General features: G+C 42.7%; 7 protein-coding genes across 9 annotated transcripts; 6 read left to right on the plus strand and 1 right to left on the minus strand.

Annotated features, from left to right (window-relative positions):
• Positions 1-6210: 6210 nt before the first annotated feature.
• LOC110509024 (BMP/retinoic acid-inducible neural-specific protein 3) lies at positions 6211-26006 on the plus strand. The gene is made up of 8 exons (XM_021589965.2): positions 6211-6811; positions 7210-7501; positions 11357-11547; positions 13731-13942; positions 19083-19188; positions 19575-19811; positions 22892-23114; positions 24572-26006. Exons 2-8 carry the CDS (start codon positions 7248-7250, stop codon positions 25731-25733), a joined length of 2385 nt encoding a protein of 794 aa, XP_021445640.2. The 5' UTR covers positions 6211-6811; positions 7210-7247; the 3' UTR covers positions 25734-26006.
• A 54064-nt stretch (positions 26007-80070) lies between these two features.
• On the plus strand, positions 80071-82576 carry LOC110509025 (regulator of G-protein signaling 5). Of its 2 annotated transcripts, XR_005040280.1 has the most exons (6): positions 80071-80230; positions 80397-80486; positions 80625-80686; positions 81018-81184; positions 81385-82009; positions 82170-82576. XR_005040280.1 is itself a non-coding variant. In XM_036966929.1 (5 exons), the coding sequence occupies exons 1-5, from the start codon at positions 80187-80189 to the stop codon at positions 81559-81561; spliced, it is 540 nt and encodes a 179-aa protein (XP_036822824.1). In that variant the 5' UTR covers positions 80071-80186; the 3' UTR covers positions 81562-82576. The 2 variants fall into 2 exon arrangements, 1 of the variants encoding a protein (XP_036822824.1); XM_036966929.1 differs by having other exon boundaries at positions 81385-82576.
• A 23027-nt stretch (positions 82577-105603) lies between these two features.
• LOC118944830 lies at positions 105604-109013 on the minus strand. The gene is made up of 3 exons (XM_036966337.1): positions 108978-109013; positions 106654-108657; positions 105604-105735 (listed from the first exon to the last, which is right to left on the minus strand). Exons 1-3 carry the CDS (start codon positions 109011-109013, stop codon positions 105604-105606), a joined length of 2172 nt encoding a protein of 723 aa, XP_036822232.1.
• A 3226-nt stretch (positions 109014-112239) lies between these two features.
• LOC110509026 (regulator of G-protein signaling 5) lies at positions 112240-121313 on the plus strand. Its single transcript, XM_021589967.2, has 5 exons — positions 112240-112432; positions 112929-113114; positions 119359-119420; positions 119564-119730; positions 120620-121313. Exons 1-5 carry the CDS (start codon positions 112389-112391, stop codon positions 120779-120781), a joined length of 621 nt encoding a protein of 206 aa, XP_021445642.2. The 5' UTR covers positions 112240-112388; the 3' UTR covers positions 120782-121313.
• An 11037-nt stretch (positions 121314-132350) lies between these two features.
• On the plus strand, positions 132351-168082 carry LOC110508226 (carboxyl-terminal PDZ ligand of neuronal nitric oxide synthase protein). The gene is made up of 10 exons (XM_036966835.1): positions 132351-132800; positions 133239-133310; positions 145013-145105; positions 146107-146165; positions 147423-147531; positions 153038-153182; positions 154155-154279; positions 158256-158408; positions 161617-161785; positions 164099-168082. Exons 1-10 carry the CDS (start codon positions 132696-132698, stop codon positions 164623-164625), a joined length of 1557 nt encoding a protein of 518 aa, XP_036822730.1. The 5' UTR covers positions 132351-132695; the 3' UTR covers positions 164626-168082.
• Positions 168083-187120: 19038 nt separating this feature from the next.
• On the plus strand, positions 187121-202861 carry LOC118944857 (3-keto-steroid reductase/17-beta-hydroxysteroid dehydrogenase 7-like). 2 transcript variants are annotated; one of them, XR_005040242.1, is made up of 4 exons: positions 187121-187314; positions 195109-195223; positions 201475-201573; positions 202127-202861. XR_005040242.1 is itself a non-coding variant. In XM_036966704.1 (3 exons), the coding sequence occupies exons 1-3, from the start codon at positions 187240-187242 to the stop codon at positions 202295-202297; spliced, it is 345 nt and encodes a 114-aa protein (XP_036822599.1). In that variant the 5' UTR covers positions 187121-187239; the 3' UTR covers positions 202298-202861. The 2 variants fall into 2 exon arrangements, 1 of the variants encoding a protein (XP_036822599.1); XM_036966704.1 differs by lacking the exon at positions 195109-195223.
• Positions 202862-204248: 1387 nt separating this feature from the next.
• Positions 204249-230363, plus strand: LOC110509029 (plasminogen activator inhibitor 1 RNA-binding protein). Its single transcript, XM_021589970.2, has 9 exons — positions 204249-204628; positions 217239-217431; positions 221296-221439; positions 221575-221643; positions 221767-221844; positions 222592-222793; positions 226268-226324; positions 226524-226685; positions 228481-230363. Exons 1-9 carry the CDS (start codon positions 204373-204375, stop codon positions 228538-228540), a joined length of 1221 nt encoding a protein of 406 aa, XP_021445645.1. The 5' UTR covers positions 204249-204372; the 3' UTR covers positions 228541-230363.
• The last annotated feature ends 3361 nt before the right edge of the window (positions 230364-233724 follow it).

Genomic DNA, 233724 nt, shown 5'->3' on the forward strand with positions numbered 1-233724 from the left:
TGACCTGTATACATTATCCTTTTCTCCAGTACGGCCCTGACCACCCTATGTGCTCACGTCCTCAAAATGGAGGCTAAACAGGCAGATCAATGGTCCAGCCCAGATTGGCAGCTGATGGTTCATTAACGTTGGAGTTGCAGCTAGGAGAAAATAATGGCGGGAAGAGATTTAAACAACATAGTCCTATTGACTGTTTTTATTGATACACAGGGGCATGAGGTGGCAAAAAACAAAAACAACGTGAGGAACTCGCTGGTACCTGGGATTAGGTATGTATGGATCTGTTGCAATAGACTCACTTGACAAGTTTATTAATTTCAAATCACCACCTCTGTGTGTGTGACATGTCTGATAGAAATATGTCAAATAGGATGCTAATATCAAGAGGCATGAACCATTTAAAGAGACTTTAATGTTCAATTCAAGTTTAAACAAGTGGTTCTGTCTTTAAATGATTAGTGTCTCTCATGCTTTTGTAGGAATATAAAAGAGTAGACAAAGTTTTGGGAAGTTAGTAATTACATATTTTTTAAATATTTTTTTATAGATGCATTGTATCGTCATGGGTCCCATAAACAAAACTCCACTTTTTGATCCTAACAAAGCTGGAGCAATGACCCTTCAAGGACAAGCACTGGCCAGTGTACATTATATGTTGCTTTCTGCAGAACTGCTAAAGGGGCGATGTAAAATGAATCAATCATTTTGAATATAAAAAGCATTGTTATTTTCATGGTGTTGGAGAGGTTGATCTTTTTGCAATACAAAATGTAGTTTTTGATTTTAAACTGAAACATTGTTTTTGACAATAACTGTGGCATAGTGTTATATAATGGATCCAGAGTAACGCAGCGGTCTAAGACACTGCATTGCAATGCTAGTGGCGTCACTACAGACACGGGTTCGATTCCGGGCTGTATCACAACCCGGCCGTGAACGGGAGTCCCATGGGGCGGAGCACAATTGGCCCAGCGTCGTCCGGGTTAGGGGAGGGTTTGGCCGGGGTAGGTCGCCATTGTAAATAAGAATTTGCTCTTAATCTTAACTGACTTGCATAGTTAAATAAAAGGTTAAATAAAAATACAAATGAAATGGCGATTCATTAAAGATCTATTCATGGATCTCCTCAACCACTAATTTGGTTTTCCCAATAGGACAATTAAAGAGATTCTCTGGTACTTTTGTATATTTTTTTGCCAGGGGTTCTGAATATCGTACTCATGAGCCAAAAGTGGTCCCCAAAAATTGCATACTACGTCACGTACAGTGCCAACAGAAAGTCTACACTCCCTTGAACTCTTTTCGGATTTTTCTGCCATAAAATTACATCTAAAAAATGATTACATTTGATTTTCTTCCTATAGATCTACATCACCTAAACCATTTTCAAAGTGAAAGTGAAAATAAAAAATGGAAGTCTCCACCCCCCTGGGTTAATACCATTGGCAGCCATTACAGCTGTGAATAATTTTCATTAAGAGTCTACTAACTTTGCACAACTCTTAGGGCAACAAATATTCATTGTTTTTGTCAAAACTGCTAAAACTCATTACATTTGGTTGGGTATCATTGATGGGCAGTGATATTTAAACCTTTTCACATATTTTTTTTAAAGCTGATTTAAGTCAAGACTGAGACTAGACCACTCAACTCCTCTTGGAAAGCCATTCCGGTGTGACTTTTGCATAACAATTTGTGTAATTGTCCCACATAAAAATAAAACCCTATCCCTGGGTTAGGCATTCCGAAGACTGAGCTGGGCTTTTCTTTAACTTTTTAGCCGGTGACAGGGAGTGAGTGTTTTAATAAATAAACACGACACACAAACAACGCACAGACATGAAAACTGAGTCAAGAACACCTGAGGAAAGAACCAAGGGGAGTGACAGATATCGGGAAGGTAATCAAGGAGGTGATGGAGTCCAGGTGAGTGTCATGAGGCGCGGGATAATCAGCAGCCTGGTGACCTAGAGGCCGGAGAGGGAGCATACGTGACACCTGGACTTTTCTCCTTTCATATTTCTTTTGATCCTAACAAACTCCCCAGTCCCTGCCGGTGATTCTGTCACCACAATACTTGAAAATAAAAAGAGATCAACAACATTGCATTCACTCCATATTACTGGTCTTTATGACAAAGCAAAAAGGAAGAAGCCACTCCAAATCCATCAGCTCTGTTTGCAACAAGGCTGTTAAGTAATACTGCAAGACAACACAGCAAATAAACAACAGTACGTAACATACAGTAGCAAACTGATAAAAAAAAAACATCTGCTTCAAACTTCTTAGACGGGAAGATGCACTATGTCACATGTTGTATTCGCCAAAAACCCTCAAATTGAAATCTAATTGAAAACATGAGGGATTTTCTACATCATTTGAGAACATCCACCCGCAGAGCCTTGCCAATTATTTGCGCTGGAAAGATTTTGGCACTGGCTTTTGTCTGTGTGTATTGGGGCCAAATGGAGTTAGCACACAGTCAAGACCTGATCATCCACTCCATTTTAACCTCACTTTCAGGGCCATAGCTTGCCAACTGACATGACCCTTTCAGTGGCAGAACAATGCAAAGTCAACCTGCATAGCTTGGCTGTTGGCTGTGTTTGTGTATCAACTGCATGTAATTCATTGACAGTCAGGACGTTGAACAGTAATTGCGAAGAAATCAGCATTGAAGTCGATGGGGAGATGCTTTTGTTATCACTCAAAACCAGGAGAGCTTTTTGGTGGCATCCTTGGACTCTTGAGCTAACTCTGAGAAACTATACACAGCATCTTGGTGGTGACAATGCCAAGCACAGTGTGTTTTCACAAACACGCAATTGCATGACCTATTCTCAACTGTCACTGTCTTCACATCATTGTCAATACGGCCCACTCCAAACAGATTGCCGTGACGCTGTAGGTACTGCTACCCCTCAGGTCTTATTTTGGGCTGGAGGTGGAAAAGAAAACATCTATTTGTTTTTATTTTTCCGGTGATTAGCTCGGGCACCCCGTTGGCAAATCGGGGAATTCGGTTCCAGGCGCAATCACACTGCCATGTCGAGGCGTGTTACATCAGCCTTTCAGGATGGCGAGTTGTGCCTTGGCAATTCTGAGTTTCTCCACACTCTGCCACCAAGACTGAATTCCAGGGGACGATTACTGCACAAATAATCAACATCAGCTAGCTGCATCCTGGAGCTCAGTGGGCAACGGGGGGAGGAAAGAAGAGCGGGAGGACTAGAGATAGAGACAAAGAGAAGGAGACAGAGAGGGGGAGGGAGAATGACAAAGGGATAAACAGATAGGCAAGACGAGAGATAGACAGAGAGACCAAAATAGGGGGAGAGAGTGGGAAGGAAAGCGAGACAGATAACTGGGGAGAGAGGAAGAGAGGTTTAGGAACTTTCAATTACCTTGTACACAGACAACAAAGGCCTAGATTTCGGGAGACTATAACAGTCTTCAGCCTCGGGGAAGCTCATTTTTGCCTTCTTCATCTCTCCTCCTCTTCACACAAATTACGGGACAGACAGAATATGTAATGCATTCCTTTTGCAGCACACGCAATTGCAGACTTCCACATTGTTAGAAGTCACCATCAGTTGCCAGAAGAGTAAATTCACCTCACAGAAACAACATAATGTATCGTGGACTACATTATTGCTAAAAGAAGAAGCCATTGATAAGAACCATCCTCTCATCTAGAATTGGTGGTGTCTCAAGTGTTTAGTGTGTATGAATATGACCCCTTATTGAATTGACCAAAGTTGAGTTTGAACGAGAATACAACGTCCTTTGACACTTTCTGTGGCCCTCGCCAAACGAACATTAAAACTGAGAAATCGATGACTGCAGATTACCGATTCAGTAGCATAAAGAAATAGAGACTATCCTAATGTCCTCTTGTCTGTACAAACCATTTAACACACTCTTCGTCAATCATTCGTTGTAATTTAAATAACAAACATAACGATGACTTGCAAACACCTAAACAAAGGGCTGGCTCCTACAGCGACCAACATAAAAGGGGATTACTGACCGGACATCAAACAAGCGAGGGGTTTTACTCTGTCCACGAAACTAAGCCCAAGAAGTTAGGAATTTTTATATGGAGGTCAACGAGAGAGTCAAATTTGGTCAACAAAAACATGTCATCGCTAATTTGCTACGTGAGGCTTATTTGTTCTAATAGAAGTTTTGTAATGGTTTTAGGTTGTTACGATTGCGCTGATATAAGTGGACACACAAGTGGCATTTCGGCAATTTACTCAAAAACGACTTTATGTCAGAGTTGTGCCTGTTGTCATAGAGATAGACAGAGGACTCATCATGAATATAACCTGTTTTAGCATGGAAAATGCCATTGAGGGCTTCCACCATTTTAAAGCAGTCAATTGCGTAGGGACGCCTACGAGTTGGGAGCAATCAGCCAATTGGGACAGATATAAAGACATGTCTTCTATCTATCTCTATGGCCTGTTGTTCACATGCATATCTGCCTTCTCATTGGCTAGAATAGTCCTGATCTCACGTCCTCTCTAGAATAGTCCTGATCTCACCTACTATTTTTCCATTGTTAGAGGGGTAACTCGAATATCTTGTCAACGTCGGGCGGCAGGTATAGTGGGGCGGCAGGTATAGTGGTTAGAGCGTTGGACTAGTAACCGAAAGGTTGCGAGATTGAATCCCTGATCTGGCAAGGTAAAATCTATCGTTCTGACCCTGAACAAGGCAGTTAACCCACTGTTCCTAGGCTGTTATTGAAAATAAGAATTTGTTTTTAACTGACTTGCCTAGTTTTAAAGAATGTGACAGACAGTCTTTGCGTCAAACTACTCACGTTCAAGCATTTAGCTTTTCATTCTTTTCCTCCCTCGATGTTGAAACAGTCTAATTAGTGATCCATCACCTGCTCCTGTCACTTGCCCACCTCTCCTTAAATCCTCAGTCTCAGAGGATCCACTTTCAACTACTGTCACTCCAGCTGTCATATCTTGTGAGAGATGTCGACTGAGACCGGGCGCGTCAGCTAGCTGTGATGATGTCATGATGAGAAAATATCAAAATCATCCATCTGCTCTACACCTGTCTCCACAATCACTGACATGACATGTCGGATTGCATTATTAATGAAAGGAGTTCTGGGCAAAAACTCCTTTGAACTATGCAGTGTGGTGCCAATCAGATCCTACAACCAAGTCTGTTGTCATAGTAGTTATTGTTTTGGTAGGCTGCCTACCGTACTAGTTGGATGACATTCTACCTGGCCATTTCTCATTTAAGTAGTTGGACGACATCCTACCTGGCCATTTCTCATTTAACTAGTTGGACGACATTCTACCTGGCCATTTCTCATTTAACTAGTTGGACGACATCCTACCTGGCCATTTCTCATTTAACTAGTTGGACGACATCCATAAATACCTGGCCATTTCTCATTTAACTAGTTGGACGACATCCATAAATACCTGGCCATTTCTCATTTAAGTAGTTGGACGACATCCATAAATACCTGGCCATTTCTCATTTAACTAGTTGGACGACATTCTACCTGGCCATTTCTCATTTAACTAGTTGGACGACATCCATAAATACCTGGCCATTTCTCATTTAACTAGTTGGACGACATCCTACCTGGCCATTTCTCATTTAACTAGGTAAGTCAGTTAAGAACAAATTCTTATTTACAGCGACGACCTAGGAACAGTGGGTTAACTGCCTTGTTCAGGGGCAGAACAACAGATTTTTACCTTGTCAGCTCAGGGATTTTATCTAGCAACCTTTCGGTTACTGGCCCAACGCTCTAACCACTAAGCTACCTGCCACCCCTCATTGATTATATGCAAGTATATTACACTAATATCTATATATATAAAAAATCTATTTCCCATCTATTCACCAAAGATTCTATAACACATTTATAACCCATCATCATTTTAGCAGCCACTCTTATCCAGAGTGATTTACAGGAGGAATTATGGTTAAGTACCATGCTCAAAGGGAACATCAACAGATTGCTCACCTAGTCGGCTCGGGGATTTGAACCAGGGACCTTTCGGTAAGAGTCCCAACGCTCTAAACCACTCGGCTACCTTCTGCCCGTTTTCAACCCAACAGTTGCGCTGACAATCATCAAACTCGAAATGAAATACATCAACGTGCATTGTGCACACAATGTTTCATTTGTCAAAAAACGGAGCTTTACGTGTGCATAAAAAAACATCTGCTTCCCCCCTCCATTCCGTGCCAGCCCTTCTCTCATTCAAACGCACAACTAATGCTGGAACCGGGAGGCTGCAACTGCCTGAGCAGAGGAAAATGAACTCCGATAACGAACTATTAGGCTACTTGTACACCCGATGCAGTAATTGAAGGGGTTGCAAATTAAGTCAGCAAATGTTCAACTAAAATAAGGAAGTTGAATAAACGCGTGTCCAACTTGGGAATTATTGACCGTTATTTTTACGCCCAGAGTTCTTTCCGTCTGTTTTGGAGCTGAAGTTGTTGCGCGGGGTAAATGTAAGATCCACCTGCAATCTACAGAGGAGTTTTCCCAATAATGTTTGGATTTCTATGCTCCAGAATGTACAGTGGTGTCCTTTCCTGTGAACAATAAGTTTTGTGAGGAAAATAAACGTTATCATTTTTTAAAATATATATTTAAGCCTTGCGCCACTTCTTACACGGACACTTTATGAATTAATTTCATATTATGACCAAAGAGCATGAAAATACATATTTTTTATTAGGGCTCGTGCAACCGCGGGATCTCACTGACGCATCAGACATAATTGGTCTTTATACTATTTTTAAAAATCAGGTAAGGATGCAGGCATAATATTTGACTATTCAAATGTTGCATGCGCCAGTTAATATGACGTGAACATGCACAACAAATTGCATAGGAATTATAATGTTTATTTATGTAGCCTACTTATTTATTACAATCTGTTATTGACTTTTATAACAGCTATCCATTTCTATGTTGTATTTTAATATTTAAAACGTCTCAGTGTAGTATTATTACATACAGTATAGTACTTACCCAATGAGCGAAGTTGGTTAACAATACATATTTTTAACGTCTTTTCAACCAAAGAAATACGTATTTTCAACGTATTTTGCTCATGGGTAAGGTAAGCTTGTCACATTTTGCAATGAAATCAACATTCCATGATTCGCAAATTCCCCCATATGGTTTGTTACCCCTGGACACAGGCAACGTTTGGAGAGGATGAGGAGTCGTTGGGTGAAGCATGAGCTGCCAGGGTATCGGTCTTAGACGACTGTCTGTGCTGCTCCTATGGGAGGGGCTCGCTCTGAGCCTGTGCTGCTGCTGGACCGGGACTTGGGTTGTTGCGGCTGCTGCCGGATCCAGTGATGATGGTGGTACCGCTGGGCCCATGGGCTGGTTGCTGTCGGACAAAGGGCCCTTCCACCACTCTTTGGATTTCACTGAGTCGGTGGAGAGACACCAGCAGGGCTACACTACCAGATACAAGATGTTCAGGTGACCTTTTTCTCTCTTTAGTAGCCCCCCCCCACCACCTTTACCACAATTTCAATTTAAGGGGCTTTATTGGCATGGGAAACTGCCAAAGATTGCCAAAGCAAGTGAAATAGATAATGAACAAAAATGAAATAATCAATAAAAAATTGACAGTATACATTACACTTACAAAAGTTTCAAAATAATAAAGACATTTAAAATGTAATTATGTCTATATACAGTGTTGTAATGATGTGCAAATAGATAAGTACAAAAGGGAAAATAAATAAACATAAATATAGGTTGTATTTACAATGTTGTTTGTTCTTCACTAGTTGCCCTTTTCTTGTGGCAACGTGTCACAAATCTCTCTCTCTCTCTCTCTCTCTCCCTCTCTCTCTCTCTCTCTCTCTCTCTCTCTCTCACTCTCGCTCACTCTCACACACTCTCTCTCTCACACACACACACACACACACACACACACACACACACACACACACACACACACACACACACACAAATATAGGGAGATAGAGAGACAGCCTCACAACTAGGGTTGCAAAGCTACCGGTAATTTCATAAAATTTACCAGAATCTTCTGTAAATGTTTTAATTAACAGGTAATCTATGGTAATTTATACTAGAATAACTTTAAATAGATTATTCCTATGGTATTACTTTGTTATATAGGTGTACATATTGTCCATTATTTTCTAGTGGTTAGACCATATGGTTCAAGAGAAAATAGCCTAATTCATGTAAAAAGCATCTAATCAACGTAGGCATTATTTTCAAATAACTCTGCAACTTAACAATTGACTCTAACAATTGACTTTTTTTTCGCAACTGCCACCAGTTTGGAAACATTTACAACAAAGACATGTTGACATATTAAAAAACATTTCCCCCCAAAATATATAAAGGATATTTCATGCTGAAACCCTCATAATAAAACAACCAATTGATGGTTCATATTTGGCATAATGTTTTACCGTTTTGTCATTAATATTTTATATTGTCAAATAATCTTATTTTACTTTTTGTATATATTTTAGATGTGATAAGGCCACACAGAGGACCAGAGATAATTATACCAGAGATAATTACAGACACCTGTGATAATATGAAGTTCCCATAAAAGGTTACTAGATCTTACAAAATTCCCCAAAACCTTAAAAGCTAACAAAAGTCTGGCAGTTTACTGGTAAACTTCGAAAGATTCCAATAGTATACCCTCCCTTTGCAACCCTACTTGCAAGCAAGTGAGACTATTCTGTGGCACATTCCCCTCTCTGAACAACACTTCACTCCTACAGCGTGTCGTTATCAACTCTCGGCATATTATTATTTTGTAGCAGTGCTTTTACATACAACACTGTCGTTGTTACTGTTTTTTAAAGGACACTCTTATATATGTTATAATTCAGTTCAGTCCTGATATTGCGTTCACTGACTGATGTAGGCACGGTGTCTAAATAGCATACATGCAAATCCATGAAAGCTTGTGGCGTCAACACATACGTTGTAAGTAAACATAGACTGGATGTCCACCACAATTCACATTGATGGGTATGTTGTTTTCAGAACTAGTGTGAATGGAATGTGTTACACTTTGCTTGTGACATTGGTGGAACACACGCACCCTGGTTAATGCCCTGTACCAGAGAGGATATAGACAGACTGCTTTAGAAAATGGCAGAGTATTGCCTGAAACATTGCTAAATGGTTTAGAATAAATGGAAGGTGGGAGTTCTTTTGAAAATGAAGTGTGCTACTCAAACTTCCAATGAGCCGTTGAAAGTATAGGATGATGCTGGCCTTGTGCCACAATATAATGACATTCCTAAATATGGTCCTGCTGTTCCGCTATGACTCAATACTTGTTCTCCCCCTTGTGGTAAGCCAGATAAAGGAGGATTTCTACTGGCTTTGAGAAGTCTTCACAAAAATATGTCTCTCTGAACAGCCTCTACTGATTTGAATTCTCTCTCTAGAAGGGAGCAAAAGCAACATGGGGAATCTTTTCAACTGATATGATGCCCCCACTTTGAAACGTCCTCTGTTTGGATTGGAATATGGGTCCTAGCAACGTAACCATGTGGATTAACATCGGATCCCCTACAGTTACAAATGATTAGACTGACAAACCGCTGGTGTCCATCTTTCCTCTCGACCTGTTCTCCATGGTCCCCGGAGGACCTTCCCGTTTCTCCGTATTTGATTGCACATGAGCCCCGGGTCTTGAACAGGAAGCTGTCAGACTATTATCCACCAGTGTAGCGTTAGCGTAGCATGCCTGCATCCCATCCATAAGTGTTCACTGGTGAATAAGCCTGCAGGCTAATGCCAGGGTGTGATCTATAGAGGCCATCAAGTGACACCCGGAGAGGCACTGCAGTCTGTCTCTCTTTAGGATGATTGGCTGTAATTACACCCTCTACACTGGCCTGATTCCTCAATTATTTCTCTGCCGATCGTTTCTCGTGGCAGTGATTTGATTGCCTCCCACGAGAAGAGACAAGAAGGCAGTGTGTGAAATATTGGGGCAGTAGGACTCTTGACTGTAGAGACTGGAGAGAGACTAGTGTATTAGAACACTTTCGCTTGCAGGTCCCCAGATGGGACGTGACTGTGTATGCAACACTTGAGCTCGATGTGACACGTGTCAGTACACTGTGTACGAAGCAGCTAATGGTCACCACAAACAGTAGGCTAATGGTGAATCACAAGGGCTTTGTGAGATCACATTATGAATATATTTTGTTAGCTATGGACACCTCAAGTGCTTATAGTTAAAGCATTTCTATGGTTTCCTGAAAGGCTCCAAGGCAGAGGTTCTAATTTCCTGAAAGGCTCCAAAGCAGAAGTTCTCATTTTGCTCTAAATGGCTCACAGTCATAGAATGATTCATGGTCATTCAAATATGGTTCAGGATTAGCTGTGATTCATGGTTACCCATACACTCTTAGAAAAAATGGTTCCAGAAGGGTTATTCAGCTGTCCCCATATCAGAACCATTTTTGGGTTCAAATAGAATCATTTTTGGTTAGAGGGTAGAACGTTTGGTTGATCTATGTAGAACCCTCTGCGTAAAGAGTTCTACATGGTACTCAAAAGGGTTCTACCTGGAACCAAAACAACAATTTTAGGTTCTAGATTTCACTTTTTTTTCTACTTATAGGGACATTACACTGGTTAATGGGTGATCTGGCATAGAGGGTCAGTGGTTTCATGGTCACATTGACAATTTATAATACTTATTATGCCTAGTGCTGCATTGGACCCTCTCATAAAGACTATCATGCTACAGTAGCACTATTGTACTGTGGTCACCTAACAAAGGCATTGTGAAACGGAGGTTTCCTTTCTTCAGCAAGATCGAAGCTACAATGAAACAAGGCAAAAGAGCACCAACAAAGACAATTGTAAGACAAGGTCATACAGTCTCACAGACCTGTGAACATATGTGTTGGCAGAGTGACCCACGGTTTATTAGCCAGTGGCAATGTCTGTCAGAGCAAATTCCAGCCAATCTGAAGTCATTCGACACTTTCCTTTGCCCTCCCTCAAGTTGCGTGCCAACATAAGAAGGCTTTAGGAGAAAATATCTGCAGTATGCTCACAGCTCCTCCAGGGAAAATTCCGTACCGTCTGGATGTATTAGCTATATGTGAGAGTTTCTGCCTGTGTCTGTCTGTAAATGTTGTGTCTGTCTGCATTGGGGTTTGTTTGTGTTAAATGTAGGTTTTCACATTCTACAATTACATTCAAATAAATGTTCTCAACAGCCTGTTAAGTTTGTGACAATTTCACAAACTGAAAAATCTCTCCACGAACCAAGAACTCAATCAAGTAATTAATGAAGTGTGTTTTCAGGGAGTTCGGCCGGTGGAAAGTCAACAGCCTGGCGGTGGAGAGGCGGGGCGGCAGCGGCCTGGCTCCGCCCCTTGACCCTGACTTCATGCGCACAGTCAGGCAGTTGGGGCGGCGGCCCACCCTCCGCAGGATCACTGAGACCATTATCAAGAAGTACGGGACTCACCTCCTGCTGTCCGCCACTCTTGGAGGTACAGTAAACAGAGGCTCCGAGCGTTGGTTCCTACTTTACCCGCATCACAGCAGGACTCCTTAGACTCCTTAGAAGTGGGTTTTTCAAGAGGGAATTTCATATAACTTTTAAAATGTTAAATCTGTTACTGAATGTAATGTATGACTCAGACAATGGGAAAACATTCCTAGTGTCTGAATAATGCTTTACATTCAATAACTTAGCTACAGCAGATACTTCTGCATAAGGGGTATATTTTTAGTAACATAAGTAATGTGGAAATTATACAGGTTGGAATTTATGTATTATACTGTATCTTATGTGCTTAAAAAGCTACTGTATATATATATATATATATATATATATATATATATACACACACACACAGTTAAAGTCGGAAGTTTACATACACCTTAGCCAAATACATTTCAACTCAGTTTTTCACAATTCCTGACATAATCAGAGTAAAAATTCCCTATCTTAGGTCAGTTAGGATCACCACTTTATTTTAAGAATCTAAAATGTCAGAATAATAGTAGAGATAATGATTTATTTCAGCTTTTATTTCTTACATCACATTCCCAGTGGGTAAGAAGTTTACATACACTTTGTTGGTAGGATTGCCATTAAATTGCTTAACTTGGGTCAAATGTTTTGGGTAGCCTTCCACAAGCTTCCCATAATAAGTTGGGTGAATTTTGGCCCATTCCTCCTGACAGAGCTGGTGTAACTGAGTCAGGTTTGTAGGCCTCCTTGCTTGCATACACTTTTTCAGTTCTGCCCACACATTTTCGATGGGATTGAGGTCAGGGCTTTGTTATGGCAACTCCAATACCTTAACTTTGTTGTCCTTAAGCCATTTTGCCACAACTTTGGAAGTATCCTTGGGGTCATTGTCCATTTGGAAGATCCATTTGTGACCAAGCTTTAACTTCCTGGCTGATGTCTTGAGATGTTGCTTCAGTATATCCACATAATTTTCTTCCCTCATGATGCCATCTATTTTGTGAAGTGCACCAGTCCCTCCTGCAGCAAAGCACCCCCACAACATGATGCTTCCACCCCCGTGCTTCACGTTTGGGATGGTGTTCTTTGGCTTGCAAGCCTCCCCCTTTTTCCTCCAAACATGACAATGGTCATTATGGCCAAACAGTTTTATTTTAGTTTCATCAGACTGGAGGACATTTCTCCAAAAATTACGATCTTTGTCCCCATACGCAGTTGCAATCTGTAGTCTGGCTTTTTTATGGCGGTTTTGGAGCAGTGGCTTCTTCCTTGCTGAGCAGCCTTTCAGGTTATGTCGATATAGGACTTGTTTTACTGTGGATATAGATACTTTTGTACCCGTTTCCTCCGGCATCTTCACAAGGTCCTTTGCTGTTGTTCAGTGATTGATTTGCACTTTTCGCACCAAAGTATGTTCATCTCTAGGAGACAGAACGCTTCTCTTTCCTGAGGGTTACGACGGCTGCGTGGTCCCATGGTGTTTATACCTGCATACTATTGTTTATACAGATGAACGTGGTACCTTCAGGCATTTGGAAATTGCTCCCAAGGATGAAACAGACTTGGGGAGGTCTACAAGGTCTTGGCTGGTTTCTTTTGATTTTCCCATGATGTCAAGCAAAGAGGCACCGAGTTTTGACGTATGCCTTGAAATACATCCGCAGGTACACCTCCAATTGACTCAAATTATGTCAATTAGCCTATCAGAAGCTTCCAAAGCCATGATATCGTTTTCTGGAATTTTCCAAGCTGTTTAAAGGCACAGTCAACTTTGTGTATGTAAACTTCTGACCCACGGGAATTGTCATACAGTGAAATAAGTGAAATAATCTGTCTGTAAAGAATTGTTGGGAAAATTACTTGTGTCATGCACAAAGAAGCAGTCCTAACCGACTTGCCCAAACTATAATTTGTTACCAAGAAATGTGTGGAGTGGTTGAAAAACGAGTTTTAAGTGTATCTAAACTTCCGACTTCAACTGTATTAAAACAGGGAACTCAGTTCAGTATGGTTGCTGTATTGGGGTGAGATTAAACATACATCACATGTTCTGCTCATTATCTTTCTTCATCACAGTCAATGAATAATTGGAACCTCTCTAAAGAAGAGACGGGAGATGATCACCATTGATCATGAGATCACTGAGCATCTCTGGCTCAGTTAATGGTCTCCCCTTTCCTAATTTCCTGTAATCAGGGGAGGAGTCCTTGACGATATTTGTGGATAAGCGGAAGCTGAGCCGAGGCCCAGAACCAGGGGCTGGAGCTGAGGGCAGCAGCCACAACAATACGGGGGCTGGGGTGGTGACCCTGGAGGCCCTTCACCAGCTGGCTGCCTCCTACTTCACCGACAGGGAGAACACCTTGCGCCGTCTCCACCACCTCCAGATCGCCTCCACCGCCATCAGGGTAAGAGACCCCTGACTGCCCTTTGCCTCTGGGCATACAGAGGGGAAGTTAGATGCCAATATAGGTTACTATAGGAGGTCAAACTGTGTTAAACCAATGCAGCTGCTGCAAGGACTTTGCTATGTTTTCTTTAGATTTTTTTTCTGTGGGGGAGGCAAGTGGATAGGTTACTGTTGCATTTAATGTTGCCATTTTATTTATGTCAAATATTCACAGTGTAGCATGTTGATGTGTTGTTTTGATTTTAGATTTTTCCTTATTGTCAGACTCTCGCTGTGCCGATTCAGTAAGTAAGCGTTGTTGCATAGTGTATCAGATATGAGTCCTTTTTATCTCAAAATGAAAATCTGCTGAGATTTAACATGTTTCAAGTCATAAGAATGACATGTGACTTACATCAGACTGTACCCATATGTGTTCCAATTATATATCAAGGGCGATGTAGACAGATGAACAGGGTTATATATATATATATATATAGAATATCTACATAAAAAGTATTTACTGTAGGCCGTCTATTCCAAAACTGCAATGCATTGCTGTCGGAGGTACCCCAAATAAATATGTGATTCACATTTTCAAACAGTACATTTAGATTTTCCAACGGGGCTATACATTTGGTAATGCGGGTGTAAGCAGTTGCTCCCGACGCCACTTGGGTACACTGCAGCATCCACCAAGAGGCTCTTGTTGCCAAGGGAATGCCTGACATTTTGGACACTACAGTGAAAATGGTAAACTTAGTTAAAGCAAGGCCCCTGAACTCTCCTGTATTTTCTGCAATATGCAATCATATGGGCAGCGACCATGTAACGCTTTTACAACATACAGAAGTGCGCTGGTTATCAAGGGGCAAAGTATTGACACATTTTTCTGAATTGAGAAATGAGCTTAAAATTTTCTTTACTGACCATAATTTTCACTTGTCTGACCACTTGCATGATGACGAGTTTCTCACACGACTGGCCTATCTGGGTGATGTTTTTTTTAGCCTGAATTATCTGAATCCAGGATTACAGGGACTCTTTGCAACTATATTCAATGTGCGAGACAAAATTGAGGCTATGATTAAGAAGTTGGAGCTCTTCTCTGTCTGCATTAACAAGGACAACCCACAGGTCTTTCCATCATTGTATAATTTTTTGTGTGCAAATGAACTCAAGCTTACGGACAATGCCAAATGTGATATAGCGAAGCACCTGAGTGAGCTGGATGCGCAATTACGCAGATACTTTCCCAAAACGGACGACACAAACAACTGAATTTGTTATCCCTTTCATGCCCTGCCTCCAGTTACAAGAGTGCCTCATCAAAATTGCAGCAAGCGGTTCTGTGAAAATGTCATTTATTCAGAAGCCACTGACAGATTTCTGGATAGGGCTGCGCTCAGAGTATCCTGCCTTGGCAAATCGCACTGTTAAGACACTGATGCCCTTTGCAGCTACAGTGAGGGGGAAAAGTATTTGATCCGCTGCTGATTTTGTACGTTTGCCCACTGACAAAGAAATGATCAGTCTATCATTTTAATGGTAGGTTTATTTGAACAGTGAGAGACAGAATAACAACTAAACAATCCAGAAAAACGCATGTCAAAAATGCTATAAATTGATTTTCATTTTAATGAGGGAAATAAGCATTTGACCCCCTCTCAATCAATAAGATTTCTGGCTCCCAGGTGTCTTTTATACAGGTAACGAGCTGAGATTAGGAGGACACTCTTAAAGGGAGTGCTCCTAATTTCAGCTGGTTACCTGATTAAAAGACACCTGTCCACAGAAGCAATCAATCAATCAGATTCCAAATGCTCCACCATGGCCAAGACCAAAGAGCTCTCCAAGGATGTCAGGGACAAGATTTTAGACCTACACAAGGCTGGAATGGGCTACAAGACCATCGCCAAGCAGCTCGGTGAGAAGGTGACAACAGTTGGTGCGATTATTCGCAAATGGAAGAAACACAAAAGAACTGTCAATCTCCCTCTGCCTGGGGCTCCATGCAAGATCTCACCTCGTGGAGTTGCAATGATCATGAGAACGGTGAGGAATCAGCCCAGAACTACATGGGAGGATCTTGTCAATGATCTCAAGGTAGCTGGGACCATAGTCACCAAGAAAACAATTGGTAACACACTACGCCGTGAAGGACTGAAATCCTGCAGCGCCCGCAAGGTCTCCCTGCTCAAGAAAGCACATATACATGCCCGTCTGAAGTTTGCCAATGAACATCTGAATGATTCAGAGGACAACTGGGTGAAAGTGCTGTGGTCAGATGAGACCAAAATGGCGCTCTTTGGCATCAACTCAACTCGCCGTGTTTGGAGGCGGAGGAATGCTGCCTATGACCCCAAGAACACCATCCCCACTGTCAAACATGGAGCTGGAAACATTATGCTTTGGGGGTGTTTTTCTGCTAAGGGGACAGGACAACTTCACCGCATTAAAGGGACGATGGACGGGGTCATGTACCGTCAAATCTTGGGTGAGAACCTCCTTCCCTCAGCCAGGGCATTGAAAATGGGTCATGGATGGGTATTCCAGCATGACAATGACCCAAAACACATGGCCAAGGTAACAAAGGAGTGGCTCAAGAAAAAGCACAATAAGGTCCTGGAGTGGCCTAGCCAGTCTCCAGACCATAATCTCATAGAAAATCTGTGGAGGGAGCTGAAGGCTCGAGTTGCCAAACGTCAGCCTCAAAACCTTAATGACTTGGAGAAGATCTGCAAAGAGGAGTGGGACAAAATCCCTCCTGAGATGAACAAGAAACGTCTGACCTCTGTGATTGCCAACAAGGGTTTTGCCACCAAGTACTAAGTCATGTTTTGCAGAGAGGTCAATACTTATTTCCCTCATTAAAATGCAAATCAATTGATAACATTTTTGACATGCGTTTTTCTGGATTTTTGTTGTTGTTATTCTGTCTCTCACTGTTCAAATAAACCTACCATTTAATTTATAGACTGATCATTTCTTTGTCAGTTGGCAAACGTACAAAATCAGCAGGGGATCAAATCGTTTTTTCCCTCACTGTACGTACCCATGTGAGAGTGGGTTCTCGGCCCTCACTAGCATGAAAACTAAGTACAGACTGTGTGTGGAAAATTATTTAAGACTGAGACACTCTCCAATGCAACCCAACATTGCAGAGTTATATGCATCCCTTCAAGCACAGCCTTCTCATTAAACTGTGGTGAGTTATTTGATGAACAAATAAGGTTTTATATGTAAGATAAAGATAAAGAGCAATAATTATTGATTATTAGTATATTATTATTTGTGCCCTGGTCCTATAAGAGCTCTTTGTCAGCCGGGTTGTGACAAAGTCACACTCATTCTTATGTTTAATAAATGTATCGTATAGTGTGTGTGATGGCTAAAAACAACATTTGAGAGTGCGCCGACCCTGGTGCTAGAGGAGGTGCAGCTGGAGGTTGAATGTTTGAAAAGGAAAGTGTACGGGACTATAAAAAGCTCGGGAACCACTGCTGTAGATTGGTGCTCTCTCACCAATAGCAGGTGTTAGTATGTGATAATCAAGAGAGACGCTAGTAGTGTTGTAGTGTTGCTCCACATACTACAGTACCCCAATACTCCATTCAATCTTCTGACATGGATATTAAAATAGGTTAATTTCTCAATGTGGCAGGTGTAACAGTATAGCTTCCGTCCCTCCCCTCGCCCCAACCTGGGCTCAAACCAGGGACCCTCTGCACACATCAACAACTGACACCCACGAAGCATCGTTACCCATCGCTCCACAAAAGCCGCGGCCCTTGCAGAGCAAGGGGAACCACTACTTCAAGGTCTCAAAGCGAGTGACGTCACCGATTGGAACGCTATTAGCGCGCACTACCGCTAACTAGCTAGCTCTTTCACATCGGTTACACAGGCATACCTGATATTGATGAGGAGAAGTGGCCACCTGACTGAAAGTGCCTTCCTACAGTATAGTTAATTATTCATCAAGATGATATATCGGCCCATATCTTTCTATTAATTTACGTCCAAGCTAACCACCTTTGTCAGCCATTTTGTGGAGTGAGCCGAGTGTCAATTGGTCAAGAAAAGGTTTTGAATAGGTGTTGAGGGGTGTTCAGCACTGCCAGCTGCACATAGGCCTTCATTAAAACACATATGCTGGAGATTATGGAGGAAATATGAAATAAGAACTGTTACTGAGGCATAAATCTAGAGGTTTGATTATGATTCATCTCAAGCCGTGTCGTGATTCCCTTCATCTACATTAGGGACGGGCAACACCAGTCCTCGCAGGACCCGAGTGGTGTCACCCCCCCCCCCCCCCCCCCTGACAAACACAGCTGATTAAACTAATTACATTCTAAACTGAAGATCATGATTAGTTGATTATTGGAGTCAGAGGTGTTAGCTGGGTCTAGGGGCCAAAGTGTGACACCAATCAGGCCCCCGAGGACTGGAGTTGTCCAGGCCTGCTCTACATCATGTTTGATCATGCTACAGAATGGTTGACGTAAGACACTGTAATCAGTATATGGGGGATTGGAAATTATGCAGACAATTACATTGATGGGAAGCTACAATCTATCTGTAGTATTAAGCAGATCTACTCCCTAAAAAAAATATATATGTATATATATATATATATAAAATTACGAAAAAGAAACTGTAATCAGTTGTGAGTGACCCGCATTGAGGAACACTGATTTGCATGATCACCCTGCAATATTGGTGATTGGGCAGGAATTAAAGTTAATTAATTATGAATTCTCCACCACCATTGTACAATAACTCGCCAACTAAATGTATGCTATTTCAAAATATGCTTTATTTTATTTAACTAGGCAAGTCAATTAAGAGTGAATTCTTATTTACAATGACGGCATAACCCGGCATAAAACGGATGACGCTGGGACAATTTTCATTGTGGTTTCAATTATTCAATACCCCGAATAAGATTAATGGAGTCGATATGATTTAACATTGGAGATGATTATCTTTTTCACTCTCTGTCCTTCCTTTATGATAGCCTACCAGAACACACAGACTATTCATTAATTTCCACTGAATATTTTTCTAGTTCATTCTCTGATGTTTGAGGCATAAAACAAAACATCAGAAAATGAATGAACTTTCAACATTAATTAGTTTCCTTACCTCCCCAGGTGACTGAAACCAGGACAGGCCCCCTTGGATGCAGTAACTATGATAACCTTGACTCTGTCAGCTCAGTACTGGTCCACAGTCCAGAAAACAAGATCCAATTACAAGGTATGCCTGAAACTAGAACTGAAGACAAAACTTCAACAGGTATATCACTCTGAATGAACATCAAAGAGCCAGATGTGCCTTTCATGATTAACATTAATATATGTATTCCCAGCAGTGTAGAGGGAATAGTTTACGGTAACTCACTACAGCTCAACATGGAATGCATTCTTCGGGAGGTTCAATGCAGCAAAGACACAGTAGTTCCTATCTGGAATCTAATTGGTTCTCAACGCTAACCTGCGAGGATCTTTATCAAATCCCTGGATGACTTAGTTGTATTTGGTTTCTGAAGTAGGATCTTCAAAAGCAATTTAGCAGCAGTGTCTGTTTGTTTTGCCTTCTTATACACCCCAAAATACTCACCCACGCCTCTCTGGCCTCCCCAGGACTCCAGGTCATTCTGCCAGCGTACCTGCGGAGCCGCTTCGTCCAGGCAGCCCTCAGCTACATCGGCTGCAACTCGGAGGGCCAGTTTGTGTGCAGGGCCAGTGACTGCTGGTGCCAGTGTAGCCCGGACTTCCCACAGTGCAACTGTCCACAGACGGACCTCCAGGCCCTGGAGAACAACCTGCTCCGCCTCAGAGATGCCTGGACACTGGCCAACGAGGAGTTTGAGGAATCAGGTGTTTACTGGAGATAGTTGAACATGCAACAGTTCAATGACCTGTCATGAGCAACAATTGAGCAGCCTGGGTGGCAGGATATTTCTGCTTTAGCCAGCTTGTTTTTTAACTTGCAATAATTTAGTGTAGAATTTAGAGAGTAAGGTATTCAGGCATTCAATAAGCTTCCATATGTGAGAATGATAAAAAGTATTGTTCAGAGATACGGTGGGGAAGTGTCGTGTGTTTGGCTATGCCGGATTAAGTGATATGACATGCTATTCTATAAAATCCTTTCTCTGTAATTAATATTACCTGATTGAGCTAATCATGTAAATGAAATTAACTAGAAAGTCGGGGCACCAAAAAATTATATTTATAGAGCAGTTATCTTCCCAATAAACTCTTAAAGACCTAGTAATATTTTACATCAGTAGCAGTCAATGTTAATCGTCACCTTATTTCAGTCTCATCTGAAAGTTGTAAATTCTTGGTTATCTTCAAATCAAATCAAATCAAATCAAATCACATTTTATTTGTCACATACACATGGTTAGCAGATGTTAATGCGAGTGTAGCGAAATGCTTGTGCTTCTAGTTCCGACAATGCAGTAATAACAAGTAATCTAACTAACAATTCCAAAACGACTGTCTTGTACACAGTGTAAGGGGATAAAGAATATGTACACAAGGATATATGAATGAGTGATGGTACAGAGCAGCATAGGCAAGATACAGTAGATGGTATCGAGTACAGTATGTACAAATGAGATGAGTATGTAAACAAAGTGGCATAGTTTAAAGTGGCTAGTGATACATGTATTACATAAGGATACAGTCGATGATATAGAGTACATACGTATGCATATGAGATGAATAATTTAGGGTAAGTAACATTATATAAGGTAGCATTGTTTAAAGTGGCTTCACGAACCATGACTAACAAGTTGAATCAGCAATACAAAATTGGGTTTAAGTATTTATTTACTAAACACCTAACTAATCACACAGAATTACATATACACAGAATAAATCATACCTTGATTACAAATTATATCATGAAGGAAAACGTCCCTAGCGGAGGGAACAGATATGACAGCTGGTTACACAAAGTAAAGGGTCTGGGTTAGAGTGAAGGAGCGGGAAGACTGAGGAACAAAGGGAGAAGCGATGTCTCTATCGTAAATACAGTATCTTATGCATTCTAAATTACCGCCCATTTGGAAAAGGAAAATGCAATAAATATTTACTCTGAGCTGCGCTTCGGTAGGTTGGTGGTAGATGGAAGGCCGTGTTGCCCAACCGAGTCCTTTGAAGAATGTCTCTGGTGGTAAATTGGACACGTTGTAGTAACGTCGTTGTGTGGTAGACGGAATACTCTGTCTGTTCTTTCCTAGCCCACGTTTGCAGCTGCTGTTACTAACTCAATGGCTAGGAGGTATCACTTCTGTAGTGAATAAGAGTTCAATGTTCATACAATTCGCAACCAAAGCTCATGCTGAGGTTGGCTTCGTTCTGTAGTTATTATCTGAACCATTCTGACATCGGACCGTCGTCCTCACATCCTCGGAACAGATAACATGTTAGTCCTGTTAACATATGGACCGTCGTCCTCACATCCTCAGAACAGATAACATGTTAGTCCTGTTAACGTATGGACCGTCGTCCTCACATCCTCGGAACAGGAGGTTACATTTTCGTCAAGGCTTTATATAGTGGAGCGAGAAGGGTGTGTTTGAAAAGTTTTATAACCCATGTCTCTTCACAGGGGCGGGCCACTGATTGAGCAGAGCCCTAACCTTAAGAAAACCCAAATATCTCATTTGGAAGCTAAAATTACGTTTAATCTTTTCACCAATAATTTTATATTCAAACATTTAAATTGAACAACAATTCCATGTGAATCCGATAACTCTGATGTGTAGACTTTCCACTGTAGAGTTTATGTCATCCTATCATTGATGAGAATGTCTCAGATGACAACCGAACTGACATCATATTCATCAAGTACCACCGCATATGTTCAATTGTTCGGATTACCAGAATATAGTTCATTTCCCCCCACCTTCTGATGTTCCCAGAATCTCTATGTTAACCAAAGGATTTTCAAATGTCACATCAGTAGGGTAGAGAGAGGAAAAAGGGGGGGAGAGGTATTTATGACTGTCATAAACCTACCCCCAGGGCAACGTCATGACAGAAGGGAGTATACTAGATTAAAAACCTTACTGAAGTCGCATAATAAAAGTGTCTCGTGGGATTTCTCACTTCTTGAAAACACTTTTGAAATAGGGGAAACATAGTGAGTCGCAGAATGGAACCCATTCAACCCGAGTGGCGCAGGGGTCTAAGGCACTGCATCTCAGTTCTAGAGACGTCACTACAGACCCTGGTTTGATCCTGGGCTGTATCACAACTGGCTGTGATCAGGAGTCCTATAGTGCGGTGCACAATTGGCCCAGTGTCCTCCGGGTTAGGGGTGGGTTTGGCCAGGGTAGGCCATCATTGTAAGTAAGAATTTGTTCTTAACTGACTTGCCTAGTTAAATATAATAAAAATAAACTCTGAATCAGAGAGATGCAAGGGGCTGCCTTAATCAGCGCCCGGGTTTAACTTCTGTGCTCAAGGGCAGGATTTATCCACTTGGGGATTTAAACCAGCGACCTTTCAGTTACTGGCCCAACACTCTTGATGTAATAGGTTACCATGGCAATATACATGGCCTTGCTTCGAAAGCTGGAAGTGTATGTTTGCACCCACTTCAACCACCATCTCGTACCATCTGATAAATGACCAATTAGTGACTAAACCATTCAATGGTGCACACTACAGACAGGTTGTTAATCAAATATGATGCCTCTTGAAATAACAGTTATGCACTCTAGTAAGCTGAGAAGAAACAATCTGAACCAGTATCTCTGAACACGTTGTTTATTTATATTTGGGTTTGTTTACATTTCTGGGACAGACAAAAACAATGAGAACAGACACACTGTCACACGTTGTAATTATTCCCCAATGGCTCACGTGGCTCCCCGCCAGAACAAAACTTGACTTATTCATGTTTATTTATTTTTTTTACTCTTGGTTTACTATTTTAGAGGAGTTCCAAAGCTTCGTCGGAAGGCTGCCAACCCAGTACGCGGTGAACAAATCTGTCGTGGAACACTTTTGGAGGACGGATGGGGGTCTTCTCCAGCGCTACAGGCAGCTGGAGACCATGAGAGGCCTGCTTCTCGACAAAGCGCGCCACACCGCTAACAAGCTCTTCAGCCTCATTAAGAGATGCCGCCATCAACCCAGAATTGTGCTGCACAGGGAGAGGTATAGACTATTGTTTCATTAACCCGAGGTTTCCCCCAAACTTCCTTTGTCTTGGAATTATGCAAATTATTTATGCACTGTGCTAGAAAGAAACACACAAAAAAAGAGTAGTTTTAGGAGACAAGAAGGGCTGACAGACTAAATTGAGTCTCACCTCGGAAAACCAGAGTTGAGGATAGCTGGACAACTGGCAGTTGCTAATTGCAATGCAATTAGTACTGTTTTAACTTTTGTTATCCAAAGTGTATCTAAGACCACTGGGCTCAATAAAAGATGAAGTACCTACTCACTAGGCCACAATAAGTCTTCAGATTGTGTCACACATCCACACTCAGAAAAGAGTACCAATAACAAACATTTTGGCATTCAAACGGTGAGGTCCTCTTTATCTTATGCCTCTGCTGAAGTTACCACTTTCACTCTGTTTTCATTAACAGTTAAAACTACAGTCTGAACAACATTCCAATTATTAGTTGGTTAGCCTGGTCCCAGATCCGTTTGTGCTGTCTTACAAGGCTGGCAAGATAGCCCGGTCCCAGATCATGTTTGTTCTATCTCTTGTACTGTATCTGTACAAATACTATATATCTGTATCTATACAAATACAGTGCTGCCAAGCGCACTGTGACTACTGTGGCGCTTGGCGGAGTTCTTAACGGGTCCAACAGAACCCGACACGAGTAGTCCTCTAGCTCCCGGTTCAGCCCTATGTAATGCAACCTGGTCTAGCTGTTATTAGTTACTCCAGTCTTCCAGAGAGGCTTTCCTTTCAGCATAACTTCCCGGTGCTGGTCTCCTCTCTCCTGACCTCTCTGTTTTGATGGCCATTCTTTGGAAAAAATTAACTACATTACAAAATCCTTCAGTACTACTGCCAAACACTCTGCTTCCACAATCCTCAATCCAATTACACTGCTTTATCACACCCTTCTGGTCATAAAGGGGGATTTGATGGAGGTTCCCAATTATTTAACTGGTCCATTTTTTCCGCATGTGATCCTATGAAATGCTTTATGCATAGTTTATTTGCTCTGTAATTGTACTGGGTGGTTAGTATTCAATATTCATACATTGAACAAAAAAAGTGTGTGTGTGTGTGTGTGTGTGTGTGTGTGTGTGTGTGTGTGTGTGTGTGTGTGTGTGTGTGTGTGTGTGTGTGTGTGTGTGTGTGGTTGGCTCTCTGTCAGCACCCACCTGCCTACTCCAGGGGAAGATTTCCATTTTGGTCTGATTTAGCTTGCATTCCAGCAGCTGAGCCTGCAAGTGCAGAGATGGGGCTTCTGCTCTGCCTATCCTACTTAATTGACAGATATTGTTGCTGTGAATGTGCAGTATTGAATCCTATTGTGTCTGATGAGATGTTTTTAACATATTTCAAAGACAGAAAACAAAAAGAAAACGTTAATTGACTAACAAAGGTATGTTCACCTACAGTATGTTCTGTCCTCTGTCCTCAGACCCCTTCGCTACTGGCTGAGCTACATCCTGTCCCTCCTGTACTGCAGTGAGAACGACCACATCGGCGTGTACTCTGAGCAGACCAGGAGCTGTTCCTGCCCCTACCACCACTCTTCCTGCCAGGGCCCCGTCCCCTGCTCTGTGGGAGAAGGCCCCCGCTGTGCGTCTTGTTCCCCCGAGAACCGCACCCGCTGCTCCAGCTGCAACCCGGGCTTCTTTCTAGGCCAGGGGCTCTGCCGACCCGCCGTACCTGACCCCACGGATCCTTACCTGGGTTTGGAGAGCGACCGCGACCTTCAGGACTTGGAGCTGCGCTACCTACTCCAGCGCCGCGACTCGCGCATTGCCCTGCACGCCATCTTCGTCAGCAGCGATGTGCGCCTCAATGCCTGGTTCGACCCATCGTGGCGGAAGAGGATGCTGCTGACGCTGAAGAGCAACCGCTACAAGTCCAACCGCGTGCACATGCTGCTGGGGGTGTCGCTCCAGGTGTGCCTGACCAAGAACAGCACGTTGGAGCCTGCGCTGTCCGTGTTCGTCAACCCGTTCGGGGGCAGCCACTCGGAGAGCTGGACCATGCCCATCGGCCAGCACGGCTACCCCGACTGGGAGCGGACCAAGCTGGATATCCCCCTGGACTGCTACAACTGGACCTTGACACTGGGCAACCGGTGGAAGAGCTTTTTCGAGACCGTCCATTTCTACCTGAGGAGCCGCATTAGGGATTCCGGGCCAGGCTCGTGGGTTGGGGGACACAGAAACGCTAGTAGAGCGTACTTTGAACCACCAGAGGGCGCCGTGGAACCTGTGGAGGCGTATTCATCCCAGAACATGGGCTACATGAAGATCAACAGCATGCAGCTGTTTGGATACAGCATGCACTTTGACCCAGACGCAATCCAGGACCTAATCCTGCAGTTGGACTACCCGTACACCCAGGGATCCCAGGACTCAGCCCTGCTGCAGCTGGTAGAGGTCCGCTATAGGGTCAACCGCCTCTCCCCTCCAGGGGCTCAGCCTATGGACCTGTTCTCGTGTCTGCTCCGTCAAAGACTGAAACTGTCCAGTTCAGAAGTGACCAGAATACTGGCTTCTCTACAGGCTTTCAGTGCTAGACAACCAAACTTTGTGGAGTACGAGGCAACCAAGCTATGTAGTTAATAATGGGCAGGTGGGCGGGGCCAATGTGATGTTTTTTGTATTAACCCAATCAGATACAATGTCAGCCCCATAGCCTATATCTGTTTGTGTTGGTGTTTGCCGTTCATGGCTTTAATTGTATATAAGTGTCATTAAATTTGATGTTTTTATCAATACCGGTCAAAAGTTTGGACACACCTACTCATTCAAGAGTTTTTCTTTACTTTTTATTATTTTCTACATTGTAGAATAATAGTGAAGACACCAAAACTTTGAAATAACACATATGGACTCATGTAGTAAACAAAAAAGTATTTGCCTTGATGACAGCTTTGCACACTCTTGGCATTCTCTCAACCAGCTTCACCTGGAATGCTTGAAGTCTTGAAGGAGTTCCCACATATGCTGAGCACTTGTTGGCAGCTTTTCCTTCACTCTGCGGACCAACTCATCCCAAACCATCTCAATTTGGTTGAGGTTGGGGGATTGTGGAGGCCAGGTCATCTGATGCAGCACTCCATCACTCTCCTTCTTGGTAAAAAAATCCCTCACACAGCCTGGAGGTGTGTTTTGGGTCATTGTCCTGTTGAAAAACAAATGATAGTCCCACTAAGTCAAACCAGATGGGATGGCGTACCGCGTATCCAACGGCGGTTGGAACCAAAAATCTCCAATTTGGACTGCAGACCAAAGGGCAGATTTCCACCGGTCTAATGTCCATTGTATCTTGGCCCAAGTATGTCTCTTCTTCTTATTGGTGTCCTTTAGTAGTGGTTTCTTTGCAGCAATGTGACCATGAAGGCCTGATTCACACAGTCTGCTCAGAACAGTTGATGTTGAGATGTGTCTGTTACTTATTTGGATTTGTTTAAGACTTTTTTGGTTACTACATGATTCCATATGCATTTTTTCTACAATGTAGAATAAAGTAAAAAGCTTGAATGAGTAGGTGTTCTAAAATGTTTGACCGGTAGTGTACATTGGAAAGATCTGGAAAAATGCATCCCTTTTTCCCTTTTTACAGAAAATGCTGCAATTTATTATTGGATAGAGAGGATTTGATCTGCTTTATACAGGTATCAAATCAGCATCTATTCCAAATGTATATGACCACTGTGTTATTGCAGTGGATTATTGGATTGATACTAACACACACCTACTAAAAACCTATGTAAGTCATTTGCTAATGGAAGGAGAACGAGGTGCTGCAAATGTGCTGTGTTAGTACTGCCCATCTGGAGCTGCAGAACACAGTGTCTCATAATGTCTCCGTTCTGTAACAGCCTTGGCACATATTACCAAGGGTATAGTGAGGACAGTAGCCTCCGCCCCCTGTCTCTGGCTGCCATTCACACTCACTGTGATGGATGAGAGAGGGAGGTAGAGAGACATGCACAGCATCAAACACAGGCTAGGTATCAATGGCCTTTATCGGAGATAATTAGCTCACAGAGCAAATAGGGAGTTGATTGAAGGCTCAATGACCAAGGGTGAAATTAGACCCGAACTCCCAAAAGAACTGTTGTCTCTAGACTACAGTGTCAGCTGTTTGAGTATGACTTGCATCTTAGATAGCACTTGCAGAAGTGGCTTGTCGTCGCTTAATCTAGATTCGTAAGACGTTCCCCCCTGGGGTTAAGGAGTGATGGGTGGTTATCCATCCCGTCTCTTCCCTCTAATGTAACGCCAACTTTAAGGGGAAGAGAAAGTGGGTAGAAACATAAGCAATTAACTTGAAAACACTACCAAATGACGCACTCGTTGTTCTTAAATTCGGTTATGGGCTAAATTATTTTCCTATTTATTTATTAAATGCAGTCATTTAGTTTGTAAGTAAATTGGATTTCCAAATTCGATAGACTGAATCCTTTTCAGTGAGGTAAGGTTTGGATTTCAAATATTTTAATTTTTTTAAAGGTCCTAGAAGCATTTGCATATCTAAATGGAATGTAAAGTAATTAAAATCATGGCTGAGTAAACAAACAGCGATGTCACGCATGTGCAGCATACATCGACATCTGAAGTAAACTCCTCAGTGACAAGGCCCAAGTGTGCTCAAACAAACCCTTTAAAATGTCCTTGATTGTGGGGTTGCAAAAGTCCCTGATTACTAATCTTTACACTGTTTTGTGTTTCAATACGTTACTTACCAAGGATTGTTGACCACTGAGATTTTTTTGTAATCGTGGTCTTTATTGTGTGATTGCACAACATGTAGGCCTATATCTGCTAATGTATAGGTTTTAAACACACACACACACAATCAAACACACACACACACACACATACACACACTGAGCGATTAGCTGAGGCTTTGGGCAGGGCAGTGGGCCTCGGAGGAAACATGAGTAAGACTAATAATATAATGTGCTTGTTTTACAAGTGGTCTGGCGAGGGGAGGGCGGGCTGCGGTGAAGGACAAGAGTTTATGGAGACGAGTCTCTCAGGAGAGGCATTTAAAATAATGGCTGACAATCCACAGGAAGAACACAATGAGCTGGCAGTCCATCAAGACAGTCTAAAGGGAAATCTGTGAGTGTTTGGTATTCATCATACAGCAGCCGTTCCTCTTTATGAAACAGCCCTGCTGTTGAAGCCGAGCCAAGTTCTACTGCTGTTGAAGCCGAGCCAAGCTCTACTGCTGTTGAAGCCGAGCCAAGTTCTACTGCTGTTGAAGCCGAGCCAAGCTCTACTGCTGTTGAAGCCGAGCCAAGCTCTACTGCTGTTGAAGCCGAGCCAAGTTCTACTGCTGTTGAAGCCGAGCCAAGCTCTACTGCTGTTGAAGACGAGCCAAGCTCTACTGCTGTTGAAGACGAGCCAAGTTCTACTGCTGTTGAAGACGAGCCAAGCTCTACTGCTGTTGAAGACGAGCCAAGTTCTACTGCTGTTGAAGCCGAGCCAAGATCTACTGCTGTTGAAGCCGAGCCAAGCTCTACTGCTGTTGAAGCCGAGCCAAGCTCTACTGCTGTTGAAGACGAGCCAAGCTCTACTGCTGTTGAAGCCGAGCCAAGCTCTACTGCTGTTGAAGCCGAGCCAAGCTCTACTGCTGTTGAAGCCGAGCCAAGCTCTACTGCTGTTGAAGCCGAGCCAAGTTCTACTGCTGTTGAAGCCGAGCCAAGCTCTACTGCTGTTGAAGACGAGCCAAGTTCTACTGCTGTTGAAGCCGAGCCAAGCTCTACTGCTGTTGAAGCCGAGCCAAGCTCTACTGCTGTTGAAGCCGAGCCAAGCTCTACTGCTGTTGAAGACGAGCCAAGCTCTACTGCTGTTGAAGCCGAGCCAAGCTCTACTGCTGTTGAAGCCGAGCCAAGCTCTACTGCTGTTGAAGCCGAGCCAAGCTCTACTGCTGTTGAAGCCGAGCCAAGCTCTACTGCTGTTGAAGCCGAGCCAAGCTCTACTGCTGTTGAAGCCGAGCCAAGCTCTACTGCTGTTGAAGACGAGCCAAGCTCTACTGCTGTTGAAGCCGAGCCAAGCTCTACTGCTGTTGAAGCCGAGCCAAGCTCTACTGCTGTTGAAGACGAGCCAAGCTCTACTGCTGTTGAAGCCGAGCCAAGCTCTACTGCTGTTGAAGTTGAGCCAAGCTCTACTGCTGTTGAAGCCGAGCCAAGCTCTACTGCTGTTGAAGCCGAGCCAAGCTCTACTGCTGTTGAAGCCGAGCCAAGCTCTACTGCTGTTGAAGCTGAGCCAAGCTCTACTGCTGTTGAAGCCGAGCCAAGCTCTACTGCTGTTGAAGCCGAGCCAAGCTCTACTGCTGTTGAAGCCGAGCCAAGCTCTACTGCTGTTGAAGCCGAGCCAAGCTCTACTGCTGTTGAAGCCGAGCCAAGCTCTACTGCTGTTGAAGACGAGCCAAGTTCTACTGCTGTTGAAGCCGAGCCAAGCTCTACTGCTGTTGAAGACGAGCCAAGCTCTACTGCTGTTGAAGCCGAGCCAAGCTATACTGCTGTTGAAGCCGAGCCAAGCTCTATTGCTGTTGAAGCCGAGCCAAGCTCTACTGCTGTTGAAGCCGAGCCAAGTTCTACTGCTGTTGAAGCCGAGCCAAGTTCTACTGCTGTTGAAGCCGAGCCAAGCTCTACTGCTGTTGAAGCCGAGCCAAGCTCTACTGCTGTTGAAGCCGAGCCAAGTTCTACTGCTGTTGAAGACGAGCCAAGCTCTACTGCTGTTGAAGCCGAGCCAAGCTCTACTGCTGTTGAAGCCGAGCCAAGCTCTACTGCTGTTGAAGCCGAGCCAAGCTCTACTGCTGTTGAAGCCGAGCCAAGTTCTACAGCTGTTGAAGCCGAGCCAAGCTCTACTGCTGTTGAAGCCGAGCCAAGCTCTACTGCTGTTGAAGACGAGCCAAGCTCTACTTTGCTGTTGAAGCCGAGCCAAGCTCTACTGTGCTGTTGAAGCCGAGCCAAGCTCTACTGTGCTGTTGAAGCCGAGCCAAGCTCTACTGCTGTTGAAGCCGAGCCAAGCTCTACTGCTGTTGAAGCCGAGCCAAGTTCTACTGCTGTTGAAGCCGAGCCAAGTTCTACTGCTGTTGAAGCCGAGCCAAGTTCTACTGCTGTTGAAGCTGAGCCAAGTTCTACTGCTGTTGAAGCCAAGCCAAGTTCTACTGCTGTTGTAGCCGAGCCAAGCTCTACTGCTGTTGAAGCCGAGCCAAGCTCTACTGTGCTGGCCTAGTTAGGCATCCACCACTGGAACGTTTCTGGAAAGAAGTGACAGAGTAAAAATAAATTATCAGAGCCAGTAGGATATGTTTCACAATAGTGTGAAAATAGGAAATGTGAGCAAAATGGATCCACTTACAGGAATAGAGCAGTAACAACCTATTTTGCCCCCAGCAAGAGTAGCTGCTGCCTTGGCAACAGCTAATGGGCAGTAGCGGTGCGTGGGTAATATCACTGAGGAAGCCAAGCCAAGCCAGTTAAAAAGCCATATTACAGCCTATGTTGTAATAATTGCGTTGTTTGCTCTATAACCCATTTGTTCATACGCCACCGTGATATACAATAACGCCCTGACAACAAAAAGACAACAGTCACGCAGTGGCAGAATAAATTCAACTACATTTGTTTACTCACAAAACCAGAGAGCAACATCTGTACCAGTGAAGTCCACAAAGCAAAAATTGCATTAACAAACAGTTACACGACTTGCAGCACGGTCAAGCAAGTTAATGTTTTCGACAGTTTACTACACAACTACTGATTTAGAACCACTTAGTTACCGCAAGTCAGCACAAAGACAACAGGAGCACTGCCTCCACTATTCCAGCACAATTTCAACTTAAACATTTAAACATCATCAAATCAGCAAGGCTATATTTGCTTATTTTAAAACAGTGAAAAGAAATGTAAAGATACCAAAAACAATTTAGTCCAATCAATGTTCCTAAATATAATGTGGCTGTCCATGGCACTGATTTCTCTGTGTGTGCGTGTGTGTGTGTGTGTGTGTGTGTGTGTGTGTGTGTGTGTGTGTGTGTGTGTGTGTGTGTGTGTGTGTGTGTGTGTGTGTGTGTGTGTGTGTGTGTGTGTGTGTGTGTGTGTGCGTATGCGTGCGTGCAAGTAAGAAAATATGTATATACTCACCCTACTTGTAGACTAGTTGAAGGCCAATGCCATCCTCGTCTCTTTCATGTTGACAAAACGGTCCATGGCTCTGTCATACTGTACACACTTTTAGTTTTTATTGCCATAGGCTACTTAGCTAAAATGCTTACTAGCCTGACTTCGTGGCATGGGCAACAGTGAACCAGCTAAGTTAGATACCTAGTTAACATGAGCCTACCAGGCTACATCTAGGCTACATATGGAACTTCAATCGTCTCAGGCCAGCTGCACAACATATTCATTTATGGTTAGATCCGAATCTCTGTCATAATCATTGGCCTGTACAGAGAATTATTTGATTTGATTCGAGAATTAAGTCAAAGCCACATGTCCAAATCCCCATCATCGTCCGTGGCTTAGGAAAAGGGCCGATTTAGCAAGGTAGCTACTGCAGCACATCAACACAAGCAGACCGACCATAAACTGACACATTTTTCTGACAATTATGACGTTTTTCTCAGGATGTGATTTGATTTGTGTGAAGAGAAATCCAAAATGGTGGGGGGGGGGGGACAACCCACAGTTGAGCTCAGTGCCACGATGATTTGCTAATTATTTTACATTTTTTCATCAAGAGAAGTAAATGCTTGCTGGCATCAATCAATCAAATGCTACGGCGGTAACATGTCATACTCTTTTGGTCCAGACAGCATCAGATACATTGGCTACACATACAGAGACAGAGGGGCGCTGTTTCCCTCCCTCGGATGATTTCTCCGTGAGATTCAGCCACTTGCGAAAAGACAGAAAATTATGAAAACACAGAGAGACGAGAGACATTATTTTATCATAAAAAAAAATGGTAGTGGTCAAATATCCATGATTACACACCAGTGCCAATGGGGATCCTAATAAATATGAAATACTAAACCTAGAGTGATTGATAACTGTATTTGTTAAGGGAATATACTAATTTTCCCCTCATCATGCACATACGAAATGATACAAGTCATAATCTATTATATTAAGTTTGTCAATAGATTCCTTCTACTTTCTCGCAATAATTTTAGAGCACTCTTTAAAACTATTTTTCAGAATTCTAAAGCTATTCTTGAGATCTACAAAAGCAGCAAGCTGTTTTCTGTGTAGCCCCATCCTCGGCTAAAAGCTGTGTGAAGTCTAATGAGAGCTATTACAATTATACTCAATAAAAATTCAAACGCAACATGCAACAATTTCAATGATTTTACTGAGTTACAGTTCATATAAGGAAATAAATTCATTAGGCCCTAATCTATGGATTTCACATGACTGGGCAGGGGTGCAGCCATGGGTGGGCCTGGGAGGACATAGGCCCACCAACTTGGCAGTCTGGCCCACACAAGTGGGAGCCAGACCCACCCACTGGGGAGCCAGGCCCAGCCAATCAGAATGCGTTTTTCCCCACAAAAGAGCTGTGTTACAGACATAAATACTTCTCAGTTTCATCAGCTGTCTGGGTGGCTGGTCTCAGACGATCCCGCAGGTGAAGAAGCCGGATGTGGAGGTCCTGGGCTGGCATGGTTACACGTGGTCTGCGATTGGACGCCAAATGTTCTAAAATGATGATAGAGGCGGTATATGGAAGAGAAATAAACATTACATTATCAGGTAACAGCTGCTGGACATTCCTGCATGCTCAGTCAGCATGCTTATTGCACAATCCCTCAAAACTTCAGACATCTGTGGTATTGTGTTGTGTGACAAACTGGACATTTTAGATTGGAATTGTATTGTCCCCAGCAGAAGGGGCACCTGTGTAATGATCATGCTGTTTAATCAGCTTCATGATATGTCACACTTATCAGATGGATGGATTATCTTGCTGAACAAGAAAAGCGCACTAACAAGGATACAAACAAATTTGAGACAAAATATTTTTGGGGTGTGTATGGAAACTTTCTGAGATATTTTATTTCAGCTCATGAAACATGGGATCAACACTTTACAAGTTGTGTTTATATTTTGTTCAGTAAGCATAAAATATGTTAATTTAGCAAATCATTACAACAAAGGAAGACTAAAGTGGGAGAAGAACCTGGTCCATAGCACCTGGTTCCGTAGCACCAGATACCATAGCACCAGGTTCTGTAGCACCAGGTTCTGTAGCACCAGGTTCCGTAGCACCAGGTTCCGTAGCACCAGGTTCTGTAGCACCAGGCCCGTAGCACCAGGTTCCGTAGCACCAGGGTCCATATCACCATGGTCTGTAGCACCAGGCTCCGTAGCACCAGGTTCCGTAGCACCAGGTTCTGTAGCACCAGGCCCGTAGCACCAGGTTCCGTAGCACCAGTGTCCATATCACCATGGTCTGTAGCACCAGGTTCCGTAGAACCATGCAAGCTGAATCAAGTACAACAAAAGCGTTGGTAAGAAAAACTATACTATTTGAACCCAGGTCTGGTTGCAGAAGATTAAAAACTTGCCTTGAAACAGGCTCAAACCACTAGCAACATGGCTGGTGTTCGTCTGATGAATTACTCTGTACTGACATGATGAAGCCTCTCATCTTTCCTCCCAAAGTAACCAGCTCGGCAGCTGATAGAAATAGTTAGATCAATAAGATCAGAGGAGCGCTCATCGACTGGATACCCTCATTGGCTTTGAAATATTTTTCCTGTAGTATGATATTTTCACCATCTATACTTTCTCACAAAGCTTAACAATGGATGTAATAACGGTTTCCTATCGCGGGTGGCTTTGATGCCCCACGCTACGCCAGGAACACTGACAATGGCCAGTTCAGCTATTTATCTCCGTCTCTCACTGTTAGCTACCGAGCTAATGACTTACAGCGGATGGAGATATGGCATCTGAGATGAAAGACAGAGAAGCCGAGGATTTAAAGATCCACAGATCACTGATAATGCACAGCACAAACAGAAAACACCCTCCGGTGGGGTTTCTCCTCTGTTGTTCTGCCTAGTCTTCATTAAACAGCTAGTATCAACAAACAGCTGAGCGTGTGAATAATAATGAGTCTCTAGCATCCTACATAGTGTAGTACAAAGCATGTTGGAGGCGTAAACCCATAGACAGACACCAGGGAGCCTTCACAATGCCTGTGGAACCTCTGCTGCTTCTTCTTCTTCCTCTAAGCAGTTCCGATTATTAGCATAATATGGTATTAGAATGCTAAGCTAATCAGGTGCCCGGGAGTATTCAGCCAAACCAGGGTGTGGACTTGAGAGAAACCTGAGAGTCTTTGAAGAGTACTCGTTCTATGATGAGCCATGCTACTAATACACATCAGGGGTAGACTGGCATTTAAAGCCAGAGGCGTTCGAAATGTCTATAATAATGGATTTTGTTCACGGGCTACAGTAGTCTTACAGTAAAGTACACAATGCGGTATAGATCAGGCAATTTTTTTTAGGTTGCCCTAACCTTACACCTCTCACCCAGCTAACAGAATGTCATCCCTGTATTGCGTTATGTACCAAAACATCACCTCAAAATACTACCCGTTAGTAAGTGTGTTACATTCTCGATCAAGGTATTTGAAAAACAAAAACTGCGCATCGCAACACAACATTCCTTTAAAGTCATCGGCCTGTGATGCTATGGGATCAGTTTACAGTTATTATTACAGTCATGTACAGCATCTACAGTAAGTAACCGTCCCCCCCCTCTGTGAGTTGAACCGATAACGTCATAGATTTTTGTGTTTCATTAATATTTCACATACTAAACAAACAATTATTTATCCTAATTTACTCAGCTGTGTCCAGTGATGCTTCAGGGGAGGCAGTTGCCTCTGGGAACCGTTTCACAACATTTTGCAACGTTTCCCCTCCACATAAATCAAACAGCCCCTGACGTCCAGAGACCTTTCGGCGATTAAGAGCACACAAATTCTTGTGAAAAGCTGTTGGGATCAGCGGTATCGTGTCTTCGGAGAGAGGATGTGCCATAGCTGGAGGACTTGTAATCTCACAGCCCCATAAATACTGCAGCCAATTGTTGTGTGGAAACAGGCACATCCCAGGACGACCCAGGGCACTTGAGCTGCAGAGTGGAGTGGGTATAGTAATTATGTCTCAAAATCATAGGTCATTAATCTATTTGGGAATGTTATTTACTACACCATACAATTTGCAAGTACATTGATTATATTGGTAGCCTGTTTGAGTGGTGATACTTGCTTTTGCAGTTGCTGTGTTTAGTGTAAAGATTGTAGAAGTACCATGGATGTGAAGGAGTCATACGACTGATGACTAACTTCACCTGGGTTTGAACTAAACAACCCACCCTCAGTGAGTGTTTTTCTGTCCACCTCGGTAAACTGTCTCTTCCATTAAGCTGTAATTCACTGAAGCAGTGTGTCATCTATAGAAATACCATGTGGAGCTACTTTAGAAGTGGGCGAAGGCTCAATCCAAACAGGTGTCTAGATAGATGTTGTGTTTTCTGGACCACGAGGCCACTGACCTTTAAATCAACCCCCACTATGCAAAGGAGGCCTACCACAGCACACACAGCACAGTGTGGTGACATCACCAGGTGACATCACCAGGGTTAATGAATAAAGCAGCCAACCCCGGAAACTGTACTTCTCATGCTTTTAGCATATTGTGGCCCAACTCCCGACTCCAACATGTTACCTGACCTGATTCCATTCAAACCTGAAGTCCAATTCATATTAATGGCAAGAGGGGACAAGGGATTTTCATCATGACCGACCTTTCTTCAAACCATATCCCTCTGAGCGTAAGCCTAGGCTTTAGCTGGGGAAGCAAACACAAGTTTTCAGGTCTCAGGCAAGGTTAGTCATCTAAGAACAGTGGTTCACCAAACAATCTCATTGCATTGTTATCATTATCACAAACTTGCCACAATAGACATCAACATTTGGGACGATTTCTGGTGAAATTGTTCAATAAGCCTCAGATACCTGTAAACGTTAGACGTTTTAAACGGTTTCTCATTCAATTTGGACTCCGATTGTGAGCCAGTTTAGTCCCCCAAACACAACCCAGATGCCCTTTCCCAGCCTAATGACATCATGAATCAACTGTACCACGCTTTTACTCTTCATCCGTACACAAATTCATGGGCCTTGATAACGACGCCAAGTTTCTCCATAAATAATCACCAGCCCCCCCCCCCCCCCCCCCCCCCCCCCACCACCACCCCGACCCCCCCATCCCATTTGAATTCCGTCCCTGCCGGTGTGCTCTGCCTTTCCTCAACGCATCCCTAACTCAATTGCGGCACTATAGGACTTGACAAAAAGGTGGAAATTGAGGCGCATCCTTTGAAAGCGGAACATCTCTTTATCCCTTTGAGGTTGATGTGTCTGCAGTGCTCTGAGCATGCCCAGTTTGCAGATGATGATGAAAGAGCGTTTCAAATCTAGCTGAAGATTAAAGAGATGTATTTGCTTCTCTCCAGGCTCATTATTCTCAATTCAGGTGTCTTTCCGCAGAGTTCGCCTCTTCTCTGCCCTCTTTCCTCCCTTTTTAACTGTCAGAGCCCTCGCTCCGGTTGAATGAATGAAGTCTCCACTTGAAGGGTCTGCTAATAGGATAAGAGTGATGGCCAAATGACTTTGATAGACAAATTGAGACAAATGTACAGACAAAGCACGCATAAAAAAAAGTTATTGGGATGGCAGACGTAATGCTTGGATGAGAACAGGTACAGAAATATATTTTGGAGAAAACAAAACGTACATTATGAATGCATAGAAGGTTGTTGGTTTTATCCTCGGCTCCTTGATTACCTTGGAATAATTCTCATCAGCAAGAGAGGCTGGAATGAATTAAAAGCTGCAAAATGTATTCTCACTGTAATTACGCACTAGCCTGAAACTGAGCTCCACCTGCTCACAACTGTTTGTAATTTACTTTCACCAAAACATGGTTTTAGATGTTTACTCATCTATTTCTCACCCAGATGTTAGAACCAGCTGTCTGCATGGATAGCTGCTCACTAGGAGCTGGTCGGAGGCCAGCACTTTCACGCGAGATATGGATCTTTCCAAGATTAGCTGCTCACAGATGTGAATGGCTAAGATAGTTTGTTGTATCACAAATTGTAGACGTTTTTAGATGGAGAACATAATTCTGACAAGACGGGGTGAAAACAAAACATCTGTACACCCTATGTGACATTTGGCAACACAAAAATAAGACATTAGAGAAATTCAGCTGCATAATTATCAATCTAGCTGTGTTGCATCGATAGGCATCCAGTTGATCTAAAATGGTTGATAACCGCAGCTCTCATCTATTAGTGCTGGCTGTCCCCAAAGATGATATATTATATTGACAAGATAGTTGAGTGACCACTCTAACAATGGAAATACATGTCCTCAAAGATGGAAGGCAGGAGGGAGGAGGCGAGATCAGGTGGGATCTTTCTAGCTAATGAGAGGGCAGATATATACAGTTTATACTGTATTATTGACTGTATGTTTGTTTTACTCCATGTGTAACTCTGTGTCGTTGTATGTGTCGAACTGCTTTGCTTTATCTTGGCCAGGTCGCAATTGTAAATGAGAACTTGTTCTCAACTTGCCTACCTGGTTAAATAAAGGTGAAATTAAAAAAAATTAAAAAAAATATGAGGGTGAATAACAGGTACAACATTTTTTCAAAGTTGCCGAAATGCCACGTGCGTCCACTTATATCAGTGCATTCATGACAACCTAACCGTTATGAAACTGCTATTTGATTCAAATTAGCCTCATGTAGCAAAATAGCAATTACATTTTTTGTTGACCATATTCGACATTCTCATTCTCATTCTTCACTTCCTGGTCTTATTTTTGTGGACAGATTTTAGGCGGAGTAAAACCCTCTCCCTTCGCCTCATCTTCTCTGCTATCCCCCTCATAAACCCTGTCACATGTTGCATCTGGCAGCTCCTGGCTCAAAATGGCCTCCTGTGTAACAGTAGGGGAAGGGAGAGGTGGGTAGGGTAAAGGTGCAGGCATAAAAAAAACATCTGCAGTCTCTATTTCAAGAGTCATAAACAGCCATGTGCCCGAGCCACTAACAGGAACATGCCTGTCCTCATCACACAGCGATGCCCCAGCCACTAACAGGAAGATTCCTGCCCTCGTCACACAGCGATGCCCCAGCCACTAACAGGAAGATTCCTGCCCTCGTCACACAGCGATGCCCCAGCCACTAACAGGAACATTCCTGTCCTCGTCACACAGCGATGCCCCAGCCACTAACAGGAACATTCCTGCCCTCGTCACACAGCGATGCCCCAACCACTAACAGGAAGATTCCTGCCCTCGTCACACAGCGATGCCCCAACCACTAACAGGAACATTCCTGCCCTCGTCACACAGCGATGCCCCAGCCACTAACAGGAACATTCCTGCCCTCGTCACACAGCGATGCCCCAGCCACTAACAGGAACATTCCTGCCCTCGTCACACAGCGATGCCCCAGCCACTAACAGGAACATTCCTGCCCTCGTCACACAGCGATGCCCCAGCCACTAACAGGAAGATTCCTGCCCTCGTCACACAGCGATGCCCCAGCCACTAACAGGAACATTCCTGCCCTCGTCACACAGCGATGCCCCAGCCACTAACAGGAAGATTCCTGCCCTCGTCACACAGCGATGCCCCAGCCACTAACAGGAACATTCCTGCCCTCGTCACACAGCGATGCCCCAGCCACTAACAGGAACATGCCTGTCCTCGTCACACAGCGATGCCCCAACCACTAACAGGAACATTCCTGCCCTCGTCACACAGCGATGCCCCAACCACTAACAGGAACATTCCTGCCCTCGTCACACAGCGATGCCCCAGCCACTAACAGGAAGATTCCTGCCCTCGTCACACAGCGATGCCCCAGCCACTAACAGGAACATTAATTTACATAAATGATTTCAGCACGGTCATAAACCTCTCAAGCGTTATCACCTTCGAGACACATTTCATGACTGACATTTTAAGCTGGGCCTCGATTAATTGGCTCCCATTTGGGCCGGTCGTCCAAGAGGTCTGTAACCGTATGCTAATTCCGCAACCAAAAGCAAGTTAAATACACCAGGCAAGCTTAACTATAAAGTAATTTTATTAGCGCTAAGGCAGATGGGTAATGACCCTAGACAATGATAAAATATTTTAATAACGTCCCAACTCTTACCCCTCAGAACCACGGGCGTACACTGTAGGTTGAGACACTTGAGAGGCTTTGCGTTTGTTACATCACTCAGGGAGAAAAAGGTGTAGATTCACTACTCAGGGAGAAAAAGGTGTAGATTCACTACTCAAGGAGAAAAAGGTGTAGATTCACTACTCAGGGAGAAAAAGGTGTAGATTCACTACTCAAGGAGAAAAAGATGTAGATTCACTACTCAAGGAGAAAAAGGTGTAGATTCACTACTCAAGGAGAAAAAGGTGTAGATTCACTACTCAGGGAGAAAAAGGTGTAGATTCACTACTCAAGGAGAAAAAGGTGTAGATTCACTACTCAAGGAGAAAAAGGTGTAGATTCACTACTCAGGGAGAAAAAGGTGTAGATTCACTACTCAGGGAGAAAAAGGTGTAGATTCACTACTCAAGGAGAAAAAGGTGTAGATTCACTACTCAAGGAGAAAAAGGTGTAGATTCACTACTCAGGGAGAAAAAGGTGTAGATTCACTACTCAGGGAGAAAAAGGTGTAGATTCACTACTCAAGGAGAAAAAGGTGTAGATTCACTACTCAGGAAGAAAAAGGTGTAGATTCACTACTCAGGGAGAAAAAGGTGTAGATTCACTACTCAGGGAGAAAAAGGTGTAGATTCACTACTCAGGGAGAAAAAGGTGTAGATACACGCGCAGACCAAGGCAGATGTTTAATCCTTCTCAGAAGGCAGGAATCGTGGTCACAGGCAGGCAAAGGTCAAACACAGGTAGGTAGTCAAAAACAAACAATAGAACTGAACTAAATAGGGAGCTGATGAGGCCAGGTGAGAAATGAACACAGATTGAAATCAATGAACAAAAATGAAAGTCAGGGTTACGTTCCAGAACACAAAGAAACAGGGTTACGTTCCAGAACACAAAGAAACAGGGTTACGTTCCAGAACAAAAAGAAACAGGACTACGTTCAAGAACACAAAGAAAAATAACTCAAAGTTGACTAAGAAAAGAAAAGCAGAACCTTACAGTGGTATTGTCACTTGTCTTTATTAAAGCTGTTCCAAACTACAGATCACATTACTGTATCTCCCCAAATTACAACCAATCCCTAAATTAGCAACTTCATTTTCTGACTATAACATTCAAATGTTTTAATTACTCAGCTCTCAGCAAATAACTCAACTCTCAGCATTTACAACCAGCGTATAACAAGACTAGTAGTACTATTCCTTAAATTAGCTAACACAAATATGCCAATCTGTGAAAAATGCTGGCCATACGCTGAGTTATTAAATCATTTGAATGTGTTGTTTCGCAGTAATTTAAAGGGATAGTTCAAATATACCTGTTTTCTTTCCTTGTAAAACGTTTTGTTCAACTAGCCGTTGCCACCAACCGCTAACAGTATCATTAACATTAATATGTTTGTAATGTGGATGAAATATCCCTTTAAAATCAACCAACATGTGTTATTTTATTCCTGTTTTTTCCATGCTAGTGGAATGTCTACTTTATTACCATAGACTTGCGTTTGGAGGTGGTCAGGTGACTTGTTGAGGTCATCTGATTAACCCCTTGTTGAAAATGAAACTGTCCTTCAAAATCTTTATGGTCTCATATATGTGTCTGCATTACTATGAAATATGTAATGTATTTGTTTACACTACAAATCCTTTACATCTCCATTGTCTAAAAATAAACACTGGGTTTATACTAGCTGGCACAGCCACAAAGTCAAAATTATCTATGTTATAAAAACAAAAAATGAGCCTTTTGGTAATTCATTTAAGGTTAGGGTTAGATATTAGGAAGATGAATTATAGAAATAGACGGGGTTTATCTGCGTCTATATGTTGTAATTTGTATGTGTATGTTTTGTGTATATATATATTACGAGAAACAAAATATAGGCAGGTTTATGACTTTGTGGCTGTGCCAACTAGTGACGACCAAAACCCTGGGTCCTGTTGTGGATCATTACAGGTGAACTTGAGATAACTTTCCCAGCTGTGCTCTGCTTTCCATTTCTCAATGCACATCAATATCGCAATTATGGATAATGGATCTGCCAAGATAATGTTATAGAGGAAGATGTATGACAATCAAACAAAAGGCCGGTGCTGAGATTGAGTCATTGAGTCATTCAGAGACTGGGGAGGGAGAGACATTGACTCTCCTTTCTACTGCGGCCCTGATTTCCACCTCTCATTTCAGAAGAGAATACTTTTAAGCCATCATGTTAAGACAGGTCCACTCATCGCTCTCATCTATCCCCATTATGCTTCAACCACAGCCTCACATCGTCCCATTGGAGAAAATAGCTGTAGAGATTGAGGGCCACTTTATTTATTTAGTGTCAAAATGACATTATGGTTTCGGGAGATTTCCATCCTCAATGTGATTGAGTTACCTTTTGAGAATGAAAACAAGAGTGAACAGGGAATATTTCAGTTCATTTCATTGTCATTAGTGTTTCATGCAAGACAGTGTGCTTATCAGCATGCAGGTGCTTAATTGCTGCTATGGGAGATTTGATAGAGCTGGAAATCATGGCCAAAATATTACTCCAACATAACGCCAATATTACTCCCACACTACTCCAACATTACTCAGACATAACACCAACATTACTCCAACATTACTCCGACATAGCTCCAACATTAATCCAACATAACTCCAATATTACTCCAACACTACTCCAACATAGCTCCAACTATACACCAACAATACTTCAACTTTACTCCAACATCACTCCAAACAACTCCAGCATAACACCAGTATTACTCCAGAATCACTCCAACATTACTCCAACAAAACGCCAATATTACTCTAGAACTATTCCAGAATTACTCCAGAATTACTCCAACATTACTCCAGCATTACTCCAACATAACTCCAACATTACTCTAGAACTATTCCAGAATTACTCAAACATTCCACCAACATTCCTCCAACATAACTTCAGCGTTACTCCAACATTACTCCAGAATTACTTCAGTACATCTGCACATTTCCTCACTGCCTTCATAAGATAATGAGAAACAGAACTGGATAGAATTTAATGTGTAGTGTGTAGTCTGTAGTGTGTAATGTGTAGTGTGCTGTCTGTAGTGTGCAGAGTGTCGTGTCTAGTGTGTAGTGTGTAAAGTGTAGTGTGTAGTGTTCAGTGTGTAATGTGTGTAGTGTAATGTGTAATGTGTAGTGTGTAGTGTAATGTATAGTGTGTAGTGTAATATGTAGTGTGTAGTGTGTAATGTGTGTAGTGTGTAGTGTAATGTGTAGTGTGTAGTGTAATGTGTAGTGTGTAGTGTGTGTAGTGTGTAATGTGTCGGGTGTAATGTGTCAGGTGTAATGTGTAGTGTGTAGTGTGTACTTGTATTGTGTAATGTGTAGTGTGTAGTGTGTCATGTGTAGTGTGTAGTGTGTACTTGTATTGTGTAATGTGTAGTGTGTAGTGTGTCATGTGTAGTGTGTAATGTGTAGTGTGTAGTGTGTCATGTGTAGTGTGTAGTGTGTAATGTGTAGTGTGTAATGTGTAGTCTGTAGACGGTAGTCTGTAAAGTGTAAAGTGTTGCGTATCATGTGTAGTGTGTAAAGTGTAGTATGTAGTGTGTAAAATGTAAAGTGGAGTGTGTAGTGTGTAAAGTGTAGTGTGTAGTGTGTAAAATGTAGTGTGTAGTGTGTAAAGTGTAGTGTGTAGTGTGTAAAATGTAAAGTGTAGTGTGTAGTGTGTAAAATGTAAAATGTAGTGTGTAGTGTGTAAAGTGTAGTGTGTAGTGTGTAAAATGTAAAGTGTAGTGTGTAGTGTGTAATGTGTAGTGTGAGTCTTTCAGTAACGCTGATAAAGGTAGCTCTGTATGAACTGTATAGGAACACAATATTATATTATCCTTGCATGGTACAGTGCAAATAAAGTATGTTGTTTTAAGCCTTGGGCCAACGTGTCCGCATACCGTATATGATTTCTTACTCAATACAAACAGTTAGGACCGCATGACAAAACATTTTTTCCTCTGATAGCCTTTTGAACTCTACATTATTTCTTCCCCCAGTCATAATGTATTCATGCATCTGTTACCCAATGTACAAAGGATTCCACTGGCATTCATAGCTGGATGTTGAAAAACACAGAGCCAAGTGATTGCGTCTCTCTCAGGGAGCAGGTCAGCATTGAATGAGATCAGCATGTAATAGAATTTATATGCCAGTGGTGATTCAGTACATAGTCCTTGGAAAGTACTTGGAAATGTGGATTGGTCTTATGATAATATTGATCAAGCTTTGTATCTTTTTAAAACCTTTCTAGGAAAGGCGTTCCGCTAGCGGAACCCCTCGACAACATTCTGCTGAAAAGGCAGCTCGCGAAATTCTAAAATATATTTTTTTAAATATGTAACTTTCACACATTAACAGGTCCAATACAGCAAATGAAAGATAAACATCTTGTTAATCTACCCATCGTGTCCGATTTCAAAAATGCTTTACAGCGAAAGCACAACATATGTTAGGTCATAGCAAAGTCCAAAAAACACACAGCCATTTTTCCAGCTAAAGCAGAAATATAGATACAATTAATCACTAACCTTTGATGATCTTCATCAGATGACACTCATAGGACATCATGTTACACAATACATGTATGTTTTGTTCGATAACGTGCATATTTATATCCAAAAATCTCAGTTTACATTGGCGCATTACGTGCAGTAATGTTTGGATTCCAAAACATCCGGTGATTTTGCAGAAATACTCATAATAAACATTGATAAAAGATACAAGTGTTATTCACAGAATTAAAGATAGACTTCTCCTTAATGCAACCGCTGTGTCAGATTTTTTTTTAACTTTAAGGAAAAAGCATAATCTGAAAACGGCGCTCAGAGCCCAATCCACATAACATATCCTCCATGTTGGAGTCAACAGAAGTTAGAAATAACACTATAAATATTCACTTACCTTTGATGATCTTCATCAGAAGGCACTCCCAGGAATCCCAGTTCGACAATAAATTACTGATTTGTTCCATAAAGTTCCATAAAGTCCATAATTTATGTCCAAATACTCACTTATATAGTGTGTTCAGCCCAGTAATCCAACATCATGAGGCATGAGCACTTCGTCCAGACAAAAACTTGAAAAGTTCCGTTACAGGTCGTAGAAACAAGTTAAACGATGTATGGAATCAATCTTTAGGATGTTTTTAACATACATCATCAATAAGGTTCCAACCGGAGAATTCCTATGTCTGAAGAAAAGCACTGGAAATAGAGGTAACTCTGTCGGGAGAGCACGTCATGAGACCAAGGCACTCTGCCAGACCACTGACTCAAACAGGTCTCATGAGCCCCTCCTTTATAGTAGAATCCTCAAACAAGTTTATAAAGATGGTTGACATCTAGTGGAAGCCGTAGGAAGTGCAACTTGACTCCATAGACACTGTGTATTCGGTAGGCCAAGCTTTGAAAAACTACAAACCTCAGATTTCCCACTTCCGTTTTGGATTTTTGTCAGGTTTTCGCCTGCCATATGAGTTCTGTTATACTCACAGACATCATTCAAACAGTTTCAGAATCTTCAGAGTGTTTTCGATCCAATATCAATAATAATATGCATATATTAGCATCTGGGACAGAGTAGGAGGCAGTTCACTCTGGGCACGCTATTCATCAAAAAGTGAAAATGCTGCCCCCTATCCCAAAAAGGATTATTAAAGACTTGACTCTCTGGCTCCGATGAAGCAAATCCGAATCAAATTACGTTCAGGATAATTTCCGACATCTTAGACCTAAGGAAATAAGGAAAAAGGATTGCTACCTGGCCAAATTCAAAAAGACAAATCTACAACAAGATTATGATTGTTATATTAACTGTAGAAACAAGCAAGATACAAAATGGATGAGGACAAATCCGAACATTACATAGACACTGTTAATGACAACTTACATCCATCCGCCTCATAAACTGTGGAACATTTCAAAGGAATTGGCTCAAAAACTGCCAATAAGGTCAAATCCTGTAGTATTGACCTGGATATTGATGATGTTTTATGTTATGATCAGGCAAAGGTTGGAAATCATTTAAAAACATTTTTCACAACTATAGCCTCATCTCTGGTTAAGAAGTTACTGACCTGCTCTGGACACTATGGCCTGTCTTCATTAACAACTTTTCCCATAGCAAAGGTATCACAAATAACTTGTTTGAGCTGTGCATGGTAACAGAGGACAAAGTTAACAATCTGCTATGTTTAATGAGCACAAACAACTGGGTCGGACAACGGTCCTGCGAGATACCATAAAGGATTGGGTCTGTGTCTCTATGATAATGCACATTGGAAACCTTTCTATTAGCAGTGGTCAATTCCCCAACGAGCTCAAAACAGCCCAGGTGGTTCCGCTCCACAAGAAGAGCAGTAAAACAGATGTAGGAATCTACAGGCCCGTGTCGATCCTCAGCACCTTATCCAAAGTTGATGAGAGATTCATTTTTAATCAACTTGAGGGATACCTTCTCGACCACAAACTTCTTTATGAACTCCAATCTGGCTTTAGAACAGTTCCTCCCACCGATAGCGTTCTTATGCACCTTTTTGACCACATCAAGCAGGAAAGTGAGAAGGGGAACTACATAGGTATGGTCATGTTAGACTTGCAGAAAGCTTATGACACTGTGGACCATGATATTCTCCTCATGAAACTGCAATGCATTGGTCTAAATGACATAGCAGTGAATTGGTTTAGGTCTTACCTGACTAACCGAACACAAGTATGTCATGTTGGTGATATTCTGTCAGAGGCCAAAAAAAAAAAATATCCCGTGGAGTACCACAGGGATTAACTTTAGGGACACTCTAATTTCTTATATATGTTAATGATATGCCAGATACAGTAAAGTGCAAACTCCTGCTTTATGCTGATGATTCAGCCATACTGGTATCGGGGAAGGATACAGCTTACATAGAGGAGACTCTGAGTAAAGAATTGCATTCTGTTAGAGATTGGTTGACTGACAACAAATTGTCACTACATTTGAGAAAAACTTAATCGATTTTGTTTCGAAAATGTAGATTGCTTAAGGCTGACAAGATAAAGTGAAACTGTTCAGGTAAGGAGTGAATCTAAGAGAAGTGTAATTTATCTTGGTGTGTCCCCAGACCAATCTCTTTCTGGAGACCTGATTGCTGCTTAAATCCTTTTTAAAATGGTAAACAAACTGACATTTCTATATTGTAACACTAGATTTTTTAACATCAAAGTTCAGAAACGTCTTGTCTCAAACTTGATTCAGTGTCATTTTGATTATGTCTGCTCTGCCTGGTATAGTGTGCTATCAAAAAAGCTGAAAAAGAGAATGCAGGTCATGCAAAATAATGTTATCAGGTATAAGCTTAATGCCCCCCTAGGACCCACATAGGGGTACAGGAGTTCCGGGAGGTGGGCTTGTTGTCTTTGGAGACCAGAGTGGACCAACTTAAACTCAATCATAAGCTTGACATCTTAAATGATCGTGCCCCAGGTTATATGGTCTATAACCAGCACAGTTAAACCACATTGTTATGGTTTATGAACAGCACAGTTAAATCACATTGTTATGGTTTATGAACAGCACAGTTAAATCACATTGTTATGGTTTATGAACAGCACAGTTAAAACATATTGTTATGGTCTATAACCAGCACAGTTGCAATACCAGAGCTAGTGTTATGTCTTGTAAAATCCTAAGAGTAAACAATACTGCGAGGAGCACACTACACACTACACACTACACTCTACACTCTACACTCTACACTCTACACTCTACACTCTACACTCTACACTCTACACTCTACACTCTACACTCTACACATTACAGACTACACACTACACATTACACTCTACACTCTACACTCTACACTCTACACTCTACACTCTACACTCTACACTCTACACTCTACACACTACACATTACACATTACACACTACACTCTACACTCTACACTCTACACTCTACACTCTACACTCTACACTCTACACTCTACACTCTACACTCTACACTCTACACTCTACACTCTACACACTACACATTACACTCTACACTCTACACTCTACACACTACACTCTACACTCTACACTCTACACTCTACACTCTACACACTACACTCTACACTCTACACACTACACTCTACACTCTACACTCTACACACTACACATTACACTCTACACTCTACACACTACACATTACACTCTACACTCTACACTCTACACTCTACACTCTACACTCTACACACTACACATTACACACTACACACTACACACTACACATTACACTCTACACTCTACACTCTACACTCTACACTCTACACACTACACTCTACACTCTACACTCTACACACTACACATTACACTCTACACTCTACACACTACACATTACACTCTACACTCTACACACTACACATTACACTCTACACTCTACACTCTACACATTACACTCTACACTCTACACACTACACACTACACATTACACATTACACTCTACACATTACACTCTACAGTCTACACTCTACACTCTACACTCTACACTCTACACTCTACACTCTACACTCTACACTCTACACTCTACACTCTACACTCTACACTCTACACTCTACACTCTACACACTACACATTACACATTACACTCTACACTCTACACACTACACATTACACACTACACACTACACATTACACTCTACACTCTACACACTACACATTACACTCTACACTCTACACACTACACATTACACTCTACACTCTACACACTACACATTACACTCTACACTCTACACACTACACATTACACTCTACACACTACACATTACACTCTACACACTACACATTACACATTACACACTACACAGTATATTTTGATTTGTTTAACACTTTTTTGCTTACTTTATGCTTCCATATGTGTTATTTCACAGTTCTGATGTCTTCACTATTATTCTACAATGTAGAAAAAAGTAAAAATAAAGAAAAACCCTTGAATGAGTAGACGTGTCCAAAACCTTTGACTGATACTGTATATCTCCCCCAAATATGTGGGGGGGTTGGACATGATGCAGACAATTACATTGATGGAAGCTATAATCTCTCTGCAATATTACAGTTTTTGCCGATTGTTTACACACTGAAAGTGAATGCTTAGACAAAAGCATCAAAACCTTAACTTTTGTAAACAAAGGCACCCAAAGTACAAACACATTTTCTGCTTTACACTTTGTTTGCCATTCTGCAACACACTTGCAAAACACTACACACTGTTTCTTACATTAGACACTTCGTTCAAGAATGACATTTCTTGCAATCATTGGGAAAACACTTCTATTCAAAATGCAAAACATTCCTGAAATTGGCAACACCCACACACACACACACACACACACACACACACACACACACACACACACATATACACACACACACACACACACACACACATGAAAACACTTCTACAGTAACTGAAGATCAATTAGTCTGAGCCTTACCACTACAAATAGACCTCAAGTTAGCTCACCTCTTTTGTGAGAACTATACAAACATGGATGCAGTGAGAGCGAGAGGAAAAGGAAGAAGAAGAGGAAGAGGAAGAGAGAGAGGACTAGGAGGGGGACGAGGACAAGGACGACAAGAACAAATAAGGGGACCAGGCAATAGACGGAGACATATTTCCGACGACCTTAGAGCCACTTTGGTGGACCGTGTCATAAGTCATGGCCTGACGATGAGGGAGGCAGAGAGTCCAGCCCAACATGAGTTGCTACACAGTAGCATCCATAATACGGACATTTAGACTGGAGAACAGGTGAATGTCCCTTCAACGTTCTACACTAGACTGTACCTATGTAATTGTTGCACATCATTCTGCATCACAGTGCAATACACTGTCGTCCTACAATATTAGGTCTACGCTCCTCAGTGAACAAAACAAATAGGTATAGTGCTGTGAAGTACATGTAATACAGTTGTGATGTTACTGTGTTCAGTATGACAGTACAGTATGTAAAAAATAACCTAACCAATGACATCATATTCTTGTATTTTCTACAGAACTGCCAGACGACCTCCTGTGGGTGGAAGGCAACGTCTGTTCACCCATCAACAGGAACTGGCCGTTGTCAATCTAGTGTTGGCCAACACCACCATCCGCCTACATCAACTACGAGAGCAAATCATCGCAGATCACACAACATTCCATAGTATCAACCGTGTCAGTATGTCGACACTCTGCCGCCATCTTGAGTCAACACCAACTTACGATGAAGCAGCTGTACAGAGTTCCATTTGAGAGGAACAGAGGGTCAAAGCCATTCGCTAATACCATGTGCAAGTAATTGTCACTGTACTATACTGTAATACAGTGATGGCAGTAGATCCCTTTGTTACTGCATAGATACATTCAGACAAAGCAGGTGTAATGTGAGGAGGGAGGGGGGGGTTGTAGCTTATAGATTTGACTGAATGAGTCTGACCCAACTCACCCCCCTCCCCTTTCTTGTGTGAAAATGTAGAAATTGTAGTCCTGTGTTTTGAGTTACACCATATTCACGGTGCGGTGTCTGCATGTTCTGTTACAGAGAGTCCTGGACTTTGATGCAGCTGCACAGTCTCATGAGTTCATTTTCATTGATGAAGCTGGACTCAATCTAGCTAAAACCAGGCGTCGTGGCCGACATGTTATAGGACAAAGAGCCGTTGTGAATGTCCCTGGGCAGCGAGGGGGAATGTTATAGGACAAAGAGCCATTGTGAATGTCCCTGGACAGCGAGGGGGAATGTTATAGGACAAAGAGCCGTTGTGTACGTCCCTGGACAGCGTGGGGGAATGTTATAGGACACAGAGCCGTTGTGTACGTCCCTGGGCAGCGTGAGGGAATGTTATAGGACAAAGAGCCGTTGTGAATGTCCCTGGGCAGCGTGAGGGAATGTTATAGGACAAAGAGCCGTTGTGAATGTCCCTGGACAGCGTGGGGGAATGTTATAGGACAAAGAGCCGTTGTGAATGTCCCTGGGCAGCGAGGGGGAATGTTATAGGGCAAAGAGCCGTTGTGAATGTCCCTGGGCAGCGTGAGGGAAATGTTATAGGACAAAGAGCCGTTGTGAATGTCCCTGGGTAGCGAGGGGGAATGTTATAGGACAAAGAGCCGTTGTGAATGTCCCTGGGTAGCGAGGGGGAATGTTATAGGACAAAGAGCTGTTGTGAATGTCCCTGGGCAGCGCAGGGGGAATGTTATAGGACAAAGAGCCGTTGTGAATGTCCCTGGGCAGCGAGGGGGAATGTTATAGGACAAAGAGCCGTTGTGAATGTCCCTGGGCAGCGTGAGGGAATGTTATAGGACAAAGAGCCGTTGTGAATGTCCCTGGGTAGCGAGGGGGAATGTTGTAGGACAAACAGCCGTTGTGAATGTCCCTGGGCAGCGAGGGGGAATGTTATAGGACAAAGAGCCATTGTGAATGTTCCTGGGCAGCGTGGGGAAATGTTGTAGGACAAACAGCCGTTGTGAATGTCCCTGGGCAGTGAGGGGGAATGTTATAGGACAAAAAGCCGTTGTGAATGTCCCTGGGCAGCGAGCGGGAATGTTATAGGACACAGAGCCGTTGTGAATGTCCCTGGGCAGCGAGGGGGAATGTTATAGGACAAAGAGCCGTTGTGAATGTCCCTGGACAGCGAGGGGGAATGTTATAGGACAAAGAGCCGTTGTGAATGTCCCTGGGCAGCGAGGGGGAATGTTATAGGACAAAGAGCCGTTGTGAATGTCCCTGGGCAGCGAGGGGGAATGTTATAGGACAAAGAGCCGTTGTGAATGTCCCTGGGCAGCGAGGGGGAATGTTATAGGGCAAAGAGCCGTTGTGAATGTCCCTGGGCAGCGAGGGGGAATGTTATAGGACAAAGAGCCGTTGTGAATGTCCCTGGGCAGCGAGGGGGAATGTTATAGGACAAAGAGCCGTTGTGAATGTCCCTGGGCAGCGTAGGGAAATGTTGTAGGACAAACAGCCGTTGTGAATGTCCCTGGGCAGCGAGGAGGAATGTTATAGGACAAAGAGCCGTTGTGAATGTCCCTGGGCAGCGTAGGGAAATGTTGTAGGACAAACAGCCGTTGTGAATGTCCCTGGGCAGCGAGGGGGAATGTTATAGGACAAAGAGCCATTGTGAATGTCCCTGGGCAGCGTGGGGAAATGTTGTAGGACAAACAGCCGTTGTGAATGTCCCTGGGCAGTGAGGGGGAATGTTATAGGACAAAGAGCCGTTGTGAATGTCCCTGGACAGCGTGAGGGAAATGTTATAGGACAAAGAGCTGTTGTGAATGTCCCTGGGCAGCGAGGGGGAATGTTATAGGACACAGAGCCGTTGTGAATGTCCCTGGACAGCGTGAGGGAAATGTTATAGGACAAAGAGCCGTTGTGAATGTCCCTGGGCAGCGTGAGGGAAATGTTATAGGACAAAGAGCCGTTATGAATATCCCTGGGCAGCGAGGGGCAATTGTTATAGGACAAAGAGCCGTTGTGAACGTCCCTGGGCAGCGTGAGGGAAATGTCACCTTGTGTGCCGCCATTTGTCTGCAAGGAGTTTTCCATCACCATGCAACAATCGGTCCCTACAATACTGCACACATAATCATATTTCTGGATGCATCACCATGCCACTCTCGGTCCCTACAATACTGCAACACATAATCATATTTCTGGATGCATCACCATGCAACAATCAGTCCCTACAATACTGCAACACATAATCATATTTCTGGATGCATCACCATGCCACCCTCGGTCCCTACAATACTGCAACACATAATCATATTTCTGGATGCATCACCATGCAACAATCGGTCCCTACAATACTGCAACACATAATCATATTTCTGGATGCATCACCATGCAACAATCGGTCCCTACAATACTGCAACACATAATCATATTTCTGGATGCATCACCATGCAACAATCGGTCCCTACAATACTGCAACACATAATCATATTTCTGGATGCATCACCATGCAACAATCGGTCCCTACAATACTGCAACACATAATCATATTTCTGGATGCATCACCATGCAACAATCGGTCCCTACAATACTGCAACACATAATCATATTTCTGGATGCATCACCATGCAACAATCGGTCCCTACAATACTGCAACACATAATCATATTTCTGGATGCATCACCATGCAACAATCGGTCCCTACAATACTGCAACACAATCATATTTCTGGATGCATCACCATGCAACAATCAGTCCCTATAATACTGCAACACATAATCATATTTCTGGATGCATCACCATGCAACAATCGGTCCCTACAATACTGCAACACATAATCATATTTCAGGATGCATCACCATGCAACAATCGGTCCCTACAATACTGCAACACATAATCATATTTCAGGATGCATCACCATGCCACCCTCGGTCCCTACAATACTGCAACACATAATCATATTTCTGGATGCATCACCATGCCACCCTCGGTCCCTACAATACTGCAACACATAATCATATTTCTGGATGCATCATCGTGCCACTCTCGGTCCCTACAATACTGCAACACATAATCATATTTCTGGATGCATCACCGTGCCACTCTCGGTCCCTACAATACTGCAACACATAATCATATTTCTGGATGCATCACCATGCCACCCTCGGTCCCTACAATACTGCAACACATAATCATATTTCTGGATGCATCATCGTGCCACTCTCGGTCCCTACAATACTGCAACACATAATCATATTTCTGGATGCATCACCGTGCCACTCTCGGTCCCTACAATACTGCAACACATAATCATATTTCTGGATGCATCACCATGCAACAATCGGTCCCTACAATACTGCAACACATAATCATATTTCTGGATGCATCACCGTGCCACTCTCGGTCCCTACAATACTGCAACACATAATCATATTTCTGGATGCATCACCATGCCACCCTCGGTCCCTACAATACTGCAACACATAATCATATTTCTGGATGCATCACCATGCCACCCTCGGTCCCTACAATACTGCAACACATAATCATATTTCTGGATGCATCACCGTGCCACTCTCGCTCCCTACAATACTGCAACACATAATCATATTTCTGGATGCATCACCATGCAACAATCGGTCCCTACAATACTGCAACACATAATCATATTTCAGGATGCATCACCATGCAACAATCGGTCCCTACAATACTGCAACACATAATCATATTTCTGGATGCATCACCGTGCCACTCTCGGTCCCTACAATACTGCAACACATAATCATATTTCTGGATGCATCACCGTGCCACTCTCGGTCCCTACAATACTGCAACACATAATCATATTTCTGGATGCATCACCGTGCCACTCTCGGTCCCTACAATACTGCAACACATAATCATATTTCTGGATGCATCACCGTGCCACTCTCGGTCCCTACAATACTGCAACACATAATCATATTTCTGGATGCATCACCATGCAACAATCGGTCCCTACAATACTGCAACACATTATCATATTTCTGGATGCACTACATAATACAGCTGTACAGGACGGACCAGAGCAGCCCAGGTTTGTTGTCATCTGGGATAATGTTAGTTTCCACCGGGCTGCTCTGGTCAGGGACTGGTTCACCAACCACAATAACTTCACAGTTGTATACTTGCCCCCTACTCCCCATTTCTCAGTCCGATTGAGGAATTATATTTGGCTTGGCGTTGGAAAGTGTATGACCGTCAACTACATGCCCGCCTGCCTCTTTTGCAAGCAATGGAAGAGGCATGCGGAGACGTTGAGGTTTTGGTCAGTCCAGGGTTGGATACGGCAAGGTGAATATTTTCCCCGTTGCCTAGCCAGGGATGACATTGCTTGTGATGTGGATGAGGTGATGTGCCAGACCCTAACAGAAGGCAGGATCCATAAACCATCCACTCCATCTGTTACAATACTCTTTTTGTTTACTATTGCGATGTAATTTTACTGTAATTAGTTTTGTTTCCGTGAGTTTACAATAACTTATTGTATTGATTACTGTACTGTAATTCAACTTTTCTTTGTGTTTTTTTGTTGTTGTAAAAACCTGCAATGGCAAAAAAAATGAGCTGTATATATTTTTTTCTGAAGCCTTTCTATTTTTGTGTTCATTGAAATGTGAGTAGATGTACTGTCTTTCACAGAAGCCTGGATGAGAACATTAAAAAGGTATACAAAGTACTGAAGACAGTGTTTTGTATGAAGTACATCAGTGTGTTGCTGCTTTGAACGAGTCATTCAAATGGTGCATGTGTGTATCATTTTGTTGCATTTTGAAAAAGGACTGTTAGGTTTTGATTGCAGAGTTCCATTTTGACACAGAAGTGAGATATTTATCTCCAAGGGTTGTGTCTTATTTGGCTTGTGTGTAGACAACAAGTGTGCAAGAAATCGCAAAAAACTGTAAAGCTCTACCCCTGATCAATTAAAAAAAAATAAAAAAATTATATATACTACCGTTCAAAAGTTGGGGGTCACTGGCAGCTTCATTTAACAGTACCCACAAAACACTAGTCTCAGCGTCAACAGTGAAGAGGTGACTCCAGGATGCTGGCCTTCTACGCAGAGTTCCTCTGTCCAGTGTCTGTGTTCTTTTGCCCATCTTAATCTTTCATTTATATTGAACAGTAGTGTACCTTTTTTTTTAAAAATAGCTTTAAAAAGCAGGCGAAGGTTTTCGTTTGGACAAGGTTGTCTAACTAAGAGAAATCATAAATCAAACAATCTATGAAATGTACGTATTTATAAAGCCCAGTCTAAAACCCCAAACAGCAAGCAATGCAGAAATAGAAGCACGCCGCTGCCCCCTTGTGCCCTCTACTGCTGGTAGGGTGTATTTATTTGAATGTTAGGTATGATGTGCAATGAATGTGGTTGATTTCTAAGGTTATGGAAAAGTGCAATGAATAGTGCCACTTTCTAGGTTTTCAATATAAATTAATGTATTTATGGTTGTTTGTAATTTTGTCTTTTAATCGTTTTCTGTGTTTTTACCATCGAGGAACACTTTGGAAACAATTGTTTTAATTAACACGTTTAAGTGCTAACCTCTGGGTCCACGTTGTACATTTTGTTGTAAATGTCTGTTACCCAATAAATTCAATTGAATATGAACTCTGTTGGATAAATCCTGCTTTTAACAACCTGCGTAGACTAATTTAGATTCCTTAAAAGGTGAGACGTTGCTGCTATCTGCTGCTAAAGTGGTGAAACACACACAGAGTACTCATTGGAAATGGGAAGTATGACAAGAAAACAGACTGTATCATCGTAATTATATTGCATTGGGGTCTGTCGTAAGTACAATTAAAATCTGTGAAGAACTTGACTATTGTAGATATTTACACCTCTGTAATGCTTGTACTGCTAAACTCTACTGCTGGAATCTGGGGTTTTAAAGAATCCAAAACAGCTACATCTATTCAAAATGCTATGTTTCTTTGGAGTGAAAAAGTTTGCTCCAAGCCTTGCTATTCAAGGAGGGTTGGGAGCTCTGTGAAAAAAGACAGAGGGGGGACATGATTAGGTTATGGAACAGCCTTATCAATATCCATGAGGACAGAATAACTCAAAAGGTTTTCAACTGGGATAAAACACATAACTACCCTTGGATGCCATATTCATGAAGCTGATCTACAACATATATTTAGAAATAAGTTAGGATGCAATGCAAAATGAGCAAACCCAAGTTAACCCTTAGCTACAAAGAAAAATTGTTGACAGATACAGTATATGGCTAAAAACCAAAACTTATAACCAGATCAATATCTTATCTAACAAGAAATCAAAGGCCCTTGTGTGCCCAGTTAAGAACGTGGAGACAGAAGATGGCCCTATTTGGTAAAAGACAATGCCCATATTATGGCAAGGGTGGCTATTTGAAGAATCTCAAAATATAAAATATATTTAGATTTGTTTAACACAGTTTTGGTTCAATTCCAGGCTGTATCACAACCGGATGTGATTGGGAGCCCCATAGGGCGGTGCACAATTGGCCCAGCGTCATAAGGGTTTGGCCGGGGTAGGCCGTCATTGTAAATAAGAATTTGTTCACAACTGACTTGCCTGGTTAAATAAAAAAGTAGAATCCCCTGCATTCACTAAGTCTTTGATCAATGGTAATAGATTTACATTTTGACATTTGAGTTGCATAATATTGGATAATGAACATGTAGCCTGCTGTAGTTTTTTAATGTTCCGTCATAATGCCCTAAAGGGATATTTGTGAGATTCTGGACATGTTTCTACTTACCCAGAGTCAGATGAACTCGTGGATACCCTTCTTATGTCTCCGCGTGCAGTATGAATGAAGATAGAGGTAGTTTCGCGAGCCAATGCTAACTAGTGTTAGCGCAATGACTGGAAGTCTATAGGTACGCTAGCGTATCCCTTTAAATTAACATAACTTGGAGCTTGAAATATCACAATTGTCGTAAAGACAACTTAAAATGTACGTCCGTAATGTCACACTGTCAGTCTCCGGAGTGACCACAGTGATGATCCACTTATTGGCAAATATACAGTGCCTTGCGAAAGTATTCGGCCCCCTTGAACTTTGCGACCTTTTGCCACATTTCAGGCTTCAAACATAAAGATATAAAACTGTATTTTTTTGTGAAGAATCAACAACAAGTGGGACACAATCATGAAGTGGAACGACATTTATTGGATATTTCAAACTTTTTTAACAAATCAAAAACTGAAAAATTGGGCGTGCAAAATTATTCAGCCCCTTTACTTTCAGTGCAGCAAACTCTCTCCAGAAGTTCAGTGAGGATCCCTGAATGATCCAATGTTGACCTAAATGACTAATGATGATAAATACAATCCACCTGTGTGTAATCAAGTCTCCGTATAAATGCACCTGCACTGTGATAGTCTCAGAGGTCCGTTAAAAGCGCAGAGAGCATCATGAAGAACAAGGAACACACCAGGCAGGTCCGAGATACTGTTGTGAAGAAGTTTAAAGCCGGATTTGGATACAAAAATATTTCCCAAGCTTTAAACATCCCAAGGAGCACTGTGCAAGCGATAATATTGAAATGGAAGGAGTATCAGACCACTGCAAATCTACCAAGACCTGGCCGTCCCTCTAAACCTTCAGCTCATACAAGGAGAAGACTGATCAGAGATGCAGCCAAGAGGCCCATGATCACTCTGGATGAACTGCAGAGATCTACAGCTGAGGTGGGAGACTCTGTCCATAGGACAACAATCAGTCGTATATTGCACAAATCTGGCCTTTATGGAAGAGTGGCAAGAAGAAAGCCATTTCTTAAAGATATCTATAAAAAGTGTCGTTTAAAGTTTGCCACAAGCCACCTGGGAGACACACCAAACATGTGGAAGAAGGTGCTCTGGTCAGACGAAACCAAAATTGAACTTTTTGGCAACAATGCAAAACGTTATGTTTGGCGTAAAAGCAACACAGCTGAACACACCATCTCCACTGTCAAACATGGTGGTGGCAGCATCATGGTTTGGGCCTGCTTTTCTTCAGCAGGGACAGGGAAGATGGTTAAAATTGATGGGAAGATGGATGGAGCCAAATACAGGACCATTTTGGAAGAAAACCTGATGGAGTCTGCAAAAGACCTGAGACTGGGACGGAGATTTGTCTTCCAACAAGACAATGATCCAAAACATAAAGCAAAATCTACAATGGAATGGTTCAAAAATAAACAAATCCAGGTGTTAGAGTCAAAGTCCAGACCTGAATCCAATCGAGAATCTGTGGAAAGAACTGAAAACTGCTGTTCACAAATGCTCTCCATCCAACCTCACTGAGCTCGAGCTGTTTTGCAAGGAGGAATGGGAAAAAATGTCAGTCTCTCGATGTGCAAAACTGATAGAGACATACCCCAAGCGACTTACAGCTGTAATCGCAGCAAAAGGTGGCGCTACAAAGTATTAACTTAAGGGGGCTGAATAATTTTGCACGCCCAATTTTTCAGTTTTTGATTTGTTAAAAAAGTTTGAAATATCCAATAAATGTCGTTCCACTTCATGATTGTGTCCCACTTGTTGTTGATTCTTCACAAAAAAATACAGTTTTATATCTTTATGTTTGAAGCCTGAAATGTGGCAAAAGGTCGCAAAGTTCAAGGGGGCCGAATACTTTCGCAAGGCACTGTATGAATAGAAATACAATAATGATGACAAAATGTTGGATTTAAATGGAAAGACACAATTAATCAGTGACAAGTCTGGCATTGCAACCGGGGAAACTTCTGTCCCTCCATCCACTCCCCTCTGTCAACTGACGCACTGCTCCTCTGACATGGGGCGGACCCATTCTCATCCAATCAGTTGGTAAATGCTGTATATCAAAACTGTGGTCCAATGTCTATTTTAATTCTAATTACAGACATTTATCCAGTTACCAGTTAAGTGATTGCAATCCCATGGATGGAGTTGACCCCGAGCATGACTGTGACCTGATTTTACTTAAATCCCTATACATGCCACTACAGTGTACAGGAAGTATAGTCCTCCCCGTCATCCATACAGGTTGTATCACAACCGTCCGTGATTCCGAGCCCCGTAGGGCGGTGCACAAATGGCCCAAACACTGGCTCAGGCATCGCTCCAGAATCTCCCATAAGTGTTCAATTGGGTTGAGATCTGGTGACTGAGATGGCCATGGCATATGGTTTACATTATTTTCATGCTCATCAAACCATTCAGCGACCGACCACTCCTGCCCTGTGATCGGGGGCATTGTCATACTATGGGGGCATATCCACGGCAGCCAAAATAATGGTTTGCCCAGCATTTTTATACATGACCCTAAGAATGATGGGATGTTAATTGCTTAATTAACTCAGGAGCTACACCTGTGTGCAAGCACCTGCTTTCATTCTGCTTTGTAGCTAGCGGAGGCTGCACATAATAATGTCTGGACCGAAGCAAATGGAATGGCATCAAACCACGTGTTTGGTGTATTTGATACCATTCCACTGATTCCACTCTAGCCATTACCACGAGCCCGTCCTCCCGAATTAAGGTGCCACCAACCTCCTGTGTTTGTATCTCTCATTTATGTGTTTCTATGATTTGGAAGTTATCTGTATGTAACTGTATGAGAAACGTAGTCATCCCTGTCACCCTACATTTCCATCATTAATGTCACGTTCCAGAATGATTTAGTTTCCTGCTGTGTGAGCCTTTCCCCGTAAGATTACAGCCTGGTCCCAGGGGCCAAAGAGGATGTCAGTGTAGTCAGTCTTTGCAGTCAAACATGTTGGAATGAGCCCCCCCCACACACACTTTTCAGCATATATCAAATAAATGGTACGTGGTCACAGTTACAGTTCACACATTGGTAGTGACGTATGCAAGTCTATATGTGTACTGTAGCTATACTGTACATTAATTGCAAACCTTATAGTTATCTCAAGTGAAGGTCATTTTTCTATGAGTCATGTCAGGAGGAAGTCATTATTAACATGTTAGGAAGCAATGCTGAGAAACCCTCTTCAACCCCTGACGACTAAGCCAATACAGTCTGAGATAGTCATCGCATGGAGCCTACGAAACCTTTTTTCCCCTTGACAAAGGAGAGTTTCTCGTTGCTACGTGGGTGGACATTTCAAACATTGCATTCATTTGCTAAGAGGGGTTCTCCTTTCTACTTGCTCTCTGTGCTCTGTGGCTAAGGTGGTATAATGGGAAAAGGAGCTGTGATCACTGGGCACATCACTTCATTTCAATGTGGATAATGATGTAATATTTGGTTGAGACATTGATCAACCTATATTCACCCACTCAAAAAGACAGCTAAAAGCTAGTTGAATTTCCAATGTGTCATTATTATGCTTTCAACCATCTAGAAGCACAATCAAATTCCAATGGATAAACAACGTCAGATTTTTGGTTTACCCAAATATCTATCACTGAGCTTTCAAACATTTTAAAGCACAGCAAGGTTAAAATGTGAATAGCATGTCAGATATTTTATTTATTTATACAACAACTTAATGTGTTATCACCGTGCTTCATCTAATAGCAGAACCATGACCTGGAATGTAGTTGAGATTACATTAAAAGAACATGGTGCAAGTGATCAATGCTGTTCGAGATTATGCACAGATTATTACAACAATTGTTAATCTCCACAGACCTGCGATTAACTATGCATGCTATATTGAACATGCATGCGTTATATTATTACTTAAGAAGACATTTAGAGAACCAGTCAAAAGTTTGGACACACCTACTCATTCAAGGGTTTTTCTTTCATTTTACTATTTTCTACATTGTAGAATAACAGGGAAGACATCAAACCTATGAAACAACACATATGGAATCATGTAGTAACCAAAAAAGTGTTAAACAAATCTAAATATATTTTAGATTTTAGATTATTTAAAGTGGCCAACTTTGCCTTGATGACAGCTTTGCACACTCTTGGCATTCTCTCAACCAGCTTCACCGGAATGCTTTTCCAACAGTCTTGTAAAGCTTCCCACATATGCTGAGGACTTGTTGGCTGCTTTTGCTTCACTCTGCGGTCCATCTCATCCCAAACCATCTCAATTGGGTTGATGTCTGGTGATTGTGGAGGCCAGGTCATCTGATTCAGCACTCTTTCACTCTTCTTCTTGGTGGAGTTAACTCTAATGAACTTGTCCTCTGCAGCAGAGGTAACTCTGGTTATTCCTTTCCTGTGGCGGTCCTTATGAGAGCCAGTTTCATCAGGGCGCTTGATGGTTTTTTGCGACTGTACTTGAAGAAACTTTCAACGTTTTTGAAAAGTTCCGTATTGACTTACCTTCATGTCTTAAAGTAATGATGGACTGTGGTACAAATTCAACATATTTTATACAAGGTTTGTTTACGTTGAAATGTGGTGACAATCCCGTGGCTGAAATTTCCCCCTCAAAACAAGAGTTTATTGTTGACTTTTTTCAAATCCAATGTATTTTTCACATAGATTCCACTTCACAATACATTGACAAAATGAAGTTGAAACAACCAGTTTGTGCTCAGTGTGAAACCACTGATCTTGAGTTTGAAGAGTTGAGCGGCAAATTAAATTAAATCAAATTGTATTTATCACATGCACTGAATACAACTGGTGTCGACATTACAGTGTAATGCTTGCTTATGAACCTTTCCCAACGATGCAGAGTTTCAAAAAAGAACAACAATAAATAAAACAGGAACTAACACAAGAGGAATAAAATAAAATACACAAAAATGTAGCTATCGACAGGGAGTACCAGTACCAGATTAATGTGGAGCTATAGACAGGAAGTACCAGTACCAGATCAATGTGGAGCTATAGACAGGGAGTACCAGTACCAGATTAATGTGGAGCTATAGACAGGAAGTACCAGTACCAGATCAATGTGGAGCTATAGACAGGGAGTACCAGTACCATATTAATGTGGAGCTATAGACAGGAAGTACCAGTACCAGATCAATGTGGAGCTATAGACAGGGAGTACCAGTACCAGATCAATGTGGAGCTATAGACAGGGAGTACCAGTACCAGATCAATGTGCAGCTATAGACAGGGAGTACCAGATCAATGTGCATCTATAGACAGGGAATACCAGTACCAGATCAATGTGCAGAGGTATAGACAGGGAGTACCAGATCAATGTGCAGAGGTATATACAGGGAGTACCAGTACCAGATCAATGTGCAGAGGTATATACAGGGAGTACCAGATCAATGTGCATCTATAGACAGGGAGTACCAGTACCAGATCAATGTGCAGAGGTATAGACAGGGAGTACCAGATCAATGTGCAGAGGTATATACAGGGAGTACCAGTACCAGATCAATGTGCAGAGGTATAGACAGGGAGTACCAGATCAATGTGCAGAGGTATAAACTGGGAGTACCAGATCAATGTGCAGAGGTATATACAGGGAGTACCAGATCAATGTGCAGAGGTATAAACAGGAAGTACCAGATCAATGTGCAGAGGTATATACAGGGAGTACCAGATCAATGTGCAGAGGTATAGACAGGGAGTACCAGATCAATGTGCAGAGGTATAAACAGGAAGTACCAGATCAATGTGCAGAGGTATATACAGGGAGTACCAGATCAATGTGCAGAGGTATAGACAGGGAGCACCAGATCAATGTGCAGAGGTATAAACTGGGAGTACCAGATCAATGTGCAGAGGTATAAACTGGGAGTACCAGATCAATGTGCAGAGGTATAAACTGGGAGTACCAGATCAATGTGCAGAGGTATAAACTGGGAGTACCAGATCAATGTGCAGAGGTATAAACTGGGAGTACCAGATCAATGTGCAGAGGTATAAACTGGGAGTACCAGATCAATGTGCAGAGGTATAAACTGGGAGTACCAGATCAATGTGCAGAGGTATAAACTGGGAGTACCAGATCAATGTGCAGAGGTATAAACTGGGAGTACCAGATCAATGTGCAGAGGTATAAACAGGAAGTACCAGATCAATGTGCAGAGGTATAAACAGGAAGTACCAGATCAATGTGCAGAGGTATAAACAGGAAGTACCAGATCAGTGTGCAGAGGTACGGGGTACTTGAGGTAGATTTGTACATGAAGGCAAAATGACCAGATAATAAGAATAGATAATAATAATAAGAGTCAAATAAACAACAGAGCAGCAACAGCACATTATTCATGTAAGAGTGAGTGAGTGAGTGTCTGTTTATGGATGTGTGTTTGTGTTGTGTCGGTATGCATGTGTGTGTGTGTCTGTTTATGCATGTGTGTTTGTGTTGTGTCGGTATGCATGTGTGTGTGTGTGTGTGTGCGTATGTAGTGTTTGAATGTGTGAGGGTTTTGTGTGGGAGTGACAGTTTAGTGTGTGTGTATATGGTGTGTATATATAGTCTAGTGAGTGTGTGTATATGGTGTGTATATATAGTCTAGTGAGTGTGTGTATATTGTCATGTACTGTCATGTTGTGTCTTGTCTCTGTCCTTTCCCTTCACCCTGTCTCCCTCTGCTGGTCGTTGTTAGGTTACCTTTTCTCCCCCGCTTTCCCCCAGCTGTTCCTTGTCTCCTCTGACTACCCATTCACCCCGTTTCCCACCTGTTCCCTTTTTCCCTCTGATTAGGTCCCTATATCTCTCTCTGTTTCTGTTCCTGTCCTTGTCGGATTCTTGTTTGTTGTGTTTCATGCCTGAGCCAGACTATCGTCATGTTTGCTGTAACCTTGTCCTGTCCTGTCGGAATCTGCCGGTCTATCTGAGCCTACCACAGTTTGGTTATTAAAGAAGCTCTGTTTAAGTTAGTTCGCTTTTGGGTCCTCATTCACTCACCGTAACAGAAGAATCCGACCAAGAATGGACCCAGCGACTTCGGATCCTCTCCACTCAGCCGTCGAGATCCAGGGAGCGATGCTAGGCAGACACGAGCAGGAATTGTCTGCTGCTCGACATGCCGTTGAGACCCTGGCCACCCAAGTCTCCAACCTCACAGAACAGGTTCACCATCTCCGCCTCGATCCACCGGCCACTTCCAGGGCTTTCGAATCTCCGGAGCCCAGAATCAATAACCCGCCGTGTTACTCTGGGGAGCCCACTGAATGCCGCTCGTTCCTCACCCAGTGTGATATTGTGTTTTCTCTCCAGCCCAACACTTACTCCAGGAGCACTGCTCGTGTCGCCTACGTCATATCTCTCCTTATTGGACGGGCTCGTGAGTGGGGCACGGCAATCTGGGAGGCAAGGGCTGAGTGTACTAACCAGTATCAGGACTTTAAGGAGGAGATGATACGGGTTTTTGATCGATCTGTTTTTGGGGAGGAGGCTTCCAGGGCCCTGTCTTCCCTATGTCAAGGTAATCGATCCATAACAGACTACTCTATTGAGTTTCGCACTCTTGCTGCCTCCAGTGGCTGGAACGAGCCGGCTTTGCTCGCTCGTTTTCTGGAGGGTCTCCGCGCAGAGGTAAAGGATGAGATTCTCTCCCGGGAGGTCCCTTCCAGCGTGGATTCCCTGATTGAACTCGCTATTCGCATTGAGCGACGGGTTGATCTTCGTCACCGAGCTCGTGGAAAGGAGCTCGCGTTCTCCGTTGCCCCCCTCTCCGCATCACTACCATCTTCCTCTGCCGGCTCGGGAGCTGAGCCTATGCAGCTGGGAGGTATCCGCATCTCGACTAAGGAGAGGGAACGGAGAATCACCAACCGCCTCTGTCTCTATTGCGGTTCTGCTGGTCATTTTGTCACTTCATGTCCAGTAAAAGCCAGAGCTCATCAGTAAGCGGAGGGCTACTGGTGAGCGCTACTACTCCTGTCTCTCCTTCAAGATCCTGCACTACCTTGTCGGTCCATCTACGCTGGACCGGTTCGTCAGCTTCCTGCAGTGCCTTAATAGACTCTGGGGCGGAGGGCTGTTTTATGGACGAGACCTGGGCTCGGGAACATGACATTCCTCTCAGACAGTTAAGGGAGTCCACGGCCTTGTTCGCCCTGGATGGTAGTCCTCTCCCCAGGATTCAGCGTGAGACGCTACCTTTAACCCTCACTGTTTCTGGTAATCATAGCGAAACCATTTCTTTTTTGATTTTTCGTTCACCTTTTACACCTGTTGTTTTGGGCCATCCCTGGCTAGTTTGTCATAATCCTTCCATTAATTGGTCTAGTAATTCTATCCTCTCCTGGAACGTCTCTTGTCATGTGAAATGTTTAATGTCTGCTATCCCTCCTGTTTCCTCTGTCTCTTCTTCACAGGAGGAGCCTGGTGATTTGACAGGGGTGCCGGAGGAATATCACGATCTGCGCACGGTGTTCAGTCGGTCCAGGGCCACCTCTCTTCCTCCACACCGGTCGTATGATTGTAGTATTGATCTCCTTCCGGGAACCACTCCCCCCCGGGGTAGACTATACTCTCTGTCGGCTCCCGAACGTAAGGCTCTCGAGGATTATTTGTCTGTAGCTCTTGACGCCGGTACCATAGTCCCCTCCTCCTCTCCCGCCGGAGCGGGGTTTTTTTTTGTCAAGAAGAAGGACGGGTCTCTGCGCCCCTGCATAGATTATCGAGGGCTGAATGACATAACAGTTAAGAATCGTTATCCGCTTCCTCTTATGTCTTCAGCCTTCGAGATCCTGCAGGGAGCCAGGTTTTTCACTAAGTTGGACCTTCGTAACGCTTACCATCTCGTGCGCATCAGGGAGGGGGACGAGTGGAAGACGGCGTTTAACACTCCGTTAGGGCACTTTGAATACCGGGTTCTTCCTTTCGGCCTCGCTAACGCTCCAGCTGTCTTTCAGGCATTAGTCAATGATGTCCTGAGAGACATGCTGAACATCTTTGTTTTCGTTTACCTTGACGATATCCTGATTTTTTCACCGTCACTCCAGATTCATCTTCAGCACGTTCGACGTGTCCTCCAGCGCCTTTTAGAGAATTGTCTTTTTGTGAAGGCTGAGAAGTGCACTTTTCATGCCTCCTCCGTCACATTTCTCGGTTCTGTTATTTCCGCTGAAGGCATTAAGATGGATCCCGCTAAGGTCCAAGCTGTCATTGATTGGCCCGCCCCTAAGTCACGCGTCGAGCTGCAGCGCTTTCTCGGCTTCGCGAACTTCTATCGTCGTTTCATCCGTAATTTCGGTCAGGTGGCAGCTCCTCTCACAGCCCTCACTTCTGTCAAGACGTGCTTTAAGTGGTCCGTTTCCGCCCAGGGAGCTTTTGATCTCCTCAAGAATCGTTTTACATCCGCTCCTATCCTTGTTACACCTGACGTCTCTAGACAGTTCGTTGTCGAGGTTGACGCGTCAGAGGTGGGCGTGGGAGCCATTCTTTCTCAGCGCTCCCTCTCTGACGACAAGGTCCACCCATGCGCGTATTTTTCTCATCGCCTGTCGCCGTCGGAACATAACTATGATGTGGGAAACCGCGAACTGCTCGCCATCCGGTTAGCCCTAGGCGAATGGCGACAGTGGTTGGAGGGGGCGACCGTTCCTTTTGTCGTTTGGACTGACCATAGGAACCTTGAGTACATCCGTTCTGCCAAACGACTTAATGCGCGTCAGGCGCGTTGGGCGCTGTTTTTCGCTCGTTTCGAGTTCGTGATTTCTTATCGTCCGGGCTCTAAGAACACCAAGCCTGATGCTTTATCTCGTCTCTTCAGTTCTTCAGTAGCCTCCACTGACCCCGAGGGGATTCTCCCTGAGGGGCGTGTTGTCGGGTTGACTGTCTGGGGAATTGAGAGGCAGGTAAAGCAAGCGCTCACTCACACTCCGTCGCCGCGCGCTTGTCCTAGGAACCTTCTTTTCGTTCCCGTTCTTACTCGTCTGGCCGTTCTTCAGTGGGCTCACTCTGCCAAGTTAGCCGGCCACCCTGGCGTTCGGGGTACGCTTGCTTCCATTCGCCAGCGTTTTTGGTGGCCCACCCGGGAGCATGACACGCGTCGTTTCGTGGCTGCTTGTTCGGTCTGCGCGCAGACTAAGTCCGGTAACTCCCCTCCTGCCGGCCGTCTCAGGCCGCTTCCCATTCCCTCTCGACCGTGGTCTCACATCGCCTTAGATTTTGTCACCGGACTGCCTTCGTCAGCGGGGAAGACTGTTATTCTTACGGTTGTCGATAGGTTCTCTAAGGCGGCTCATTTCATTCCCCTTGCTAAGCTTCCTTCTGCTAAAGAGACGGCACAAATCATCATCGAGAATGTTTTCAGAATTCATGGCCTTCCGTCAGACGTCGTTTCGGACAGAGGTCCGCAATTCACGTCTCAATTTTGGAGGGAGTTTTGCCGTTTGATTGGGGCTTCCGTCAGTCTCTCTTCCGGCTTTCACCCCCAGTCTAACGGTCAAGCAGAACGGGCCAATCAGACTATTGGTCGCATCTTACGCAGTCTTTCTTTTCGCAACCCTGCGTCTTGGTCAGAACAGCTCCCCTGGGCAGAATACGCCTACAACTCGCTTCCTTCGTCTGCGACCGGGCTATCTCCTTTTCAGAGTAGCCTCGGGTACCAGCCTCCGCTGTTCTCATCTCAGTTCGCCGAGTCCAGCGTCCCCTCCGCTCAGGCTTTTGTCCAACGTTGCGAGCGCACCTGGAGGAGGGTCAGGTCTGCACTTTGCCGTTATAGGACGCAGACTGTGAGGGCTGCTAATAAGCGTAGAACTAAGAGTCCTAGATATTGTCGCGGTCAGAGAGTTTGGCTCTCCACTCAGAACCTTCCCCTTAAGACGGCTTCTCGCAAGTTGACCCCGCGGTTCATTGGTCCGTTCCGTATTTCTCGGGTCATTAATCCTGTCGCAGTTCGACTTCTTCTTCCGCGATACCTTCGTCGCGTCCACCCGGTCTTCCATGTCTCCTGTATTAAGCCCGTTCTTCGCGCCCCCGCTCGTCTTCCCCCCCCCCCCCCATCCTTGTCGAGGGCGCACCCATCTACAGGGTCCGCAGGATTTTGGACATGCGTCCTCGGGGCCGTGGTCACCAGTACCTCGTTGATTGGGAGGGGTACGGTCCTGAGGAGAGGAGTTGGGTTCCCTCTCGGGACGTGCTGGACCGTGCGCTGATCGAGGATTTCCTCCGTTGCCGCCATGTTTCCTCCTCGAGTGCGCCAGGAGGCGCTCGGTGAGTGGGGGGGTACTGTCATGTACTGTCATGTTGTGTCTTGTCTCTGTCCTTTCCCTTCACCCTGTCTCCCTCTGCTGGTCGTTGTTAGGTTACCTTTTCTCCCCCGCTTTCCCCCAGCTGTTCCTTGTCTCCTCTGACTACCCATTCACCCCGTTTCCCACCTGTTCCCTTTTTCCCTCTGATTAGGTCCCTATATCTCTCTCTGTTTCTGTTCCTGTCCTTGTCGGATTCTTGTTTGTTGTGTTTCATGCCTGAGCCAGACTATCGTCATGTTTGCTGTAACCTTGTCCTGTCCTGTCGGAATCTGCCGGTCTATCTGAGCCTACCACAGTTTGGTTATTAAAGAAGCTCTGTTTAAGTTAGTTCGCTTTTGGGTCCTCATTCACTCACCGTAACATATATAGTCTAGTGAGTGTGTGTATATGGTGTGTATATAGTCTAGTGAGTGTGTGTATATAGTCTAGTGAGTGTGTGTATATAGTCTAGTGAGTGTGTGTATATGGTGTGTATATAGTCTAGTGAGTGTGTGTATATGGTGTGTATATATAGTCTAGTGAGTGTGTGTATATAGTCTAGTGAGTGTGTATATATAGTCTAGTGAGTGTGTGTATATAGTCTAGTGAGTGTGTGTATATGGTGTGTATATAGTCTAGTGAGTGTGTGTATATGGTGTGTATATAGACTCGTGAGTGTGTGTATATGGTGTGTATATAGTCTAGTGAGTGTGTGTATATGGTGTGTATATAGTCTAGTGAGTGTGTGTATATGGTGTGTATATAGACTAGTGAGTGTGTATATAGTCTAGTGAGTGTGTGTATATGGTGTGTATATAGACTAGTGAGTGTGTATATATGGTGTGTATATATAGTCTAGTGAGTGTGTATATATGGTGTGTATATATAGTCTAGTGAGTGTGTGTATATGGTGAGTATATAGTCTAGTGAGTGTGTGTATATGGTGTGTATAGTCTAGTGAGTGTGTGTATATGGTGTGTATATATAGACTAGTGAGTGTGTGTATATGGTGTGTATATAGTCTAGTGAGTGTGTGTATATGGTGTGTATAGTCTAGTGAGTGTGTGTATATGGTGTGTATATATAGACTAGTGAGTGTGTGTATATGGTGTGTATATAGACTAGTGAGTGTGCGTAGGTTCAGTGCAATATATAGTCAGTGCAGATAGATCGGGAGACCATTTAGCGGTCTGGCTATTTTGCAGTCTTATGGCTTGGGGGTATAAACTGTCTCGGAGCCGGTTGGTCCGAGAGCTGATGTTCTGGTGCCGTTTGCCGGACGGTAGAAGAGTGAACAGTTTATGACTTGGCTGGAGTCCTTGGCAATTATTTTCAGCCTCCTGAGGGGGAAGAGGCGCTGCCGTGCCCTTTTCACGACTGTGTGGGTGTGTGTGGTCCATTTTAAGTCCTTAGTGATGTGGGCGCCAAGGAACTTGAAGCTCTCGACTCGCTCTACAACAGCCCTGTCGATGTGAATGGGGGCATGTTCTACCCTCTGTTTTCTATAGGCCACGATCAGCTCCTTGGTTTAATTGCAGTTGAGGGAGAGGTTGTTGTTCTGGCACCATGCTGTTAACTCTCTGAGCTCCTCCCTGTAGACGGACTCATCGGCATCGGTGATCCGGCCTACCACCGTCGTGTCGTCAACAAACTTGATGATGGTGTTAAAGTCGTGCGTGGCCACGCAGTCGTGGGTGAAAAGGGAGTACAGGAGGGGTCTAAGCACACACCCCTGAGAGTCCCCTGTGTTAAGGCTCAGCATGGCGGAGGTGCCTACCTTCAGCACCTGGGGCCAGCACGTCAAAAAATCAGGAATAGGCAGAGAAGTAACTCTTTGATGCTAATGGTTAATTGACAAAAGTAACAAAGGTAGATTGGTGCATCAGGCTGACATATTGCCTGAAACCTAAAGACATATGTTAGCCGCCCAAGCTAATGTCTAGGCTTACACTCAGAGGACTAAGAACTCGGACACACAGCGATAACAAATAGATAAAAGCAGTGGTTGGCCGTCCTATTGCCTCTGACCAGATTATCCTCCGTAATTTTCTTTACATTTTCTTTACATTTCCTGACCAAGTGTTGAACCGGAGTAAATCGGCACTGTTCGTCAACAACAAGCAGGTGATCATCGTTTTTTTGCCGATGTTGTCGCAGTGTCTGAACCCCAAATACAATCTTGTGGTGTCCAGGAGATCCAAATTCAATCCCAGTCAGCCACATAGGTGCCCTGATGTGGATTAGTCTGTGAGGGGGACGAGGTCAAAAGGGGTTGAAGTGGTTCAGTGGTTCACCCTTGCACCCTTGCATGCGTTAGCTCCTCGGGCTAATATCTAAGCTTTAGCTCAGTGGGCTAACACAGTCCTTGGATGCACACAAAACACAGAGGTTTGAACCCTATCGTTCATGTATTATGTAAGTGAGCTTTCACCCAATGGCCCGTTTTGCAGTGTGGCAGAACCCATTTTGCTAAGTAAGTGCAGCTAGTAAACAAAATCTGAGATGTCATTGAATCAAAGTTTGACATGTCTTGTGTTATGGCGACTTGACCAGTAAGAAAGTCTACAAGTTCACCAATACATCCGCAAGCGTTTGAACTCTCTGGAACTGTCCCGGGAACTAGGCCTGTTAGCATCAAGCTAATTGGAGAAGCAGAAAACATGCAGTGTAGACTTGGTGGTGTGTAGGCTCGCATTATTTGACATTATTATGGTATAATGAAAGGGACAGACTTTCTCCTCTGTTGCCCTCAACGTTGCCCTCGGTGACACCAATGTGACATCCCTCCCCTGTTGTTTACAAGCACTTATCTGTGTTCCCACTCATCCTGGTTTTTCACAAGGCAACCTCAGAATCAGAAAGGATGCATTAGTTGAGTACTGAAGTTAATCAATTCCTATAAAATAGCTTTCTTCTCTCTGCAAGCTGATTTCTGACAATGTTCCCAATTAGCATTCTGTGTACTAGCATCCCACTGTTATGGTTTTCTCCACGGATCGGCCATCTTGTTTCTCGGCTAGGGAAGGAGTGCCCCTTGCCACCTGTAGAGTTTTCTGTGAAAAAAGTTATGCAATTTTAGGCTATGTCTGAGGTAATCAAGTACTATCTGATGAGCTATAAATTCCATTTATAATTCTGAGAATTATTAGCAAATAAAACATTGAGAAAGTGTTAGTTCCTGGCTGTACCTGTCCCCAGTCTTTGAAACTTTGAATGCCTGACTATGAAAAGCCAACTGACATTGAATCCTGAAGTGTTGAACTGTTAACCCTCTATAGCCATCATGGTTATTATTTGACCCTGCTGATCATCTATGAACGTTTGAGCATCTTGAAAACGATCTGGCCTTAAGGCCACATGTACTCTTAAACCTCTACCTGGTAGAGACAGAATAGGACTGGCCACCCTACGGAGCGTGATTACTCTCTAGGATTTTTCCTAGGTTTCTGCCTTTCTAGGGAGTTTTTCCAGGCTACTGTGCTTCTACCTCTGTTATTCCTAGCCACTGTGCTTCTGCCTCTGTTCTTCCTGGCCACTGTGCTTCTACCTCTGTTCGTTCTAGCTACTGTGTTTCTGCCTCTTTTCTTCCTGGCCACTGTGCTTCTACCTCTGTTCGTTCTAGCTACTGTGTTTCTACCTCTGTTCTTCCTAGCCACTGTGCTTCTACCTCTGTTCTTCCTGGCCACTGTGCTTCTACCTCTGTTCGTTCTGGCTACTGTGCTTCTGCCTCTGTTCTTCCTGGCCACTGTGCTTCTACCTCTGTTCGTTCTGGCTACTGTGTTTCTGCCTCTTTTCTTCCAGGCCACTGTGCTTCTACCTCTGCATTGCTTGCTCTATGGGGTTTTTGACCAGGTATCTACTGACGTAAAAAGGGCTTTATAAAATAGACTTGATTGATTGATTGAGTTCATTTGCATGACATACTCCTGGTAGAATGCAAGGGTCAAATATGTTTGGCCCAATAATACACTTTTTTTGATTAACACTAACAACTGTTAGTGGTAAAGTAGTTCTTACTAGTTCTTAATTTAAAAAATATATATATATAAGCAGTGTATCAGGAACATTATCCTCATATTCAACACTCAATCATAAAAATAAAAAAAAGATTTATAAGCAGATCAAACTCATTGGTTGAAATCGTCGTTTTGACCACATTTGGCCAACAGTATTTCATTTCATTCAGAACAGAAACTTCTCTTGTAGCACACAATGAGTGAAAAACAAGGGCTGCATTAATTTATAGCAAGCTGTCTGTTTAAAATCCACAGCTTGGTAGCATCTGGTATGTCATTAAGACCCATGGGCAATGTATCAGCGACAGTATCCTCTTACTCAACACCTGACTGCATGGATTACATTGCGAGACCACGTGCTTCAATTATTATTCCAACAGAAGCTAGAACGGTGTTTGTATAACAGAGTTCAAAAGGATTTCATCTTAGGCAAAAGCTTTGCAAAAACCCCACAAATATCTGGTTGACATTTGATCCTCCGCAGATAAGCTGTGCCTGATCATTTATCCACATAGGCTTAACATCTTAGTTGTGATGCATGAGGTTGGACTCCACCTGTTCTGTCAGACAGTCAGTCAGATGGTTGAATACTGATGACTTCTAGATCCACTGCCAGATGGTTAGAATTCAAAGCCTTGTCTGCAGCTCTGACACAAAACCAAAAATCATCTAATTGACTAAGAGATTTCCTTGGCTTTGGTTCTGATTGAGACTAAATTAGTTGTCTCGTTTATTTAGTTACAGGTAATTGACTAAAAATAAATACTAGAAGAGTCAACAGTCGCACACGACTATGTAATAATAGAGGTAATATTGTCACGAAGAAGATGCCTTCATCCAAAGCGACTAGCAGAACTGTCGACATTGATGGTGACACATAGATATTTTCAGTATGTGGCCCATGCAGAAGTCAAATCCACAACCCTCTCACTGGGTACACACTGGTTGAATCAACTTGGTTTCTATGTCATTTTAATGAAATGACTTTGACCCAACGATGGAATAGACATTGAATTTAAGTCTGTGCCCAGTGGGCTGGTTTGGCAGCTGTTGGAACCATGTCCCTTAACTGATTGGTCTAAATGTCTCTCTATTTACGTGGATGGACCGCCCTTCAAGCGGGGAGTAAGACTGCAAACTGGTTCCCGGGGTCCAGTCAAATATTTGGCGTGGAAGCTTTGGGACCAGACAAATTAACATTCCAAAATTTCCCATTGACGATTTCCCACTCTTAAGGCTAAAGGTCTTGCTGCCCAAAACTCTCATTTTAAGATGAGATGAGAAATTCCACCACCACAAGAGGACGGGAAATTGTGGGGAGTCCAACTCCCAGATGAATCCATAAAGTCATAATCAAAACAGTGTCACAGATGAGAAAGCTGAACTCTTAAAGACAAACATTTCAAAGTTGCCAAACATGTTAAAATGCTTTTTTGTGCTTCTTGGTTGCGTAAGGAGACTATTCTGACCTACTCCTATCAAGATTACATTATTTTAGTGGAAAGATAGTCACCTTGTCTGTAAATGTTGTGTGTGTAAGTGTGTCACTCTCTCTTGTTCACAACTCCTGACATTTAATCCTAGTAAAAATTCCCTGTCTTAGGTCAGTAAGGACCACCACTTTATTTTAAGAATGTGAAATGAAAAATAGTAGAGAGATTGATTTATTTCAGCTTTTATTTCTTTTCACATTCCCAGTGGGACAGAAGTTTACATACACTCAATTAGTATTTGGTAGCATTGCCTTTAAATTGTTTAACGTGGGTCAAACGTTTCGGGTGGACTTACACAAGCCTCCTTTCTCGTACATGTTTTTTCAGTTCTGCCCACATGTTTTCTATAGGATTGAGGTCAGGGCTTTGTGATGGCAGGCCACTCCGATACCTTGACTTTGTTGTCCTTAAGCCATTTTGTCACAACTTTGGAAGTATGCTTGGGGTCATTGTCCATTTGGAAGACCCATTTGTGACCAAGCTTTAACTTCCTGACTGATGGCTTTAGATGTTGCTTTAATATATCCACATAATTGTCCTTCCTCATGACGCCATGAAGAGCTTCTTTACCTGACTTACTTTTTTTCTCCCTTGATGTATCATCTATGCTCCACCCGCTCAAGAAACTGCCTATCAGTACTGCCTCGGAGCCCTATTGTGTGGAGCTGTGGAAGACAATCTCCCAAGAATCTACCATCTGTTTTTGTTTGTTTTTAGAAGCAAAATTGATATTCTGTTCATAATGAAAAGCGCTATATTAAAATAAATATATTTTTATTATTACTACAACAGTGTAAAGTCAGTTTTCAATCTCTGACTGATAGAACCAGCAGTTGCCTGTTATGTTGATCAAATTACAAACATTATTAGCAAGAATGTGTGTCACGGTTGGCGCTCTACAATGCCTACAACAGAGTTTGAAATAGATTTGTCTCATTCCGTCACGACTTATGTAATTCAACCCCATGATGGTTATGGCTGTGGAAAACATGTTTACTCTATGTGGAAGCTTCCATTGGCATAGAGCCGAATGTTGTACAATGTCCTTAAAAACATCAACCTCAGAGCAGGAAAATAGGCCATAGAGTCTTCACGCCTAGTGAACTTAGACACGATTCAAAATGGCTACCATCCAGTTGACTGAAAGACCTTTGAAAAGTATTAACACCAAAGTTTTTAGTCTTATTGTTCCGTGACAACCGAATGTAACGTTAGTTTAACTGAATTCCAGATAAAGTGGCAAATACCCAAAGTTTCAATGCCATTTACCAGTGCAACTGGGAGATAAAGTCAACACACATATCAGAAGAGACTGTCATAAAAAATAAAAATAAAAAAATGCCCTTTTATTTTCGTTCCGTTTGTATTTGAAATTGTCTATGCTCGCTCTATCACACTAGACTGGTACGCAAAAAAAGGAATGATCACAGCACCTCCCATAAATGACAACAACAACAGCTTCTTTAATTCATGGTGCTTATTCAATTTGTATTTGTTTTTGGGTTTTTTTTTTAAGCATACGACCTGTGGACTTAGTCAAGCTTTGACACGTTCATAGGAGATGATATAACCTTTCTTTCTTTCCCAGCAAAGCCCCATTAAAGAGAACCATCTGATAATACGTACGGGAGTAGGATCTTAATTTGAGCCAGTTTGCTACAGCAGGAAAATTATCCTGCAGCAATAAGAAATGTTAATTTTGGGGGGGATTATAATGAATGGACACTTTTGTAGGGGTTGATACATTTTTCGTAAGGGAAAATCAAGTGGAAATTACAAACTTCATAAGCCTTTTTAAACATCATGTTTGAAAGTTCTCCTGCAACAGGTTGATTAAATTAAGATACAACATCTGTAACTACAGATGTTTTTATGTTTTCCTCATCCAGTAGTACCTATTCCAGATACTCTCTTAGCGAGAGGACCCCAATGAGAAAAGTATTTTGGTCCTTCACCTATTCATGGGTTTCAGGTCACGCAACTTCATTGGTGAAAGTTCTTTGAAGGACCGACTGAAAGTTCTCCTCAATGCAGTCTCAATTGGTGCTGATGAAATTGAATCTAAAGTGCATAATAGTGGCTTGGGATAAATTATTACATCTCTAAAGGAGACAAAGAATTATTGGAAAAGCTTTTGTCATCATCGTGATTTAATCACCTTCTGATGGTTCCCAGTATCCCCACAGTTTATACAATGACAAAGTGGTTTATTTGCCTACTTAAGAAATGTCATCATATTTCCAAGACACTGCAGCGTAAATTAGACAAAATCATTAGTCTGTGTTTAGAATGAATGGACAAGCTTGAAAAGATGGCTGTCAATCCTCAAGAGAACGTTCATAGGAAATGGCATGATGCAACCATAAATAACCCATGGATAAGAAGACTTATGTAAACCACCATTTCCCAGTTGCCTATTACTCTGTACCAGGGAAGGCGAGTCACGAGGTCTGTAGTTTTGGCCCATACATAACCAAACTATGTGTGACTTTTTAAATGTTGTTGAAGAGTTTCTGGGAAGGAGTCTCGTTGTTTAAGCTGGTCATAACTACACTATGAAGCCGCCTTCAGCACTTCAAAGGAATCAAATCAAATTGTATTGGTCACATTCACATATTTAGCAGATGTTATTGCAGGTGTAGCGAGAAGCTTGTGTTCCTAGCTTAAACAGTCCGGTAGTATCTAACAACAACACACACAAATCTAAAGTAAAAGTATATAAATATTAGGACTAGCAATGTTGGAGTGGCATTGACTAAAATACAGTAGAATAGAATACAGTATGTGTATACTGTATATATATATATATATATATATATATATATATATATATATATATGGGATGAGTAAAGCAGTATGTAAACATAACTGGTGTTCCATTATTAACGTGACCAGTAAGTCAATATCTATGTATATGGGGCAGCAGCCTCTAAGGTGCAGGGTTGAGTAACCGGGTGGTAGCCGGCTAGTGATGGCTATTTAACAGTCTGATGGCCTTGAGATAGAAGCATCTTGTCTAACCCCTATTTCCTGATTTGCCTACTTCCTTTCCCGTTTCACACTTTAGATCAGATAGTGCCAAAATCCAAACTCTGTCACATGTTTTTTTTTTTTAACACAAAAATGTTAAAAATCTATTCTACCGCAAAATCAAAGACTAATACCAGACATGGTTGTTTGTGAATCAAGTTTATGCTTTTGACAGTTGGGCCACGGGGAGAAATAGCTTTCCTCTTTGATGTACTGTTATGATACTGAAATGACTATTTTTGGGACGGTTTCCCAGACATCCGGATATTAAACCTAGTCTTAGACTAAAAAGCAGTTTCAATTCTCTAAGTTTAATATGTGTCTGTGTGACACGGTCGTCGTAAGGAGGAGACCAAGGCGCAGCGTGGTATGCGTACATTCTCTTTTATTAGACGAATGAACACTGAACAAACTAACAAATAACAAACTAACAAAAACAACAAAAAGAACCGTGAAGCTATATAAACAAGTGCTGACAGGCAACTACACATAGACAAGAACCCACAAATAACCTAGGGAAAATGGCTACCTAAAAGCTTCCTAAATACTTCAACTTCAAAAATGTGTTTTTTGCTTGAGTGCTGGAAATGCTCAATCCATTTAACATACAGTGAGAGGTTGTGTCACTGGCCTACACACACACACACACACACACACACACACACACACACACACACACACACACACACACACACACACACACCATCATGTCAAAGCGGAATTATGTTTTTAGAAATATTTACAAATGAATGAAAAATGAAAAGCTGAAATGTCTTTAGTCAATAAGTGTTCAACCCTTTTGTAATGGTAAGCCTAAAAATGTTCAGGTGTAAAAATGTGCTTAACAAGCCACATAATAAGTTGCATGGACTCACTCTGTGTACAATAATAGTGTAACGTGATGTTTAATCACTGTGTACCCCACGTAAACAATTATCTATAAGGCCCCTTTTGTTTTTTACAGGGAAGACATATTGAGAGCTAAGTCTCTTTTAGAAATACACAACATAAATATACACATTATACAAAAACACTATAAATACAGTACCAGTCAAAAGTTTGGACACACTTACTCATTACAGAGTTTTTCTTTATTTGTACTATTTTCTACATTGTAGAATAATAGTGAAGACATCAAAACTATGAAATAACACGTATGAGAGAATGCCAAGAGGGTGCAAAGCTGTCATTAAGGTAAAGGGTGGCTACTTTGAAGAATCTCAAATATAAAATATATTTTGATTTGTTTAACACTTTTTTGGTTATTACATGATTCCATATGTGTTATTTCACAAATTGATGTCTTCACTATTATTTTACAATGTAGAAAATATACAAAAATAAAGAAAAACCCTGGAATGAGTCGGTGTGTCTCCACTTTGACTGGTACTGCATATGTACACACACATTAAACAACTCAAATACAGTCATGGGAAATAAAACATCACAAATCACCCAGAAAAATGGTTACATTCCTCAACAAATAAGTTCCCAATCAATACTTTAAATTGCCCGAACAGCACCAGAACATCAAGACTAAATGTATTTTGAATTTGTTCCAGAAATATGGTGCGCTAAAACTAAAAGCAGATTTACCTAGCTCGATGGAGACCCTAGGAACTTCAAGAATGAATCAACCCTGTGAGCGGGTTAGGCAACTCAGGTGTCTATATTTCAACAGCAAACTTTTGTAAACAAAAAAGGGAGTAATGTAGAGATCTGGGGGGTCTTTAGCGAAGTCCAGCCAACCTTTTGATACAGGATGCAGTGATGAGTATCAAAACTGTCAACTGTAGGGCACTATGATAGATAGCATCCAAAGGTTTAAGAGTAGTAGCAGCTGCACTTTGATAAATAATATCAACATAATCTAGAACAGATTAAAAGGTTGACTGAATAATCTGCTTCCTACTGCTGAGAGAAAGGCACCGTCTGTTTCTGTAGAAAAAGACAACTTTAAATCTTAGCTTCTTAACCAGCTCGTCTATATGTTTTTAAACATCAAATCCATATCAAACCAAATGCCTAAGTATTTATATGTGGGAACACGTTTGATTGGAGAACCATCTAATGAGTGAACATGTAGTTCATCTGAAACATTCCAGCCCAATATCATTGTGAGCAGGCTTAGAAGTACCTTCAAAGAGATAGCCTGCTATTGGTAGATGGGTAAAAATGAAAAAATAAAGCACACATTGAATATCCCTTTGAGCATGGTGAAGTTATTCCTTACATTTTGGATTGTGTATCAATACACCCACGTCACTAGAACAATACAGGTGTCGTTCCTAACTCAGTTGCCGGAGAGGAAGGAAACCACTCAGGCATTTCACCATGAGGACAATGGTGACTTTAAAACAGTTAAATAGTTTAATGGCTGTGAGAGGAGAAAACTGAGGATGGATCAACAACATTGTAGTTATTCTGCAATACTAACCTAAATGACAGAGTGAAAAGAAGGAAGCCTGTACAGAATAAGAATATTCCAAAACATGTGTCCTGTTTGCAATATGGCACTAAAGTAAAACTGCAAAAAATGTGTGAGCTGAATACAAAGCTTTATGTTTTAGGTAATTCCAACACAACACATCACTGAGTACCCCTCAGTGCGGTTGCAAGTAGCCTAGTGGTTAGTGCATTGGGCCAGTAACCAAAAGGTTGCTGGGTTGAATCCCCGAGCCTACAAGGTAAAAAGCTGTCATTCTGCCCCTGAGAAAGGCAGTTAACCCACTGCCCCCCCCCCCCCCCCCCCCCCCCGGGTGCTGAAGACATAGATGTTGATTAAGGCAGCCCCCCGCACCTCTCTGATTCGGAGGAGTTGGGTTAAATGTGGAAGACACATTTCAGTTGAATACATTGAGTTGGACAACTGACTAGGTATCTCCACATTCTCACTCTTCATATTTTCAAGCATGAGCAAGCACACTCATGTTATGGGTATGCTTGTCTTTTGTTTTGGGGGGTAAAAATAAATTAAATTGAGCTAAGCACAGGCAAAATCCTAGAGGAAAACCTGGTTAAGTCTGCTTTCCAACAGACACTGGGGAATGAATTCACCTTTCAGCAGGACAATAACCTAAAACACAAGACCAAACCTACACTGGAGTTGCTTACCAAGACAACATTGAATGTTCCTAAGTGGCCTAGTTACAGTTTTGACTTAAATCAGTTTAAAATGGCTGTCTAGCAAGGATCAACATACCTTTTTAAAGAGCTTGAATAATTTGAAAAATAATAATAGGTGTTTAAAGCTTTTAGAGAGCATTTAGCATTTAGTGTGAATGCTTACATAAATTAGATACTTATGTATTTCATTTCCAATTTTTTTTTCTCACTTTATCATTATGGGGTATTGTGTGTAGATGGTTGAGGAAAACAATCTACTTAATCTATTTTAAATTCAGGCTGTAACACAACAAAATGTGGAATAAGGCAAGGGGTATGTTTAGAACAATTATTGTGTGGATTTGGCACTATCTTCCCCCTCCCATGGCCCTCATGCCATTGGCTAAGAGACGTGATGTCACGGAGGGGTCTGCCCTATAAATGCACTCTCTTCACACACAGCCAGCAGACCATGCTGAGAACCAGCTTCACTGCAGTGACAGAGCAATCATAGACTCTGAAGCTCTAGAATACTACAGACACTGTGAACAGCACAAAGGATCCCGTCTCATCGTCTCTCACCATGTGCATAGGACTGGAATCACTGCCTAGCACATGTCTGGAGAGGTATGTCTAGCCGTACTTTTTTATCCCATCACATTATGTGTCACTGGGTTTACATTAATGGGAATTATTACACAGCTACTTCATGGGGAAATTGGACGATCAGTTGTAAGTAAGGTGTGAATGATTGCATCAAGCTAATGTACGTGTTTTTCTCTTATTTTCTCAGGGCAAAGGAACTCAAAGCTCTCTTTGGAAGTTTCCTACAGAAGCCAGATCTGAGCATCATCGGTCACTCACACAAGACCGACAAACTAAGGTCAGATACTCTAAAAAAAACAATGCTCTATGTCTACACAGATTTTTTTTTAAACATAATAAAAAAATGTTGCCTTGGAAATGAAGGAGACCATGCACAACCGGATGAACTAACCTGATGCTTTTTTTTTATCAACAGGTTAAATAAGAGTGAACCATTAAAATGGAAGGAGTCGTTTGAGAACCTGCTGTCCAACCAAAGTAAGTCTGACTCTTGCTATGAGTTCTAACTTACTTTAATTAGTCATACTACACAAACGTACAAGTGCATATTGTACACGTGTGTATCGCAAACGTGGATAGGAAAAGCCATGTAGCTGTTACTCCACATAGCCAGAATGCATTACACAAAACAGCAGTAGCAGGATTCACTCATAATATATCCAAATATATTATTTTATATATAGACTATAGGAAAAGCTGCTTGCTTCCACATCACAAATGGAGAAGGTTAAAAAGTGAATTGAAGTTGTGACATGCTACGATAAATTCACAGATGCTAATGTGACAATTCTCACCTTCTCTTTTCCAGATGGACTGTGCTTGTTCCGTGCTTTCCTGGTGTCGGAGTTTAGCGAGGAGAACATAGCTTTCTACCTGGCCTGTGAAGACTACAGGATAACCAAGCCCTCCTCAAAGCTATCGGCTACAGCTAAGAAGATCTATGAGGAGTATGTCTGCAGTGATGCACCAAGAGAGGTAACTATCAATATATATATACACAATGAATCAATTATGTCTATATACAGAGTGTTTGTAGAGGAATCTGTAGATTGGATATACGCTACATAAACACATGCACACAAAATAATATACTCATTGTGCACAAACAATACCCAATAAGACATTGTTTCAAGTAAAACACATAGTAATCAAATTTTCCCATCCTCTTCCCCCAGGTCAACCTCGACCATGAGACCAAAGCCATCACCAAGAAGAATCTGGAACACCCCAGCCAGTCCTGTTTCAGCCTGGCCCAGGAGAAGATCTACGCCCTGATGGAGAAAGACTGCTACCCTCGCTTCCTCAAGTCCCCCACCTACCTGGAGATCAGTCGGCAGGTCAAATCCGGTTAAGACCATTTATGGCTTGTTAAGACTGGTTAAGGCTGGTTGAAGCTTGTTAAGACTGGTTAAGGCTGGTTGAGGCTTGTTAAGACTGGTTAAGGCCAACTTGCAGGTGGTGAATGAGACACGAAGAAGAAGTCCATGGGAGACATGCTGAAAAGGACACACTGGAAACCAGGTGGTCTCACTAGGGTCCTCCTCAGTGGAGGAAGGGTCCTGTGCTGCTGGGTCAAACGTATGGAGGGGGGGACTGAAGATGTATACTAGATTGAACTGGAAGTCAGTCGGAAGTTGACACTGGAAATCTTGTCTGTGGCCTAGGAAAGAAGGCCGCTCACTGTGAAGATTGGAGTATCGAAGTCTGTAAAAGAGGTCTGTGAAGATTGAGGTATCTAAGTCTGTAAAAGAGGTCTGTGAAGATTGAGGTATCTAAGTCTGTAGGTCTGTGAAGATTGAGGTATCTAAGTCTGTAGGTCTGTGAAGATTGAGGTATCTAAGTCTGTAGGTCTGTGAAGATTGAGGTATCTAAGTCTGTAGGTCTGTGAAGATTGAGGTATCTAAGTCTGTAGGTCTGTGAAGATTGAGGTATCTAAGTCTGTAGGTCTGTGAATATTGAGGTATCTAAGTCTGTAAAAGAGGTCTGTGAAGATTGAGGTATGGAAGTCTGTAAAAGGTGAACATGTGTCTTGAGGTCAAAGACACATGAAGAAGTTCATGGTCATGGCGTTTGAGCAGAAAGAACAATGTGATGGAAAAGGACTGCTTTGCACAATCACTGAGAAGGTGTTATAGTTTTGTATTGTCTGATGCCTGTCTATTTATTTGGGTATTTATTAGCAGTCATTTTGTTATAGAAATGTTATTGAAATGTTATTGAAATGTTTGTACTGTAGAGTGCACTGGACAGCACTGTCCTGTACCGTTCCACAACATTTTTTATATTTATGTGTACATTTTTTATACCCAGAACTCCTTATGTGAGAGGAAATTATTTGAATAAAATCGGAAACTATATAAAACAACATTATATGAAGTTTTACTCTATTCATTTTCATTACCAGATCAAAAACAACAGCAATTATTCAGATCCAGCTTTCTAATGTGTTCAACATTCAATAAGATGAAACATACAGGGATCTCCTTCAATTCTGTCTGTTCTCTAACCTACACGTACGACAGAGGATTAGAAAATGACTCTATGAAAAGATAATCACCACCCACTGCTACCCCCTGGGCACACACTGGTTGAATCAATGTTGTTTCAAAGTCATTTCAATGAAATTACGTTGAACCAATGTGGAATAGACGTTGAATTGACATCTGTGCCCACTGGGCACTGACCATGCACCATAGACTCCCATCTAATTGGGATGAACCCCTTGCCTCCGAGTCGCAGGGCTCTTGTGTATGTGGGGGGTAGACTGAAGGAACGTCTGGAATAGCCTCCCTGAGGTGTTTTCCCTGTATGCAGCTGCCGAGAGCGTGGGCTGGCCGTGGTCTCCATGGAGACTAGCGATCACCCATTGTACACCTCTTCAGGTTTGCTTACCTCAAGCTCGCCCACGAGTGAACTGCTCAGAGCCATGGTGACTCACATCACATACCCTCCATCTCTTCCCACTCTTCTCCCTCCCTCCCTCTCTTCTCCCTCCCTCCCTCTCTTCCCACAAAATGTATGAAAGCCAGATATATATACAATAAAAAAGGACTTGTACAAAAAAAAGCAGGCTCTATTGATATAATTAGTGTATGAAATGTCCTAAACAGTATTGAACTTGATAGTAAACATAGTCGACAGATGCTATTCAGATGTTGCCAAAACAATGATTGGTAAATGTTGAATTAATATGGAAATGACTAAGTAACTCCACTACATGTAACTGTTATTTTTTAACAATCTTAAGAGCTGTCGTTTTAATGTGTGGAACTGCAGTTTTATCAGACATTTTCTGTTTTGTCCTCTGTTGTAAGGGATCCGTCAAGCACTTTCTAATCTGCTGTGACCAATCCTTGGTACGCCTACCCTACCAGGTGTTTAGGGAATAGACAGAGCAGTAAAGTAAAGAATATTTGGTCCAACCTATAGACTTCACGTAACAGGACTAGATTGTAAATGTGGCAAGAGATATAAGATTTATATATACAGTATATACTAGTGTTGTCACAATACGAACATTTTGACTTCAATACCAATATCAGGTTTAGTATCACAATATCCAATACCATCACAATACTTGATAAAACACAATATCCGATACCATCACAATACTTGCTACCAAAACGATACCAAAATAACACCAAAACGAGACCACGCCAAAAAAAGTGAAAGAATGGCACTTGATCCAGACAATATCATTTAAAAAATTTGATTTTGAATGTATGCATTAATTAATTAATTGTTCAATCAATTTGTCTTTGTTTTTCTAACTAATCTAACTACATAACAGTTCCAATCCAAGATAGCGTAGCAGTCACACGTATTTGTCCTTCGTCTTGTCGTGTTCCATGTATATATATTTTTCTATATTTTTCTAAACCCTTACTTCAAAATACTCTCCTGTAAACCACCTCATCCAATCTGCTTTTTCTCTAACGTATTTTTCTCTGCCTCTTACTGGAATCTCTCCAACATAAACTAGCCAGACAACTAGCCAGCTAACGGTCATCAGCTAACCTTTAGCTTGGAAAGCTCTCGCCAGTTGGTACAACGTGATTCAACCAGAGCATACCGGACCTATTTTTTCTCTCCATATCCCCGGATTCCTATCGCAAGCTCTGAACCTTCTCACCTTCCGACCTTCGCAGCTAACGTCCCCTGAATGCTAGCTGTCTAGAGCACAACGGACTGTTGGCTTACGAAGCCCATCGAATACATTCCGAAGCCACTAGCTAGCAGTCAGCTATCCTTTGCTAGCGGTCATCAGCTACCTTATAACGGACAACTCTCGCCAGTCTGTACAGCGTGACTCAAACCAGAGCTAGTCGGACTTATTCTTCTCGATATCTCCGGACTCCTACCGCAAGCTCTGAACCTATTTTTTATATTTAAAAAAAAAATATTTTTATTATGACAATTTTTAAAATGTAATTTTCCACCTGGAATTATAGCAGCTAACGACCCCTGAACGCACAGCCGCTAATCTGCGGCCTGCTAGCTATCTAAAGCACATTGGACTGCTGGTTTAAGAGGCCCTTCGGACATATTTCTTCAGCCACTATACATATTTAGCCAATTGGCCTGGTTTACCACATGGAGCCCTGCTGATCTGATGTAACTGCACGAGGGCGCCACAACAGACTTCCATCCGTCACGTCATCCCTCTAAGGCCTTTCTGTTAGCCTGCTAGCCCCGTGCCGCTAGCTACCTGAAGCCACGCACTGGACTTGAATGATCACCCGGCTACGCATGCCTTTCCCTAACGTCACCATGTCGTGTCGATTGCAGTTCTGGTTTGTAACTATTGTTTTATTTCACTGTAGAGCCTCTAGCACTGCTCAACACGCCTCGGCTAACAATTTAGTTCCACCCCCCACACACGCAGTGACATCACCTGGTTTAAATGCTATTTCTAGAGACAATACCTCTCTCATTATCACTATATGCACAGGTTTACCCCCACTGTATTCACATCCTACTATACCTTTGTCTGTACATTATGCCTTGAATATATTCTACCGTGCCCAGAAATCTGCTCCTTTTACTCTCTGTTCCGAACGTACTAGATGTCCAGTTCTGTTAGCCTTTAGCCGTACCCTTATCCTACTCCTCCTCTGTTCCTCTGGTGATGTAGAGGTTAATCCAGGCCCTGCAGTGTCTACCTCCACTCCCATCCCCCAGGCTCTCTCATTTGTTGACTTCTGCAACCGTAAAAGCCTTGGTTTCATGCATGTTCACATTAGAAGCCTCCTCCCTAAGTTTGTTTTATTCACTGCCCTAGCACAATCCACCAATCCGGATGTCCTAGCCGTGTCTGAATCCTGGCTTAGGAAGACCACCAAAAACCTTGAAATTTCCATATAACATTTTCCAATGAGATAGAACTGTCAGAGGGGTGTCTGTCTAGACTGTAAACTCTCCTTCCAGACTTACATTAAGCATCTCCAATCAAAAATTAAATCTAGAATCGGCTCCCTATTTCGCAACAAAGCTTCCTTCACTCATGCTGCCAAACATACCCTCGTAAATCTGACCATCCTACCGATCCTTGACTTCGGCGATGTCATCTATAAAATAGCCTCCAACACTACTCAGCAAACTGGATGTAGTCTATCACAGTGCCATCCGTTTTGTCACCAAAGCCCCATATACTACCCACCACTGCGACCTGTACGCTCTCGTTGGTTGGCCCTCGCTTCATACTCGTCGCCAAACCCACTGGCTCCAGGTTATCTACAAGTCTCTGCTAGGTAAAGCCCCGCCCTATCTCAGCTCGCTGGTCACCATAGCAGCACCCACTCGTAGCACACGCTCCAGCAGGTATATCTCACTGGTAACCCCCAAAGCCAATTCCTCTTTCGGTCGCCTTTCCTTCCAGTTCTCTGCTGCCAATGACTGGAACGAACTGCAAAAATCTCTGAAGCTGGAGACTCTTAGCTCCCTCACTAGCTTTAAGCACCAGCTGTCAGAGCAGCTCACAGATCACTGCACCTGTTCATAGCCCATCTGTATACAGCCCATCTACCTACCTCATTCCCATACTGTATTTATTTATTTAGCTCCTTTTGCACCCCAGTATCTCTACTTGCACATCCATCTTTTGCACATCTACCATTCCAGTGTTTAATTGCTATATTGTATTTACTTCACCACCATGGCCTATTTATTGCCTTTACCTCCCTTATCTCACCTCATTTGCACTCATTGTATATAGACTTATTTTTCTACTGAATTATTGACTGTATGTTTTGTTCATTCCATGTGTAACTCTGTGTTGTTGTATGTGTCGAACTGCTTTGCTTTATCTTGGCCAGGTCGCAGTTGCAAATGAGGACTTGTTCTCAACTAGCTTACCTGGATGAATAAAGGTTAAATAAAATAACGTTAAAAAAATAACAGCATAATGGTAATCACAGTGCTTAATTTGAGCCGGATCCTGGGCACCTCTCCGTTTGGACTGTTTTGTTCCGGGACCTATTTGGCCGGATCAGATACCTCTCCTGGCATGAAAAATAACTACGAAAAATAATAACGTTTTGCAATGTAACATTTTTTATAAAACGGATCAAAGTTCATTCGAGTTGCCTCTTAGTTAATTATCCTGCCCCCACAAAAAAAGTAATGTGAAAAAGTATATTTTCAGCCCGGGCCTAATATTCTAAACGTTTGTGGTTTACGCAACATTGTAATTGAGGTTTGAGACGAACGCGTTGCGGTGGCTGTGTGAGAAGCGCGCCGTTATGTCTCACATAGCTTTCTATGATCTCTCTCTACTCTGATAGACATGAACCTGCAACTCTCATCTCTCCAGTGTTGCACTTCATCATTGGTTTCCTTCATAGCCACGCGAAGGGTTCTGAACGAACTGCAGAACCCCTGATACATTGAAATACATTTGCCAAAGTTATACCGTTACTGCTGTCTGTTTCAGAAAGAAATGACATTATTCAGAGTAGTGTACTACACGGAGAGAAGCGACAAGAGGATCAACAGCTGTGGATTGCAGCCCAATAACAAGGAATAGTCTACAGTCGGGAACGCGCGGCTGATATGTCAGTGAATAAACAGCACACAGACAAAACAGACATTTCGCAATATTTCAAATCCAATCGAGGGAAAACACAGGTTGGAAAGCGAAAATTTCCTGCTGAAAAAAGAAGACTGTGTTGTAGGCTACCAAAATATTTGATCAACTTCCAAATATTGTTTTACAAAAGAGAGAGAGAGAGAGGCCTTTGGCACGAGCACATCGGTCATCACCAGTGAGTGATCTGCGCATCATTGGGTGAGTCAGTGAAACTGGAAAGCATTTCTAGGACTATCATTTCCTCCTCATATTGTAAGAATGCAATATGTCTTCACACGACTAGGCCTGGGCTATTGGTTTTTTAAACGTTTTTATTGATCTCAGATTCAAAGTGTCAAAGTAGCCTGCTATTTCAATCATTTGTGTGGTATTAAAAAATATTCAGCCTAAGACTCCAGTCATGTAAAATGACGTAGAATTGCATGACATGTGTTTATAAAAGGACAACATTTTCCCCGACCCTAGGTTACTTAAAATATTCCCCATGTGTGCAACTTCTATAACTGCCTCTACTCTACTGCTCTGTGCCTCTACTCTACTCTACTGCTCTGTGCCTCTACTCTACTGCTCTGTGCCTCTACTCTACTGACTATACTGCTCTGTACCTCTACTCTACTGACTCTACTGCTCTGTGCCTCTACTCTACTGCTCTGTGCCACTACTCTACTGACTATACTGCTCTGTGCCTCTACTCTACTGCTCTGTGCCTCTACTCTACTGACTCTACTGCTCTGTACCTCTACTCTACTGACTCTACTGCTCTGTGCCTCTACTCTACTGCTCTGTGCCTCTACTCTACTGCTCTGTACCTCTACTCTACTGACTCTACTGCTCTGTGCCTCTACTCTACTGACTCTACTGCTCTGTGCCTCTACTCTACTGCTCTGTGCCTCTACTCTACTGCTCTGTGCCTCCTCTCTAATGCTCTGTGCCTCTACTCTACTGACTATACTGCTCTGTACCTCTACTCTACTGACTCTACTGCTCTGTGCCTCTACTCTACTGCTCTGTGCCACTACTCTACTGACTCTACTGCTCTGTGCCTCTACTCTACTGCTCTGTGCCTCTACTCTACTGACTCTACTGCTCTGTACCTCTACTCTACTGACTCTACTGCTCTGTGCCTCTACTCTACTGCTCTGTGCCTCTACTCTACTGCTCTGTGTCTCTACTCTACTGCTCTGTGCCTCTACTCTACTGCTCTGTGCCTCTACTCTACTGCTCTGTGCCTCTACTCTACTGACTCTACTGCTCTATACCTCTACTCTACTGACTCTACTGCTCTGTGCCTCTACTCTACTGCTCTGTGCCTCTACTCTACTGACTCTACTGCTCTGTGCCTCTACTCTACTGCTCTGTGCCTCTACTCTACTGCTCTGTGTCTCTACTCTACTGCTCTGTACCTCTACTGCTCTGTGCCTCTACTCTACTGCTCTGTGTCTCTACTCTACTGCTCTGTGCCTCTACTCTACTGCTCTGTGCCTCTACTCTACTGACTCTACTGCTCTGTGCCTCTACTCTACTGCTCTGTGCCACTACTCTACTGACTATACTGCTCTGTACCTCTACTCTACTGACTCTACTGCTCTGTGCCTCTACTCTACTGCTCTGTGCCACTACTCTACTGACTCTACTGCTCTGTGCCTCTACTCTACTGCTCTGTGCCTCTACTCTACTGACTATACTGCTCTGTACCTCTACTCTACTGACTCTACTGCTCTGTGCCTCTACTCTACTGCTCTGTGCCACTACTCTACTGACTCTACTGCTCTGTGCCTCTACTCTACTGCTCTGTGCCTCTACTCTACTGCTCTGTGTCTCTACTCTACTGCTCTGTGCCTCTACTCTACTGCTCTGTGCCTCTACTCTACTGCTCTGTACCTCTACTCTAATGACTCTACTGCTCTGTGCCTCTACTCTACTGCTCTGTGCCTCTACTCTACTGACTCTACTGCTCTGTACCTCTACTCTACTGCTCTGTGCCTCTACTCTACTGCTCTGTGCCTCTACTCTACTGACTCTTCTGCTCTGTGCCTCTACTCTACTGCTCTGTGCCTCTACTCTACTGCTCTGTGTCTCTACTCTACTGCTCTCTACCTCTACTGCTCTGTGCCTCTACTCTACTGCTCTGTGACTCTACTCTACTGACTCTACTGCTCTGTGCCTCTACTCTACTGCTCTGTGCCTCTACTCTACTGCTCTGTGTCTCTACTCTACTGCTCTGTGCCTCTACTCTACTGCTCTGTGCCTCTACTCTACTGCTCTGTGCCTCTACTCTACTGACTCTACTGCTCTATACCTCTACTCTACTGACTCTACTGCTCTGTGCCTCTACTCTACTGCTCTGTGCCTCTACTCTACTGACTCTACTGCTCTGTGCCTCTACTCTACTGCTCTGTGCCTCTACTCTACTGCTCTGTGTCTCTACTCTACTGCTCTGTACCTCTACTGCTCTGTGCCTCTACTCTACTGCTCTGTGTCTCTACTCTACTGCTCTGTGCCTCTACTCTACTGCTCTGTGCCTCTACTCTACTGACTCTACTGCTCTGTGCCTCTACTCTACTGCTCTGTGCCACTACTCTACTGACTATACTGCTCTGTACCTCTACTCTACTGACTCTACTGCTCTGTGCCTCTACTCTACTGCTCTGTGCCACTACTCTACTGACTCTACTGCTCTGTGCCTCTACTCTACTGCTCTGTGCCTCTACTCTACTGACTATACTGCTCTGTACCTCTACTCTACTGACTCTACTGCTCTGTGCCTCTACTCTACTGCTCTGTGCCACTACTCTACTGACTCTACTGCTCTGTGCCTCTACTCTACTGCTCTGTGCCTCTACTCTACTGCTCTGTGTCTCTACTCTACTGCTCTGTGCCTCTACTCTACTGCTCTGTGCCTCTACTCTACTGCTCTGTACCTCTACTCTAATGACTCTACTGCTCTGTGCCTCTACTCTACTGCTCTGTGCCTCTACTCTACTGACTCTACTGCTCTGTACCTCTACTCTACTGCTCTGTGCCTCTACTCTACTGCTCTGTGCCTCTACTCTACTGACTCTTCTGCTCTGTGCCTCTACTCTACTGCTCTGTGCCTCTACTCTACTGCTCTGTGTCTCTACTCTACTGCTCTCTACCTCTACTGCTCTGTGCCTCTACTCTACTGCTCTGTGACTCTACTCTACTGACTCTACTGCTCTGTGCCTCTACTCTACTGCTCTGTGCCTCTACTCTACTGCTCTGTGTCTCTACTCTACTGCTCTGTGCCTCTACTCTACTGCTCTGTGCCTCTACTCTACTGCTCTGTGCCTCTACTCTACTGACTCTACTGCTCTATACCTCTACTCTACTGACTCTACTGCTCTGTGCCTCTACTCTACTGCTCTGTGCCTCTACTCTACTGACTCTACTGCTCTGTGCCTCTACTCTACTGCTCTGTGCCTCTACTCTACTGCTCTGTGTCTCTACTCTACTGCTCTGTACCTCTACTGCTCTGTGCCTCTACTCTACTGCTCTGTGTCTCTACTCTACTGCTCTGTGCCTCTACTCTACTGCTCTGTGCCTCTACTCTACTGACTCTACTGCTCTGTGCCTCTACTCTACTGCTCTGTGCCACTACTCTACTGACTATACTGCTCTGTACCTCTACTCTACTGACTCTACTGCTCTGTGCCTCTACTCTACTGCTCTGTGCCACTACTCTACTGACTCTACTGCTCTGTGCCTCTACTCTACTGCTCTGTGCCTCTACTCTACTGACTATACTGCTCTGTACCTCTACTCTACTGACTCTACTGCTCTGTGCCTCTACTCTACTGCTCTGTGCCACTACTCTACTGACTCTACTGCTCTGTGCCTCTACTCTACTGCTCTGTGCCTCTACTCTACTGCTCTGTGTCTCTACTCTACTGCTCTGTGCCTCTACTCTACTGCTCTGTGCCTCTACTCTACTGCTCTGTACCTCTACTCTAATGACTCTACTGCTCTGTGCCTCTACTCTACTGCTCTGTGCCTCTACTCTACTGACTCTACTGCTCTGTACCTCTACTCTACTGCTCTGTGCCTCTACTCTACTGCTCTGTGCCTCTACTCTACTGACTCTTCTGCTCTGTGCCTCTACTCTACTGCTCTGTGCCTCTACTCTACTGCTCTGTGTCTCTACTCTACTGCTCTCTACCTCTACTGCTCTGTGCCTCTACTCTACTGCTCTGTGACTCTACTCTACTGACTCTACTGCTCTGTGCCTCTACTCTACTGCTCTGTGCCTCTACTCTACTGCTCTGTGTCTCTACTCTACTGACTCTACTGCTCTGTACCTCTACTCTACTGACTCTACTGCTCTGTCCCTCTACTCTACTGACTCTACTGCTGTTTACCTCTACTCTACTGCTCTGTGCCTCTAGTCTACTGCTCTGTGCCTCTACTCTACTGACTCTACTGCTCTGTGCCTCTACTCTACTGCTCTGTGCCTCTACTCTACTGCTCTGTGCCTCTACTCTACTGCTCTGTGTCTCTACTCTACTGCTCTGTGCCTCTACTCTGCTGCTCTGTGTCTCTACTCTACTGCTCTGTACCTCTACTGCTCTGTGCCTCTACTCTACTACTCTGTGTCTCTACTCTACTGCTCTGTGCCTCTACTCTACTGATCTGTGTCTCTACTCTACTGACTCTACTGCTCTGTGCCTCTACTCTATTGCTCTGTGCCTCTACTCTACTGCTCTGTGCCTCTACTCTACTGCTCTGTGCCTCTACTCTACTGCTCTGTGCCTCTAATCTACTGCTCTGTGCCTCTACTCTACTGCTCTGTGTCTCTACTCTACTGCTCTGTGTCTCTACTCTACTGACTCTACTGCTCTGTGCCTCTACTCTACTGCTCTGTGCCTCTACTCTACTGCTCTGTGCCTCTACTCTACTGACTCTACTGCTCTGTGCCTCTACTCTACTGCTCTGTGCCTCTACTCTAGTGACTCTACTGCTCTGTGCCTCTACTCTACTGCTCTGTGCCTCTACTCTACTGCTCTGTGCCTCTACTCTACTGCTCTGTACCTCTACTCTAATGACTCTACTGCTCTGTGCCTCTACTCTACTGCTCTGTGCCTCTACTCTACTGACTCTACTGCTCTGTGCCTCTACTCTACTGCTCTGTGCCTCTACTCTACTGCTCTGTGCCTCTACTCTACTGCTCTGTGACTCTACTCTACTGACTCTACTGCTCTGTGCCTCTACTCTACTGCTCTGTGTCTCTACTCTACTGCTCTGTGTCTCTACTCTACTGCTCTCTACCTCTACTGCTCTGTGCCTCTACTCTACTGCTCTGTGACTCTACTCTACTGACTCTACTGCTCTGTGCCTCTACTCTACTGCTCTGTGCCTCTACTCTACTGCTCTGTGTCTCTACTCTACTGACTCTACTGCTCTGTACCTCTACTCTACTGCTCTGTGTCTCTACTCTACTGCTCTGTGCCTCTACTCTGCTGCTCTGTGTCTCTACTCTACTGCTCTGTACCTCTACTGCTCTGTGCCTCTACTCTACTACTCTGTGTCTCTACTCTACTGCTCTGTGCCTCTACTCTACTGATCTGTGTCTCTACTCTACTGACTCTACTGCTCTGTGCCTCTACTCTATTGCTCTGTGCCTCTACTCTACTGCTCTGTGCCTCTACTCTACTGCTCTGTGCCTCTACTCTACTGCTCTGTGCCTCTAATCTACTGCTCTGTGCCTCTACTCTACTGCTCTGTGTCTCTACTCTACTGCTCTGTGTCTCTACTCTACTGACTCTACAGCTCTGTGCCTCTAGTCTACTGCTCTGTGCCTCTACTCTACTGCTCTGTGCCTCTACTCTACTGACTCTACTGCTCTGTGCCTCTACTCTACTGCTCTGTGCCTCTACTCTAGTGACTCTACTGCTCTGTGCCTCTACTCTACTGCTCTGTGCCTCTACTCTACTGCTCTGTGCCTCTACTCTACTGACTCTACTGCTCTGTGCCTCTACTCTACTGCTCTGTGCCTCTACTCTACTGACTCTACTGCTCTGTACCTCTACTCTACTGACTCTACTGCTCTGTGCCTATACTCTACTGCTCTGTGCCACTACTCTACTGACTCTACTGCTCTGTGCCTCTACTCTACTGCTCTGTGCTTCTACTCTACTGCTCTGTGCCTCTACTACTCTGTGCCTCTACTCTACTGCTCTGTGCCTCTGCTCTACTGCTCTGTGCCTCTACTCTACTGCTCTGTGCCTCTACTCTACTGCTCTGTGTCTCTACTGCTCTGTGCCTCTACTCTACTGCTCTGTGCCTCTACTCTGCTGCTCTGTGTTTCTACTCTACTGCTCTGTGCCTCTACTCTACTGCTCTGTGCCTCTACTGCTCTGTGCCTCTACTCTACTGACTCTACTGCTCTGTGCCTCTACTCTACTCCTCTGTGCCTCTACTCTACTGCTCTATGCCTCTACTCTAGTGACTCTACTGCTCTGTGCCTCTACTCTACTGCTCTGTGCCTCTACTCTACCGACTCTACTGCTCTGTGCCTCTACTCTACTGCTCTGTGCCTCTACTCTACTGACTCTACTGCTCTGTGCCTCTACTCTACTGCTCTGTGACTCTACTCTACTGCTCTGTGTCTCTATTCTACTGCTCTGTGCCTCTACTCTACTGCTCTGTGCCTCTACTCTACTGCTCTGTGCCTCTACTCTACTGCTCTGTGCCTTTACTCTACTGCTCTGTGCCTCTACTCTACTGCTCTGTGCCACTACTCTACTGCTCTGTGCCTCTACTCTACTGCTCTGTGCCACTACTCTACTGCTCTGTGCCACTATTCTACTGCTCTGTACCTCTACTCTACTGCTCTGTACCTCTACTCTACTGCTCTGTGCCTCTACTCTACAGCTCTGTGCCACTACTCTACTGCTCTGTGCCTGTACTCTAGTGCTCTGTGCCTCTACTCTAGTGCTCTGTGCCTCTACTCTAGTGCTCTGTGCCACTACTCTACTGATTCTACTGCTCTGTGCCTCTACTCTACTGCCCTGTGCCTCTACTCTACCGCTCTGTGCCTCTACTCTACTGCTCTGTGCCTCTACTCTACTGCTCTGTGCCTCTACTCTACTGACTCTACTGCTCTGTACCTCTACTCTACTGCCCTGTTTCTCTACTCTACTGACTCTACTGCTCTGTACCTCTACTCTACTGCCCAGTTTCTCTACTCTACTGACTCTACTGCTCTGTGCCTCTACTCTACTGCTCTGTGCCTCTACTCTACTGCTCTGTGCCTCTACTCTACTGCTCTGTACCTCTACTCTGCTGCTCTGTGTCTCTACTCTACTGCTCTGTACCTCTACTCTACTGCCCTGTTTCTCTACTCTACTGACTCTACTGCTCTGTACCTCTACTCTACTGCCCTGTTTCTCTACTCTACTGACTCTACTGCTCTGTACCTCTACTCTACTGCCCTGTTTCTCTACTCTACTGACTCTACTGCTCTGTACCTCTACTCTACTGCCCTGTTTCTCTACTCTACTGACTCTACTGCTCTGTACCTCTACTCTACTGCCCTGTTTCTCTACTCTACTGACTCTACTGCTCTGTACCTCTACTCTACTGCTCTGTGCCTCTACTCTACTGACTCTACTGCTCTGTACCTCTACTCTACTGCCCTGTTTCTCTACTCTACTGACTCTACTGCTCTGTACCTCTACTCTACTGCCCTGTTTCTCTACTCTACTGACTCTACTGCTCTGTGCCTCTACTCTACTGCTCTGTGCCTCTACTCTACTGACTCTACTGCTCTGTACCTCTACTCTACTGCCCTGTTTCTCTACTCTACTGACTCTACTGCTCTGTACCTCTACTCTACTGCTCTGTGCCTCTACTCTACTGCCCTGTTTCTCTACTCTACTGACTCTACTGCTCTGTGCCTCTACTCTACTGCTCTGTGCCTCTACTCTACTGACTCTACTGCTCTGTGCCTCTACTCTACTGCTCTGTGCCTCTACTCTACTGCTCTGTGCCTCTACTCTACTGCTCTGTGCCTCTACTCTGCTGCTCTGTGCCTCTACTCTACTGCTCTGTGCCTCTACTCTACTGCTCTGTGTCTCTACTCTACTGCTCTGTGCCTCTACTCTACTGCCCTGTGTCTCTATTCTACTGCTCTGTATCTCTACTCTACTGCTCTGTGTCTCTACTCTACTGCTCTGTGCCTCTACTCTACTGCTCTGTGCCTCTACTCTACTGCTCTGTGCCTCTACTCTGCTGCTCTTTGCCTCTACGCAAATGTGATGATATGCTTTAGTATACAGGTTTTTTATGCGTTCCACTACCTCAGAACTCATCAGGTCATCCCACTCTTGCGCTCACGTTTTGTTCCGGCTCCTCCCAATTTACACATTAAGCACTCGGTAATCCTTTATTTTAATGGTAAGTCTCTATTTATAAACTGGGTAAATCAAGACGTAGCCAAGACCCATTCACAATACAGGTGAATGCATATTCAATAGGAGTGTGTGCATACATTGAGTTATTGAGATTGTTTTGGCTGATTTCACGGGGCTACAGATGAAAAACAATCTGTTATCCTTCCATTTGGGACTTATTTTATTTGACTGATTCACATTTGCAAAGAAGCAATCTCTTATTTTTTAAAGTTGACTCTTTAACACCCATGATGTCCTTCACACACAAAGTCTGTTCGAGACCCGAGCAAAGATGATCTCTTGACTGGGGAGACGTGAGTCGGGGGAAATGAAGTGAATTAATAACGTTTTTCGTGACGATCAGCAATATTTTTTTGCGTTACGGTTTGCATCAATTCAAATAAGCCACTGGGGTAGTGAATTGATGGTGGCACAGAGCAGCAGAGTAGAGATACAGAGCAGTAGAGTAGAGACACAGAGCAGTAGAGTAGAGATACAGAGCAGTAGAATAGAGACACAGGGCAGTAGAGTAGAGGCACAGAGCAGTAGAGTAGAGACACAGAGCAGTAGAGTAGAGGCACAGAGCAGTAGAGTAGAGACACAGAGCAGTAGAGTAGAGACACAGAGCAGTAGAGTAGAGACACAGAGCAGTAGAGTAGAGACACAGAGCAGTAGAGTAGAGACACAGAGCAGCAGAGTAGAGACACAGAGCAGCAGAGTAGAGACCCAGAGCAGTAGAGTAGAGACACAGAGCAGTAGAGTAGAGACACAGAGCAGTAGAGTAGAGACACAGAGCAGTAGAGTAGAGACACAGAGCAGTAGAGTAGAGACACAGAGCAGTAGAGTAGAAGCACAGAGCAGCAGAGTAGAGGCACAGAGCATTAGAGTAGAGGCACAGAGCAGTAGAGTAGAGGCACAGAGCTGTAGAGTAGAGACACAGAGCAGCAGAGTAGAGACACAGAGCAGCAGAGTAGAGACACAGAGCAGCAGAGTAGAGACACAGATCAGCAGAGTAGAGGCACAGAGCAGCAGAGTAGAGGCACAGAGCAGCAGAGTAGAGGCACAGAGCAGCAGAGTAGAGGCACAGAGCAGTAGAGGCAGTAGAGTAGAGGCACAGAGCAGTAGAGTAGAGACACAGAGCAGCAGAGTAGAGGCACAGAGCAGTAGAGTAGAGGCACAGAGCAGTAGAGTAGAGACACAGTGCAGTAGAGTAGAGGCACAGAGCAGTAGAGTAGAGGCACAGAGCAGTAGAGTAGAGACACAGAGCAGTAGAGTAGAGGCACAGAGCAGTAGAGTCAGTAGAGTAGTGGCACAGAGCAGTAGAGTCAGTAGAGTAGTGGCACAGAGCAGTAGAGTCAGTAGAGTAGTGGCACAGAGCAGTAGAGTCAGTAGAGTAGAGGTACAGAGCAGTAGAGTAGAGGCACAGAGCAGTAGAGTAGAGACACAGAGCAGTAGAGTAGAGGCACAGAGCAGTAGAGTCAGTAGAGTAGTGGCACAGAGCAGTAGAGTAGAGACAGTGAATTGATGGTGTAAAATAGCAAGGACATTAGCCTACAAGCTGGAAGCTACCAGTATCTTCTTACATTTTAGGCTAGTGTTATAACCTGTACTGGACTTTGTTTTGAGAACACTAATTAGCAGATGCAACATTTCTACAGCCGTGTTACATTATTCAAGTGTGTGTTAACTTCTGTGCAGCCCAGACTCCCAGGTAGTTTGCTGGTTCCTCGTGGCAGGCTTGAGCTAGCAATGAGGAAGTGGAGCAGACAGGCGTGGAGCAGACAGGCATGGAGCAGACAGGCGTGAAGCAGACATATATGAAGCAGACAGATGTGAAGCAGACAGGCATGGAGCAGACAGGCATGGTGCACTCGCGCTATCAGGACATCGGCTGCGCTGATAGACAGACTTGGTCCTCTCTGAATTAGTGGACAACGTGAGACACACACATTCTAGTGCAGAACCGTTTTTCTTGTTCTAGAATCGAAAAAACGGGTGTAACGTGCAACACTAGTATGTTTACAGTTTATAGTATTCCAATGAAAAAAGTGATTGATTGATTAAATGGTTCCTCTCACTTGATTTTACAGGGAAAACCCATATTTAGCTAGTATGAGGGTCAAACAGTATGTTTAGTGTTCATCTTGGTTGACTGATTACAGCTACTGTGTCTTGGCCTTGACATTCTAAAAACCTCACCTCAGCTGGATCTATTATTGATGTGTTTAACTGAGCAAGTTGAAGAGACTCAACTGCTGGGTGCCACCCTAGATAGAAAGCTACCATGGTCAAAACATATAAGCTCTATGGTTACTAAACTGGGACAAGGTCTGTCCGTGAGAAGGCGTTGTTTTGCTTTCTTGATATCCCAGTCAACCAGACAGGTCCTACAGGCCCTAGTTTTGTCCACCTGGACTACTGTCCCGTTGTGTGGTCAGGTGTGGCAAAGAAGGACATAGACACACTGCAGTTGGTCCAAAACAGAGCAGCACGTTTTGAATGTACACAGAGGGCAAATGTCAGTAACATGCATGTCAGTCTCTCCTGGCTCAAAGTGGGAGGGGAGACTGATTGCGTCACTATAGGTCTTTGTGTGAGATGTTGATGTGTCAAAGGTAACGACTGTTCAAGCAGTTCAGACACTCATCGGCATCACACAAGACATGTAACCACTGGTCTCTTCACAGTCCCAATGTCCACAACAGAGGCTGGGAAACTCACAGCATTAAATGGAACCATGACTAAATGGAACTCTTTGCCACCCCTGGTAAATCAAGACAGCAATAAAACCAGATAAAAGAGCACCTTATGGCACGACCGGGACTGTGAAGAGGCGGACATTTTATGTATTTGATGTTTGGTATTGTATTGTGTAGGGCTGAGCAGTATACCTGTATTTTATGTTTGGTATTGTATTATGTAGGGCTGAGCAGTATACCTGTATTTTATGTTTGGTATTGTATTGTGTAGGGCTGAGCAGTATACCTGTATTTTATGTTTGGTATTGTATTATGTAGGGCTGAGCAGTATACCTGTATTTTATGTTTGGTATTGTATTATGTAGGGCTGAGCAGTATACCTGTATTTTATGTTTGGTATTGTATTGTGTAGGGCTGAGCAGTATACCTGTATTTTATGTTTGGTATTGTATTATGTAGGGCTGAGCAGTATACCTGTATTTTATGTTTGGTATTGTATTGTGTAGGGCTGAGCAGTATACCTGTATTTTATGTTTGGTATTGTATTATGTAGGGCTGAGCAGTATACCTGTATTTTATGTTTGGTATTGTATTATGTAGGGCTGAGCAGTATACCTGTATTTTATGTTTGGTATTGTATTGTGTAGGGCTGAGCAGTATACCTGTATTTTATGTTTGGTATTGTATTATTTAGGGCTGAGCAGTATACCTGTATTTTATGTTTGGTATTGTATTGTGTAGGGCTGAGCAGTATACCTGTATTTTATGTTTGGTATTGTATTATGTAGGGCTGAGCAGTATACCTGTATTTTATGTTTGGTATTGTATTATGTAGGGCTGAGCAGTATACCTGTATTTTATGTTTGGTATTGTATTGTGTAGGGCTGAGCAGTATACCTGTATTTTATGTTTGGTATTGTATTATGTAGGGCTGAGCAGTATACCTGTATTTTATGTTTGGTATTGTATTATGTAGGGCTGAGCAGTATACCTGTATTTTATGTTTGGTATTGTATTGTGTAGGGCTGAGCAGTATACCTGTATTTTATGTTTGGTATTGTATTATGTAGGGCTGAGCAGTATACCTGTATTATATGTTTGGTATTGTATTATGTAGGGCTGAGCAGTATACCTGTATTTTATGTTCGGTATTGTATTGTGTAGGGCTGAGCAGTATACCTGTATTTTATGTTTGGTATTGTATTATGTAGGGCTGAGCAGTATACCTGTATTTTATGTTTGGTATTGTATTGTGTAGGGCTGAGCAGTATACCTGTATTTTATGTTTGGTATTGTATTGTGTAGGGCTGAGCAGTATACCTGTATTTTATGTTTGGTATTGTATTATGTAGGGCTGAGCAGTATACCTGTATTTTATGTTTGGTATTGTATTGTGTAGGGCTGAGCATTATACCTGTATTTTATGTTTGGTATTGTATTGTGTAGGGCTGAGCAGTATACCTGTATTTTATGTTTGGTATTGTATTATGTAGGGCTGAGCAGTATACCTGTATTTTATGTTTGGTATTGTATTGTGTAGGGCTGAGCAGTATACCTGTATTTTATGTTTGGTATTGTATTGTGTAGGGCTGAGCAGTATACCTGTATTTTATGTTTGGTATTGTATTGTGTAGGGCTGAGCAGTATACCTGTATTTTATGTTTGGTATTGTATTATGTAGGGCTGAGCAGTATACCTGTATTTTATGTTTGGTATTGTATTATGTAGGGCTGAGCAGTATACCTGTATTTTATGTTTGGTATTGTATTATGTAGGGCTGAGCAGTATACCTGTATTTTATGTTTGGTATTGTATTATGTAGGGCTGAGCAGTATACCTGTATTTTATGTTTGGTATTGTATTATGTAGGGCTGAGCAGTATACCTGTATTTTATGTTTGGTATTATGTAGGGCTGAGCAGTATACCTGTATTTTATGTTTGGTATTGTATTGTGTAGGGCTGAGCAGTATACCTGTATTTTATGTTTGGTATTGTATTATGTAGGGCTGAGCAGTATACCTGTATTTTATGTTTGGTATTGTATTATGTAGGGCTGAGCAGTATACCTGTATTTTATGTTTGGTATTGTATTATGTAGGGCTGAGCAGTATACCTGTATTTTATGTTTGGTATTGTATTATGTAGGGCTGAGCAGTATACCTGTATTTTATGTTTGGTATTGTATTATGTAGGGCTGAGCAGTATACCTGTATTTGATGTTTGGTATTGTGTTGTGTAGGGCTGAGCAGTATACCTGTATTTTATGTTTGGTATTGTATTGTGTAGGGCTGAGCAGTATACCTGTATTTTATGTTTGGTATTGTATTGTGTAGGGCTGAGCAGTATACCTGTATTTTATGTTTGGTATTGTATTGTGTAGGGCTGAGCAGTATACCTGTATTTTATGTTTGGTATTATGTAGGGCTGAGCAGTATACCTGTATTTTATGTTTGGTATTGTATTGTGTAGGGCTGAGCAGTATACCTGTATTTTATGTTTGGTATTATGTAGGGCTGAGCAGTATACCTGTATTTTATGTTTGGTATTATGTAGGGCTGAGCAGTATACCTGTATTTTATGTTTGGTATTGTATTATGTGGGGCTGAGCAGTATACCTGTATTTTATGTTTGGTATTGTATTATGTAGGGCTGAGCAGTATACCTGTATTTTATGTTTGGTATTGTATTATGTAGGGCTGAGCAGTATACCTGTATTTTATGTTTGGTATTGCATTGTGTAGGGCTGAGCAGTATACCTGTATTTTATGTTTGGTATTGTATTATGTAGGGCTGAGCAGTATACCTGTATTTTATGTTTGGTATTATGTAGGGCTGAGCAGTATACCTGTATTTTATGTTTGGTATTGTATTGTGTAGGGCTGAGCAGTATACCTGTATTTTATGTTTGGTATTGTATTATGTAGGGCTGAGCAGTATACCTGTATTTTATGTTTGGTATTGTATTGTGTAGGGCTGAGCAGTATACCTGTATTTTATGTTTCGTATTATGTAGGGCTGAGCAGTATACCTGTATTTTATGTTTGGTATTATGTAGGGCTGAGCAGTATACCTGTATTTTATGTTTGGTATTATGTAGGGCTGAGCAGTATACCTGTATTTTATGTTTGGTATTGTATTGTGTAGGGCTGAGCAGTATACCTGTATTTTATGTTTGGTATTATGTAGGGCTGAGCAGTATACCTGTATTTTATGTTTGGTATTATGTAGGGCTGAGCAGTATACCTGTATTTTATGTTTGGTATTGTATTATGTAGGGCTGAGCAGTATACCTGTATTTTATGTTTGGTATTGTATTATGTAGGGCTGAGCAGTATACCTGTATTTTATGTTTGGTATTATGTAGGGCTGAGCAGTATACCTGTATTTTATGTTTGGTATTGTATTATGTAGGGCTGAGCAGTATACCTGTATTTTATGTTTGGTATTGTATTATGTAGGGCTGAGCAGTATACCTGTATTTTATGTTTGGTATTATGTAGGGCTGAGCAGTATACCTGTATTTTATGTTTGGTATTGTATTATGTAGGGCTGAGCAGTATACCTGTATTTTATGTTTGGTATTGTATTATGTAGGGCTGAGCAGTATACCTGTATTTTATGTTTGGTATTGTATTATGTAGGGCTGAGCAGTATACCTGTATTTTATGTTTGGTATTGTATTGTGTAGGGCTGAGCAGTATACCTGTATTTTATGTTTGGTATTGTATTGTGTAGGGCTGAGCAGTATACCTGTATTTTATGTTTGGTATTATGTAGGGCTGAGCAGTATACCTGTATTTTATGTTTGGTATTGTATTATGTAGGGCTGAGCAGTATACCTGTATTTTATGTTTGGTATTGTATTATGTAGGGCTGAGCAGTATACCTGTATTTTATGTTTGGTATTGTATTATGTAGGGCTGAGCAGTATACCTGTATTTTATGTTTGGTATTGTATTATGTAGGGCTGAGCAGTATACCTGTATTTTATGTTTGGTATTGTATTATGTAGGGCTGAGCAGTATACCTGTATTTTATGTTTGGTATTGTATTATGTAGGGCTGAGCAGTATACCTGTATTTTATGTTTGGTATTGTATTATGTAGGGCTGAGCAGTATACCTGTATTTTATGTTTGGTATTGTATTATGTAGGGCTGAGCAGTATACCTGTATTTTATGTTTGGTATTATGTAGGGCTGAGCAGTATACCTGTATTTGATGTTTGGTATTGTATTGTGTAGGGCTGAGCAGTATACCTGTATTTTATGTTTGGTATTGTATTATGTAGGGCTGAGCAGTATACCTGTATTTTATGTTTGGTATTATGTAGGGCTGAGCAGTATACCTGTATTTTATGTTTGGTATTGTATTGTGTAGGGCTGAGCAGTATACCTGTATTTTATGTTTGGTATTATGTAGGGCTGAGCAGTATACCTGTATTTTATGTTTGGTATTGTATTGTGTAGGGCTGAGCAGTATACCTGTATTTTATGTTTGGTATTATGTAGGGCTGAGCAGTATACCTGTATTTTATGTTTGGTATTATGTAGGGCTGAGCAGTATACCTGTATTTTATGTTTGGTATTGTATTATGTGGGGCTGAGCAGTATACCTGTATTTTATGTTTGGTATTGTATTATGTAGGGCTGAGCAGTATACCTGTATTTTATGTTTGGTATTGTATTATGTAGGGCTGAGCAGTATACCTGTATTTTATGTTTGGTATTGCATTGTGTAGGGCTGAGCAGTATACCTGTATTTTATGTTTGGTATTGTATTATGTAGGGCTGAGCAGTATACCTGTATTTTATGTTTGGTATTATGTAGGGCTGAGCAGTATACCTGTATTTTATGTTTGGTATTGTATTGTGTAGGGCTGAGCAGTATACCTGTATTTTATGTTTGGTATTGTATTATGTAGGGCTGAGCAGTATACCTGTATTTTATGTTTGGTATTGTATTGTGTAGGGCTGAGCAGTATACCTGTATTTTATGTTTCGTATTATGTAGGGCTGAGCAGTATACCTGTATTTTATGTTTGGTATTATGTAGGGCTGAGCAGTATACCTGTATTTTATGTTTGGTATTATGTAGGGCTGAGCAGTATACCTGTATTTTATGTTTGGTATTGTATTGTGTAGGGCTGAGCAGTATACCTGTATTTTATGTTTGGTATTATGTAGGGCTGAGCAGTATACCTGTATTTTATGTTTGGTATTATGTAGGGCTGAGCAGTATACCTGTATTTTATGTTTGGTATTGTATTATGTAGGGCTGAGCAGTATACCTGTATTTTATGTTTGGTATTGTATTATGTAGGGCTGAGCAGTATACCTGTATTTTATGTTTGGTATTATGTAGGGCTGAGCAGTATACCTGTATTTTATGTTTGGTATTGTATTATGTAGGGCTGAGCAGTATACCTGTATTTTATGTTTGGTATTGTATTATGTAGGGCTGAGCAGTATACCTGTATTTTATGTTTGGTATTATGTAGGGCTGAGCAGTATACCTGTATTTTATGTTTGGTATTGTATTATGTAGGGCTGAGCAGTATACCTGTATTTTATGTTTGGTATTATGTAGGGCTGAGCAGTATACCTGTATTTTATGTTTGGTATTGTATTATGTAGGGCTGAGCAGTATACCTGTATTTTATGTTTGGTATTGTATTGTGTAGGGCTGAGCAGTATACCTGTATTTTATGTTTGGTATTGTATTGTGTAGGGCTGAGCAGTATACCTGTATTTTATGTTTGGTATTATGTAGGGCTGAGCAGTATACCTGTATTTTATGTTTGGTATTGTATTATGTAGGGCTGAGCAGTATACCTGTATTTTATGTTTGGTATTGTATTATGTAGGGCTGAGCAGTATACCTGTATTTTATGTTTGGTATTGTATTATGTAGGGCTGAGCAGTATACCTGTATTTTATGTTTGGTATTGTATTATGTAGGGCTGAGCAGTATACCTGTATTTTATGTTTGGTATTGTATTATGTAGGGCTGAGCAGTATACCTGTATTTTATGTTTGGTATTGTATTATGTAGGGCTGAGCAGTATACCTGTATTTTATGTTTGGTATTGTATTATGTAGGGCTGAGCAGTATACCTGTATTTTATGTTTGGTATTGTATTATGTAGGGCTGAGCAGTATACCTGTATTTTATGTTTGGTATTATGTAGGGCTGAGCAGTATACCTGTATTTGATGTTTGGTATTGTATTGTGTAGGGCTGAGCAGTATACCTGTATTTTATGTTTGGTATTGTATTATGTAGGGCTGAGCAGTATACCTGTATTTTATGTTTGGTATTATGTAGGGCTGAGCAGTATACCTGTATTTGATGTTTGGTATTATGTAGGGCTGAGCAGTATACCTGTATTTTATGTTTGGTATTGTATTATGTAGGGCTGAGCAGTATACCTGTATTTTATGTTTGGTATTGTATTATGTAGGGCTGAGCAGTATACCTGTATTTTATGTTTGGTATTGTATTATGTAGGGCTGAGCAGTATACCTGTATTTTATGTTTGGTATTGTATTATGTAGGGCTGAGCAGTATACCTGTATTTTATGTTTGGTATTGTATTATGTAGGGCTGAGCAGTATACCTGTATTTTATGTTTGGTATTATGTAGGGCTGAGCAGTATACCTGTATTTTATGTTTGGTATTGTATTATGTAGGGCTGAGCAGTATACCTGTATTTTATGTTTGGTATTGTATTATGTAGGGCTGAGCAGTATACCTGTATTTTATGTTTGGTATTGTATTATGTAGGGCTGAGCAGTATACCTGTATTTTATGTTTGGTATTGTATTATGTAGGGCTGAGCAGTATACCTGTATTTTATGTTTGGTATTGTATTATGTAGGGCTGAGCAGTATACCTGTATTTTATGTTTGGTATTGTATTATGTAGGGCTGAGCAGTATACCTGTATTTTATGTTTGGTATTGTATTATGTAGGGCTGAGCAGTATACCTGTATTTTATGTTTGGTATTGTATTATGTAGGGCTGAGCAGTATACCTGTATTTTATGTTTGGTATTGTATTGTGTAGGGCTGAGCAGTATACCTGTATTTTACAATATACCGGTATTGATGCACGGACTGGTTTGAGTTTTTCTATAACGGTGTTTGGTTTGTTGAATGTGATACATCGTGTGCAACGTCCATTTTTATAGTTTACTTTGCTACTTGTGTCCTCTCTTTCCGCTCTCTCTTATCTCTGTCTCCATGCGACTTTCTACACAAACCTTGCAGCGCCCGCTGTTACTCATGGAGTGCACTTGTTGTTCCTCGACCCCGAGACTCTTGCGTTCATTCTGCATGGTCGTGCAGCACATGGAACACAGTTGATGACAACAATGCTCTTTTTGCTTGTTAATATAGATCCACAAGCGTTCTAGAATTTCACTATTAGTAGTTTGTGTTTCTTACATCTGCAAACACCTAGATTGTCTTTGCTTAGCAAGTTGGGCCTAAATCGTGTTACCGCTAATGCTAGTTGGGCCTAAATCGTGTTACCGCTAATGCTAATTGCTAGTTAGTTTGCTCTGTAACTGAGTCAGAGCAAACGTAATTAGCTTATACAGCCTGATAATACCAGTGATGGTGTAGACCTAAATCAGCATGTTGTTTGTGCAACAGTATCTTCTAAATCAAAGAGGCATACACGACGCATGAATATGTTATCTACATGAAGTAGCTAAAAAATTGAATGTACGCAAAGATTATAGGGTCCCCTAGGAAACACTGATCAACACTGGTTCCTACCCTGTCACAATAACTCCTCCCTGGCATTATCATTCGTTGTCATGTCAAACAACACTGTATTCAAAGTGCCCACTATTATATTCTAACAATAGAATTAGAATAGTCATTCTATTTCCATGATTCGGACAGTTCACCCAAGTGTTTTGCTCTAAATTGCAAGTCAAATCACAATTGCAACATTTAGTTAAAAAAATAAGGCCTAGATTGTTTGGCTTATATGGTGCATCCATGGAAGTGTGGAAATGATCTCAAACAAGTGCAGGAAGTGCAGAAATTGGAGGGTTGCCCCATTGAAATCACTTAGAATGTATGTGTTGTCACCGTAGGGTCACGCACTACTCATAAAGCACATGTAGCACTTTTATTATTAAAAAACATTAAATACTGTCATACCATCCAATTTGTTTTAAATCCCGTGATATTACATTTTGCCATATCGACCAGCCCTAGTATTATGTATGGGATACATGGTTAGGATACAACTTTAATATGTGGTTGTCTAGCATGGCTATCTCCAGATGAATGCTCTCGTTGTGGGTAGCTCTGGATGGGAGCGCTTGCTGATGAATGCTCTCGTTGTGGGTAGCTCTGGATGGGAGCGCTTGGTGATGAATGCTCTCGTTGTGGGTAGCTCTGGATGGGAGCGCTTGCTGATGAATGCTCTCGTTGTGGGTAGCTCTGGATGGGAGCGCTTGCTGATGAATGCTCTCGTTGTGGGTAGCTCTGGATGGGAGCGCTTGCTGATGAATGCTCTCGTTGTGGGTAGCTCTGGATGGGAGCGCTTGCTGATGAATGCTCTCGTTGTGGGTAGCTCTGGATGGGAGCGCTTGCTGATGAATGCTCTCGTTGTGGGTAGCTCTGGATGGGAGCGCTTGCTGATGAATGCTCTCGTTGTGGGTAGCTCTGGATGGGAGCGCTTGCTGATGAATGCTCTCGTTGTGGGTAGCTCTGGATGGGAGCGCTTGCTGATGAATGCTCTCGTTGTGGGTAGCTCTGGATGGGAGCGCTTGCTGATGAATGCTCTCGTTGTGAGTAGCTCTGGATGGGAGCGCTTGCTGATGAATGCTCTCGTTGTGGGTAGCTCTGGATGGGAGCGCTTGCTGATGAATGCTCTCGTTGTGGGTAGCTCTGGATGGGAGCGCTTGCTGATGAATGCTCTCGTTGTGGGTAGCTCTGGATGGGAGCGCTTGCTGATGAATGCTCTCGTTGTGGGTAGCTCTGGATGGGAGCGCTTGCTGATGAATGCTCTCGTTGTGGGTAGCTCTGGATGGGAGCGCTTGCTGATGAATGCTCTCGTTGTGGGTAGCTCTGGATGGGAGCGCTTGCTGATGAATGCTCTCGTTGTGGGTAGCTCTGGATGGGAGCGCTTGCTGATGAATGCTCTCGTTGTGGGTAGCTCTGGATGGGAGCGCTTGCTGATGAATGCTCTCGTTGTGGGTAGCTCTGGATGGGAGCGCTTGCTGATGAATGCTCTCGTTGTGGGTAGCTCTGGATGGGAGCGCTTGCTGATGAATGCTCTCGTTGTGGGTAGCTCTGGATGGGAGCGCTTGCTGATGAATGCTCTCGTTGTGGGTAGCTCTGGATGGGAGCGCTTGCTGATGAATGCTCTCGTTGTGGGTAGCTCTGGATGGGAGCGCTTGCTGATGAATGCTCTCGTTGTGGGTAGCTCTGGATGGGAGCGCTTGCTGATGAATGCTCTCGTTGTGGGTAGCTCTGGATGGGAGCGCTTGCTGATGAATGCTCTCGTTGTGGGTAGCTCTGGATGGGAGCGCTTGCTGATGAATGCTCTCGTTGTGGGTAGCTCTGGATGGGAGCGCTTGCTGATGAATGCTCTCGTTGTGGGTAGCTCTGGATGGGAGCGCTTGCTGATGAATGCTCTCGTTGTGGGTAGCTCTGGATGGGAGCGCTTGCTGATGAATGCTCTCGTTGTGGGTAGCTCTGGATGGGAGCGCTTGCTGATGAATGCTCTCGTTGTGGGTAGCTCTGGATGGGAGCGCTTGCTGATGAATGCTCTCGTTGTGGGTAGCTCTGGATGGGAGCGCTTGCTGATGAATGCTCTCGTTGTGGGTAGCTCTGGATGGGAGCGCTTGCTGATGAATGCTCTCGTTGTGGGTAGCTCTGGATGGGAGCGCTTGCTGATGAATGCTCTCGTTGTGGGTAGCTCTGGATGGGAGCGCTTGCTGATGAATGCTCTCGTTGTGGGTAGCTCTGGATGGGAGCGCTTGCTGATGAATGCTCTCGTTGTGGGTAGCTCTGGATGGGAGCGCTTGCTGATGAATGCTCTCGTTGTGGGTAGCTCTGGATGGGAGCGCTTGCTGATGAATGCTCTCGTTGTGGGTAGCTCTGGATGGGAGCGCTTGCTGAGTGGCTAAATTGTCATGTCCATTTATTTTGATGTATTTTATTTCTGTTGTTTCCTGTTTGGACACCAGGAAGAGTTGCCGCTGCCCGGCAGCAGCTAATTGAAGATCCTAATAAATACAAAAAAATACCCTACTAGAAAGTTCCCCCAATGTATTTCCACGAAGATCCACCTAGACTGAGGGCCATTCTAATGACCTTCGACCAATTCAGCAGATAATCTAAACCACATGTCTAACCTAATTGTCCTTAGTCAGACACAGACCAGAAGAAGGAAGTAGCCGTGACTCACTTGTGGGTCTCAGACCACCATTTATCAAACACTGCCCTTAGTTTCCCTCTTATTGTGACCAAGAGGATTTATCACTCACTACGCCATCCCCAAGGGAATATTAACTGATTTCAGCTACTGGAAGACCCTCCCTCTTACAGTGTTAAACTCATTACCACTACTCTGGAGAGACATCAGCTATGTCTTTCCAGGGTAACAGTAATACAGTAATAATAGTCATTCCTTTTGAGTAGCCTACTCTAACTCTCTGCCTCATTGTGGTGAGATGGATGGAAAGAAAATGCACTTTTCAATACTAGTTTACTGCAACTACGCAAACCGTTTATGCTCCGTTTCTAAATGAGTGACTAATCACGTTTTTCATCCCAGTTTTATTCTGGGATTGGTTTTCCACGTTAGCACCATTCTCGGCACTAAGATGTGAATAGCCTCATGATGTGAAGGATTCATGGTCGAATTTGAAATTGTTTACTAAACAAGGTAGGGCCAGGAGTGATTCCCTGACCACGTGACCGGACCAAGTAAAACTCTGGGCCCATGTTGGAGGTTTATAGAGAGTCCTCGGGCTACGGGGTTAGGAGTTTTTCCTGGTCAAGAAAACACGAGTTCCCTGTACAGAATCGTATAGATCTGATTCCCTGATAAACATTACTTAGCATTAAAATGGACCATCTCCATTCTATCTCACATTCTTCTTCTTATCATGTTGTTTTCTTGTCCTTTATACTAAAGGGTTACCGCATTGTGGACTTTGAGGAGTTGCCAGTAAATCTGGCGTCGTGGGAGAAAACATCCGTTTGGGGACCTGTGAGAAATAAATAAACCACAGAGAGATCAGCTGCCAAGACTGTGATTTCTGAGATTTCAAAATAAAGGCTTACTCATGAAAACCATCCAACGTTAGACCAATTCACTGAGACACAGCGGACCAATTGGATTGGATTTGATTTGGATTTATTTTAAGAAAAACCCAAATCTGTGTTGGAACATTGACTTAGATTTTATTTGGTGAAATGGTTTCAAATCCACAGACAGACAGACAGATAGATCCTTAAACATCCCGTGTTATGTGCGTATTCTTTTACCAAGTACAGATGGAATGTCTACCAATGGCATGCCCATCTTTTTGTGAGAAATTACACTGGTCACTCATAACATTTATAAAGTGTATATAGATAGCGATCACTTGAGATTAGGGACTTCAAAAATACTTTTTTCTAATGATTAGTAAACGGTTTATAAATGTGGGAGTAATGATTAATAAATGGTGAACACACAATCTATTAAAGCCTTATAAAGGTTTTATAACGGTCCTTTATACTAAAGTGTTACAGCATTGTGGACTTTGAGGAGTTGCCAGTAAATCTGAAGCAGGTACATGGAACAAAACAGTAACAAGCCCATTACAGTAAGGGCTTTGATCAGTACAAATCATACACACTGGACATGTTTAAGACATAGCTGGCTTACAAGTGGTGCTTCATGATTTCACCCTTCCCTTTCAGAAAAAAAATGATGTATTTGATGTGGGAAGAGCTGTTCAAAACACAGACCCATCATGGTAACCAGGTTACTAGGGGAACCAAGCCGATTGTAAGAAAAGTCTGTGTTTTGCTATAAACAATCCTTATCAAAAGGGAAAATCTATGTTTAATGTTTGCCTCATTACTGAATATGTAGCGCTGGTTGCCTCTGCTCTGGCGTCTGATTGTAATTATGTTTCACATTACTCACAGTATGACATTTACATTTGGAGGGTGATTGCTCTCTCCCCCCCCCCCCCCCCCCCCCCCCCCCCCCCCCGCCGCCCCCCCTCCCCCCCCCCCTCCCCCCCCCCTTAAATTGACTTCCTGGTTCCTGGAATAATACTCATAATATACTTCAAATAATCATATGAAAGATAATTTACTCAAATTGTTAAATTACAGCCCCAGAGGTTTGCAATGAGTTCTTATCACATTATAAATGTGTATTCAAACTCTAGAAATAGTATATTTGTCATTGAGTGTTCATGGTTTATTTTATTTGATGGATTACATTTATGCACACTCACACACACTGTCACTCCAACACACACACACATGTATACTTACTCTACACACCCACATACAATCATCCTATGCTACTCTGTTTATCATTATATCCTGATGCCTAGTCAACTTACCCTTGTTACATATCTACCTCATTGTACATATGGTATTGGAACTGACTTTGTATATAACTTCTTACTTTCTTGTGTTCTTTTATTTCCTATTCTTATTTTTGTTCTACCTTGTTTTTAGTGCTACATTGATATTGATTACTGCGTTGTTGGGGTTAGAGCTTGCAATAAAGGCATTTCACGGTTCTTTCACTGTGCTCACGTGACATTAAGGGTTGGCTGTAGCATTGAGGGAAGGGTTGGCTGTAGCAGTGAAGGAAAGGTTCCTTTAGCATTGAGGGAAGGGTTGGCTGTAGCAGTGAAGGAAGGGTTGGCTGTAGCATTGAGGGAAGGGTTGGCTGTAGCAGTGAGGGAAGGGTTGGCTGTAGCATTGAAGGAAAGGTTCCTTTAGCATTGAGGGAAGGGTTGGCTGTAGCATTGAGGGAAGGGTTGGCTGTAGCAGTGAGGGAAGGGTTGGCTGTAGCAGTGAGGGAAGGGTTGGCTGTAACAGTGAAGGAAGGGTTGGCTGTAGCATTGAGGGAAGGGCTGGCTGTAGCAGTGAAGGAAGGGTTGGCTGTAGCATTGAGGGAAGGGTTGGCTGTAGCAGTGAGGGAAGGGTTGGCTGTAGCATTGAAGGAAAGGTTCCTTTAGCATTGAGGGAAGGGTTGGCTGTAGCATTGAGGGAAGGGTTGGCTGTAGCATTGAAGGAAAGGTTCCTTTAGCATTGAGGGAAGGGTTGGCTGTAGCATTGAGGGAAGGGTTGGCTGTAGCATTGAAGGAAAGGTTCCTTTAGCATTGAGGGAAGGGTTGGCTGTAGCAGTGAAGGAAGGGTTGGCTGTAGCATTGAGGGAAGGGTTGGCTGTAGCAGTGAGGGAAGGGTTGGCTGTAGCAGTGAGGGAAGGGTTGGCTGTAACATTGATGGAAGGGTTGGCTGTAGCATTGAAGGAGGGGTTAAATTCAGTTAAAATATATCAGGCAGTTTTTGGTTTTATGATAAGGGTGGACATGAAAATGAAATATCTTTGTGAACATGTCATAGTTAACGTGTTTTAATATAACGTACAACACTAAATCAGAGCAAGTTATGTTTTTAAAGGATTTTGTGACATATTGCGTGGCCAGATCCCAGAGGGTGAATGACCCCCTTCATGGGTTAATGTCCTTTGGGATATAACTAATGTGATGTCAACATGAGCCACACAGATGTCTTTTCTCTCTAACTCTGTGAACCTTCAGATGGACTTCCAACACACTGTGTGATTGGCTGGCCCGTCTCCTCTTCTTTAGGCCCTTGGCCAGTAAGCTGTCTCTATATAGCATTACATTCTTGTAGGCGACAGCAGAACTTGAGGACAGACCTTTTCACAGAGTGATTCTACATACAAACTAATAGTGTTTAGGCTTAGAGAATGTGTAAAGGGTTTGCAGTCTTACAGCAAACATGTCTTGAGAGGTGAGTACAGTTCTATATGAGCATTCTGTCCAAATAGTATATATTCTGAATGAATGTTCACCTTGTAGGCTATGTAAATACATACTCCATCTCTTTCCGATACAACAGTTTAATCTTAGGGCTCTGTTTGATTGATGATTTGTTACTTCTATGTAGGTTTTTACCTCTCTGCAGTGCGTGTGCTTTACATGGTGCTCTATCAGGGTCTTTAATAATCATGCCAACAGTTTAACACTTAAACCCTGTTTAGTTGTTTAGTTGTTCTTTTACACTTGTGGTTTAACACTTGTTCTCCTGACTCCTAATGTTTTTTCTGTAAATGTACAGTATGTGTGTTCTTTTCAAATGTTCCCTATTCACTTTTTAGAATTAAAAGAAATGTTGAGAATCTACTTACTGAGACAGATCTGAGTGATTCTGATTCAAAACGTCAGACGATAAATTAATCTTTGAGTGGATGGTATGCCAGATTGTCACATTCTCCGTCTTCTTCTAGGGCTAAACATATCAAGGTGAAGTTTGGTACCCTGCTCCAGAGGCCAGACCATGAACACACTGAGAACGTCATCCCCTTTCAGAAGAAACCTGAGAACGTAATCCCCTTTCAGAAGAAACCTGAGAATGCCATCCCTCTTCCACAGAAACCTGAGAGATGTCTGGAGACGCCTCCGAAGTATGACAGGTAATGGAAAAGCGTTCAGAATAAGTCATTGGCCGTGTCCCAAATCTGTCTTGCCTATATTTCTTACATACAGTGGACTAATTGTACTGCATACATATAAACATTAGGTTGTTATTTTACCTGATTGCTGTGGTCAGCATTTAACTGCACACTTTTGTCCACTCTAAAATAATTCCAAACAGTGCACTGTGCACCCGCCATTTCAGCCAGTCATCTCTGCCTTATGCAAAATGTCACTGTTCAAAATTGAACCACACCGCATTTTGGAGCAACATTTCTAAGTCTATTTGCTATTTTTTCATGCCTCTGGAAAACAGAAATGATAAATGGTGTGATTAATTTTTTTGCCATCTTTTTTTGCAATAATTGTATTTATTCTGATAGGCTCATGTTTTACCGGTGTGACGTACCCCCACTATTTCTTTTTCTGGGACTCCGTACCAGCTAACTTTGACCCCTGGTCACAATGATAAAATGTAAACACAACTGGAGACACCTCCTCATATTTGGAGACAGGACGACAGCTTTACGATAGCTAGCGAAAGAGTGTAGAAAACGTTGGTAATTAATTGTAAATAACTTTAGGTGGCTAGCTAAGCATCTTTTGCCTGTCTACCCATCCACATCCCTCTGGCCAAACGTCATGCCCACTAACTTCTCTTCTCCACAATGATGTATGGAGCGATTGATAGAGCAGCGAAATTCAATTCAGGATGAGACGTCTGGGAAAAGTATTTTGGCTGTGGAGCAAAGCAATTCACTGACTTACAATTAGTTAGCAACCGCACCACTCTTTGATAGCAAATGCGACCCAAAACAGCAAGGTGTTTCCAGAAATGTTTACTTTTTGATGTTCTTTGACATCTTCACTTTCCAGATTGTTATTCTGATATTGAAGCTTAAAATGTTTTTGCCAACATGATGTGTATACAGTATATATATACACAAAAGTATGTGGACACCCCTTCAAATGATTGAATTCGGCTATTTCAGCCACACTCGTTGCTGACAGGTGTATAAAATTGAGAACACAGCCATGCAATCTCCATAGACAGACATTGGCAGTAGACTTTTCAACGTGGCACTTTTATAGGGTGCCAACTTTCCAACAAGTCAATTTGTCAAATTTCGGCCCTGCTACAGCTGCCCCCGTCAACTGTAAGTGCTGTTATTGTGAAGTGGAAAAGTCTAGATGCAACAATGGCTCAGTTGCAGAGTGGTAAGCCACACAAGCACACAAAAAGGCACCACAGAGTGCTAAAGAGCACAGCGCGTAACAATCGTCTGTCCTCAGTTGCAGCACTCACTATCGGGTTCCAAACTGCCTTTGGAACCAACGTCAGCACAAGAACTGTTCGTCGGGAGCAAATAGTTCTTCTTCGCTCCCAATGAACAGCTTGCCGCCCATGGACTCTGGAGCGTAGTGCCAACTGTAACATTTGGTGGAGGAGGAATAATGGTCTGGGGCTGTTTTTCATGTTTCCGGCTTGTTGGAAAGGTGGCATCCTATGACGGTGCCACGTTGAAAGTCACTCAACTCTTCAGTATGGCCATTCTACGGCCAATGTTTGTCTATGGAGATTGCATGGCGGTCTCCTCGATTTTATACACCTGTCAGCAATGGGTGTGGCTGAAATAGCCAAATCCACTAATTTGAAGGGGTGTCCACATACTGCTGTAAATATTTTGGTGGGCAAGGGTGTTGAACACCCTAGAAACAAATATGTTTTGCCTAGAGAGTTCACTTGTTATTCTAAAAGTTCAAATGTTGATTGATATTGATAGTCATTCAGAAAAAGCACACTTTATTTTGATATACATTACTTTGTAAATTGTACACAGTCTCTTTGGGAACATCAGTCATGTAGAGTTACAACTTGAGAAGAGAGCAATTAATAATGCTATGATCAAAAAGTACTAAACATTATATTTTGTATTGAACCAAGCCTTATTAAAGTTTTCCTGAGTCATTTCAAAGGTGCAACACAAAATGTATTTTTCCGCCCGGTTTGAAACAAGTCAGAACGGGAACAGAGAATCTAGGAGAGAATTTTGCAGCTGGAAGAAAAGATGACAATCCTGGGAGAAAGAGATGCTAACAAGCTAGCTAGCTAGCATCTTCTCTGGTCTGTGGAAATTTGCATGAAGGAGAGAGAAAGTCAATCAACTACCTTCATATGGAAAGAATCCACAATGGTGTTGAATAGCACTTCACAGGCTTACGCTACACAAAACAAGTCCGAACAAGACTGCAGCACGCAAGGTCTTCGATGACTTCCTTCTACACTTTGGCCACCCATCCGATATCATCATGAGGGAGTTTGAGAAATGAACTATTCAGAAGAATGCAACAGTGGGATACCTTCACTGAAGAACAACCTCATATCATTAACAGTCAAATCTCAGTGGATAGCTTCAATAGAACACTCTTAAAGGACACTGGAAGAAATGCAGAAACTGAACTGGAAGGATTACCTCAACATTGTTCTACATTTCAACAAGTCTTTCTCACTTGTTCCTTCTCTTAGGATGTGAACTGGACAATCAATCTGGTCTACCTAAGAGACGAAGAAGGAAATACACAGTCTTGCGTGATATGCAGAGAAATAGAAGACACATCAATGCTAGAAGTGTATGACATCATGACAATCTCATGGAGAAAATACACAAAACACAACAAATCTTAAAGAGGGAGGAAGACGAAAACATCCGTGGGACATAAACAGCCGAAGACTCATCCCATGGATACTCAGAATGTTTAAGTGAGGCGCAGTACCGCCTGTTGATTCCAAGATGAGCGTGAGGCAAATGTCTTCCAACCTGCAGTAAGAGAGCATCTTGAAGAAGCAGAAGCTGGAGGCAAAGCCGAGGCACCAGAGTAAACTCAAGATGGAAGTCATGGAACTGAAGAGGAACCTGAACAAGACCCAGAAAGGGTCCATAATTAGGATGAAGGTCAAGCTGAAAATATAGAATGAGAGGATGATCAAGATCACCAGGAAACCAGAACAGGTGTAGCTTGTGGAACAAGCATTGTCTGTTAAAATGCAGGGGGAAAACTTGATTATCAGAAAAATACAAGACAAGTCAAGAAGAACAAGTTCACCGTGAAGTTCAAGAAGAAAAATGGTTATTACTTCAAATCAAATTTGATTAGTCACATGTGCCGAATACAACAGGTACAACCTTACAGTGAAATGCTTACTTATGAGCCCCTAACCAACAATGCAGTTTAAAACATATATGAGTAAGAATAAGGAGTAAAAGTAACAAGTAATTTAAGAGCAGCTGCTATTGTTATTTTACAAGACTATACACAGGGGGGGTACCGGTACAGAGTCAATGTGCGGGGGAGCCGGTTAGTTGAGGTAATATGTACATGTAGGTAGAGTTATTAGAGTGACTATGCACAGATGATAACAACAGAGAGTAGCAGCGGTGTAAAAGGGGGGCGGGGGAGAAGGAAAATAGTCTGGGTAGCCATTTGATTAGATGTTCAGGAGTCTTATGGCTGGATCCTGGATGTCGGGAAGCTTGGCTGGGCCGTACGCACTACCCTCTGCAGTGTCTTGCGATCGGAGGCCGAGCAGTTGCCATACCAGGTAGAGATGCAACAAGCTCTCAATGGTGCAGCTGTAGAACCTTTTGAGGATCTGAGGACCCATGCCAAATCTTTTCAGTCTCCTGAAGAGGAATAGTTTTTGTTGTGCCCTTTTCACAACTGTCTTGGTGTGCTTGGACCATGTTAGTTTGTTGGTGATGTGGACACCAAGGAACTTGAAGCTCTCAACCTGCTCCACTACAGCCCCGTCGATGAGAATGGGGACCTCTTTTTCCTGTATTCCACAATCATCTCCTTTGTCTTGATCATATTGAGGGAGAGGTTGTTGTCCTGGCACCACACGGCCAGGTCTCTGACCTCCTCCCTATAGGCTGTCTCGTCGTTGATCAGGCCTACCACTGTTGTGTCATCGGCAAACTTAATGATGGTGTCGGGGTCGTGCCTGACTGTGCAGTCATGAGTGAACAGGGAGTACAGGAAGGGACTGAGCATGCACCCCTGAGGGGCCCCTGTGTTGAGGATCAGTGTGGCCTGATCACCTGGGGGTGGCCCGTCAGGAAGTCCAGGATCCATTTTCAAAGGGAGCTGTTTAGTCCCAGGGTCCTTAGCTTTTGGTGAGCTTTGAGGGCACTATGGTGTTGAACGCTGAGCTGTAGTCAATGAATAGCATTCTCACATAGGTGGTCCTTTTGTCCAAGTGGGAAAGGGCATTGTGGAGTGCAATATAGATTGCATAATCTGTGGATCTGTTGGGGCGGTTTGCAAATTGGAGTGGTTCTAGGGTTTCTAGGATAAGGTGTTGATGTGAGCCAATGACCAGCCTTTCAAAGCACTTCATGGCTACAGACGTGAGTGCTACGGTCGGTAGTCATTTAGGCAGGTTACCTTAGTGTTCTTGGGCACAGGGACTATGGTGGTCTGCTTAAAACAGGTTGGTATTACAGACAGAGAGGATGAAAATGTCAGTGAGGACACTTGCCAGTTGGTCAGCGCATGCGCACAGTACATGTCCTGGTAATCTGTCTGGCCCTGCGGCCTTGTGAATGTTAACCTGTTTAAAGGTCTTACATCGGCTGCGGATAGCGTGATCACACAGTCTTCCGGAACAGTTGGTGTTCTCATGCATGTATCAGTGTTATTTGCCTCGAAGCGAGCTTAGAAGTAGTTTAGCTCGTTTGGTAGGCTCGTGTCACTGGGCAGCTCTCGGGTGTGCTTCCCTTTGTAGTCCGTAATGGTTTGCAGGCTCTGCCACATCCGACGAGCGTCAGAGCCAGTGTATTACAATTCGATCTTAGTCCTGTATTTACGCTTTGCCTGTTTGATGGTTCGTAGGAGGGCATAGCGGGATTTCTTAGAAGCTTCTGGATTAGAGTCCCGCTCCTTGAAAGCGGCAGCTCTAGCCTTTAGCTCAGTGCGTATGTTGCCTGCAATCCATGGCTTCTGGTTTGGGTATGTACGTACAGTCACTGTGGGGACGACGTCATCGACGCACTTATTGTGTGCAATATGTGATGTGGTGTACTCCTCAATGCCATCGGAAGAGTCCCGGAACAAATTCCAGTCTGTGCAAAACAGTCCTGTACGTAGCATCTGCTAAGGAGGATATAATTATGGTCCGATTTGCCAAATGGCAATTGTACATCTTCATGGTGATAGTAATACTGTTACATTTGCAAAGATTGGTACATTTTGAGTCAAACTAAAGAGATGCACTTTGAGCGCACATCAGTGGAGATTGTAACTGGAACAGAATATTATGTTTGTCATAGAAGTCTTCTGTAATTGTTATTGCAATTCACGGCATTAAGATCTAATCCGCATTTTGGGAAACAGCGCCTGTTCGCCCCAGTGCCTTTGTTATTGTTTTTGTTTTGTTGATGTAACGGAGGAGAAATGGAAGAGAGGAGTGCGGTAAGCATGGTAAAAAATTCTGCCTTACGTATTCTGCTGTTCGATGACGTGTGCAATGATGTCGGAGTGGAAAAATACAGTGTTTGTTGTTTGCAGTAATTTCTTTGATATTGTAATATCGTAAACGGGACAAGGCAGTTTCAACAATTATGTGAAATAATTTAGCCACACGACCCAACCCTAGAGAGACAATTATTATTGTAAAAGCTCAAATGTTGAATGAAATACCTGTCATTATATTTACAAGTTCATGTTCTACAGTGTTATGTTTCTACATTGTGAAAAAGCACATTTTCCATTGTGATACATTACTTTGGAAACTGTAGACTGTCTCTTTAACAACGTATATGACAGAAAAATAAGCTAATAAAAAATACATTTTGCTTTCAACCAAGCCTTAATTTAAGGTGCCAGAAATGAGGATGGACAGGATTTGCCTGAGTCATTTAAAGGGTGCAACACAAATAATTGTACACAAAAGGAGCTGAATTCTTTAGAAATTCAGCTGCTCTGGAAAAGATCTGATGTGATTGGTCAAAAGACCAATTTGTGGAAGAAATATCATGACTGGGCTTCCTATGTAAACGCAGCCATATAGTTCAACATACACACCCACACACGTAACTATTCCCCAGATGGTTGCTGTAAATGAGAATGTGTTCTCAGTCAACTTACCTGGTAAAACAAGACATGCTAACATAAAAACACATCTCTATTTTGTGGACATCCTTCATCATTTAACACATTATAATAAAATATGTCTCTTTCAAGACCATCAAGAGCGGAAGCATCACAGTGGGGGAAGGCCCTGGACAATGTACTGACCAACAACTGTAAGTTTCAGCACTTATACAAATGGTTAAATATCAGTATTTTGACATATTCTAATGAGACTATGTTGCAGTCAATCATTGACTCTACTTTGGTAAACTTCAAATCAGATAACTTACTGTATTCCTCTTCCTCTCCCTAACAGATGGCCTGGCTACTTTCAGGGGCTTCCTGAGGTCAGAGTTCAGCGAGGAGAACATTGAGTTCTGGGTAGCCTGTGAGGACTACAAGAGGACCAGAGAAACAAGCAAAATGGCAGCCAAGGCTAAGAGGATTTATAAGGAGTTTATACAGACCGGGGCCCAGTGGGAGGTTTGTTCTAATTCTCCGTTTTCCAGGGTTGTGTTCGATAGGCACCAAACTGAAGAATAAAGACTGAAGTAGGGAGGGACTATCTGGACTTGTCCAATAAGAAGCGCTCGTTTTAAGTTTTCTGTTGTGTGCCCTAATGAACACAACCCTGCATCTGATACATTGACATAGGGATGAAATGACAATGGGCATGATGTCAATCCTCGAGCGCAATTCACCAAATTAGATGAGGACTTTAGTTTTGAAACTCTGTTAATATTGGTCACTGAACACGTTCCAGTCTTGTTTCGGTAGGAATTGGCTTTTACTGGGTCGTTTTATGAATAGGACGTGTGTTTGCTGAGTAAAGAACAGAGACGAAAAGCTTCAAAGCGTCTATTGATGTGCCAGACCAGGGAATTAGTATTTACACACATTACCTATAGTATTACACACCTGGCCCACTGCGTGAGGTTATACGAAGTACAGTGGTCCTAGACTGTACAAACATTACACAAATACTGTGTTTGTTTTTGAGAGGTATTACCATAGTAATCAGTCAATGATAGTCCAATGGTAAGATTAGGTAGTCTTACTGTAGGAAAGTTACGATATGATGATTGACACGATACATTACTTTAGTATACATTTTCATGTAATATTCATTACAGTGCAATTTCTTAAACAATTCATGCTATATACTACATCTAGAAAAGGTAGATTATCTTTACTGTGGTCAATTTACCTATATTTTGTCTCATCCTTATTGATCTAACATACCAAATACACGTCACATACACCCAAGCTCTGTAACAACAGGATACATTGAAACATGCACCTTCTCATTATAAAGGCACTCTCCCTCAAGTCATTTGATTCTAATGCTCAGCTGACTCTCTGCCTCCAACAGGTGAACATTGACCACATCACCAAGGACGTAACAGTAAGGAACTTGGGCCGACTGACTCCTATGACCTTTGACCTAGCCCAGAGACAGGTCTTCGCCCTCATGGAGAAAGATTCGTACAGGAGGTTCCTCAAATCCAACCAATACCAGGAGATTATAAAGTAGAAATTCAAACACTGATTGGCTAGAGTCGTGCCATCAGACTGATTGGTTGGTGGATTGATTGATTGACTTGATTTATCAATCATGTCATCGGACTGATTGGAGGGTTCGTTGGGTAAATGACTGATTTATTGATTGGTCTGTTAGTCATTTTTTGGAATCTGATATATAAATTACACACCAGCACCTATTTACCTGAACCATTATTCAACTGATACAGTATCTAAAGGAAATAAATATTACACTTTTTTTTTAAGTCTTAATTTTAGCACTGCAATGTATAAATGAATACTTCAGAAATATGACGAAGAGTGTGTGTGTGGTTTGAGGAAGGATGGGGAGACAATGCAGTGACAACACAAGTTAACCACTATTCACATAACTAGCTATGCACACCACCAACAGATGATATAGTGAGGACATCAGAGCTTTACCTGACATGCAGGACACACCTCTGAAAATAGAAAGTGTTTTCATTCATTCATTCTATTCATTCAATCTGCAATAATAAAAAAAAACATGTCAAGCTACGTAACTTTTACCAATCTGTATCATTTATTTCACTGTTGGACCTCATGTTCGTAACTCTTATCGTCATGGCTTTGAAAATAGGCCTGGCGTCTCGAATGGGGCTTTCAAGCTGAAGCAAAACTGTTATACTTTGGTTGAATTTAGGTCAGCTAAAGAAACAGGACTGAGAAAATTGCACCTTGTTCAGCTGCTCTTGCCTGTAATGATAAATAATAAATGAGTACAGTCAGTACCCAGACTGAAGCATTGCAAAGGAACAACCTTTGTGTCAGATTAGGGATTTGAAGGTGTTTTACAAATGTTATACTCTTGACCACTTGTTCATGTCACATAAGGTATTTTTGTGTGTGTGTGTGGGGGGGGGGGGGGGGGGGGGGGGCTGACGCTGCACTCTGTTCAGTGAGGTGTATTGATGTTTCTGGCTACTCTCTGTGCCTTGGTTCAATGATTTATTTCAGACGTCATCCCGACTCAAAATAGTCCAACCTAATTTCCATCAAGATGTGGACATTTTGTCACTACTTATTGTGTCAAACTCTTAAGTGAAATTAAAAAGTGGAACTATTGTCATCAGACCATTCGGTAGAAGGACCCATCAAGACAATTTTCTGGTCAATTTGAAATGGTGCATTATGGGTGCACTGTGGGCAATTCCACGGTCACGGAGACTCCGATTTTTCACTTTCAATTGTATGCCAAACTAAAAACCATTGATTTCAAAGTTTAACAAATCATACAACTCTATGCACAATGACTACTTTGAACAATTTACACAGTAAAAGAAAAACATACAGGGGAGAGTGTGGTAAATTGAGCAATGGTTTACATTCAGTATCACTCTGTCAAGGGAAATATGGTATCCTGACGAACAAAGATATCTGCATATATTTCAGGATGTTTCGGATCTCTGGAAATAATCAGAATTTATGTAAACATTAAAGTTTTGAAAACATAACTTGTCAAAAAAAAAAGTGGTACCTTGGCACAATTCACCCCGGATCAAGTACAATTTTAAAGTTCCTCCAAAAGTTCTACAGCTGCACCATCGAGAGCATCTTGACTGGCTGCATCCCCGCTGGGTATGGCAACTGCAAGGCACCCGACTGAAAGGTGCTACAGAGGCTAGTGAGTACGGCCCAGTACATCACTGGGGCCGAGCTCCCTGCCATCCAGGACCTCTATACCAGGCGGTGTCAGTAGCAACCACCTGAGGATCTGTCTTTTTCAGCCATCTATAAGTAATCATTTAATACAGTTGAAATGTTTACAAATTAGATGTGCTGAAACGAAACTTCCAAAAATGAACACTCAGATTATAGTGATATTATGTCTGATCTCAAAAAACAATGTCAAGTATATATAGAGGTGTAATCTAGAGCCAAACCTGTTGATTTTTAATCTTAGACTATCCTGTTATTGAATTATGCAAAAGAACATGACACAGTAATTAATGAGTCAGTCTAGACAGTGCAGGTGAGTGCAGGTAGGCCTAGACAGAGGTTTTTGGTGGTTGCAACCCTGTTCCACCCCTGTGTTTATGCAAAGTAGGCACATAATTGTCTTTCTTTTAACACAAAATATTTACAAAATATCTGATACATTTTTGAGTGCATTCTAAGATAAAAAAAAAAAACACAATACATTGAATGCTGGAATTTCCACCAAAATCCCTGAACTCCATTAAATGCCAGTGCCAGTAAAATGTTTCATGTGCTATAATCCAGTCAATAGTTTAAGGATTAAAAACATTGTAAATGTTTGGGTTAACTCCATTGGCCAACTGTTACATTTATTAGAATTGTGTTTCAAACCTTTTATCAAATTTGATGACACTTGCTAATGTCAGAGGAAGGCCCCAAACATTTTCAATTACTCCAGCCACCTAAGCCATAGACTGTTCTCTCTGCTACCGCACGGCAAGTGGTACGAGAGCACCAAGTCTGGCACCAATAGGACCCTGAACAGCTTCTACCTCCAAGACATCTGCTAAACAGCTAATCAAACAGCTACCCGGACTCTCTTGTACTGACTCTATGCACACACAGGACTCTTCACACACACACTGGAATCTTCACACACACACTGGACTCTTTACACACACACTGGACACTTCACACACACACACTGGACTCTTCACACACACACTGGACTCTTCACACACACACTGGACTCTTCACACGCACACTGGACTCTTCACACACACACTGGACTCTTCACACACTCTTTCACTGACTTTTACCTAGTCACTATACCCCTACTATTACAGTGACACCTTTACTTTTTCCACATTTTGTTACGTTACAGCCTTCTTCTAAAATGTATTACAGTTTTTTCCAACTGCTCACACACAAAATCTTTTCATGTCACACGATTTTTGAAACCTCTCACTCAAAGTGCAAAACTACACACCAAATATCCAAAACCATAAGCTATTTCTCAGCCTTTGACTCAGTTGTCAATTGCATAAAACAATTTTTTCAAAACACTACACACAATTCTCTACCTAAAACACAAAAATCTAACAGGAAGGGACTTGCTTTCCTTTTCCAAACACAACCAATCAAAATGCTACACTTATTCACCAGGTCACACACACACTCCTCACATGTGCAAACACTAATAGCTTAACTGATCACTAACCAATCACTGCTTTACTGTAGTATAGGCCTATAAATAGGTCAAAGGTCAGATTACCTGTTTTGAACAATGGATGCCAACAATGGACAGAGAGCAAGAGGAGTAGGAGGGACAGGAAGAGGAAGAAGAGGACGAGGACGAGGGCAAAGAAGAGAAGAAAGGAGAGGCATCTCTGATGAGATTAGGGCAACACTTGTTGATCATGTGATCAACCACGGTTTGACCATGAGAGAGGCTGGACTGAGAGTCCAGCACAACTTGAGTCGATTTACAGTGACGTCCATAATTTTAACCTTCAGAAATGAGAACAGGTATGCAACTATCTAATGACTATTTTAGCATTACAGTAATGTACTGTAAAATACGTATGACTGCATAGTATTGCATAAACATTTGTAACTCTAAGCCATCATGGTTATCATCATTGGTTATCATGCTGTACTATATTTTGTTGTACATTGTTTACAGTTCCTATGCTGAACACATACTGTGTTTGAATTCTGTACAGAGTGGAAAGGCAAAGACATCATGGAGGACGAGGACACTTGTTTACAGATGTACAAGAGACTGCAATTATAAATATGGTTTTGGCCAACAATGTAATTGGGATTTGAGAGATAAGAGAGCATATCTTGAATAATGACACCATATTTAACAACATCAATGCTGTAAGCCTGTCGACCATACAACGCATCCTCCAACGGCACCGAGTGACGATGAAACAACTTTACAAGGTGCCATTTGAGAGAAACTCTGACAGAGTCAAGAATATGCGACATGACTTTGTAGAGGTATGTATGCAACACTACTTCCAGTACTTCAGACATACCATATTTACTCATCTGTATATCCCTTTGTCTGTTACAGAGAGTATTGGAGCTGGATGCCCATGTAATTCACCATGAATTTATTTATGTGGATGAGGTTGGCTTCAACCTCACCAAAACCAGGCGCCGATGAAGAAATGTAATAAGACAGAGGGCAATTACCAATGTCCCTGGACAGCGTGGGGGTAATATAACTATGTGCTGCCATCACTCAAAACGGGGTCCTCCATCACAATGCCACATTGGGTCCGTACAATATGCTCACTTTTCTGGATGTAATTTACACAATGCTTGTCCCTGATCCAGATCAGGAGCCTGCTAGATTTGTAGTTTTATGGGACAATGTTAGTTTTCACCGGGCTGTTCTGGTCCAAAACTGGTTTGCCACCCATCCACAATTTGTAGTTTTGTACCTACCTCCATATTCACCTTTTCTAAATCCCATAGAGAAATTCTTCTCAGCCCAGCGCTGGAAAGTGTGTGATCGCCAACCCTATGCCCGGATGCCGCTTCTCCAGGCAATGGAGGACGCATGTGGGGACATAGAGGTTGCCTCTGTCCAAGGTTGGATACGCCATGCTAGGAGATACTTCCCTCCATGTGGGGACATAGAGGTTGCCTCTGTCCAAGGTTGGATACGCCATGCTAGGAGATACTTCCCTCCATGTGGGGACATAGAGGTTGCCTCTGTCCAAGGTTGGATACGCCATGCTGGGAGATACTTCCCTCCATGTGGGGACATAGAGGTTGCCTCTGACCAAGGTTGGAGGTTGCCTCTGTCCAAGGTTGGATATGCCATGCTAGGAGATACTTCCCTCCATGTGGGGACATAGAGGTTGCCTCTGTCCAAGGTTGGATACGCCATGCTAGGAGATACTTCCCTCCATGTGGGGACATAGAGGTTGCCTCTGTCCAAGGTTGGATACGCCATGCTAGGAGATACTTCCCTCCATGTGGGGACATAGAGGTTGCCTCTGTCCAAGGTTGGATCCGCCATGCTAGGAGATACTTCCCTCGATGTTTGGCAAGAGAAAACGTATCTTGTGATGTGGACGAAGTATTGTGGCCAGACCCAGAAGAGGTGAAGCGTAGCTTAGCACTGGTGACTGACCCCCCCCTACCAATTCCTGGACTGCCCCCCGGGACCCCACACACACAATTGTATTCTTTACTGTATTCTAAAGAATATACTGTTGGTTTACATATGTTTATGGTTTTGTTGTATGCTACTGTATACAACAGTAATGTTTGGCCTAATAAATATTCTCTGTTTCTACATTGCATTGGTGTTTACAGTGTACTTGTTACCCCTCTCAGCAGATTACTTTCACTGTAGAACATTGTATTGGTGTTTACAGTGTACTTGTTACCCCTCTACGCAGATTACTTTCACTGTAGAACATTGTATTGGTGTTTACAGTGTACTTGTTACCCCTCTCAGCAGATTACTTTCACTGTAGAACATTGTATTGGTGTTTACAGTGTACTTGTTACCCCTCACAGCAGATTACTTTCACTGTAGAACATTGCATTAGTGTTTACAGTGTACTTGTTACCCCTCTCAGCAGATTACTTTCACTGTAGAACATTGTATTGGTGTTTACAGTGTACTTGTTACCCCTCTCAGCAGATGACTTTCACTGTAGAACATTGCATTAGTGTTTACAGTGTACTTGTTACCCCTCTCAGCAGATTACTTTCACTGTAGAACATTGCATTAGTGTTTACAGTGTACTTGTTACCCCTCTCAGCAGATTACTTTCACTGTAGAACATTGTATTAGTGTTTACAGTGTACTTGTTACCCCTCTCAGCAGATGACTTTCACTGTAGAACATTGTATTGGTGTTTACAGTGTACTTGTTACCCCTCTCAGCAGATTACTTTCACTGTAGAACATTGTATTGGTGTTTACAGTGTACTTGTTACCCCTCTCAGCAGATTACTTTCACTGTAGAACATTGTATTGGTGTTTACAGTGTACTTGTTACCCCTCTCAGCAGATTACTTTCACTGTAGAACATTGTATTGGTGTTTACAGTGTACTTGTTACCCCTCTCAGCAGATTACTTTCACTGTAGAACATTGTATTGGTGTTTACAGTGTACTTGTTACCCCTCTCAGCAGATTACTTTCACTCTAGAACATTGTATTGGTGTTTACAGTGTACTTGTTACCCCTCTCAGCAGATTACTTTCACTGTAGAACATTGTATTGGTGTTTACAGTGTACTTGTTACCCCTCTCAGCAGATTACTTTCACTGTAGAACATTACATTGGTGTTTACAGTGTACTTGTTACCCCTCTCAGCAGATTACTTTCACTGTAGAACATTGTATTGGTGTTTACAGTGTACTTGTTACCCCTCTCAGCAGATTACTTTCACTGTAGAACATTGTATTGGTGTTTACAGTGTACTTGTTACCCCTCTCAGCAGATTACTTTCACTGTAGAACATTGTATTGGTGTTTACAGTGTACTTGTTACCCCTCTCAGCAGATTACTTTCACTGTAGAACATTGTATTGGTGTTTACAGTGTACTTGTTACCCCTCTCAGCAGATTACTTTCACTGTAGAACATTGTATTGGTGTTTACAGTGTACTTGTTACCCCTCTCAGCAGATTACTTTCACTGTAGAACATTACATTGGTGTTTAAAGTGTACTTGTTACCCCTCTCAGCAGATTACTTTCACTGTAGAACATTGTATTGGTGTTTACAGTGTACTTGTTACCCCTCTCAGCAGATTACTTTCACTGTAGAACATTGTATTGGTGTTTACAGTGTACTTGTTACCCCTCACAGCAGATTACTTTCACTGTAGAACATTGTATTGGTGTTTACAGTGTACTTGTTACCCCTCTCAGCAGATTACTTTCACTGTAGAACATTGTATTGGTGTTTACAGTGTACTTGTTACCCCTCTCAGCAGATTACTTTCACTGTAGAACATTGTATTGGTGTTTACAGTGTACTTGTTACCCCTCTCAGCAGATGACTTTCACTGTAGAACATTGTATTGAAATGTAGATATAAGCCTATGAAAGACCAAAGAGCTTTAGATTTAGAACAACAGTGTTTACATGGTATATCCAAAAATGTACTATTATGAAAGCAGTGTTTGCCATTTGATGCCAATGCTTCATTCTGACATGTGTTTATGGCATTTTGTGTGTGCAGTTTTGGGAATTGTGTGTAGAGTTTTGAAAAAAGGAGACAGTTTTGAAAAACGTGTTTAAGCAGTTGGAAAAAAACTGTAAATAATTTTGGCCCTCAATCTACACACAATACCCCATAATGACAAAGCAAAAACAATGTTTTTAGAAATGTTGTAATCTAACAAAATGTGGAAAAAATGAATGGGTCTGAATACTTTAGCGAATGCTCTGTACATAGCTACCTCAATTACCTCGTACTCCTGCAGCTCACGTTGACTAAGTTAAGCCGCCTACATATTTCTGTACTGAATTAAATATTACCACTACTTTTTAAAAATCATGTCTATCTTTATTTCTCAAACACAATAGCAATTTGTTGTCTTTTAATAATTTAACACAGTCTTAACACCGAACAAACTTTGTACTTTTGTAAACACTTAAAAATAGGGCAGGCCTGTTGTTACCCCATATCCCAGCGATAATGCCTTGCATTACGCCAGGGAAGAAATACTTCCAATTGCTCAACTTGCCTTTGGCTCCACCATTGTCTCAACTTACCCGATGGCCATTGACACTCCTTACCCCAAGGCACACATTTAGACTATATTAGCCCACACAGCTATACGTTGTTTATTTTATTTATTTCACCTATAATTAACCAGGTAGGCTAGTTGAGAACACCTTTATTTAACCAGGTAGGCTAGTTGAGAACACCTTTATTTAACCAGGTAGGCTAGTTGAGAACAAGTTCTCATTTGCAACTGTGACCTGGCCAAGATAAAGCATAGCAGTGTGAACAGACAACACAGAGTTACACATGGAGTAAACAATTAACAAGTCAATAACCAGTACAGTATGCACATTCATGCTAGGTTTAGGACCTAATATTAAAACGTATAGAGACCCCAACTGATGTATAGAACAATCTTAAAATGATCTACTTTACATTAATTTCACTGAAAATCTGTTTTTTCACCCAACTCCTTCTCAGGCTCAATGAGATGATGACCTCTTCCTAAATGTTTGGTCAAATGATTACTAATTGTATGTATGGTTTCCTAGAAACAACTTATCCTTTTGGCTCAACTTGACCCACTCTCCCCTACTGAAAAAAACGGTGCAAATGCAAAGTTTGGATCTGTACAGTTCCTGTAAATGTGTTTTTGTGCAATTTTCTGTGGAAATGATTACGAGTAGTCATTGTGCATTAAGGTCTATGGTTTGTTAAACTTTGAACAGAAATGTTTTTTGTTTGTTAATACATTTTAAAGTGAAAACTCTGTTACCATGGAATTTCCCCCTATTGAGATGAATCTGACATTTGTTATAATGTTGTTGAGATTTGTCAGCATGTCTAATACAGAGATCTAGTGCCATCCTCTGGACACAGAGAGAACATGCCGGTATCAAGCTTTTGCAAAAAGATATACGCATGACTCATAAAAGAGAAAAACATCAAAAGATCATGTCACAACTAGAGGGCCTACTGTAACAATAAGGTTTGTGCCATGAAAATGCCTCTCAAATGAAGGGATGGATTGTCATTCACATTCAACAATTTTTTTTAATCTTAAGTATTTCTAATATAAAATATTTTTCCCCCAGACTTGTCTCTTGTGATGGACATTTCTCCTTGTGGTTACTGAGATATCAGAGATACTTTTGAGGAGATAGGAAATAGGAACTCCATTTGTATTAATCGTATTAAATGCCCATTGTGCACGTTGCCCTGCGTCGTCAATGGGCCGCACGGTGCATTCTGGGCGATACTGGGACAAGGAGAGCGTCATCCGCAATGAGAGGCGAGACCATGTGAGGATCTGACTTGGTGAATAGAGAGAAGAGGAGAGGGCCTAGAACCAAGCCCTAGGGGACACAGTTAAATAAAGACTAAGTAAGTAAGACTCCAGTAGTGACAGTACGTGGTGCAGACACAGATCCTCTCCAGGTCACCTGGTAGGAGCGGCCTGCCAGGTTGGATGCAATCCAAAAGTGTGCAGAGCCTGAGACGCCCAGACCTGAGAGGGTGGAGAGGAGGATCTGATGGTTCACGGTGTCTGAAGGCAGCAGATAGAACTAGGAGGATGAGAACAGAGGGGAGAGAGTTAGTTTTCGCAGAGCGGTGAGCCTCCGTGACACAGAGAAGAACAGTCTCCATTGAGTGACTTGTCTTGAACTGGTTAGGGTCAAGAAGATCGTTCTGAGAGAGATAACGAGAAAGTTGATCAGAGACTGCATGCTCAAATGTTTTGAAAATAAGAGAGGGGATACTGGTCTATAGTTTTTGACGTAGGACGGGTCGAGGGGAGCGAGTAGTGGAAGAGAGAGAGCGAAAATTGCGATTGCGCTTGACCATCTGGGTAGGGGCTGAGTGTTTAGGGTTGGAGGAAAGGGAGACAGAAAAGGAAACAAAGTAGTGATCAGAGACCTGGAGGGGGGTTTGCGGTGAGATTAGTAGGTGAGCAGCCTCTAGTAAAGATTAGGTCAAGCATTATTGCCTGCCTTGTGAGTTGGAGGGGATTGGAAAAGGGTGAGGTCAAGCGTATTGCCTGACTGGTGAGTTGGAGGGGATTGGGAAAGGGTGAGGTCAAGCGTATTGCCTGCCTGGTGAGTTGGAGGGGACTGGGAAAGGGTGAGTTCAAGCGTATTGCCTGCCTGGTGAGTTGGAGGGGATTGGGAAAGGGTGAGGTCAAGCGTATTGCCTGCCTGGTGAGTGGGAGGGGACTGGGAAAGGGTGACGTCAAGCGTATTGCCTGCCTGGTGAGTTGGAGGGGACTGGGAAAGGGTGAGTTCAAGCGTATTGCCTGCCTGGTGAGTTGGAGGGGATTGGGAAAGGGTGAGGTCAAGCGTATTGCCTGCCTGGTGAGTGGGAGGGGACTGGGAAAGGGTGAGGTCAAGCGTATTGCCTGACTGGTGAGTTGGAGGGGATTGGGAAAGGGTGAGGTCAAGCGTATTGCCTGCCTGGTGAGTTGGAGGGGACTGGGAAAGGGTGAGGTCAAGCGTATTGCCTGCCTGGTGAGTTGGAGGGGACTGGGAAAGGGTGAGGTCAAGCGTATTGCCTGCCTGGTGAGTTGCAGGGGACTGGGAAAGGGTGAGGTCAAACGTATTGCCTGCCTGGTGAGTTGGAGGGGACTGGGAAAGGGTGAGGTCAAAAGAGGCGAGGGGAAAGAAAGAGTTGGAAAGAAATTAATCGAAGGCAGACTTCAAAGAGCGGTGAGCAATCAGGAAATGAGCTTATCAAGGTGTCAAGCTCATTAAGGAACTCTCCAAGGGCACCTGGTGACCGATAGATGACAATAATGTTAAGCTTGAGCGGACAAGTGACAGTGACAGCATGGAATTCAAATGAGGAGATGGACAGGTGAGAGAAGGAGAAAAGAGAATTCCATATGGGTTGTGCACCCCCCCAAAGTGCTGAATTCAAACGCTGCCAGAGAACAGGAATTCCATATGGGTTGTGCACCCCCCCCCCAAAGTGCTGAATTCACGTTGAATGACACATCTGATCAATGAGAAGATTTGAAATAGACAGGATGGTGACGAACACATTGTTGCATAAATAATTAGAATTATAACATTATATCATATCTACTCATGGTTAAATGGACGCACACGTGACTCAACAACTTGACTAGGCCATCTACCCTTTTCCCTCTCTTTTTTGGAAACTCACATGATGCGCAAAGACGGGTGTCGGGGGGGGGGTGATTGACCAACATAAGGCTTGTCAGCCATTGCCTTAAAGGCGCAGGGCCTTTTTTTACAGCACATATTTAACCAGCGCCAGAGATGGAAGTGGAAACAAGACATCTCACTCGCTCCTTTTTTCTGGTTCATATACAGTCAATGAACTAAGCAGACCAGACCCAGCTGCTAATGCATTGGTGCCAATGGGAGAGCCGGAACTGTGACCATTTTTCAACGGAAAATGGCCTGCATTATTTATCCACCATGTTTGACCAGCACTACGGACAACACTACACCAATCACACATCTGTCCTCCACATCCACTACACACAGTATGGTCTTTGCCCTGTTGGTATTGTGTAGCAAATACATTCTGGGGGCAATTGCCTGGTTCTTGTGAATAAACTCTCATGCATCAAACTGATTCTGTGATTAGTTGTTCCCAAATAGTAGGCTAACATCTGCATAGGCTTACTTAGTTCATCTGGACACCAATGGAGAATACAGTAGGCACATTTGAAAACAGCACCCGCGCTGTTTCCAGATTATGCCACTAGATGTCATACAACCCTTATTACAGGGTTTATGTGAATTGGAGAGAGTTATACGCTACTCCTGCAAGTCCATGATGATGATGCTATGCTCTGTTCCAATGAAAATAGTGGAATCCTCTGATTTAAAAAAAAAAAAAAAAACGTCTGGTCTTCAAGCAGATTTGGATGCTGTCATTCGTCATTTGGCACGCGCGTAACATCAGTTTTTATTCATGGCAATGGCATAAAAATAATTGACAACCTTGCCTTGAGAATTGTGCGTCATCTGAAACGCCACTAGACTGGCAGATATTCTAGCTCGGACGGTATCAAATTGGACCGTTAGACGCATATGGCGTTAACAAATTCATTAGCCAATCAATCTGTAGCGCACAGTGGTTCAACCGGAATGACCGCTGGGTTCTAGGCGACTAACCAATCAAAGACCTTCTTAAGTGTTGGGCGAGATGCGCGTATTTACAGTCTTCTAATAGCGTTGGCATAAAACTAGTGTTGGACAAGTCGTGTATGTATCAGAAGGGCGATGCCAGGGATAACCAGGTATAATTTAGTGGATGATGCACAGGATTTGAGGATCCCAATGCACAACGAGGCGGCATTTCAGCATGGGGTCTGCTTCGAGGCAAAGGTAATGTTACATAGGCTATGAACTACAGTAGCGGCTCATCCATAAGGGTCTATAGTGTACGGATGCGCGCTGACTATATAATGAATTGATATCCAAAATTATATTTTTCCAAAATGTTATGACAATGTAAATGATGATAGCTAGATTGAATTTTTTGTTATTTCATTTGAATTGTGCCCTAATATTACACTCAACAGTGTTGATTGAATTCTGATTGCACTGTATTAAATGTTACAGTGTGCTTGTCGAAATGTATTCATGAATGTATTATCCCATGCCAATTTATCAAATCCATATAGACCTCCAGTAGCCTACCCTTACAATGTATTCAGAATGTACAGTGAAGTCCATTTGACAAGAAACACATGAGAACAGAGTAAGAGTTCAAGAATACTTCAGTTACTAATGACAAATGTCATAACTGTGTAAATATTATAGTACATTGGCAGTCTGGAAGTGGGTCGTCCGAACAGCCGAATGGAGATAGTGGCTGCAATGAGAAGGATACGGGTAAGATGCTTCAATGATCACTTTACCAATTATCTAGTTACCTGTGGGGCATAATATTTCATGTTTTTCTCTCCCTTCCAGTAATGATACTTTCTCCATATTAGGAATATTTAAATGTCTTAAAGATAAATAAAAAAAAACTTGGACTGTGTGTGTGTGTGTGTGTGTGTGTGTGTGTGTGTGTGTGTGTGTGTGTGTGTGTGTGTGTGCGTGTGCGTGTGTGTGCTTGTATGGCATGCATGTCCAATATATTTTTAAGAGATTCATATTCTACTCTCTCACATTGGTATGGTATCTGCATATTGAACTGACCTACATCTACATATCAAATATTGCAAATCAATCATTGTATTCTAAGGTTGTAAGACTATAATCTCAGTCTAAACCAACCATCTCTTCTAATCCTATCAAACCAATCCTAACCATCTCTCTATAAGGAGATATCTTTCTTAATCTTAAAACCAATATCCTTAACCATCTCTTTAAGAGGCGTCCTCTCCGCTGGAGAGATGAGAAAGAGATGGCGATGGTGTCTGGCATTAATGGATACTGCAGTGGGCCAGAGTATTACAGTGTTACGGAGAGGATTTAACTGCTGCAGAGTCAGCTGGGAGAGCCAAATGCTACATTTAACCAAGCCATGCCGCCGGGTCTGTGTGACACAGAGGTCAGTGTCTCTGTTTCACACAGAGGCTGGCCACTTCCTCAATGACGTCCAGAGAGAGACAACTCTTATAAGGAGGAAAGTGATGGGGGATATTTTTTTAGTGAACATACAGATGTGGGATTTAAATTCGATCACTTTTTTGTTGCTTTGAATTTTCCTGAACAGCAGGACATGCAAACTTGTCGTGTATTTGAGGTAAAAAAGGCTTCTTGTCACGGCTGTTGAAGGAGGAGGACCAAGGTGCAGCGTTGTGAGCGTACATATTCCTTTATTTAGAATAAAGACCCCAAACAAAACAATAAACACTACAAAACAAACCATGAAGCTAAAGGCTATGTGCCATAAACAAAGTCAACTTCTCACCAAGAAAGGAGGGAAAAAGGGCTACCTAAGTATGGCTCCCAATCAGAGACACCGATAGACAGCTGTCCCTGATTGAGAACCATACCCGGCCAAAACATAGAAATACAAAATCATAGATAACAAAACATAGAATGCCCACCCCAAATCACACTCTGACCAAACCAAATAGAGACATTAAAAGGCTCTCTAATGTCAGGGCATGACACTTCTAAAGTTTGTAATTTAGAATTTTACATTTCAGACTTGACTTGCCTTTACGAAAAATGTATCAACCCCTACAAAATATCCATGAATTATAATCCACATAATAATTCACATTTCCTGTTGCTGCAGGATTATTTTCCTGCTGTAGCAAACTGGCTCAAATTAAGATCCTACTGTAACGATCGTCATAATGGGTAGACCAAGGCGCAGCGTGATTTGGGTTCATCATATTTATTTTAAATGTGAACCAGCAACAAAACAATGAAGAGAAACAAACGAACGTACAGCCTTGTAGGGCTCAAAAGCAACAATACAAAAACAAGATCCCACAAACAACAGGTGGGAAAAGGCTGCCTAAATATGATCCCCAATCAGAGACAACGATAGACAGCTGCCTCTGATTGGGAACCATACCAGGCCAACATAGAAATACAAAATCTAGACTACACAGAAATAATCATTTAGAACACCTACCCCCCCTCCCCCCCCAGTCATGCCCTGACCTTCTCCACCATAGAAAAATAAAGGCTTTCTATGGTCAGGACGTGACACCTACATTTTAGTGGGCGATTATAATATGGTTGTAAGTACCTCAATGGACGGTAAAAGAAATCACACTACAAACTATCACCCTCATGCACTTAAGGAAATTACGAATATGTAATATATTGGATATATTGGAACTAGTGGATATCTGGAGGTTTAAATATCCTGACCTAGTGAGATATACACGGCGGAGGCTCAATCAAGCTAGTCGTCTTGACTGCTTTCTAATGTCATTCTCACTGGCACCAAAAGTTTTAAAAAGTGTAGATAGGGGACCGAATGTGGTCGGACCATCAAATAATTGGTATAAACATTACTCTTGCAGAATTTCCGCGAGGATATTGGACATTTAATCAAAGCCTACTGGATGACAAATTATTTTAACCATGACAGAATAATATTTACTGACTTTTTCCTACATTACATAGGTACAGCAGATCCCCATATTGTATGGGACACTTTTAAATGTGCCTTTAGAGGCCATGCAACTCAGTACCCATGTAACGGAAGTACTCATCTTTATTAAAACCAAAACAATGTCGGTCAAAAGAGTTCATACTAAAAAAGGAAATAGAGGAACTAACAGTAGAGATACAGTAGTTACCAATAATAACTGTAAAAGAGGCACAGAATGAATTAGAGGAAAAACTAAAATAAATGGACAAACTTATTCAAGAAAGTGTAGTATAGTGTAATACATTATTAATATAAAGCAAACTAGATGGAATATAGTGAAAAATGCACCAAATTTAGTTTTTAATTTACGACATGGAATCCTCATCCATGATTCACCTAACCATATTTTGAAAGAGGAAGCAAAGTACTTTAAACATCTGTTTTAATTTCAGTCTCCTCCATTTCCACTAACTGAAGTTAATTGTAAGGATTTTTTTAGTGTAAAAAAATTGTGTAAAATTAACAGCTATACAGAAAGACACATGTGAAGGCCCAATTACAGAGGAGTAACTTCTAGATGCAATTAAAGTATTCAAGTCTGGGAAAACTCCAGGGCTGGATAGCATACCAGTTGAGGTACAGTACCAGTCAAAAGTCTGGACACACCTACTCATTCCAGGATTTTTTTCTTCTTTTTATTTTCACTATTTTCTACATTGTACAAATAATATTGAAGACATCAAAACTATGAAATAACACATATGGAATCATGTAGCAAACAAAAAAGTGTTAAACAAATCAAGGTAGCCAGTCTTTGCCTTGATGACAGCTTTGCATAATCCTAGCATTCGCTCAACCAACTTTGTGAAGTAGTCACCTGGAATGCATTTCAATTAACAGGTGTGCTTTGTTAAAAGTTAATTTGTGGAATTCCTTTCCTTCTTAATAATTTTGAGCCAATCAGTTGTGTTGTTACAAGGTAGGGGTGGTATACAGAAGATAGCCCTATTTGGTAAAAGACCAAGTCCATATTATGGCAAGAATAGCTCAAATAAGCAAAGACAAACGACAGTCCATTATTACTTTAAGACATGAAGGTCAGTCAATCCGGAACATTTCAAGAACTTTGAAAGTTTCTTCAAGTGGCATCGCAAAAACCATCAAGCGGTATGATGAAACTGTCTCTCATGAGGACCGCCACAGGAAAGGAAGACCTAGAGTTACCTCTGCTGCAGAGGATAAGTTCATCAGAGTTAACTGCACCTCAGATTGCAGATTGAGTGAAGATTTTTGGTTTTTGGTTCCAACTGCCTTGTCTTTGTGAGACACTGGGTAGGTGAACGGATGATCTCTTCATGTGTGGTTCCCATCGTGTAGCATGGAGTTTGGAGGTGTGATGTTGTGGGGGTGTTTTGCTGGTGACACTGTCCGTCATTTTTTTATTCTAAGTCAGTAATGGAATTGGGCCCAACAAGTGTTTATTGAAGTTGTCCTTATTGGATCAGAGGAAAATCAGTGTCCTCTGGGACCATAATGGAATTGGGCCCAACAAGTGTTTATTGAAGTTGTCCTTATTGGATCAGAGGAAAATCAGTGTCCTCTGGGACCATAATGGAATTGGGCCCAACAAGTGTTTATTGAAGTCGTCCTTATTGGATCAGAGGAAAATCAGTGTCCTCTGGGACCATAATGGAATTGGGCCCAACAAGTGTTTATTGAAGTCGTCCTTATTGGATCAGAGGAAAATCAGTGTCCTCTGGGATCATAATGGAATTGGGCTCAACGAGCGTTTACTGTTTATCAAAGTCGTCCTTCTTGGGCCAAGTTCCCTTGTTGGTGTACAGTGGAGTACATGGCCTACTCTACTTTATGGCGGAAAAGTTAGCCTGGTCCCAGATCTCTTTGTGCTGCCGACTCCTACGTTCATTTTTGTCAAGACAGCGTATACATATCTGAAACCGGGCTTGTAAAGACTGCATCAGCTCAGACAAAAAAACACCACATCCATTCTTCAGGCATTGCTGCCTTCCAAATCCCATACAATAGCATGAAGAGAGAGGGGAATAGCCAGTTTGCTTTATTCTCTCTTTCTAGGCTACGAGAGGCAGAGCTTTGTTGATGCACATGAAAATAATGAGAACCGTCCTTTTTATGTTCTCCCTCATTTCCCACTGTCAGGTGTGTAGCCCCCGTTTCTATAGGGCTGTGGGTGTGTAGCCCCCGTTTCTATAGGGCTGTGGGTGTGTAGCCCCCGTTTCTATAGGGCTGTGTGTGTAGCCCCCGTTTCTATAGGGCTGTGGGTGTGTAGCCCCCGTTTCTATAGGGCTGTGGGTGTGTAGCCCCCGTTTCTATAGGGCTGTGTGTGTGTAGCCCCCGTTTCTATAGGGCTGTGGGTGTGTAGCCCCCGTTTCAATAGGGCTGTGGGTGTGTAGCCCCCGTTTCTATAGGGCTGTGTGTGTGTAGCCCCCGTTTCTATAGGGCTGTGGGTGTGTAGCCCCCGTTTCTATAGGGCTGTGGGTGTGTAGCCCCCGTTTCTATAGGGCTGTGTGTGTATAGCCCCCGTTTCTATAGGGCTGTGGGTGTGTAGCCCCCGTTTCTATAGGGCTGTGGGTGTGTAGCCCCCGTTTCTATAGGGCTGTGGGTGTGTAGCCCCCGTTTCTATAGGGCTGTGGGTGTGTAGCCCCCGTTTCTATAGGGCTGTGTGTGTGTAGCCCCCGTTTCTATAGGGCTGTGTGTGTGTAGCCCCCGTTTCTATAGGGCTGTGTGTGTGTGTGTAGCCCCAGTTTCTATAGGGCTGTGTGGGGGTGGATGGTGGCGTGAAGCCCCAGTTTCTATAGGGCTGTGTGGGGGTGGATGGTGGTGTGAAGCCCCAGTTTCTATAGGGCTGTGGGGGGGTGGATGGTGGGTGTGTAGCTCCAGTTTCTATAGAGCTATGTGGGGTGGATGGTGGGTGTGTAGCCCCAGTTTCTATAGGGCTGTGTGGGGTGGATGGTGGTGTGTAACCCCAGTTTCTATAGGGCTGTGTGGGGTGGATGGTGGTGTGAAGCCCCAGTTTCTATAGGGCTGTGGGTGTGTAGCCCCAGTTTCTATAGGGCTGTGGGTGTGTAGCCCCCGTTTCTATAGGTCGGTGTGGGGGTGGATGGTGGTGTGAAGCCCCAGTTTCTATAGGGCTGTGTGGGGGTGGATGGTGGTGTGTAGCCCCAGTTTCTATAGGGCTGTGGGTGTGTAGCCCCAGTTTCTATAGGGCTGTGTGGGGTGGATGGTGGTGTGTAGCCCCAGTTTCTATAGGGCTGTGGGTGTGTAGCCCCAGTTTCTATAGGGCTGTGGGTGTGTAGCCCCTGTTTCTGTAGGGGGGTGGGTGTGTAGCCCCCGTTTCTGTAGGGGGGTGTGGGGGTGGATGGTGGTGTGAAGCCCCAGTTTCTATAGGGCTGTGTGGGGGTGGATGGTGGGTGTGTATCTGGTTGTCCATCCCGTCCCTCACCTCAGACTCTGGTATAATACCCTCTTCACACCACTGAACCGATCTGAGCTGAGCCAGGCTGTGCTGTGCTGGCATGGTTACGCATCTCTCTCGGACCAGGTTCCTAACCCGGATCTCCTGTGTACAACAAAACGATCAAATCAAAGCTTATCGGTGGCGTACACAGTTTAGCCGGTGTTATAGCCGGTGTTATAGCCGGTGTTATAGCCGGTGTTATAGCTGGTGTTATAGCCGGTGTTATAGCCGGTGTTATAGCCGGTGTTATAGCCGGTGTTATAGCCGGTGTTATAGCCGGTGCAGCGAAATGCTTATGTTTATGGATCCTAATAATGCTGTGAAATGTCAAGGGAGAACACAAAGAAGAGAAAGAAATCGTAACGACCCTAAATAAACAACCCAAATATCAAATAAAAATGAATTTCTCACGTGCGTCGAATACAACAGTGAAATGCTTACTTACAGGCTCTAACCAATAGTGCAATTTCTAAGTTATTAAAAGGTATTAGGTGAACAATAAATAAGAATAAGATGGCACTGTGACAGTAATCCTGATGCAATCTATGAGTATATACACCAGATGAATATACGCAAGATATGCTAAGAATGATATGTACAGCAGTAGATATACAAAGAATGATATGTACAACAGTAGATATACTAAGAATGATATGTACAGGAGTAGATATACTAAGAATGATATGAACAGCAGTAGATATACTAAGAATGATATATACAGCAGTAGATATACTAAGAATGATATGTCCAGCAGTAGATATACTGAGAATGATATGAACAGCAGTAGATATACTAAGAATGATATGCACAGCAGTAGATATGCTAAGAATGATATGTACAGCAGTAGATATACTAAGAATGATATGAACAGCTGTAGATATACTAAGAATGATATGTACAGCGGTATATATACTAAGAATGATATGTACAGCAGTAGATATACTAAGAATGATATGTACAGCAGTAGATATACTAAGAATGATATGTACAGCAGTAGATATACTAAGAATGATATGTACAGCAGTAGATATACTAAGAATGATATGTACAGCAGTATATATACTAAGAATGATATGTACAGGAGTAGATATACTAAGAATGATATGTACAGCAGTAGATATACTAAGAATGATATGTACAACAGTAGATATACTAAGAATGATATGTACAGCAGTATATATACTAGGAATGATATGAACAGCAGTAGATATACTAAGAATGATATGTACAGCAGTAGATATACTAAGAATGATATGTACAGCAGTATATATACTAAGAATGATATGTACAGCAGTAGATATACTAAGAATGATATGTACAGGAGTAGATATACTAAGAATGATATGAACAGCAGTAGATATACTAGGAATGATATGTACAGCAGTATATATACTAAGAATGATATGTACAGCAGTAGATATACTAAGAATGATATGAACAGCAGTAGATATACTAACAATGATATGTACAGCACTAGATATACTAAGAATGATATGAACAGCAGTAGATATACTAAGAATGATATGAACAGCAGTAGATATACTAAGAATGATATGCACAGCAGTAGATATACTAAGAATGATATGAACAGCAGTAGATATACTAAGAATGATATGTACAGCAGTAGATATACTAAGAATGATATGTACAGCAGTAGATATACTAAGAATGATATGTACAGCAGTAGATATACTAAGAATGATATGTACAGCAGTAGATATACTAAGAATGATATGTACAGCAGTAGATATACTAAGAATGATATGAACAGCAGTAGATATACTAAGAATGATATGTACAGCAGTAGATATACTAAGAATGATATGTACAGCAGTAGATATACTAAGAATGATATGTACAGCAGTAGATATACTAAGAATGATATGTACAGCAGTAGATATACTAAGAATGATATGTACAGCAGTAGATATGTCAGTGAGCTATGTCAAGAGTCCAGTATATGAATAAATATGTTGTGTATATGAAACAGTGTAACTAAAATACAATGGACAGTAGTAGAAATAACAGAATGTACAGAATACAGTATTTAAATACACAGTGTGAAACGGGAAGAGTCCAGTGGTTTTCATTTCTCCATAATATGAGAGCAGCTTTGGCTGTGTGTGTGTGTGTGTGTGTGTGTGTGTGTGTGTGTGTGTGTGTGTGTGTGTACGTGTGTGTGTGTGTGTGTGTGTGTGTGTGTGTGTGTGCGTGCGTGCGTGTGTGCGTGCGTGCGTGCGTGCGTTCTTGTATGTGTGTTTGTAATAGCTTGTTTGTGTGTTTTGTGTGAGTGAGTGAGTGTGCATCACCTGGTAGACGGTTAGTGATGGCTGTTCAACAGTCTGATGGTTAATAGAAGCTGTTTAGTCAGCTTTCTTTTGTCTCTGTTAACCTGTTGAGCTAAAGGCTAACCTAAGTCTTCATGTCTACTGCACTACTCAGGTCAAACTATATTAGTCAGTTAGCACTAAACACATACCGTCAATAGAAAAATAAGACAGGAATGTCATGAAAATAATCATGTGTATTCACTGAATCAGCTGATTCAGAATCCAAACAATCAGAATCAAAACAACTTATAGTCTCTGAACATTATAAATCAAGTCTCTGTTTTAGTTAGTTGTAATGTTCAACTAACTTCAGTCCCCCCCAAAATGAACTAAATATTTCTGACCCCAACATTCTACTCAAACCACGGGTGTATTCACTACACTCTTAGGGAAAAACGGTGCTATCTACAACCTAAAAAGGGTTCTACCTGGAACCAGAAAGGGTTCTCCTATGGAGACAGCCGAAGAACCCTTTTGGAACCATTGTTTTATAAGAGGGTAGGAACCAAAGAGACCTACCTGAATTTGTCCAAAACGTTTTCCGTTGCAAAAACGTTTTTATAGTGTGAAACGTTTTGCAACGGTGTGCGACTAATGAATACACTCCAGCAAGTGACCATGGGTGTGGCTAGGCTACACATCTCAAGGAACCGTGGAACCGTGGGTTACAAATGTAATACACTTTTTTTCATCCCAGTGGGCATTTATTGCTGGTAGGCACAGGATATATTAAAATACAATAATATAGCCAGAAAGACAATACAGTCAATCAGCAATACAGTGAAAACAGTAGTACAGTCCGTGAAATAGTCCATAGTCCGATACTGAAAAGGAGTTAAAAAAATCACCCAATTAGTATAAAAAAACAGTCTGAATATCATTCTATTTTACAGGGAGAGAAAGGCAGCACGACATAGCTTCAAACCTCTGACATGAGAGGATCCTGATTAGGCTTCTGGTTGAAGATCAGAGGTGGAAAAGTGCTCATTTGATAAAAGTCCTCATTTGATCAATTGGACTTCTGAAATATTTCCTAATTTGGGGAAAAACATGTTTCTTTTAGATGTCTGGTCCTGATGTCTGGTTCCTTAGACTACAGTACAGTCAGAGGGAACACTTCTAACAAGTCTAACTAATGAAGGGGAAGGATACAAGTGGTGCACACTACTGAATATTCCTTCATGTCTAATGCACTCTGGGGGGGAACAGGGAACTTTTTTGTTGGAGACTTTACCAACTCTACAGTCTGACTTTGCCACTTTTCTTCAGCCTTTGTGTTGACTCTCAGCAGCAGGTGCTGTCTTGTAGGGATATCAATGCTAAATACTTTAGTACTCACTCCCTGTTAGTACTTACTACCTGTTAGGGACAGATCGAAATTTACTGGGGGAGGGGTGGTCCAAAATAGGGAAGGGTTGTCAAACTTTCTTTTTTTCTTTGGGGAGGGTAGTGTGTTTGTTTTGGTGGACACAGGGAGGGTAGTGTGTTTGTTTTGGTGGACACAGGGAGGGTAGTGTGTTTGTTTTGGTGGACACAGGGAGGGTAGTGTGTTTGTTTTGTTTTGGTGGACACAGGGAGGGTAGTGTGTTTGTTTTGTTTTGGTGGACACAGGGAGGGTAGTGTGTTTGTTTTCTAACAATATAGTGCTTATTTTTGTACAAGATATTTGGAAAGAAAATGTAAGAATTACCGTACCTTCTATACGTCTATATCTGTATTCCAGACACAGTAGCTATCTGACATTAAGAAATATGTGTTGGTGTCGTAGCATGCCACATACAGTCTCTCTACCTCTCTGGGGTTCGGCCAAAGGTCTCTTTCTTTTTTCAAATGTATTTATTAACACCTGTTACAAAACACAAGAAAGTTTAGTGACATTTGGAGATTGCCAAGCCAAGCCTTCGATACTGGGTAAACCTACAAGGTCAAGGTTGACAGTCTATTTATTGTAGTGTTGAAAACGCAAACATCCACGAATAGCACAGAGAGGCGGCTGCCTGTCTACAGTCTTGATATCATTGGCCACTTTAATAAATGGAACACTAGTCACTTTAATAATGTTTACTTATCTCACATTACTCATCTCATATGTTTATACTGTATCCTTCACTATCTATTCTTACTATCTATGGCATCTTAGCCGCTCTGTCGCTGCTCATCCATATATTTTATACTTCTATATTCTCATCTCATTCCTTCACTAGATTGTGTGTGTTAGGTTTGGTTGTGGCATTTGTTAGATATTAGGTTTGTTGTGGAATTGTTAGATATTACCTGTTATCTAGAAGCACAAGCATTTCACGACACTCACAATAACATCTGCTAACCATGTGTGTGTGACCAATACAATTTGATTTGAAGTGACCAATGTCAGTATGCTTTGTTTATTGGTGGTGTAGTACACTGGCACAGAAACCTGTTGGTGGAAAATTCATTGCATATATTTTATATGATTATAAATATGGCATCAAAGTGTTGAAAAACTGATTTCCCCAGAGCTGATCATTGTCGGCAGCTGTCTCTGATGGTTGTGTATTGAAACAGGCAGGTAGAGTGAGCTCGTCTGTGGTGGTCGACGAACCCTCAACCTTCTGGCCCGTAGCCGTGTGTGGTATTGACTGTGCCACAAAATGGCAAAATCGATATCCACGTTTATAAACATAGGGTCGCTACAGTTAGTTTTATTTGTGGTCGTAAACCATATTTTGAGTTAATTCCATGAGGAGGGAAGGTGTTCATTTATTTTATAGTACAAGGGGAGTGTCATGTGGAAATATTTGTAACTTTGGGGAGGGGGGTGTTTTTTTATGACACCGTGAGTTGTCAATTTCGATCTGTCCCTTAGTACTCACTCCCAGTTAGTACTCACTACCTGTTAGTAATCACTACTTGTTAGTACTCACTACCTGTTAGTACTCACTACTTGTTAGTACTCACTACCTGTTAGTACTCACTACTTGTTAGTACTCACTACCTGTTAGTACTCACTACCTGTTAGTACTCACTACTTGGTAGTACTCACTACCTGTTAGTACTCACTACCTGTTAGTACTCACTTCTTGTTAGTACTCACTACTTGTTAGTACTCACTACCTGTTAGTACTCACTACTTATTAGTACTCACTACTTGGTAGTACTCACTACCTGTTAGTACTCACAACCTGTTAGTACTCACTACCTGTTAGTACTCACTACCTGTTAGTACTCACGACCTGTTAGTACTCACTACCTGTTAGTACTCACTACCTGTTACCACTCACAACCTGTTAGTACTCACTCTCAGTTAGTACTCACTACATGTTACTACTACCTACCTGTTAGTACTCACAACCTGTTAGTACTCACTACCTGTTAGTACTCACTGACTGTTAGTACTCACTACCTGTTTGCACTCACTTCTTGTTAGTACTTACTACCTGTTAGTACTGACTCCTTGTTAGTACTCACTCCCTGATAGAACTCACTGCTTGTTAGTACTCACTACCTGTTATTGGTACATGTTTTCATTCCATTACATCAGGTATCTCTGGACAAGGTTGAGGAATTGAAATTTCAGTTTACTTCTTGAATAGGAATGGACACCAAAGTCCATGGTAGTCCATACTGTATAGCGTATAATTGTATGGGTTATTTGACATTCCAATTTCATGAACAAATCTATCTAATTGACCCCCCCCCCCCCCCCCCCCCTCCCCTACAGTATGAATTCAAATTGAAGAACATGAAGAAGAAGAAGGTCAACATCATTGTGTCTGCCGATGGTGTAAGGGTGGTTTTGAGAAAAAAGAAAAAGGTAAGGCCCCTTCGACAGATGACACCCCGATGGAAACAGAATGTCAAAATGTTGTTCTTTATTAGGATTTATTCTATCATTGTATTGGAGACTTTTTCTTAGTCCCCTTCAATTTTACATTGTATGAGTTTGGCTGTCTTGTGTCGTGTCCATAATGCACACTAACATCAATTATTATATTACACTGAAGTCAATGACACATACAGTACATTCGGAAAGAATTCAGACCCCTTGATTCTTTCACATTTTGTTACGTTACAGCCATATTCTACAATGGATTAAATAATAAAAATGTATTCAGCAATCTACATACAATACCCAAAGCAAAAAATCTGTTTTTCAACACTTTGATGCCATATTTATAATCATATAAAATATATGCAATGAAAAGCAAAAAACAGGTTTTTAGAATTGTTTGCAGAAATACCTTATTTACATTTATATCTCTGGGTATTTTTTTTATATAAATTTGCAAACATTTCTAAAAACCTGTTTTTGCATTGTCATTATGGGGTATTGTGTGAAGATTGATGAAGGGAAAAAAACAATTTAATTAATTTTGGAATAAGGCTGTAACGTAACAAAATGTGGAAGTAGTGAAGGAGTCTGAATACTTTCCGAATGCACTGTACATCTACAGTTTCCGCGTGAAGGAAACGTTATGTTATATGTTTTCGACAGTGTGAAGTGTGTAACTGGTCCTTACAGAGGCAAAATAAAAAAAGTAATTTAAAAATGTATCCTAAAATGTAAAAATACAGTGTTCTGATCAACATTCTTTGCATATGGATGCAGAATGTGTTGATTTGCCAAAATATGGAATACCATCATAGCTCTCTGTCCTTCATGGAAGCTGCAAGGTCCTACATATTGAATGTCTGCAGATGGAAAAAAGTTTAAGTCCATATTTATTTTAGGTGAAACACTTCATAAATCTGTCCCTAGGTCATAAGTCATAGCAGTGAATTGCAGCATTGTGTTGTTCTCTGGTTGTGTTCCAGAGGAAAGAGTGTTCATGGGATGACAACACAGTCATGATAACACAAGACCCCATCTATAGGTAAGGGAATGTCAAAGTGTCCTCAAACATAACACTCTTTTTAAAAGTCCAATGCGGCCATTTAAAAAAAAATCTCAATATCAAATCCTTTCTGGAAAATAATAAAGTACCTGCCTGAGATTGTTTTCAATAAAAATGGTCAAAATAGAGAGGTTGGGAAATCTCTTTCCTATTGGTCTATAATCTAATTTACAGGAAGTCTCTATCATAATTTTCACTATTTAATAGTATTATTCCAACCTCACAGTGTGGAGAGGAAATATATATAACACACAGGAAAATCATGTTTTTCACAGTACGGAGCCTTGAAAATGTTTTGGGGGTATTTTTATACATGGATGACTTTTGGTTGAGTAGTTAAAGGCCCAGTAAGGTCAACATTCAGTTTTGTTGATGAAACTAACACTGTAACAGTATGAACATGTGATCAGTGTTATTTCCTAGTAGAAAAAACTATATTTGGGGGGGGGGGGGTACATTTTACCCCATTTTCATGATATCCAATTGGTAGTTACAGTCTTGTCCCATTGCTCCAACTCCCGTACGGACTCGGGATAGGCGAAGGTCGAGAGTCATGCGTCCTCTGAAACATGACCCTAACAAGTCGCACTGCTTGCTTAACCCCGAAGCCAGCCACACCAATGTGTCAATGAAAACATAGTATAGCCTGCGACCGATGTCAGCGTGCATGCACCCGGTCGACACAAGAAGTCGCTAGAGTGCGACGGGACAAGGACATCCCAGCCAGCCAAACCCTCCCCTAACCCAGACAACGCTGGGCCAATTGTGCGCCACCTCATCAGTCTCCCGGTTACATGATTGAACCCAGATCTGTAGTGATGCCTTTAGCACTGCGGTGCAGTGCCTTAGACTGCTGCGCCACACGGGAGGCCCCTGAAAATACAATCTACATAGGACGTTCTAATCAACCGCTTGCATGGGCGGAAGATTTTGGCTTGCCAGGTGACATCACCAGGCAGTAAATTGGTTAGTAGACCAATAACCAAGAGAGTAACAGACAGTTTTCCCCTTCCCCACTCAGACCACTCCCAGACAGTCCTAGAATTGTTTTAAATTGAGAAATAGTTTTTGCTAAAAAAGCTATTTTGGTGAATTTGAATGGAAAACTATTACAGTAAGTTACTTAAATTATTACAGCGAAATGATTTGATATTGATATGAAATGGCTGCATTGGGCCTTTAAATGTGAAATCAATCAAATTCTCATTATCATTACATTTTCCCCGTCTCATTTAGGATTTTCTATGTGTCACATGACGCCCAGGAATTGAAGATCTTCAGTTACATTGCGAGAGATGGACAGAGCAACATGTTCCGTTGTAATGTCTTCAAATCCAAGAGGAAGGTAAGACCTTAGAGATCCTATAATTCTACAGCTCCTTCAGAAAGTATTCACATCGCCTTGACATTTTGTTGTGTTACAAAGTGGGATTAACATGTATTTAATTGGCATTTTGTGTCAACGATCTACATAAAATACTCTGTAATGTCAACGTGGAAGAAAAATTATAAGAAAAATTAAAACTTTTGTAGAACATTTATGAAAAATAAAACACTAATATACAGTATCTTGATTATATAAGTGTTCAACCCCTTGAGTCAATACGTGTTAGAATCACCTTTGGCGGCTGTGAGTCTTTCTAAGAGCTTTGTACACCTAAACCCAGCAAGAAAAGAAATGTCCCTGTCTTTCAAAGATAATTCATAAAAATCCAAATAACTTCACAGATCTTCATTGTAAAGGGTTTAAACACAGTTTCTCATGCTTTTTCAAAGAACCATAAACAATTAATGAACATGCACCTGTGGAACGGTCATTAAGACACTAACAGCTTACAGTTTACAGGTAAGGTCAATTAAGGTCACAGTTATGAAAACTTAGGACACTAAAGAAGCCTTTCTACTGACTCTGGAAATCCCCAAAAGAAGGATGCCCAGGGTCCCTGCTCAACTGTGTGAACGTGCTGCAAGGAGGCATGCTGCAAAGGAGGCATGAGACTGCAGATGTGGCCAGGGCAATAAATTGCCATGTCCATACTGTGAGACACCTAAGACAGCGCTACAGGGAGACAGGACAGACAGCTGAACATCCTCGGAGTGGCAGACCATCCAACACCTACACAGGATCGGTACCTCCGAATATCACACCTGCGGGACAGGTACAGGAGGGCAACAACAACTGCCCGAGTTACACCAAGAACGCACAATCCCTCCATCAGTGCTCAGACTTTCCACAAGAGGATGAGAGAGGCTGGACTGAGGGCTTGTAAGCCTGTTGTAAGGCTACACCGAGGCCTGTACTCTGTACTCTGGAGCGGGATCGATTTGGAGTGGAGGGTCCGTCACGGTCTGTGGCGGTGTGTCACAGAATCATGGTACTGAGCTTGTCATTCCAGGCAATCTCAACAATGTGCGTTACAGGGAAGACATCCTCCTCCCTCATGTGGTACCCTTCCTGCAGGCTCATCCTGACGTGACCCTCCAGCATGACAATGCCACCAGCCATACTGCTCGTTCTGTGTATGATTTCCTGCAAGACAGGAGTGTCAGTGTTCTGCCATGGCCAGCGAAGAGCCCGGAACACAATCCCATTGAGCACGTCTGGGACTTGTTGGATCGGAGGGTGAGGACTGGGGCCATTCCCCCCAGAAATGTCCGGGAACTTGCAGGTGCCTTGGTGGAAGAGCGGGGTAACATCTCACAGCAAGAACTGGCACATCTGGTGCAGTCCATGAGGAGGAGACGCACTGCAGTACTTAATGCAGCTGGTGGCCACACCATATACTGACTGTTACTTTTGATTTTGACCCTCCTTTGTTCAGGGACACATTATTCCATTTCTGTTAGTCACATGTCTGTGGAACTTGTTCAGTTTATGTCTCAGTTGTTGAATCTTGTTATGTTCATACAAATATTTACACATGTTAAGTTTGCTGAAAATTAACACAGTTGACAGTGAGAGGACATTTATTTTTTTGCTGAGTTTAGATTGTACAATATTTGCACATTATTTCTTTAAGTTGTTGGTTGTTGATCATTGCTAGACAACCATTTTCAAGTCTTGCCACAGATTTTCAAGCCGATTTTAGTCAAAACTGTAACAAATAGGCCACTCAGGAACATTCAATGTCGTCTTGGTAAACAACTCCAGTGTATATTTGGTCTTGTATTTTAGGTTATTGTCCTGCTGAAAGGTGAATATGTCTCCCAGTGTCTGTTGAAAAGCAGACTTAACCAAGTTTTCCTCTAGGATTTTGCCTTTGCTAAACTCTATTCTGTTTATTTTTATAATAAAAATCTCCCTAGTACTTGCCGATAACAAGAATACCCATAACATGATGCAGCCACCACCATGCTTGAACATATGAAGAGTCGTACTTTGTGTGTTGTGTTAGATTTGCCCCAAACATAATGCTTTGTGTTCAGGACAAAAAGTTCATTTCTTTGCCACATTTTTTTGAAGATTTACTTTAATGGCTAATTGCAAATAGGATGGATATCTTGGAATATTTGTATTCTGTACAGACTTCCTTCTTTTCACTCTGTCAATTAAGTTAGTATTGTGGAGTAACTACAATGTTGTTGATACATCCTCAGTTTTCTCCTCTCACAGCCATTAAACTCTGTAACTGTTTTAAAGTCACCATTGGCCACATGGTGAAATCCCTGAGTGGTTTCCTTCATCTCCGGCAACTGAGTTAGGAAGGACGCCTGTATCTTTGTAGTGACTGGTTGTATTGATACACAATCCAAAGTGTAATTAATAACTTCACCATGCTCAAAGGGATATTCAATGTCTGCTTTTTTATTTTTACCCATCTACCAATAGGTGCCCTTCTTTGCGAGCCATAGGAAAACCTACCTGGTCTTTGTGTTTGAATCTGTGTTCACTGCTCGACTGAGGGGACCTTACAGATAATTGTATGTGTGGTGTACAGAGATGATGTGGTCATTCAAAAATCATGTTAAACATTATTATTGCACACAAGAGTGAATCCATGCAATTTATTATGGGACTTGTTAAGCACATTTGTACTCCTGAATTTATTTAGGCTTGGCATGACAAAGGGGTTGAATACTTATTGGCTCAAGACATTTCAGCTTTAAATTGTTCATTCATTTGAAAACAGTTCTAAAAACATAATTCCACTTTGTGTTAAAGCCAGTGACAAAAAAAATTGGAAAAAGTCAAGGGGTGTGAATACTTTCTATATATCTTCTATGTAATTCTATGGTGTGTATCGCTGTGGGAGTGGGATGGGTATGAGATGTAAATTATCCACAGGATCCAGATCAGTGGCATATAGTCAGTGGTATATCATCCGTGGTATGTAATCCACGGTACATAATATGTGGTATATAATCAGTGGTATATAATATGTGGTACATAACCAATGGTACATAATATGTGGTATGTGATCAGTGGTATGTAATCAGTGACACATAGTATGTGGTACATAATCAATGTAACATCATATGTGGTACATAACACATGGTACATCATATGTTGTATACAATTGGTAGTGTATATTCGGTGGTACATAATATGTGGTATATAATCTGTGGTATATAATCCGTGGTATATAATCTGTGGCATATAATCTGTGGTATATAATATGTGGTATATAATATGTGGTATATAATATGTGGTATATAATCTGTGGTATATAACCAGTGGTATATAATCTGTGGTATATAATCTGTGGTATTTAATCTGTGGTATATAATATGTGGTATATAATCTGTGGTATTTAATCCATGGTATATAATCTGTGGTATATAATCTGTGGTATATAATCTGTGGTATATAATCTGTGGTATATAATCTGTGGTATTTAATCCATGGTATATAATCTGTGGTATTTAATCCATGGTATATAATCTGTGGTATATAATCTGTGGTATTTAATCTGTGGTATATAATATGTGGTATATAATCTGTGGTATTTAATCTGTGGTATATAATCTGTGGTATTTAATCTGTGGTATATAATCTGTGGTATATAATCCATGGTATATAATCTGTGGTATTTAATCTGTGGTATATAATCTGTGGTATTTAATCTGTGGTATATAATCTGTGGTATATAATCCGTGGTATATAATATGTGGTATATAATCTGTGGTATTTAATCCATGGTATATAATCAGTGGTATTTAGTTTGTGGTGTATAATCCGTTTATCTCTACAGGGTATCAGATATGTGGCAGCAGTTGCTTAGGGTTGGGGGCTGGGTATAGGGCACTGTGCCATGATGCATTAAAGGATCCTTGGAGCCTTGGGACTCTTGGATCAATAGAGAGTTTTGTCTATACACAAACACACACACACATTGTCTCATCTACAAGATCACAGTTGCACACAGTACACACATGTGATGACTTTCAACTCTGCACGATAGAAAAATGCTCGTAGAAAAGAATGGCACGCGACTACCCCATAACTGCATATCAAACAGCAGAAATGTTCTTCATTACAAAAGCCTGGATAACAACCCTTCCAGTGAGGTTGACTTCACCATGGATACCAGGCATGTACCGTTGACAGTGACTGAGTGAAGCAGCATACTAATTCATCACAAATGACACCCTATTCCTTATTGGCCCTGGTCATAAGTAGGGCACTACATAGGGATGCAGTCAGAGAGAAAGAGGCTTTTAATTCTGACATTTGCAACGTGTACCACCTGCCATCTGTACCAGAAAGTAAAGACACAGGATGTAATCCCCTATATGGTGTAGTCGCGCTTCTCAGATGCCTCCAGCCCTGAACCTCTTATCTCGGACTTCCAGATCAAACCTTGTCCAGAGGAGAGGAGGGTAAACTGCTGATACTGGGTTTGGTAACCCTGGCTCCCATTGATCACTGTTGGGTTTATAGAATCCCGAAATTCCTAAATTGGCCTTGTGATCCAGATGGTTCTTTTTTGAGAGCAGTGCTAGTATCTCAAAGGTCGTGAGTTCACTTCCCGTTGGGCCATGTAAAATGAGTGGTGATCTTTTTAGTGGTGATCCTTTTGGATTGAGGCATCTACTGGAAATAGCTCAAATGATCATCATATGGTACAGTATAGTACTTACTATACACAGGTAACATAGAATATCATAAACATATAACGGTGGTCATTATTGTTGCACCGTAGGAGCACACGGACTCACACACACAACACTGGCCCTGTGCTTACCGACATACAGTGGTGATTGACAGCCTTGTGGCAGCATTCCTCCACAGTATGAATGTGGGGCATTTTAAAGCACCTGGTCAATGTGCCACTGAGTGCACAAGACAACCCTCTTTCGGGCGTTGCGGCATAATTGCTCTAAGGGCAAGAATGTATAACGTTGGAAATATTGAATTACTTTGGTTACATAATCAATGGATTTTTGAGTTCGTTGTGCCTTGTAGGGTCTAAAGGAAAAGCTTGAGATCCTTCGGCTCTGGAATGAACCAATCCATTACAACGACAGCATGCACCTACTGAATTACTGTGCCGTCTAAACCTCTCTCCCCTCCTTCTTTTGTTGTCCTCTCTCTCCCCCATCTCTCTCTCTCCCTCCTCTGTCTCTCCCCCTTCTTCCTCTGTCTCTCTCCGTCCCTCCCCATCTCTCCCCCTCCCTCCCTCCCCATCTCTCTCCCACCCTCCCTCCCTCCCTCCCTCCCTCCCTATCTCTCCCCCTCCCCATCTCTCCCCCTCCCTCCCTCCCCATCTCTCCCCTCCCTCCCTCCCCATCTCTCCCCCTCCCTCCCTCCCTCCCTCCCTCCCTCCCTCCCTCCGTCCCTCCCCATCTCTCCCCCTCCCTCCCTCCACTCACCTCCCTCTCCCCTTTTCTTTCACCCCCCACCCCTCTAGTCCCAGGCCATGCGCATTGTGCGGACAGTGGGCCAGGCCTTTGACGTGTGCCACCAGCTGACCCTGCAGCAGACAGGGGAGCAGAGCTCTGAGGATGGACTGGACACCAATGCTACCGATGCAGATGGGGAAGATGCTGTGCCAGGTGTGACTCACTTGCCCATGCACCATACTGCCTTATTACCTTATACCATTTTATTACCTAGAACCATTTTACTACCTAGAACAATCTTATTACCTAGAACCATATTATTACCTAGAGCCATCTTATTACCTAGAACCATCTTATTACCTAGAACCATCTTATTACCTAGAGCCATCTTATTACCTAGAACCATCTTATTACCTATAACCATCTTATTACCTAGAGCCATCTTATTACCTAGAACCATATTATTACCTAGAGCCATCTTATTACCTAGAATCATCTTATTACCTAGAACCATCTTATTACCTAGAGCCATCTTATTACCTAGAACCATCTTATTACCTAGAGGCATCTTATTACCTAGAACCATCGTATTACCTAGAACCATATTATTACCTAGAGCCATCTTATTACCTAGAACCATCTTATTACCTAGTAGCGTCCTATTACCTAGAACCCTCTTATTACCTAGTACCGTCCTATTACCTAGATCCATCCTATCACCTAGATCTATCTTATTACCTAGAACCATCTTATTACCTAGAACCGTCCTATTACCAAATCCATCTTATTACCTAGTACTGTCTTATTATCTAGAACCATCTTATTACCTAGAACCATCTTATTACCTAGTAGTGCCCTATTACCTAGTACATACTGTTCTATATTTGCACAGTGGGGACATTCTCTTCTGAGACTCAATCAGTTAGAGTGTGTTGTGACTCTAGAGAAAGTGGAGAGGAGCCAAATTCTGATTCGATGTTTCAAGCGTCTTTGGGTCTGAGAAAATCTCTAAAATACAATTAGTTTGTATAAAAAAATGGGTTATGTTATACGTTTTTGCTGGTGGTAGTTGGTCCCTATGTTAGTATGTTTATGATTTGTTTTCTCTCTCCATCCATCTTTCTGTCTCTCCATCCATATCTCTCTCCATCCATCCATCCCTCTCCATCCATCTCTCTCATTCAGCCAAGACGAGGTTGGCATTGTCTGATTCGACTGACCTTGAAGCCACCACAGAGGAGAGCATTGACTGTTTGTCATCTGACCTGGACAAGACCAAAAGACAGGACCCTCTTAGTAAAGATGGGAAGGTACTGAGTCTTATTCATTACATCACACTGTAACGAAACGTTTTGCAACAGAAAATGTATGTGGACACCTGCTCATCAAGCATCTCATTCCAAAATAATGGGCATTAATATGGAGTTGGTCTCCCCTTTACTGCTGTAGCAGCAAACTCTTCTGGGAAGGCTTTCCACTAGATTTTGGATCGTTGCTGCAGGGACTTGCTTCGATTCAGCCACAAGAGCATTAGTGTGTTCGGGTACTGATATTGGACGATTAGGCCTGGCTCGCAGCCGGCTTTTCAATTTATCCCAAAGGTGTTGAATGGGGTTGAGGTCAGGGCTCTGTGCAGGCCAGTCAAGTTCTTCCACACCGATCTCAACAAACCATTTCTCTATGGACCTCGCTTTGTGCACGTGGGCATTGTATAAGGGCACAAGACGAGATCCAAATGCAGAGAAAGGAGGAAAATGATTGAGCTCCGATATTTATTAGAACAAAAGGGGTAGACAAAAGGCAGGTCGGAGACAGGCGAGAGTTCATAAACCAGGAAGACTCGAAAAAAACAGGGACCGGGAAAAATAGGAGCCAGGACAAACGCCAGTTTGTACACCGGGGATAATAAGCGACACCTGGAGGGGGTGGAGACAATCACAAGGACAGGTGAAACAGATCAGGGCCTGACACGTTGTCATGCTGAAACATGAAAGGGCCTTCCCCAAATTGTTGCCTCAAAGTTGGAAGCACAGAATCTATAACATCATTGTATTCTGTAGCATTAAGTTTTCCATTCACTGGAACAAAGGGGTCTAGCCTGGACTATGGAAAACAGCCCCAGACCATTATTCCTCCTCCACCAATCTTTACAGTTGTCTCTATGCATTGTGGCACGTAGCGTTCACCTGGCATCCACTCAACCCAGATTAGTCCGTTGAACTGCCAGATGGTGAAGCGTGATTCATCACTCCAGAGAACATGTTTCCACTGCTCCAGAATCCAATGGCGGCAAGCTTTACACCACTCCAGCCGACACTTGGCATTGCGCATGGTGATCTTAGGCTTGTGTGCGGCTGCTCGGCCTTGGAAACCCATTTCATGAAGCTCCCAACGAACAGTTCTTGTGCTGACGTTGCTTTCAGAGGCAGTTTGGAACTCGGTGTTGGAACCGAGGACAGACGATTTTTACGTGCTACGGACTTCAGCACTCGCCAGTCTCGTTCTGTGAGGTTGGGTGGCCCACCACTTCACGGCTGAGCCATTGGTTAGTCCTAGACATTTCCACTTCACAATAACAGCACTTACAGCTTGCCGGGGAAGCTCTAGCAGGGCAGAAATTTGACGAACTGATTTGTTGGAAAGGTGGCATCCTATGACATTGAAGCTTTTTGCAGATTAACAGACACTACTGAAGGATCTAGTGTGGATCTGAGATGTTATCTCCTGTTTGTCGTTATCTTGTGTTTGTTGTCATAAGGTCGAGAAATATCTCATAGGGTGGTGCTGTAATATTAATGTGTTCCGATGTTTTATTGATGAAAACACAGCATGATGCTCTCCAGTGCTCTACTAGCCAGTGTGTCATGCAACCCACTCACTATCTATTCTCTCTCTCTCTCTCTCTCTCTCTCTCTCTCTCTCTCTCTCTCGCTCTCTCTCATTCCATATTGATATGATAAAGTCTATGGTGGGGGACTTCTGTGTTTGAACCGATGGTTGTTAGCAAGATGATGATAGTATTGTGTTTTCTAGAGGTCTTGTTTTACAGTGAACGTCTTATCTAACAATGGAGTTCAAGAAATAGAGTTCAGAAAACATTTACCAATTAACTAAAGTAGAAGAATATAATCAAATCAAAAGTAATACAAGAAAATGACATAACAATAATGAGGCTTTGTACAGGGGGTACCAGTACCAGGTCAATGTGTGGGGGTACAGGTTAGTCGAGGTCATTTGGAAAGTGACTATGCATAGATAATAAACAGCAAGTAGCAGCAATGTAAACACAACGGGGGGGGGGGGGGGGGGGGAATACATTGTGGCCATTTGATTAATTGTTCAGCAGTCTGATGGCTTGGGGGTAGAAGCTGTTGAGGAGCCTTTTGGTCCTAGACTTGGCGCTCCGGTATCGCTTGTCGTGCGGTAGCAGAGTGAACAGTGAACAACCTCTATGCAGACGACACCATTCTGTATACATCTGGCCCTTCTTTGGACACTGTGTTAACAAACCTCCAAACGAGCTTCAATGCCATACAACTCTCCTTCCGTGGCCTCCAACTGCTCTTAAATGCTAGTAAAACTAAATGCATGCTTTTCAACCGATTGCTGGCAGTGTAACAGTATAGCACCCATGGCTCCACAAAAGCCGCGGCCCTTGCTGAGCAAGGGGAACAACTACTTCAAGGTCTCAGAGCGAGTGACGTCACCGATTGAAACGCTATTAGCGCACACCCCGCTAACTAGCTAGCCATTTCACATCGGTTACACCCCCACCTGCCCGTCTGACTAGCATCACTACTCTGGACGGTTTTTAGACTTAGAATATGTGAACAACTACAAATACCTAGGTGTCTGGCTAGACTGTAAACTCTCCTTCCAGACTCACATTAAACATCTCCAATCCAAAATTAAATGTATATTTTATTTTATTTCACCTTTATTTAACCAGGTCGGCCAGTTGAGAACACCTTTATTTAACCAGGTAGGCCAGTTGAGAACAAGTTCTCATTTACAACTGTGACTTGGCCAAGATAAAGCAAAGCAGTGCAACACAAACAACAACACAGAGTTACACATGGAATAAACAAACATACAGTCAATAATACAATAGAAAAAGTCTATATACAGTGTGTGCAACATCGACAGGCAGGTTACCTTCGCTTTCCTTAGCTCGGTGTGGATGTTACCTGTAATCCATGGCTTCTGTTTGGGATATGTACGTACGGTCACTGTGGGACAACGTCATCGATGCACTTAGAGTAGAGGACAGTTGAACGGTCTGGTCTGTCTCTACTGTATACCATCAATATACTTAAGTAATGAACTAATAATCGAATGATAATGCTCTATGAGCTGAGCTGGGCTGAGATAGACCCTCATCTCCATCAAACCAGATTGTCTTTGTACTGTAACATGCGGTAGATGTCTGTCACAAAAGCTAACATGCTGTACAACACAAGAAGGTACTCAAAGACCCCCATAAATACTGTCAGACATAACAGCCACTCTCCTCCAGACCACTATTTATAGTCTCCCTTTTAAAAGGTGTTCTTTCACTCTCTCTTTCTGCTTGTCAAATAACTTTCTATCTTCCTATCTCTGTCTCTCTTTCTCTCTCTATCTCCTTGTTAATAGCTTCATCTTCCCTGTCTGATTGTATCAATCTCTTTTGTAGCCTGTTGTATTGTATTGAACCGTATTGTGTTGAATCCCAGCCCGGTGTATTCATAGCACAGAGATAATTACTGCTAGTACGGAGCTGTCCTTGCTGCTGTGTCCTTATTTCTTTATGATGGTAGACATATTAAGTGAAGTGCTAAATGAAGTCCAATAGGTTTCCAAAATGAGCTTTCACTATTGTGAATTATAACACGTAGTAACACAGTGGCACCATTCACCAATGGGGGAATTAAGGCTAATACTATCAGATGGAATAGAAATCATGACAGTTTTGCTCCACATAAAGATAACAGTATTAGTAACTAATTTCTGCCTGTGTGAACATACAACAATGTACAGTATGGGCCTGTAAAATTTCAGTAACTTCCCCAAAATGTACAGGTTTTTTTTCTGAAATCCCGATTTGAAGATTCCCAGAATCAGGAGGGAATCATCAGACAATCTGGGAATCCTTCAACCAAGATTTCTGGGAAAAAAACAGTAGATTTGGGGAAAAGTTACTGGAATCTTGCAGCTTAACAATATGCAACATAACATGTACCCTCTTATCCTCATTCATTATAGATCACTAACAACTGACCTGGTCCTCTTTATTCCCCATCCAAGGACCCAGCCCTGCAGCTGACCTCCCCCACAACGGGGCCATCCGTGTCGGACCTGTTGGCTGTGAACTCCCCCCGCTCAGTGGAGCACCAGGTGCAGCTGCTCCAGAGGCTGCTCCAGCAGCAGGAGCAGCAGGCCCAGGCTGCTGCAGCACAGGTAGACACGTTTTCAAACTTTTCCAAATTACAGTTTGTCTTGTTGAATGCAGCTTATGAGTAACATTGGCATAGTTTGATTAGCCAAAATACTGTACATTTCACTGTTTGTTATGGTATTTTAGATCAAAAAGAGACTATTAAACTTGAGCCACAGTACCTTGGCAGATTATTAGCTAGCTAGAAACCTCGTACAGCATTTTCTGTGGTGAGCACAAGTGGATATTTCATCATGTGTCTGAACCGTCACTATAAACAGTAACGTGTGTATTATAAATACGACATTTTATATATTGAGTTTTGTCCCGAATGTGTTTACGTTACTTTTAAGTAGTTCAATTAGTGTTTATTTTGTTTAACTGGTTCGTGCTACCCTGAGCTACCACTCTAATGGTTGACGGTTCAACAAGGGAGAGGTATTGCCTTTTGCTGCTGGGACTATAAAGAATGATAAGACAGTGCTCTTCCTCAAAGGTAGCTCTCAGCTCTGCTGGTCTAACAAGACATTCCTTATGACTAACGAGCAAGCCGGCTCAACGTTGTCACTCTACACTGTCTAGTCTGTTTCTCATTCTCTCTTGTCATTCCTGTAATCACATGGCTTGGTCTAATGAGGTTTGGGCTGGTTTTTGGGTTATAACGACGGATTCTTTTTTAATGCTGAGCGAACAGAGGCAGAATCACAGGGGCGAAGAAACGTTCCCTTTGACCCTGGATCAGTGGATGTGTGTTTGTGAATTTCTGTTAGATATTTTGGGGTATTTCTGTGTGTCTATGTTTAATAACCTATGAGTGCATATTCATTTATATTATTTTACCGTGTGTATGTGTGTGTGTCCTCACAAAAATAGTAATACACAAATGTGTGTGTGTGTGTGTGTCCTCACAAAAATAGTAATACACAAATGTGTGTGTGTGTGTGTGTGTTTGCATTTTTGCATGCATGTGTAACGGATGTGAAACGGCTAGCTTAGTTAGCGGTGCGGCGCTAAATAGCCTTTCAATCGGTGACGTCACTTGCTCTGAGACCTTGAAATAGTGGTTCCCCCTTTGCTCTGCAAGGGCCGCGGCTTTTGTGGAGCGATGGGTAACGACGCTTCATGGGTGACTGTTGTTGATGTGTGCAGAGGGTCCCGGGTATGGGCGAGGGGACGGTCTAAAGTTATACTGTTACACATGCGCCTGGTGTGTAAGCATGCACACGAACATACAGTACCTACATACAGTACATACATACAGTATCTACATACAGTACATACATACAGTACATACATACAGTATCTACATACAGTACATACATACAGTACATACATACAGTATCTAAATACAGTACATACATACAGTACATACATACAGTACCTACATACAGTACCTACATACAGTACATACATACAGTATCTACATACAGTATCTACATACAGTACATACATACAGTACATACATACAGTATCTACATACAGTACATACATACAGTACATACATACAGTACATACATACAGTATCTACATACAGTACATACATACAGTACATACATACAGTATCTACATACAGTACATACATACAGTACATACATACAGTACATACATTCAGTACATACATACAGTACATACATTCAGTACATACATACAGTACATACATACAGTACATACATACAGTACATACATACAGTACATACATACAGTACATACATACAGTACATACATACAGTACATACATACAGTATCTACATACAGTACATACATACAGTACATACATACAGTATCTACATACAGTACATACATTCAGTACATACATACAGTACATACATACAGTATCTACATACAGTACATACATACAGTACATACATACAGTATCTACATACAGTACATACATACAGTACATACATACAGTACATACATACAGTATCTACATTCAGTACATACATACAGTACATACATACAGTATCTACATACAGTACATACATACAGTACATACATACAGTATCTACATACAGTACATACATACAGTACATACATACAGTACATACATACAGTATCTACATACAGTACATACATACAGTACATACATACAGTATCTACATACAGTACATACATACAGTACATACATACAGTACCTACATACAGTATCTACAGTACATACATACAGTATCTACATACAGTACATACATATAGTATCTACATACAGTATCTACATACAGTATCTACATACTGTACCTACCTACATACAGTACCTACATACAGTACATACATACAGTACCTACATGCAGTACATACATACAGTATCTACATACAGTATCTACATACTGTACCTACCTACATACAGTACCTACATACAGTACATACATACAGTACATACATACAGTACCTACATGCAGTACATACATACAGTACATACATACAGTACATACATACAGTATCTACATACAGTACCTACATACAGTATCTACATACAGTATCTACAGTACATACATACAGTATCTACATACAGTACCTACATACAGTATCTACATATAGTATCTACCTACGTATAGTATCTACATACAGTATCTACATACAGTATCTACAGTACATACATACAGTATCTACATACAGTACCTACATACAGTATCTACATATAGTATCTACCTACAGTACATACATATAGTATCTACATACAGTACATACATCCCTGCAAACGTGTGTGTATACACTCTCACCTCCCAGTGTGTGTGTGTGTGGTGTGTGTCTACATATAGTACCTACATACAGTATCTACATATAGTATCTACCTACGTATAGTATCTACATACAGTATCTACATACAGTATCTACAGTACCTACATACAGTATCTACATATAGTATCTACCTACGTATAGTATCTACATACAGTATCTACATACAGTACATACATATAGTATCTACATACAGTACATACATCCCTGCAAACGTGTGTGTATACACTCTCACCTCCCAGTGTGTGTGTGTGTGGTGTGTGTCTACATATAGTACCTACGTATAGTATCTACAAATAGTATATACATGTAGTATCTACATACATAACCTACATACAGTATCTACGTATAGTATCTACATACAGTACATACATCCCTGCAAACGTGTGTGTATACACTCTCACCTCCCAGTGTGTGTGTGTGTGGTGTGTGTCTACCTAGACGTGTGTGTATACACTCTCACCTCCCAGTGTGTGTGTGTGGTGTGTGTCTACCTAGACGTGTGTGCTCCAGGACCAGCTGTCAGTAGAGGTGCGTGCAAGGACAGACGCCCAGGCCCGTGTCCAGAGACTCCTGCTGCAGAACACTGACCTGCTGCAGCACATCTCCCTACTGGTCAAACAGATCCAGGAGCTGGAGCTCAAGGCTGCTGGAGGACTCAGCTCCAGTGACTGGCTCTGCTTCTTTATCCATTCTCTCTTCTCTTATCCCTCACTTTCCTTCTTCTCCCCCTCACTCTTCATCCCTCTTTCTATTCACATCTCTCCCCTCTCATCCCTGTTTCTCTTCTCATCGCTCCCCTCTCATCCCTGTTTCTCTTCTCATCTCTCCCCTCTCATCCCTGTTTCTCTTCTCATCTCTCCCCTCTCATCCCTGTTTCTCTTCTCATCTCTCCCCTCTCATCCCTGTTTCTCTTCTCATCTCTCCCCTCTCATCCCTGTTTCTCTTCTCATCTCTCCCCTCTCATCCCTGTTTCTCTTCTCATCGCTCCCCTCTCATCCGTTTCTCTTCTCATCTCTCCCATCTCATCCCTGTTTCTCTACTCATCTCTCCCCTCTCATCCCTGTTTCTCTTCTCATCTCTCCCCTCTCATCCCTGTTTCTCTTCTCATCTCTCCCCTCTCATCCCTGTTTCTCTTCTCATCGCTCCCCTCTCATCCGTTTCTCTTCTCATCTCTCCCATCTCATCCCTGTTTCTCTACTCATCTCTCCCCTCTCATCCCTGTTTCTCTTCTCATCTCTCCCCTCTCATCCCTGTTTCTCTTCTCATCTCTCCCCTCTCATCCCTGTTTATCTTCTCATCTCTCCCCTCTCATCCCTGTTTCTTGTCTCATGTCTCCCCCCTCATCCCTGTTTATTTTCCCATCTCTCCCCTCTCATCCCTTTTTCTCTTCTCATCTCTCCCCTCTCATCCCTGTTTCTCTTCTCATCGCTCCCCTCTCATCCGTTTCTCTTCTCATCTCTCCCCTCTCATCCCTGTTTCTCTTCTCATCTCTCCCCTCTCATCCCTGTTTATCTTCTCATCTCTCCCCTCTCATCCCTGTTTCTTGTCTCATGTCTCCCCCCTCATCCCTGTTTATTTTCCCATCTCTCCCCTCTCATCCCTGTTTCTCTTCTCATCTCTCCCCTCTCATCCCTGTTTCTCTACTCATCTCTCCCCTCTCATCCCTGTTTCTCTACTCATCTCTCCCCTCTCATCCCTGTTTCTCTTCTCATCTCTCCCCTCTCATCCCTGTTTCTCTACTCATCTCTCCCCTCTCATCCCTGTTTCTCTACTCATCTCTCCCCTCTCATCCCTTTTTCTCTTCTCATCTCTCCCCTCTCATCCCTGTTTCTCTACTCATCTCTCCCCTCTCATCCCTGTTTCTCTTCTCATCTCTCCCCTCTCATCCCTGTTTCTCTACTCATCTCTCCCCTCTCATCCCTGTTTCTCTACTCATCTCTCCCCTCTCATCCCTGTTTCTCTTCTCATCTCTCCCCTCTCATCCCTGTTTCTCTACTCATCTCTCCCCTCTCATCCCTGTTTCTCTACTCATCTCTCCCCTCTCATCCCTTTTTCTCTTCTCATCTCTCCCCTCTCATCCCTGTTTCTCTACTCATCTCTCCCCTCTCATCCCTGTTTCTCTTCTCATCTCTCCCCTCTCATCCCTGTTTATTTTCCCATCTCTCCCCTCTCATCTTTCATCCTTTTGTTCTCCTTTTTCTGTACTGTCATGTATTTAATAATCATCAGAATTGACATAACAGCTTATCAGTAACGCTGTCATCTTGCCTGTCATCCTACCTGTCATCTTGCCTGTCATCTTGCCTGTCATCTTGCCTGTCATCTTGCCTGTTATCTGCCTGTCCTCTTGCCTGTCCTCTTGCCTGTCATCTTGCCTGTTATCTGCCTGTCCTCTTGTCTGTCATCTTGTCTGTCATCTTGCCTGTCATCTTGCCTGTTATCTGCCTGTCATCTTGCTTGTCATCTTGCCTGTCATCTTGCCTGTCATCCTACCTGTCATCTTGCCTGTCATCTTGCCTGTCATCTTGCCTGTCATCTTGTCTGTCATCTTGCCTGTCATCTTGTCTGTCATCTTGCCTGTCATCTTGCCTGTCATCTTGCCTGTCATCCTGTCTGTCATCTTGCCTGTTATCTGCCTGTTATCTTTCTTGTCATCTTGCCTGTTACCTGTCTCTCATCCTGCCTGTCATCTTGCCTGTTACCTGTCTCTCATCCTGCCTGTCATCTGGACTGTTACCTGTCTCTCATCCTGCCTGTCATCTTGCCTGTTATCTTGCCTGTCATCTTGCCCTTTCCAGTTTATCATAATCTCCGCTCTCAATTATCCCCTCAAATCACCTCCTCTCTCATCTCTCTATTCCCTCCACTCATCTTCTTTCCTCCATTCCCACTAATTCTCAGTCTTTATTTTATTTGTATCTTTCCTTATTTATCCCTCTTTCAATCTCACTCTCTCTCTTCTCTGTTTTCTCCACAGTGGGCTCCCAGGACAGTTTGCTGGAGATCACCTTCCGTGCCAAGCCCCCCCTGCGTGACGCCCCCACCATCCCCACCTCCATGGGCCCCCAGCAGGGTCAGCCCCAGATCAACAATGGCCCATGGGCCTCCACCCTAACAGGGTCCTCTCCACCAGGGACCAGGGCCCCGGAGAGCCTCTCTCTGGGGCCTGGCGGCAGTGCCGTGAGGCTGGAGTGCTTCCGCTTCCCCCGCCGCAGGGGGGAGGAGCCCCACCAGAACCAAGACCAGGAGGGGGAGAGTCCGAGCTCAGGCGGCCCAGACGGGGACTCCCCTGTGGGTGGAGAGGAGGTCCTTGGAGCCCTGGAGCTCCTCCGGTTCCGGGAGTCGGGGATCGGTTCGGAATACGAGTCCAACACGGACGAGAGCAGTGACAGGGACAGCTGGGGGCAGGGAGAGGGGGCGGGGCCTGAGGGCACGGCACGCCTCTTCAACGTGCTGAACGCAGAGAGCCCTTCAGACTGTCTGGATGATGAGATGGCTGTGTAGCCCTCCACAGCTCTGCTTCACTCAGTCATAGCATATACAGTAGTGCTATAGTGTTGTTGACAGTTCTCCTCCCTACAAACTCAGCTCACAGTACTTTTGTTTGATATTTGTTAATATTTATTAGATATTTGTGTATATTTATTTGATATTTGTTTATATTTATTAGATATGTGTTTATATTTATTTGATATTTGTTTATATTTGTTATACTTGCTAAATATCTTTTTTTTTTTGCATTGTTTACATATGTTGGATATTTTATTATTTGTTTATTTATTTTTTACCGTTTGTGTTTATAGTTGGTCATATTTGTTTATATTTGATGCAGTAGTTTACATGTGTTTGTTGCATTTGTTTATATATTTTCATATATTTTGTCTCAGCACTTGACTTTCTGCTGCTGTTTCTACTCCCCTGGGCTTATTGCAGTGTAGTTGTAGTCTGTGTCAGAGCCATCTAAATATATGACTCTGGTCTGTATCATATATCTAAATATATGACTCTGGTCTGTATCATATATCTAAATATATGACTCTGGTCTGTATCATATATCTAAATATATGACTCTGGTCTGTGTCATATATCTAAATATATGACTCTGGTCTGTATCATATATCTAAATATATGACTCTGGTCTGTATCATATATCTAAATATATGACTCTGGTCTGTGTCATATATCTAAATATATGACTCTGGTCTGTATCATATATCTAAATATGTGACTCTGGTCTGTGTCATATATCTAAATATATGACTCTGGTCTGTATCATATATCTAAATATATGACTCTGGTCTGTATCATATATCTAAATATATGACTCTGGTCTGTATCATATATCTAAATATATGACTCTGGTCTGTGTCATATATCTAAATATATGACTCTGGTCTGTATCATATATCTAAATATATGACTCTGGTCTGTATCATATATCTAAATATATGACTCTGGTCTGTATCATATATCTAAATATATGACTCTGGTCTGTATCATATATCTAAATATATGACTCTGGTCTGTATCATATATCTAAATATGTGACTCTGGTCTGTGTCATATATCTAAATATATGACTCTGGTCTGTATCATATATCTAAATATATGACTCTGGTCTGTATCATATATCTAAATATATGACTCTGGTCTGTGTTATTGGACCATTGTGTAACAGTGAAACACACCCAGCCAGCATGGCCAGTCATCAGTCTTGGTGGGTTTTTTATTGAAAGACTTTAAATGGGTTAAAAAGGATTAAACTAGACTTGATATTGTTTTGAACTGTGAACTGCAAACGCCTGCTGTACTAAGACTGTGTTACAGTACATTTGACTAGATCTCATTTGCAATGGACAAGTGATTCAAAACAGTTTATATTCAAGTTTTTATCCGCCACATTGCAACATACAATATATCCTTTTCCCCTAAACTATGGTACGATTAACTTTTGTGCCAACTGAATATCATACAGCACAACCAAAATGTTATTAACCATAAAGTCAACCGCTCAACTCACCATCGCTACACTGTTTTCCATCTCTCCCAAGATAGGATTTAGATTGACTTTGGAGCCAATAATCTATCACTACTCTGTAGAGGAGAGGTTTTGAGCCAATAATCTATCACTACTCTGTAGAGGAGAGGTTTTGAGCCAATAATCTATCACTACTCTGTAGAGGAGAGGTTTTGAGCCAATAATCTATCACTACTCTGTAGAGGAGAGGTTTTGAGCCAATAATTTATCACTACTCTGTAGAGGAAAGGTTTTGAGCCAATAATCTATCACTACTCTGTAGAGGAAAGGTTTTGAGCCAATAATCTATCACTACTCTGTAGAGGAGAGGTTTTGAGCCAATAATCTATCACTACTCTGTAGAGGAAAGGTTTTGAGCCAATAATCTATCACTACTCTGTAGAGGAGAGGTTTTGAGCCAATAATCTATCACTACTCTGTAGAGGAGAGGTTTTGAGCCAATAATCTATCACTACTCTGTAGAGGAGAGGTTTTAGGCCAATAATCTATCACTACTCTCTGTAGAGGAGAGGTTTTGAGCCAATAATCTATCACTACTCTGTAGAGGAAAGGTTTTGAGCCAATAATCTATCACTACTCTGTAGAGGAGAGGTTTTGAGCCAATAATCTATCACTACTCTGTAGAGGAGAGGTTTTGAGCCAATAATCTATCACTACTCTGTAGAGGAGAGGTTTTGAGCCAATAATCTATCACTACTCTGTAGAGGAGAGATTTTGAGCCAATAATCTATCACTACTCTGTAGAGGAGAGGTTTTGAGCCAATAATCTATCACTACTCTGTAGAGGAGAGGTTTTGAGCCAATGATCTATCACTACTCTGTAGAGGAGAGGTTTTAGGCCAATAATCTATCACTACTCTGTAGAGGAGAGGTTTTAGGCCAATAATCTATCACTACTCTGTAGAGGAGAGGTTTTGAGCCAATAATCTATCACTACTCTCTGTAGAGGAGAGGTTTTGAGCCAATAATCTATCACTACTCTCTGTAGAGGAGAGGTTTTAGGCCAATAATCTATCACTACTCTGTAGAGGAGAGGTTTTAGGCCAATAATCTATCACTACTCTGTAGAGGAGAGGTTTTAGGCCAATAATCTATCACTACTCTGTAGAGGAGAGGTTTTAGGCCAATAATCTATCACTACTCTCTGTAGAGGAGAGGTTTTAGGCCAATAATCTATCACTACTCTGTAGAGGAGAGGTTTTAGGCCAATAATCTATCACTACTCTGTAGAGGAGAGGTTTTAGGCCAATAATCTATCACTACTCTGTAGAGGAGAGGTTTTAGGCCAATAATCTATCACTACTCTCTGTAGAGGAGAGGTTTTAGGCCAATAATCTACCACTACTCTCTGTAGAGGAGAGGTTTTAGGCCAATAATCTATCACTACTCTGTAGAGGAGAGGTTTTAGGCCAATTGAATATCATGCTGTCAAAATGTTATTACGCCTATTTCTACAGTAGCTCAACATAGCTATTTTCTCTCTCTCCCAAGGCGAGGCATGTTAGGATTCACTATTTCAATATTTCACTAGTCTTAAGATGTTTACTGACTATCGTCCCCGAATTGTTTGCAGCGAAGAGGTGTGTTGCAAAAACAGCATCATATTTAGCAGGTGCTACTCTCTGCAACACGGCTGTCACTATTCCCTCGTGTCAATGTACTGCACCACAACAGCCGTTTCATATTGTAATGGCCCAGCTGTCAAACAGCAGGACTTTTTGACTCGGCGCCAAGCCTCTGACTCAATGTATTGGTGGGCCGTGTCTTTGGGCACTCTCCAAATCGATAAATCTCTCTCTCTCTCCTACTCTCTTACTTTTTTGTGCATGTTTTACTCTCTCTCGCTCTCCCCCCCACACACATACACACACACACTCTTTATATTTCTCTGGTGCTCTCTCTACTTGTCTTTTACTCTCTCCCCTCTCTTCTCTCTCTCCCCTCTCATTCTCTCTCCCCTCTCATACTCTCTCCCCTCTTCTCTCTCTCCCCCTCTCTTCTCTCTTTCCCTCCTCTTCTCTCTCTTCCCTCTCTTCCCTCTATTCTCTCTCTCTTCTCTCTCTCCCCTCTTCTCTCTCTCTTCTCTCTCTCCCCTCTCTCTCTCCCCCTCTCTCTATCATGTATTTTCTGATATGAAAGTGTACAAGTGGAAGTGCACTATTTTGACGTGATGTCACTGGCGCTCTCCTCGTTGAATTAAATGCCCTTTCTTAAATGCCATGTTCAATATATCTCCTCTTTTAGATCATGTGAAGGAATGATAAATAGCCTGCTGTTTTAGAATGCATCCAAAATGGCACCCTATTCACTAGTCGTGCACTACGTAGTGAATAGTGTGCCATTTGGGATGTATCATTAGTTTGCCTCATCCTCCTGTGAAGCGCTTATCCAGACCGGGGTTCAAATAGTATTTCAAATCTTTTAAATACTTTGAGCAATCGCATTAACCTGCCTGGAGTGCCAGGTGCACTTTTGGGACTGTTCTATTAGTTTCATTGCAACAGGCAAACTCAATCAAGCTCAAATCAAACATTGATGTTGAAATTATTTCAAATAGTATTTGAACCCAGGTCTCCTCTTATCATATTCCGCACCGGCTCTTCTCTGGTAACGACTTTCTGTGCTCCAACTAACATTGACCTTTTCAAAATGTCTTTCTCTGTCGGTATTTATAGCCATTAGCTGTCTGGACACAGTGGACTGTGTTGAGAGCATTTTGAAAGGTGCTGGCCTGACTGGGAGAGCAAGAGCCCAACAGCGCTGGTCTTCGGATGGGATCAGCACCTGTGGGAGCATTCATTAAGCTCAATGTGACAAGAATACTGACATTGCTGTTTCCTAACTCTGGGTAGCTAACGCGGTACAGCACATACATGTTGGACATGCTAAAACACATTTGCTGAATTTGGACTCATCATCAGTGTCACGCCCTGATCTGTTTCACCTGTCCTCATCATTGTCTCCACCCCTTCCAGGTGTCGCTTATTTTCCCCAGTGTATTTATCCCTGTGCTACCTGTCTCTCTGTGCCAGTGTATTTATCTCTGTGTTTCCTGTCTCTCTGTGTCAGTGTATTTATCCCTGTGTTTCCTGTCTCTCTGTGTCAGTGTATTTATCCCTGTGTTTCCTGTCTCTCTGTGCCAGTGTATTTATCCCTGTGTTTCCTGTCTCTCTGTGTCAGTGTATTTATCCCTGTGTTTCCTGTCTCTCTGTGCCAGTGTATTTATCTCTGTGTTTCCTGTCTCTCTGTGTCAGTGTATTTATCCCTGTGTTTCCTGTCCCCCTGTGCCAGTGTATTTATCCCTGTGTTTCCTGTCTCTCTGTGTCAGTGTATTTATCCCTGTGTTTCCTGTCTCTCTGTGCCAGTGTATTTATCCCTGTGTTTCCTGTCTCTCTGTGCCAGTGTATTTATCCCTGTGTTTCCTGTCTCTCTGTGCCAGTGTATTTATCCCTGTGTTTCCTGTCTCTCTGTGCCAGTGTATTTATCCCTGTGTTTCCTGTCTCTCTGTGCCAGTGTATTTATCCCTGTGTTTCCTGTCTCTCTGTGCCAGTGTATTTATCCCTGTGTTTCCTGTCTCTCTGTGTCAGTGTATTTATCCCTGTGTTTCCTGTCTCTCTGTGCCAGTGTATTTATCCCTGTGTTTCCTGTCTCTCTGTGCCAGTGTATTTATCCCTGTGTTTCCTGTCTCTCTGTGCCAGTTCGTCTTGTATGTTCCAAGTCAACCAGCGTTTTCCCGTTCTCCTGCTTTTTGCATTCTCCTTTTTCTAGTCCTCCCGGTTTTGACCCTTGCCTGTTTCTGGACTTAGTACCCACCTGCCTGACCATTCTGCCTGCCTTGACCACGAGCCTGTCTGCCACTCTTTACCTCCTGGACTCTGATCTGGTTTTGAACTTTTTGCCTGTCCATGAGCATTCTCTTGCCTACCCCTTTGGATTAATAAACATTGTACGACTCCAACCATCTGCCTCCTGTGTCTGCATCTGGGTCTCGCCTTGTGCCTTGTTAATCAGAGTTACAAAATCATTTTGAGCGTATGTTTCACTGTCTGATTGTTGACTTCATAAAGCTGATTCAAACGCTCATTTCTAAATCACAAATTTCAGCGCTTCAGCCAATAGTGACATGAATATTAAGAAAATAGGTGTGACGCTTGTGCAACAAATCCTATATTCTTGGCTTCATTTGGCCTACGTTAACAGATTAAAAACATGTAACATTTGAACATTTCTAAAAATTAAACATGTCTTTAACCAGTTAATGTAACAACACATCAACATTTGATATTGACCGAGAGAGAGAGTCACACCTGCGCCTATTTTTTCAGGTTGTCAACAAAAAGCACAACTCTGTAGGAATGACAGTCCGTTCATGGGGACGACAGAGTAAAGAGAGAGAAATTGTAGCAGCCTACATGTAGTCTTTGTGTAACGCTTACAGTGCTGTTAAAGAAAATATTGCAGAATTAGGTTGCTGTTAAACATTCTGATTGGTTTCATCCTTCCAACTAAAAGTCCCAATACGACTTACTGTATCATTTTACATTTGTATTTTGGGAAAAAAAGTGAAATCAAGAGAAGAACACGAGTGAATACACAGAAGGTGTGAAGCCACTGCCCACATAAGACACTAAAGACATCATACCAAGTCACACATCATACCAAGTCATCTTTCACCCAAAAATATTTTTGCACTCTGAATAAAGCAAATGTATCATCTGACTATATCCTGTGATTTCTTTATTCTGTATCAGCTAAAAATGTTTGATCACAATACAGCGTTTAGGCTTTTAGCATAGCCCCTTTTCCACCCCTGGCTTCCCCCTACTAGCTAACCACACTTCCCCCTAATAGCCTTGAAACACATCACTTATTAGCAGTTCAGCATTTCTCCTACTGTTACACAACATCAAGATGAACATAATATACATTTGACGTCTATGACCAAACTGGCTAACACTCTGTTGTTCGCCAATGGTAGCTATAGCTAGCCACATGCTAACCTGAGAGCCGCTACTACTAGCAGCAGTAAATCCATATATAATGGCTAACACAAACATTGGCTACCATGATATCCTGCAAGTTATATCCAATAAAGATCAGGCCGTTCAGCATTTCTCCTACTGTTACACAAAATCAAGAGGAACCTTTACCATCATTGTAGACATTGAATATCTATAACGAAACTTGCTATGGTTAGCACTATCTGGGATCCTTGGGACATCCTACCCTTAACCCTAACTTTAGCCCTAACCCTTACCTACCCCAAACCTTAACTCCTACCCTAACCTTAACCCTTACCTAACCCAAACCTTAACTCCTACCCTGACCTTAACCCTTACCTAACCCAAAACGTAACTCCTAACCTAACCTTAACCCTTACCTAACCCTAACCTTAACCCTTACCTAACCCTAACCTTAACCCTTACCTAACCCAAACCGTAACCCTTACCTAACCCTAACCTTAACCCTTACCTAACCCAAACCTTAACCCTTACCTAACCCTAACCTTAACCCTTACCTAACCCTAACCTTAACCCTTACCTAACCCAAACCTTAACCTCTACCCTAACCTCTACCCTAACCTTAACCCTTACCTAACCCAAAACTTAACTCCTACCCTAACCTTAACCCTTACCTAACCCAAAACTTAACTCCTACCCTAACCTTAACCCTTACCTAACCCAAACCTTAACCCTTACCTAACCCTAACCTTAACCCTTACCTAACTCAAACCTTAACCCTTACCTAACCCTAACCTTGCCCCTTACCTAACACTAACCTTAACCCTTACCTAACCCAAACCTTAACCCTTACCTAACCCTAACCTTGCCCCTTACCTAACCCTAACCTTGCCCCTTACCTAACCCAAACCTTAACCCTTACCTAACCCTAACCTTAACCCTTACCTAACCCTAACCTTAACCCTTACCGAACCCTAAACTTAACCCTTACCTAACAAAACCTTAACCCTTACCTAACCCAAACCTTAACCCTTACATAACCCAAACCTTAACCCTTACCTAACCCAAACCGTAACCAATTGAAATGTCAACTTCAATGGGGTTTAACGGCACAAGGCGAGACCCAGATGCAGACACGGGACGCAGATGGTCAGAGCGCTGATATTTATTATAGTCCAAGGGATAGACAAAAGGCAGGTCAGGGACAGGCAAGAGTTCATAACCAGGTCAGAGTCCAAAACGGTACAGGGTGGCAGACAGGCTCGAGGTCAGGGGCAGGCAGAGGGGTCAGGCAAGTGGGCTCAGAGTCTGGATAGGCAAGGGTCAAAACCAGGAGGACGAGCGAAACAGCAACTGGGAACAACCAGGCGCTAGGAGAAACCTGCTGGTTGACTTGGCAAACAAGACAAACTGGCACAGACAGACAGAAAACACAGGTATAAATACCCAGGGGATAATGGGGAAGATGGGCGACACCTGGAGGGGGGTGGAGACAAGAAAAAGGACAGGTGAAACATGGGGGCTGTTATGATGGGGGGTTGTTATGATGGGGGCTGTTATGATGGGGGCTGTTATGATGGGGGGCTGTTATGATGGGGGCTGTTATGATGGGGGGCTGTTATGATGGGGGCTGTTATGATGGGGGATGTTGTGATGGGGGATGTTATGATGGGGATGTTGTGATGGGGGATGTTATGATGACGGCTGTTATGTTTGGGGGCTGTTATGATGGGGGCTGTTATGACGCGGGCTGTTATGATGGGGGGCTGTTATGAAGGGGAGCTGTTATGATGGGGGCTGTTATGATGGGTGGGCTGTTATAATGAGGGCTGTTATGATGGGGGCCTGTTTTGATGGGGGGATGTTATGATGGGGGATGTTGTGATGGGGGCTGTGATGGGGGCTGTTATGGGGGCTGTTATGACGGGGGCTGTTATGATGGGGGCTGTTATTATGGGGGGCTGTCATGATGGGGGGCTGTTATGATGGGGGGATGTTATGATGGGGGGATGTTATGAAGGGGAGCTGTTATGATGGGGGCTGTTATGATGGGGGGGCTGTTATAATGAGGGCTGTTATGATGGGGGCCTGTTATGATGGGGGCCTGTTTTGATGGGGGGCTGTTATGATGGGGTGCTGTTGTGGTGGGGGGCTGTTATGATTGGGGGCTGTTGTGGTGGGGGGCTGTTATAATGGGGCCTGTTATGATGGGGGGCTGTTATGATGGGGTGCTGTTGTGGTGGGGGGCTGTTGTGGTGGGGGCCTGTTATGATGGGGGCCTGTTATGATGGAGGGCTGTTATGACGGGGGGCTGTTATGATGGGGGGCTAGGGTTTACCAAGGGTCGTTTAGCGTGCTATCTATCTCCTCAGGACATTGGGGGAGACAGTTAGCCTAGTGGTTAGAGTGTTCGGCCAGTCACCGAAAGGTTAACAGATCGAATCCCCGAGCTGACAAGGTACAAATATGTCATTCTGCCCCTGAACAGGCAGTTAACCCACTGTTCCTAGGCCGTCATTGTACATTAGAATTTGTTCTTAACTGACTTGCCTAGTTAAATAAAGATAAAATAAAAATAAAATGATCATTTCTGAGGGTGATTCCTTATGTTTGTGTTTCAAACCACAGTCGCAGAGTTGAAAACTATCTATGTCAATTATTACCTGAGACCAGAGGAAGTTAGGTTTTTGAGGAGGATGGTTCTCCTGAGACAATCAAATCAAGCAAATATAACAACAGCCAGCAACACTCTTAGGTCATAGTTGTTGAAGCCTTACAGCCTTAAAGGCTTAGGTGGTGGGTGTGGCAGGGGACATGGCAATGTGCGCTGTCGGCCTGTTGGCGCGGCTGAATTTTAGAGGTCCCCATCTTGGTGGATTAGAGACATTTTTATTGCAGTTTTAAAGCTAATTTCCTGCGATTCTACAAATTTTGCTATGGAGCTTAGAGAAAATGTGGCATTTTTAAAGCTAATTTCCTGCAATTCTATGCATTTTGCCATGGCTAATGCTGTGTTCTTTTGCTCAAACATAATAACAAAATCAGTACTGCTAAATTTGTTTTTTTTTGGGTGATTGTTTGTTCTCAAAGATTATAAAATATATATATATATATATATATACAGGTCGGGTCCTGCAGTCAGGAATTACTCCTGGCCCTAACCAGAACCATTCAGAAGGGACTGAGAATGGGATATCTGTTGAATGTTGTTGCCCTGTTCTTCAATCTCTTTCTCAGGTATAATGGTCGTTCTGAAACTTAAATTCTCCACTTGTCAGTTCTGGGAGGACTGCAGGAAGAACAACATTACAGCGATACAGTAAATAGGAGAGGTCATGCGATACCTCTGCAACACACCCAAGGTAACTCACGCTTCCTATTTGTTCATTATTCATTTCCTATCCTTTTCCTATTTTCAAGGGATAGTTTACCCAAATGACTAACTTCAGCATTTTATCCCCAATGTCATGCCCAAATCATCATTGTGTCTGAAATTGATTGTGTAGCTCACTCAGTGAAGTTGCAAAGATGATTTGTGTGTGCTATTGAGATAAGAGACTTGGTGTCTCAATACGAGAGTCAAGATGTAAGATATAATCAATGTAATGTACTGTGTCAGGGCACTGTACTTACAAGGAAACAAAAAAATAACAAAAATATTTTCTGGTGAATGTATGGCTTAAATCAGGGCTCTCCAACACTGTTCCTAGAGAGCTACCGTCTTGTAGGTTTTCACTCCAACCCTAATCTAGAACACCTGATTCTAATAAGGAGCTGGTTGGCTCCCGAGTGGCGCAGCGGTCTAAGGCACTGCATCTCAATGCTAGAGGCGTCACTACAGACCCTGGTTCGATTCCAGGCTGTATCACAACCGGCCATTATTGGGAGTCCCATAAGGCGGTGCACAATTGGCCCAGCGTCATCCGGGTTAGGGTTTGGCCGGCGTAGGCTGTCATTGTAAATAAAACATGTGTTCTTAACTGACTTGCCTTGTTAAAATAAGTTTTAAATAAAATAAAATAAAATAAAAATGAGCTGAACCAGGTTAGTTACAACTGGGGTTTCTCATGGTGTTTGGTACGTTGTTGTTGTTGTCTGTTTGCAGTTATTTTGGTCGTACGCCCTGATTAAGTACGACACAGAGAGAGAGCGAGAAAGAGAGAGCGAGAGAGAGCGAGAGAGAGCGAGAGAGAGAGGAACCTATCAGAGATTCTAGAGGTTTCTGTGTGGAAGTCCCTAAAGGTCAAATGTAAACACATGCACAAGCACACACACACAAGCAAATTTGGAGAAGATGGCGCTGAAGGGTAGGACTACCGTTTTATCTTGTTCGTAACTTGTTTTGTACTGCTACCGGCAGGCAGCGAGTGGCTAATCTGCCCTTGCCTTCCGTTCTGCTAGCTAATGTTCAATCGCTGGAAAATAAATGGGACAAACTGAAAGCACGTATATCCTACCAACGGGACATTAAAAACTGTAATATCTTATGTTTCACCGAGTCGTGGCTGAACGATGAGATTAAGAACATACAGCTGGCAGGTTATGCACTTTATCGGCAGGACAGAACAGCAGCATTTGGTAAGACACGGGGCGGGGGCCTATGCATTTATGTAAACAACATCTGGTGCATGATATCTAAGGAAGTGTCAAGGTTTTGCTTGCTTGAGGTAGAGTATCTCATGATAAGCTGTAGACCACACTATCTACCTAGAGAGTTTTCATCTGTATTTTTCGTAGCTGTCTACATACCACCACAGACCGAGGCTGGCACTAAAAGCACACTCAATGAGCTGTATTCCGCCATAAGCAAACAGGAAAACGCATATCCAGAGGCGGCGGTCTTAATGGCCGGTGACTTTAATGCAGGGAAACTTAAATCAGTTTTACCTCATTTCTATCAGCATGTTAAATGTGCAACAAGAGGTAAAACATTCTAGATCGCATTTACTCCAAACACAGAGATGCGTACAAAGATCTCCCTCACCCTCCATTTGGCAAATCTGACCAGAACTCTATCCTCCTGAAAAGTGGTCAGATGAAGCAGATCCTAAACTACAGGACTGTTTTGCTAGCACAGACTGGAATATGTTTCGGGATTCTTCCAATGGCATTGAGGAGTAAACCACATCTGTCACTGGCTTCATCAATAAGTGCATTGATGACGTCATCCCCACAGTGATCGTTTCGTGATTGTTTCAAGCAGACCACCATAGTCCCTGTGCCCAAGAACACTAAGGTAACCTGCCTAAATAACTACCAACCCGTAGCACTCACGTCTGTAGCCATGAAATGCTTTGAAAGGCTGGCCATGGCTCACATCAATACCATTATCCCAGAAACACTAGATCCACAGATGATACAATCTCTATTGCACTCCACACTGCCCTTTTCCACCTGGACAAAATGAACACCTAGAATGCTATTCATTGACTACAGATCAGCGTTCAACACCATAGTGCCCTCAAAGCTCATCACAAAGCTAAGAATCCTGGGACTGAACACCTCCCTCTGCATCTGGATCCTGGACTTCCTGACGGGCTGCCCTCAGGTGGTAAGGGTAGGTAACAACACATCCGCCACGCTGATCCTCAACATGGCAGCCCCTCAAGGGTGCTTGCTCAGTCCCCTCCTGTACTCCTTGTTCACTCATGACTGCACGGCCAGGCACTACTCCAACACCATCATTAAGTTTGCCGATGACAGAACAGTGGTAGGCCTGATCTCAGACAACGACGAGACAGCTTATAGGGAGGAGGTCAGAGACCTGACCGTGTGGTGCCTTGCATCACTGCCTGGTATGGTAACTGCTCGTCCTCCGACCGCAAGGCTCTACAGAGGGTAGTGCGTACGGCCCAGTACATCACCGGGCCAAGCTTCCTGCCATCCAGGACCTCTATACCAGGCATGGTGTCAGAGGAAGGCCATAAAAATTGTGAAAGACTACCGCCACCCTAGTCATAGACTGTTATATCTGCGACCGCATGGCAAGCGGTTCCCGAGCATCAATAGGCTTCTACCCCCAAGCCATAAGACTCCTGAACAGTTAATCAACTGGCTACCCAGACACGCTGCTGCTACTCTCTGTTATTAATGCATAGCCACTATGCATAGCCACTTTAATAACTCTACCTACATGAACTGTACATGATTACCTCAATTACCTCGACACCAGTGCCCCCACACATTGACACATGGACTCTGTACCGGTACCCCCTGTATATAGCCACGCTCTTGTTATTCACTGCTGCTCTTTCTTATCTCTTACTTTTTTTTAGGTATTTTCTTAAAACTGCATTACTGGTTAAGGGCTTGTAAGTAAGCATTTCACTGTAAGTACCTACACCTGTTGTATTTGGTGCATGTGACAAATACAATTTGATTTGATTTAACACCAGGTATGACAGTCTTGTTTAGTAAACCAACAGTAATAAGGTCCCTATATGACTTCTTAAAGGAAAACTCCACCCAACAACTATCTTTTGCTATTTGTTTCATTAGTCCATTGTTGACATAGTCCCAAAATGTTTTGCTTGTTAACAATTCAGTTGTCAAGATATGTAACTTTCCATATACAGAAATCATCCCCGTATGATGCATTTTGCAGGGATCATTTCAGTATTTGGAAAGTTACATATCTTGAAAACTGTCTGAATGCCTCTTGATTCAACTAACTTCCCACAATTAAAAAATATATACATATTTATCCTTTATTTCAACAGGAAAAACATGATTTTAATCAGAACAGGACATCCATTCCATTTAGCTACTGTTTGTGTTACAGTTCTCAGGTGAGAAGACTGAAGAAAATTATCCCAATTCTAGTAGGCCTGTAGCAGCAGCTTGTGACTAATTCATGTTTAAGAACATGGATAAGCAGCCTAGGCTATATCTAACAGCTGTGTTATATTTGACATGAACTCACACCTGTCTGAGCTGTTGTTATTGTCCACGGTGGAAGGTTTAAAAGCTCTTTGTATCTATAGAGAGAGTTCTTTTTTCTTATAGTCAACCATTCATATCACATCAGAATTCTGAATAATGTCCCCAAAGTAAATTTGGCCTTGTTTTGTAGATTATTGTTCTGCTGAAAGGTGCATTTCTGTCACGGTGTCTGGTCTAAAGCAGATTGAAGAAGGTTTTCCTTTAGGATTTTGCCTGTGGTTAGCTCTATCTTGTTTCTTTTTATCCTGAAAAACTCCCCAGTCTTAGCCGATGTCAAGCATACCCATAACATGATGCAGCCAGCACCATGCTTGAAAATAAGGAGGCAATTACTCAGCAATGTGTTGTACTGGATTTTCCCCAAACATGAGGCTTTGCATTTAGGCCAAAAAGGGGATTTATTTTCAGTTTTTTAAAAGTATTACTTTGTTATTCTGTATATTTTTATTCTTATTTTCACTCATTTAGGTCATTATTGTGGAGTCACGACAATGTTGTTGATCCATCCTCAGTTTTCTCCCATCACAGCCATTAAACTCTGTAGCTGTTTTTAAAATCCCCAATGGCCTCATCACTAAGCAGTTTCCTTCCTGTCTTACAGCTCAGATCAGCAGGACGACTACATCTTTTATGTGTCTGGGTGGTTTAATACATAATCCATAAAATGATTCTTACCTTGACTATGCTTAAATATATCTTCAATGTCTGATGTGTTATTGTTACCCATCTTCCAATCACTGCCCTTCTTTATGAGGCTTTAGAAGAAGCTCCCTGGTCTTTGTAGCTGAATCTGTGCTTAAAACTCAAAACTTAACTGAGGGAACTTACAGTTGTTGTACAGTATGTATAGGGGACAGAGGAAGGAGTAGTCATTAAAAAATCATATCAACCCCCTATTATTTCTCACACAGTGAGTCCACGTAACTCATGTGATTCTTTAAGCCGGGTACGACTCCTGAACTATATCTGATGGAGAAGTTGGGCACTTGGAATGCCACAGTAGCTCGCTGTCTACAACTTTTTATGACTCCAAACCTTGTGATAATGACCACACTCCATATACAGTCAATTGCTTCCACCACTTCTTTTAATGATAGTGTTCATTAAGTTGATCATGGAGAAATTGGGCACTTGGTAACTCTACAGTAGCTCTTTCGCTCTCTGTCACCTAATGTACTGTTTAATGACTCCAAGCCTTATAGCACATTTCATCACTGTACTGAACATGAGGACACAGTCTTTGCGTCTGTAAGCACTTCACTGTAAGGTCTACTACACCTGTTGTATTCGGCGCATGTGACAAATACAATTTGATTTGATTATTAAGTTCATTATGGAAACTGGGAAGGTATATTGCTTTGTGACTCCAATACTTAGACCACTGTATCCTACATGATCTGGATCATACATGATCTGTGTTCTACATTATCTTTATGCTACATTATCATTATCCTACATGATCTCTATCCTACATGAGCTGAATCCTACATGATCATTATCCTACATGAGCTGAATCCTACATGAGCTGAATCCTACATTATCATTATCCTACATTAACTGAAACCTACATGATCTGTATTCTACATTATGTTTATGCTACATTATCATTATCCTACATGATCTCTATCCTGCATGAGCTGAATCCTACATGAGCTGAATCCTACGTTATCATTGTCCTACATGAGCTGAATCCCACATGAGCTGAATCCTACATTATCATTATCCTACATGATCTATATCCTACATGAGCTGAATCTTACATGAGCTGAATCCTACATGATCTGTATCCTACATGAGCTGAATCTTACATGAGCTGAATCCTACATGATCTACATCCTACATGATCTGTATCCTACATGATCTTATTCCTACATGAGCTGAATCCTACATGATCTTTATCCTACATGAGCTGAATCCTACATGAGCTGAATCCTACATGATCTTTATCCTATATGAGCTGAATCCTACATGATCTTAATCCTACATGATCTTTATCCTACATGATCTTTATCCTACATGAGCTGAATCATACATGATCTTTATCCTACATGAGCTGAATCCTACATGATCTGTATCCTACATGATCTTAATCCTACATGATCTGAATCCTATTTGTAGCTGTTGTTGCTATTTCTTGGTGGTGTTAATGTATTCTACCCGCGTGCGAGAATCTGCATGTTCTTCATATATTATGTATTCATCAATTTTATATCAGATAAAAATGTAAATTTTATTACAGCTTGTTGTACTTCACATACATCATGTGTCAAACTCATTCCATGGAGGGCCGAGTGTCTGTGATTTTTCGCTCCACCCTTGTACTCGATTGATGAATTAAGGTTACTAATTAGAAAAGGAACTCCCCTCACCTGGTTGTCTTGGTCTTAATTGAAAGGAAAAACCCAAAACCGGCAGACACTCGGCCCTCCGTGAAATGACTTTGACACCCCTCACTTACATGCAAGCGTCACTGATTTTCTTTCGATGATAATATGGTGACTGAGACATGGCTTGTTTCATACAGAGCAACATGTGTTATACTGAGATGGGAGACCTGTGCACATACTGTGTGACGGACTGCAATAGCATCGAATAGTCCCCGTGATATGCAACTGTTCAGGGAAGTCCGGAACCAATACACGCAGTCAGTCAGGAAAGCTAAGGCCAGCTTCTTCAGGCAGAAGTTTGCATCCTGTAGCTCCAACTCCAAAAAGTTCTGGGACACTGTGAAGTCAATGGAGAACAAGAGCACCTCCTCCCAGCTGCCCACTGCACTGAGGCTAGGTAACACGGTCACTACCGATAAATCCATGATTATCGAAAACTTCAATGAGCATTTCTCAACGGCTGGCCATGCCTTCCGCCTGGCTACTTCAACCTCGGCCAACAGCCCCGCCCCCCCCGCTGCTCCTCGCCCAAGCCTCTCCAGGTTCTCCTTTACCCAAATCCAGATAGCAGATGTTCTGAAAGAGCTGCAAAACCTGGACCCGTACAAATCAGCTGGGCTTGACAATCTGGACCCTCTATTTCTGAAACTATCCGCCACCATTGTCGCAACCCCTATTACCAGCCTGTTCAACCTCTCTTTCATATCGTCTGAGATCCCCAAGGATTGGAAAGCTGCCGCAGTCATCCCCCTCTTCAAAGGGGGAGACACCCTGGACCCAAACTGTTACAGACCTATATCCATCCTGCCCTGCCTATCTAAGGTCTTCGAAAGCCAAGTCAACAAACAGGTCACTGACCATCTCGAATCCCACTGTACCTTCTCCGCTGTGCAATCTGGTTTCCGAGCCGGTCACGGGTGCACCTCAGCCACACTCAAGGTACTAAACGATATCATAACCGCCATCGATAAAAGACAGTACTGTGCAGCCGTCTTCATCGACCTTGCCAAGGCTTTCGACTCTGTCAATCACCATATTCTTATCGGCAGACTCAGTAGCCTCGGTTTTTCGAATGACTGCCTTGCCTGGTTCACCAATTACTTTGCAGACAGAGTTCAGTGTGTCAAATCGGAGGGCATGCTGTCCGGTCCTCTGGCAGTCTCTATGGGGGTGCCACAGGGTTCAATTCTCGGGCCGACTCTTTTCTCTGTATACATCAATGATGTTGCTCTTGCTGCGGGCGATTCCCTGATCCACCTCTACGCAGACGACACCATTCTATATACTTTCGGCCCGTCATTGGACACTGTGCTATCTAACCTCCAAACAAGCTTCAATGCCATACAACACTCCTTCCGTGGCCTCCGACTGCTCTTAAACGCTAGTAAAACTAAATGCATGCTTTTCAACCGATCGCTGCCTGCACCCGCATGCCCGCCTAGCATCACCACCCTGGATGGTTCCGACCTAGAATATGTGGACATCTATAAGTACCTAGGTGTCTGGCTAGACTGCAAACTCTCCTTCCAGACTCATATCAAACATCTCCAATCGAAAATCAAATCAAGAGTCGGCTTTCTATTCCGCAACAAAGCCTCCTTCACTCACGCCGCCAAGCTTACCCTAGTAAAACTGACTATCCTACCGATCCTCGACTTCGGCGATGTCATCTACAAAATGGCTTCCAACACTCTACTCAGCAAACTGGATGCAGTCTATCACAGTGCCATCCGTTTTGTCACTAAAGCACCTTATACCACCCACCACTGCGACTTGTATGCTCTAGTCGGCTGGCCCTCGCTACATATTCGTCGCCAGACCCACTGGCTCCAGGTCATCTACAAGTCCATGCTAGGTAAAGCTCCGCCTTATCTCAGCTCACTGGTCACGATGGCAACACCCATCCGTAGCACGCGCTCCAGCAGGTGTATCTCACTGATCATCCCTAAAGCCAACACCTCATTTGGCCGCCTTTCGTTCCAGTACTCTGCTGCCTGTGACTGGAACGAATTGCAAAAATCGCTGAAGTTGGAGACTTTTATCTCCCTCACCAACTTCAAACATCAGCTATCTGAGCAGCTAACCGATCGCTGCAGCTGTACATAGTCTATTGGTAAATAGCCCACCCATTTTCACCTACCTCATCCCCATACTGTTTTTATTTATTTATTTTTCTGCTCTTTTGCACACCAATATCTCTACCTGTACATGACCATCTGATCATTTATCACTCCAGTGTTAATCTGCAAAATTGTAATTATTCGCCTACCTCATGCCTTTTGCACACATTGTATATAGACTCCCCCTTTGTTTTCTACTGTGTTATTGACTTGTTAATTGTTTACTCCATGTGTAACTCTGTGTTGTCTGCTCATACTGCTATGCTTTATCTTGGCCAGGTCGCAGTTGCAAATGAGAACTTGTTCTCAACTAGCCTACCTGGTTAAATAAAGGTGAAATAAAAATAAATAAAAAAATACTGATTCAACTTTCTTTCTCTAAATTGCAGCTGTAATCTTTGGAACTCTGTCTCATAACTGAACCTGTGACGTATGTTGGCATGATAAGTCGTAGTGTGTGTTCATTATAGTAGAATAAAGTGGATTTCTCTCCTGTGTTCATTATTTTAAAGTGGTTTCCTCTCCTGTCCTTACCTTAATCTGCACTGATGGGAAAGAAATTGGGCATGTGAATTCAATTCCGGGTAAGGATCCACCATAATGCTTTCACCTGTCCATTATTTATTTGATCTTTGTATTTATTGAAGATGAATGAGTGGCGACAAGAGAGGGTGCCATTTAAGACAATGATTGAGATACATTCATATTTGGTGTTGTTCTGCACAAGACAAGCCAAAATGAGATCATCACGGACTTTTACTGCCCTCTCATTCATATTTGGTGTTGTTCTGCACAAGACAAGCCAATATGAGATCCTCACGGACTTCTACTGCCCTCTAATGGTCAAATCAGAAGGCTCTGACTAAAGTGTGAAGCAGTGTATATTTCTTCAGACTTTTTTTAAAGAAAGGCAATGGGATAATTTGGTCAGCATGAAAATGTATTGCTTATTTGCCACGTGATGTCTAAAGCACTTTATGAGGTGGCAAAGCCGGGCATGGAACCCCCCAGATAAAATTTGTCCCCCCCCCAGTTTTGTTTCCCCTTAAACATAACAAATGGTATATGAATTGCAATGCCCAGTTTTGCCAATGTAGCGTTGTTGGGCCTGCCAGGCATGTCATCCTGGAGCTGAGCCTGCCAGGCATGTCATCCTGGAGCTGGGCCTGCCAGGCATGTCATCCTGGAGCTGGGCCTGCCAGGCATGTCATCCTGGAGCTGGGCCTGCCAGGCATGACATCCTGGAGCTGGGCCTGCCAGGCATGTCATCATGGAGCTGGGCCTGCCAGGCATGTCATCATGGAGCTGGGCCTGCCAGGCATGTCATCCTGGAGCTGGGCCTGCCAGGCATGTCATCCTGGAGCTGGGCCTGCCAGGCATGTCATCCTGGAGCTGGGCCTGCCAGGCATGACATCCTGGAGCTGGGCCTGCCAGGCATGACACCCTGGAGCTGGGCCTGCCAGGCATGTCATCCTGGAGCTGGGCCTGCCAGGCATGACATCCTGGAGCTGGGCCTGCCAGGCATGTCATCCTGGAGCTGGGCCTGCCAGGCATGACACCCTGGAGCTGGGCCTGCCAGGCATGTCATCCTGGAGCTGGGCCTGCCAGGCATGACATCCTGGAGCTGGGCCTGCCAGGCATGTCATCCTGGAGCTGGGCTTGCCAGGCATGACATCCTGGAGCTGGGCCTGCCAGGCATGTCATCCTGGAGCTGGGCCTGCCAGGCATGTCATCCTGGAGCTGGGCCTGCCAGGCATGACATCCTGGAGCTGGGCCTGCCAGGCATGTCATCCTGGAGCTGGGCAATCCAGGCATGACATCCTGGAGCTGGGCCTGCCAGGCATGACACCCTGGAGCTGGGCCTGCCAGGCATGGCACCCTGGAGCTGGGCCTGCCAGGCATGACACCCTGGAGCTGGGCCTGCCAGGCATGGCACCCTGGAGCTGGGCCTGCCAGGCATGACACCCTGGAGCTGGGCCTGCCAGGCATGACACCCTGGAGCTGGGCCTGCCAGGCATGGCACCCTGGAGCTGGGCCTGCCAGGCATGTCATCCTGGAGCTGGGCCTGCCAGGCATGACACCCTGGAGCTGGGCCTGCCAGGCATGACACCCTGGAGCTGGGCCTGCCAGGCATGACACCCTGGAGCTGGGCCTGCGTGAGGCCTATGACCAACGTTTCCTCATGTTTAGGTGCAGTCTTACATTACATTTGATTTTCTTTGTATCTCAGTTGTGTCTGTTGTTCACATGCAAATCTGCCACCTCATTTACTAAAATGTTTCCGCCTCCTCCTGTAAAACAAATGCTGAATAGCTTTAAATGACGGCTGATCTATAATATTGATCTCCAGTCCGTGTATCCATTAGGTCCTTCTATGAATTTGAGGGGTTACATTTCTCTAGCTCTATCCCTCAGCTGTTTACCCTCCAAAAATAGTCTGGGTGTCGCCTTGTTATTGTATGATTCCTTGTATTCCCACTTAATATAAACATTACACATGTTTTTATTTTAATAGCCAAGTTATATTTAATAGGCCAATGTTTACAACAGTCAGCCTGAGTACGACCTTTAGTAACCCGACTTAAAAAAGTGAATCATGCTTTAAGTCTGAGTGCCGGTCTGTTTGTGCTATCATGACAAATCCTTCACTCATTGTCCTGCTAAACGTTTGGCTTCATTGACAGCGGATGAGTACGCAAGATCACAAACAGATCTGGGACCAGACTAGGTTGCTTTAGGTTATAGAATTTGTCAATGCAAAGAAACAGCTCCCTGCAGAATCTTAAACTTGACAAATAGAACATACTCGCAGCACCCTGCAGAATCTTCAACTTGACAAATAGAACATACTAGCAGCACCCTGCAGAATCTTTAACATGACACATAAAACATACTAGCAGCACCCTGCAGAATTTTCAACTTGACAAATAGAACATACTAGCAGCACCCTGCAGAATCTTCAACTTGACACATAAAACATACTAGCAGCACCCTGCAGAATTTTCAACTTGACAAATAGAACATACTAGCAGCACCCTGCAGAATCTTCAACTTGACACATAAAACATACTAGCAGCACCCTGCAGAATCTTCAACTTGACAAATAAAACATACTAGCAGCACCTTGCAGAATCTTCAACTTGACAAATAAAACATACTAGCAGCACCCTGCAGAATCTTCAACTTGACAAATAAAACATACTAGCAGCACCCTGCAGAATCTTCAACATGACAAATGAATTAACAGAGCACCATCGACTGGTGATGGACTCCGAATAATAAGGTGTCAGTTTAGATAAGGGTAAATTGCTTTGGGTTCCTGGGTAAAAGCACAATGATGGCACAATGATGGAACAGGACACAGGCTAAAGTTGAACCCGTTATTATGCCTCAGACACACACGGCTGTATGGTGCAGATACTGATAATGACTGGTGTTATGTCATTGATGCATTCACACCACACCAGGGACTTTCAGAGTTCATGGAATTCCGTTTGGGAAAGAATGGCTCATGGAGAAAGGGTCCAGTTGTTTGTGGAGTACTCCTTTCTTCCGAAAAGTGATAATGACTTCTGATCCCGGCATGGTCTAATGTACTTGTCCCGGCCTAGAGTTCTTATTTGCTCAAGGCCAAGAGGGGCAGAGTCAGAGGTGGTTCAAAATAAGTGTGTTGTCCAGGAACTTGCCATTGGCCACTTTATATTCCAATGTGCTTTGTATTTTAGTTTATTTTCCTTTTTTTAAATTATTGGAATCTTGATGACCCAGAGCAACAATGATGTCACAATGCATATGCTGTAGCCATTTGTAGGCAAATTTGGAAACTGTAGAATGACTGCGTTACCCATAAGTCTATCTGCTACCATTACACGTGATGTCATGTACATGCGCCATAAATGTCTGGGTCATAATGCTTTTGGTAAAAACATAAATGACCAAACTGTATCACCCCTCAAAACAGGTGTGTGAGGTTAAAAGGTGTCCACTCCCAAAAACTGCATATATCTCATGGCCCTGTAGCTGCCCTGTTCTCCCTAACTCTTAAACTAACCCTTTAATCCTTTCAAATAGTCCTAATGAAGCGTTCCTACCCAGTGCTCTATTGCAAAAGGCCTTATTCAGGCTGAGGAGTGAGTTTCACAGATGCTACACCATGATCCTAATAGAAATATGGGAGTTTTTTAAATGCTTTGGGGTTGAGAATAAGAGTGATAAGTGGCATATCCAGAGACCCCCAAAAACCTGAAACACAGATTATTACCTTGTTCTTTGTGTTATCTTGAGCCGTTTCTCAACTCATACCTTGACTTTCTAGAAGGTACTGCATGACACAGCATGACAGCGTGAATGTGATTGGTCAAGAATCCCCATGCTCTTGAGTTTCCTGCTTTTCTCCATTCATCACCAGCATCTTCCTTTTATGAATATATCTGGAGGGACTTGCTATAGGTTAAGGAAGGATCACACAAATCCATACAGGTCAGCAGGAGGGTCGGCCAATTAATTATACAACTTGGCTAGCATTCCATAACTGCAGGTGGCAGTAAATCACCAACCTTGGTTTTATACCGGTTTGGACTGCCCACACTCCAGCACAGCAGGTGATGGTAAGCACCTTTTCAGGTCATTTACAAACTGCCAATACAATCATAGAAGTAGAAAAATAAGAAATGGACTACTTTATTAAATTAAAGGTATTCCTCAATGGCACTGCGCATTCTGTCACAGAGGTGGCCATTGCAAAGGTAGGATATGAGCTCTTCAGGACATAGGTGTTATAGTATTAGACCAATTCAATAGCAGTTGATCTGAATGCACTACCTTTCCCTGTGTCCTTTTCGCTATGCTTCGTCATTGATCTGTCAGGACTTGGCAGGTGGAGGTGATATGGTTTATCTTAATTCTCATCCTTTAGGCCAGGGTTTCCCTAACTCGGATCAACTCATTGTGAAGCTTTGTTATGTGAATCAGCCAGGGCAAAACATGCACACAGGGTGGGCCCCAGGACTCAGTTTGAGAAACCCTGCTTTAGGCCAGGGTTTCCCTAACTCGGATCAACTCATCGTGAAGCTTTGTTATGTGAATCAGCCAGGGCAAAACATGCACACAGGGTGGGCCCCAGGACTCAGTTTGAGAAACCCTGCTTTAGGCCAGGGTTTCCCTAACTCGGATCAACTCATCGTGAAGCTTTATTATGTGAATCAGCCAGGGCAAAACATGCACACAGGGTGGGCCCCAGGACTCAGTTTGAGAAACCCTGCTTTAGGCTTTCAATGGAAACTGTTGGATGTTGAAAAAGTGTTTAATAAAAAAAGAGTGATGTCTGTTTGCTGACTATTTCAAACAGTCAATAAAGAGCAATAAAAGGAGCATCCAAGTTCAACATCATTTTACTTCCATGTCCAACAATTGTTCTTTTTTGGTCTACATCATTTGTGTTCATTTTAGAAGACATATAAAACATCATCACTCCCACAGTAATGAACAGGTTTTTCAGAGGAGGAATGTAAGCTCGGGTTCTAATTCAGTAGCCTTTGGCTGCCTAACAGAGGCGTTAAACTAACGGCCCCTTCAGCTCTGCCAGACACTAATTGGAACCTTATGTGGATAAGGTGGAATTCTGGGGATTTTTGGCGACATCCCAAAGAACCACAGAATATGTTATTTTCTTGTTATGTTTTTTTTTTCCATTTCTCCTCCTTCAGCAAGAGAGCTTGCTTTTTTACCTCAGCCCCTCTCTTCCTCCTTTTCCAGAAAGTCGTTCCCGGGAAGAGGGTGGGAGTTTGTTGCGGCATTCCCAGATCTGGAATTGTATCCCGTCAATTTTGGAATAATATTCCCCTGGACTCCTGATGATTTTGGAAAGGGAGTGGGGCTGTTGAAAACTAAGTGTGGTCATTAATTTCTCTTCGATATCTCTTTCTTTTATAGACAGTCATGTGATGCTGTATTTTGACACTGCTAGTAGCCACGTTTCAGTGACAGCTCTGGGTATGGGTTTGTTATCAATCACATTGAACGCTGAGGAAAGTTTAACTATTACCTTGCAACTTAATTGACAAATAAATAGAAATAAGTGATTAAACAAAAATAAGTTATTTTCCATTAGATAATGCTTCATAATTTGACATTCATTTCATTAATTTGAGGAAAGAGTGGAATCCCTTTCTGTGCTCTTCTAATGATTTACTTGTTTTTTTAAAAATGTTAGACTTCATTTGATTGAATACACTGGTAACCTGACATTCTGTAAGTGATAGAAGGTCATTAACATAATCAGTACATCGGGCCTCCCGAGTGGCGCAGTGGTCTAAGGCACTGCATCTCAGTGCTAGAGGCGTCACTCCAGATCCGGGTTGCAGCCTTAATGCCGGGATCATGCCCAATCCACAGATTGACATCAAAGATTTTTTTCCAAGGGCCTATTTTCTAGGTAATGTGTTCAAATTAACCTTCAAGCCATCTCTCAACTTAACCTTCAAGCCATCTCTCAACTTAACCTTCAAGCCATCTCTCAACTTAACCTTCAAGCCATCTCTCAACTTAACCTTCTGTCATGTACTGTCATGTTGTGTCTTGTCTCTGTCCTTTCCCTTCACCCTGTCTCCCTCTGCTGGTCGTTGTTAGGTTACCTTTCCACCCCCTCTTTTCCCCAGCTGTGCCTTGTCTCCTCCTAACCACCTCGTCACCCCTTTTCCCACCTGTTCCCTTTTTCCCTCTGATTAGTCCCCTATATCTCTCTCTGTTTTTGTTCCTGTCCTTGTCGGATTCTTGTTTGTTTGTGTCATTCATGCCTGAACCAGACTGTCGTCATGTTTGCTGTAACCTTGTCCTGTCCTGTCGGAATCTGCCGGTCCATCTGAGCCTACCTATGTTTGGTAATTAAAGAAGCTCTGTTTAAGTTGATTCGCTTTTGGGTCCTCATTCACGCACCGTAACAGAAGAATCCGACCAAGAATGGACCCAGCGACTTCGGATCCTCTCCACTCAGCCGTCGAGATCCAGGGAGCGATGCTAGGCAGACACAAGCAGGAATTGTCTGCTGCTCGACATGCCGTTGAGACCCTGGCCACCCAAGTCTCCAACCTCACAGAACAGGTTCACCATCTCCGCCTCGATCCACCGGCCACTTCCAGGGCTTTCGAATCTCCGGAGCCCAGAATCAATAACCCGCCGTGTTACTCTGGGGAGCCCACTGAATGCCGCTCGTTCCTCACCCAGTGTGATATTGTGTTTTCTCTCCAGCCCAACACTTACTCCAGGAGCACTGCTCGTGTCGCCTACGTCATATCTCTCCTTATTGGACGGGCTCGTGAGTGGGGCACGGCAATCTGGGAGGCAAGGGCTGAGTGTACTAACCAGTATCAAGACTTTAAGGAGGAGATGATACGGGTTTTTGATCGATCTGTTTTTGGGGAGGAGGCTTCCAGGGCCCTGTCTTCCCTATGTCAAGGCAATCGATCCATAACAGACTACTCTATTGAGTTTCGCACTCTTGCTGTCTCCAGTGGCTGGAACGAGCCGGCCTTGCTCGCTCGTCTTCTGGAGGGTTTCCGCGCAGAGGTAAAGGATGAGATTCTCTCCCGGGAGGTTCCTTCCAGCGTGGATTCCTTGATTGAACTCGCTATTCGCATTGAGCGACGGGTTGATCTTCGTCACCGAGCTCGTGGAAAGGAGCTCGCGCTCTCCGTCGCCTCCCTCTCCGCATCACTACCATCTTCCTCTGCCGGCTCGGGTGCTGAGCCCATGCAGCTGGGAGGTATCCGCATCTCGACTAAGGAGAGGGAACGGAGAATCACCAACCGCCTCTGTCTCTATTGCGGTTCCGCTGGTCATTTTGTCACTTCATGTCCAGTAAAAGGCCAGAGCTCGTCAGTAAGCGGAGGGCTACTGGTGAGCGCTACTACTCCTGTCTCTCCTTCAAGATCCTGCACTACCTTGTCGGTCCATCTACGCTGGACCGGTTCGTCAGCTTCCTGCAGTGCCTTAATAGACTCTGGGGCGGAGGGCTGTTTTATGGACGAGACCTGGGCTCGGGAACATGACATTCCTCTCAGACAGTTAAAGGAGCCCACGGCCTTGTTCGCCCTGGATGGTAGTCCTCTCCCCAGGATTCAGCGTGAGACGCTACCTTTAACCCTCACTGTTTCTGGTAATCATAGTGAAACCATTTCTTTTTTAATTTTTCGTTCACCTTTTACACCTGTTGTTTTGGGCCATCCCTGGCTAGTTTGTCATAATCCTTCCATTAATTGGTCTAGTAATTCTATCCTCTCCTGGAACGTCTCTTGTCATGTGAAATGTTTAATGTCTGCTATCCCTCCTGTTTCCTCTGTCTCTTCTTCACAGGAGGAGCCTGGTGATTTGACAGGGGTGCCGGAGGAATATCACGATCTGCGCACGGTGTTCAGTCGGTCCAGGGCCACCTCTCTTCCTCCACACCGGTCGTATGATTGTAGTATTGATCTCCTTCCGGGAACCACCCCCCCCCGGGGTAGACTATACTCTCTGTCGGCTCCCGAACGTAAGGCTCTCGAAGATTATTTGTCTGTAGCTCTTGACGCCGGTACCATAGTCCCCTCCTCCTCTCCCGCCGGAGCGGGGTTTTTTTTTGTCAAGAAGAAGGACGGGTCTCTGCGCCCCTGCATAGATTATCGAGGGCTGAATGACATAACAGTGAAGAATCGTTATCCGCTTCCTCTTATGTCTTCAGCCTTCGAGATCCTGCAGGGAGCCAGGTTTTTCACTAAGTTGGACCTTCGTAACGCTTACCATCTCGTGCGCATCAGGGAGGGGGACGAGTGGAAGACGGCGTTTAACACTCCGTTAGGGCACTTTGAATACCGGGTTCTTCCTTTCGGCCTCGCTAACGCTCCAGCTGTCTTTCAGGCATTAGTCAATGATGTCCTGAGAGACATGCTGAACATCTTTGTTTTCGTTTACCTTGACGATATCCTGATTTTTTCACCGTCACTCCAGATTCATGTTCAGCACGTTCGACGTGTCCTCCAGCGCCTTTTAGAGAATTGTCTTTTTGTGAAGGCTGAGAAGTGCACTTTTCATGCCTCCTCCGTCACATTTCTCGGTTCTGTTATTTCCGCTGAAGGCATTAAGATGGATCCCGCTAAGGTCCAAGCTGTCATTGATTGGCCCGTCCCTAAGTCACGCGTCGAGCTGCAGCGCTTTCTCGGCTTCGCGAACTTCTATCGTCGTTTCATCCGTAATTTCGGTCAGGTGGCAGCTCCTCTCACAGCCCTTACTTCTGTCAAGACGTGCTTTAAGTGGTCCGTTTCCGCCCAGAGAGCTTTTGATCTCCTCAAGAATCGTTTTACATCCGCTCCTATCCTTGTTACACCTGACGTCTCTAGACAGTTCGTTGTCGAGGTTGACGCGTCAGAGGTGGGAGTGGGAGCCATCCTTTCTCAGCGCTCCCTCTCTGACGACAAGGTCCACCCATGCGCGTATTTTTCTCATCGCCTGTCGCCGTCGGAACGTAACTATGATGTGGGTAACCGCGAACTGCTCGCCATCCGGTTAGCCCTAGGCGAATGGCGACAGTGGTTGGAGGGGGCGACCGTTCCTTTTGTCGTTTGGACTGACCATAGGAACCTTGAGTACATCCGTTCTGCCAAACGACTTAATGCGCGTCAGGCGCGTTGGGCGCTGTTTTTCGCTCGTTTCGAGTTCGTGATTTCTTATCGTCCGGGCTCTAAGAACACCAAGCCTGATGCTTTGTCTCGTCTCTTCAGTTCTTCAGTAGCCTCCACTGACCCCGAGGGGATTCTCCCTGAGGGGCGTGTTGTCGGGTTGACTGTCTGGGGAATTGAGAGGCAGGTAAAGCAAGCACTCACTCAAACTCCGTCGCCGCGCGCTTGTCCTAGGAACCTTCTTTTCGTTCCCGTTCCTACTCGTCTGGCCGTTCTTCAGTGGGCTCACTCTGCCAAGTTAGCCGGCCACCCTGGCGTTCGGGGTACGCTTGCTTCCATTCGCCAGCGTTTCTGGTGGCCCACCCGGGAGCATTACACGCGTCGTTTCGTGGCTGCTTGTTCGGTCTGCGCGCAGACTAAGTCCGGTAACTCTCCTCCTGCCGGCCGTCTCAGGCCGCTCCCTATTCCCTCTCGACCGTGGTCTCACATCGCCTTAGATTTTGTCACCGGACTGCCTTCGTCAGCGGGGAAGACTGTTATTCTTACGGTTGTCGATAGGTTCTCTAAGGCGGCTCATTTCATTCCCCTTGCTAAGCTTCCTTCTGCTAAAGAGACGGCACAAATCATCATCGAGAATGTTTTCAGAATTCATGGCCTTCCGTCAGACGTCGTTTCGGACAGAGGTCCGCAATTCACGTCTCAATTTTGGAGGGAGTTTTGCCGTTTGATTGGGGCTTCCGTCAGTCTCTCTTCCGGCTTTCACCCCCAGTCTAACGGTCAAGCAGAACGGGCCAATCAGACTATTGGTCGCATCTTACGCAGTCTTTCTTTTCGCAACCCTGCGTCTTGGTCAGAACAGCTCCCCTGGGCAGAATACGCCCACAACTCGCTTCCTTCGTCTGCGACCGGGCTATCTCCTTTTCAGAGTAGCCTCGGGTACCAGCCTCCGTTGTTCTCATCTCAGTTCGCCGAGTCCAGCGTCCCCTCCGCTCAGGCTTTTGTCCAACGTTGCGAGCGCACCTGGAAGAGGGTCAGGTCTGCACTTTGCCGTTATAGGGCGCAGACTGTGAGAGCTGCTAATAAGCGTAGAACTAAGAGCCCTAGATATTGTCGCGGTCAGAGAGTTTGGCTCTCCACTCAGAACCTTCCCCTTAAGACGGCTTCTCGCAAGTTGACCCCGCGGTTCATTGGTCCATTCCGTATCTCTCAGGTCATTAATCCTGTCGCAGTGCGACTTCTTCTTCCGCGATATCTTCGTCGCGTCCACCCGGTCTTCCATGTCTCCTGTGTTAAGCCCGTTCTTCGCGCCCCCGCTCGTCTTCCCCCCCCCCCCCCCCCATCCTTGTTGAGGGCGCACCTATCTACAGGGTCCGTAAAATCTTGGACATGCGTCCTCGGGGCCGTGGTCATCAGTACCTAGTTGACTGGGAGGGGTACGGTCCTGAGGAGAGGAGTTGGGTTCCCTCTCGGGACGTGCTGGACCGTGCGCTGATTGATGATTTCCTCCGTTGCCGCCAGGTTTCCTCCTCGAGTGCGCCAGGAGGCGCTCGGTGAGTGGGGGGGTACTGTCATGTACTGTCATGTTGTGTCTTGTCTCTGTCCTTTCCCTTCACCCTGTCTCCCTCTGCTGGTCGTTGTTAGGTTACCTTTCCACCCCCTCTTTTCCCCAGCTGTGCCTTGTCTCCTCCTAACCACCTCGTCACCCCTTTTCCCACCTGTTCCCTTTTTCCCTCTGATTAGTCCCCTATATCTCTCTCTGTTTTTGTTCCTGTCCTTGTCGGATTCTTGTTTGTTTGTGTCATTCATGCCTGAACCAGACTGTCGTCATGTTTGCTGTAACCTTGTCCTGTCCTGTCGGAATCTGCCGGTCCATCTGAGCCTACCTATGTTTGGTAATTAAAGAAGCTCTGTTTAAGTTGATTCGCTTTTGGGTCCTCATTCACGCACCGTAACACCTTCAAGCCATCTCTCAACTTAACCTTCAAGCCATCTCTCAACTTAACCTTCAAGCCATCTCTCAACTTAACCTTCAAGCCATCTCTCAACTTAAACACACACACCATTTAATTTCTTAACTACTGCAAAACTACACTCCTCAAGTACAAATCAGTTTCCATTTAACCTGTAAAATGACCCCAACAAAACAACGTTTGAACCCTTCTTCAGAAACTATGTCCATTAAGTGCTCTGATCAGTGGTGTAAAGTACTTAAGTAGTACTTTAAGTTATTTTTACATACGTTTTTTGGGGGGGTGTACTGTAATTTACCTTACTATTTACCTTACTTCACTACATTCCTAAAGAAAATAATATACTTTTTAATCCATGCATTTTACCTGACACCCAAAAGTATTTGTTACATTTTGAATGCTTAACAGGACAGGAAAATGGTCCAATTCACACACTTATCGAGAGAACATACCTGGTCATCCCTACTGCCTCTGATCTGGCGGACTCACTAAGCAGAGAACATACCTGGTCATCCCTACTGCCTCTGATCTGGCGGACTCACTAAGCAGAGAACATACCTGGTCATCCCTACTGCCTCTGATCTGGCGGACTCACTAAACACAAATGTATCTTTTGTAAATAATGTCTGAGTGTTGGAGTGTGCCCCTGGCTATCCGTACATTTTTAAAACAAGAAAATGATGCCTTCTGCTTTGCTTAATATCAGGAATTTGAAATGATTTATGCTTTTACTTTCACTTTTGACACTTAAGTATATTTAGAACCGAGTACTTTTAGACTTTTACTCAAGTAGTATTTTACTGGGTAACTTTCACTTTTACTTGAGTAACTTTTTATTAAGGTATCGATACTTTTACTCAAGTATGATAATTGGTTATTTTTCCACCACTGGCTATGATGTGATGTCATCTTTGTGCTGCAGCAATGCTGTCAACATGTTTGCCACAGCAGAGGGCCTCCTGACCCAACAGGACCTCGTCAACAAAGACTGACTACAGGAAGTGTTTGTCACAAACCTCTTTGGTCATTTCATGCTGGTGAGTCACGTCTTATCTGATCTTATCGTAACATTTCTCAACAGAGAGAGGTTTATCTCAAATGGAAACAGAGCCTGGAAATTCAAACATAAAGGCCAGGAGTTTTTCCTTACCCACGTAACCTGACCAGGACTCCAGTTACAACTAGGGTATATGGCCTGGAATTTTCCCCCTATCTCCAGGTACAGCTAGGGTATAGGGCCTTGAGTTTTTCCTGGTTAGGTCATGTCTCATGGTCACATAGCGAAGAAAGATATTGGAAACTTTGAAAAACCCAGCTGCTGTTCACAGCCAAAGGTAAATTGATACACAGCTCACTGTAACAGGTAGTAACGGTACAGTGATCTGGAGACTCACAACATTAACTATTAAACATCTTTGTTTCCATCTTGTCCATTTTGTTTCCATTCCGCACTGTCCCGAAGCCACTCCTGCATTATCTTGGCTGCGTGCTTAGGATCATTGTCCTGTTGGAAGGTCAACCTTCGCTCCAGTCTGAGGGCCTGAGCGCTCTGGAGCAGGTTTTCATCAAGGATCTCTCTGTACTTTGCTCCATTCATCTTTCCCTTGATCGTGACTAGTCTCCCAGTCCCTGCCACTGAAAAACATCCCAATAGCATGATGTTGCCACCACCATGCTTCCTCGTAGGGATGGTGCCAGGTTTCCTCCAGGCGTGACGCTTGGCATTCAGGCAAAAGAGTTTCATCAGACCAGAGAATCTTGTTTCTCATGGTCTGAGTCCTTTAGGTACCTTTTGGAAAACTCCAAGTGGGCTGTCATGTGCCTTTTACTGAGGAGTGGCTTCCGTCTGGCCTCTCTACCATAAAGGTCTGATTGGTGGAGTGCTGCAGAGATGGTTATCCTTTTGGAAGGTTCTCCCATCTCCACAGAGGAACTCTGGTGCTCTGTCAAATCAAATCAAATCAAATCACATTTTATTTGTCACATACACATGGTTAGCAGATGTTAATGCGAGTGTAGCGAAATGCTTGTGCTTCTAGTTCCGACAATGCAGTAATAACCAACAAGTAATCTAACTAACAATTCCAAAACTACTGTCTTATACACAGTGTAAGGGGATAAAGAATATGTACATAAGGATATATGAATGAGTGATGGTACAGAGCAGCATAGGCAGGATACAGTAGATGGTATCGAGTACAGTATATACATGAGGTGAGTATGTAAACAAAGTGGCATAGTTAAAGTGGCTAGTGATACATGTATTACATAAGGATGCAGTCGATGATATAGAGTACAGTATATACGTATGCATATGAGATGAATAATGTAGGGTAAGTAACATTATATAAGGTAGCATTGTTTAAAGTGGCTAGTGATATATTTACATAATTTCCCATCAATTCCCATTATTAAAGTGGCTGGAGTTGAGTCAGTGTCAGTGTCAGTGTGTTGGCAGCAGCCACTCAATGTTAGTGGTGGCTGTTTAACAGTCTGATGGCCTTGAGATAGAAGCTGTTTTTCAGTCTCTCGGTCCCAGCTTTGATGCACCTGTACTGACCTCGCCTTCTGGATGATAGCGGGGTGAACAGGCAGTGGCTCGGGTGGTTGATGTCCTTGATGATCTTTATGGCCTTCCTGTAACATCGGGTGGTGTAGGTGTCCTGGAGGGCAGGTAGTTTGCCCCCGGTGATGCATTGTGCAGACCTCACTACCCTCTGGAGAGCCTTACGGTTGTGGGCGGAGCAGTTGCTGGAGTTGTTATTTAGTCTATAAAGTTATTTAGTCTGCCTGTGAGCAGGACATCCTGGTCCGTGACTGGGCTGGATTTCTTCTTGTAGTCCGTGATTGACTGTAGACCCTGCCACATGCCTCTTGTGTCTGAGCCGTTGAATTGAGATTCTACTTTGTCTCTGTACTGACGCTTAGCTTGTTTGATAGCCTTGCGGAGGGAATAGCTGCACTGTTTGTATTCGGTCATGTTACCAGACACCTTGCCCTGATTAAAAGCAGTGGTTCGCGCTTTCAGTGCTGCCATCAATCCACGGTTTCTGGTTAGGGAATGTTTTAATCGTTGCTATGGGAACGACATCTTCAACGCACGTTCTAATGAACTCGCACACCGAATCAGCGTATTCGTCAATATTGTTATCTGATGCAATACGAAACATCTCCCAGTCCACGTGATGGAAGCAGTCTTGGAGTGTGGAGTCAGCTTGGTCGGACCAGCGTTGGACAGACCTCAGCATGGGAGCCTCTTGTTTTAGTTTCTGTCTGTAGGCAGGGATCAACAAAATGGAGTCGTGGTCAGCTTTTCCGAAAGGAGGGCGGGGCAGGGCCTTATATGCGTTGCGGAAGTTAGAGTAACAATGATCCAAGGTTTTTCCACCCCTGGTTGCGCAATCGATATGCTGATAAAATTTAGGGAGTCTTGTTTTCAGATTAGCCTTGTTAAAATCCCCAGCAACAATGAATGCAGCCTCCGGATAAATGGATTCCAGTTTGCAAAGAGTCAAATCAAGTTCGTTCAGAGCCATTGATGTGTCTGCTTGGGGGGGGGATATATACGGCTGTGATTATAATCGAAGAGAATTCTCTTGGTAGATAATGCGGTCTACATTTGTTTGTGAGGAATTCTAAATCAGGTGAACAGAAGGATTTGAGTTCCTGTATGTTTCTTTCATCACACCATGTCTCGTTAGCCATAAGGCATACGCCCCCGCCCCTCTTCTTACCAGAAAGATGTTTGTTTCTGTCGGCGCGATGCGTGGAGAAACCCGCTGGCTGCACCGTCCCCGATAGCGTCTCTCCAGTGAGCCATGTTTCCGTGAAGCAAAGAACGTTACAGTCTCTGATGTCCCTCTGGAATGCTACCCTTGCTCGGATTTCATCAACCTTGTTGTCAAGAGACTGGACATTGGCGAGAAGGATGCTAGGGAGTGGTGCACGATGTGCCCGTCTCCGGAGTCTGACCAGAAAACCGCCTCGTTTCCCTCTTTTTCGGAGTCGTTTTTTTGGGTCGCTGCATGGGATCCATTCCGTTGTCCTGGGTGAAAGGCAGAACACATGATCCGCGTCGCGAAAAACATATTCTTGGTCGTACTGATGGTGAGTTGACGCTGATCTTATATTCAGTAGTTCCTCTCGACTGTATGTAATGAAACCTAAGATGACCTGGGGTACTAATGTAAGAAATAACACGTAAAAAAACAAAACACTGCATAGTTTCCTAGGAACGCGAAGCGAGGCGGCCATCTCTGTCGGCGCCGGATGGTCTGAGTGACCATCGGGTTCTTGGTCACCTCCCTCCCCAGATTGCGACCAGGTCTAGGAAGAGTCTTGGAGGTTCCAAACTTCTTCCATTTAAAAATGATGGACGTCACCATGTTCTTGGGGACCTTCAATGCTACATAAATATTTTGTTACCCTTTCCCAGATCTGTGCCTCGACACAATCCACAGTTGACATGCACTGTCAACTGTGGGACCTTATATAGACAGGTGTGTGCCTTTCCAAATCATAGACTCCAATCAAGTTGTAGAAACATCTCAAGGATGATCAATGGAAGCAGGAGGCACCTGAGCTCAATTACGAGTCTCATAGCAAAGGGTCTGAATACTTACGTAAATAAGGTATTTATATATTTTTGTATATACATTTGCAAACATTTCTTAAAACCTGTTTTTGCTTTGTCATTGTGGGGTACTGTGTGTAGATTGACGAGGGAAAACTTCTATTTAATCAATTTTAGAATAATGCTTTAAAGCAGGGGCTGTCAACTCCAGTCCACGAGGGCCTGATTGGTGTCACAGTTTTGCCCCTAGACCCAACTCACACACCAATAATCACCTAATCATGATCTTCAGTTTGGAAATCATTTTGATCAATCAGCTGTGTTTGCTAGGGATAGAGAACAAGTGTGACACCACTTTATTTAACCAGGTAGGCCAGTTGAGAACAAGTTCTCATTTAAAACTGCGACCTGGCCAAGATAAAGCAAAGCAGTGTGACAAAAACAACAACACAGAGTTACACATTAACAAACGTACAGTCAATAACACAATAAAGAAATGTATGTACAGTGTGTGCTAATGTAGAAGTGTAGGGGGGTAGGCAATAAATTGGCCATAGAGGCGAAATATTTACAATTTAGCATTAATACTGGAGTGATAGATGTGCAGATGATGATGTGCAAGTAGATACCGGGGTGCAAAAGAGCAAGAGGGTAAGTAATAATATGGGGATGAGGTAGTTGGGTGTGCTATTTCCAAATTGGCTGTGTACAGGTACAGTCATCGGTAAGCTGCTCTGACAGCTGATGCTTAAAGTTAGAGAGGGAGATATACGATTCCAGCTTCAGGTCTAGAGTGTCTCCCCCTTTGAAGAGGGGGATGACCGTGGCAGCTTTCCAATCTTTGGGGATCTCAGACTAGTAATAGGGGTTGCAACAATTTCGGTGGATCATTTTAGAAAGAGAGGGTCCAGATTGTCTAGCACAGCTGATTTGTAGGGATTCAGATTTTTCAGTTCTTTCAGAACATCAGCTGTCTGGATTTGGGTGAAGGAGAAGCGGGGGGGGGCAAGTTGCTGCAGGGGGTGTTGAGATGTTGGCCAGGGTAGGGGTAGCCAGGTGGAAAGCATGGCCAGCCGTGCCAGCCGTGTAAAAATGCGTATTGAAATTATCGATTATCGTAGGTTTATCGGTTGTGACAGTGTTTCCTATCCTCAGTGCAATGGGAAGCTGGTCAAGGGGTGAACCAAGGGCTATATCTGTTCTTAGTTCTACATTTTTTTAATGGGGCATGCTTATTTAAGATGGAGAGGGAAGCACTTTTGAAGAGCAACCAAGCATCCTCCACTGACGGGATGAGGTCAATATCCTTCCAGGATATCCGGGCCAGGTCGATTAGAAAGGCTTGCTCGCTGAAGTGTTTTAGGGAGCGTTTGACACTGATGAGGGGTGGTCGTTTGACCGAGGACCCAGTACGCACGCAGGCAATGAGGCAGTGATCGCTGAGATTCTGGTTGAAGACAGCAGAGGTGTATTTAGAGGGCAGGTTAGTCAGGATGATATCTAATCAATCAGGCCCTCGAGGACTGGAGTTGCCCACCCCTGCTTTAAATTAACAAAATGTGGAAAATGTCCAAGGGTCAGAATACTTTCTGAATGCACTGTACATGTAAACAGGGCTGAAAAGTGACTGATAGCAGGAATATATAAATGGAAGCTGTTTAGGAGACTTTTGGTCTGAGCCTTGATGCACCAGTACAGACAGCACTGGGTATTCAGACAGCACTGGGCATTCAGACGGCGCTGGGCATTCAGACGGCGCTGGGCATTCAGACGGCGCTGGGCATTCAGACAGCGCTGGGCATTCAGACGGCGCTGGGTATTCAGACGGCGCTGGGTATTCAGAGGGCGCTGGGCATTCAGACGGCGCTGGGTATTCAGACGGCGCTGGGCATTCAGACGGCGCTGGGTATTCAGACGGCGCTGGGCATTCAGAGGGCGCTGGGTATTCAGACGGCGCTGGGCATTCAGAGGGCGCTGGGTATTCAGACGGCGCTGGGCATTCAGACGGCGCTGGGCATTCAGAGGGCGCTGGGTATTCAGACGGCGCTGGGCATTCAGAGGGCGCTGGGTATTCAGACGGCGCTGGGTATTCAGAGGGCGCTGGGTATTCAGAGGGCGCTGGGTATTCAGACGGCGCTGGGCATTCAGACGGCGCTGGGTATTCAGACGGCGCTGGGCATTCAGAGGGCGCTGGGTATTCAGAGGGTGCTGGGTATTCAGACGGCGCTGGGCATTCAGAGGGCGCTGGGTATTCAGACGGCGCTGGGTATTCAGAGGGCGCTGGGTATTCAGACGGCGCTGGGTATTCAGAGGGCGCTGGGTATTCAGAGGGCGCTGGGTATTCAGACGGCGCTGGGCATTCAGACGGCGCTGGGTATTCAGACGGCGCTGGGCATTCAGAGGGCGCTGGGTATTCAGAGGGCGCTGGGTATTCAGACGGCGCTGGGCATTCAGAGGGCGCTGGGTATTCAGACGGCGCTGGGTATTCAGAGGGCGCTGGGTATTCAGAGGGCGCTGGGTATTCAGACGGCGCTGGGCATTCAGAGGGCGCTGGGTATTCATGGGATTACTGCATTATCACATGCTTATCTGGTGATGTTGGTTTATACAGAAGCTGCTTTTACAGTTGAATGTGTCACAACAGCTTAAACTGTTTTCAGACTAATTCCTTTGAGTGATTTTTCATAATCGGAAATTTAATCCTGTCTTTTATAGCACTCGCTGTTTGTGCAAAAACCGGAGTCCCTGGATCCAAGAGCAAAGTACCACAGTTTGACGTCAGGCATAGGGAGCAACTACACGCAACCTCGACAAGTGAGTGTGTCTCGTAAAAACGTTTTGGGAAAGCTAGGCCCAAGATAAACATCTGTGAAGGTGTGAACAGGTTCTATATGAATGTTTCAGTCTGATAAGGGTTGATGTGATAGCTTTACGTTCACACACGCACTATACACACATACACATGGATTTTGTGTTGTAGATATGTGGTAGTAGAGTAGGGGCCTGTTTTTTTTTTATTGTATAACTGCCTTAATTTTGCTGGACCCCAGGAAGAGTAGCTGCTGCCTTGGCAGGAACTAATGGGAATCCATCATAAATACAAATACATTTAATTTAAATTATATTTGAAAGAAAAAAGCTGTCACAGTTTGCCCCTAGACACAACTAACACACCAATAATCACCTAATCATGGTCTTCAGTTTGGAAATCAGTTTGATCAAATAGCTGTGTTTGCTAGGGATAGAGAACAAGTGTGACACCACTTTATTTAACCATTTTCATGTTATGTCATATTATGTTATAGCGTTTAAAAGGGAAAGTTATCTAGGCCGTTCTTCCATGACTTTGCTGTTTTGTGTTTTTCAGATGGACGTTGATGACGACGTGTCAGAGGCCCTGTATGTGAAACTGCTGGAAATGGAAAAAGCTATTCATAAGAGATTAAAAGAGGAGGATGATAAACAAGCTTACAAAAAGTACCTCCACCAGACAGAGTCGTCTTTTGTCCGGCTATTCTCCTCGACTGACCTAGTTTAAAACCACTTGACTTTTATTCTATAAGATAGAATCTATATGGATGAAACGGTTTTACTCACAATGTGAATGGAAGGAAACCGTGTGCTCTGTATAAATTGACCATCGCCATGAGGCACTACACTCTCATTGTCTTACGTCAGATGGCGTCACTACTACGCAACGCTTGTCACCTCAACCAATCAGTGCAGGTGGAATCGTGGCGCTATCTGACGTAAGACAATGGAGGAACCCTCTAACACAGATCACATGGGTCTCTTTCAGGTTCCAAATAACACCTATACTGAAACGCTATTAAAATGGAATTCAATGGGGGACATTTGTTATCGTCACTTTGAAAGGGACTAGGCTGTAAATTCCTGCTGCTAACTCATTGATCTAAATGTGGTGGCTCTATACTATGAAGACCTTTTGTGAATTATAAAGCGCAGATGGTAATAACTTGACCAAAATTAGATAAATGATGTAAAAGCATTCATTTTCTGTGAGTGTTAGGTTCACAGGTGCTGCCTTATGGTAAGATGAAGAGCTATTTGTGAGTTGTTGAATTTTAATTAAAATATACGTTTAAAATGAATGATTTTTGCACATATCGTTTAATTTGTTAGAACTAAAATGTTGGTGTTGTCTGTATTGCTAAGTGTGTGAGTTGAAATAGCCTCGCTTACTGGTGTAACTAAAACACCAGCCATGTCTCTTTACCTGATAGCTTCATCATGATACACACAGGCTGCTACGGTGTGGCCTTATAGAACATGAATTATTTTATTATTTCATTTTGGGGGGACTTTTTACCCCTTTTGTGATATCCAATTGGTAGTTACAGTCTTGTCCCATCGCTGAAACTCCTATGCGGACTCGGGAGAGGCGAAGGTCAAGAGCCGTACGTCCTCCAAAACATGACCCCCCTGCCCGGCCAAACCCTCCCCTAACCCGGACGACGCTGGGCCAATTGTGCGCTGCTTCATGGGTATCCTGGTCGCGGCCGGCTGCGACACAGCCCGGGATTGAACCCGGATCTGTAGTGGCGCTGTGCCATTTGAGGTGTGGTTTCCTTTTGCCAACACCAATTACCTCAAGCCAATTTTAATTTGCGTTTCTTTTTGTCGTGTTACTTCAAACATAAAATATGAAGAATAGTTGTGGTGATGGATGGTGTCTCACTTTCAACGAATGAACAGTGAAGTTGATCTATGAGTAATGTCCCTCCCTCTACTAAAACAGGTGTGCACCATATACAGTGGGTCTACAGAGAAACACATGAACTATAATGACGGTTCCAACATGACACAGATACTTCCAATACGTTAATTGTCACTGATATTGTGCACGGCTCTAATTTCATTGAAACCACTGTTGGGCGTTACAGGTGTATATATGGCTTGATGGTTTAGTTCCCTAACTTCCCATGCTGATAGGCTACAACAGACGTGACTTGTCCGATTGACCGCTGTAAGACACTACCAGTTGTTACTACATGACCCCTGCCTGCCCTCCCCACACACTTTTATTTACGTTTTTTTATAAACAGTCAAATCCTCCTTAATCTTCAGATGTGCACTAGCCCACACACAGAGCAGCTGTATATTGGAATGTGGAAATGCTTCACTTGGAAGGTCCCCTTTCTCTTTCTATCTCTCTTCATCTTCTTATTTATTTATTTCTCTCTCTCACACACCCTCTTCCTCTCTCAAAATACACTTGTTGTATTCAGCGCATGTGACAAATAACGTTTGAATTGATTTCTTAACCAGTCAACAGTGTAAAGTCATTTTGTTTTGTCAATTAACATACATTTTAATAGCAATAGTTTTTCTATTGGCTAATGGAATTAATGAATAATCAAACAGTTGTCACCTTACACGATATCATTTGCATTTGTTTACAAGCGGGACCGAGTTTGGGTAATCCTGGGTTTGACGACTACATGCCCCATATCGCGCTACAGAATATAACGGATATTCCTCGCGCCGGAAGAGAAGAGGTACATTCCCCAGCCATCTTGTGGCAGTATTTAGCGAATTGTTCGCAACAAGCCTCGTAGAATCGGAGGTGAATTCCGCTGAAGGGGCGCGATCATGCCCGGGCATCTACAAGAAAGCTTCGGCTGCGTCGTAACCAATCGGTTCGACCAGCTATTGGACGATGAATCAGACCCTTTCGAGGTGTTAAAGGCGGCGGAGAATAAGAAGAAAGAGGCGGCTGCAGCTGGTATCACCAAGTCTGCAGCCCAAGCCGCCAAGCAGCCCAAGAAGGAGTCACAGAAGGACAGGAAGAATCCGCTCCTTGACAAGAAAGATGAAACACAGGCTGCAGTACCTCTGAAGAAAGAAGGTAAGGTGCACGCTGATAGATTGGTGGTCAAAACCTGCAAAAACCTAGCCAGTTTGCTAACAACAACATGGTCAGAGTCAACATGGGTTCTGTCCTGTTGCGATCAATGTAGAGGGCAACAGAAGAACCCATTGAAAGCATGCACATATCCAATGCATTATTAGACAGTTTAATCATGCATTGGATAGCATCCACCTGTGCACTCTGGCCCGCCTCTCGCTGAAGTCCATTCCACCTGCAGGATGTGGACGTTGTAAATGATGGCGCTGTGGTTGCTGCGCAGGGTAATGTTTTTGTTGTGAAACAGCTCGAGCTTAGTGTACATATTCATAATATAGCTAGCCTAGTTAGCTTTGTATTCGTCTAAGAAAGAAGATAGCTAGCTGGCTCTTCTAGGGATTCTCGGGACAAGCTGGCTTGCTGCGTAGTTAGCTAGCTATTCTTCAAAACAACACTGATGCTACTGAACCGTTAGAAATATCGAGTTGAATGAGGCCCGTGCGTGATGCTGCAACTGCATCATTAGCAAGCTAGGTAGTTCGCGCGACCTGTCCGGTGCAGGTGGATAAAACGGTACAAGCTGGCTATCAAGTTATTGCATAGTACTGTTTTCATGTAGGTAGCTTATTCACGGAAGTGTTATGACAGTGTAACTAGCGTGTTGGCGTTTGTTTTCATCTGCGCATACGCTTTTCTAAACAGATAATGTTACTGTACTTCACTTTATAGCTAACAAGCTACTATTTCCCCGACGTGCATGCGCAATGTTTTTGTAAACGAGTGCATCTGGCCAGATGTCCACCACAACCAAAGTAACATTGGCTAGCTAAGGCCCCTCGAAATATTATCACTAGCTAAATGCATTGAACGAAGGCGTGTCTGCCTGGAATCAAAAACGCATGCTGTCCAAGTAATGACAGGGCATAGCAACACCCTCATGAAATAGCTAAGCAACTTCCTCTGGAGTAACCTAACACCTTTGCTGACAGCTGGCCCATATTTCACGTTGTTAAAGCTGTAATATGTAACTTTTTGAAAACAAATTCACATAGAAATATTAGTTATAGATCTGTCATTACATTGAAATCAAGTCTTAAAAGCAACATATATTTTCTATGTGCTTTATTGCTATGCTTTTTCCATGCTTCCTTTTACTTTCGGTTTTGCACACTAGCTTCAAACAGCTGGATACAATATTCTTGGTTATGGAAAATATATTTCTCAATGGTTTAGATGCCACAATGTGTCTCTAAAGCATACTTGCTTGTTTTGTCACATACTGAAATTAGGCAAACTATTACAATTTTAGTAACCAGGAAATGGCTGAGCAATTTCTGCATATTGCATCTTTAGCTAGATACACATGGACAGGTTTGGCTTAACGTGACCAGACCCCCGAGTAGGGTACCGGCATAGGGTACTCCTGTTACTCCCATGTAATTAGGCTAACTTTGTCATCATCCAAAGCAAACTGCTGACACTTTTTTGTTGTTTCAATAAATGTTTTCAGCAGCCTCACTTGTCGTTGTCATGTATTGTCATGTTGTGTGTTTCTGTCCTTTCCCTTCACCCTGTCTCCCTCTGCTGGTCGTTGTTAGGTTACCTTTTCTCCCCCTCTTTCCCCCAGCTGTGCCTTGTCTCCTCCTAACTACCCATTCACCCCGTTTCCCACCTGTTCCCTTTTTCCCTCTGATTAGGTCCCTATATCTCTCTCTGTTTTTGTTCCTGTCCTTGTCGGATTCTTGTTTGTTGTGTTTCATGCCTGAGCCAGACTATCGTCATGTTTGCTGTAACCTTGTCCTGTCCTGTCGGAATCTGCCGGTCTATCTGAGCCTACCTATGTTTGGTTATTAAAGAAGCTCTGTTTAAGTTAGTTCGCTTTTGGGTCCTCATTCACTCACCGTAACAGTCGTTATTAACAAACTTGGCTGTCAACAACAACAAAATATTTGCATGATACTTCTTCTGTCACTCTAATTTGTTCCTCGACCTGCTAAGACTGACAGTAAAATTAGTAAAGCTGTCGCACTATACTTGCATCACAGTTTGTTTACCCCTAGCTTTTTCTCCTGTTAGCTGACGTTAGCTACAGGGTTGCAAACTAGTCACCTTTAGGTGAAATTCGCCGTTTTGAATCCAAAATAGGTGACCTACGTGATTCGTGTAGATCCGATGAGAATAGTTTGGCCGAGGGGGATGGGGCTTTGAATGACTACTGGCTGTATGCGAACGAGTGATGTGCCTTTGGAGCAATACTGGCTGTATCCAAGGTTCAGCCAATTGTTCACAGAACAATAAAATGCAGCACGCAACTGAAGAGAGAAGAGACAACCAATGTGCTAGTTACAGTATAAACACGCGCTGAAAGAGCTGGGAGTGGAATGGCAGTTTACCTGCTACAGCAGCGCCTCCCCTGATCGATAACGAAGAGGTACTGTTGGTGAGAAGCCTGACCAGGAGACGGGAGTGAGAAGGTGATGAACCGTACTTCATGAGATGTAACCGAAAAACAACTGGCAAACTGGAAAGTTTGAGGTGAGGGAGAAAGTGTGGTAGAACAAGTATTACTAGCATTTTAAAGTTGATTGCTACTGTCGCTAGATCGGGGGGATTTCGGCAGGCAAGAAAATGGTCTTGTCGAAATCCTCCCCCTTCTAATTTCCTTAATTTTGTAACTAGGAGTCAAATACTTTCTATAGAACAAACTTCACGTCAGGATAAGCAACCGAAATGAATACTGAATGTATGTGTGTTATATAAAACATAGAGGAGGGAGTAAAATGTAGGCAAGCAATAAACATTTCAGAACTACTAGTCGATTTAAGACATGGGAGAGATGACAAATTTTGGCAAAGAGATTTATTTATAGACTAATACACAAATAGCCAAACCGAAAACTGCAGACATTACTAGTGCCTCCCCAACGATCAAACCGCCATAAAAATGTAAATGAAACACAGCCTAACGTGATCACAGACAGATCCTTGAAGGACACAAATAAACAATGCTTTCTGCTACTAAGATCAATGAAATGTAGGCTAAACTGACAACGGCGTGAAGAGCAGAAATCTCAACGAGCAAGCAAGTCGCAGCAATGAAGAGTTGAGTGTGTGTGCGTTCACACGAACGGGTGGGGGAGGTTCTGGCATAGGGAGATTTTCGGCACAACACCGTTCCTTAAGTTATAACACATTATAACTTGCTTACTGGACCCTGGCAATCTGTGACATGTTTACAAGTTAGCAAACTAACTAGAGTACTAATGCTTTCCCTCTACAGTATGTGGTTCATTTTCTGAATTAGAGAATTAGGTGAAAATTAGGCATTGCTTGTTAAACAAGTGGATTCAGGGATCAAGTGTAGCTGGAGCTGGGCCTGGTTTAACAGGTGGATTCAGGGATCAAGTGTAGCTGGAGCTGGGCCTGGTTTAACAGGTGGATTCAGGGATCAGGTGTAGCTGGAGCTGGGCCTGGTTTAACAGGTGGATTCAGGGATCAGGTGTAGCTGGAGCTGGTCCTGCTTTAACAGGTGGATTCAGGGATCAAGTGTAGCTGGGCCTGGTTTAACAGGTGGATTCAGGGATCAGGTGTAGCTGGAGCTGGGCCTGGTTTAACAGGTGGATTCAGGGATCAGGTGTAGCTGGGCCTGGTTTAACAGGTGGATTCAGGGATCAGGTGTAGCTGGAGCTGGGCCTGGTTTAAGCTGGATGCTACTTTAGAGGTGAAAGGAACACCACACACTTTCCCTCTTTGTCACTTGTTCAATACAGTGGATAAAAAGGGGTATGCCAGGTGTACTCTCTGCCTGAAAGAGATCAATTATGCCAACAAAGGGTTTCATACTCTGCTGGCAACATTGTAGAATAGATGTCCACAGGCAGAAAGTGTACAATGTAATAATGTGCAGTGTAGCCCAAATATATTTATTTTGTTGTGTTGAACTTGACAGTAACACGTGGGGGGGGGGGGGGGGGGGGGGGGGGTTATTTAACTTGTGCACTTGATCGATGTCTACTTTAGTGGCCACTATAATAGAGCAAAAATAGAATGCCTGTTTGTTTCATTCTATTTCTACTTTAAGATGTTTTTTTCCCAAGTGCAATATTTACAGTTGAAGTCGGACGTTTACATACACCGTAGCCAAATACATTTCAACTCAGTTTTTCACAATTCCTGACATTTAATCCTGGTAAAAATTCCCCGTTTTAGGTTAGTTAGGATCACCACTTCATTTTAAGAATGTGAAATGTCAGAAAAATAATAGAGAGAATTACTTATTTCAGCTTATATTTCTTTCATCACATTCCCAGTGGGTCAGAAGTTTACACCACTCAATTAGTATTTGGTAGCATTGCTTTTGAATTGTTTTCAAACTTCTTATGGCTTAACGGGATCGACATGACAACAGCCAGTGAATGTGCAGGGCGCCAAATTCAAACAATAGAAATCTCATAATTAAAATTCCTCAAATATACAAGTATCTTATACCATTTTAAAGGTAATCTTGTTGTTAATCCCGCCACAGTGTCCGATTTCAAAAAGGCTTTACAGCGAAAGCACACCAAACGATTATGTTAGGTCACCTTCAAGTCACATAAAAATAGAAACATTTTTCCAGCCAAAGAGAGGAGTCACAAAAAGCAGAAATAGAGATAAAATGAATCACTAACCTTTGATGATCTTCATCAGATGACACTCATAGGTCTTCATGTTACACAATACATGTATGTTTTGTTCAATAAAGTGCATATTTATATCCAAAAATCTCATTTTACATTGGCATGTTATGTTCAGTAGTTCCAAAACATGCAGTGATTTTGCAGAGAGCCACATCAATTTACAGAAATACCCATAATAAACATTGATAAAAGATGCAACTATTATACATGGAACTTTAGATAAACTTCTCCTTAATGCAACCAGCCAGGTCGCAGTTGCAAATGAGAACTTGTTCTCAACTAGCCTACCTGGTTAAATAAAGGTGAAATAATTTTTTTTTTTTTTTAAACCGCTGTGTCAGATTTCAAAAATCGCTACCGTCCCACGTATCCCAGAGAGGTTAATGATCTAAGGCTCGTATTTCTGTGTGTTATTATATTATAGTTAAGTCTATTATTTGATAGAGCAGTCTGATTGAGGGGTGACAGGCAGCAGCAGGCTCGTAAGCATTCATTCAAACAGCACTTTCCTGCATTTGCCAGCAGCTCTTCGCTCTGCTTCAAGCATTGCGCTGTTCAAGCCTATCAACTCCCGAGATTAGGCTGGCAATACTAAAGTACCTATTAGAACATCCAATAGAGATGTTGGTATAGATGATGGTATAGAGAGAAATAGTCCTATAATAACTACAACCTAAAACTTCTTACCTGGGAATATTGAAGACTCATGTTTCACATGCTTTCATATGTTCTGAGCAAGGAACTTAGGCGTTAGCTTTTTTTACATAGCACATATTGCACTTTTACTTTCTTCTCCAACACTTTGTTTTTGCATTATTTAAACCAAGTTATTTGAAACTAAATTGATATATTGATGTATTATATTAAGTTAAATAAGTGTTCATTCAGTATTGTTGTAATTGTCATTATTACACACATACATATATATATATATATATACAGTGCCTTGCGAAAGTATTCGGCCCCCTTGAACTTTGCGACCTTTGCCACATTTCAGGCTTCAAACATAAAGATATAAAACTGTATTTTTTTGTGAAGAATCAACAACAAGTGGGACACAATCATGAAGTGGAACGACATTTATTGGATATTTCAAACTTTTTTAACAAATCAAAAACTGAAAAATTGGGCGTGCAAAATTATTCAGTCCCTTTACTTTCAGTGCAGAAAACTCTCTCCAGAAGTTCAGTGAGGATCTCTGAATGATCCAATGTTGACCTAAATGACTAATGATGATAAATACAATCCACCTGTGTGTAATCAAGTCTCCGTATAAATGCACCTGCACTGTGATAGTCTCAGAGGTCCGTTAAAAGCGCAGAGAGCATCATGAAGAACAAGGAACACACCAGGCAGGTCCGAGATACTGTTGTGAAGAAGTTTAAAGCCGGATTTGGATACAAAAAGATTTCCCAAGCTTTAAACATCCCAAGGAGCACTGTGCAAGCGATAATATTGAAATGGAAGGAGTATCAGACCACTGCAAATCTACCAAGACCTGGCCGTCCCTCTAAACTTTCAGCTCATACAAGGAGAAGACTGATCAGAGATGCAGCCAAGAGGCCCATGATCACTCTGGATGAACTGCAGAGATCTACAGCTGAGGTGGGAGACTCTGTCCATAGGACAACAATCAGTCGTATATTGCACAAATCTGACCTTTATGGAAGAGTGGCAAGAAGAAAGCCATTTCTTAAAGATATCCATAAAAAGTGTTGTTTAAAGTTTGCCACAAGCCACCTGGGAGACACACCAAACATGTGGAAGAAGGTGCTCTGGTCAGATGAAACCAAAATTGAACTTTTTGGCAACAATGCAAAACGTTATGTTTGGCGTAAAAGCAACATAGCTCATCACCCTGAACATACCATCCCCACTGTCAAACATGGTGGTGGCAGCATCATGTTTTGGGCCTGCTTTTCTTCAGCAGGGACAGGGAAGATGGTTAAAATGAATGGGAAGATGGATGGAGCCAAATACAGGACCATTCTGGAAGAAAACCTGATGTAGTCTGCAAAAGACCTGAGACTGGGACGGAGATTTGTCTTCCAACAAGACAATGATCCAAAACATAAAGCAAAATCTACAATGGAATGGTTCAAAAATAAACATATCCAGGTGTTAGAATGGCCAAGTCAAAGTCCAGACCTGAATCCAATCGAGAATCTGTGGAAAGAACTGAAAACTGCTGTTCACAAATGCTCTCCATCCAACCTCCCTGAGCTCTAGCTGTTTTGCAAGGAGGAATGGGAAAAAATTTCAGTCCCTCGATGTGCAAAGCTGATAGAGACATACCCCAAGCGACTTACAGCTGTAATCGCAGCAAAAGGTGGCGCTACAAAGTATTAACTTAAGGGGGCTGAATAATTTTGCACGCCCAATTTTTCAGTTTTTGATTTGTTAAAAAAGTTAGAAATATCCAATAAATGTCATTCCACTTCATGATTGTGTCCCACTTGTTGTTGATTCTTCACAAAAAAATACAGTTTTATATCTTTATGTTTGAAGCCTGAAATGTGGCAAAATGTCGCAAAGTTCAAGGGGGACGAATACTTTCGCAAGGCACTGTATATATCGGCCGATTAATCGGTATCAGCTTTTTTTTTGGTCCTCCAATTATCGGTATCTGCATTGAAAATCATAATCGGCCGACCTCTAGTAAGAATGATGGTGCAACACTAATAAATATTATTTTATTTTATAACATGCGCTTTCTCCCACCATGACAGCTTTGCACACTCTTGGCATTCTCTCAACCAGCCTCATGAGGTAGTCACCTGGAATGCATTTCAATTAACAGGTGTGCTTTGTTAAAAGTTCATTTGTGGAATTTCTTAATGCTTTTGAGCCAATCAGTTGTGTTGTGACAAGGTAGGGGTAGTATACAGAAGATAGCCCTATTTGCTAAAATACCAAGTCCATATTATGGCAACAATATAGCTCAAATAAGCAAAGAGAAACGACAGTCCATCATTACTTTCAAGAACTTTGAAAGTTTCTTCATGTGCAGTCGGAAAAACCATCAAGTGTTATGATGAAACTGGCTCTCATGAGGACCACCACAGAAACTGAAGACCCAGAGCAGCCCAACAAGTGCTCAGCATATGTGGGAACTCCTTCAAGACTGTTGGAAAAGCATTCCTCATGAAGGAAGGTTGAGAGAATGCCAAGAGTGTGCAGAGCTGTCATCAAGGTAAAGGGTGACTATTTTGAAGAATATTAAATATATTTTGATTTGTTTAACACTTTTTTTGGGTTGCTACATGATTCTATGTGTTTTTTATTCGTTTTGGTGTCTTCACTATTATTCTACAATGTAGAAAATAATAAAACATAAAAAAAACATGAAAGGGTATCCAATCTTTTGACGAGTACTGTATATCTACAGAAATAAGACATATCCTGCTTCTGTTGCCAGTTTGAATGTTTGTTTAATAGCCTACTGATTCTGTGAGCACCAAGCCTCACGCAACCACATGTCGGATAAAGCAATGTCACAAATTCTGCTTTTTTAAAGTCATTAATCTTAATGAAGGGTTTTTCAATATTGTTTTCATTAGAACAGTGGTGTTACTACATTTATTTAGTGTTTACACTGTTCCAAAGGTGCATAAAATAATATTTTAATCTAACAGCACCTGTTTGTTAGTCATAATATGCACGCAGCTCTCGCTCCTATACCCTCTTTCTTGATCTCCTTATTGCTATTACGATTATTATTATGATCATCATTAGTAATGTTATTATCAGTATATGGCTTCTTATAGTAGTAGGAGTCTTGTATAACCACCATCGAGCTGTAGGTCAAAGAGTGTGTACTGTGTTTAGTCTTCTTAATACCATAACTTACTTGGGCCTATATTTCGATATATAGGCTACTGTATCAATCAATCATTAATTCCTTCACGTCATCACACAGCATACGAGTAATTCATGCTTTGAAATGCAATCAATCATTTTAGTTTTAAAATGAAATATCAAAGGGAGCTGATGGGATGATTAGCCTAAACAATAAATAAACTGCAATTTGTGATGCAACTTTATTAGTCTTTGCTTTAATAAAGTCTTTATATATTTATTTAATTTTCCGGTAGAACATCCCTTTTCGTACATTTATAAATGATTTAGTATTTACACTGTTCGTATAATATTGTAATCTTACAGCACCTGTGTGGCACACAATATTATTTTTCTGGTTTACACAACTAAGTCAAATGTCTTCCACACATCTGACTTCCCCTTTCCTTCTTGAGCAACCAGTGAGCAATCCGTTTCGAGTTTAATTTTCAAGTCATCCGACCTCCAATTAGTGTTCGGAGTTTGTTATAAGCAATTTATTGATGTGATTATGATAGGCTACAGGTCAGGCCCTATTGTTCACGTGCATGCAATGCATTGATGTTTCATGTAAACAGAGCAAGGGTTGAGGGAATGTTTTTCCTAAACAAATTAGGTATTTAAGTAATTTAAATAAATTCATTAGGCCCTAATCTATGGATTTCACATGGCTGGGCGGGGGCGCATCCATGGGTGAGCATAGGCTCGCCCACTTGGGAGCCAGGTCCACCAACTGGGAGCCAGGCCCAGCCAATCAGAATGAGTTTTTCCCCATAAAAAGGCTTTATTACAGACAGAAATACTCCTCAGTTTCATTAGCTGTCTCAGACGATCCCACAGGGGATGAAGCCGGATTTGGAAGTCCTGGGCTGGCATTGTTACACGTGGTCTGCAATTGTGAGGCCGGTTGGACGTACTGGCAAATGATCTAAAACGACATTGGAGGCGGCTTATGGTAGAGAAATAAACATTAAATTCCCTGGCAACCGCTCTGGTGGGCATTCCTGCAGTCAGCATGCCAATTGCATGCACCCTCAACTTGAGACATCTGTGGCATTGTGTCGTGTGACAACTGCACATTTTAGAGTGTCTTTTTATTGTCCCCAGCACAAGGTGCACCTGTGTCATGATCATGCTGTTGAATCAGCTTTTTGATATGCCACAACTGTCAGCTGGATGGATTATCTTGGCAAAGTAGAAATGTTCACTAACAGGGAAGTAAACAACATTTTGCACAAAATGAGAGAGAAATATAAAGTATGGAACACTTCTGGGATGTTTTATTTCAGCTCATGAAACATGGGACAAACGCTTAACGTTTTGCGTTTATATTTTTGTTCAGTAATAGTTGCTTTTATTCAAACACATAGGGTTTGTCCAAATATGGAAAAATACACGTTTTAAAATTAAGAACCGATGACTCCGGTCGACCAACATTTTTGTTTTGTTGAGGACAGCACTAGATACAACTCTACCTAATGGCCCAAATCAAAGTGGCATATGGCGATATCTACACCTACATGGTGAAATCTCCAGGTTTGCGTAAATATCTAAATGCAGAAGAATATTAGAGCTGTTATTTGGACGGATACAGCTCACTAGTCCTTACTATAGGGGTCTCCAACAGGTTGATCATGAGCTACCAGTAGCGTGCAGCCCACCTATGAGTTGTTTGCCAAACAATTCTGAAACTACATGCCATTTTCACGTGTTCCATCGCAAACTTTCATAAATAAATCTCTAGTGTCAGACACCGCAAGCTCTAATCAACGCAACCTTCAGTAGAATGGCGCCGGAGAGGATGGCTGATGTTTTACGTGTTTCTTTACACCACACACAGAGACACGTACAAAGCACTCCCTCGCCCTCCATTTTGCAAATCTGACCATAATGCTATCCTCCTGATTCCTACTTACAAGCAAAAATTAAAGCAGTGACTCGGTTAATATAAAAGTGGCCAGATGAAGCAGATGCTAAGCTACAGTGTCCGATTTCAAATAGGCTTTACGGCGAAAGCACACCAAACGATTATGTTAGGTCAGCACCTAGTCACAGAAAACCATACAGCAATTTTCCAGCCAAGGAGAGGGCTCACAAAGTCCGAAATAGCGATGAAATTAATCACTAACCTTTGATGATCTTCATCAGATGGCACTCACAGGACTTCATGTTACACAATAAATGTGTGTTTTGTTCGATAAAGTTAATCTTTATGTCAAAAAACCTCATTTGAAATTGGTGTTTTATGTTCAGAAATGCATTGTCTCAAACAAACATCTAGTGAAAGTGCAGAGCCACGTCAAATAACAGAAACACTCATAAACATTGATAGAAGATACAAGTGTTAAACATATGAATACAGATAAACTTCTCCTCTTCAGATTTAAAAAAAGGCTTTACAGCGAAAGCACACTTTGCGATTATGTTAGGTCAGCTCCTAGCCACAGAAACCCATACAGCCCTTTTCCAACCAAGGAGAGTGTCACAAAAGTCAGAAATAGCATTAAAATGAATCACTTACCTTTGATGATCTTCATCTGGTGGCACTCCCTGGTCTCCATGTTAGACAACAAATGTTTGTTTTGTTCGATAAAGTTCATCTTTATGTCCAAATACCTCCGTTTTGTTGGTGCGTTGTGTTCAGAAATCCAAAGGCACAATGCGCGCTCTCAAAACCAAGACGAAAAGTCAAAAAAGTACAATAAAAGATAGTAGAAACATGTCAAATGATGTTTAAAATCAATCCTCAGGTTGTTTTTGTCATAAATAATCAATAATATTTAAACCGGACAAAAGCTTTGTCAATGGAAAAGATAAACAAGAAATGCGCGCTCCTGATCACATGCTTGGCTCATTGATGGAAATTTCCACTGTCCTCTCATTGAAAGCAGTGTATCTCCCTCATTTTTCAGAGTAAAAGCCTGAAACAATGCCTAAAGACTGGTAACATGTAGAGGAAGCCGCAGAGCTCGTGAACTGGGTCCTAAGTCTTTGTATGGTGGATAGGCTTTCAATGGAAAAACAGCCTTTCAAAATAATAGTACTTCCTGGTTGGATTTTCCTCAGGTTTTCGCCTGCCATATCAGTTATGTTATACTGACAGACATTATTTTAACAGTTTTAGAAACGTTAGTGTTTTCTATCCAAATCTACTCAGTAAATGTAGCACACGCTCCAGCAGGTATATCTCTCTAGTCACCCCCAAAACCAATTCTTTCTTTGGCCGCCTCTCCTTCCAGTTCTCTGCTGCCAATGACTGGAACGAACTACAAAAATCTCTGAAACTGGAAACACTTATCTCCCTCACTAGCTTTAAGCACCAACTGTCAGAGCAGCTCACAGATTACTGCACCTGTACATAGTCCACCTATAATTTAGCCCAAACAACTACCTCTTTCCCTACTGTATTTAATTTATTTATTTATTTTGCTCCTTTGCACCCCATTATTTTTATTTCTACTTTGCACATTCTCCCATTGCAAATCTACCATTCCAGTGTTTTACTTGCTATATTGTATTTACTTTGCCACCATGGCCTTTTTGCCTTTACCTCCCTTATCTCACCTCATTTGCTCACATCGTATATAGACTTGTTTATACTGTATTATTGACTGTATGTTTGTTTTACTCCATGTGTAACTCTGTGTCGTTGTATGTGTCGAACTGCTTTGCTTTATCTTGGCCAGGTCGCAATTGTAAATGAGAACTTGTTCTCAACTTGCCTACCTGGTTAAATAAAGGTGTTCTCAACTTGCCTACCTGGTTAAATAAAGGTGAAATAAAAATAAATAAATAAAAAATGCATATCCTAGCTTATGGGCCTGAGTAGCAGGCAGTTAAATTTGGGCATGCTTTTCATCCAAAATTCCAAATGCTGCCCCCTACCCTAGTGAAGTTAAGGGCTTGTAAGTAAGCACTTCACGTTAAGGTAAAAAAAAAAAAATAACATAAAAAAATTAAAAAAAACATTTGATAAAAAAGTATTATTGAAAAAGTGGTGCTCATGTGGTTTTTGGCTGCACCGCCCTCCTAATTAGTCTCTGTAGTCATATCAGTGTCCACCTCTAAAGCCTCCATGTGTTGTTGTGGTGGCAGGTATCAGGCGGGTGGACCGAAGGCCGGACCAGCAGGGCCAACCTGGCTCCCAGCACAAGGCCGGGCAGGGCGAGGGGCGGCCCGCCGGCGAGAGGAGGCCAGACAACAGGAGACCCCCACGTGAGCGCCGCTTCGATAAACCCATTGAGGACAAGCCCGACGTCGGAGAGAGAGGAGAGTTCTCTGCAGACAAGTGAGTAGTTGCTGCACTAGATGACAATGCTTAGAGCAAATGTTTTGTTCATTATTATTATCGTTGATGAAATATGGATGTCTTGGAATCGTGGTATAGACAGATGTCGGGGACACACTGTATGCTTCAGTTTGTTATTTTTAAGTGTCAGATGACACCTCTCCCTTTCACTTGGCTTTGACTGTAGTTTGTGCTCACTACTAGCTAAAGCAATGCAAAAAAAAAACGGTCAAAATTCAAATCACACCTATTATCCTCACAACCTATAACCTACAGTGCCTTCAGAAAGTATCCATACAGCGTGACTTATTCCACATTTTGTTGTTACAGCCAGTATTCAAAATTGATCAAATTAGTGAAAATATGTTTTTAGAAATTATAGTACATTTATTGTAAATGAAATAGAAGCACTTTTGGCGGCGATTACAGCTTGTCTGTATCAGCTTTGAGTCGTCTGGGGTGTGTCTGTATCAGCTTTGAGTCGTCTGGGGGTATGTCTGTATCAGCTTTGCACATCTGGATTTGGGGATTTTCTCCCATTCTTCCTTGGAGATTTTTCTCAAGCTCTGTTAAATTAGATGGGAGTGGCGGTGAACAACAATCTTCAAGTTTTCCACAGATTTTCAATGGGATTCAAGTCTGGGCCACTCAAGGACTTTCACATGCTTGTTCTGAAGCCATTCTAGTGTTGCTTTGGTTGTCCTGTTGGAATGTAAATCTTCACCCCAGTTTAAGTTTTCTCAAATCAAATCAAACTTTATTTGTCACATACACATGGTTAGCAGATGTTAATGCGAGTGTAGCGAAATGCTTGTGCTTCTAGTTCCGACCATGCAGTAATATCTAACAAGTAATCTAACAATTTCACAACAACTACCCTTATACACACAAGTGTAAAGGAATGAATAAGAATATGTATATATGGATGAGCGATGGCCGAACAGCATAGGCAAGATGCAGTAGATGTTATAGAGTACAGTATATACATATGAGATGAGTAATGTAGGGTATGTAAACATTATATAAAGTGGCATTGTTTAAAGTGGCTAGTGATACATTTATTACATCCAATTTTTCCATTATTAAAGTGGCTAGAGATGAGTCAGCATGTTGGCAGCAGCCACTCAATGTTAGTGATGGCTGTTTAACAGTCTGATGGCCTTGAGATAGAAGCTGTTTTTCAGTCTCTCGGTCCCAGCTTTGATGCACCTGTACTGACCTCGCCTTCTGGATGATAGCGGGGTGAACAGGCAGTGGCTCGGCTGGTTGTTGTCCTTGATGATCTTTTTGGCCTTCCTGTGACATCGGGTGGTGTAGGTCTCCTGGAGGGTAGGTAGTTTGCACCCGGTGATGCGTTGTGCAGACCTCACTAACCTCTGGAGAGCCTTACAGTTGTGGGCGGAGCAGTTGCCGTACCAGGTGGTGATACAGCCCGACAGGATGCTCTCGATTAGAGAACGGACGATTATGATTTTTCCGATACCAATTATTGGAGGACCAAAAAAGCCGATACCGATTAATCGGTCGATTTTTTTTAAATATATTTTTTTGTGATAATGACAATGACAACAATACTCAATGAACACTTATTTTAACTTAATATAATAAATCAATAAAATCAATTTAGCCTCAAATAAATAATGAAGCATGTTCAATTTGGTTTACATAATGCAAAAACAAAGTGTTGGAGAAGAAAGTAAAAGTGCAACATGTGCTATGTAAGAAAGCTAACGTTTAACTTCCTTGCTTAGAACATGAGAACATATGAAAGCTGGTGGTTCCTTTTAACATGAGTCTTCAATATTCCCAGGTAAGAAGTTTTAGATTGTAGTTATTATAGGAATTATAGGACTATTTCCCTCTATACCATTTGTATTTCATTAACCTTTGACTATTGGATGTTCTTATAGGCACTTTAGTATTGCCAGTGTAACATTATAGCTTCCGTCCCTCTCCTCGCTCCTCCCTGGGCTTGAACCAGGAACACAACGACAACAGCCACCCTCGAAGCAGCGTTACCCATGCAGAGCAAGGGGAACAACCACTCCAAGTCTCAGAGCGAGTGACTTTTGAAACGCTATGAGCGCACACCCCGCTAACTAGCTAGCCATTTCACTTCGGTTACACCAGCCTCATCTCGGGAGTTGATAGGCTTGAAGTCATAAACAGGGCAGTGCTTGACGCACAATGAAGAGCTGCTGGCAAAACGCACGAAAGTGCTGTTTGAATGAATGCTTACGAGCCTGCTGGTGCCTACCATCGCTCAGTCAGACTGCTCTATCAAATCATAGACTTAATTATAACATAATAACACACAGAAATACGAGCCGTAGGTCATTAATATGGTCGAATCCAGAAACTATCATCTCGAAAACAATACGGAACCGTTCCGTATTTTATCTAACGGGTGGCATCCATAAGTCTAAATATTCCTGTTACATTGCACAACCTTCAATGTTATGTCATAATTACGTACAATTCTGGCAAATTAATTCGCAATGAGCAAGGCGGCCCAAACTGTTGCATATACCCTGACTCTGCGTGCAATGAACGCAAGAGAAGTGACACAATTTCACCTGGTTAATATTGCCTGCTAACCTGGATTTCTTTCAGCTAAATATGCAGGTTTAAAAATATATACTTCTTTGTATTGATTTTAAGAAAGGCATTGATGTTTATGGTTAGGTACACGTTGGAGCAACGACAGTCCTTTTTCGCAAATGCGCACCACATCGATTATATGCAACGCAGGAAACGCTAGATAAACTAGTAATATCATCAACCATGTGTAGTTATAACTAGTGATTATGATTCATTGATTGTTTTTTATAAGATAGGTTTAATTCTAGCTAGCAACTTACCGTGGCTTCTTACTGCATTCGTGTAACAGGCGGGCTCCTCGTGAGGCAGGTGGTTAGAGCGTTGGACTAGTTAACCGTAAGGTTGCAAGATTAAATCCCTGAGCTGACATGGTACAAATCTGTCGTTCTGCCCCTGAACAGGCAGTTAACATACCGTTCATAGGCCTTCATTGAAAATAAGAATGTGTTCTTAACTGACTTGTCTAGTTAAATAACGGTGTGGAAAAAAAATGGCGTCCAAAATGACCGATTTCCGATTGTTATGAAAACTTCAAATCGGCACTAATTAATCGTCCATTCCGATTAATCGGTCGACCTCTAACGGAGACCACAGTTCTCTATACTATCGATACTATAGAAATTGTTTTATATCCCAGATATATGCCTCATTACAATTCTATCTCAGAGATCTAGGGACAGTTCCTTGGATTTCATGGTATCGTTTCTGCTCTGACATACACTGTCAACTGTGGGACCTTATATAGACAGGTGTATTTCTTTCTAAGTCATGTCCAAACAATGTAATTGGCCACAGGTGGACTCCCAAGTTGTAGTGGCATCTCAAGGATGATTCTAAAGAAATTGGATGCACCTAAGCTCAAGTTGGGAGTGTCATAGCAAAGGGGTGTGAGTACTTGTTACATGTTTTTAGTAATTATAGCAAGTTTATTGAAAATGAAATACAGAAATATCTCATTTTCATATTGTATGTAAATTAGATAGGTCTGTATTTCATTTTCAATAAATGTTCTAAAAAACACGTTTTCAACTTTGTCATAATGGGGTATTGTGTGTAGATGGATGAGATGTTTTAATTTTATTTAATCTGTCTGTTAGACAACAAAATGTGGAATGAGTCAAGGGGTATATGACTACTTTCTGAAGGCACTGTATATATCTTTGCATGTTTTAAAAAAAATGTTCAATAAAGTAGTTTTCATAGTTCTGAGCTGCTCATTCTGTATCTGCTTGATGCTGAGCCTGTGTGTGTGTGCCTCCTTAGACCTTTCGTAGACCGGCCCCCCAGAGGGCGTGGCGGCGGCCGAGGTGGGCGTGGTGGACGGGGCCGGGGCATGGGCCGGGGTGACGGCTTCGACTCCCGTGGCAAAAGGGACTTCGACAGACACAGTGGCGGCGGTGACAAACCGTGAGTAATTTCTGCTCCGAGTCCTCAAAGGACTAGTGGTAGTGATGGTCTTTTGGAATGATTAAATCTTCAGATGCTCTGTGATTAGTGGTAGGATTGGTGGAGCTTTTGGTTTCCATTTTTTTCCCTCAACAGTCAGAAATCCGAGGAGAAGCGTGGCGGGAGTGGCTCTCACAACTGGGGGAACCCCAAGGACGAAACAAGGTTGGTCGTTCAAACAATCATTACCTACTCAAATGAGATGACCATTATGTGTAGGCAAGGACACAGGTCCTTTGTTGATATTGACTGGTTTGTTCCTTCGCTGTGTTGAATTTCTGTTCCCAGTGGTGATGCTGAACAGACTGCTGCCCCCGAGGGAACCCCTGAGGGAGTGGAACACCCCCCTGCTGACTCTGAGAACAAGTGAGCACCTTCCTGGACCTGTTCAGTTAACTTCCCTGCACACCTCAGTGCAAAACACCCCAGGACTGCTGCTCTGCCTGTAAAACGGGACAACCAACCCATTTCGCTCCGTTTCATTTCACCTTTATTTATAGATATACAGTTAAAGTCGGAAGTTTACATACAGTTAGGTTGGAGTCTCATGACATCAGTCAGGATGTTAAAGCTTGGTCGCAAATGGATCTTCCAAATGGACAATGACCCCAAGCATACTTCCAAAGTTGTGGCAAAATGGCTTAAGGACAACAAAGTCAAGGTATTGGAGTGGCCATCACAAAGCCCTGACCTCAATCCTATAGAAAAATTTGATGGCCAGAACTGAAAAACTGTGTGCGAGCAAGGAGGCCTACAAACCTGACTCAGTTACACCAGCTCTATCAGGAGGAATCGGCCAAAACTTACCCAAATTATTTTGGGAAGCTTGTGGAAGGCTACCTGAAACGTTTGACCCAAGTTAAACAATTTAAAGGAGTCTAATTTTTTGCCAGTGAGACCTGTTCTTGGAGTTAACATCACTGTATTGGTTCACTATGGTGCTGCATTCATGCTGATTTGTGCTGCTCTCAACGTTCAATTCATCCCGTGGTCCACAATGCAAGCAGCCCTACAGTTAATCTAGAAGAAATCCAAAACAACAGAAATGTGAAAGCTAACAGACAATGTATGGTAATAGCTTTCAAATAACAAATGTGTCTCTGTCTCCTACAGGGAGAACGAGGTGGAGGAACCAAAGGAGGAGGGCCCCAAGGAGATGACCCTGGACGAATGGAAAGCCATGCAGGACAAGGAACGCGCCAAAGTGGAGTTCAACATCCGCAAGCCCAACGAGGGTGCCGACAGCAAGTGGAACAAAGGTTACGTTCTGCACAAGTCCAAGAGCGAAGATGTCAGTGACGAAAAGCTGAAAGACGTAAGTGACACAAGCAGACAATATATATATATATATATATATATTTTTTTTTCTTATCTATAGTTGTGCACTGCACTGTTAGGTATGTTATATGTTTTGCCATTGTATTTGGTTGTGTTTAGGACTGTGATGGTCATGGAATTCTGGATGACTGTAATTGTCCAGCCAAATGACCGCGGTCTCCGTAATAACCGTTCGAATAGGAATATTTTAGTATTATTATTATTATTATTATTGTAAAAAAAAAAATTGGGCCCACATTTTCTGCTTTCCTCCGCTCCTGACTGCATGGCTGCCATAGAAATAGAATTAATAGAACAGGCATCCCTATTCAAGCCAATGAAGGCATAATGGGTGGACTGGCCGTTACAAGTGTACCTATAGGAGCAAAGCAGGAAGTAAAAACAGGAAGTGTACCCATCAATATGTGCTGTGATTTGTAATTTACATGACAAAAAATATATTCCATAGCCACCTCAGTTATCATTGGAGTGAACATTCTACATTTCCATGGAAATGATTGCATTACAATAGCAGGCAGCCATTGCCAGTGTACCCATGAGTTTACCATTCAACTATATGGGCTGAAGGAGTCAATTGAATGACCAGATTGTCTCACGTTCAACAAATCTGATCTAACAAAGTGGACATTTGTCAAATCCTTCATGATTTATGTAATGGAACAGGCCACTTTGGTTACTTAAATCCGATTTGGATATATTTGGAAGTTTTCGCAGCAAAACATGTAGAGGATGTCCCTTTTTTAGGTTTAGAAGAAGTGCCTGCTAAATGCTAACTCCCGTTCATATAAGCTGGTTAGAACAGCTAGCATACAGAAATTAGTGGTGGTAGTTTTAACTGTAATGCAGTTGACTAGTAACGATGACATGAACATGTATTGGGGTTGACATCCATACAAGCATTATAAAATTATTTTTACCTCAACATAGTGTAAAATACACGTGTAAACAATAGCCTAAATGCAGGCTAATGTTGTTGGGGGGCAATAGGAGACTCGGGATCTTTCTCCCAAGGCATTTCCCCCTACTCGTTTCCATGGCAATTCCATTGTTTTGGTCGAATAGGCTGTGCGTTATTCCGCCTCCAACGTTCTAATTTACTTCCGACCGGATTGATGACTTCCGGAGCGAGTTCTGCTATTGTTTTTATCATTAGCTTACTAGCTATCGTCAATGCATTTCTGACTGAAATAGTTTGCATTGTTCATATTTCCCCCCAGTCTTTGTCCCAAACATTTGTCATTACAGCGTAAAGACGCCACTGTTTATCATCTGGATACAATCACAAGAAAATGTTTTCTAAAATGTTTCCATTCTAGGAACCTCCAACTTACTTTATTCCATCAGCACACGAGTTAGTAGGTTTATGGAACTCTAGCCCATCAACCGGACCTGGCTTCACACCCTAATTAACAAGGATTTACTGTTACATTGGCTGAATACTTTTCAGGTGCATTTTTTTATTTAGATTGATAGACTCACAAGTGTTCTTGGCTTGTGCCAACGCTGTTCTGTGTCTGTGCAGCTGTGAACTGGTGGTGCAGCAGGAATGTTTAGTTGAGAGTAGTGCGCTGTCTGGTAAAGAAGGGCCACCAGATGATTGCACAGAGCACTTCCTGCAACACAGGAGCAGTGGCTTTGGACCACCGTCACTGATACGGAGTGCTTTTAACACCATCTGTGAAGATAAGTGTGATGGAAGACTGAAGTGAGAAACAAGAATGATGCAGCCCATAAATAACAATAAACATAGTAGTGTCTAGTCTTCTTAACTAGGGGCTCATTTAACTATACAGGAATACATTGTGTTTCAGTAACAAAACTACCAAACACTGCATCAACCGATCTTTACCAAATAACCTGTTAAGTGGGCAATTCTAAATTGGGATTGGGACCCATCACTAATATCTATCTACTGATAAGATTAAACATTGACACTGTCTCCAACACATTTTGACCATGATGACAGTGTCTCACAGGAGATGTTTAACAAGGTCCCTAGTAGCTATCTATAACCTTTCCCTACTCTCATGCTGTGGGGCTTTTCACTCTTCCTCATGGACCTGTGACACGCAGCCCTCACGGTGATCTCCCCTGTCATTGTATCTTTGTTAGATACTGTGTGGAAGACATGAATAACAATTATTTTTAGTTAGCAAATATAGCTAGCAAGCATAACTTAACCAAGCTAACGAAAATACACACATTCTCAGGTAGATTCTGTCAACGTTACATAATTTTACGAAGTAACTAGCTAGCTACAGTTAATAGTTAAATTAGCTAGCTAATGATTGTAGCTAGCTAACGTCATATCTGTCATTGACTTGGTACTCACCTTCATAGTTATCTATGTAGCTTCCTATATACATCTTGAACCCCTTTTCATTCTTGCTAGCTGGAGTCTCGGAGGCTGATGTAACAATTTGATGTACATCATTAATATTCATTTGAGGCAAGTCCTGAAGACACCTAGTAAAAAAAACTGCGACATAGTGGTAGTAACGTTATATCGTCCATAACAACTAGACTGACCGGAAGTGTGCCAAACCGATAGGAAGTGTGTTTAGAACGTTCGATCATGGAATGTGCATAAGGGCTATTGACCTCTTTACTGCATCTATTGCCAGGGTTAGAGGTTCCAAGCTCCTTATATTCATAGTTTGCTACATCACCTGGCTTGTTCCAGCAAGGGCAACAAAGTGTCATCACGTTGTTAATAACCTGTCTAGGACACAGGTTCCGCTAACGGAACCCCCCCTATGCTGCCCCCTATCCCTAATAGGTTTAGAGTCCATGTTATCGCAGAAAGTCTTCAATCAGCTGTTCATTCCCCCCTCCCCCAAAAAACACAACTAGGGCTGTCACAATTACTGTATAACTGACGGTAATGGATGAAGACTGTCATGAAAATAAAATATCTATATATCTGTCTATATATATATATCTATATATACATGCGTCTTCATCCATTACCGTTAGTTATACAGTAATTGTGACAGCTCTAGTTGTGTTTTGCATATTTCATTAAGTTTTCAGGTTGTATTTGAGAAAATTCTGTGTTATTTACATTTAGGATGTGACGGAATCAATTAAATAATTTGTTTTTTAATTTCAAATCAATTTGATTTCAATTTAAGTTACAAAACATTTTCAGATATACAGTACTCTACACAGGTGATATTGGTGAACTGTGTCATTTCAAGTTTTGGGAAAAAAGTTTTAAGCCAGAAAGAAGTTTGATGATTAATTCCTGTCAACAGATCAATACTAAACAATCTGTAAGGTAAATAACTGTGGTGGTCTGTATTTTTTGAATGTATTTGCCAACAAAAGGGCTGATATAAACCAGATAGTAATGTTAACCAGCTAACAACCCTCCCGAAGAGGCTATGTCATTACAAATGTGACTGAAGTGCTTATCCTTCTTGTTGGTCCTTTCTCTTGGTTGTTGCAGAGACCAGCTGTGATTGATGCTCCGGAGATTGAAGCAGACACAACCTCTCTGTTCAAGGTGCCTGTTGTTTCACATATTCACCCCTATACAATTCTGATAAAACAAGCCTTTATCTACACACTCATACACATTGGCATAGTATATCAAGAGATAAATTATGTCAAACAGTAGTTAGCATGTTGGCTATTTGAGTTGAGATGGTTGCTATCAGTAGTCTCTGGCTAAATGTAAACAACGTCAACTGTTCCCCCATAAGGGCAATCCTGACGAAGTTGGCCCGGACCACCACTTCCGCAAGCCCGCCAATGACATCACAGCCCAGCTGGAGATCAACTTTGGAGACCTGGGCCGGCGCGGGCGGGGGGGAGCCCGTGGAGGAAGGGGAGGCCGCGGTGCGGGAGGAGGCCGATCTGAAAAGGTAACACTAATTGAGGCTCTTGTCACTGAACACAAATAGATGTAAATGTTGATCACAAAACGCTATGGTTACTAGGGTTGAATATTTTCCAGGTATTGTACAAATGTTCCATCCCAAGAATAAATCACTTTTCTCCCAGGTAACCCGGTATTTCCCTCCAAAACCGGAAGTGGCATTATAAAGCATATAAATCTGGATTTGATTATAGCTTTGATCAGCATGAAAATTCTAACCTGATGCTCCCTGAGCCTGATGAGACATATATTAAATACATTTAATATACATTAACCACATTTAATGAACCGAAGCCCAAAAATGCCCAAATGATTGTGCCATTATCCAATACATATATGATATAGGCTACTGCACATTACGCACGACAGAAAAACATAAAAACCAATAGATGTAGCTAGCTATATGCTCTGTTGGGTAAATCAATTAATCTAGCACCAGTAGGCTAACCTTTTTGAGTGTGAACTGTATTACTGTACTGTATAATACTGTTTTATACGGACTGGAATTACGCACATCGTTCAAACCATGATAAAACTAAAGAGAACATGTGATTCTGGTGCAGCACAAGCGGTCTACAAAGTTACAAGCTACTGAATTTGATTTTAATTTTGAAATATAATGGGGCCTATTTGTATAATTAGTAGGCTGACTCATATATACCTTTTATAATATTTCCCCTAATGTTATTAGCCTACCTCCTCTTTCTGTCTCTATTGCTTCATTCCTTCCTCGCGTTCAACAGTTAAATTATCGTCATCATTCTAATGTCGTCTTTTAGTAAATGTTGGACTAGAATTAGATGTAGAAGGCTTTCATTTCTCTTAACAAAGATTGAATGCTTCCGGGTCTGAATAAATAACTGCTATAGCTGACCGCCATCGTGTGTTCGCTCTTCTATCAAACTATCCGTGAGTTCTCTTGGCTGCTGTATTCAACAAAAAAGAGCTTCTACTCCTCTTCTAAAAAATGATGTCCCACAAGTTGTTCTAGTCTAGCTTTTCCTGCATGGAACTCCAAGAGCTAAGGAACGTTTTTTAAGGAGAGGCTAGCGGAGCACAGGTGGACTGCGTATTGCGCAAAAGACAGAGACAGAGAGTGCTCATGCATGCACTGATTTAAAGCAACGATATTCAAGTGATAGGCTGTTTTTAAAACTCTGGAGAATTACAAAAATGATAATCTTTACAAATAAAAAACAAGGTGACCCCCCGAAAGCCAACTGAAGATGGGTAAATTAGACATGCATTCGGTCTTAATTTTACTGTAGTATGCTGCAGCAAATTTAGGCCTAGGTCACAAGAAAAAAAGTTACCAAGATGAGATGATAGGTCTACATGCATTGAGAACTGTGCTCCATACAGAGATGGGCTGTCTGTCCCCACCCTGATTCACCATGCACAGTCCACAGAGAAGCCAGATTTACACATTGCATATATTTTAATAGTTCCATTTCACGCCTTGGTGTTCATATAAATAATTTACTAGATTATACCAGTTTCTCGCTGTAATTTTTCCTGGGTATAAAGGGAGGGGTTTTGGTTGGTACATTTCGGTAACCGGGTTCCTACCATTCAAACTTTATGGTTACTGACCATATAAAGCTGTTTTCACTGACCACAAAAAGTCAAATTGGGTGCTCAAGCTGACTGTGATCATTGTTCTACTTGTTGTGTTGAGTTGTGTTGTTCATGAAGTACCTCCCAATCCCTACTGAACACGACACAGTATTCTCTGATTTTGTATAATAAATAAAACAATCTCTCTCTCTTTTTGTCCCCAGCCGGGTGGAGTGTCCGTTCCCAACGTTGACGACCCAGAGGCCTTCCCAGCCCTGGCTTAATACTCTAGCACCACTACCAGCCCGCCCCATCAGCCCCTCCGGGCATTAGCCCCGCCCCTCCGGGCCCCTCCTCTACGAGGCTTGCATGCTTACAACTTCTTCAAGTATACGAGAAAAAAAAGACTGTCATCACACCTAAGGACTGAAATTTTAACCTGTTTTTAAAATGACAGATAAAATACAAAAAAAAGCGGAAAATGGACATCTCTTGTTGAACTGAAGCAAATTATTGGTAAAAGTTTTGTATTTAGAGACATGATAGCAGGGATGTTTTCATACAGTATGTTTATTTTCTTCAGATATTATGCATACTTCATGGATATTTTTTTTGTATTGCTGCTTGAAAAAATGCATTTCAGTGTGTGTGTGTGTGTGTGTGTGTGTGTGTGTGTGTGTGTGTGTGTGTGTGTGTGTGTGTGTGTGTGTGTGTGTGTGTGTGTGTGTGTGTGTGTGTGTGTGTGTGTGTGTGTGTGTGTGTGTGTGTGTGTGTGTGTGTGTGTGTTTTAACCCCGAGGCTTTGGCTGGCTTTTCCTCATGACTTTATCTGAATATTTTGGGGTCATCTTAGACAAGCTTTTATTTTGAAAGGGTGACTTTTAAGTCATGTATTACTCTGATGTTAAACTCAATACATTTGAGTACCTTTGTACTAAATCTTTTACTGTGTTTTAAAAATGTACCTGTATTCTAGTGACCCCTTGAGCTTAATATTCTTCTGCTTGTCATGCAGTGAAAGTGAATTTCCTTTATTTTCCTGTTGCTCTTATTTTTCTCGACCAGTGGTTCATGTCCCTGGTCCTTAACTGCCTGTGTCTTCAGGGCAGCCAGGGTCCAAATGTATTTCTAGGCTGGTCCTTGAAGGTCGTCCAGGCTTTACTACTAGTAACCATAGGACCACTATACGAATATATTGTATTTTTTTGCGTGACCAAATCTTTGTGTGTGTGTGCGTGCATGCATGCGAAATTGATTGGGTTCACTGTGAACGTGAACAATAGTTACTTTAAGAACTTAAAGAATTCCCCTGTCATCTTCCGGGCACTTGACCACAAGTTCAAAAGCAGCTCTCTTTTGCCTGAAGTAGGTGTTATTTCTGAGAACATAGTTGTTTCATACTAGGGAAGATGGTCGACTGTGCACATATCTTGTTTCCATCAGCACCAGTACTCTGAAACTTGTTTATTTTTATTTTTTTCCCTCGTTGATCATCTTTGCTGTTACTGTTCTATTATTGTTGTTGTTATTATTATTATTATTATTATTATTATTATTATTATTACTACAGCAGCACTACTGCATAATTTGTCTGAAAGAAATGGTCCGTTCAATGTGGAGCAAATCGAGTGCTACAGAATGTATGACTGCTAACCTTGCGTATAGTCATCTGTGTCTAGCATTTCCAGTAGAGGATTTATTTGACCAAAGTGGGTATACTTCACACCACCGGATGGGACAACGGCCCCTAATAACTGCTGGAGCGGAACTAATGGAATGGCATAAAACACATGGAAACCATCAGTTAGATGTATTTAATTCCACTGATTCCGCTCCAGTCATTACCATGAGCCCGTTCTCCTCAAGCTGTCACCAACCTCCTGTGCTTCACACATTTGGGTTGGGGAAGAGGTACATTTACGGGGAATATTGTAAGTGACTGAAAGCTTTATATTACAGTGCTCTGGAAAGACTTGCTGGTAATGCACTGACACAGGTGACTGGCGCAAGCCTTTTGTAGGACTGTTTGAGCCACTTGACGGTAGACTTCTCTGCAAACATCCCTGTTCTAATAAATTACTTAAGAGGTGTTAAATGTATTCTGCCCACGGAAGTGAGTTGTGTGAAATTATTACTGTGATTTAAAAGGAAAAAGAATGGACTATTGCTTTTCTATGTTCAAGCTGTGTGACGTTGGCATTATTTCAATGTTATGTCCATAGAGATCCTATTAAATTACTGTAGGAGCTATGTTATAAACCCTCAAAGTTCCATAATGGGGTCAAAATGGCAGCCATCTTGCTCAGGGGGAAATCCAAAAACCAGTCTAGTTGGAATGAATGGCAGTAGAGGCATAGGTGATGCATTTCCTGATTTTACTAAATGCAGGAAAATAAAAGTAACGCATGTGATTATATCAGTTCTAGTCAACCTAAAATATTATCAAATAATAATAAATATGGTTTATACAGGTTGTAATACACGTTTTCAGTATAAATATAATCGAAAATGTGAACAGACAATAATGTCTCAGATTTTTTTTTCTTTGAAAGCTGTGAGTGCTATTAAATGAAAAAAGTATGTGGACAGCTCTTCAAATTAGTGGATTTGGCTATTTCAGCCACAACCTTTCCCGACAGGTGTATAAAATCGAGCACACAGCCATGCAATCTCCATAAACAAACATTGGCAGTTGAATGGCCTTACTGAAGAACTCATTGACTTTCTACGTGGCACCGTCATAGGATGCCACTTTTCCAACAAGTCAGTTCGTAAAAGTTCTGCCCTGTAGAGCTGTTCTGATCAACTGCAAGTGTTTGTTATTGTGAAGTGGAAACGTCTAAGGGCAACAATGGCTCGGCAGCAAAGTGGCAGGCCACTCAAGCTCACAGAACAGGACCGGCGACTGCTGAAGCACAAACATAGTCTGTCCTCGGTTGCAACACTCACTACCGAGTTCCAAACTGCCTCTGGAAGCAACATCAGCACAATAGCTGTTTGTCTGGAGCTTCACGAAAGGGGTTTCCATGGCCGAGCAGCCGCACACAAGCCTAAGATCACCATGCGTAATGCCAAGCGCTGGTGTAAAGCTCACCGCCATTGGACTCTGGAGTAGTGGAAACACGTTCTCCGGAGTGATGAATCACGGTTCATCCTCTGGCAGTCCGAACGGCGACGTCAGTGCCCAACCTCAATAAAGCTCTTGTGGCTGAATGGACGCAAGTCTCTGATGCAATTCTTTATTTTTACATTTTTAAATTTCACCTTTATTTAACCAGCTAGGCCAGTTGAGAACAAGTTCTCATTTACAACTGCGACCTGGCCAAGATAAAGCAAAGCAGTGTGACACAAACAACACAGAGTTACACATGGGATAAACAAACGTACAGTCAATAACACAATAGAAAAATTGATATACTCTCTAGGTTTCTTCCTAGGTTTTGGCCTTTCTAGGGAGTTTTTCCTAGCCACCGTGCTTCTACACCTGCATTGCTTGCTGTTTGGCGTTTTAGGCTGGGTTTCTGTACAGCACTTTGAGATATCAGCAGATGTACGCAGGGCTATATAAATACATTTGATTTGATTTGATATACAGTGTGTGCAAATGTAGTATGATTAAGGAGCTAAGGCAATAAATAGGCCATATTGACGAAATAATTACGATTTAGCAATTAACACTGGAGTGATAGACCCGCAGAAGATGAATGTGTAAGTAGAGATACTGGGGTGCAAAGGAGCAAAAAATAACTATGCAATGTTCCAGCATCTAGTGGAAAGCCTTCCCAGAAGAGTGGAGGCTGTTATTACAGCAATGTTCCAGCATCTAGTGGAAAACCTTCCCAGAAGAGTGGAGGCTGTTATAGCAGCAATGTTCCAGCATCTAGTGGAAAACCTTCCCAGAAGAGTGGAGGCTGTTATGGCAGCAATGTTCCAGCATCTAGTGGAAAGCCTTCCCAGAAGAGTGGAGGCTGTTATAGCAGCAATGTTCCAGCATCTAGTGGAAAGCCTTCCCAGAAGAGTGGAGGCTGTTATAGCAGCAATGTTCCAGCATCTAGTGGAAAGCCTTCCCAGAAGAGTGGAGGCTGTTATGGCAGCAATGTTCCAGCATCTAGTGGAAAGCCTTCCCAGAAGAGTGGAGGCTGTTATGGCAGTGAAGGGGGGACCAACTCGGTCTTAATGCCCATGATTTTGGAATTAGATGTTCAACAAACAGGTGTCCACATACTTTTGGTCATGTAGTGTACTTCTGCATCCCACAAGGTGGAGACGTAGCGAATCATTGGAAGACAACACCTCCGACGTCGAATTTCAGAAACGTTACCGTGCGATTTAGAGAATGGTAGAGAGACCTCTAGTGAAAATGGAAGTGGGGAGCCCCAAGTTGTTTTCACCAGCAATGAAAACAGTGTTCCTGTTTCAACATGATAATATATGTCTACAGTCTTTGCAGATGCTTCCACTACCTCTTCTGTACGTTTGGAATCAGGTATCAGGACTTCTAGGAACCAAACGACTCAAGTATGACCTCTTTCTTGTTCATTGACCGTGATATTGAGTATTCACCATTTTATTTCTATGATCAATGCATGTGAAGCATAGAGATCACAGTGGAATGATTGTATGTCATGTCCTGGCTATTATGTCCTGTGTATGGTGCGTCCTCTATTCTCTTCCAGTCTATCCCATGCTTACACTTTTAAGAAGATTCTCTATTTTGTTAACCATTTTGGCTGAGGGAATCCTACCGAAGTAAGTTTTCTTCAAATGTCAGAAACCAATATAATATTTTTTTTTAAATTAATTACATTACATGTCTCATTTTGTGGATAACGTTCATTCCCCACAGAAATCCGTTCTCTGGGCCTGTCGAGACAACCAGGTTTGCCATGATCTTTGGAGCACTTTTTTGTAGCTGCAAGGTAAGTTTTCCTTGCTTGGTCTTTTGGGGTCTAGGCCAGGTTACTGAATACACTGTGATTGATGGAACAAACACCAAGGGTCACAACGTGTCAGGCTCTAAGCACGTGTCTCGCCCAGCAGGTTCAGTCTGTTACCATTGCAACGTTTTTATTAGTAAGTTAATTAAACTGCTGAAAAGGGAATGGCAATTAAATCAAAGGGGTGTTGTAGCTCTGTAAAGGTAATTTCCGCTTGAGCCAACATCTGCAGCGCTTACTATGCAATCTCTGCAAATGTTGTGGAAATTGCCTTTAAAAGGCGCATTGTCGGATGTGCCTCTGATTCCCGACCTTATGTTTTCACATATTTGAATCCTTCAATGGAAAAGAGTCATTAGATATTTGTTTCATGCATTATTTTTGTTTATTTTGGGAATCTAATTTCTAAGCAAAGTTCTTTAATAAATAATTAAATAGTTTGTTCAACATTTTGTAAGGTCCAATATTTTAACCTCAAATGTAAGTTGAAATATGGTCTAGGTTCCATTTCCTGCCATACTGATGAAAAATG

Source organism: Oncorhynchus mykiss, chromosome 28 (assembly GCF_013265735.2).
Source record: "Oncorhynchus mykiss isolate Arlee chromosome 28, USDA_OmykA_1.1, whole genome shotgun sequence".
Classification (NCBI taxonomy): Eukaryota; Metazoa; Chordata; class Actinopteri; order Salmoniformes; family Salmonidae; genus Oncorhynchus; species Oncorhynchus mykiss.

What these genes read in the sequence shown, in the direction of transcription:
- LOC118944830 (XM_036966337.1), bottom strand. Translation starts at nt 109,013, where the DNA reads ATGTCTCTCCAGAGTAGTGGTAATGAGTTTAACACT. An exon ending in GTGGTAATGAGTTTAACACT is followed by an intron (nt 108,658 to 108,977) that starts GTAAGAGGGAGG and finishes TGTATTTATTAG; the next exon opens with GATCTTCAATTAGCTGCTGC. An exon ending in TAAAGTTGTATCCTAACCAT is followed by an intron (nt 105,736 to 106,653) that starts GTATCCCATACA and finishes ACGACCATGCAG; the next exon opens with AATGAACGCAAGAGTCTCGG.
- LOC110509026 (XM_021589967.2), top strand. Translation starts at nt 112,389, where the DNA reads ATGTGTAAAGGGTTTGCAGTCTTACAGCAAACATGTCTTGAGAG. An exon ending in CAGCAAACATGTCTTGAGAG is followed by an intron (nt 112,433 to 112,928) that starts GTGAGTACAGTT and finishes GTCTTCTTCTAG; the next exon opens with GGCTAAACATATCAAGGTGA. An exon ending in AGACCGGGGCCCAGTGGGAG is followed by an intron (nt 119,731 to 120,619) that starts GTTTGTTCTAAT and finishes TGCCTCCAACAG; the next exon opens with GTGAACATTGACCACATCAC.
- LOC110508226 (XM_036966835.1), top strand. Translation starts at nt 132,696, where the DNA reads ATGCCAGGGATAACCAGGTATAATTTAGTGGATGATGCACAGGATTTG. An exon ending in ACACAAGACCCCATCTATAG is followed by an intron (nt 146,166 to 147,422) that starts GTAAGGGAATGT and finishes CGTCTCATTTAG; the next exon opens with GATTTTCTATGTGTCACATG. An exon ending in CCCAGGCTGCTGCAGCACAG is followed by an intron (nt 158,409 to 161,616) that starts GTAGACACGTTT and finishes GTGTCTACCTAG; the next exon opens with ACGTGTGTGCTCCAGGACCA.
- LOC110509024 (XM_021589965.2), top strand. Translation starts at nt 7,248, where the DNA reads ATGAGCTGCCAGGGTATCGGTCTTAGACGACTGTCTGTGCTGCTCCTA. An exon ending in ACCAGATACAAGATGTTCAG is followed by an intron (nt 7,502 to 11,356) that starts GTGACCTTTTTC and finishes GTGTGTTTTCAG; the next exon opens with GGAGTTCGGCCGGTGGAAAG. An exon ending in AAACAAGATCCAATTACAAG is followed by an intron (nt 19,189 to 19,574) that starts GTATGCCTGAAA and finishes TGGCCTCCCCAG; the next exon opens with GACTCCAGGTCATTCTGCCA.
- LOC118944857 (XM_036966704.1), top strand. Translation starts at nt 187,240, where the DNA reads ATGGACTACTTTATTAAATTAAAGGTATTCCTCAATGGCACTGCGCAT. An exon ending in CAGAGGTGGCCATTGCAAAG is followed by an intron (nt 187,315 to 201,474) that starts GTAGGATATGAG and finishes TGTCTTTTATAG; the next exon opens with CACTCGCTGTTTGTGCAAAA. An exon ending in ACTACACGCAACCTCGACAA is followed by an intron (nt 201,574 to 202,126) that starts GTGAGTGTGTCT and finishes TGTGTTTTTCAG; the next exon opens with ATGGACGTTGATGACGACGT.
- LOC110509029 (XM_021589970.2), top strand. Translation starts at nt 204,373, where the DNA reads ATGCCCGGGCATCTACAAGAAAGCTTCGGCTGCGTCGTAACCAATCGG. An exon ending in GGAGAGTTCTCTGCAGACAA is followed by an intron (nt 217,432 to 221,295) that starts GTGAGTAGTTGC and finishes GTGCCTCCTTAG; the next exon opens with ACCTTTCGTAGACCGGCCCC. An exon ending in GTGACGAAAAGCTGAAAGAC is followed by an intron (nt 222,794 to 226,267) that starts GTAAGTGACACA and finishes TGGTTGTTGCAG; the next exon opens with AGACCAGCTGTGATTGATGC.
- LOC110509025 (XM_036966929.1), top strand. Translation starts at nt 80,187, where the DNA reads ATGTGCATAGGACTGGAATCACTGCCTAGCACATGTCTGGAGAG. An exon ending in CCTAGCACATGTCTGGAGAG is followed by an intron (nt 80,231 to 80,396) that starts GTATGTCTAGCC and finishes TTATTTTCTCAG; the next exon opens with GGCAAAGGAACTCAAAGCTC. An exon ending in GCAGTGATGCACCAAGAGAG is followed by an intron (nt 81,185 to 81,384) that starts GTAACTATCAAT and finishes CTCTTCCCCCAG; the next exon opens with GTCAACCTCGACCATGAGAC.